The sequence below is a fragment of the Bos indicus x Bos taurus genome, chromosome 15, assembly GCF_003369695.1.
Source record: "Bos indicus x Bos taurus breed Angus x Brahman F1 hybrid chromosome 15, Bos_hybrid_MaternalHap_v2.0, whole genome shotgun sequence".
Taxonomy (NCBI): domain Eukaryota; kingdom Metazoa; phylum Chordata; class Mammalia; order Artiodactyla; family Bovidae; genus Bos; species Bos indicus x Bos taurus.
Window position 1 is genome coordinate 48,603,298 of NC_040090.1, and position 253,731 is coordinate 48,857,028.

Consider the following 253,731-nt stretch of genomic DNA (forward strand, 5'->3'; position numbering starts at 1 on the left):
CACTAGGGATGATATAATGAACAAGACGATGCTCTTGCTCTTACCAAACATATATTCTTGCAAGGGAGATTGGCTATAAACAAGTAAACAAATTAAAGAATGAGAATGCAGTATGTGTTAAGTAATTATAACTCGTTGTTGTTCAGTTGCTAAGTCGTGTCCAACTCTTTGCAAGCCCATGGATTGCAGCATGCCAGGTTTCCCTGTCCTTCACTATCTCCTGGCATTTGCTCAAACTCATGTCTTAATAGCAGGTAAATGAGAACTCATATTTTTTCTAGTGCTTCCTATGGGGTCAAGAACCATGCTTAGCATTTTCTATGTCATAATTCATTTAATCTTCGTTAAAAACTCTCCTGAGGTAGATGCCAATATAAATCTTTATTTTATAGGTGAGGGAACTGAAGCAAGGACAAATAACTTGCCTAAGGTTACAGGACTGGCAAAATGGCGTGATCAGATTTAGATTCCAGGCAGCCTGGTCCCAGAGCTGACTGCTTCCTTGCCATGGTGTCAGTCTCCTAAAAATGGATTGGCCAGCCACGGTTACAAAGAAAGGGGGCACCTGAGGATCAGTGCCATCTTACTCTGTCCTGATCTTCCCAGGCCAGTCTTCTAGGCAAGGACATTGAAAGGATTTTGCTGAGATGCCCAAGCCCTGGATCTGATTTTTCACCTTCTCCCTGGGATGATTTTGCCTCTGATCTCAAATTCAGGATCTACAAAGGAGATGCTTTTCAGACCCAAGAAGCCTCCAGAGGCAGACAAACACTTGGAACTCAGTCAAAGGGGGCTGTGTGCCTTCAGTGGGTCAGGAGAGGCCCCCTGTGTGGGGGAAAATGAGATTCTGGATACTTCCAAGGACCCACTACCAGGATGGCATGAGGGACCACTGCTGTGGCCCACACAACCAGCAAAGTGTCCCCACATGTCAGATCAGTTAAGGACTGGGATGCAGCTCAGGGCTCAGTGGGAAAGCATCTCTGAGTGTTAAGTGATGTCAAGGGCTGAGGTCAGCAGCGGCTTTCTTTCTGACTCTGTGGCCTCAGCCAGGGGGCTGTGCCTCTCAGGCCTTCTCAGTTCTAAAGCAGCTGAATAGGGAACCCCTTATATCCCAAGGACAAAACCTTCATCCATCAGAAGAAGCCCCTTAGCAAGTACTTCTCAGCTCCCCATGAAAAAGCCTTCGAGAAGCTCAGCTGGGAAACCTCTTCCGTGTCCTATGCAGTCCCCAATGAGCTCAGAGAGAAACTTTCTAGGGTCTGTGCGTACTGCTCCACAGGCTCGGCCTCTCTCCCCAAAGCTCAGTCCTTCCTGGGCGGATCCGCACCCTCCAACCACGACCTGCACCCTCCGCAGCGTGGGCGAGTCCACCCCCACATGCACCCTCGCTCCAGCCTCATCTGCATTTAACATCTCTTGTTGGGCTTTGGCAGAGAAAACTCAACAGACTCGTATTAAAAATGCCCTTTAAAATTCAAAAGCTTTGAACTGAAGAAATACCTTGAGAAGTTTTCATGGAAAGTTCAGCTCTGCTGGTTCAATTCACTACACTTAGATGCACCTTTTCAAATAATAGGGAAAAAATGTAACAGGGTCAGACCCAATCAATATGCTTGTTCAAACAGAATTGCAGGGACTGTGATGTGCACACATTTTGTACTCTGCCTTTGTACCCCGCCACTCGCTCTGAAGAAAGGTTTCTTTGCTGGGAGAGCAATGAACGTGATAGCCTTTGGAGTGGAGATGGCAAAGCAATGGCGTGTTTACCGGGCCAGGAGGGGCTGCCATTTTTTGCATCCACCCCCACCCCCAGCCTCGTCTCTTTGTTCTTTTCATAACGGCATGCAACCCTCATGGGCAAAGTCCCTCCTATGCTCCGGCGTCTGATGCTGAATTGGAGGCAGAGGACTCCCAGCACTTGCCTGCTCCGTCTCAGAAAGGTGATTTGTGGATTAGACAAATAATTTGCTGCTTCTTTCCCACCCTTGGTGAGAACACAAAAGGATTTGCCATAGAGCACTGTACTCAGCTGGGGGAACTCCCAAAGTCTAAAACGGGCTCTTGTCTGGCTAAGTCAGGGTCCACATCCACTCCCCCACCCCCACGCCTTCCATCCCCAAGAGGACCTCGGGCAGATGGAGGTTTCCTTGGCCTTGGGCTGCAACCTAACAGCCAGGAAAATTCTGGAAAACCCACCTTAAGTGAAGGTGGCCAAGTTAGAGGGAGAAGGGGTGAGCTACAGATCCCACCACCAGCCCCTTGGCCAGACACAAAGGCAGCAAAAAAATGAATGAAGGGGAGCAAACGAAAGGCCTGCCTTCAGCATCCACATCAGCCTGGGCACACTGACCTCATGCACAATCACAGATGTATACACATCTCAACGTCAATCCTTTAAACGATGCCCTGGAATTGACAGAGTAGCTCTGATGTATATACGCCGCCAGGTACAAAATAACTAGCTAGCAGGAAGTAGCTGTATAGAGCAGGGAACTCAGCTTGGGCTCTGTAATGACATAGAGGTGTGGGATGGGGGCTGGGAGGAGGGGATATATGTATACTTAAGGCTGATTCACGTTGTTCTATAGCAGAAACCAACACAACATGGTAAAGCAATTATCCTCCAATTGAAAAACAAAACTAAACAGTGCCTGGACATGGTGAGGATCTGGGCTGTTCAGGAGGGTCAAACGGGGATTAGGAAAGCTTATTCCCAACCCCTACTTCATACTAGGTCCTAAAACATCCTTGTTGGTTCTTGCTAAAATAAGACATTCTGGGTTTCCACTGGACCTGGGATAAAGTCAGGAATAGATGTCAACAGGGGTGCGGAAGTATGCTCATGCTCCCTTTGCTGACCACAAGCAATCCCATTGTTTCAAACTCTGCTCAGGCCCCCAGGGCCCCTGCAAAGAAGCGAAGTCAAAACTATCGGGCCACATGGAGTTTCCCTTCCAGAGTGGCCCCCACCTGGAGGGTCCCTGGTCAGCCAGTCCTTTCACAGATGGCCCCATCTTACCTCGGGTAACGAGTCCTCTCGAGGAAGCAGTGAAGGGGGCCAGGCCATGTTGCCTGCTCAAACGTGACGCAGCTGGAGGGTGCCTTTTCCAACCATCCATGCTGTTTGTAGAATCTGAGTCAAGGGCCTGTCATGCTCTCTGTTTGAAATCTGGGCCACGATTCTTAGAGAACAGGCTACGCCTCCTCCCGCTGGAGTGGAGAAAAGAGTTAGGAGTCACCATGTTCCCTCCCACACAGGACCATGCGTGGGACCAGCTAGTAAGAAAACCCCTGACGTGCTTTTGCTGAGAGAATGGTGGCCACCTAGCGGCGGGGGCTCTACCTCCTGTACCTTTTTTTCTTGCCTTGCACTCAACTGTGGACAAATTCTCCACCACCTCCACCCCTCACGGGGCCTTCCCAGGTGGTAAAGAACTCAACTGCCAATACAAGAGATGTAAGAGACGTGGGTTCCATCCCTGGGTTGAGAAGATCCTCTGGAGTAGGAAATGGCAACCCACTCCAGTGTTCTTGCCTGGAGAATCCTGTGGATAGAGGAGCCTGGCAGGCTACAATCCATGGGGCCACTAAGAGTCGGACACGACTGAAGCGACTTAGCACAACAGCACAACCACCCACCCCTCGCACCCCAGCCTCCCTTTCATCTGTTATGGAGCTATCTCCAAGTAATGCTTAAAACCGGAGAATACTTTCCATTTTAAAATTAAAAATCAGTAGCTAAAAAAACAGCAGCGTCCCCTCTTCTGAATGCTTTGGAATCTGTTCTCTCCAGTTTACCTAGTTGGAAAGCCACTCTGCACTGCGGGTGCTCTTCTTGGCAACAGAGATAAACTGCCATTAACAACAAACTCGAACATGCACGCATCCCTAAACCGAACTGGCCTCCTGCCTTCTGTTTCAAGCATATATCACAAGTCAAAATGAATTAAATCCAAATCCAGTTTGCAATGGTCCGTCGCTAACCCGCCTCACTGGAACGAGCTGGCGGCGTGTGGGTTGGAAGAGGGCCTGTGGGGTCCTTCCCGCTGTGGGATCGCAGTCCGCCTGCCAAACCAGCCCCGCACAGGCGTCCACAGCCTGTCCACAGCCCAGCGGCCCCTTGACTGGGTGGGCTGGGGTGGGGAACCATCCTCAGCAGCTGTTGAAGCCCAGCCAAGGGCCTGAGAGGACAGGCCTTGCTCCCTTAGACTTCCAGTGTCAATCAAGTGTCAAGAACTCATCAGGAGAAACTTCATAGGTGAACACTTCAGGGTCAAGAGTTGACACTGGGGATTTTTCAAAGAAATAGAAAGAAAAAACTAACACAGGGCACTCATGGAAAATAGCCAGCAAAAAGCAGGAGGTGTACCAGGTTAATACTTTAATCTGTACATCACATTTTTTTTTGCAAACCATTACACTTCTTTTTTAAATTAACTTTTTCTTGCAAAATACTCATTTCATTTTTCCAACAAAATCTTATAAAGGCAAAAATAAAATCTTATTTTGGCAAATGTCATGAAGTTGATACTGGCAGCATATGGAGTTAGTTAAAAATAGACGGCAACTTCTAAATATATTCAAGATTATTTTTCTGACCATAGTCAAAGACCAATTTTCATTTAAAGTGTGGCTCTACCCAACGGAGGTTTTTTGTTTTTTTCCTTTTCAACCTCATTTTCTGTATGCAGACTATCATGAGCTCACGACTCATATAAAGGGCCACAAACACGGCAGCTGGTCTGGTGGCCCCTTCCCCATTTTAGGCTGGAAGTCAAGTCATCGTTCTGCCATCATGGCCTTGCTGGCCATCAGAGATGGTGGGGACCCGCTGCCTGCCCTCCAGCCACTGACCCAAGTCCTGGGAAGCTGACCTGTGTTCTGAGGGGCAGGCTGCAAAGGTCCCAGGATCGCTATCACAGCCTAGCATGGACACAGGGAGTTGCAGGTAGATGCCACCCGGTGTGACGTTTATTGCTTATGATACAAGTCGAAGATGCTCTTCTCACCTTCTCTGTATTTCAAAGTGTTCTGTATTTCTTTTTTTTTTTTTAATTAAAGCAAACTTTTTTTATTTTTGAGAAGAGCCCTTTGCTGAGAGAACCTCATGGGCGGGTTGGGAACCAAAGTTCTTAGACACGTTGTTGGGCCTAAGGCAGACCCAAGGCCGAGGCACAGACTTGGGCTCTGTCTCGGTGGAGCTTCACCCTCCAGAGCTGGCCATCAGGCGGTCAAGATCAGGGACGGCTGACCACTGCCCTGGACAGCACGCCAGTGAACCCCACACTGGAATCCACCGGCAGCATGTCTCACATCCAAGCTTGCCTGCGTTCAGCAGATGCTGGACTGCCTTCTGCTCACCCTGCACCCTGCCCTTCGGCCCCACCCACACCCACCACCCCACGATACCTGAATCTGTGTGTGCAGCTCCAAAATCTTGCATCCTCACCTTCTCGGCCACTGAGCCCTTGAGGTGAACATTATAAAATACATCCTGATTCTAAAATACAGCATCAGTATTGTACAGTGTGTATCAAAAGTGCCTTTGTCACATGTAAAAGGAGTCTGAACTAAAACAAGCGGGGGGGTTAGGACCTCGCCCTGTGGTGGACACCCCACAGCTGACGGGCTACTCCGTCCTCCAGGCTGAACCCCCGCTTAGCTGGAAGGGGTTTCCTTGGCGGAAGAAGGATGGATCTTCTCGGAGGAAACTGGTTCTGCTGGCCCCTGGCTCCAGACTTCTCTGTGTGCTGGATCACGGGTCAGTCACTGCCTGGGCTGGCAAAAAGCGGAGGAGACAGTGAGGGGCTGGCAGGACCCCAGCCCACTCTGGGGAGCAAGTGGTGGGCTTGGTTGCTCACACATGGGACAGGGGATGGCAGGCTAACAAGACAGAGTGCAGCCGGGCAGGAGGCCAGGGCAACGCGGCCGCTGCTGGGGGACGCTCGGGCTCTAGGACTCATGGGTGCCCCACCTTTCCTCCACCCCATCACTTCTAGGAAGTCTGCCAGACACACACTGGCCCTGAGACTGGGTCCCTGCTCTAACAGGGCCATAGGCCTGAGCAAAGAGGGCTCTGGGTTCCAGTTCCAGCCCGGCCCTCCGTTTGCTGAGTCACTCTGGGTAAGTTGCTCAGCTTCCGTGGCCCTTGTTAGTTTAATCTAAAAACAGGGTGATCGCACCAATCTCCTAGAACTGCTGAGGATGCTGGAAGGGTAAAAGGAAATGTGGATGGGCTCTGAAAAGAGCATCGGAGGCTGACTCATGGCCCCAGAGGTGCCAAAAGCTGATAGAAACAGAGTCTCTCTGTGACCTGGGACACTCAGATCTCTAAGAGAAAACCACACACCCCACCTGTGACCCCAGAAGATGCTGTGGCCTTTACAGGGTCCTCTGGAGCCAAGACCTGACGGAGCATTTCCCTGAGGTTCCTCAGCCACGGGGGCCCTACTGTATACCTCCCTACAGCCTGTCCCAAGTCCCACCCTCAGGCTGGGGGACACCTGCCCAAGAGCATGTCTCCACCCCAACCACGCACCTCCATCCCTCACTGCACTCCCTTCTCCAAACACCTAGAGCTCCTCGGGTGGCCAGATGGGCACACAAGTGGCGACAGAGGACTCACGAGGAAAGGGTCCCCACCCTGGTTCTGACACCCACAGCCATGATTCTTTGGGCCAGTCCCTCACTGGCTCTGAGCTGCTCTTCCTCATCTGTAAAACGTGGTGAATATCCCCACGGGGTTATCGCCGGTGCTCAGCAGTGTCAACCATAAACACTACAGAGGGACGAGAGGGAAAGCCCTACACGCCGTCTGGCTTGCACCGGTCCCTTGGGGGCACTAGGCCGCCTGCAGGAAGGACAGCTGGGCAGGGAGGGGCGTGGCTCTGGTCCCTGAGATTTCACAGGCTCTCCTGTATGGGAGCCACCGAACACTGAGTTCCTAAAAACCAACAGCCCCGCTCCTGCCCACCAGCCCGGGAGGTCTCCCCAGCAGCCGCTTTGCCCAAGGAAGGAAGCATCAGCAGGTGGTACTGCTATCATCTCAGCAGCAGGGAGGGGACATGCTCAGCGCCAGGAGAGGGGCCACGATGCCAGGCGGGGGCTCTTACTTGGAAGGTGTTAGACAAAGGTGTAGTGGAGTCCGTTGCTTAAGGGGGGGTAAGGTGGCACGGTCCTGGAGGACAGGGGGGCTTTAGGCGGGAGGAGGGCCAGCTGCTGCGCTAGACGGGCAGACAGGAATTAAGCGGTGTGTTAGGCTCCTCGTCTGCTCCCGCAGCTCCAAACGCCCCACTCGGCAGGGCCGGGGAGCTGTGGGCCCCACGGCCCGCCACTAGTGGCCTGGGCTTGGGGGACACGCCTGTGGGGCCAGGTTGGGGCCTGGCCTGGGACTGGAGAAAGGGAGCAAGAGTGAGGAGGGGCTGCAGCAGAGGAGGCCACTCAGCGGGGGAGTGGTCGCGGGGGACATGGTGGGAGGGCTGGGGCGCACTCGCCTGCTGGCGGGGAGGAAGCCGAGGACAGTATGTCCACACAGGTAAGAGCAAGCACAGGCCAGAGAGGAGGGTGATTTACAGCAGGGCAGGTCCCCCTGCTGGACCCCTGGACAGAGGGAGGAATTCAAAACCGCCATGCGGGGCCTCAGGGACCCCCAGGATCATCAGGAGGATGGGCCTGGGGGAGCCGCCTGCTGTCTCCCCCACAAGGACGCCCTCTTGGCTGACGCACATGTCCTCAGGGGAGTCAGGACAGCAGGGACCTCAGGGACTCTGTACGGGACCAGAGCTGGGGGAGAGAGAACAGGCTTCCTTCTGCCCTCAGTCATCCCACGGCTTCTTGGTACAGCTCTGCTCCCCAGGGCCACCACCTCAGGGCCTGGCAGGCCCCAACCTCGGCCACTTCTAGACCCTTTGGCCAGAGTCGGAGGACCGGTGGGGACTGTGACACCACTTCACTCTACGACCACCCTCACTCCTGGCCAAGGGCACCACCTAGACATGCAGGGGCCACCGCACCTGGGGAGAAACAGCCCTGGGTGAACTGCGAGGACTGACATAGGCAGGCCAGTGAGGGTGGGGAGAGGAGCCCTGCGAGGGCTCACACAGGAGGCCAGTGAGGGTGGGGAGAGGAGCCCTGCGAGGGCTCACATAGGAGGCCAGTGAGGGTGGGGAGAGGAGCCAGGAGTCGCTTTCCCAGCTGAGAGAGAAAGCCTCTTTTACACACGCATACATGTACACACACAAATACATATACACTCCTGACAAAGAGAAAGCCTTTTTTACACATGTGCACATGTACATACACACACACACCCTCCCATCCTGTGGTATATTTTTTTTCCCCACTGGACAACAAAGTCCCACTTTCCAAGTCCCGCTTTCTGGCACAGGCCACTCAGAGGCAACTCTGATAGATGGACAGTGGCTCTGATTTGGGGAACAAAGCAGAAACCCGAAGGAGGGTTAGAGGGGCCCCTTCTGTCTCGTCCCGCAAGAAATCCAAGCACCAGAGGCTTTCCTGCCCCTTCTTCGTGAGGCCAGAAATCTTAGCCTGGACCCCTCAGCTCAGGAGCCAGAAAAGCCTGTTCTCAACCGGCCACCTCAGAGACAGCAGAAGAGCAGCACCACTCCCAGGGCTAACAGTGAGCCACATGCCTCTCCCAGACCTCCGTCCTCCAACGCTCCTGAGCACCAGCTCCCCTGCTCAGCCTGCCCACTCTGCCCCCACCACGCCCTGCAAGGGACAGGGCAAACACCACTGTTCCTCAATTTCTATGCCTGAAGCCTGCTTTCCCACCAACTCCAGACAGGCTGGGCCGGGCCCTGAACCCAGGGAGCAGGGGCTGGGGCCCAGCCTCCGAGGCTGCCCCTGCGGCCTCACCTGCCACCTGCTTGCTGCGCTGGGAGGCCTCCGAGGCCAGGGCGTAGGAGATGTTGATGATGCGCTCCTGCTCCTGCAGCTGCGAGTCCAGGTCTGCCACGCTGTTCCGGTCCTGGCTGGCGGTCGGCTGCAGATTGCACATGCTGTGGCAGGGCCAGAAAGCGGGCTGTGGGCCTCCCTGCCCATGGCGTCCACCTCAGGAGAGGGGGGTCCCCCTGGCCTGAGGATCTCACCCTTCTGGGGGCGTCATATAAAAGCAGGGCACTTTCTCTCCAGACCAAGGTGCACGAGCTCCTCTCCTTAAACGCCCAGCCACAGCTTTGCCCCTCCTCTGGGGGATCACAGACCCCAAGTTAAGAGTTCTGGCTCTAGGCTCCTATTCCATCCAGACGTGAAAAGGCTAACCTGGCTCTGAAAGGGAGGACCTCAAACACCAGGTTTATGTTTCTGAGGCTACAGGGGCTGATGGGACAGGAAAGCCACTTGCTGGGGTCCTCTCCTGGCCTCCAGGGGTGTGGATGAGGCCTCTGGCAGCTCAGGACACGGCTGGGCCCCTGGCTCTGGTCTAGGCCACAGGCCACTGGCACAGGCCACTTTGATAGGTGAACAGTGGCTCTGATCTGGGGACCAAAGCAGGGACTCCAAAGGTCTAAATGAGGGAACACAGGCCCTGGGGCTGGGAGCACCATCCTTGGGGGCAATCTCTAAGCGTGTCCACTTCACCGCCACACTTGGCTCCACTCCTCACACTTGCCAGGGCCACGGGACACAGATCTGGGGGCGAGGGCCTAGCATGGCCCTCTGAGAGCTTCATGACCTTCAGGTGACCTGGGTGAGCTTCCTCGCTGATCTGTCGGTGACGTGCTGAGAGCCGACCTGCCCCTTACAATGAGCAATGTTTGCCTAAGACAGAGGCCTGATAAAACACACACACCCCGGGCAGCCCAGTCCGGTCCGTTCAGCTGAGACACCCCCGGGGCAGCCTAGCAGGCTGTCAGGACTCAGGCGTCATGAGGGCTGACCTGGACCGGGTGAGGATGTTACGGATCTTCTCGGCTTTGCGGTACCGCGCCTGCAGCTCCTCCAGGCTGGGCGGCTCTTCAGGATCCAGCTCCACGTAACGCTCAGGGATGGAGACCTTCTCTGGTTTGGAGAGCTGAGGAAAGGGCCGGGTGGCGGTGGTTGGGATGTTTGGTTTGAGACCTGCTCCCTGACCCTGTCCCCCCACCAGGAGGCACACGGAGCCGCCCACAGACTCAAGTATTTGCTAAGATCACAGCGGCAGCAGTTCACTGTGGAGTCAGGATCTGCATCTGGGTTTGACTCCAAAGCCCGTGCTCTTTCCACCATACCCAGCACCTCCTACTGTCCAAGGGAAGGGAAAGGGGAAGCCAAAGTAAATAGACCAGAAGCCCGAGGAGGACAGCAGTCACCCGTGACGCCACCCTCCACGTGATCTGACCTGTGCAGACCTCTCCAGCCCCATAGACCCCTGGGGCTCTCCCCTCTGCCTGGGATGCTCCTCTCCAGGCTCCACGGACTCTCTCATCCTCCCAACCTCACCTCCAGAAACCTTCCCTGACTGTGCCTCTCCCGCCCACACTGTCTCTGTTTTCTGTTTGTTTCTCCACTGTCTAGATCAGACACTTGGTACTCAGTAGCCCTTCAGCAAACACTCCTTGGATAGTTAGATGGGTGGGTGGGCAGTTGGATGGGTGGCTGGGAGGAGGAATGAAAGAAAGTGACAGTGATTTTTGTCCCTACAAAAGGCCCTCTGACCCAGACAGGAGGCAGCCATGTTGCATCTCTTGCTCTCAAAAGGAAACTGACCCCTGCTCCACCCCTCTAGTCTCTCACACAAACCCAACAGCAACCTCAGCTTAGTGAAACCTTACTTGGGCCAAGAAAGCTAAAGGCAACTTTCGCATACCTTAGGGAATTTTTTTCTCCTTGAGTAACAGCAGGACATTTAAAATGAGGTTGGTTGAAACTCCTAAAGACAAGGTCAATCCAATCCCAGGGCAAATATGGACTTGAATTTAAACCCATCCCTATCTTCCATTCTGGTGAAAGATAGCAAGAAAAAGCTCCTGTTTTTCCCAATGAAGGCAGATCCAGAGCAAGGATGCAGATCACATTGCAGGAGCAGGGATTTAGGTTAGAGATAAGGAAGAATTTTTCCCCTTGGCTAGCAGGCTAATCAGGACACCACAAAGCGCACTTCCCACTGCCAAAGCAAGCCTGTAGAAGCTTCTTTTGTGAAGCTGAGAATCATGGACTTCTGGCTGCTTTAGAGGTGCCAAAGGGAAAGGGGCTTAAGGAAGGGGACTAACCTCGTTAACCCCTGGAGGCCCAGTGGACCCCAGAACCCAGGTACTCCACAGGCGTCAGTCTGCCCCACTCCGGTCTGATCTATCCTTCACATGGTAAGAGCACTTCCTCTCATGCAGTTTCAGGCCAGGCCAAGTCCTCACACAACTGTGTTTGGGCTACTGTGCACTTCATTCAACAGAGTCGTCATTCAGCAAATATTTAGAGTGGCTATTGTGTGCTAGGCCTGGTGCTGGGTGCATAAAGGTGAACCAAACAGCCATAAACACTGCTCTACAGAGCTTACGAGGGGCACAACACAGGAGACCACCCTATGTCTTGAAGACCCTGAGTCTGTCATGCACTGACTCCCTTTCTCTTCCTTCGGGTAAAGACACTCTGCTACGGTTACTTGCTTTTCTGGGCCTGCCTGGTCATGATGTATTTGAGCCACCAGAGGGCGCCAGGAATTCAGACCAAGTCCTATCCAGGTCTCCCAGCCTCTGCCACACCTGGAAATTTCACCTGTGATTTTTTTTTTTTTTTAATGTATTAATATTTATTGCTGCAGCTGTGCCGGGTCTTAGCTGCAACACACAGGATCTTTAGTTGTGGCACCCAAACTCTTAGTTGTGGCATGTGGGTTCTAGTTCCCTGACCAGGGGTTGAACCTGGGTCCCCTGCATTGGGAGCTCAGAGTCTTAACCACTGGATCACCAGGGAAGTCCCAAAATTTCACCTGTGATTTCTAAACCTGCCTCCCCTTTCCCCCATCTCAAGTCTGATTGCCTAACTAGCCTGACTAGCCAGATGTAAGACCAACTCCTGGTTTTCCAGGGAACATATCATAACAATAACAATGACCTGCTCACACTCCTATTACGTGCCAGGTCCTGTGCTCATAGCTTTCTGATCATTGCCAATCGGCCGGGCAATATGCTGAGTCTCTTAACCCTCACCACAACTGACATTACTGCTGAGGAAACCAAGGCACGGAGAAGTTAAATGACTTGCCCCCAGTTCCACAGAGACGGATCTGAGCCTGCATCACAATGTCTGGACTCCTCTCACCACCTCCAGCTGCTGTTCACCCATCCTCTGGGCCACACTGAAGCCGAGCCTGTCCCATTCAGGGCAACACCCCCCGTGCCCCTGGAGGGTGGGAGGGTGGGTCAGGCTGCAGTCTGAAGGCCATGCCTCAGAAGGAATGAGGCATGAAGGAAGCCCCCGCCCTCACCTCTCTGCTGATGTCCACGTCATAGTCTTGTGGTTCCAGGTCCAATTCAGTGACAGGCATGGCCTGCACCTTCAGCCAGCCATTCTCTTCCTTGTCCTTTCTGTCCCCTTGTACAGCCCGTTCCAGCAGCTGCAGGTCAAAGTCCTGCTCACGCTTCCACTGGCAACAGAAGGAGAGGGTGAGATGTAGTCACTTCCTGACCGGCCCCTTTTGGGTGGGTCTTGTGGGCACCAGGGTCCTTGGGAAGTTGCGTCTGTGACTCGTTAGGGAAAAGCTGTATGACCATGGACCTCAACACCGTCTCTAAAAGAAGGCAGCAGCGGTCTGTGACATGGATGCTCTCTGTTGTGTGCTGAAACTCTGTGACAGAGAGAACAAGGCCTCTGCCCCTTTGATACAGCCTGACTCCAAGTGCTCATGTCTCTCTGATCTGGCCCCAGAGTGTTCCAACCTCCAGGGCACAGGTCTGTGATCCACGACTTTAGACTTACAATAGTCCCCAGGGATACAGGAAGCCTCCAGGTCCCAGAAGGTGACCCCAAAACTGAATCTGGGACAGAGCTCCAGAGAAGGGGTTTGCTGCTCCTGCCACCTGACAGCTCATGGAAGCCTTTCCTGTTTCTGGAGTCCTATGTCCCAGCTCAGAAACAATGCAAAAGACAAAACCCTCCAAGGCCCTGGTAAGCAAGTGGGATAGCCAAGATGCTCTCTCGTGGGAATTCCCCACAGGTCACAGTGAGGGCTGGGGAATATTGCATCCACAGTGGGGCGGGGGACGTGTGAGCAGGAGCAGCTGAGGACCACTGAGGCAGATAAGCTGCTGTGTACAGGCATCTATTTAAGTTAGAAAAACCAAATCCATGTAAGACTTAAATGCTAAATCAAACTCAACATTCCCAACTCTGTAATGAGCAAGCTTCACAGAAGGAAACTCTAACCCAGCCACTTTAAGATCCCAGCACAGAGAACGGAGACACACACACATATGGCTGAAACTATCACAACATTGTTAACCTGCTATACTCCAATATAAAACAGAAACTAAAAACAAAACCCAGTACCATGGTTGGGCTCCCCTTGGGCCTTCCTAATCACCTGTGGCCTTCGTCCCCACAGAACTCCATGTTGAGCAGGTTGCTAAGAGGAGGCGATGGGCTCAAAGCCTCCCTTTTCTTGAGCAGAAGCCAAGCAGAAACTTCTCCATCCCAGGCTGGGTCCTCCCTCTCACCTCATCCACCTCACAGAGCCCCGAGTGGTCACAATCGACTTTAATGTCCCCTCCGGCCCCGCTCACCTGAGCCCCAAAGCCATAGCCATAACAGCACATTTCACCCACTCATGCACAAGCTCTCAATACTGACTCTGCGTCAACATAATCGCTCTCAGGTGATGGCTTCCTACTAAAGTATGAAAAGATTAGACAGTTGAAGATTCAGGGATGAAAAATTAATTTAATGATTGATTCACAAAGAAAACACACATTTTCTGACACGCTCACCAATGCCCCAGATAGAGACAGGTCCTCACATAAACCCAGCCTGATTGCTTCCACAGACAGAAAAAGTTCACTGGACTGTACAGTTTATCCTGGGGAAGAACCACGCCAATGCATCATCATTAAGCAACATGTTTATTGGCGCTGAGGCAGAGACTTAACACAAGTCTTTTTTAAAGAGAAAAAATTACAAAGTATTCAAGTTACGATTTTTAGATCATTTTTCTACATTTGAGACATCAGGTTGTAAAAAGTCAGTTTTATCTCATAAGACATTTACTTACAAAGTTTAAAAGTTACTGGCTTTGCAGCTTTTCAGGATATGAGTGTGCTGGGTCTTATCCCTTTGGTGTCTGACCTAACAGCTGCCAAGAGGCCCTCTGAATACAAATCATAATGTATCTTGCTACCTGTTCAAGTTATAAAATACTAGAACACAAAAAGTTTTCCATAAGAAATTGTGCCGATGGGGCTGGAGGAATTAAAACCGAACCACCTCAGACTTGGCAGAATTTATTCAAACGTGCAATCTCTGAAGTCCATGTCAACTATCCCAGTATAAGGCATGGACATTAATAAATTCATCACGCCCAGACCTCTGGCAAAGACCACCGCCCTTGGGCAGTGGGGCTGGCTCAGCCTTGCGGGGCGGCTTTTGGGATAAGTGAATTATGAGTCAGTAAGCCTGCATAAAGGGGGCAGCAGAAAGTGAGTCACACATGGGAGGGCTCGCTAGGCTATGGAGAAAAGAGCTGCTATTGTAAGCCTGGTAACAGGAGCACAGGCCAGTTAGAGAATGGTGGATGCAAATTAGAAGCTTCTGTAAACACAATCAGGCAGGATTAGAGAGGCAATGAGCGGTAACGCTAAAAGCAAAAGAGCTTGTGCAATGAATTAGGGAAAGAACAGTCAGGCTAGAGGTCTAGGGAAACATTTGATTTCAAACAATAGAGAAAAATCCAGTGGAATGTTTCCAAAAGGGACCTAAGGAGACTGTGGGCAGGGTGCAGTGCCTGGAAGCACCACCAGAGGGCAGCAGGCAGCCTGGCTCTCCTTGGGTGCAGGGCCTGTCCGCACGGCTAGCTGTGGGAGACCCCGGGCCCTCAGGGGTGTGGGCACCACACCCTGCTCAGTTGCTCCCCAGGGCACCCGCTTGGAGGTTTGGGAGGCTGGTTGACTTGCACTCCTCAAATCACAGCACCATCTTTCTCCTCCACTCCTCCAAGTCTGTACTTCCCAAGTCCTGGGTTCAGGCGAGAGACTCAGAATGCCGAAGAAGGGCCTCTCCCTCAAGCTCGACTGGAGACCTGACCGTGGACGCTTCCTCTGGCTCCTGGGCTCCTGCCGTGACATCCTCACTCTTTCTCTAGTTCGGGGCACCCTCTGACCAAGTCACTCACGTGGCCTGGCTTGCGGACACACAGCCCACGGGGCGTTCTCTGAACCACTCTCTCGGGGGTGAGCCGGGCTCGGGTCTGGGGGCCTCGGGGAAGCTCTGCTCCCTGTCCCAGCCCGCCTGCCTGGACCCTCCTAACATACTGAGCCGAGGTCTCCCGGGAGCGGTTGGCTGAGGTAGCGGGACGAGGGCAGCCCCGTCCTCTCTCCTTGGCTCAGCGTCCTCTTGCGCTCCCGGACCAGCGCCTTCTGGTGCCGCTTCATGCGCTCCAGCTGCTCCTCCGCACTCATCTTGCCCCGCTGGTGGTCTCCTGAGTACAGGCGCTCCAAGGCACTCTTGGGTCTCTGAGGGGCAGGAGGGGCAGACAGGGCGGCTGGGCTGAGAACAGAGGGCGGCCGGCCACCTGGCTTCAGCCCGTGCGCGCACACACTCACACACACACACAGACACACAGACACATTCACATACTCACATACACTCACACTCTCTCTCTCACCTCTAAGCACACTGAAACACATACACACACACACACTCACCCACACACACATTCACACAGTCACACACACACACTCTCTCTTCCCTCTAACACACTGAGACACATACACACACACTCACCCACACACACAGACACACACACACTCATATTCACACTCACACACACACTCTCTCTCTTCCCTCTAAGCACACTGAGACACATATACACGCCACACTCACCCACACACACACACACTCACAGACACACACTCACCCCCCCACACATACACACTCACATTCACACACACACTCTTTCCCCTCTAAGCACACTCAGGGACATGACAACCCAGCCCTCACGGGCCCTCTGGCAGCACCCCATCCTGCAGATGCAGACCCTGAGGCCCAGGCCTGTCCAGGTGGGCACACACACACACCGCATGATGGACCAGGAATCAGGGTGTGGCTCGCTGGGTGAGAGCGAGGAGAAGGGCGGGGGCCCTTGGGAAATGGAGGGGGTGGTGTGACGCCCTTCTTGGTGGGCAGTGGGGAAGGCATCGTAAGCATGTGGTGACAGGGATGCTGAGCTGAGGAGGGGCCGGGGCCATCTCATGGGACAGCCCGTCACTGTCCACCTCAGAGCCCTTCCCTCTGTGCATGAGGGAGCAGTGAGCCCTTCGAGAACTTCTCAAGGCCTACTCACAGGGTAGGTCATCTTGCTGCTTTCGGCGTCTAGACCCCTCCGGAGGGTGACGTAGGGAGCAATAGTGGACGATTGCTGGAGCCTTGACATGGACCCCGAGAGGCCTTAGTGAAGAAAGAGAAAAGCGAGTGGATTTGTGGTGAGGAGGACAGGCCACCAGCCCCTTCTCGATCACCCCCCACTCCCACGAAAGGACCACAAGGACCCAGCCAACAACCCATGCTTCTTCCTCCCAGGGCCTAGAAGAGCAAAGCCCCAGGTAGGGAATGAGGGGCTAGCTCATGGGTGCCCTTTGTCCCTAACAGGGGACAGTGTCCCTGAAGATCTGAGGGCTCCCCACATCTTCCCTCACATGCAGAAGACTGGGCTGCCTGGCAGGAGGAAAGGACAGAGGGCGAGGAATGCCCTTCTTCTTGATGAACTCCTATGCACCCTGTATGACCCAACCTGGATGCCCTGCCTGTGAGAGCCTTTTTAAATGGCCCAGGCAGAAACAGTCATTCCCTACACTCTTCAGTATATTCACTGGTTACTGCACTAACCACAGTGTCAACATGCCTGGTGACAAATTCAACAACAACTAGTTGAATGAACGAATGAATGAAGAAGGGAAAGAGGAGGCACCAGGCGCTCATGGAGTGCTTACCATATGACAGGCAGGTAACACAACATGTGTTTCACACAGATTTTGTTCCACCGGCCCTACAGGGGAGCATTACCTAACCACTGTGACGGTGCGCAATCTCAAGTTTAGAGAAGTTAAGCACCTTGTCCAAGATTCTGTGGAGCCACAGTCCAAGCTTTGTCCACTACCAACATGCTTATCAAGGCTGGTCCCTGACATCTGGAAATGGGCATCGTGTTGACACCACTAGCATTTAGCACATGGGAAAAAGAATGATGAATGTCCTGCAGTGCCCAGAGACTCCTGAGCAACAAAGATCTGTCCCACCCCACAGGCCTCTAACACTGCCATTAACGAACACATCTAGGCTGAATGAAGAGAACGGGGTCCCCAGGCATAGTGCCAGGGGTCGCTGTGGCCCAGCTCAGCAAAAGCCAGTCCCCTTCCGGGACCAGCTCAGGCCATAGCAAGCCTAGCCAGCACGGTGGGCTGGAAGTCACATAACCCCACAGCTGCCCGAACCACGGCTGTGTGGCCTCCTGTTTCCACACCCTGTCTAAAGGAAAGCACCTGACCTCCCACCAAATGGGGGGAGTGTGCCTAACCTGCTCAGGGGTTCCAGGCAGCCTCCCTTTAAAAGGATTTCTGAGGAAGAGAATCTGGCTACGGGGGGAAATGAGGCATGGGTGAGCCTAAGGGCCTGTGTGTTCCCACCTCCATCTCAGAGGGATAGGGGAAGAGAGTAAGAAGAGGGCCCAAAGGAGAAGAAAGATGTGTTTGTTTAAAGTCTTAGAGTGACATAGATGAGGAGAAAACCTACGGAAGACCCGAGATGGTCAAGCTGACGGCAGACAGCCCACGTCCCAGCCTGTAGGGTACAGCGGATCTAGAGCCAGGACAGCGGCATTGTGCTCTGACTCCATCTCTTAGTGGCTAATCGGCAAGTTATTTCCTTTCTTACCTCATTGGTTTTCTTACCTCTAAAAATGGGGATAACAACAGTACTTCTCTCACAGGATTATTATGAATCTTCACTAAGTGACTATAAAGGGCTTATGTTATAACAACCACCACAATTACCATTGTTCCCAGGGGCAGATGTAATAAAAGAGGATGAGAATCAGGATGTGAGCCAGAGGTAAGAAGGACGCGCCCTGTCTACAGCCCAGAGGCCCCAGACAGCTGCTACCCAACGGAGGCCCCACGCCGCAGGCAGAAGAGTTGCAAGGACCGGGTAAGGGCTGGGGGCGGGCGGTGCTGCGGCTGCAGTGGGGGTCCCTGGGAAGACTCCGTAGAAAGTCGTGCCTTACCTCTGCCTGGCAGCGTCTGGTACCTGCTCTCAGAGCCCACAAGGCCCAGGGAGGATGGGGCCGTGTCCCCGCTGAAGGTGGCCAGCTCTGGCTCGCTGACGTATGACCGGAGTTCCACCTGCGGGCAGTCGGAGGCCGTCACAGCCGCCCCGGGTCCGGCCGCCTTCCCTCTCCCCACACTCAGCGGGCACCCCAGGGGTCCTCTGTGCTCACCCTGGAGTCCCCGTTGACACACTGTCCCTGCTCCCGATCTCGCTTCCTCTCATCCGACTGCCGCTTGAGGCCCCTCACTGAAGTGTGCCGGATGATGGTGGCCTCCCTTGGCAGCGGGGGCACGGCTGGGGGCTGGTCCTCCGGGCTGTAGAGCTCAGGGAGCGGGGGCCTGGGAGGTGCCTCATCTTCCTGCTCAGAACAAAACCACAACCAGTGCCCCGTGAGAGGATGCCGAGTGGCCCAAAGGGCCGGAGCAGGCCACCTGGGGCCTGCGGGGCATGACCACTTCAGCCCAAAGACGCCAACACTTCCCCTGGTTGAGCTGTGAGGGTGGGTACACCTCTGCTCCAAGCCCATCCTTCCCTCGGACTCTACATCTTCCAAGTGTTAACTATGAACAAGTTTCCAAGTGTTAGCTACACACAACCCAGAACTCAGGACACGGGTCCATGCTCTCACTCCACTCGCTCACCTGTATATGACAGCACCCCACCACCTCCACCCCACCCCACCCCACCCCACCCCACCCTGCTTAGACGGGGCTGGCTCATATCCCTGCACGACCTCTGGATCTTTCAGCAGGCTGCAGATCTGAGCGAGGACCATCTACATCCTCCTGCCCTTTCCATCAGAAATGTGCATGGTTACGAAATCTTTCCTCCTGCCTGGCCCAGGCCCTGAGCAGGCTGTCAGGATGGGTGACTCACTGCCTTCTCTGCAGCCCACTCCCTGGGCTGGGATGAATGCAACTATTTTCCTTGAATTGCCCCATCCACAATGCTCTCTGAGGGCTGTGGCCTCCCTACAGGCTGACAGCCTGGCCCCCGACTGCCATGAACACCCACTCCTGGGACAAATGACCATCCAGACTCTCTTCTCCTGAACTCCCCCTTTCTTAGCCTAATTTTGCTTTGGTTTTCAGATTTTTTCAGAGTTCAGGAAAGGGAACTGCAAGCTTGTTTTGCAAAGGTTTATCAGCATTCTTCTAGAGATAGACTTCAGACAGAAGGTTAAGCCGCCTACCCGAGATACCCAGAGGCTCTCTGAGCATCCGTGGTTTCCAACCCTGAACAAGATCTCAGAATCACCAAATCCTAAAAAGCCCCCCGGAAAGATAAACATAAACCATTGATTGCCTTTGACTGAAGGGAACAGAATGTCTGGAGATAGAGGGTGGAAGGGAGACATTTTATTACACACTTTTTTATATCCTTAAGATATAAAATTTAAAAAAAAAGATACAAAATTTTTAAAAAATCAAATAAAAATGAAAGAACTATAGCTAAATGCAGCAATGGGATGAACTTCACAAATATAATGTTGAAAGGACACAAGATAAGAAAGAATAAATACAGTTATGATAGATGGGCAAAGTGTTCAGGATAAAAATATAGGTATCAAAACAAAAAAGCAAGGAAATTATCTGAAAAGTCAAGATAGTGGTTACCTCTGGCAGAAAGAGAAAAGAGCCTACGCTGGAAAGGGACCCATAGGCCCAAGGGCTTCTGACCACTGGCCAAGTCCTATTTCTTGGTCTGAGTGTTGGTATGAAATGTGGAATCTCTTTTTTATTGTTTATTAAATTATGTATTCATGCTTTATGTCGATTACAGGATGATATCATTATTCACAAAAGTAAACATAAAACAATATGAATATAAAATAAATCTGAAGCAACAATAAAAAATGGTGAAACTGGTGAACACATATCCAACTAGAAGGTGGGTTTTACACCACCCTCTCCCGTGAGCCTGACCCCCAACCAAGCTGAAAAGCCACGCCTCTGAGCAACAGCAGCCAAGTGTGAAGAGGAGCCTCTGTGATCGTCTATCTCATGCTGCTTGCTCTGCACAAGAGGAAACTGAGGATGCTCAGATGGGGGGTGGCCGTCCCAGAGGGACGGCAGGGCTGGAGTCCAGGCAATCCTGCTCCCAGGCCTTTTCCCCAGGGTCCCAGGGGGCAGGCATCCTGCCTTATGGTAGCAGTGTCTGCCCCAGCCGCTCCTGCTATTTGTTTTGCTATTTTCTACCTCCTGCCTTGTGACTGGTGCTCCATGATTCTTAGATCTGGGAGAGGGAAGGAGATCTCAAGATAAAGCTCACAGCGACCCTGGGTCCTAGCACCTGTCTTCTAGCTCTGGGCTCTGGACCATGGCTGGAAGCAGGTGGATGGTGAAGACCAGGTATGGGAACTCATGTGTTTTAGCCAGCACTGTGCACTGATCTTGTCAGACGTCCTAAGCATACGTGGTATCCAGCGACAGCTCCTCCAAGCCCTTGTTGGCAAAAACCTGGAGGTCTCCATTCCAAGGTCCTTTCTGCTATGGCTTCCCTGTCACTTGGATCAGGCCCCTCATGCTTTCCAGCCAAGGCTGGCCTGGCCCTGGAAATGAGCTATTGCAGTGCCTGACTGCATCTTCTAATTCCTTAGAGCCTCCTGTGCTCACAGACTCAACCAAGGGCTTGGCTCCTCTCTGTGCCAGGCAAGCCAAGGTGCTGGCTCAGGCAACCACACGGGCTACATACTGACCTGAACATCAGGGCTGAATGTCCAGTTAGATGTCAGATGGCACAATCAATGGTCAGAAGATGTAGACTGGATTTGCTAATATGGAGACCTCATGCAAATTCTGAACACCTTGGGCCTCAGTTCTCTTATCTGTGGAATGGGAATACTGACCTTCCTGTCTATACTCCATGAGGTCACTGTGCAGACTGCATATATCCTCACAACCCAGCGCCGTGCTCGGCTGCGGGTAAAGATTCTCTTCAGCTAAGAGGCGCTCCCTGTCCACCGACTTAACTACGAGTGTGCACAGAACCCCACATGGGGCAGCCACACACTTCCCTGCACATCACAGATCATAAACCATGCCTTAGTGCAGTCACTTCCTTTTGCCCTGCCTCGGTCTTCCCAAATGCAAAATGGGAGGGCTGGACTAGGTCACTTCTAGGGGCCTTTCCAGTTCTGGGAGACAAAGCAGGACGGCAGGGCCCCCTACCTCATGGCTCTGGCTGGTTCTGTCTGACCAAGTTTCCCTAAAAGCTTCTCTCCCAAGAGAAGTGGACCTGAGGACAGCGTGGGACACTCACCTGCCAGAGAGGAAAGGGCAGCGCTCAGCTCCCAGTCCTCAATACTCACCACTCTGGGCTTGGTCTTGGTTGGTGACTGAAGGGGGGACGTCACCTTCCTCAGCTGGGGCGGGTGAGGTCGGTACGGCACGTAGGTTTGCAGCTGGGGGAAGAGTCGAACCTCCAGAGGGGTCCGCACGGGGCTGGTGGGAGGGCTGGGCTGCGGGGGCGGCTTGCTCTCAGAGGTCGAGAGTGAAGGCACAGGCGGGTGAGGAAGCAAAGGCACCGTTTTCCTCTCTGACAGGCATGGAGGGGAGGAAAGGATGTGATGGAACAAAGATCTTCCTCAGAGGACAAGAGCAGCGACTTATGCCCCGGGGCCATCCCCCAGCGCTAGGTGCTGGCCTCTGACAGCCCTGCCCCAGGAAGATGGTCGGCTCACCTGGATTTTTGACCGATTCCACCAGGATTCTGAAGTTCTCTTTATTTGCACTCAGGCCTGCAATGACGTCTTCAATCCTCCAGAGATCCTTCTGTATCTGCGACTTCTCCTGAGGAAGAGAAGGTAGGGGTTCATTCCCTTCTTAGCTCCTCACCAGAGGCTTCTTCCTAGGATTTCCGTTGTCATTTCAGACAGAGTCCCTCACTCTGGAGGATGGTATCCCCTTGGGAAACCCCACCAGGGCTAGAGACAAGCCTGCTTCACAGCTTCCTGGACAAATACAGATGTAGGAGAGGCCCCAGGTCCAGGGTAGGAATCTCAGAGGAGCTCTCGCCAGTGCACCTCGCCTGTTTGCTCTCCATTTAAGAAAAGACTGCCTAAAATACAGAGTGATTCAATGAAGTTATCTAGAGCAGCCACATCAGAGACAGAAAGCAGAAGGCTGGTTGCCAGAGGCTGGGAGAAGCGGGAAGGATTGCTGGTTAATGTGTACGGAGTTTCAGGTTTGCTAGATGAAAATCATTCTGAAGACTGAGTATACAGCAGTGTGAATACACTTAATGGTACCAAAGTGTATCCTTAAGTGGTTATGGAGACTTTTACGTTAGGTATACTTAACAATTTAAAAAACAGACTGTCTCAGGCAACCACAGCAGAAGGGAAGAGAAGGCAAGGACGTGAAGTGACATGATCCCTAGAATATAAAGGGCATCTTTTTAACGACAGAGCTGAGTCCTGGGATTTGGGGTGTAATATAATGGGCAGAGTAGACATTATTTGGCAGTAAAAAGGAATGAAGTACTACATCTGCTGTAACATGGAGGAACCTTGAAAACATTACGTCAAGTGAAAGAAGCCAGACACGTCAGTGCCACATATGTATGGTTTCGTTTCTATGAAATGTCCAGAATAGCTAAGTCCATATAGAAAGTAGAGTAGTGTCTGGCTAGAGCAAGGGTGGAGAGCTGGGGTGGGGATGAGGAGGGACTGTAAACAGGACCACGTTCCTTTAGGGGCAAGCTGGAAATGTCACACAACTGATTGTGGGGATGGTTATACAACTCTGCGGATTCACTAAAAAATCAGTTAATTGTATACTTAAAATAGCTAATTTTATGGTATGTGAATCACATGATAAAGCTGTTTTTTTTTTTTTTTTAATAAAGTACAATGGGAAAAGGGCCGCATATTCAAAAGCAGAGGCATTACTTTGCCAACAAAGGTCCATCTAGTCAAGGCTATGGTTTTTCCTGTGGTCATGTATGGATGCGAGAGTTGGACTGTGAAGAAGGCTGAGCACCGAAGAATTGATGCTTTTGAACTGTGGTGTTGGAGAAGACTCCTGAGAGTCCCCTGGACTTCAGGGAGATCCAACCAGTCCATTTTAAAGGAGATCAGCTCTGGGATTTCTTTGGAAGGAATGATGCTAAAGTTGAAATTCCAGTACTTTGGCCACCTCATGCGAAGAGTTGACTCATTGGAAAAGACTCTGATGCTGGGAGGGATTGGGGGCAGGAGGAGAAGGGGACGACAGAGGATGAGATGGCTGGATGGCATCACTGACTTGATGGATGTGAGTCTGAGTGAACTCTGGGAGCTGGTGATGGACAGGGAGGCCTGGCGTGCTGCGATTCACGGGGTCACAAAGAGTTGGACACGACTGAGCAACTGAACTGAACTGAACATGACCATGTGCACACTGTGATAAGTTGTAACCAAAACCACCTGGGAAGATGCCCTAGAAAGAGGTGAGCAGGGTCTGCTTGACTAAGGGATCGTGGGCATCTTTTAATGGAGTTGTTTATACATCAGATATGGTATTCTTTTAACTTTAAAATTATCATGTCCCACGTCATGGACTTAAAAAGGAAGGCTCCACACCTGTATTTCCTCTCAAGGTTCCCTGCCAGCCTCACCTGGAAGAGTTCTCATGTGTGTAATATTTGTGGATCACTGCTCCTGGATACCTCCCCCCGGGGCCCGGCACTGAGCAGCTTCTCAGTACATGAATGTTGAATAAGTAAAGGCCCAATTACATAAAATTCCCTGACCAAATACTGCCCAATAGCCAGGACAACAGACGTCTGAAGCCTCCCTCCTAAGCGGGGCTCTTCTACTCTCTCGGCCCGTCCAACACCAGTGCACATCCTTAGGGCTGATGTGCAAATAGCAGGCTTAATGCTCAGCTTCCCCTTAAGGTACAAGGGTCCTAAGACAGACACGTTACTGAGCTAAGGGGATTATCTCTAGAGCTGAGGCCCCCAAGCAGAGGGCTGGTAAAGGAGGGGTGTGGGGTTAAGGTCATCGCTCTCTCTCCTCCCCTGGCAGTCTACCTGGCGTAGTTCCCCCTGTCAGTTCACAATCCTGCCCCCATTTTCCCTGTCACCCCAATATGTAAGAGAAGAGCAGAGAAAAGCAAAGCCCAGAGAACTTGTATCTTTCTCCAAGGACGATGGAATTTCAGAACTGAACAACAAGGTAAAGGAAGCTTTTGGGGGAGCAGCAGAGTGGGGTTTCATTCCTGTGTCCTTGCATCACAATGGGCTGGAAGGCTCCTATGGACTTCGCTCAGCAAAGGTCTGAACTCACTGTCCGGAAGTAGGGACACCTACAGGTAGCCTCACCTATCACTGACTCTCACAGTCACTTGCACGTTCTTTTATCCTCTGGTTTGTCTACTCAGGTGGCCGTGAGGATCTTCCTAAATAAAGCCACTTATCTTTGCTGAAAAGGCTGTGGGCTTTCTCACAGCCAATGCTGGCTAAAGAGAGGTGAGTTTCCAAGCCTCATTACTGAGAATTTGCATATGGGGCTGCAAGCCTATCTCCAGTGTCAATGATTTATTTAGGACGCTCACAGCTTGCCTGGCCTAGAATTACACCAAAGAAGTTAACACTGAGCCTGCTCAAAGGAAGGCTTTGTGAGCTCCCCAGGGCACTGTGGCACTCAGGGAAAGCATGAGCAATGCCACTAGGCTAGGTAGAAATCAAGCTGCAGGGCCCTGGCTTCAGACTGGCCTATCTCCTAGTAACTTACAGGACTAAGTTCTCTACAAAGCCTGTGACAAGACCCACATGTTGTACCCATCTGTTTGGGGGAGGGGAAAAAAGGATTCCAGGCCTGCTGCGTGTTAAGTCACCAAGAACTCAGGCACAGTAGAAACACAAATAGCCAATAATCACATGAGAAGATGTTTAACCTACTAGTAATTAGATAAAAGGAAATAGAAGCCTGATGTCCTTTTTTAGCAGGCAGACTGGCAAAAACTAAGGAGGTTGATAACATCAAGTGTTGGCGAGGATTTGGGCAAACAGTTCAGTACTCTCAGGCACTGTGAGTGGGAGGGCAAATGAATGCAGCCTTTTAGAGGGTGGTTTTGAGTTACCTGCTAATATTTAAGAGGTATACTCAATTCATGGCCATTGTTAAAAAGCCTACAACTAACAAATGCTGGAGAGGGTGTGGAGAAAAGGGAACTCTTGGACATTATAGGTGGGAATATAAGTTGGTGCAGCCACTATGGAAAACGGTATGGAGCTTCCTCAGAAAACTAAACAAACTACCATATGGTCTAGCAATCCCATTCCTGGGAATATACTCAGAACAGACTATAATTCAAAAAGATACATGCACCCCTATGTTCATAGCAGCACTATTCAGAATAGCCAGAACATGCAACAACCCATGCCCATTGACAGATGGATGGGTAAAGAAGATGTGGTACATATATACAATGGAATACTACTCAGCCACAAAAAAGCATGAAATAATGCCATTTGCAGCAACATGGATGCAACTAGAGATTATCATACTTAAGTCAGAAAGAGAAAAATATCATATGATATCACTTATATGTGATATTTTGGCCACCTTATGTGAAGAGCCAATTCATTGGAAAAGACACTGATGCTAGGAAAGACTGAAGGCAAAAGGAGAAGAGGGCAGCAGAGGATAAGATGGTTAATAGCATCACCGACTTGATGGTTATGAATTTGAGTGAACTCTGGGAGGTAGTGGAGGACAGAGAAGCCTGCCACGCTATAGTCCATGGGGTCACAAACATTTGGACACAACATATGTGGGATCTACAATATGGCACAAATGAACGTGTCCTCGAGACAGAAACTGGCTTGTCGACACAGAGACCAGGAGTTCCTGTTGCCAAGGGTGAGGGGGGGAGGGAGAATGAGGGACTGGAGTTTTGGGTTGGCAGATGCCAACTATTACATTTAGAATGGATAAACAAGGTCTTAATGCATAGCACGGGGAACTATATTCAATATCCTGTGATAAGCCACAATGGAAAAAGAGTCTTAAAAAAGAATGTGTATGTATAACTGAGTCACTTCACTACACAGCAGAGATTGGCATGACACAGTGAACTCATCATACTTCAATTAAAAAAAAAATCTCACAAATTAAAAAGTATGTGTACTCATTTCAACTCAACAAGTCCACTTCTAGGAGCTTATTTTAGATAAATGCTCATAAATAAGTTCTGATAGGCAATTAGATAGATGCTCATTGTGGCACCATTTACAAAAGGAAAACACTGCAAATAACTTAAATGCCCATCGGAAGAGGAATGGCTAATAAAGCGTGGGACATCCACCTATGAAATACTATGCAGCAGTCAAGAACTAATTCCATTCACTTAGACCAACAAAGTCTAACACAATTTCTGAGATTATAGAAATCTTCTATAACGTGTGCTGTCCAACACAGAAGCCACTAGCCACATGTGGCTACTGAGCACATGAATTGATTCTAGTGTGACTAAGGAATACATTTTTATTTAGTTCATTTTAATTAATTTATGTTTCAATTTAAATAGCTATCATGTGGGGCAGCATAAACCTAGGGGTATCTTTCCTGGAAAGATTTCCGTAACAAAAGTTATGACAAAAAAGCAAGTTACCAAACAACATGTTAAGTATGATTCCTCTTTAAGTAAACCCAACTGCCTCCCCCAATAACTTATATGATACTACATACGGGCATTCATTTGGAAAGGCATAGGTCACGGTCTAATGGTGCTGACCACATGCAGGGAAGGTGACGGGACCAGGACAGAGAAGGGAAGGAAGGAAGGAGGGCTTTCGTGTCTTTTTCTGGTCTTGTTTCTCATTGTGTGGACTTTTCAGAGAGATGCATTTGTGTGTTACCTGCACAATTAAAGAAACAAAAGGAATGAAAAGCTAAAAAAAGAAAAATCACTGCTGAAATTAATGTGGATGGTTGAAGTCCAAGAAGATAAGTGTAATGAAATAGTTCAAGGAACTAGTAACTAGAAACAATCATTTGAAGGACTCTGCCAAGAATATCCACCTATTTATTTTTAAGCCACCATGCTAAATCTGGGGATACAAAAAGAAAAGGAAACAGCTCAAATGAAGGAAAATTATGGAAAAACCCAATAGCCACAGGAGATAAACAAATTCTAGGTAACCTCATAGGCCAACCCTGAACCACAGGCAAGAATCTCCTCCACGTGGTCCTGGAGTAAGCTCTCTGGGACCAGCTTGAAATGGTGAGTAAAAGCACAGCAGGGTCTGGGAAAAGCCTCTTAGTCCACAAACCTAAACCTTCTCCCAAATTCCTTCAGTTTTCTGGGGTGATGCTGATGTGCAGAGAGTCAACACATTCATTAAATCACTTGAACGAAGAGGCCTGGCTAGAACTAGTTCACCAATTAGCAAGCTTCGCCCCAAAGCTGGCCCAGCACGGTGCCTCGTACACAAGAAGCCTCAATTCAATGCTTGCTGACTTCAAATAAATAGAATTATGTCAGGGTCCTGAAGAGGGGGTACAGATCTGAAGCTGAGTTCAAAAGCAGGTTATTTTCCATTTTCAGAATTTTGAGGGTGGGGTGGAAGCCCGGTTGGGCGCTCCAGTGGAGGAACACTGGCAGCTGGAAGACCCAACCTGAAGAAGGAAAACCACACAGGGCCTTTCTTTCTTTCACCTTTGGAGGCAGAGGCAGCTATCAACGGGGTGGCCTGGTTTTAAGGTAGGGAAGGCAGGGCTCTAAGGCTGCCTATCCTGAGTGAGGCAGGGCCCACAGTAATGGGTATCGCCCCATCTGGCCTGAATTCACACTACTGATCCGGTGAGGGCTTGATAGCATCTATCCTCAGGAGTCAGGGAGGGGAAGAGACAGGGCTTCCTGCTGCTAAGTGAGCAGTTAGGAACCCAAGACAGGGCCAAGGACAAGGAACACAGATCACCCTCCAGCCCCTGTAAGGTTCTCAAGGTCAGTACCATCTCCTCTTGGGGCTGTTTCCCCAGATAATTGGTAGAGAAACCCTTAGAAAAATGCCAAGGAACTTGTCTCTGAGAGCAGAGAGGCAGGGGGAGCTGAGATGACGCTTCTCATGACAGCCTGGCAGTGGCAAGCGTTCCCAAAGAGACAGCTTGGGGTGGTGAGCAGGCTGAGTTCAGATGGACAAAGAGAAGACCTCTGGGTAGGGCTCACAGCCCCCGTAAGTGAAGACTCCAAGAAGAAATCAGAGCTCAGAAGGGATGAAGAGCCCTTGGGTCACCTGGAAGAAAAAGGCTCTTCTGTGTTGCTCCTGCAGGGTCTGCTTTAGCTGCTCCACATCTCTTTCTAGCTTTAGGTACTCATTCCAAGCATTTTCCATCTCCTGTGGATCAAAGAAATGCCTCTGATTCTTAGTTATCCCAAGCCCACCCCCTCAGAAGGCCCCAAGAACCCCTGTACTCCTGAGCACTGCTGACCCAACTACAGGGGAAGAGGGCAAGGGGTGCCTGATGCGTCTCAGGCCACCTGCACTGTCCCGTCTCCCACCCCTGTGGGTGCTTTGGTTCCCAGCTCTGGCAGAAAGGGCCTGCACCACATCAGACAGACAAATTAAAGAGCAGAAATTCTGACATCTCAGAGTTAACTGCACACAGATCAGGGGAATAGCTGTGCAGGCTGCTCTGAGATGGCTGACCCCTTGGGTGTCACTGCAGTCACCCAGAGGCACTGACAGCATGCACCTTAAGGCACCGGTAGAGACGGACGTGTCACCCCTGACAAAGTAAGCTACTGTCAGGAGGCAGTCTGGAGGAGTTCTGCTATGCCAAGACTCTCGCCCCTGGCCACCTTCTCAACTATAGGTTGGGAGACAAGAAAAGCAGCCCCCTCCCAGCCCATCCTGGGGGGGCAGGGGTGGGGCCAGGGGAGCATCTACGCACGGTGGACTCTCTGGAGAGCTCGGCCCGGATGTGGACAAGGTCCTCTTGCAGCAGCCTCTGCTGGTAGGCAATCTTCTCCAGGTGCTGGGGCTGGTCTCGGTACTGCTCCATCTGTCTGTGCAACACCTCCAGCACCGACTCTAGCTGGTCCTGAGCCGGACCAGGGCCAAAGAGCAAGAGGATAGCAAGACAATTCCCTGGTGGCCCCCTGCCAGGCCAGAAGCTAAACAAACCTGCTGGATCTAAGCAAGACTGAAGAGGCCAGCACCCAGCTAGGGGCCTGAGAGTCAAGGCCTCTGAGTCCAGCTCTGACTTTGTCTGCCCACTGGGTGGCCTCTTAGGACAAATCGCTTAACAGTTCTGTGCCTCAGTTTCATCATCTATAAAGTGGGCATAAGGCCATCCACTCCTTAAGGGGATAAACTATGAGGTAAATCAAAGAACAGATGGAAAAACCTCTCTAAGCTGTTGAAGAAGAAAATTATAAGCCAAGTCCTGTTGTTTAGCCTATGAGATTTATTTAGTAATTTCTTCTCAGGTATGGAACCACTGTCGTAATTAACATCTTGGCCAAACTAGGACTGCTGGTTAAACCATTTTATTCACCATTAAGTGATCTTTTCAATATTCTGGATTAGATAACAAATTACCTTTCTTGGGTGTTCCTTGTAAACTATACTCCTGCTTGAATGTTAAATTTTTATTTCTAAAGTTTAACATTAAGATGTTTGAATGTTCAATTTATGTATTTAAACTATAATAAACCAACCCTTTTTGTTAAAAAAAAAAAAAAGCCATGTTATTTATAAACTTTTGAGTACCATGAATATAATGCCTTGTTAAAATGCAGAAAAAAGTTCACACAAAGTGTCTAAGAGACCAAATATCAGTGGTTACCAGCCCATTCCTCCACTCCACACTTGCTTCCTCTACAGTCAAGATCCTTAGAGGAAAGGAAGCTTAGGAAGAGACAACCTCTGCCGCATTACGACTCTGGCCACTTCCCCCAAGACGGCCCCCCATCCCTGGGGTTCAGGGGTGTGGCATCATCACTACAAGCCAGGCCTACCTCTCAGGGCTGCTGGGGAGAGCTGCGTCAGGGCAGAATTAAGGTTGGGGACATGGTATTTGGAATAAGTAGGCTGAGGTTGCCCCACAAGGCTTCCTCTGGGTTCAGACAGAAACCCCACAAGATACCCTTAAAATTCAGACACTGTTCTAGATAAAGGAATACCTGCCGTCCAATACTCACACGAGAGTCCAGTCTATATTGAGGAAAGACAAGATGACAAAAGCCCCGCCACCCAGCCCAAGATTACACAAAACTGATACACACTTTGTTCTCCTTAAGGGCTCGTATCTTGTCTTCCAAGTCCTGGAGGACCCTATCTTGTTCACAGAAGACGCTCAGCTTGACCTGTGAACAAGAACAGGTTGAAGAGGGCCTGGGAGCATGAGGAAAGGGCACGGCCTTGGAGAGTGACCCGAAAGCCTGTGGCTACGGAACCATCCAAGCCCTGCCTGAAGCAGCCCATCCCGGGCCTGGGGGCAGCGGGCAGGCGAGGGTCGGCCTGAAACCCAGCTCACTCACGTCAATGTCACTCTCGGCGATCTTCACCGGCTTCAGACTTCGGTCCTTGAGGAGATCCCGGCCTGTCATCTGGGAGGTGAACAATTTAGAGAAGATTTAACCACGGGGTTCAGAATCAGAACTCAGGAGGGAATGTTCGCCCTACAACAGACAGGTATGGAAATCTCGGCAGTGGTAGGGAGGATCACGGCACAGAAAGGGAAGAAACATGGGCAATACCTGCTTTAATTTTATGCTTATTTCATTTCAGGGAAAAAATAAATGAGATCTTACTAGTACTTACAAATTTCTCAAAGAAAATATAGACTTTCAAGTTCAGAATCAATAGTAAAGGCTTAAATTTCATCCAAATGAGTTCAGTATGAATCACAGAAGATTTGCCACTGATAAGACAGAGTTTTGCTACTAAATCTGGGGTTAAACCTAATTAACAGAAGTCCATGACCCCCGCCCGGGGCTATGGAGTGAGTGGACCAAGAAAAATTAGCAAATCCCTTGGGTATCATTGAGCCCTTAGTTCAAGGAAGTCTGAGCAGCCCACATCCCCATGAATACGATCAGCCTTCCTCATTCTCCACTGTTTAGCAAGAGGATCTGGTCAAAGGAAGAAGCAGCTGGGTGATTCCTGGCTGGGGTTTTCAACTGATCCCTGAATAGCTGAGGTTAGTCTGAACTTGCAATACAAGTTACCCTGCCCTCTCAAGAAAAGAAACCACAAAGCGGCAGACAAAAACCACCCAAACTTAGGGGCCAGCAGAATTTCACAAGATCTGCCATCCTTTCCTGGACCAGTGTGGGCGACATGTCGCCCTTCACTCACTGGCCCCTACGAAATTAAACAGTAACTCTCTAGGCCATGTTTCCATTTCCACCAAGTCTCCTTCTTTGTCAAAAACTGCAGGAACAGAGGGACCTTTTTCACAGATGCACCCCGATGGCCAAACCATGGTCAGGGATGGCCAGGTCAAATGCCCCTTGTAGGGGAGGCTATCTTGCTGAACTCCGGTTTGCAGATCTGGCCAGAGAAATGGAGGGTGGAGCTAGCTACAGCAGAGAGAGATGGTGTGTGCACTACGCAGAGGGTCCCACTACAGATGGACACACAGCTGCTGGAGAAACGGCCCTCACTTCCTCCCTACTCTATCCAGTTTGTGAGTGTGAATCAGAAGCAGAAATAGATTAGCAGATATTCCCCTCAGAACTCAAAATCTGTGTACCCAGATCCAAAGGTCAAGGTCAGGGGAGAAGCCGTCTTCATGCCCTGAGCTGAGGGGCAAATCTAGGCTGCAGACCCACCCCCGCCTGTTCCCCTGCTCCCTTGGGTGGCACAGTGGAGGACAGGAACCACTGTCTTTATCTTGGGGGAAGTCAGCCCAGGACGGAAGGCCTGGCACTCTGGGAGGCAATAGGCAAATTGCTTACTGCCTCCCAGGTAGGTGAAAGGGAAATATATGTAGGTCAATCCCAGAAAGAAGTAGAATCCAGCCAAATTCTGCTCTTCAAACTGGCAAATTATGTGTACATACACAGTCAAATACAGTCACAGAACACACTGACCACAACAACAATCCACAACAACAGACCGCGCTGGCTCCTGCAGGGCAGTGGGTGTGTGGTGGGGAAGGGAGAGGGGAATGAATCCTGGGGAACCACGGACAGCTGAACTTCCCAGACCGCGCTGGCTCCTGCAGGGCAGCGGGTGTGTGGTGGGGAAGGGAGGGAGGGGAATGAATCCTGGGGAACCACGGACAGCTGAACTTCCCAGGCAGGACACGGGAACCCAGCAGGCACAGGGTGGGGTCCTTCACTCTGTGTCACCGTCCTTTGCCCAAGTGAGGGGCCATGTGCTTGTCTGCTCTCCCAGGGGCTGACCCTGGCTGGCTTCCTAGGAAGAAATCAGTTTCAAATTGAGATATGCTTTGGGGATTTTTTCCTCTTAGCAAAAACTCTTTCCTTTCTGTCACTGAAGCTTTCTTTTGGATGATACGTTTTTGATACTGAAATAGCAAAGGCGGGGAGTCCAACTGAGCAATAACTCATTTATCCAGCACCGTCAGGCAAGGAATGAGGTATTTCTACACAAAAAGGGCACTTTCAGAAAGCTTTCTAAAAGTATGTCCTTCACTGTCTTCATGGAATACTGAATATAAATGTGACCTTTCTGGGGATGAATCAGAGTCATTACAAAAATCAGTAATATAGAATTTCTTAGAAGTTAGTGTTCAAGACTATTTGCTTATCTAGCAAAACGCTCCCAAATTTCTGTGCTTTCATTTCCATTTCAGATTGACATAAAAATGTTTCTTCTCTCTCTCAGGATATTAGCACTCTCTCTTTTCTAAGAAATAACTTTCTCTTTGTCCCCTCTTAATGTGCGGCTTTTAAGGTGCTACAACTTAGGAATTCAAGTGACCGAGTCTATTAGGATTAGAAACTCAGCTGACGGGACCCACTCGCTGCTCTTCTGTCTCCCTCCCTCCATCTGGGCCTGGTGCCCATCCGGGGACATCCTCGCACACCTGATGTCTGCCACTGCTAGGGGCCTTAGTAGACAACCTGTTTCCCCTCATTTGACAGTAATCTATTTAGGAGTAACTGTGGGGACTGTCACATATTTTCTCTGTAACCTCAAAGCCCAGACCAGGGCCCAAAGTACTGAGGCTATTTGAGAAGCGTTTGCTTAGTGAGTCCATGAATGTAACAAAACCAGGTGCGCTGGCTGTGCTAAGGGCCTAAGTCCTCTTTCTATGGGGTAAAGGTCACAGGCTTCAGAGCAGAGGCTACGGGACAGTGTTTAGATAGCTCACAGGCCCTTTAAGCTTCTAAATTTAGCTTCATTCCAGAGACTCGAGGCTACTAAACATAGTCACAGCAATACGTACATCTAAATTTCCTCCTCAAATTGCACTTTGTGATAGCAATGCTTAAATCCATTCAGAACATTAACTATGAGTCCACAACTGTGGGTTCAACTAAGTCACAAGAAAAAGTGAAGTTAGTGGGCACTCATTCATTTGAAAGACTCTTGGCATCAGGTCACCCAGGCATCTAACTCCCCTCCCGTACACTCAAAGACACCTACGCTCAGGGCTTCAGATGACTGGACACAGCTCCTGCATTCCCACCTGCAGCCTCCTGTGGGACGCTATAAGAGCTGGCCATGCTTAGGGCACTGCCTCTGCATCTCTCAAAGAGGAGGGTGCTGGGCAGGTGGGTGCTTTGTTCTAGTCCAGATCTAGAATGTTTTCAAACATCAACACCTTGTCCCAAAGTAGAGCCACCCTAATATCAGGGCTACGGTAGAATCTCAGGACACCCCGGCTCCTCCAAGGTGACCAGGAACTGCTGCTCCCTCCCCAGGAACGCATGCTCTAGGGCAGCCCTCACCATGGAGGCAGACGAGTAAGAATGGGAACACAACACAAGCTTCTGGCAAGCTAGGCAAGCCCCCGCTCCGCCCCCCGACGGCAGCACAAAAGATGGAGTCACAAAACACGACAGATGAGAGGCTCAGCCTGGTGCACCAGCCAAAACGCCGAGGGGGCTTCAGTAGAAAGAAAATAAACCGAAAATGACTTGCAGGAAGCCTGGGGGCGGTCAGGAGAGCCCCTGGTTAAGCAAGTGATGGAGTCGGCACTGAGCCAGAAGCAATGGAATGGCCCCGCCTGGAGACACAGATCAGGTCATCTTACGCTTCTCCTGGGCCGACAGCCCCGTGCTGACTTCTTCAGCACTTTGTAAAGCACGTTGATCAAAGGTTCATTATTTTTTATCTGTTCCAAACAGAAAGGCAAATACAACAAAACGTAACAGGTAAGACATCAAACGACATTTGAACGAGCCAGAATTTGGGGACATGGCAAGGGGAAACCTTAGGAGGATGTGTGTTGTGCAGTTTTAATGAGTGGGTCTCAGCTGGTTATGCTGCTTCCCAGCCAGTGGACCTTTCCAGATTTCAGTTCCCTCATCTGTAAACCGGCCTCCTAAGCGCTGCCTGGAGGGTCTTCGTGAGAGCGCCGATTTCAGTGCCCATGTCCTTCCTGGTTCTGAAGGCAAGAGGGGACTCTGCTTCTTCCTGCGTCCTCCCCCATCACATACTGAAAGATACTGAATCTGTGGTTTAGCATGGAGCCATGCGTTAGTCTCAGCCCCACCAACATTTTCCACCTTGGGTCTCTCAGACTCTCGCTGTCACCACCTAAACGATTGTCTCACCAATGACACCAAATGCTTCCAGCTCCCTTGAGGGACCGCTGTCCCCACCTGCTAAGACTGGATCTCATCTCTGCCTCCAATGCTGTGATCACACAGGAGCTTTAAAAAATACTGATGCCTGAGTCCCACTCCAAGAGAATTTGGATATAATTGGTCTGTGGTGGGGCCTGGGCACTGGGATTCTTAAAAGCCCTTCTGCTGCTACTGCTAAGTCGCTTCAGTTGTGTCCGACTCTGTGTGACCCCATAGATGGCAGCCCACCAGGCTCCCCCGTCCCTGGGATTCTCCAGGCAAGAATTCTGGAGTGGGTTGCCATTTCCTTCTCCAATGCATGAAAGTGAAAAGTGAAAGTGAAGTTGCTCAGTCGTATCCGACTCTTAGCGACCCCATGGACTGCAGCCCACCAGGCTCCTCCGTCCATGGGATTTTCCAGGCAAGAGTACTGGAGTGGGGAAAAGCCCTTCTGGGTGAGTCTAATAGGTAGCCAGGAGTGGGAGCCACTACACTAAAAAGGGGTTCTTAAACTCGAGCATCCTTCAGAATCACCTGGAGGGCTGTGAATATACAAATTTGCTGGGCCCCATCACCAATGGTTCTCACTAAGCAGCTCTGGGGTGGGACCCAACATTTCACATTTCTGACAAATTCCTAGGAAGTGCTGACACTGTCAATCTGGGATCACATTTTGAGGATCACTGCTTTGAAACCATGTTTCTCAGCCACAGCTACACATGAGAAACACCTAGGGAGTTTTTGTTTCGTTCCTTCCCTCCCATTCTTTCCTTCTTAAAGGGTATACTTGAGTACTGCCAATTAAATCAGAGTCTCTAAAGGATTTTAAAAACACCTGGTTGCTCTAGTTCATGACCAAGGTTAACAACCTCTCTCCAGAACAACAGACCTCAACTTTCTGTGCACAAGAATCCCCCCAGAGCTTGATTTTTAAAAACACAGAATTCTGGGCATCATTTCCAGAGATGCCCAGCATCCTCCACACCTGCAATTTTTTAAATCAAGCTCCTGGCCATCCTGAGACAGATGATGTCCCAGACCATGACTTAAGAGATTCTACTCCAGAAACAGACTCTGAACAGAGAAGCCCCGATCTCAAGCTCAGTCAGAAAAAGTCCAGAGACCAGGCACCTGGAGCCACTGATAACGTCCCTCACCAGGGACAAGAGCCCCTCTGGGGCTGATTGCAACTGCTCCATCTAATGTGGCTGCAGGTACCCTCTCCCCACCTCACTTTCCCAGCTGTGCTTTCCAGTTACATAAAAATAATTCAAGCTGTGAATAACTGCAAACCCTCACACCTGCTTTTTAGACCTAGCTTAGGTGTAGGGTTCTGAAGAGCAGAACATTAATGCCAAAAATACAACTCAGTGAATACAACTTCAGGGCAGGCTTAGAATCAGTACATGGCACACGGAAGAAAGGAGGCAGGTGTGAAGTTAGTCACAGGGTTCGAATCTCAGTTGCCTAACTTTGCAGAAATTACCTCTCTGGGTAATTTGATTAGTGTGGTGGGGATAATAATTCGTATTTGCTCACAGAGGATTTAAGTGAGATGATGAAAATCAGGTGCCCAAACAATGCCAGGCAGGAACAGATGCTTAATCAACGTGAAATCCTTTCCACCCTGGCAACATCAAGTAAAATGCCAGGGAAATAAACATTTCCAAAGAACACTAACACACAGCATTTTTTAAGACAGTGGAGTCTGCTTCTACTTGATCCTTTGGGACCCAGAAGGAATGCTCAGACCAGACTCCACAACACATGGGCAAGCACCCACCACCAACTGGTTCTGGAAGATGAGGATCAGCTGATGGGACATGGGCTTGGGATCCTCAAGTCTGTGGCATTTGGGATAGAGACATGGGGGACCCTAGGCCCACCTGGTGGGGGCAGGGAGACTATCTTTCTCCAGAAAGGCTTAGCTCTCCTCATGAGGACCCAAGAGGAACCTCTCCCAAGAAGCTGGTCACAGCAGGGGTGTGCTCAGCGGCATCTCCGCGCCCAGGTTGGGCTACACACCCATTCAGATGTCAACCTTTCTGAAAGTGACTCACAGCACAAACCCCGGCATCTTTCCCCACACATGCTGCTGGTAAGCCAAGTGTCTCTCACCTGCTGGTGCTGTCACTGGGGGACGGGTTCTCTAAGAGGAGCTTAGCAACCGGAGTAACGAGTATAAGAGCAGTGAAGTGCTGGCATCGACACAGCTGTTTTTCATGACAAACAGTGACAATTTCCAATCGTGAGCTACTGTTTTGGTCACACACGTCTCCTAGCTGGTAAAGACACAAGGATCCACCTTGCCTCTCTCTATCACATTGTGCACATTTCCTGGCAGAAAAATCCCAGTTCAGCTCCATAAAAAACCGAATGGCTTTGCGTCCACAGTAGTAGAGGCGGTACTGTAAAAGCGGCCGGGAGGCAGGGGGCTTAAGAGCACCAGTTTCAGAGTCAGTGCTACACCCAAGTACGGATTCCTCGGTGACTACCAACACAGCCTTGGGAAAGTTGTTTATTTCTTTGAGGTTCAGTTAGTGAAAAATATAACACCACCTCCTTTATAGGGCTACTTACAGGGGTTACTTAATTGAACAGAAGTGAAGTAATTCATGGTGACTGACACGCATACCCTCTGTGGCTCTTCAGTTTCTGTGGGGAGTCAGGACTCACAGGGCCTTCTGGCTCTGCTCCATCATCCTGTGCCTCAGTTACCCCTCCCCTCTCTCTCAATCCCTTTAGCTCAACGCAGGTTTGATCCCTGGGTCTGGAAGATCCCCTGGAGGAAGCCATGGTAACCTACTCCACTACTCTTGCCTGGAGAATCCCATGGGCAGAGGAGCCTGGTGGGCTGCATCCAGCGGGTCACAAAGAGTTGGACATGACTCAAGAGACTTAGCACACACACTACTACAATCTTTAAACAAACCTGAGCTGGATCTTCTCTCTAGGACCCACTGTGAGATCAGCTATCCCACACAGATGGGAATCAGAAGACAGCTATTTCCTGTGACTCTGGCTCAGGCGCTTTATTAAGTTCCCTTGCACCATGCACCAAGCTGGCTGAAGAGTTCTACGAGGTACACGTGTGCTGCCGTGAGCCACGCCTCTCCCACAGGCCCAGGTAACATCACGGATGCTCTACAGATATTTCTGTGTGGCCTGCATGACCCCGGAGCCGGAGTGAAAGAACTGAACGGGGGCACGGTGAGGTCAGGGAACAAGGATGTGGGGATACCCAGAGCAGGTGGAGATCGGGGGCTGCTGATCCTCGCTCTAGGTCAGACGGGGAAGGTGGGCATGGTGGAAGGACCTCCCCAGGATCAGAGTACTGGAGGCTGGGCTGGGTTGCCCATCTGGCCCATGCCACCATGTCTGAGCACTTGGCATCCTGAAGCCTGACTGCCACCACCGACAACACCTACTCATGTTCTGCGTGACCTAAAGACCACATAAGCTAGGGTTTTGAGAGAACCCTCTTTGTTTAGCTCAGCTATGAAAGCCAAGTCTGACTTTTGTTCACTGCACCTTCCTTCCTAAAGCCTAGGACAGATTCAGGAACATGGACAATCTGCCCCCACGTCCCCTGAGCCCCAGCCACACCCTGGCTCCCACCGTTCCCTTCCCTTTAATTTCAACCAACCCAAGCCCTCTGGTTCTTCAAGGCTCCAGACACATGCCGCCGCCTCCAGAAGCCTTGCTGACACATCAGCCCACGGGGATCCTCACTCTCTCAGATCTGAGCACTGAGCCAGACACATCTTTATACACTCCTTGCCATAAATCTGTGTTATTTCAGGATATTTTCTTTCCCCAACCCAGAGCATTTGGAAGTTTCTCAAGGAAAGAAATCCTCAAAAAAAAAAAAAAGAAAGAAAGAAAGAAAGCCTCAGTTTTTCTCTTGCCTCTCCCCCAGTTTCTCTGAGCTGGGTATAGCACAAACACTCAAGTTATTAACAAATAGTAAGTTAACTGAGCGATTCCTAATCAAAGGCCTTGATCTTGCCTCAGAGTGGGGAGGCCTCTCATCTGCTGCCTGAGGACCCAGTGCTCATAGTCCTGCTTCTGCCAGGCTAGATGATGAGCCCGGGTTAAAAATATGTCAAGCCAGGTACCCTGGGGGCTGAGGGAGGCATGCCTCAGTGACCGTCACCTGGGTGTCCTCCCTTGGGGGCCCTTGCCCGCCCTCTAACACCCACGGTAAATTAAAGGTCACATTCCTTCAGTCTATGTCCTGGCTCAGTCATAAGAAGTGCTTTTCACAGTGGGAGCTTTCGGAGAGCGGTGGGAACAAAACAATAGCTGCTCTCTTCCCAGCAGAATGCCTCTCGCTTCTCCAACAACTTGCCCAGCTCTCTCTGCGCTCTGGAGGTTGACTTAGAGCCTGAACTTCATCACCTACAGGGAGGGGTCTGGTGTTCATCTCCTAAACACAGGTGGAAGACCACAGTACCCCTCAGGGCCACAGGATTCCGTGTGGTACCTGCTCTCCCAGCAACAAAACTGAAGCCACCAAACCACCGGTGCCTGAGAACACACATCAGGGACACCCTGTGAACCAAACCTACCCCCACCCCACTGGAGGCTCTGAAGAAGCAACTCGGTATTATTTGGAGAGACCTTGTGGTTCTAACCAAGGACAGGAAAAAAGCAAGAGTGTGTGCCCTCATTTTGTAAACCAGAAACCTGACAGCAAAATTCATAAGAAACTAAGAGCCCAGCATCTGAGGCGATAAGAAGTAAAACTCTTCTGAAAGGGAGAAACTTCCGGTTATAAAATAAATAAATCATGAGACAGTAATATACAGCATGGTGACTAGAGTTATTAATACTACATTGCATATTTGAAAGTTGCTCAGAGAGTAGATCTTAAAAGTTCTCATCACAGGAAAAAAGAATTCATTACCAAGAATGGTGATGGATGTTAATCAGACTTACAATCACTTCCTAATACATACAAATGTCATTTTGTTGTATACCTGGAACCAATATAATGTAATATGTTTATTATATTCCATTTGAAAAATGAAATTTTCAAAGCCACAGCAACCAAAGAAAAAAAAATCAAAAACACCAAAACAAAACTTCCGCCTTCCGATTCAGATGGGAGACACCTTCATTTGAAACCCAGATTTATAAGACCTGCAAGGCCTCTGGCTTTGGGGCTGGTCTCCGATGAGGCTCACACTCAGAAAGGTAAGCGCCAAGGAAAGCAGACCCCTGAGGCCACTCACCTTTAGGTCCAGGTACTCCAGGTCTTTCTTCAGCTGGAGGTAGGTATCGTCAGCCTTCAAATGAAGCAGAGAGAGAAAAAAAGCCAGCTATGAAAACCCAAAGGTGTCCCTTCAAGTGTGAATCATTTACACGGTGCAGCTTCAGGGACGAGACCACAGGAGGACAACATCCGAGCCACAGAGGAAGCACAAATGTCTTGGTGCAGCTCAGAGCCCCTCAGCATGGAGGATCTCACGGGTCCACCATGGGGGGAAAGCCAGCGTGCCCCACCATGGGCTGGGGACAGTCTGAGGGGGAGCAGGGGGCCAGCACACATCCTATCAGAGGGCTAGGACAGCAGCACAGCTGAGGTGGAGGTGAGCTCCGGACACAAAGCTAGAGGGGTCTGCCTGAGGGACATGCTACGTTCCAAACCTGGTCGCCAGACCTCTGCACTGCGCAGAGGAAAATGACCCCTGATCAGTGCAGACTGGTGCCTGGAAGAGGCATGGAGATGACGCAGGTGACCCAGGGAGTCCCCTTAAGACCCTGGGTTCCAGGAGGATAAGGACCTGAGGCTCCAATAAAGTGCCCTGGAAGTTCTGGCTCCATTTGCTCAGTATGAAGTCAAGGTGGCTGTGCTGGGAGCTAGATCAGGAAGGTCCAGGCAAACCGACCTGCCTGCGTCATCTCTGACAGTCCGGTGAGTTCTTCAATATGATGACCAGAAGCAGTGAGAATAAGAAAAAGACTCTCTGATTCCCTAGAACTGGTGCTTTCCACGTAATGGATTACAGAAGCTAACTGTGAGGCAGAGGGACTATGAAAGCTTCAGAAAAACAGTCCTGGCACTTTCTCCGCCAGCTCAGAGGCCTCTCAGCAAGCCAGGGCTGCGAGAGCGGTCTGGGTTTAGAGCTCTGATGTAATACCAACAAAAACAGGGACTCCCCCAGTGGTCAAGATGCTGTACTTCCACCGCAGGGGGCATGGGTTTGATCCCTAGTCAGGGAACTAAGATCCCAAAAGTTGTGTGATTTTTTTTTAATCCCCCAAAATTAAAAAATAGACTACAGGCTTGCTGAAGTATTTTTTAAGAATAAATAAATAATGCTAAATGTTTAGGCAATGTTTTAAAACATAAGAAGGCCTTAAGGACCACGGCCAGGTACACCAGTGGCTTCTAAGGTCTTATTTCCGACCCTAAACTGTCTCCTTACCCATTCCTACTTCCTCAGTCAGCCCAGTTCCACAGCAGTAAGAGGGATAGTGCCAAGCAATGTTATTAAAAAATCACCCAAATTCCCAACTTAGGATTTTTGCATATGTTGCCTTAGACTCATTTTTCCAAAGACATTTCCTGAGTCCTTCAGATCCCACTAAAATAGGACAGGTAAGGCAGGTGACAATTCCTCACCCTCCTCATCTGTCCCCTACCTACTTCTGTGCAGCCAGGAGGCCAGCCTTGTGTGGACCAGCATTTTCTTTAGGATGATGCCCAGGATAACAACTGCCTGGCCATGCAAGAAGCTTGCCTGCAACAACCCCCCATGTCTTGGAAACACTGTGCCAAACAGGACCTGCAATTCGGCTCCGGTCTTGCATGCCCCTGACTGCAGGATCCTGGGCAAATCACTTCCCCACCTGTTTCACCTAACCTGTTCCACGTTACTGTGAAGTTCACCAGGCTAAGGGGTGTGAGGATGCTCTGTCAATCAGCAGGGCACTGTCCAGATGAGAGGACATGATGCCTTCTCCTTCTGGGCTGACACACACCTTTCAGCATTGCAAGGAGTGCCCACAGTGGCAACAAGGATGACAACCAGCACAGCCCTTGGACGTGACCACACACCAGCCTGGCAATCACTACTCACAGGCAAAGAAGCCACAGTCCAGGTCCCTCACACCCCATGCAGCCTCCCACCCTGCTCCCAAGCACTAGGGGCATAGGCCCCATGATGGCTGCACAGTGTCCGGCAGTAGCATCCAGAAGCGAACAGGCAGGAACAAGGGAGAGAGCCAGACAGCAGGACAGACTAGAGCACGGGCACGAGGGAGCACAGGCCAGCATGGCACTCCCTGGTCCCCAGGGTGGCCCCCAGCCCTGAGGGGACCCACCAGCGCTGACCTGGCAGGAGGGAAAGGTCAGCTGGTGCTGCAGTAACTGGCCGATGGCGAAATTTCGCACACTGGCCAACCTGGCCTGGTGCTGCCGTAACTGGGCGAGAAGCAGTGAGAGCTCCTCCAGCTGCGGGTGTGCAAGACACATCGTGAGGAAGTGAGCCACCGCGGGAGCACGACGCTATCATTACTCTTCACCCTGCTGCCGGGACAGCACTGATGCGACACCGCTAAGTAATTATGGCACTAATTCTGTCATTAGGACAAATAAAGGCACCGGCAGAAAGGGAGATGCAGGAAGTAGTGTGTATCAGGAAACAGCCACCAGCAGTGCAGCCTCACCCACACTTGAACTTTGAAGACAGGGAACTCATCAAAGCAAACGCAGGGAAGAAAGGAGAGATGCCAACAGGGGGGGAAAGGCAGGTGGCTGGAGAACGCTGCCCCAAAAAGAAGACACACCACATCCTCCTCCATTCCACATTCTCTTCCACTTTCCCCAAGTTCTCCTGCCGACCTCGGGAGGACCAGTCCCGGCGAGACGGGCCTGGGCAGCTCATTTGACTTCTCTGAGCCTCAGTTCCTCATCTCTAAAATACAGATTGCCTCTGACTGGCTTCTGGGAGAACCCTGACGAGATGAGCCCTTCACAGGCTGGATCAGTTCAGTCACCCGGACCCAGAAAGGAGGCACTGCTTACCGATTTTCCGTGTAAACTGGGAGCACTGACAGTGTGGGTCATGTAACCCATGGAGGGCATGGAGCGTCGGTCCACATGAGAGGAGTTCTGCAGGAGAGGAGACCAGACATCACACAGAGAGCCAGGCAAGGCAGCGGGGCCGGGGCAGAGCGTCTGCCACTCACCACCGGGGCAGCCGAGCCCAGGGCAGGGCCCCTCTCTCAGCCTGACTCTTCACCAGTCTAATGCAGACACACATCTTCTGCACCGGGTTACGAAAATGCCTAACTGTGACAGACTCTTGGAAGTTCAACCTTAAATCGGGTTCTTATAAATAACTGAACTGGCTGAACACAGACATCTTTCCTTGCCTTCCAAGCTGCAAGAAAGTAGAGTTTGAGTTGTATGACCCTGTGCAAGTAACTTCACCCCTTAAGACCCAAGGGTTCTCATATGTGAAATGGGCACACAGGGATCTCCTGCTTTCCAAAAATTTGTTATATGCCACTTTGATTTTACAAAAGACCTACCTTTAGTACCTGTTTTTTGATAACTGAAATCCAAAGGAGATTTTCGCTTTTACAGAAAAAGGTAATTGCTTCTTTGCTTTAGGCCATCTTGGCTTACCAAAGGTTTCACAGGAATGCTCTACCTGCAGAGAGCAGGGACTCCTGAGAAAACAGCAGCCGCCTCACAGGGCTGGTCCCAGTGCTGCAGTACAGAACCGCAGAAGTGTTACCTAGCATTACCCTGGTTCATTCTCTTCAAACCACGTTCTCTCCAGCGCCCTAAGGCTGCCCACCCGGCAGCTTGGCAGGGCCTCCAGAGTCTCACCTTGGTGGTGGGGCCCCATGCCTTCCTGGGAGAACCCCCCAGCGAGATGTCTACGCTCATCCTCTGGTCCGGTGGCTTCACAGTGACCCTCTCTGCTGGCGTGTGGGGCCGCCGGGGTGGGAAGGCCCTCGGGGGTCCCGGGGGAGGGAGGTCCGAGGGAGACGGAGGCACGGAGATGGAGCGGGGCACCTCTAACATGCTCCTGCTCCGGCCCTGCTCGGCGAACTCCGGGGAGCCGGCGCAGATGGGGGCCGTGGGGCTGCCGTGCCGGAACTGCTGGCGCTGCTGCCACTCGTAGAGCTGCCACACGGTGCCGTCCCGGTGCGCCCGGCGCTCCTCGCTCGACATCTTCAGGTGGCTGGCTCGGTCCTGCGCGTACTTGTAGTCGCTCGGTAGGTTGCGGGGAGGGGGCGAAGAGCCCCCCGAGGGGTGGCGGCTGCTCCTCGGAAGGGTCTGGTAGTTTTCTGGGAAGGACAGGTGCTGGCTGGGGCCCTGGCGAGGGAGGGTCTGCTCCGGGGGTAGGCTGATGGGAAAGGAGAGGACAGGTCAGGGGACCTGCAAGGGGTCTGCAGGGCTGCCGGAAACGCAGCGGGGCAACGCCACAGAGTCGGGCCCTGAGGGAGCCCTGCCAGAACCCCAAAGAACAATCAACACAGACGGCTGGCACTTCACTCACTTCCTTCCCTGAGCAGAGCGCTCCTAAACCACGTTCTCCATCAACCCTGCAGTGTCAACCCCCACCACCAGGCTGACTTGGCCACCCCACTTCCGGTGCAGCACAATTAACCTGCCTGTCTCCCTCTCTCTCTCTTTTCTCTCTCTCTCTCTCACCATCACTTAGCTCTTGCCACAGGTGTGCTTATCTTTAGGAAACGCCTCTGTTTCATCCAGTCACCAAGATGCTCCCAGCACCAAGTTCTGGAGCTTCTTAAAGGAAGTGGCTGGCATCCATTCCTTCCTTTCCCCACTATTCTAGTCCAGATACTGATTAATTACTGCCTCCCAGACAACTTGGCTCAGTTGGTAAAGAATCTGCCTGCCATGCAGGAGACCACAGTTCAATTCCTGGGTCAGGAAGATCCCCTGGAGAAGGGATAGGCTACCCACTCCAGTATTTTTGGACTTCCCTGGTGGCTCACCTGGTAAAGAATCTGCCTGCAATGCAGGAGACCTGGGTTTGATCCCTGGGTTGGGAAGATCCCGTGGAGAAAGGAAAGGCTACTCACTCTAGTATTCTGGCCTGGAGAATCCCATGGACTGTATATAGTCTATGAGGTCGCAAAGAGTCGGACATGAATGAGTGACTTTCACTTCTCAGACAACTTGGAGACCTTTCTATCTAGTCTCCCTGTTATACACAGTCAGCTGCTTGGATCCAATCACTCCTGTGCTCCAAAACCATCAAGAGTTCCCTGCTGCTTATGAAGCAAATTCTAAACCCCTTCTCCTGATACTCATGGCTCTTTAGCACCTGACCTCAACCCTCAGCGCCCTGCTATTTTCTCACTGCTCCTCCTAACCAGACCAAGATCAAATCAGGGCAAGTTGAGCACCAAAGACCCAACATTTAAAAAGGCACCCCCTCTCAGTTGCACCCCTGTCTCACCCTGACCTTGTCCGGCCTCCTACATACTTGGGCAACTTGAATCCACTGTCTGTGTGACCCTAGGCAACTTACCTGACTGCTCTGCCCCAGTTTCCTCACCTACAAGGTGAGGAAGGAACTACTTGCCTCCTAAGGCTGAGCTGAAGAATGAATGAGACAGAGACTGCAGGCTCCATGAGATGCAGACAGTACTGTCACCCAGGGGTGAGCCCTTCCAGCTTTTCTCTCCTTATTCTCATGGTACTGTTCTTCTTTTCCTTACTTGAGTGGGCTCACCTTGCCTACTGCCAACTTTCACTCATTCTTCAGGACACACGCCTCTCCCACGGAGGCCTTCTGCAACGCCGCAGACCTTGGGGTTCCTGCCCTGCTCTGCCCTAGTTACTGTACGGTCTGTAGCTTTCCCAAGGTCCTGCACTGATGTAACCTTTTCCTGCTTGTAAGCTGTCTCTTCCCCAGCCAAGCCGTAAATCCCTGGGGGGCAGGAACTGTGTCTCATTCTGTGGTGCAGTCCATGGTCTGAGAAAGTCCTGACGCATACCCAGCCCTTCAACAGATACTCCAGCACACAAAAGCTGGGTAGGATCATGAAAACCACTACCTACCAGCCATCTTATTTTCTAAAAGAAAAATTCAGCAAGGGGCCAAGGAGAGGGTTTTATTAAGCCTTGAATTTATTAAGCCGGTCTGAGAGGCAGCATGATGTAAAAAGGACAGGTTTTCAGAATTAGGCCCAGGTTTGAATCCTGACTCTGCCTTTATCAATTTTATAACAAATCTTTATATTGTGCTTACCAGGTGCCAGACCTTGTCCTAAGCCAGTGCTACTCACAGCACAATCCAGCAGCCTCAACACCACTTGGGAATTTGTGAGACATGCAGGTTATCAGGCCCCACCCAAAATCAGAAACCTGGGGCTGAGGCCCGGCCATCTGTGTTTTTAACAAGCCCTCCAGGGGCTCATGTTGGAGAAGTGCTGTTCTGTTTTTAAAGTCACTGCATCACTTCCTACCTACAGGACCTTAGGTTAGTATCTTTTATGTCCTCACTCTCCTTACTGTAAAATGGGGCTCATAAGAACCATTTAATAGACTGTTGTCAGGATTAGTAGTAGTTGCCGTTCAAAAATGGTGACTTTCGGGACTTCCCTGATGGTCCTGTGCCTAAGACTCAGTTTCCAATGCAGGGGGTGCAAATTTTGATCCCTTGTTGGGGAAGTAAGATCCCACATGGCCCATGGTGAAACCAGAAAAATAAAATGGTGACTTTATTCTCTTTTTATTGTTACCTTTGCAATTTGTTGTTGTTTAGTTGCTAAGTTGTGTCTGACTCTTGCAGCCCCCTGGACTGCAGCCCACCAGGCTCCTCTGTCCATGAGATTTTGCAGGCAAGAATACTGGAGTGGTCTGCCATTTCCTCCTCTAGGGGATCTTCCAGACCTAGGGACTGAACCCGTGTCTCCTGCCTTGGCAGGTGGATTCTTTACTACTGAGAAGACCACCTTTGCACTTAAGGAAGGTAATTTTAAGATCTCTTCAGCACAGACTCCTCGAGCATGTCTCCTTGCCACCAGGTGGCAGGTTTGCTACGGATTTCTCAGAGGGGCCTGTGTTTGAGGAAGGGGCAGTGTGGCAGCAGTGGCAGAAACCAGGCCAGGGGCTTCCCCCTGGGTGTTCATGACTGTACTAACCACCGTTTCCTCCGCCTGAAGCAAAATGCAAACTCTGCAAAGCACATCCCACCCATGCTCACCCTGTAAACCCCTTCAGTCTGGCTCTGCAACCCATTCCTCATGCCTGCCTATGACGTCCAGATGGTTAGAGCCCCTTCACCCACCCACTCACACAGGGCCGTGCCCCAAAGCCCCCAGCTCATCCTCTAGCCTATGCCCTCTGCTGATACACTGCCTGCCACCCCCTCAGTGCTGGCCAGTGGAGGGGTAACTCCAAAGACCCCCGTGTAATAGTAAGTCCTGGTGCCAGAGGCCAAACCACCACTAACAGATTGTAGAGGGAAGGACACAGTGGATAGGGTTGTAAGATGAGGTAAAGGTCCCCCGAGAGCAGAGAGGAGCACCCAGAGCAGCTGTCCTAAGAGCAGACCCATTTGCTGGATCCCAATCTCAGCCTTATCCAAAAAGAAGACTCTACACCTCCTTCCTTCTGCCATAGGCCCTCCTTGTTCCAAAAGGCATCTACCTACATATTCTGATACAGTCCCTATAAAATAGTCATATCAAAATGTGAAATCAGTTCTTATAACCAGTTACTTACGCAGCAGATGGCCCTCACCCGAGCTTCCACACCGACTGCACGGGCCTTTCATGTTTCCTCGTGGTAATGTCTGCACTCCCTGACCCTACCCCTACCCCTGCCTTTTATTATACAAGTATGCATTATTTTAAATACTAGGAAAACACGGAAGGCTAGAATTTCAAATCAACTTCATAGAATGTGGTAAGATTCTAAGGCTGTATCAGTCTGCCCTTGCAAACCACCATTCCAAAGGAGTTTAATAAAATGAAATACAATAGACACCTCCATGTACTGAAAGAACTATTAGAAACAATTCCTCGTGAGGTCTAGAGTCACGAATACAAGATCATATTACAGTTCAAATAACCCTCCTTGCCAAGTCCAACGTGCTCCAGCTAATGAGATTAGCAGAGTCTCCATCATACAGAGCATGGGTATCCCTCTTCTGTATTTTCAAACGGAGGAGCTTCCTTTATTAAGCAGCCAGATCTACTTATTACTTGACTGTAAGAGATTATAAAAACATCTTTAAGGGGGGAAAAAAGATAACTTTGATATGTGATATGCAATCCCTCCCAGATACACGTGAATAATCAAAGACTGAGTGCTTTGTTGACCTCAGAGGCTGACAGCTTTCTTCTCCAAGGGTCGTCTTCAACCCCTAGGCCCACTGAGCACTGCTTCCACTACGAGGCTGAGATTCCTCTCACTGAGTGCACAATGACCTCCAAGGCCAATGAGCTGTTTCATCCACAGACCTCATGTCTGCCCCTTAGATAAGAATGGCGCCATATCCCAGGGACAGTTCAACACCTTCCCTGGCCACCTTTACTTCCTTGCAGTTGGCTTCTCATCCTTTAGCTCCTTGCTCTGCCCCCAGCCCCCAACATGTGTAGCAGAATAACCTAGGTCTGTGGGCTGCCAGGCACATTTCACAATCACAACTTATAACTGCATATCAGCTGCACAGCTTTTGAAAGTCATTTCTTTCAAAAGGTTTATCACTGGCCACGCCTTCTTTCTGGTTCCCTTCTGCCTTGCCCTCCCAGTACTCTACCTTCTGACCTAACTTCAAAACTCTAGCTCTGTTATGAAGGTCTACCCACCTAAGGCCCTTCAAGCGGCTTGGTGAAACCAAAGGCCTCTGCTACTGAGCGCAAGACCACCAGAGACTGACGTTTCAGATTCTCCTTCCAGGTGCCCACCCCACTCAGAAAGCACCACACCTAGGAAGCAAGCTGCCGACTGGACTCCTTCCAAATGAATCCCCCCTCACCATACCCCGGTTTTCCTCCTCCGTCTCCTACTAGACTTCTTTAAGCAGTCTCTGCTTTTGCCCACTCCCTGGGGCTGGAGATCCTCAGGCTTCTGCCGTTGAAAAGTGAAAGTCACTCAGTTGTGTCTGACTCTTCATGACCCCGTAGACTGTAGCCTACCAGGCTCCTCTGTCCATGGGATTCTCTAGGTAAGAATACTGAAGTGGGTTACCATGCCCACCTCCAGGGGACCTTCTTGACCCAGGGATCAAACTTATGTCTGCCAGCATCTCCTGCATTGCAGGAGGATTTTTTACCTACTGAACCACCAAGGAAGACTCAAGTCTGCCGCTGGCCCTCTGCTACTATTTCCTCCAAGCCAGTTATTCTCAACCCTGAGCGCATGTTAGAATCACCAGGGGTATGGGATATTTTGAAAACTCCTGATGTCCAGGCTGAAACTGGGATAATCAGAATCAGATTTCCAGGCAGGGGACATGGGCCTCAGTAAATGTCAAACCTCTCTCATATACTGGTATCACCTGGAGAGACTTTAAAATAGACTGATGCCCTGACCTTGCCCCAGCCAAAGAAAGCAAAAATCTCTTGGGCAGGGCCTCAAATGACCAAATTGTGCAGCCAGAATTAAAAACCAACTACTTGAAGTGTTCAACCCTGGGTGATCTCCACTACTGCCTGGGCATCAGTTACCACCTCCATGGCAGTGACTTCCAAATCTCTCCCTAACTGAACTCACATTCCCTAGAACTATTGCTTAGTTCCACATGGGCATTCCACAGGTACACATTCCTCTTCAAGCTTATTCCCCCTCCCATGCTCGGCACCACACCTAGCTATTAACCAAGTCAAACATTAAGGTTAACCTCAACTCCACCCGTGGCCCTCCTCACCTTCCAGCCCTGGATAAATCAGTTCGCCAAGCCCTGTACCTACCCAATCTCAGCATCCATGTATCCTATCCATCCCATCCTCACAATCCTCACCATCTTCACTGCTTTCATTGAGGTCTTCCTTGCCTCCTACCCAAAATATGACCACTTCATACTTGACCGTGTTCTTTCCAGACTTTTCTCCACTTAACTATCTTCTATGTGGCCACCAGAACAAGGAGTTAACTGAATACGGTTGTCAAAGATAATACAAGGGTGGGGAAACCGGGACACTTTGGGCGGGGGGTATAAACTGAAATAACACTGTTGAAGGTCAATTTGGTAAAATCAATCAAAATCAAAATCACATATATCCTCTGACTTAGTCATTCTATTTCAAGCAATCTGTTCTCCAAGTATACCTGCACTTATTTGTAAAGACAACTGGCCATGGACATTGACTTCAGCATGGTTTGTAATAATAGCAAATGTTAACAATCAACCTAATCTTTCATCAACAGAGAAATGGTATAAAGATCACTGAAGATGAATATGATGCAATATTCTGTACCATTTCAAATTAATAATCTAAGTCTATATGTCTGATATGGAAGGTGAGCCAAGATATATTAAAATATCTGTATATTCATTGGCATATTAAGTGAAACAAAGCGAGATGAAGAACATGGATTTTTGTTTTTAACACAGTGGTTGGTGGTCAGGGAGTAGATCTAGGTTTCTGAAGTAAAATAGAAGGGCACTTATTTTTAAGTATTTACCCACTGTTATTATTTTGATTTTTTACCTTATTAGTAAATTACTGACTATTTGAGGGCCCTGCATAAAGGGAGATTTACACATCTAGCTCTGAGTTTGGTAATAAATTAGTAATGAGTACAGAGAAAACTATGGTCCAGCAGTGAATATTTATAGTTTACATTATGTAACTATGTAAAAATTGACTAATGCTCTAAATAAAAATGACAACTATATTATAAAGCTGGAATAAGAGTAAGTGTGTTTTTGGAAAGGAAAAGCAGAGAGGGGAATAAGCGCCTTAAATCGTTATTTTCTAGAGTAGACTGTCAATAGCTAACTAAAACTGAAAATCAAGAAACCAAGCAGTACAAATATCTTATTTGGAAATACAGAAACAAATACTGAAAACTACAAAAAGAAACTTGACTGTGTAGTCTCATTTTGGATGGTGGTACATCAGAATCCCCTGGGAAATTTCTTCACCATGTACATGGGTATGCTGTGTTACAACTGGGAATAGGTAAGGAGTACAGTTCAGTTCAGTCGCTCAGTCGTGTCCGACTCTTTGCGACCCCATGAATCACAGCACGCCAGGCCTCCCTGTCTATCACCAACTCCCGGAGTTCACCCAGACTCACATCCATTGAGTCAGTGATGCCATCCAGCCATCTCATCCTCTGTCATCCCCTTCTCCTCCTGCTCCCAATCCCTCCCAGCATCAGAGTCTTTTCCAATAAGTCAACTCTTTGCATGAGGTGGCCAAAGTACTGGAGTTTCAGCTTTAGCGTCAGTCCTTCCAAAGAAATCCCAGGGCTGATCTCCTTCAGAATGGACTGGTTGGATCTCCTCGCAGTCCAAGGGACTCTCAAGAGTCTTCTCCAACACCACAGTTCAAAAGCATCAATTCTTCAGCGCTCAGCCTTCTTCACAGTCCAACTCTCACATCCATACATGACCACAGGAAAAACCATAGCCTTGACTAGACGGACCTTTGTTGGCAAAGTAATGTCTCTGCTTTTGAATATGCTATCTAGGTTGGTCATAACTTTCCTTCCAAGGAGTAAGCATCTTTAATTTCATGGCTGCAGTCACCATCTGCAGTGATTTTGGAGCCCAAAAATTAAGTCTGACACTGTTTCAAATGTTTCCCCATCTATTTTCCATGAAGTGATGGGACCAGATGCCATGATCTTCATTTTCTGAATGTTGAGCTTTAAGCCAACTTTTCCACTCTCCTCTTTCACTTTCATCAAGAGGCTTTTTAGTTCCTCTTCACTCTCTGCCATAAGGGTGGTGTCATCTGCATATCTGAGGTTATTGATATTTCTCCTGGCAATCTTGATTCCAGCTTGTGTTTCTACCAGTCCAGCATTTCTCATGATGTACTCTGCATATAAGTTAAATAAGCAGGGTGACAATATACAGCCTTGACGTACTCCTTTTCCTATTTGGAACCAGTCTGTTGTTCCATGTCCAGTTCTAACTGTTGCTTCCTGACCTGCATACAGATTTCTCAAGAGGCAGGTCAGGTGGTCTGGTATTCCCATCTTTTTCAGAATTTTCCACAGTTTATTGTGATCCATACAGTCAAAGGCTTTGGCATAGTCAATAAAGCAGAAATACATGTTTTTCTGGATCTCTCTTGCTTTTTCCAGCAGATGTTGGCAATTTGATCTCTGGTTCCTCTGCCTTTTCTAAAACCAGCTTGAACATCAGGAAGTTCATGGTTCATGTATTGCTGAAGCCTGGCTTGGAGAATTTTGAGCATTATTTTACTAGTGTGTGAGATGAGTGCAATTGTGCAATAGTTTGAGCATTCTTTGGCATTGCCTTTCTTTGGGATTGGAATGAAAACTGACCTTTTCCAGTCCTGTGGCCACTGCTGAGTTTTCCAAATTTGCTGGCATATTGAGTGTAGCACGTTCACAGCATCATCTTTCAGGATTTGAAAGAGCTACCTAACCTCAAAATTACGTAATTAGATTAGATTAAATTAGATTACCTAGTCTTGAAATTCTCCCCAGCTATCCTGATTCCTCTTCCCTGACAATACCCTTCAAACCACTGTCCTAAATATTAAAAGCTATCATGCCACACTCCATTTTAAGTCCATCAGTGGCTTTCACCAGCCTTCAAGATTAAATCCAGACTCTTCATTCAGGCTTATCAGCGCCAAATCCATGCCCCTCCTCTCTGCTTCTACTTCTGATTTCTCTTGCTTTTACCTGCCCTAGTCAGCCCCATACTGATTTCAGTTTCTAAGAGATGTTATGTATAAGAGGAAACAGCTAACTTACCATGAGTAGCTTCTGTCTGACACACCATTTCCTCTGTTGGATCTCACTTCTGTTGTAACACAACGTGCTGGGATACCACCTATGCACTCAGGGCTCCCCATCAACATGTCCAACCAGATGCCAAACCTCCACACCACAATCCACATCCACCTGCCTCCCAGACGTCTGGCCCACTGGAGATCTAATAGGTTCTCAAATTTAAACGTCTAAAATGGAAATCCTGATTTGCCCCCTGAAACTTGTTCCTAAGACTTGCCCATCTCAGCAACCACTCAGAACAAATTTTGTTCAATTCAAAATTTGAGGGATCATCCTTGTTCCTCCCTTTCTCTTATTCTGCACATCCAATTCATGGACAGGCTTTTCTGTCTCAACCTTCAAAATGTACCTCAAATTTATTTATTTCTGTTTCCACCTTCACCAGGCTATCACCATACTGGACTACTGCAACAGCCTGTTCCCTAGGCTCTGATCTACTTTGTGAATCAGATCATACCATTTACCTGTTCACAACCTTCCAGCAGCTCCCCCTATTGCTCTTTCAAATAAAATCCAAATTCCTTACCTTGGAGTAGCAGAACCTGCATGATACAACCCCTGCTAGTTTCCAATCTCACTCAGCAACAAAGTCACTCAGAACTACCTCCTAGGGGGTCTACCAAGCCTGGCACCAAGAACAGCAGCTTTCCCCTTACGTGTCCTAGGGCAGTAGCTGTTTTCAATAAGACACAAAATCTGATCAAACAGAACTGACACCTGGTCTGTGTCAGGAGGGAACTGGACAGTGTCCTCATCTGACCCACAACAAGGTCTACCAACTGCTCAGGGAGTTTCCATTGTGAGTTCTTCACCATTTAACCCCACAACAGACCACCTGGATCAGATTACAGACTTTTTGCTGCTGCTAAGTCGCTTCAGTTGTGTCTGACTCTGTGCGACCCCATAGATGGCAGCCCACCAGGCTCCCCCGTCCCTGGGATTCTCCAGGCAAGAACACTGGAGTGGGTTGCCATTTCCTTCTCCAATGCATGAAAGTGAAAAGTGAAAGTGAAGTCGCTCGGTCGTGTCCGACTCTAGTGACCCCATGGACTGCAGCCTACCAGGCTCCTCCGTCCATGGGATTTTCGAGGCAAGAGTACTGGAGTGGGGTGCCATTGCTTTCTCCACAGACTTTCTGAACGGACCACAACTTTGCTGTCTTGTCTCCAGTCCAAGGCTTGTTTTAGAAGCCTTAGGATGGTGACAGGGACCTGCTGTCTTCACAGTTTAGACAGCACACAGTGGCTTCTAAGGACACTGGGAAAGCTGAGTGACCCTGAATGCTACACGTTCAGAAACGTGTCCTAACGAATCTAAAATTATAAAATACAGACAGCGCTTTGCAAATAGCAAGCAATGTCTTCCCTCTAAATAATTAAAACCACTTCTTGAAGAAATGGGTATAATAAAGCCGAATGTCAACAGTGCCTGAGCACTTCCCTATGCCTGGAATTAAAAAGGGATCTCTATTTACTCTTAATTGCTACAACTATATCCCAGATGCAGAGAAGTAGCGAAGTAAGAGGAGAAGACCAATTACTATCTATAAGCTGACAGTCTCAAGGCATGCTCCCTGGGGCATGGGGAACCCCCACTCTGTATATAATCTCGAGTGAGCTTGGCAGGCTCATGGACAGACTCTGAACTCTGTGTTTGCCACTAATCTTTGTGCCACAGGCAAGTTCCCTACTCCTCCAAGCCCCAGTTTCTGTTTATAAATTGAGGCTCTTACCTTTCCTTGCAAGGTTGTTGCAGGGATTTATGAAGATAATGGGATAAAGAGTTTAAGGCCAGCCTGTACCCAGCCTGTGCTAGGGAAGTGATAGCTACTGTTACAACGTCATTACGCTCACTAGCAGCAGTGATCCTGAAGCTGTTACTGACCTCCTGCCGTCCCCTTTCTGGGCCTTTGCCCACTGCTCCACTTGGGCCAGGCTACTCTTCCTCTGGCTGTGCTTCTCTGGGTTGGTCCTGGAAGGGAAGGCCCGCTGGTACCCAGCAGTCCCATTCTGCTCTCCCGGGCCAGACGTGACGGGCAGCACTCCGTTCCTCTCCGCCCGCTGGGGCTGAGCCTGCTGGCCTCTTGGGCCGCTGGGTAAATCCACGAACAAGGCATCCTCTTCGACTTGTGAGTATGGGGACCTGGCCTTGTTCCTGTCCCGCTTGCCCTCCAGTGGGTCCCTGGAGCGGTACCGGTCTTCCTCCTGCTCCCGCCTCTCGAATCCAAAAGAATCCTCGTGGCTGCGGTGAGGACAATCCCTCGCATGTCCGGGTCCCACACGGCCACACTCTCGACAGGACTCTGTGTGGTTGGCCTGGGGGACCGCCTGCCGCTCCACCTTCTCCGTGTCCCTGCAATGACAACAGCATGTTCAGTCCAGCCCAGACTGGAACCCCTAGCCAAGACTTGCCAAAGAACACACTTTACACTCCAATTACCTCCAGGCCTTTGCATGGGCTCTTCCCTCTGCTTGGAGCCCCTTTCGTGCCTACTCCCTTATGCTGCTGGCCTAACTTCTACTCCTCTGGGATCTGGCTTAAATGTCACCTCCTCCAGGAAGCCACCCTACACACAGTCCCAGTCTAGATCAGGATCTTAGCTGACTGCACTGTCAAACTAATCACACTGGACTATAACTGCGTGTTTACTCAACTAGTGCCCAAGTAGACTACGAGTTTCTTCAGGCCTGAGGCCCAGCTGGCCAGTCATCATATGCCCAGAACTTCCACATAATGATGGTACAGAATAGCAGCTCTATAAACTACTGAACAAATAAATGGCCTGTCTGTCTGGGGCAGGTTAGCTTGGATAGAAAGTTCCTGAGTCCAGGGTCTCCCCCGCTGGCATCTAGCATAGCCCAAAATACAATGAGCAGCATAATTAACAGTCATCCAAGATGTTGAGTGAAGAGTCAGCACGGCAATCTCTCGATATGACCACTTAGCTATCTTGTCAAGGAACTGCTCAAACAGGAATGTAAGAACATGGACATAACAATTTTCTGAAGCATCATTAGTCAGATTTCAGAGATAAGGAAACTGAGGCACAGAAAAGATAAATGATTTGCCCAAGACCATCCTGCTGGGAAAAAGAGGCACCAGGGCTTAATTCCAGGCAGAATGCAGAGTCCAAGGACTGGGGCCACCACTCTCTACAGCCTCTCCATCTGTTTGTCTATGATCTGACACACATGCAGACCTGGAAACTATAGAGAAGGGGGTAGCGGTGACAGGTGAGGATGTGCGCTGAGGCTAAAGAGCTTCCAGGGCATAGAGAAGAGAGCCTCTTTCATGGCCCATCTCCCACTGGAAGCTGCCTCTCTCCCTACTCCTTGAGTCCAAGTTGTATCTGCATCCTCATTACTTGGTACTGGGGACACAGCAGCAGCTCCATATGCTTAGCAGAATTTAGACTGAGGAGGCAGGGGAACACACTCCAGCCTAGCTCAAAAGGACCAGAAAAATTACCATGGACCCTTGGAGAGGCAGCCAGTTGACTTATACTCCTTGGTAAAAAGGTCCTGGCCTTGACGTCCATCATTTCTTGAAATGGCCAAGGCTGAGGGTTCAACAGAAGAATGAACATCAGAGGTGCTGCTGCATTTACATCTCAATGGCCAGACCTCAGGTGTCCTTGCAACAACCTCAGAGCTTCAACTACCAATAATCAGCACAGATTCAAGGCAGAATCCATCCAGTCAGGGAGCTGGTTAAAATGTCAATATAAAGTGAAAATACCACCCCTAACACAGGTCTACTTCTTCATGTGTGCTGGCCTGTCAGCCTTAACACAGGTATGGAAGCTGAGAAAAGCAATCTCATATCTCATGTCTGTGCACTACTCCTGTGTGCCGTGTGTGCTCAGTCATGTTTGATGTTCTGTGACCCCATGGACTGTAGACCACCAGGCTCCTCTGTCCATGGAATTTTCCAGGCAAGAATACTGGAGTGGGTTGCTATTTCCACCCCAGATGATCTTCCCAACCCAAAGATTGAACCCACATCTCCTACAATTGGTAGGCAGATTCTTTAACACTGCACCACTTGGGAAGCCCATGTACTCATTACTTTTCCATGAAAGCCCAAAGCTTTTGGGGGGAAAAAAAAGCTTCTTTGGACTTCCTCTATCCATCACTGGGAGACATCTTTCCCCATCTCCCACCCCTTCTGCTAACACAGTTTGAATTTCACTTGGGGATCATCCTATCCCACTCTCAGTACCTGTAGTTTAGGTCCTGCTGACTCTACCGGTCCCTTTCAACCTGAGGCTCCAAGTCTCAGTGACTGGCTCACAGGCTGACAGGTCACCCAATCCAGGCCATTCAGAGCTAGTTCTGGGACTTTGGTTGGAGCTGGTCTTGAGCTGCTGCAACTACATAGGAAACAGCTGTCTGAGAATGAGGCTTCCCAGGTGGTGCTAGTGGTAAAGCGTGCCTGCCAATGCAGGAGATGTAAGAGACATGAGTTCGATCCCTGGATCAGGAAGATCCTGGTGGAAGAGCGCATGGCAAGCCACTCCAGTATTCTTGCCTGGAGAATCCCACAAACAGAGGAGCCTGGAAGGCTACAGTCCACAGGGAAGCAGAGTCAGACACAACCGAAGCGACTTAGGCACACACACACATCTGAGAATGAAAGCAGATGGAGAGAAATAGAATCTTAAAGACTTGTCCTGAACTCCTAGATTTAGCCATACCTAAACCAGATATCGGAGAAGGCAATGGCACCCCACTCCAGTACTCTTGCCTGGAAAATCCCATAGATGGAGGAGCCTGGTAGGCTGCAGTCCATGGGGTCGCAAAGAGTCAGACACGACTGAGTGACTTCACTTTCACTTTTCACTTTCATGCATTGGAGAAGGAAATGGCAACCCACTCCAGTGTTCTTGCCTGGAGAATCCCAGGGACGGCAGAGCCTGGTGGGCTGCCGTCTATGGGGTCGCACAGAGTCGGACACGACTGAAGCGACTTAGCAGCAGCAGCAGCAAACCAGATATATCCTTGGACTTTTTGGTTGTACATTAATAAATGTTTCTCACTTAAGCTAGTCTGAGTTTGGGCTCTGTTACTCACAGTAGAAGGAGTCCTATTACATCATTTTATATTGACATATTTAGATGGTGACTTTTAAGAACCTTTCCATTCCTAAAGTATGGTGGGTCTATAACCTCTAGTAGAAGAAACACGTGAAATATTCAAGGGCCCACACTTTTAAGAAAAAGTAATTTTTTTCTTTTTTGGCTGTGCCATGTGGCTTTGTGGGATCTTAGTTCCCTGACCAAGGATTGAACCCGAGCCTTGAGCAGTAAAGCATGGAGTCCTATCCTTTGGACAGCCAGGGAATTTTCAGAAAAAGTAATTCTTACTGGAAGTTTTTAAAGGGACAACTCTGTTCTACAAAGTACACTTCATAAATTTTAACTTTCTCTTTCTTTTCACACCTTGTCATAAAAGTGAAAGAAATATGCTTTCACTGTGAAAGTGAAACACTGCAAACAAATATGCAGTGAAACAAATATGCACTGAAATGGAAGACACTGATTGAAGGGAAAAGAGGGTTTCTTCAACTGACAGACGAATGCATAAAGATGTAGTACACATACACAATGCAATATTACTCAGCCATTAAAAAGAATGAAATAATGCCATTTGCAATAACATGGATGGACCTAGAGATAATCATACAAGTGAAGTAATTCAAAAAGAGAAAGATGAACACCACATGATATCACTTACATGTGGAATCTAAAATATGACACAAATGAATCTGTCTATGAAACAGACCCACAGACACAGAACAGATTTACGGTTGTGGGGGTGGGGAGTGGCAGGAGGGAAGGGTGTGATGGATTGGGAGTTTGGGATTAACAGATGCAAACTATTACACTATTACATATAGAATGGATAAACAATGAGGTCCTACTGAATAGCATAGGGAATTATATACAGAAACCTCTGATAAACCATAATTGAAAAGATTATGAAAAAGAATATGTATATATATGTGTGTGTATATATATGCATGTATATATATGTGTGTGTGTGTATACATATATAAAACTGAATAACTTTCCTATACAGCAGAAATTAACACATTGTAAATCAACTATTTCAATAAAATAAATTTTAAATTAAAAAGGAGAGGATTTCTTCAACTTCAGAACCCAGGGGTTATGGATACAATATCTTAGCCCAACCAACTGTAATGAGGATTTTTCTTTCAACCTCCATGTCTTTACTGAGAACCTATACATTCCCACTGAGGCGAGCACTTAGGGATATAGTATAGAAAATAGCCTCTGCTACCAGAGCCAGACAACCCTAAAGCCTGATTTAATCACAGTAACCACATTTAATGCTGTTCTCTTGAGCGATCCCAAATCATGGAGTTTGCCAGTCTTTTCTAACCTTGGAGTTAACTTATAACTATAAATCTTAATCCTTACTGTCTGTGTATATATATGATTGTATACATCCCAACACATGCTAATATGTCCTAAAAATAAAGTTAACTGAGAAAGATAAAACTTTTTTCTCAGATAAACTTTTTTCTCAGATTGACACCAGCATTTACTGCAAAACAAACCCTAATAGGGTGCCTAAAAGAATGGGAGTCTGCTTGCCACCCGGCCCTAAGACTTGGGGTTATGAACAACAGCTCCTGTTTCCACAGCTGTTGGGCCTTACCCAAGAGAAGATATGTGCCTTTGTGTCCAAAATAGTCAGTCTATGGCTACAGGTAAAAAAAGTGAAGGGAAGGTTCCCGACTCCCCCACCTTACCTGACTTAAACATTTAACTTACTAAGTTACAGGATTTAAGGCAAAAGTGTTTTTTGGTCTTCTCCCTGTCTCTTTGAATTCCCTGCAATGTAACACATGACCTCTCAAATCAGGAGACCTGTCACACAATACATCTGCAGTGCTCAATTTAGCACAGTGGTGGGGAAAGAAGGACGTACCCCTCGGCTGTCAGTGGCCGTGTCATTCAGAGAAGGGGCCATGCACGGCATTGATGTTCAGCTAAGACGACAACAGCCCTCCCTGTGCAGGTCGTTACTGCTGATGCGAGTACCTGGTGTCGCTGGCTATTTAAAAACACAAGGAATTCCTGACATTTGGTGATCACTGTGGCCACATGTGTCACTTTCCAAGCATGACTAACCCAGACTGCGTAGGATTAGTGCCAGGCAGACCTGGATTCAACAGCTGGCTCCAGCCCATAGCAGCTGAGTGACCTTGGGCAACTCCCTGACCTCTCTGGTCTCAGGTTCCTCATCTGCAAAATGGGGACAACAACCCCTACCTCCTTGGGTTCTTACGAGGAATAAAGGAGACGATGCACAGAAAGAGCACTACGCTGGGTCTGGCACCTAAAGTGCGTGTGTTAGTTGCTCAGTCATGTCTGACTCTCTGTGACCCCATGGAATGCATCCTGCCAGGCTCCTCCATCCATGGAACGGCATTCTCCAGGCGGGAATACTGGAGTGGGATGCCATTTCTTCTCCAGGGGATCTTCCTGACCCAGGGATCGAACTCAGATCTCCCACTTTGCAGGCAGATTCTTTACTGTCTGAGCCACCAGGGAAGCCATCATCAAATATAAATGTACTAGCTTCCAACATATTTTCCTTCCTTGCCCCCATTTTTTCAAAGCAGCAATGTACCCAACAAAAAACTCACATTTCCTAACCTCCCTTGGAGCTGGGGATGATCATATAACATAAATCTGGCCAATAAGATGTATGCAGAAATTGTTGGATGGGTCTCCCAGAAAAGCCTTTAAAAGAAAGAACACTTACCTGGCTTGACTAACCTTTCCCTTATTCCCGCCTAGAACCTAGACTGGAATGCAAGGTGACAAAAATGCAGATGAAAGCCACCTATCAAAACCTGGGTAGAAAGTGAGAAAGAGCCCAGGTCCCTGACAGCATCATGGAGCTACTATATGAGTCAGAACTAACTAACTGTGCATTCCTGTTAGTGAGAAAACTAAAACCCAATTTGATTACACGGCTCTAAGTTGAGTTGTTCTATCACAGGCAACCAAACATAATCCCTGATACAAGGGGCTGAGCCCTGCCCCGGCCATTTTCAGCACGTGACAGCAACATTTTATGTCTGCTTAGAGAAAATCCTTGCTTTCCCCTGCAAGTGGGAAGAGCACAAATCTCAGGCTGAGGATACTTCTATCTTATTCCTGTCCTTCACAAGAACTCAGAAGTTAACAGATCATACCAAGCAGTTGACACTATTATTTTATTCTGCTTCCAAACCCTTTATTTCACCAGGAAATAAGGAATAATATTTACTTCTTTCTTAATGTTACACAGATACTTCACATACACCGGAAATCTCATGTGAAGACCTGAGCGAGAAAAGGAACCACACACAGCTTGTAGGGACTTAGCTGGACTTCAGTCCTGTTGGCAGACACAGCCCATCTGTCACAGTCCCACTGGAGGATCCCTCCCTGCTCACCATACCTAAATGACCAAACTAACAGCCCAGGAACAAGGGTCAGGCCACTGACATCCTTGGAGTGTTTGTCTCAACATCAGGTGGCAGATGTTCCTGTCCAGCTACTGAATAGCACAGGGAACTCTGCTCAGTGTTATGTGGCAGCCTGGATGGGAGGGAGTTTGGGGAGAATAGATTCGTGTATATGTATGGCTGAGTCCCTGCACTGTTCACCTGAAATTATCACAACAATGTTAATCAGCTCTACCCAATACAAAATAAAAAAGTTTAAAGTTTGGGGAAAAAAAAAATTCTGTCCTGGAAAACCAGCTCAGCCAGTGTCAACAGATGCCAAGTCCTGAGCACTGACCCCAAAGCTCAGGAGGACAGTGGGCTCAAAAGCTGAAACCCACCCTGTGCAGTCCACAGCCTTGTATAAAAGGCTGAAGCAAATGGGTCCAGAGTCTCTAGGAAGCCCACAGGCAGGCTGGCTCACTTGAATTAGTTCCTAAATTTGATGACAGAAACGTCTGGAGAAAAATGGAGACAGAAGTTGGTTTCTTCTTTTCCCAGACTTAACTAGGGCAGTTCCCCTGGGATGGGAGAAGATAGCTGGCTACCTTTCAGGCTCTGCCGTAAATAAACAATAGGTGGGTCTGTCCTCCCCCAGAGAAGAGTGAGGCTGAAGGACAAATGAAACACCACACTGCCAAGCTCAGGCCATCACTCCTCTCAGCAGTGGCGACTGGCAAAGTCCCTCGTGAAGTTTTAAGGACCTGACAAACCAGACAAAGGAGAAAGGAAAGATGTACAATGGCCGCCAGCTCTCCTCACTTTGTTCACTCCTGCCTGGAGAATCCTTTCCTCTTCCTCTACCTGGGTGAGTAACGCTCAATTACCACAGCCCGACCTGAGCCAGTCTGGAGTTCTGGCACACACCGAGCTCACTCACTTTCAGTCTGTCTATGGCAGTTCCAGTCTGGGTCACTCATTTTTTGTGGCCAATGTTTGGCTGTTTTATGCTGGGTCCTACTGTGTGCCAGGAACCCAGCACAGACCATCTCTAACCCCTAGAGCAATCTTGCAAGGTCAGGACTGTCAAGCCCAGAGAGGCTGAGGGCACTCACATGAGCACCAGCTTACTGAAAATATATTGTCTCTACTGAAGGATAGGGATTATGGGGAGCACTTACTAATTGTAAAACCCTGAGCGAAAGGACTTTAAATATTATCTCTTATCATCACACCAAGCTAGAAATATTATTCTTTTATTATAGGTAATGAACACGAAGCTCAGAGTGGTAAAGCAACTTGCCCTGATCATGCAACCAGTGACATGAAAGTTGCTCAGTTGTGTCCGACTCTTTGTGACCCCATGGACTGTAGCCTGCCAGGTTCCTCTGTCCATGGAATTCTCCAGGCAAGAATACTGGAATGGATAGCCGTTCCCTTCTCCAGGGGATCTCCACAACCCAAAGATTGAACCCGGTCTCGCACATTGCAGGTGGATTCTTTACTGTCTGAGCTACCAGGGAAGCTCAACCAGTGAAATAAGCAGGACTCAAATTCCATCTGATCCAACTCCTTAGCCCTGTACTGGGGTTGAAAGCATGTCTATAAGTTACTTCTGTCAAGGGTCCAAGGAGCTTGTCCAACCTCAGGCATTGTTCTGTCACACTTTAACCAAAGTGGTCAGGGTCTGAAAGGCCAAAGATTCCATTCTCTGAATAGAGTGGAGAGAGCCAGAAACGTGTGGGCCACTTCTGAGCAGATCAGTCTGCTGATCCCCACAACCAGTCCCACAACAGTGCTCAGCCTGCTCTCAGACACCCCAAATCCCTATTTGAACATCTCTCAGGGAGAAGTTTCATTCATCGACCTAACCACTCACCTGTCCAGCCAGCCAAACATCCATGCACCGTCCTTTAACTGACTATGTGCCAGGCACCATTCTCACTTCTAAGGAACTTACAGTCTAGCGGGGGTGACAAAGAGAAAGCAGGCCAACATAACTTTAGCATGAAAGTTCTCTGCATGAGGAACGACACAGTGCTATAAGCAGAAGCATCTAACATACTGAGAGTCAAAGAAGAAAGAAATACAAGTAAGCTAGGCCCTGAAGGATGTGCTGAGTGGTCCTAGTAAGGGTGAGGGCCAGGGGAGCAGATGGGCAAGGCCTAGAGGACTTACAGGGAACAGACCCAGCCAGGGATCAAAAGCCATACTAAGGAGATTGGATTTTATTCTAACAGTGACTGGACTATAAGCTCTCTCAGTTCCATGATAGGACTATAGTAACACTGAGACCACATAGCTTTGTAGAGACCAGAGAGGTTGGGAAGCTGAAAACAAAGAGGTCAGTTGCCTTCCGATAGGCCCTCCTATCTGAGCTGCTTGTCAGTTCTGTGAACTGTAACAATAAGCTGCCCTCCTTGCTTAGTACTTTAGCTTCTTGGAGAGGACAAGACATCCTTAGATAAGAGGGGGAAAAAAGGCAGTTCAACGGAGGAACTTGGAAGACAGATTTCAAGGAGGCTGTAGAGAATAAAAAAACAGAATCCAAAATCTGGCAAGTGGAAGAACATGGAAATGAGGGAGAAGAAATCATGGACAGAAGGAGGGAGAGGGTGGGCTCTGGCCATAGTGCTCAGTGTCCCTGACGGAGAAGGGGTGGGGGCTCAAGAATGCTTGTCCATCAAGAGACCCTGAAGCCTGTAGGGAACAAGAGGACAACGGAAGGAAGCACAGCAAGGGTGCTCAGCTCCCTCTGGGGTTAGAGGAACAATGTAGGAAGAGGCTGGAGGAGGGGACAGTGAGGGGCAGGCTGAGGGACGGTCCTGCAGGAAGCCTGCGTTGCTGAACCACAGCTCACACTGCTAAGGGATGGGCACATCCTGGAGAGGAGGAGAGTATGATGTGCCCACAGGAGATTCATCGTCGTGTAATTCAGAGGATTAACAATGAAACTGGACAGGTGCAAAAAAAGAATGATGCGTTAAAACCTATGGGAGCTAGCATATTGGATATGGAGTATCAGCTATGTCTTAGGCAACATGAGAAGTAAGCACTTTACACATTCATTTCATTTTTACAAAAATTTGATGAGCTAGAAAAATTTGTTTAAAAAGCATACCTAAATTGCACAAGTGACGCAGCTAGAAAGTAGCAGCAGAGCTGCGTTTAAACTCTGGCCTGTCCGACTGCAGAGACTAAACCCTAGGAGGAGACAGTACTTAAGGCAAAAGAAATCGATATAGTAGGAAGTGGCTTGGATACTGGTTGCTTGCACATCATTTATCACATCCCATCAAGTCATTTCCCCTTCCTCTGTCCACAGCCCTAACGTCGCTTAGGAATGCACCCCTACCTCACTCTCAGTCCCTACAGTCAGGTTCTAGAAGTGAAGCATGTATCTCAGGCCTGTGTCAGTCAGCACGTGCACTCCCGGACCATGGTAGGTGACTTGGGGAATCACTGTGACCTAAGCCGGTCTGATCAGAAGAGATCTCAGAGCTTTTGGGTAAGACTCTGGTTCTTTCCTACTGGACTTAACTCAAATGACCTAAGTCTGGGGCTACTGCAGCCATCTAGCCACCAGACCCCAGATCTGCCAGGGACCTCTACACGGAGTTCAGGAATGAATCCAGCCCAGTGGGGAGAGAGATGATGTGCAATGATACTGTCTGAGCCTTGACCACAGCTGTTTTCTAAAGCTGTAGTTATCCTGAACTTTTCAGTGCCATGGATCAATAAACTCCTCCCCTTTTAAGATAAATTTGCATTTTGTTACCTGTAATAAGAAGCCCTACCGTACCACATTCATAAAGAAAGAATCTGCCTATGTGAATAAGAATAGAACCATTTGGGTGAGAATCAAGGAGGGAAAGAAGGAAAAGCTACTGTTGGGACCGCCCACGGAACAGAGCTGGAGGTTTCCAGAGCAGATCACCAACGTGGAGGAGAGGCAAGATGTAGTCTTACATGATGAATACGTCTCACTAACTAAATGTTTGAACATCTTATTCAGAAAAATAGAACATTTAATAAGTCTGAATTCCCTTGGCTGACAGTTTCATCTCTCAGAAAATTAAGAGGAAATGCTACTCTGGTTTTACTGAGTCAGAGGGTAGAACAAGTTTTGTTTATGTTTCTTTAAACAGGGAAGAAACCTTGGGCAAAGATGACCATGGGATTTCAAGAGTTTATTATGAGCATAGCAAGAACACATTTTAAAAGTTCAGAAAAAAGCCAGAGATAATAAAATGGCCTGAGATCTGTAAGGCAGCCCAGTGGAGAAGGGAAGGAGCCTCTCTGAAAGCAAAATCTGAGAGTTAATTACAAAATCCTCTTGTAGGAAAAAGTAAAAAAAAAAGAAAAAAACCCTAACCTTAGCTAGCAAATTCATCCTAAACAGTTCAGGCAGACATCACTTATCAATCACAGCACATTTTCCTGTTAAGCCTGATCTCATTCTCAAGTTATCTTTGAGTGCCCAAGTGCCCAAGTCAGGCACAAGACAACTGGGCAAAGCTGGGCCACAGGAATGAACCTGTCTGACATTGCTGGTGGAAACAAACCAGTGTAACAGCACAGGGAGCATTCAGAGCTCCCATTATGAGAAATGCATCAAGCACAAACCCAGTGGAATGGGCCCACGCGAATGACCGCAAACGGTAAAGTCTAGAAAGAACGGAGATTTGTTTACTTAAAGCAAAGCAAAATAAAACAAAACTTTCTATTTTCTAAGAATTAAAATAAAGGAGGGGAGAACTTAAAAAAATAATAATAATAAGAGATATCTCTGCTTGGGAAGATGACCACACCACAAATAAAGTTGAATTCTTCAACTTCTGAATTTATTTCCATATCTTCATCAAGGTGAGTGACCTCACCATGAATAAGAGAACAACCTTGGTTCAGAGAGATGGAAGACCAAGATGGCAAGGAAGATGGGAAAAGTCCAGCTGTCAGAACCCCAGGGCCCGAAGGGAACTCAAAGATGGGCTCTAGAAACCTCTCAGACCATCTCTGAGGAATCCAAGAGAACACAGAAAATGCCAGAATGTTACAGACTGACAAACAGTATCCTGACTTTGAAAAGAGGGGGAAAGCAGATTCTCTTAAATAACACAACTGAGAGCCTACAACCAACCCCTGCAAGAGGTCAAGCAGCAGTCCCAACTGGGCCGATTTTAACACGTGGAGGAAAGGAAGCATCGAAGAAAAGCAAGGAACTCACTAGGAAATGCAGAGAATAGGTACCAGCAATTCACTGCAGAGGAATACAAGTGACCAATAAATATAAAAGATCCCCACCACCATGAAAACACACATTAAAATAAACAGATACCACTTATCTACACAGCAGCTCAGCAAAAGCAAAAGACTGATAATATCAACGGTTTGCAAAGATGTGGAGAAATGAGCACTCTCACTAGTGGAACATATTAATACAACTTACTTTAAAGGACAGTTTGGCCGTATTGGTTACAATTTAAGAGCACTGTATATTGACCCAACAATCTGAAAGCCTCACACGTGCAGAGGCTTGTACAAAGCTTTTCATTACACAACTGTGCTGAAAAAGGGAGCACAAAATGAACTACCCAACATGGGGCACATGCTTAACTACACTATGGTACATTAACATTATGAAATACCATACAACAGTCAAAAATAAAGTCAGCCCATATACACTCATACAGAACGACTTTCAAGATCAATATTATTCATGGTATTAAAAAAGCACAAAAAACCCCTCTATATTTCTACAAGAGCATATATGCACATAAATGAACAGAAAATAGTTTAAAGAGATCCCTGGTAACCTGGTAACAGAGGTAACACTGGGAAGGTGACTAAGGATATTTTTCTTATTGCGTGTGTGTCGCATGGAGGAAGACTTCCCTGGTGGTCCAGTGGCTGAAACTCCACATTCCCAATGCAGGCGACCCAGGTTTGATGCAACTAGGGATTCACATGCAGCAACTAAAGATTCCATGCGCCGCAACTAAGACTCAGCACAACCCAAATAAATAGTTTTTGATGAACAACAAAGACAAGGGAACAGTGAGCTTCCGGGACCAGACTGTGCACTAGGAGTAAGTCGTGTCGAACCTGCCCATTGCCTTCTCCTGGGGTGAAGGTGGAAGTGCCACTGTCACTGAGCAGACTGCCTGCAGGCTAATGGCACAGACTTTCGATTCATTATCACGCACACAACAGAAAAATTCAGGCTGGATGACTCTGCTAGGAAGAGAGGCAAACCTGACTGAATGCCTATAGGCAAGAGCCGCTGATGCAGGGCCCACGGGATAACTGCCAGGACAGTCTTTGTTCTTGTCCTTCCAACATATTCATTCATTCTTTCAGTTTCTCACTTACTCACTCGATAGATATTTGAGAGCTTACTATGTGTCAGGTGTGCAGAAGATTCAAAGACGATAGCCCCTTGAAGCCTAGAATACTGAAAAGTAGACAGAAAAAACCCGGCACAACAAACGCTCAACTTAGGCGCTACGGAAACTCCAAGAGCAGAACCTGACCCCTACCTTGCCTCTTGAGGGAGGCTACTAATTATACCGAAGACCTGTTAGTCTCAGGAAAGAGAATATGAAGCTAGGGAGTACCACTAATACCCCAAATCGCAAAAAATTGAGTTGGAAAAGGTGGACAAAATAAAACCACTCATTTGCAATCACTGAGAATCCGGTCTTCAGGTTGCTGGAGGACACTACTCTTACAAGGCCTAAGAGACCTTTGTCAAAGAGGCCTCCAAACAGAGCAAGATGTCCAGCGAAGAAGGGGGTTCATGTCAGGTGAGGACTGGCTAAAGGCACCCCGACTTTTCCAGGGCTACCCAACCTTCTCCAAGCAACTGACCACTCATGTTCCTTGTCCGCATGCTCTCAGGGAATCACCCACAGTCAACAGACTCAGGAGCCTCCAGATCCCTGATGGTACCCTGGTTGGCCCACTTGAGAGAAGAGGCAGCTGAAAGACAGTGCCCACATCAGCTCCCAACAGCAAGGTGGTGGGCCGTCGGTGATGCATTTCCAGTTTCAAGATCTTTCCTGCATGTCCTCTCCCTCCTCCACAGACGTTGCCCCAAGGTTGTCCTTTCAGCCGCACACAAGAGAAAGACTGAGAAACACACGACCAGGTTCTAAGGCCGGGCATCCCAGCCTTTTCGGTCATTTCACCCTTCCAGTCCTTCCCATTTCTCTGCTTAATGAGGCCAGTGGCCTCGATAATTCCCAGGGGACCTCTCAGCTCTGCCGGCAGTATGTGTTGGCTTTGTAAGCATTCTCCTCCAGGAAGAAGTCACCATTTAAAATTCCAAGAGAGGGCAATGCTTAACAGGAGTGAGTGGACGGTGGAATCTGGGTCCCCCTCCCACACAGGCAGCACTCTGGCAGGGACCCTCCACGGGGACTGACCTCTTCAGTGATGATCGAGACAGCACCTGCGCAGCCTGGTTCATGGCCCGGACCCAAGCATTCATGTCCTCCTGGGTGTCGGCGCTGAAGTAGTAGGTCCTCATGCCGGACTGCTCGGCCTGAGAGCTATTATAGATGAGAGCCCGCATCCCGGTGTGCACAGCCTGGAGACAGAAGATGGAGACCCAGGTCAGAGAGGTTAGTGTGCGTTTCATTTCCAGGAGCAAAAACCAAGAGATGCCCCAGGCCAGTTCTCCCCACTTTCAGACTGAAAGCCCACGCACCACCCAGCTGATTTCCACAGATGGAAAAAAAAGGCTGGGTTCCCGTTCCTTGACACAGACAGGCCCAGCAACAGCTGTGTCTGCTCCCCGCAGCGAAAGCCCTGCAGCTGTACCTGTTTCCTGCTTATCTTACTCCCACTTATGGAAGGGTACACAGTCAATTCAAGGCTTATGTGAGAAAGATTTTTAAAATTAAAAAAAAAAAAACAACAACAACAACAAAACACCTCATTCCAAAGAAGCAGACTCTTGGGAATCCCTGTCTCAGTTCTTCTGAAGCACCTGATGACTGGAATTGATTCAAAACATCTGCTCAATAGCAGATAGCTTGGTGCAGATATTTACTGCACTTCCCTGCTTGGCATGAAATGTGATATGTGCCCATCAAGGAAGCTGCTCTTCTGGCTCTCCAAAGAGGTACGACAAAGTCTGACCAAGCAGTCTAACACCTGACTGAGGACCCTGGCATACCTACTATGTGTCAGGAAGCCTCCAGGTGCTCTCATATGTTCTATAGGTACCAGGAACGACCCCTGAAAAGCAACTGGGATGGACCATGAAGAGGTAACACTAGTTTTCCCCTTTGGGCTCTGATAAGCAGGGTCTTTTAAATTTGCAAGGAAAAAGCTCACCAAATCCACAGACCAAGATGATGCGGAAAGAGAAAGATTTACGGAGCGCCTTCTATATATCTTCTGGGTACCTCCGTGCCTTTATCTCATTTTAATCCCAATAGCCTTGAAATGTAGGAACATTCAGAATCCCTTTTATAGATATGGCAAGTAAAGCTCTGAGAAGTGACTTTCCTGGATTTCCAAGCCTAGTCACAGATTCTCACAGCACTTATTACACTCTTGTTTATCATCTCTCTCTTCCTTGCAGAATATAAACTTGATGAGAGCAGGGATTCTGTCTATTTTGTTCACTACTGTATCCCCAGGAACAGTGCCTGGCACACAGTAGGTGCCCAATAAATATTTTTTTGATTGACTGAAAAGCTGGAGCCAGGATTCTAGACACTCACCTAGGAATGTCTATCCAGACATTCCAGACATGTCTCCCAGGGTCTATCCAGAAATGAGTCTGATATAGCTCGCTGATCTAATAACCCAGATCTACAATAACAGGCAGATACCATGCAAGGATCAGTCAGAGAAAGCAAAATGAGAGAAGTGGAAACATGTCTAGAAAATGACATGTTTCTGAGATCACCAGTGGTCATGGATGAAACCTCAGACATGAACTATAAGCATTCACTTCTCCTCTCACACTAACAACCATGTCCAAAAATGATATTAAATACAAGTCTGCTTGTGACACTCACAGATCTAAATCCATCCACCCAGTGCCAAGGGAGTCCAGGCAAACCTGGCTTGCAACTAAGGGTTCCTACAGTGGCCAGAGCAAATCTGATTTCCTTTCTTGCATGATAAGGACTCACTCACTGTTGTAGGAAGGATCCCTCCTTTTCAGCAAGGTGGAGATGTGGCAATAAGAAGAGAACTAGAAGGGGCTTATGCATGTTTTACCGTGAACTGGCAGAAATTCTTAGAAAAGCTCCCTTGGACAATGACCCATAAGATCTTTGACACCCGCTTCCCAGACTTTCTGCCCAGCCACAGGGGGTTCTGGGGCAGGTATCCACTTGAGTAAGTTAGTGGGATTCATTGAACTATCACTGACTTATAGAGGACTAAACATGAGACACAAGCTGAACCAACCTTAACTTGGGAAGTATAAGGTGTGTCACTGACCACAACTCCTACACAAATGACAGCTCCATGTGATCTGTTTAAAGAACACGACCAGCCCCGTCTACCCTGGCAAAACTAGCTGATGGCTAGTTTCCCTGGAGAAAGCTCTGGATGGGTAATCAACCATTTATGGGGCAGTGATGCCAGAGCTGTGGATGTTCAAATAGAAGTACCAAACCCGCCCAGAGGACTTAGGGGAGGCTTCCTGGAGAAGGTAGGCCCTGAACAGATGCCTAAAAGACAAGTAAGAGTTCAGAAAGGGCATTCGAGGTTGTGACTGAAGCTCAAGCAAAGGCCTATGGGCAAGAAATGGAGGAAAGGCATATGAAGAAGGTGTGCTAAAACGTGGCTGGAGAGATAAGCCAGACCTTCTAAACCAAAACTGGGCTCTATCCTGAAGGCAATGGGCAGCCACAGAAGGGTATATGGTGGGAGCATTCTTGAACAGACGTGTAACTGAGGAACAGTGTGGAGGACGGGCTGAAAGCTACAGAGGAGCTCGAGGGCTGAAGCAATGATGGCCAACACTCACTGAGTGCTCACTACGTGCCAGGCATCATTCCGGTGCCTAGTAAGTTAGTTACCACGGGGTGGGGGGTGATGGCAGGCATCATTTCGGTGCCTAGTAAGTTAGTTACCACGGGGTGGGGGGGTGATGGCAGGCATCATTCCAGTGCCTAGTAAGTTAGTTACCACGGGGTGGGGGGTGATGGCAGGCCAGACAGAATAGTGACAGTGGTAGGGGAGAGATGGATCTCAGAGATAGAGAAAGCACAACATTGAAAGGGGGAAAGAGAGCAGCTCCTTCCTGTTCTTTTCTTATCCTGTTAATCCCTAGGCTCGTGCAGACAAAGGCAAGGACTGTGTCTTTTCACTGCTGTATCCCTAGCATCTATATCCTGCCAAGTAGAACAACAGAGCACAATAGAAGTTTGCTGAGTATACATAAGTAAAACACCATGACTTTTGGCTGGCCTTCAGCCAGAATCTAAAGCAGAGAATCTTAACCTTTTTTCTGGCATCTTTTTGATGACTTGGTGAATTCTATGAACTCTTCCTAGAAGGTATTTTAGTGCACAAATAAGATAAAGGAAATACACTATATTAAAATATAGTTACCAAAATATTTTTAAATGTTGCAATATAGTGATACAGGTGCTTCCTTAATAATGTATCACATAACAAGTCTAATAGCACATGTAATAATTATTGTAATTTCGAAGTGGTGAAGAGCATAAACAGTATTTCGAGATATCTACAACAACTATAATGTGATATGAAAACATCTCTGGTTTCTATTGGTGATCAAAGGCATGGGTGCTGTCAATACCGACTGTTGTCTGCTTTCTCAATCAAAAGAGATGTTATGCATTAAAATAGGAAAGACATGATTTACCCGTGAAGAAGTTTAAAAAAGAAAGATGTTATTTACCTACTGACACTTACGGGTCTGTGGGCCTCAGGCCTTAGTCTTGAGGGAAGGAGAACAGCTCAAAGGGAAGCAGTAAAGACGCTTTCCCCCACTGGCTGCGTGGGGATGGTTTTTGCCCCAGACCCTGGATCTGAGGGGCCAAGCTTGCTCAGAGGTGACCAGCAGGCCAAGGGAGGCTGTGCCTCCAGTAGGCACTCTGCGGGGAGATGCCCCAGATGAGCCAGCAGGGCACGAGGCCTGCTGGTGGCGGGGAGGGGGAGGTGGGGGAGCAATGGCACCTAAAGGCCACGGAGAGTCCTGCTGGCTCGTCCCGCAGACCCAGTGGTGCGGATAGCCTTGCTGGCTCGTCCCGCAGACCTAGCGGTGCGGAGAGCCCTGCTGCTCATCCCGCAGACCCAGCGGAGCCGCAGGGCGCATCCAGCTCAATGCCTGGGGCTGCCAGGCTAGGAGTGCAGTTAGAGAAGACAAACGAGAGAGGAACACATAACCCTCTAGGGTCTGCCTATCTGCCACTGCAGATGCTCTGAACAATCTCAGGCAGGGTGTCCTAGCAACAGTCAGAGAACTGCAGTTCTGGAAACTGAGAAATGACATCAGAGGCAAGCATAGGCCCAGGACATAAAACACTGCACACTCCTCGGTAGCCCACGAACGTGGACTCTGAGCTGCCCCAGGCCCACCGTCAGGTCCCTGAAAGAATGACACTGCAACCCAAAGAGAAGGGACCTCTTCCACACTCTGGAAACCAGTCCTCTCTGGAGAACCAGCTGAACATCACCAGTGTTGCTGGTAGTGGCTTTTCTTTCCTCTCAGACCCTGAAGACCCCAATCAGCCCCAAAAATGGGCATGCCTTCTGTCTCCCAGACAAAATATTTAGGGAACACACTTGGTGAAGTCTTATTTCTTTTAAAAAGGACAGAATGTGACAGCACATAAAAGATGTTTTCCTCAAATCTATTTTTCACACCTCCCAATGAAGTGTTAAGATGAAATATATATAGTTATTATAATCTGTTACTTTGAAGATATTCCAAATGCTGCCCCCCCCGCCCCAAATCATATATAACAGCGTCATCCCAATTGTTTGCTCAGTAGCAACACTCAATCCTAGAAAGGAAGGTTTTCTAAGGAAGGCGTTCGGCTGCAAAAGACTAGTCTGAAACCCAGGGAACAAAATGTTTTCAGAGCCAACAATGAGCAGGAGAGGCTCTGAACTATTTAATAGATCACTAGTACTAAAATAACAATCACCATTCATTGAAACCATCTCCTGCCTCCTGCAATGGGTGTGCAGATGACCAGAGTAAGATGTGGGAGAAAAGCAGAGAGGAAGAGAGAAAAATCGTCTTCCCTCCCTGCACTGCACGTGAAAGGGCACAGAGCCCAGGGCGGAGGTCTGCCTCCATTGTCTTCCAGCTCTGGGACTGTGGTAAGCTTCTTCAGCTCCCCAATCCTCATTCTCCTAATCTATAAAACGAAGCTAATCATACTAACCCCCCAGGCTCCCCACAAGCATCAAATGAGGTAATGCGGATAACAGTAGTTCTCAGTCACAAAAGGTTTTACAGGAATAAGGCGATACCACAGCATGCAATGAAGCAAAGGAGGATCCAGGATCTTCAACCCACAGCAACTCTGGAGACACTGGGGACAGCGACAGTGGTTAAGAAAGCAGGAGACCCTGTCGCAGAAATACAGCAGTGACAGGAAAAGAGAGGTCTAAATACTTAAGCAAGGCTGAGGGACTCAAAAGCTCTGACACAAATGAAAGCACCTGTGATGGGATATTATTCTTGCTTAAAGAATTTATAATTTTATTAACATGAGTCTGAAACACTCAACTTCTTAATTTCTTTCCCCTCCCAGTCCCAACAAAAACAACTGCTTCTGTGAAGCCATTTCTGGGAACACAATGCATCTTAGGGGCTTTCCAGGTGGCGCAATGGTAAAGAAGCCACCTACCAAAGCAGGAGACGCAGGTTCAACCCCTAGGTCAGGAAGATCCCCTGGAGAGAAATGACAACCCACTCCAGTATTCTTACCTGGAAAGTCCCATGGACAGCGGAGCCTGGCAGGCTACAGCCCATGGGCTAACAAACGAGTTGGACGCGATTCAGTGACTAAACAACAACATTTCCTAGGATGGCACTGCTGCGCTAAAGGAGAGAGACAGTACCTTAAAGGAATACTTGCGACTTATGCGATCCTCAGGGGCCACCGGTGAGATCACGTAGCTGGGCAGAGGGATGCTCCCAAGGACCACTTCTTCTCGGCTGTCTTTGAATGGAAGAACACATCAGGATAACCTCCTGTGGCACCCTCCTTAGGATGGCCCATCCCACAACCCTAGTTCAGTGCTTCTTCTCTCTCCCAGGATGACTGCGATCATGGGTCATCCATTCAGGTGCTCTGGGGACCACTGTGCTGGTGCTGGGACTACACGGGTGAGTCAGACAGTGCCCTGTCCCTGAGGATGGGGGCACACAGGTAAACATGTTCAGTCCCACCTGCTAACTCCTGAAATACAGCGCATACCACGCACTGTGGGAAAAGAGCCCAGAGCGGCACACAGCCTGGGGAAGGGAAGAAGGCTTCGGAAGGTGCTATTTAAAGTTCTGTGAAGGGTGGGGAAGGGATTCTGGGTGGTACACTCCTCATGGGCAAAGTTAGAGCCGGTGGGAAATATCATACTTTCTACATCTATTCTCTTCCTCCCCCAAACCATCTTTGTTACCAGAGGTAACTTCCTAATGACAAGCTGGTCCCTCTGCTCTCCCACACAAGGTACTTACTGACTGTTCACTGGATACAGAAGGAAACCCGACTTCCTCTGTGTGGAGTCACAGCCCTTTTGCATTTTGGCCCTTAGCCATCTCCTGAGCCTTATCCCCTAGTGTGTGCTGCATGCAAGACTCGCTCTAGCCTTGAAGGCCTATCATTCCACCTTCCTCTGCTTCTAGAACTTAAGTCAAGCTGCTTCTTCTGCATGAATGCCCATCTTCCCCAAAACATGGGCAAAGCTCTACCCATCCTAAAAAGCTCAACTCATACCCTATCTCTTCTAAGGAGCCTGCCCAAGTTATCTACGATGGAATTAACTTCTTGCTCCCCTTGCACTGCTTAAGCACTTTGGATGCCTTCCAAAGCACCTGTCACAGCCTAGTCTTGTCTTATAATTAGGCTATCTCTTCCTCCATATTTTGAGCCTTACTTTCCTCTCACCTTTTCACAGCCCTTAACTCTATGTACTAGGGCTTCACAAATATTCATACGGCCAATTTTATTCACCAGCTGCCCATCCAATAACAGGGCATAAATCCAGATAATAGGTTACAAAATACAATGCTTCACCTATACTTCTTTTCCCTCCAGATTGCATCAAAGGTGTGCCTATGCCCCAAGTGGGGCAGAAGCTGGAAAAACTCCAGATCTTAAGACCCTAATAGAAGGCAAACCAGATTCTATTATTTTTAACTCGACAAATGGCACTTCCGGTGCTGGGACTGATAAAAATGAAGTCACCAACCATCCACATATGTAAAAGTGAACACTTTGGCAGGTTAACAGGTTATTAATTAGCTCGGGCCACTGGTCCAAACACTGGATTTGAGAAGACCAACTTTTGTATCCTCTCACCACCCCCTCGGGCACAAAGAGCCCTGGGTGGCCTGAACCTCAGCTCACCTTTATAGTAAAACAAGCAATAATCAGCAAGCACAAACCACCTCCTTTTCCACAGCCTCATCCCGGAACTGTCCTGCAAAGCAAAGAAAACTAATCAGGGCAATATCTGAGCATACTGCTCCCCCTCCTTAGTTATGTACAACCTGATTCTGGAACCAAGATTTGCCCATATTCACGCTTTCTTTCCATAAATTAATAAATTTTTATTGCATAGCCTTTCTTTGAATAGGACATTAAAATTTAAATCCAGTGACGGTTTATCCCCAGGAAGTTCTGTTTCCTGCAAACAGTCTAATATATCATAAGCATCCTACTGTTAGAAAGGAAGACAAGAATTCAAAAACAGTTCTTCCAGTAAGAAATCAGCTTTTAACAAAAAGTTATGTATTCCTTCATTCATTCATTCAATATGCTGTAAAATGTCTTCATTTGTAGTGATTAGAAAATTGATTTAGCACAGCACAGGGAACTCTACTCAGTACTCTGTAATGGCCTATATGGAAAAGAACTTAAAACAAAAGAGCGGATATATGTATAACTGGTTCACTCTGCTGTACACCTGAAACTAACACAACATTCTACATCAACTGTACTCCGATAAAAATCAAAAAAAGAAAGAAAATTGATTTACATAGTATGTGACAAAGAATTTAAGTTAGCTTATTAATCAGTGAGGCAAAATTCTCATTTGACTAAGTTATCTACCGTAAGGGACTGGTTATGCTGTGTTTTCCTTCCGTTCAACAGAAAAAGACCTGGATTTTCTTGAACTAAACTATCTCATAACAAGACTCTGCCTCTACTCATCTAAAATGTAAATCATTCCATTTATTTTAAAAAAAATTTTTAGGTGACTATGAAAATTTTTTAAATATGGCTAGGGTCAGACTTTATTTTGGGGGCCTCCAAAATCACTGCAGATGGTGACTGCAGCCATGAAATTAAAAGATGATTGCTCCGAAGGAAAGTTATGACCAACCTAGATAGCATATTCAAAAGCAGAGACATTATTTTGCCAAAAAAGGTCCGTCTAGTCAAGCCTATGGTTTTTCCAGTGGTCATGAATGGATGTGAGAGTTGGACTGTGAAGAAAGCTGAGTGCTGAAGAATTGATGCTTTTGAACTGTGGTGTTGGAGAAGACTCTTGAGAGTCCCTTGGACTGCAAGGAGATCCAACCAGTCCATTCTAAAGGAGATCAGCCCTGGGTGTTCTTTGGAAGGACTGATGCTAAAAGCTGAAACTCCAGTACTTTGGCCACCTCATGTGAAGAGTTGACTCATTGGAAAAGACTCTGATGCTGGGAGGGATTGGGGGCAGGAGGAGAAGGGGACGACAGAGGATGAGATGGCTGGATGGCATCACTGACTCGATGCACATGAGTTTGGGTGAACTCCAGCAGTTGGTGATGGACAGGGAGGCCTGGCGTGCTGCAATTCATGGGGTCGCAAAGAGGAGGACACGACTGAGCGGCTGAAGTGAGTGAGTGAGTGAGGGTAGGAAAATAGTTTTAGGGTCACTTTTCTCCCAAACCTAGGAAAATTCCAGAGCCACTTTTAGCTATTCAAATTGTCTTCCTTCTGCAAAACTTTTTGACAGGCTTAAATTTTAAAAAATTTTTATCCATCCTCCATTTACTTAAGTGTTAAAAACTTGCTAAGCTCCTGTATTTCTTGGTTTTATCTTCTGCATTAACTAGGTGACCTCTAAAGCCTTGGCATGCGATATTTGCTTTGTTTGAAAAGCTCTTCTCCACCTTTATATATCTGCTTCAAATGTCACTTCCTCCAGGAAGCCTTTCAGGACTCCCACAAGGACAGTGACACTTTCTCTACTGGGTGTCCAGAGCATCTACACAGACCTTACAGCTACAGCACAGCCCAGGGGCCCAGGGGCCTGGGCAAGGGGGTGTCTGCTGGGGAGAAGGATTATCTATAATCCCTTCTGTCTCACCCCACATTTCAAAGGAGCCTTTTGTTTAACAGGGACAGGGATGCAAATGGAAAAAGTCAGAGGGTGACCCAGGTAAGAAAAGAGAATGAGAACAGAGCTGTGAGGGAAGAGGGTCTCATTAAAAGAGGATGGTGCCCAGGGGAGTATTGGTCAGAAGAGGCTGGGGAGCTGTGGGAGCTGCCGTGGGGAACAGAACTAGGGGAGAGGGATTTCAAGGGGACATTTTAGGAATTTCTTCTGTGTGTTGTACAAGTTAACGCCCACCTCTGTCTTGCCATAAAGCCTTGAGTAAAAATAAACATCACTGCTCTCAGAATTTGTGTTTATCTGGATAATATGCTATGCGGGAGTCCGTGCTGGGTGATGACATGACACATGAGAGGTGTTCCCTGCAGACTATGACAGGAGGTCTTCAAGTGCAGGAACCACACGTTACCCATCCCTTTGTCGTTGCAGTGAGAACACTTAGAACATGGCAGGCATTTGGTGGGTTAGTGGGGGAATGGATGGATGGATGGATGGCAAAAAGGGAAGGAAGAAGACAGAAGGAACATGTTCTCTGACCCTAGGACCTCACAGCCTATCCAAGGCCAGAGGACCAGAGGCAGAATAACTGGTGGTAAAGACAGAGGTGAAGGATGGACTGTCGGGGGACACAGAGCTGACAGGGTTTCTGGACTGAACAGACGTGGGAGCAGGAGAAGCTGGTGATGGTGCTGAGGTTCCTAAACCAAGTGCCTGGGAGAAGGATGGCACCACCACAACCCAGGAAAAGCAGGCTGGGGGAAAAGACAGGTAGGGGCTGAGGAGACAGTGAGTTGAGTTTGGCTGATTTGAAATCTGAGGTGTTAGGAAGCTAGATATGTGTGCAAGACAGGAGAAAAGGAAGACATGGGATTTTTCAGGCAAATGATAACAAAGGCTCTTTAACATCAGGAAGGCAAGTGTTGGCAGAGGATTATGGCAATAAAGCTGGATGCAGGCTGATCCACCCACACTCGGGTCCGAGTCCCAGGACAGCCAATAGTACCAAGAACCAAAGCGGTTAAGTGGGTTTGGGGAAGGAAACTGCACCATTGAGTAGACGGTCCACTTACAAACAGGAAGAGCAAATCACTTAGCACGATTGGTAGAATCTGGCCTCGGACAGACTCAGAAACAAAAACCTTATTATGGGCCCATTCCCAGCTCCCAGGGGTCAGGGGAAGGAAGGAAATCAGCAAGAACTACCTCCCTGCCACCCTCCCTCCTCAGTCTCCTCACCTGCTTGTGCAGCCAGCCCCTCACCACCACTGGAACATTGGGGTTCCTCCGAATGGCCTGGTCCCTCTTCCCAAAGCTGTGGACTTTATTGCTGGACTTAATGATCTAGGAAAGAGTAGACTTAGTCTCTAGCAGCCGGGATGACTTGGGGAAGCCCCCAAAAGCACATGCATGATAGAAGAGCCATAGGCTCCCTGTGCCTTCATCTGCACAGCACCGTCCTCTGATCAAAAGAACAGCGAGATGACCGAGAATGGGTGGGCGCACGGCCATAGCATCCTAATTAAAAGGGGAGTCCAAGAGCTAGCAAGCTTCCTGTCTGGGTCACAGAGAAAACAAAGGTAAAGGGATTTTTCCATCAACTTTTACCAGCAGCTGCTGGCCCCAGTATGTCCTGTGGCTTTCTGAAGCAATGACAGTATTTACGAATTTCCAGATATTTACCCCCCTTTCTGGTGCTCTCCCCTTCTCCACAATGCTGGTTCTCTGCCCTGCTCCTCAGTCAGTGCTTCCACAGCGTGGGCACAGACACCTCTGGGACCTCTGTCACAAATTTTACCATGCGGTCTCCAAGATACATGTGAACAGAGGTGTGGCCGTCCCAAGACACGCCAGGAAAATGAAGAATACGGCCAGGGCCCTAGATGTCAGTCCTGGTTCTGTCAGCAATCACCTCTTTTCTTGGACATGTGCCATAACCCCAACTGGCCTCAATTTCCTGATCTCTCATTTGGGGAGAATACTTATGTGTCTCCTTCACAAAACTATGGTGGAACTGCTGTATTTACAGTGGATAACCAATAGGGAACTGTTGTCTAGCACATGGAACTCTGCTCAATGCTACGTGGCACCCTGGATGGGAGTGCGGTTGGGGAGAGAATGGATACATGCATATTTGTGGCTGAATCCCTTCACTGTTGACCTGAAACTACCATGACACTATAATCAGCTAAACCCCAATACAAAATAAAGAGTTAAAAACCAACAAAACACTATGGGGAAGGTCAAATGCATTTCTAGCTACAAAAGGACTTGGCAAAATACAGAAGAGGGGAAGGCAAGGGCGAGTGGCCAAGAGCTCACCTTGGGGCCAGGCTTGGCCTCCACGGTGGAAGTGGTCCCCGCCGTGGACGTTTCACTGACCATGCTGGACGGTCTTTGGTTTCTCTCTTGCTTCGACATATGTGGATTTGGCCTGTGGAGAGACAGAAGAGAATCCAGTGAGTAAGTAGCCAGGCTGCGATGGGAAGTGGAGTCTGAGGTTTAGTTCAGGTTAGAACTGGTTAATGGACCTTAAACAACCCAGGACAGATCTTCTGGACACCACTTAACTCCAGACTGCAGTCAGAGGGTCACAATGTCCAGCCTACACATGCACTTCAGGGAATCAAGAGCATGGACAGGTGGGCAGGCTCCACAGCCTGACACCCCAAGGGGCCAAGTCACTGCTGCCTGCTGTCTCAAGGCCCCCTCATTTATCCTCTTACTTGGGTGACTGTGTGCCCCATCAGATGGGCACACATGGTTACACTACCACTCTTCATGGCAAGAGCAATCCACACTCGTTACACACATACACACACCTCCATTTCCCTGGCTCCCAAAAAGAGCTGCTTATAATTAGTAACAAGAAATCACTCGCACACACACCCACACCCCCAGATACACAGAGAGAATCGCTTACATAAATGCCAGTGGGGCTTGCCTCCCGAAATAGACTACTCAACAAAGAGTCCTATTCTAGGGAACACTCCATTAGCCCCAAAATAGAGCCATTGGAGATATTAACCCCTTGTGCCATGTCTGGAGAGCAGGAAGAAATGAGGGATGCCTGGGTCCCCAGTGTGGATGCCCTCGATGTGTCCCCATCAGCATCCAGCGGCATCATGCTTCCCACCAAGAGGGCCAGTTATGCTTCCCACTTGCCCTGGGAAGGCTGGTACCCTGGGAGCATCATGCATAATGCATAAGAGATATCGTAGAGAACCCTTCTCACCTGCCTCTACAGAGCCCCAGCATTTGAAAGACTCTTTCAAAGCAGCAGCAGCAGAAAATGATTCCACACAATCCAGTCCCTATCCTTGAGCAGCTCAATGCTTGATTCCCAGACTTTGCTAACTCCAGGATCTGTAAGCCTTCCTCAAAGTGTAAGTGCCAGCATTCTTTGGCTGGGTGCCTGCTGCTCCGATGGGTGACAGGATCCAGACAGCTGCAGTAAACTGAGGCCTTTTGCCAGAGAAGTGGAGAACCTGATTTGGACGCCTGGGCCAGGGCCCTGAGGAGATGGAGCTGGAGGATCCAGGCGAGGCACAGCCGAGGAAGACGTGTTCTGGAAGTCCGCTCACCAGGCTCACTTTTACAGAGGTGCCAGGAGGGAAAATCCCTCCAGTTTCCACTTTGGAGCTACGCTGCTTCCTTCAAAACCACTGTTATTCAAAGGACAATGATCCTTCCCACACCCCAAGACAGAGCCCCAACACCCTGCACCATCAGGAAGTCCTTCGCAGAAACAGCCGTGACCACCATGCTTTCTGAGCTGTCCTAGCAGCAGGACCACCGCGGCAGGCACCAGCTTTCCAAGAGGCTGGGCCAGGCTGGATGCTTGGCAGCTAGAGGTGCGAGTCCCACCAGGCAGAAAGATCACTGGCTCCTTATCAGCTCAGGCACTCACTCCAGATTCCCCGCCCACGGCCTCTGTCCCAGCCAGACTTTTGTCACTGCTCCCCACTCAGAGAATGTCGCCACACTTAGAGCCCGCACACTGCTGGCAGAGGCTGTGTGCAGCAGAGAGATAACAGCCAACGGGGGTGGGAAGGGACTCTGAGAGGCTGCCTTGTCCAGCCCCTGCCTCCAGGCAGAACTATGCCCGAGACGTCTTCCTGGAACCTGGTCTTGCCTGACTTTTCAAATTCCCAGAGGTTGAGACAAGGAAAGCGAAGAGTTCTCGGCTCATCTCAGTTATGGCAGCTACATCTCTAAGCCCAAATTCAGGACACACAGTCCAACAATAAAAAAGGTTTGTTTGGGGTTTTATCAAGTTTAATTGTCTCCCATTTAAGACACTGATATGAGGGTTATTACAGAATTCTTGAGAAATACAAGAAAAAAGCTAGAAGCAAAGAAAACTGTAACCATAGTCCTATTATCCAAAGGAATATCATTCTTAATACTTGGTATATTTACTTTCTTTCCTTTGTCTTTTTTTTGCCATACCACACACATTGCACAATCTCAGTAGCCAGGGACTGAACCTGGACCACAGCAGTGAAAGCCCAGAATCCTAAACCAAAAGGATACTAGGAATCTCCCTGGTATATTTACTTTCATTCTTTGTAATATGCTTGGTTTTTTGGGGGGGTGCTTTTTTGTGTTTTTAGATAATTGTGTATCCTAAGTCACTTCAGTTGTGTCCAACTCTTTGCGGCCCTATGGACTGTAGCCCGCTAGGCTCCTCTGTCTATGGGATTCTCCAGGTAAGAATACTGGAGTAGGTTTCCATGCCCTCCTCCAGGGGATCTTCCTGACCCAGGGATGGAACCCATGTCTCTTATGTCTCCTGCAATGGCAGGTGGGTTCTTTACCACTAGAGCTACCTGGGAAGCCCAGATAACTGTGATCACATAGCTTTACGATTTTCCATGTTGATTTTTAAAACTTGCTGTAATCTACACATTTTTTTCCTTTCTTTTAAACTCATCCATGTCATTTTAAATGACAGCATCACATTCCATCAACTAGATATGCCGCTGCTCCTCAGTGGGACAAAGAACAGACCATCTGGGTTTGTGATGGCCCAGGAATCCAGGACAGGTAGCCACTTTTGCCATTTCTGCACCTTACAATCTTGAGCTCTAACTGTAGTCATCTTCCTGTATTCTAACCCCATGTCTCCTCCCATACTAGCTTCTGGGATGCTGGCTGGCCAGGGAGCTCTCTAGCCAAAAGTGCAGGAAGAAAGAGGACCTCCCTGCAGCCTTAGGTCGGTGAGGAAAGAAGGTATGACCACCACCTAGACAGCCAGGTATGAATAGATTTCAGCTGGAAAAGGACCAGTTGTGGCCCCAACACTGAACATCAGTGAGGGACACTGAGGGGTGGGTGGGCAGGGAGAAACACATGAAGAAAACCCCGTACTCCATGACTATAGAGACCTCTGCTCAGCAACATCCAGAGAAAGCAGCTTATTAGGAGACAGGACTAAAATCCAAACTAAATCCACCCCAGGGAGGGGACCGTGTTGTCTCTATAAACAGGGAGCATGTCTTCACAGGACTCCCCACTCACACAAAAGAGTCAACCTTTACCTGGCAGTTCCTGACCTGGCTCTTTGAAAGAATAAGGCGCACACAGCTACCCACTTGGCCAAGTAACAAGACCTGCATTCAGGGGATGTTCCTCTGAATCTCTTCAGAGTGTCCAATGGTCTCTTAGGTCCTCTGTCTGTGTGTATGTGTGTGTGCTAAGTCACTTCAGTTGTGTCTGACTCTTTGCAACCTATAGACTGTAGCCCTCCAGGCTCCTCTATCCATGGGATTCTCCAGGTAAGAATACTGGAGTGGGTTGCCATGCCTTCCTCCAGGGGATCTTCCCGACCCAGGGATTGAATCCACATCCCGTGTGCCTCTGGCATCAGCAGGTGGGTTTTATACCACTAGTGCCATCTAGGAAGCCCCTTAGATCCTCCAAGGTTGACTAGACTTATGACTTTCGGAAATCACTAGAAGTGATCTGGAATTTCAACTAGTAAAAAAAAAACCAAACAGTGGTCATGCTTGAGACACTATTTGATATTCAAAAATGAGGATATGATAAAAGACTCAAAAACATTTTTCTTGCATGCCTGAAAAGCTGGCTCCGATGGAAACTTCTAGAGATCTTTTACCACAATAGTCTGAGCAGTGGGAACATCAGTGGTGCATGTGTAGCCCATGCACACACAGCTCTGAGACAGCTCTGAGTGGATCCACACTCACTTGGATGTGGGCATTCTGGTTCATCTGCTTCAGCCAGTCACATCTTACAGGCATGTTCCCCATGTAAAAGTCTGACAGGGCAGACACTAACCTGTCCTCATGTCCTCTGACTGAGTTATACTCCTGACAGGTTTCGCTCAAGCAGGGCCCCTTCCCCCAGAGAAGAGCCCGTGCCCCTGAGCAGAGCATCTGTGAAGGTGGTTCGGGTCCCAGCAGCTTGCCCTGAGGCATATGAGTCACAAGGATCCCAGGAGAGGACGAAAAAAAAAAAACAAAACTGCACACGCTATGGGAAGGCAGACTCCTAACGTCATTAAATCAAATCTATTAACTTAAAAGCCTGTTTGCCAGGTTTCTGTGCCATCCCGATTCCCAAAGTGCAGTGGGATGCTCTGAACAAAGACTTCTCTTTCCTTGACTTGGGCTACATGAATGCTGATTATTTTGCTGGAGGGGTGTGGGCTGAAGTTCAAAACAGTGAGCTAGGGTTTTAACTGAACTGCCTCTTCTCTGCAAAGAACAAAAGAAGATAGAACCAGACAGAAATCAGTCTGGAGAAGCCCAGGAGGAAAGTGACTTCATTCGACTCTGAACTTCCTCAGCGATGCGTCAGGTGAACCTGGGCAGGAAGTCATTTTCTCTGTCCCTCCATTTACCCACCTACGAAAGAGCTGCTTCTGCCTCCTACGTTCCCAGGAGCAAATGTGTATAACATTGACAGATGTAGTTTAAAAAAAAAAGAAGAAGTTATAAATTCAGAAACCATTTTTTTCCTTTGGGTCTGAGTTTAGGTGAGTTTGGTCGATGGGCTCCTCAGCTGTCTCTCAGTCAACATAATGAACTGGAGCAGATCGCAGCAAGACCCCATTGCTGTTGTAATAGGTAGGTTGCCAGGCCAGGTATCACCAACCCTTAGGGACAGGTACACAAAGTCAAGCAAGTCCTGCCCAGCACCTGCTGTGTCAGGCCCATTGCTGGCATTATCTCACTTCCCCCAGCAAAGCCAGTTTCACCTTTTCCATTTTGTCAAAGAGGAAACTGAGGCTTGGAGAGATTAATGACCAGCTCAAGAGAGTAGCTGGATTCCAGAACCTGGACTCTGTCACAGAGATACCACCTGGCAAGACCCAAGGTCTGGCAGAAATAGGCCTCTGCTCTTCTCAGCCCCAAGACCAATCCCCAATCCAAGAAGATCCTGGGATGGTGGAAAAACCATAAGCCGAGAATAACAGGATCTCAACCATCCTCTGCAGCTTACTGACTCCTCCATGAGTCACATGGCTACTCTGGGCCTCAGTTTCCATTTCTGAAAAATGAGAAAAGAATTCTCATCTCAGAACATAGTTCTGTGGACAGAAATGATGCTTTGAAAACCATGAAGCATTACATTCAATGAAAAGTACTGTTTGTGACTATTATCAGTGGAGATTCCAGAACATAAATCTCAGGTACACTTTATTATTTCCAAGGCACTCTCTCTTCAGAAGCTCAAGGTACCAAACAATTAACTTCTCAACAGGAATCATTTCCTACAAACAGACTTTTAAACACCTTATCTGGGGCTTCTCTAATGTGTAATAACCCTGTGACTAGGAGGTTGCCCTCCCATTCTTTGCCCAGAAGAAAGATAACATCAAGAGTCTTCAAGGCTATGATAGAAGGTTAGGAAACTATGGGGAATCAGGCATCTTTTACTAGGAAGACATCATTAGATGACATCTGTGCCCCATTAATTCCTAGAGAAACCGGCAACCCAATTCATGCTTTACCTGCAAGGATTCTACATGGAGAACTCAGCTAAAATTACTGGGTGCGTGAGAAGAGGCACATTCACAAACAACCAGCACAACCAGCACTTTCTATGGCACTCACACCCACCACCTAAGGGGTTTGGGGAAAGCAATACAGAATGAAAAGCAGAAATAAAACAAAGTTCTTGTCCGAAACAGGCCGACACCTCCACACTCCCTCTTCCAAGAAAAAGAGACACTCAGACAGACCGCCAACGCTCCCTGTACACTCCCAACACCCTGGGGGAGGCTGTCTGACAGGGGTTTTCATTCAGCAACTGTGGCCTCATTACTCAACTAAGGCTTTCTGCATTCCTTCCCCTTCCTCCCCAGCTCCTCTCTGGAACACAAGCTCTAGTTCCTCACCCTACTCCGCATCACTCTGGGAGCCGGAAACCAGCCCAAACAGCACCTGGCACCCTTACCTGGCACAGAAACAACCCAGTGAGCCTCGAAGGCTGCTCTCTCCTGCCCAGAGTCCACTTTGCCATGTGAGCCTGGTCCAGTCTTCCACTGTCCAGGCTCCACGTCTCTGTCTACAAGTGAGAACCAGACTTCAACCTCTGTTTGCCATTTCAGAGATGCTACAATTCTAACCCCAGCCTTTGGCAAGCCCTCTTCTAGTGTATCTCCTCCTCCTGGATTACCAGGCAGTCACTTTACTCACTAGAAAATAGCCTTTTCTGATGGAGATCTGGGTACTTCCAAGACTAGGAGGAGGTAAAAGAAGAGGACAAGGAGGGAAGTCACAGGAAGACAAAAATCACTGTGCAGGCAGCAGCTTCCCTTCCACACTCAGCGAAGCCACCACCGCAGCATCTCCCTCAGCACAGACAGCCACTGAATTTCCGGTGCCAGTGCCTTCCGAAACAGCAGCATCAAGAGCCAAGCCAACACCCAGATGCCCAAATGAGCTAAGGACACCATCATCACCTCTCCCCTTACCTGTGATTGTCACCAACACCGTCTCCTAGACCAGGAAGGAAAACTGAACAGTCAAGTTTCTGCTTTTGGCTTGCCAGGTGTTCCCATTTTTCCTCATTTTTCTGCTGCCATGGCAACAAAATGCAACAGGCACAGCTAGTTCAAGACTGCCTGTCTGGAGAGACAAGGTGCTGGCTATATCAGCTGCAGACAGCAACACATCAGCCTCGCAGCCCAGGGCTCAGCAGATGAGCAATAGGACTGACTCCTTGTTCGAGCTCAGAGTTGCAGGACACCCTCTCTACCATCCTGGGTTCTCAATCTCTCACTGCAAGCTTTCACCAACTTGAAACTGCAGAAGAACGAGAAACAGCCATCCCTGGCAGCAGGAGACACTCCAACCCTAGGCATAATCAGCAAATGCCTTGGAGAGTCTTGCCCTGCCACCTGCAAAATGAACCCCCAAAGAGGTCAAAGGTCAGGAAGAGAAGATGTACCTTTAGCGAGGCAGTATCTTTTAAAGTCATATCCTCCAAACACCACTCATGAAATTCTAGGCAATTCCAACTGTTATTTTTTTCTAACACAGTCCAACGAGAAAACGAAGGGCTGCTCAAATCCCAGTGGAAGGACCAAGCTAAACTTACTCAGATGCCCAGAATGACAGGCCAGGCAACGGTCCTCTTCCTAGGTTAGGAAACTCCAAGGTGATCTTAGGGGCCTTACAGCTGGCTTCTGAGCACAGCAGTAGGCTTCTGAACTTCCAGAACGCATACTCGCTCAAGCAGGCCCCACCTCAACATCAAATGCTTGACAGAGCCTGGGATCAGTGTATACAGCCTGCTGTCAGTCAGCTGCCAGCGTCATGGCTCCGGAATGCTTCTCTCCTCTTCCCCAAGAGCTGCAGAGGCGTCTGTCAGCATCTTCCTGGGCTTCCCAGCACCAAAGAGAGAATACTCCTGTGCACAGCACCAGCCACCAAAACCACAGCTGGGAGTTCTCTGCGCCCAGGCTTCCGCCATAGTGTATGAGGGCCCTCGGTGTGGCCCTCTAAGCCATAAGCTCCCAAGTCAAGAAAATCACCAAAATTCAGGAAAGAGGCCTTCAGAGGAGACCAATTGATCCAGTCATTGGAAATGAGCCCTGTAAACCCTGTAAAGGCTTGAGAATGCTTTCTGGAGAAGAGACTTTGAGGGGAAGCTGGTGCCTTTCAAGCAAGCATGAAGCTATTAGATCAAATTTCATTACTGCAAATACAATTACAATTAAAACCTCTAAGTAGCAGTAGCCTACTTAGCCAGCACATTAATGCCTAAGCACAGACAAGGAAGGGGAATGTCTCTCGAAGACCACTGAAATGAGAGGCAGTATGTATAGCAGTCAGAGGCATAGCATCTGGGGCTAGACTGCCTGGATTCAAATCCTAACTCTGCCACTTACTAACTGTGCAACTTCTGGCAAGACTCCTAACCTCTCTGTGCCTCAGTATCCATGATAATGATGGTATCTTCCTCAAAAGACTGTTGTGGAAACAAATACATGGAAAGCACCTAGAAAAGTACCTGATAATAAATCAAAAGGGCTCTAGGCATTACCTATAAAAAGAATAGTAATATTATTAATGGAAAAAGTCAACTCTTATCCTAAGAAGCAGAGGACTTCATTTAGTGTTAAAAATGAGATTCCAGATCTTGAAACAAGAGATGATAGAAAATCACCTCCCTTGAAAATTATGGACTAAGAGAAAATTTGCCTGCCTTTAACTTTTACTCAATGATACAATGCTTGCCTTCGGCAGCCACACAATAGGCATACCCACTTCCTCCTGCCAGCCCTTCTTGAAGACTTCCAGTATATCCTCCTTCATCTTCTCTCCTACAGAATAAACACAGGACAGGGTTTCCAGACCCCTTACCATAATGGTCCCTCTCCTCAGGGGAATCTCAGTTGCTCAACATCCCTCTTGATATTTAGTACCCAAATCAAACTGTTTGAAGCTTAGCATATCTTTGGGGCTCCATAAACTTGGAATGAATTAATGAAGTAGTCCACAAATATGATGATAAACGAGAACTACTCTCCCCCTTTCTCTACACATTATATTTTTATTAATACAGCCTGGGCTTATATTAGTTCTTCCAAGAGATATTTCCTATTGGCTTGGGTGTGCAGAAGTCTCCCCTGGGGGTCAGGCTGCAGGACCTGTTGACTGATACCCACGTTCCTTGAGAGTTCTAACAAAGAACTAGGTAGCATAACAGAAGAGGTAAAATGAGAAAACAAACGCTCTAGTCATGTAACAAAAGAAGCTTGTCAGCGCCAATCTCAAAAAGTCCCGCTTCTCTTAATAATATATCAGCTCTGTGGATTATTAAGTGTAGTCATTAGTGCTGACCAACAAGTATTTCTGATTCTATTCCCAGATGCCTGGTAGAAAAGCACTTCCCTGCCTCTTTGGCATGAGGAGTGGTCACGTGACTTGCAGCCAATGAAATGTGAGTGAACTTTGGTGTGAGAAGTGGTCATTTGACTTGTTGTAGCCAATGAAATGTGAGTGAATGTGCTGGGGCACAGTTTGCCAAGTTTCCTTTTTCTTGCATTTGGCAATCATGGGAGCACAGAGATGCAGGTCCTTCAGTAAAGGTGACAGAGCTGAACCCCTCAGGTGACCTGTGATGGACATGGAGTGAAAGTGAGAAATAAACCTTAATTGCTCTAAGTCACTGAGATATTGTTTGTTGTTGCTGTTACCACAGCAGAGCCTAGGCCATCCTGACTGATTCTGTATTACTGACGCAGAAACTAGAACACTCAGAGTTCACGTCCTCTGGGTCTGCCAGATCATGGCTTTCATTTTATTTCTCTTCTCCAAGTTTCTAATCTGTAAGATGGAAAACAATCTTTTGGTGGGCATGTGCCTGGTACACCAAACAGCTCTGGTAAGCCCCACCTGCCAGCGGTTGGGAAGATGGGTTATCTGTTCACATCAGTAATGCTTTAAAGGAAGTCACCATGGAGAATTGTTTTCTTCCTACAGGAGAGAGGATCCCAAGATTACCTGACTAAAATCCAAGATTACCTAAGATTGCCACTGTAGCCCAAAGAATGATGGGTTATCTGAAGGAGACTTAAGGATGAACAGAAGAATCCAGGAGTGATTTAGGGGAGATGGGAACAGCAAGTTATCTAAGTGAGTGGTTCTCAAGCATTTACCAAAATCAGAATCACCTGCAGGCTTGTTAAAACATAGTTTACAGGGATCCCACCTCCAAAACCTCTGATTCAGTAGATGTGGAGTGGGGTTTGAGAATCTCCAACAAGTTCCCAGGTGATGCTGGTTCAGATGGCTCTAGAAGGATTCACTCCAAAAAACCAGGGTGGAGGCTCTGATAAGAGAAGTCAATGTGACCTTAACGGATCCTCTTTGGAGAAGGAAAAGAAAAGAGCCAGTTTTTCTTTTCTACCAATATATTAATCTGAGAGCTGATATAAAGGACACAAACGGTCTCCTTGGTCTTTTTTTTTTTTTCTCTCACCACATATCACACTACACAACAAAATTAAGCTCCTCCAAGGGAATAAAGCAGAAATTGTATTCGTTAGCACAGTTTTTAAAAGGAATGGTTTCTGTGAAGGGAAATCATGCCTCACTCACCCTTGGGAGCTCCCCCAGGATTTACCTGGAGGTAAAGTCAAGTCTATTTCAGGAGGAAGCAATTTGGATAATTGGCTGCAATGTCCCTCTCCAACCTTATCTCCTTCACAAACCTCCACTACAAGTCAATCTTCTTGCCAAGGCTGGTCACACTTGACCCTCACACACACGCATGCTTATCTTCTCTTATCTAAATCCTGCCCCTTCCTCCACGTTAGGACCAGACACTTCAAGAAAATCTTCCCTCTCTTTAGTCACCATTACAGACAATCAATCACCAAATCCTGTCAATTTTACCTCCCAAGTAGCTCCAGAATCCACTTGGTGCTCTTCATTTTTCACTCTAACTCACCTCATATGGAGTCCCCATGCTCTCCCCTCTTGGTCTTTGAATAACCTTGACTGGACAGATCTCAAAGGCCTTCCACGATCCCCAAGGCCTAAGCCAGGTTAGAACCCTCATTTACCAACTTCCACTGAACCCTGTGTTCCCTCTGTCCGGAATATTTGTCACATTTGTGATCTCGTGCCATTATCTTCCCTGCTCAATCGTAAGCTCTTCACAGACAGGACCACATCCGCCCTGTGTGCCGCTGTCATTGCGCAGTCTGGCAGTGCCCCTGATGTAGGCACCCACTAAGTATCCAGGGAATAAGAGCAGTAGTCACCACATCAGTCTACAGAAACCCTCCCTTCCTCTCAATGCCTAAAGCACATTCTGTTTGCTTCAAGGAAATGTCTGACCATATAGTTGTACCCATCATCTGAGATAAGCAAGCACCCCTTATGACATCCAGGAAATGAGATCTAGAGGGAAAAACTGACCCTTCAAAAGAAGGAATGTCTTTTCCTTGGAAACTGGATGGGACTGAGATTAGCTGTGGAGATATTTTGGTAGGATAAAGAGGCCACCTCCTCAGAAGTAGTCAGGGGATAAAGTCTTCTGTTAACAAGGAGGAAAAGGATGTGTGTGACAGAGGTGTTTAGTGATGGAAAATGTGCGTTTCTCCAGAAGCTCTTATTAAGCCTGGTAACTTCTCAAGCTAAGTGTTCTGATGGATTCTACCAGACCTTTAATAACGACAGGCGCCTGTGTCTCTCAGATGCCTAAGGACTAGGGGCTGAACTCAATGACCTCCCTAAAGCCTCTGACCTTCAGGATTCTATAAACAAACTCATTCCAAGCTGGAATTCAGAGAATCCACATTCTGACTTTGTCTTTACACAGCAGTTCTTTTTTGATGTAGGAGATAAGATAATCTTTACCTTGTACCCACTCTTTCTCTAGTAGTATTAATGCTTTCAAAATCAGACATCCCTCCTACCTGCTACAAGCCCCACAGTCTGGCTGTCATGCCCTGTGGGTCACCAGCACCAAAATAATTGAGCAAACAGTTTCTGACTAGGGAAAGGCTTAGACTTGACCAAAGAGATCAGGCTGCGGTGACATCCTGGCTTTTCTACTGCTAGCCAGGCAATCTGGGGCAAGTGACATGACTTTTTCGGGTCTTAATATCTTTCCCTCTAAAATGATGATGATGGTCTACCTCTCAGGATTATTATATTAAATGAGATATGCACAGAAAATCCCCCCCACAGAGTAGCATGCAGGGAATGCCAGTATGATTATAATTACAGATTTCTGGTTTTAAAAGTTTTGTTGGATAATGATTCTAAGCTGAAAACACTGAGATGAAAACACTGAGATGAAATAATATGTTTAGAATTAGCTTCAAAATAATCCAGGGGTGAGGGGGAGGATATAGACAAAATAAAATCAGCCATGTTTTAGAAACTGTTGAAGATAGATAATGAATATATCAGATGATTTATTATTGTTTCTCTCTACTTTTGTATATATTTGAAGTTTTCTACCTTAATTTATAAGTGTAAGTACTACAAGGGCAAAACATTGTAAAAATATAAATACTGATAATATAAGATTACATTTGAACATATCTAAGTGACGAAACAGAAGAAAATTGATTTGAAGGGGAGAAAAAAATACTCTTGGAAATTCCCTCCCGGTCCAGTGGTAAGGACTCTGCATTTTCACTGCTAAGGGCTCCGGTTCAATCCCTGGTCAGGGAACTAAGATCCCACAAGCCGTGTGGTGTGGCCAAATATATATATACATATATATGGGCTTCCTGGGTGGCACTAGGGGTAAACAACCCGCCTGCCAATGCAAGAGATATAAGACACACAAGGTCGATCCCTGGGTTGGGAAGATCCGCTGGAGGAGGGGGTGGCAACCCACTCCAGTATTCTTGCCTGGAGAATCCCATGGACAGAGGAGCTTGGCAGGCTGCAGTCCACAGGGCTGCACAGCCAGATATGACTGAAGTGACTTAGCACGCATGCATGCACACATATATATGCATATATATAGGGAAAAAAAGAAAGAAAAACCCTTAAAGCCAATGTCTCTATTAGTTTCTCAGACAGAACTGTATTCTTCAAACAGAGCTGTCTCTAGTGATCAGAATGAAACACAGACACTTGTACATATTTCTCTGCCTTCATTTTTGGGAGAACACATCCCCAAAATGTGTGCATGGGCTGTACATGACAAGCCCTGGGTGGTAGAACCTGCCTCTGAGCACCCAGAAGCCCTGCTGAAACGGGGCTGAGGAGCAAGAAGCTCCTGTGTTAGAAAAGCAAGCACCAAGGACTCAAAATGTTCAGGGACAAAGGGTGCCACCAGCCCTCCTCTCTTCTAAGCCCTGGCTTTGGGCTCCTATGCGAGGCTTCCTCAGAGGCTATACTCACAGTACTTTCAACAACAGGAGAGAGGGTCCTCTCAGAGAATAACTAGTGTGTAAGGTGATACTTGAGGGGAAAGGGAACTTTGAAGAGGCTCTGACAATACTCATCACAGCACACCCCCCTATCATCTCCCCCCTTCCACATCTACCCGCTGAGAGAAGTCTAGAGACTGAAAAACAAAATTCTTGAGTTTTACCTTGAAGCAAACAATCCACTCCAAGCCCCTATGTCTGAGAGAGAAAATAGCCCAACAAGCTTTGTTTTGAGCAAATGCCTTTAAGTTCCCAAGCTGTGCCTGAAAAAGGAGAATACACAAATGTACTTACTCTTCTTCTTGAAGAATAAATTCACTATTTTCTGGAGAAAACTGCCCACTCACAGGATGCCTGAAGGCTGTGGTCTGCTGGTTATGGCTAAAAAGAAAAAGAGAGAGATAATGAATGAGAAGTCATGTGAGTGGAAAGGCTCACAGACACAACAGGTCAGTGATGTCTGAAGACCCCTGCTCATCGCAGACTCCTCCCAGGGTGAGCCCGCCGGCCTTGCCTTGGAGAGACACTCTGTCAGAATCCAGCTGCATTTAAAAACCAAAAACCTCCAGCTCAGGTGCCAAAGCCCACTAAAGACATACAGGGGTTTCAACTGTAGGCAAGTCTTGCCCCCAAGACAACACTGGATCTTAGAGAGACAGTCCATGAAGTGCTTACTCCTACAGACTGACTCCACTCCTACAAAGTGACTCGCTCAGCAAAAAGTTACTTTAAGACGGCACGAGCTGAGAACAAGAATGAAGGAAAGCAGACGGCACTTTCAACAGCTTCCGAAACCCACGAAGCAGGGCAAGAATTCTAAGAATTAACACCCACCCAGAAAAATCTATCTTCTTAAAATTCTTCTCCCTACTACAGAATGTCTTCACTTCAGTGATGGGATATAAATGTATGGGCATGTCTCTGCAACATGACCTGTACAATTTCAACACTGTGCAGTTTCTATCACCCTTTTGATGTGAGGAGGGATCAGCTTCCACGCCGAGTTGACAGACACAACCAGAGTGTGTAGGTGTTTTGTGTATTCATAAAGGCTGCCTGCTTCTTTGAAAGAAGAGGGAGTTGGCTTTAGAGGCTGCTGTTCTGCTCCATGAATAAACTAATCTAACCTCTTTTTTTCTTTAAAGAATATGATTTATGTTAAAATGTTTTTCTCAACTGCAAAATCATAGTTATTTTAGACATTTTAGAAACTATAGAAAGAAAAAAAGTCACCTGTGATCTCACTACCCAGACATATACATCTGGGTATCTTCTCTTTCCTAGCTTTTCTTTTTTCCTTTAAATCATTTTATTCTTTTTAATGTGATTTTACTGTATTTAGAAATCTGTATCCTGCTTTCTTCACATCCAATTAACACAAAAAATTTCCTATGTAATTAAGACGTCTTCATTTGAAATAGGTGAATAATAGTCTTACTTAAGTGTAAAATTTTTTTTCATATAATTGTTCAAAAAATGTTTACTGGCCATCTGTGTGCCAGGTGCTATCTTAGGTCCTAGAGATACAAAGTGAACAAAAAAGTCCTTACACCATGATGCTTACATTCTAGAAAGATTTACATTCTTCTAATGCTGGACATTTTAGGTGCTTCCCCTATCCCACTCCCCATTATTAATAGTCAATATATCTTTCCATATATGGGCTTTATCTGCAATTCAAATTATTTCCTTGGGTTAAAGTCCCAGAAATAAAATTACTAAACAAAGGGCATGGTCATTTTTTTAAGGCTCCTAATACAGACAGTTAAAATGCTTTTACTGTCAGAGTCAATATATCATCTTAGTTCGATAGTGTTGTTAAGATATCAGTCCCATCTCCAAATTGAGCCCTGACTCACCCCAGACATTAGTAGGTTTAAATGAGCATAGCATAAAGGTTAAAAAAGAAAAAAAATATCTCTAAGCCCAAGTCTGTCTTACTGTGCCTGGGGCCATCAGGGCATCCTGCACTGGGGTGTCTGGGTAAGGCTGGCACTGAGGTCTGAGCAGCCGGAATCCTAATGAGCCAGATGTGAAGCAGGCAGAGCCATCAGGCCAGGCTGCTCCCTGGCCCTGCGACCGAACACTACCCCTGGCACCCTCTCAACCCTCCCAACCGCCACCAGCCTCCAAATTCTCAGCTCCTGGTTCCAGGCAAAGCCCTTGGAATTCCATGACCTCATCTGGCTGGCAGCAAGCTGTTCTTCCCAAAAAAAGCAGAGTTAAGGCATGAGCATCTAAATAAGGGTGAGAAGCAAGCCCCCTTGACATCTATTTCAGAAATCTTTGTATTGCGTTCACAGGCTAGGCTTGATTTATACCAGTTTATTTTAGTCATCTCCATTCACCCTAAAGAAGTCCCTAAACATAAGACATCTGAAAAACACCATGGAATTTGAAAACACAAACTCTAACTTAAACCTGCCTCATTTCTTTCTGGAGAAAAAACACTGTTCTGCTCATAATGGGAATAACAATAATTCCCATTCACTATTACCTCTAAAAAAGTCTTTTCTTACATAACTTAGCTATTAGTACCATCAACTCCTGCTTTATGAATGAGGAAATGGCTCAGAGAAGTTAAGTGACTTGCTCAAGATAACTTCGTCACTAAGCAATAAGACTGGGACATGAATCCAGGTCTTCTATATCTAAATTTGATGCTCTTTGCATAACAACCTGCTGTCCCCTTTCCTCAGAAGTCCGCGGGGCTGGCAGCCTCCTAGGCATGATCAGAAGTCCCTAAAAACAAAGCATGTGAAACAACATCTACTGCTATTCCCTCTCTCTCCCCACCCGCTTCCTTCCTCTCAGCCCGGGGCCAAGCTTCTGAATGACAACACCTGTGTGGCACTCAGCACCCCAAAGCCACCCCCAGTCAGCCTTTGGTCCTATCACAAGGTCAGCCTGGTGAATTTCTGGCTGCTGCTGCTACTGCTAAGTCGCTTCAGTCGTGTCCGACTCTGTGCGACCCCATAGATGGCAGCCCACCAGGCTCCGCCGTCCCTGGGATTCTCCAGGCAAGAACACTGGAGTGGGTTGCCATTTCCTTCTCCAATGCATGAAAGTGAAAAGTGAAAATGAAGTCGCTCAGTCGTGCCCGACTCTTAGCGACCCCATGGGCTGCAGCCCACCAGGCTCCTCCATCCATGGGATTTTCCAGGCAAGAGTACTGGAGTAGGGTGCCATTGCCTGAGGGAGGCAAAGAGCAAAACTTCTCTGTACCTGGAGCAGCATTCAGCAAAGACTTCATAAACACTGTACAACTAGAACACCAACTCCTAGCTAGGCTCCCTACGCTCAACGTGTACCAATTTAAATAGGCCCAGACTCTCGGGTAAACGAATCCTGAGCTGGAAGATGTGGTCACTATGAAGATTTTCACATTCTAACATAAGAAGAAAGATAGTTTTTTAAAGTGGACAAAAATATAGCTGTCATTTGATCAGGCCTTAGAGGGAGCTCCCCAACCTTTCTTCCCTAATACGGATGCTGCCCTTTTTGCCAAAAATAATTATCAACCACTGCACCATTACCACCATTTCCTGCACTTACATGGAGTTTTAAGTGTGGTCACATTCATCATAGTATTTGACCCGCCTAAGTACCTACTGAGGTAGACAGCACAGATATTTTTATTTCTATATCACGCATAAGGAAATGAAGATCTGGGTTATGGGATGTTACTGGATCACTAAATTAAAAAAAAAAAAAAAAGAGGATTCAATACATCTGAGAAAAGAGATGAATCAAAGTACTGCCTCCTAAATACTAAGGTCTTAAAATTTGATGATTTCTGATTAAACCTGCCCAGCCTGCTTATGGCAGAGCTTCTGGTTCAGCACTTTTTGAGCAAAGAAGAGTTAGGTCCTTGAACTATTTCATTTAATCTGCCTGAACACCCAACAGGGCAGGCTGTGTTTCATTAGAGCAAACCACAGGTAAGGAAAGGCCCAGAAAGAGTAAATGACGTGCCCTCAACAGTCAACTCCTGTGTTCCTGCCACCCTTCTGATGTCTTTATACCACTCCAGGCTCACCCTCACGAAATGGAGGTTACCTACTGAATGCTGGATCCCCACACCCATTTGGAGACCACAGGGTCCTTGGGCTTTACCTGCTGTCCTTGACCCCTCAGCCAAAACTCCAAGCTTGCTCCATTTCATGATTTTTTATTTTCTAAAACCCATGACGAATCTCATGTCCTATCACCTTGTCTTAAGACACAGTTAGCAAGCACAGACAAATCCCCTGAAATACCTGTTCTTAAACCTGAATTGCCACCTTGCTCCCCGGCAGTGATGGAGATGGCCCGGCCAGGAGCCAGGTGGCTGGTTTCAATGGAGCCCAGAAACTCTCTTCCCTCCATACAAGGGCTTCTGTTGCTCTTCAGAAAGTTACTCAGCAAGTGAGATAGAACACAGCCTAGCCTTTATTCTCAAATCCCACTCTTCCTCCCAGGAACAGTCGTCCAGGTTGATTAGCAGCCAGTGTTGCCTGAGAGAGGACCAGGGAGCACGGGTGGAAGGTGGCAGGGAAGGACAGTCCCCGTACAGGCGGGCCATGGGTAACCATCCACGTAAACATGCAGGTCTTCACAAGCCCTGGGCTGGAAGGACTTGGGCTCAGTCCTAAAGAAGTCTGACAGCCAATGCAGGAGACATAAGAGAACAGAGTGAGGACCAGGGAGAACTGCAGGCTGATCTGAGCTCAGTAGAAGGAAGAGCCCACCACAGACAGGGCGAGTAAAAGGTAAATGAGTCATACAGCTTCTTGCAATGTTTTTCCAAGTTTAATCTTCCATTCATACAGATTTTGACTATAATGTGAACAATGACTCTGGCTGGTTAAACATAAAGGTTCCAATTTAGCACGGCCATCCTTTTCGGCATGGATAGAAGTTCTAGGAGTTTATGTGAATGGTGCCCAAGAGTGGGGGTCGGACTAGCCTGATAAATCTACTTTTCTGCCAGTGGTGGTATTGGTATGCTGAGAGTGTGACAGATCTGCTCTGTCAGCACCAGCTCTTATCTGGCCCCTGCTGTAAAGAGGAGAAGAAACAGCTTAAAATGTAAGGAAAGTATCCGGCCTCAGAGTTCAGAGGGACTCTATCAAGGCTCTCTTCTCATTGGTATGCTCAGCAGCAGTTCCACTCTGGCCCTTCTGGCTCCTCAACACAGCTCCCAGATTACTGTAAAAGGGTCACCCTGCAGACCTCAAGCCACGGTCAGCACTGCCTCCAGGCTTGTTAAGGCCCTTACTATCTTTGTTCTAAATCCCAGTGTCTCCAGGAAACCACGGCTCCGGGTCACAAAATAGTGCTCCTAGTTAGGTCCCCGAATTGATAATACAAACTCCAAAAATGTTAAGAAACTGCCTCCCTGCCTTCAGCTCCCATTTGGGCTGGGCTGCAGAGTAAAGACGTAAGGGCCAAGAGTCCCGATGGCATCTCTACACTCCCTCAACATTTCTCAGGCAGCTTTTGTTCTCTTTTACTTAACACTTTTACAGAATTGCTCATTTAGTACAAAGTGTCACTGCTATTCATGTGGCATTTCCTAAGGGGGGCTTAGGAGGTTACTGATGTGGTCTCTGGAGCTTGCACTGTTTTGAAAATGTCAAGCAGCTCTCTGCACACTAGCATGACTCTGACAGGCCCTTCTTCCAGAAACACGGGAAGCAGGCCTTGACAAGCCAACAGATAGTCCCCGTTCTCTCTCCAAGTGAGTGCCATCAACCTCCTTCAATATCCACCCTGGGCACCACATCAGTCCAGAGTCCTGGGGTCAGAAGATCTGGGTATAAACCAGAACAAGCCACCTCAGGTCTCTGAGCCTCAGTTCTTCCATTTACACACAGGGAAAGGTTGTTGTGAGGATATATGAAAGGGCATCACACAATGCCTGGCATACAGAAGGTACTCAATTAACATCCATTGAACCTGGCTGTGTCTTGACAATGGCGGTAACTAACAGGCATCTAAACTGGAATAGGGCAAAACCAGAACAAGTCTCCTCGCCTCACTCCCACCAAACCCAATAATCTTCCCTCCAGGTTTCCCTTTGTCCACTAACAGCATCACTACTCAACAACCTAGGAGGCATCCTCCACTCCTACCTTAACCTCCACATGTCATATATTAGCAAGTCCTGCTGTCTCCATCTAGAAAACATACTCTGAATCATACACTTCCTTCCATGTCTACAGCCACACCCTAGTCATCACAGCAGCCACCTAACTGCTCTTCCTGCTTCCACTCTGGCCTCTATACCATCCATCATCCTCACTGAAAGCCTGATGGATCTTTTAAAATGTCAGATAACACACACTTCCCCTTTAAACCATACAACAGCTCCACATCACCCATAGACTTAAAATTCAAGCTCCTTACCTTGGCTTCCAAGACCCCAGGTGATCTGGCCCCTGCCTAGCCCCATCCTTTTCCTACACCACTCTCCTTCTTCCCTACCCTGCTCCAGCCACACTCATCGCCTTTCTGCTCCCTGAACACCAAGCTCTTTCCTACTTAACAACTTTGTACTGGATGCTCTTTCCCCTGTACTTAACTGGTTCCTTGCCATTCAGCAGAATTATCATCTCAGAGCCCTTCCCAACCACCCACTGAAGTAGTAGCTCCCAGTCATATCACATCATCCTATTTTAATTATTACTAACTGTTATTTTTCTTACTGATGATCATCAGTATCCCTGACTAATGGTATATTCCAGGAGAGTAAGGACCTTGCCTGTCTTTTTACTGCTATTATCAGCCCATAACAGAGTCCAGCTCTGTTATACGTGCTGAATGAATGAATGAGAAATAATGACTAAGGAAACTCCTACTTTAAAGTGAGGTCATGCCTCCAAATAGGCTAGCTAACCTTATAGAAGTTTGGACTCGGGTCACAAAACGACAAGAACTTGAAGGGTCGTAAGCCATCCGAAGGCAGTGGCTTCTGCTCTTACTACCTGAGGAAGGATGCATCAGAGACCAGCATGCTAAAATCGCTTCATCCTTGGCTCTCTCCCAACTGTGTTACAATATAATTTGGAGAAATTAACCCTCCCCTGCAACCCCCTCTACCACCCCTGCAAAGGAGAAGGAAGAACACTCAGCAGAGAGAATCAAAGCGTGGAATGCAAACACCCTGGAGGCAATTACTAGGTGATTAAAAACACAGAGGAGGACAATACAAACATCACCTGTATCTCCTTTTTGTGAACTGGGAGATTATTTGGTGTGAAACCTGCAATTTGGTGATGATTATACACTCTCACATTGCTTTCTACTATTTCATCGGTGTTTGCTCTCCTCCCCCTCTCCCCTAGCCCAAGTAAGATCCTAAGTTAACCGCAGGGCTGGGAACAGTTCTTCACTGATTTCTAATGTATCCCCCACAGCACAGAACAGCAATGCCATGGAGCAGGCTCTTGAACTCTTTTATCTCACCAGCCAGAGCACAAACTCACACCACCTTCAGGAAGAGGCTGTGCAGAACCCATCTCACTTTCTGATTTCAGCAGCCCAACGTATCACACATGCCCCAGAGAGAGTGGGGGAGGCTGGGGCCCCCAGGCCCTGATGAAGATCCTACACCCAGGCTGGGAGAGTCCACCAGCCCTGGGGAGTGTGGCACAGACCAAGGAAGGGCCTTCCCCATCCCCACGATGTCCATGCTTGACTCACACCCAGCTAGGCAGAGACATGAAATTCAGCCAACCCTCAGACCCAACACCCTGAGGGGTAGTCAGGACCCGCTCTCCTCACCTAAAAGTGCCAAAGGGGGCTAAGCCCAGCGCAGACAGAGCTGGGCTCAAGGGAGTCACAAAATTAATGGAGTGAACTGAAAGCTCTCAAATCTTGCAAGAGGGAGGGGTTTCCTTCCCAAATACTGATTTTAACAGACTGAAGTCTTCTGGCAAAATTTGAAAAGTTCTGTATTTCATTAGGCTCTCCAAGTGTTTTCAGATGCATTCAGTAGCCAATTCATTTCATAAATTACCTCTTCTGACCCAGTACCCCACACTGCAAGCCTCTCTTCTCCCAGAGCCCCCACATGGGGCTCCAATACTTAGGACTGCTGGTTTAATAGGAAGTTTTAATTGTGGCTCCACAGGACTTCAATAACCATGAAAAGACTAAAGTCCAACTCCTGACTGAATGAAGAAATCAAACCCAGATTGCTTCCCTCTTTTTTTTTTTAAAGCAAGTTGGCAGAGAAGCAATGTAATGGGAGTGAAGAGACCAGTTCTGTTACTACCAACTAGCAAACATACAGTCTTGCTGGGTTTTAGTTTCCTCATCAGTCCAATGATGGGGTTAGACCCTCCACCTGGAGAAGCCACCTGAGGCCTCCAAAGCATGAACCCCAGGTTATTCAGAGTCGTACACGCTGGAGTTCAAACCCCAGCTCTGCCGCACACTGGAGGTGTACGACCTTGAAGGAGTTAAAGACCTTTCTGAGCGTGTTGGTTTCTTTATCTGTAAAGAGGAGCCAACTCCAATTCTGCGAGACTGTTAAAAAGAGCACTCACACTGATAATGTGCCTGCCCCAGAGCAGACACTCAACCTTCAGTTCCTGTCATATTTTTCTTTTGCTAGCTCTAAATCTCCACTCTAACAGAGTTGTTTTGTCTTTTCTATTTTACAAGCTTCAGTATTATTAGCCTGGCTAAAGAACACTTTTTTTTCCCTTTGAGTTAAGGCAAAACACTCAGCCTCCTGTTTAAACTTAAACTCCCTTGCCAAGCCAAGTAGTTTAAGATCAATAAGCACATTCCTTGAGCCACACTTCTGTCCTTCACTGGTTGGAGCCCTATGGTTCAGAAAAAAGTGAACGTTAGTCGCTCAGTCATGTCTTACTCTTTGCAACCCCACAGACTGTAGCCCACCAGGCTACTCTGTCCATGGAACTCTCCAGGTAAGAATACCGGAGTGGGTTCTTCGGTGGGTTCTCCATTCCCTTCTCCAGGGAGATTTTCCTGACCCAGGGATCGAACCAGGGTCTGCTACACTGCAGGCAGATTCTTTACCGTTTGAGCCACGAGGGAAGCCCTCATGGCTCAGAAAGCGCAGCCTAAGACAAAACAGCGTCCCCAGCAGGCTGTCTGAGCCAGGGACACACACTCTACAGAAGTTTCAAAACTGCACAGAAACATTTTCTACCTTAAAGAACATCCAGTTTTATGCTTCTACTTAATGCTCTTCAATAAGTCAGACTTCTCAAGTATAAAACGAGAAGGCTAAACCAGGTGATGTTTTAAAGATCCTCCAGCTGTAACATCTTAAGACGCTGAGGCTCATCTCAGACTATTGCTGGAGCCAGACTGAAATGTAACAACACTGCACATAATTGAAAACACAAAGGAAGGAGGCAGAACAGCTGTCCTCCCCAGTCTCACTTGCCAACAGAATATCTTTCATAATGACAGCACTGAGGTGTAGTTAATACTTTTGTCCTGTTTATTCCCAATTAAACTGGATTTTTTTTTTCTTAACTGCAGGTGCTCCCAACCACTCCATCGAAAACTCCCTTTCTCTCACTCATGACTTGACTTTCACAAATCAGAATACATCACGGTAAAGTGAATCCTAGAAACCAGTACAGAACTAACCTGCTCCTGGGCTGTCGTTCTCCATGGGAAAGGCAGCAGACATGCTTGCTCTCTGCTGGGGCTCCATGCTGTGTCTTCCCAGCGTTCCCAGTTCAAGTCAGACTGGGAGAGAGGCTTGCAGCCCGCCCGCTCTATTTCAGTTTTGGTTCTGGAGCCGCTGCCTCCCAAGGTGTTACAAATCCAGCAGCCACTGGCTCCTACTCATTCATTCTCCTCCCTACCCCCTCCCCCATCCCCACCCTCCACACACACACAATCTGCAATCTGGCAGCAACGCAGGAACACACTTCCAGCTGTGAGTCACCGCCCCACTGTGGCCAAGCAGAGCACTAGCTGGGGTAAACAATGAGGCAGGCAATCTGTGTCTCCAGGCCCCATTTCTGTTCTTGGAGACCATGGGGTTGGCTGCCGCTCTGGTAAGAGGACATAAGAAATACCTCCGCTTGTGAGCCCTGGAGTCAGAATGAATTGCTCACTCAGTTCTGCTCTGCCATACTGGGGCTGAAATCAGCCCCAAAGCAGAGAGCCTTTGGTGGAGAAATGAGGGATCCTTCATCACTCTCTCTCATGATCATGGTCGGGAAGAGCCTGAGCAGTTACCAACCATCATACTCACTCCTGGTAGTAACAATCTGTGATTCTTTCATCACTGCTTGGGATGGCTACGGCCCTCTCTGCATCAATTTAACCATGTTGCTCTAACTCCCAGAGCAGGCTTGGAGAGGAGAAGGGCCAGGCAAACAAAGGCATCAAGGTGCCTCTATCCCCATGGCCTGAGACTGCGGCTCTCCACTGCCTCTAGGTGGGTCACAAGTTATGATGCAGTTGGAATATGAGCTTCACAGGGCAAGACTTCTGTCTTCACAGCTATGTTCCAATGCCTACATGGTGCCTGGCACACAGTAGGTGCTCAATAAATATTTGCTGGCTGAAGAAAAATGCAAGGGGTTTTGTTCAGAGTCTACTTGGGATGACAGTTTTACTAAAACCTGTATCCATGAGAATCATGTTTTCCCTTTTAAAAATTTCTATATCCTTCATAACTCCCACCACTGCCTGTAGGGAGTATTCTATAAATCTTTAAATGCAGAGATAAATCACTGTGAAACTGAGGAATCTTGAGCGTTAGGGCCCCTCACTTTCACCAGCCCCTTCCCAGGCACGTGCTTTCTACAACTGTATGCATTCTTAAATGAGACCTCCTGAATGTTATAAACATCAAGCTCCACAAAACAGATCTGCCGCCGTAGAATGAAAGAATGAAGGACTCACAAGCCCTCCTGACGCATTATCCTAACAAGGACATTTGAACTGACAAATCCCGTTTTAATCACAAAGGAGACAGGCTCTCAACCACCAATATATCCTAATTGATCACAAGTCAACTGCTTGTTAAAGCTGGAGTAGGATTAAAAACACAAACTCTATCCATCCAACATTTATTTAGCCCTACTATGTGTTCAGCAGAGTCTGACACGACTGAGCGACTTCACTTTCACTTTCATGCATGGGAGAAGGAAATGGCAACCCACTCCAGTGTTCTTGCCTGGAGAATCCCAGAGTGGGGGAACCTAGTGGGCTGCCGTCTATGGGGTCACACAGAGTCAAACACAACTGAAGCGACTTAGCAGCAGCAGCAGCAGCAGCATGTGTTCAGCGGTGAGAATTTCAGGATAAGACAGTGAGTAGAACATAATTATCCCCACTGAACAGGAGCTTACAGTTCAAAAGAATAAACTGATATGGTCATAAATAGATACAATGATAATATTAACCATAAATAATATAAATATTTATAACTACAGATCAGAGTGAGTACCGCAATGTAAAGTACAGCAAAGCACACCTAATTGCCAAGTGTCAATCTGCTGGGTATAACAACTCTAAAAGGTGAATCATTCTATCCCCATTTTTCAAAAGTGAATATTGAGGCCCAAGGAGGTCAAGTGCCAACCCCAAGGTCATATAGCCAGTAAATGACAAAGTCAGATTTCAAGCCCATATCACCTGACTCCAAAGTATGGGCTTATTCTTAGTGGTTACACTTCAGTCTATGGCCAGTTGCGTCACAGAATCTCCAAAATGTCTGGGGAGACACACTGTCAGTAGAGGCACAAGAACCACTTTGAGCACCAGCAAAGGCTGGCCAACCTCAAAAGCCCACGCTCCTGAGAGCTTACTCACCAGGTAGATAGCCATAACCCTTGTTCACTCACCAGGCAACATACAGGCAAGGATCAGTGACAGCTGGCTGGGAGCTGGATGAGGCCACATGAGCGGCTCCCACCTGGAGTCCTGCCTCCAAACTCCCTCATCCTTGCTGCCAGATGGATCATGCTGGAACATGGCTCTCATTCCATTACCTCCTGACACACACCCTCTCCGTGGCTCATCATCCACTAAAGCCTTCTCTACTTCCCTAGACCCTCGGCTCCTACCAAATTTAACGGTTCACCAGTCCCCAAGTCACCCCATCTTGCCCACGCCTGGGTTTTGGCTCCTGCAGTCTTCCTCCTCAATGAGTTCTGCCCAACCTTCAAGGCCCCTTCTCTTCCCAGTGGTCCTTCCTGATCACTCCAGATCACTCAGCCTTCTTCCCTCCTTGTACTCTCAGCACTGAAGTTTTACACTCGTTATATAGCAATTATACTTCCCCAAAACCCTTTTCATTTTACCTTACAAAAATTAAGTACAGTCGTCCCTTGGCATTTGTCAGCGGTTGGACCCTCCCCAATACCAAAATCCACAGATGATCATGTCCTATAAAAGGGCATAGTACGGTAAGCCCTCCTTATCTTCGGGTTCTGCATTCTTGGATACAGAGGGTCAACTGTATTCCAAGTCACAGACAAGTATAAACCAGAAAGCAGGAGATCCCTTTCTTGCCTTGAATTCAGTGTCAGTGTCAATCTCAGAGGCAACAACTTTGCCACTTTCTTATGTGTTCTTTTTGTTTTTTGCCTTTATGAAATTCTCACACATTTAAAAATATATATACACGTCATTTTAAAAAGAAATTACATAAATGGAATAAAACTGTACATATATTTCTATAACTTGCTTTTTTATGCTATGTATCTTCTATTCCTTCATATCTACATGCAAGGATGAACATAAGCAGCCCTCTCCACACACAGCTCCACTAGGATCCCCTACCAGACCAACCTATATAGAGAGATGACCCAGGAGCCCACCCCAACATGTATGAGAGGGTTCAGATTGCTTACCCGCAAACCAATCTGTTCCCGCAAATTCATTTTAGTTAAACCACACAGACCCTGATGCTGGGAAAGAGAGAAAGGAGGAGAGGGGGACAACAGAGGACGGGATGGTTGAATGGAATCACCGACTCAATAGACATGAATTTGAGCAAGCTTCAGGAGATGGTGAAGGACCCGGAAACCTGGCATGCTGCAGTCCATGGGGTTGCAAAGAGTTGGACACCACTGAGCGACTGAACAACAACAGATATTTTAAATTGAGCCCAAGTTTAACAACAGGAAATTTTCATATAAATACTCAGCCCATCCTGGTAAATCAAAATCTATGACAACACTAGGAGCCCATGAGAGGTGGGATGGCCTTCTAGTTCACTGCAGTCCCCACCACTCCCTACTGTTTCTGGATGTTGAGGGTGTATACTTAGTGCTATTTGTCATCACACCTGCATTTCTCCTTTCCCTACAGGAGAGAAGTTTCTTCGTGCCTGTATCTCAACCAGAACTAGGGAGACAAAGATAAACCAAGTGGACAGAGTAAAACGAATTAGACAGCATACATACAGTCAGCTTTTCCATTATCCACTAAGCCTCTACAGACATTTGAGTTTGCAACCCCAATCTGATTCTAGAGAAATCAGATTCTAGGGAAGCTCTTCCTCTTAGGAAGGAGGTCTGTTGTAAAGAATAAAGATTTCTTGCATAAGAACTAAAAGAAGATGGCAAAAATAAGCCAGAAAATTTCCCTCTCACAAAAAAACAGAAAAATCTTCCCAACAATAACAGCAAGTAGTCATGCCCTTAGCCTTCTCTAATTGGTCTCCTGAAAAGGTGAACCCCATGACAGTCAGCAGACTTCTTGCATAGTGTGAAAAATCCAGAGAGGCACTACCAACAGTCTGTCCCTAAAGAACTCAAAAGAGAGGTGCCAGAGACTGCAGCCCCCTATGGATATTGACAGGGGTCACTGATGGCAGAAGGGGGATCCTGAAACAGAAAACCATCTGAGCATGTGCCCCTGGAATGAGACCACAGACCTCGTTCTGTGAAACCTGAAAAATGCATGTTTCCATACGTGAACTGTGAACTTCCAGATGTTCAAGCTGGTTTTAGAAAAGGCAGAGGAACCAGAGATCAAATTGCCACCATCTGCTGGATTGTCAAAAAAGCAAAAGAGTTCCAGAAAAACATCTATTTCTGCTTTATTGACTATGCCAAAGCCTTCTCTTGAGAAACCTATATGCAGGTCAGGAAGCAACAGTTAGAACTGGACTTGGAACAACAGACTGGTTCCAAATAGGAAAAGGAGTACGTCAAGGCTGTATATTGTCACCCTGCTTATTTAACTTCTATGCAGAGTACATCATGAGAAACGCTGGGCTGGAAGAAGCACAAGCTGGAATCAAGATTGCCGGGAGAAATATCAATAACCTCAGATATACAGATGACACCACCCTTATGGCAGAAAGTGAAGAGGAACTCAAAAGCCTCTTGATGAAAGTGAAAGAGGAGAGTGGAAAAGTTGGCTTAAAGCTCAACGTTCAGAAAACTAAGATCATGGCATCTGGTCCCATCACTTCATGGCAAATAGATGGGGAAATAGTGGAAACAGTATCAGACTTTATTTATTTGGGCCCCAAAATCACTGTTGATGGTGACTGCAGCCATGAAATTAAAAGACGCTTACTCCTTGGAAGGAAAGTTATGACCAACCTAGATAGCATATTCAAAAGCAGAGATATTACTTTGCCAACAAAGGTCCGTCTAGTCAAGGCTATGGTTTTTCCAGTGGTCATGTATGAATGCGAGAGTTGGACTGTGAAGAAGGCTGAGCGCCAAAGAATTGATGCTTTTGAAGTGTGGTGTTGGAGAAGACTCTCGAGAGTCCCTTGGACTGCAAGGAGATCCAATCAGTCCATTCTGAAGATCAGTCCTGGGTGTTCATTGGAAGGACTGATGCTAAAGCTGAAACTCCAATACTTTGGCCACCTCATGCAAAGAGTTGACTCAATGGAAAAGACTCTGATGCTGGGAGGGACTGGGGGCAGGAGAAGGGGATGACAGAGGATGAGATGGCTGGATGGCATCACCGACTCAATGCGCATTGAGTTTGAGTGAACTCTGGGAGTTGGTGATGGACAGGGAGGCCTGGTGTGCTGCAATTCATGGGGTTGAAAAGAGGAGGACACGACTGAGCGACTGAACTGATGATGTTTCAAGCATAGGCCCCGAAGTCCAGGCCTCATAGCCGTCTGTATCACAGACAAGGAAACTGCTCCAGAAAGCAACTTTGAAACATTGCCACCATCTTTTAAAAGTAACTGCTTGGGACTTCCCTGGTGGTCCAGTGGCTAAGACTCCATGCTTTCAATGCAGAGGTCACAGGTTCAACCCCTGGTTGAGGAACTAAGATCCCACAAGCCATGTGACAAGGTGAGAAGAAACTGCTTCTGGGTTGGGGTGAGGAAAGAAATAGGTAAGGGAGATTAAGAGATACAAACTTCCACTTGCAAAATGAATGAGTCATGGGAATGAAATGTACAGCATGGGGAACGCAGTCAATAAGTAACTAATTCCTTTATATGGTGACATACTCTAATCACACTTATCCTGGTGATCATTTTGAGATAGAAAAAAACCAGTACTTTGTGTAAGAGGAACAGGCATAGCACTGTAGGTCAGTTATACTTCAAAAACAAACAAAATATAAAACAAACCCACAGAAAAATAGATCAGATTTGTGGTTACCAGAGGTGAGGGTGGGGTGGTAAAGGTAGGGGCTGGGTGAGATGAGGGAGGGGGAATTGGAGGAAAGTACTACAAACTTCCAGTTATAAGGCAAGTAAGTACTAAAGATATAATGTGTTGTTTTTGTTGTTCAGTTGCCAAGTCGCGTCCGACTCTTCGTGACTGCAGCATGCCAGGCCTCCCGTTTCTCACTGTCTCCCAGAGAATCGGTAATGCCATCCCACCATCTCATCTTCTGTCACCCTCTTCTCCTTCTGCCTTCAATCTTTCCCAACATCAGGGTCTTTTCCAAGGAGTCAGCTGTTAGTATCAGGTGGCCAAAGTATTGGAATTTCAGCTTCAGCATCATTTCTTCCAAAGAGTAGTCACAGTTGATTTCCTTTAAGGTTGACTAGTTTGATCTCCTTGCTTTCCAAGGGATTCTCAGGAGTCTTCTCCAGCACCACAGTTCGAAAGCATCAATTCTTCGGCGCTCTGCCTTTTTTATTGTCCAGGTCCACATCCGTACGTGACTACTGGAAAGACCATGGCCTTGACTATACACACCTCTGTCACCTAAGTGATGTCTCCGCTTTTTAACACACTGTCTAGGTTTGTCATCGCTTTCCTGCCAAGAAGCAATCGTCTTCTGATTTCATGGCTACAGTCACCATCCGCAGTGATTTTAGAGCCCAACTTGATAAATATAATTAGCACTGCCGTATGTTATATATGAAACTTGTTAAGAGTAAATCCTAACAGCTCTCGTTGTAATTTTTTTTCTGTTTCTCTAATTTGTATCTAGACAAGATGACGGATGTTCACTAAACTTACTGGGATAATCATTTCATGATGAATGTAAGTCAAGTCATTATGCTGCACACCTTATAGAGTGCTATATGTCAATTATATCTCAATACAACTGGAATATAAATAAAAATAACTGCTTCTGAGAGGCACACTCAGGGGGAATCTTTTTAAAAATATTTATTAATATATTTGGGTGCATCGAGTCTTACTTGCAGCATGCAGGATCTTCTACTTAATTGCCCCGAGCAATGTGGGATCTTAGTTCCCTGACCAAGGATCAAAACTGTGTTCCCTCATTGGAAAGCAGATTCTTAACCACAGGACCACTGGGGAAGTCCCAAGAGGAATCTTAAAAGGCACACAATTACTAGATGATCAGACCTGAATGATACTGCATTATTGGCTCCCAATAATAATATGTGATGTAAGTATATTCTTTCTTTCATGTAATAAATATTTAAGAGCTAACTAAATGCCAGCCCTGTAGGATCTTACACTTGAGTAATCAAGAAGAGGGAGGGGATGTGTCATAGCTTAGACTCCATATCCTGTCAAAGGTGAACAAAAGGACAGAGTTTTTCGGATTTTCAGATTCATAAATGATAATCTGTTTTCACAAGAGCTGTGAATTCTCAGTTTAGTAAGCCAGCTTGAGACCTTTTATCATCAACAGGAAGCCTTGCTTTCCAGAAACCACTGTATTAAGAATTTCAAAGCTGAAAATGACATACAGCTCACCTCATCCAATCTCTTTGTTTCACAGATGAGGAAACTGAGGTCAGAGAAGGTTAGAGAATTGCTTAAAGTCATAGTTATCATTAACCAGAACATACCACTAGGTTCCTGAAAACAAGGATTATGGGGGGAAAAAAATCATCATCACATTGTTTTAAAATTATTTCCTGCCTTTTAAAAAAATCCATCTTTCAGTGACTAATTACTACTAAAAAACATGAAAAATATATTTTAGAGAGCTGGGATTCCTCATGTCCAGTCAAAAAAAGCTTGCATAGAAATCCAGTGCCACTGCTCTGGATTCAGGGAAGCGTTAGTTACTCAGTCGTGTCTGACCCTTTGTGATCCCATGGACTGTAGCCTTCCAGGCTCCTCTGTCCATGGGATTATCCAGACAAGAATACTGGAGTGGGTTGTCATTCCAAGGGGTATATAAAACACATGTTGGGGAGATGGTCATGTGAAGACAGAGGCCAAGATTGAAGTGATGCATCGACAAGTCAAGGAATGCCAAGAATTGCCAGCAACCCCCAGAAGCAGAGAGAGAGGCATGGAATAGAGTCCCCTACAGAGCCTCCAAAGGAACCAAGGCTACAAACGCTGTGATTTCAGACTCCAGGCCTCCAGAACTATCAGAGAATAACATTCTGTTATTTTAAGCCACCAGGTTTGTATTAACTTGTTGTGGCAGCTCTAGGAAATAATACAAAATCTGTATTAGTTAGCGGTGTTGATTTACCATAAACCCAATTAGTGTGGAAAAGCTGTCACAAAGCCATTAGGACCTTCAGTTCAGTTCAGTCGCTCAGTCGTGTCCTCCTTTTTGCTACCCCATGAATCGCAGCACGCCAGGCCTACCTGTCCATCACCAACTCCCGGAGTTCCCCCAAACTCATGTGCATCGAGTCGGTGATGCCATCCAGCCATCTCATCCTCTGTCGTCATCTTCTCCTCCTGCCCCCAATCCCTCCCAGCATCAGAGTCTTTTCCAATGAGTCAACTCTTTGCATGAGGTGGCCAAAGTACTGCAGTTTCAGCTTTAGGGTTATTCCTTCCAAAGAAATCCCAGGGGTGATCTCCTTTAGAATGGACTGGTTGGATCTCCTTGCAGTCCAAGGGACTCTCAAGAGTCTTCTCCAACACCACACTTCAAAAGCATCAATTCTTCGGCACTCAGCTTTCTTCACAGTCCAACTCTCACATCCATACATGACCACTGGAAAAACATAGCCTTGACTAGATGGACCTTTGTTGGCAAAGTAATGGCTCTGCTTTTGAATATGCTATCTAGGTTGGTCATAACTTTCCTTCCAAGGAGTAAACGTCTTTTAATTTCATGGCTGCAATCACCATCTGCAGTGATTTTGGAGCCCAGAAAAATAAAGTCTGGCACTGTTTCCCCATCTATTTCCCATGAAGTGATGGGACCGGATGCCATGATCTTCGCTTTCTGAATGTTGAGCTTTAAGCCAACATTTTCACTCTCCACTTTCACTTTCATCAAAAGGCTTTTGAGTTCTTCTTCACTTTCTGCCATAAGGGTGGTGTCATCTGCATATCTGAGGTTACTGATATTTCTCCCGGCAATCTTGATTCCAGCTTGTGCTTCTTCCAGCCCAGCGTTTCTCATGATGTACTCTGCACAGAAGTTAAATAAGCAGGGTGACAATATACAGCCTTGATGTACTCCTTTTCCTATTTGGAACCAGTCTGTTGTTCCATGTCCAGTTCTAACTATTGCTTCCTGACCTGCATATAGGTTTCTCAAGAGGCACGTCAGGTGGTCTGGTATTCCCATCTCTTTCAGAATTTTCCACAGTTTATTGTGATCCACACAGTCAAAGGCTTTGGCATAGTCAATAAAGCAGAAATAGACGTTTTTCTGGAACTCTCTTGCTTCTTCGATGATCCAGCAGATGTTGGCAATTTGGTCGCTGGTTCCTCTGCCTTTTCTAAAACCAGCTTGAACATCAGGAAGTTCACGGTTCACGTATTGCTGAAGCTTGGCTTGGAGAATTTTGAGCATCACTTTACTAGCGTGTGAGGTGAGTGCAATTGTGTGGTAGTTTGAGCATTCTTTGGCATTGCCTTTCTTTGGGATTAGAATTAAAACTGACCTCTTCCAGTCCTGTGGCCACTGCTGAGTTTTCCAAATTTGCTGGCATATTGAGTGCAGCACTTTCACAGCATCATCTTTCAGGATTTGAAATAGCTCAACTGGAATTCCATCACCTCCACTAGCTTTGTTCATAGTAATGCTTTCTAAGCCCACTTGACTTCACATTCCAGGAATCTGGATCTAGGTGAGTGATCACACCATTGTGATTATCTTGGGACTCACTTAATAGTGGTGCAGGGTCTAAGAAAAGGGAGGTTTTAAAAAAAACAGTTCTGTTTTGAACTGATCCAAATATTGTGTTCACTTCTGGTAACCACACCTACAGGCCAGAGTGGAAAGCTGGAGCATGTCCAGGAGAGAGAAGCCAGGGCCGTGAACAGTCAAAACCACTGAAGGAACTGGAGTTTTAAGACCTAGGAAGACTCAGGGCCCACAATTGTTGTTATCACGTCTGAAAGGCTATCATGAGAAAGAGTGATTTGATTTGTCCCCTGAGGTCCAAGATGGAGTCACTGGGAGGTAGATTTTTCAAGGAATCGAGTGTCCACAACACTACAGCGTGGCCTCTGAACATCAGACTGGCTGGCTGCCTCCTGTTGGTGGGCGTTTTCAAGCCCAGGCCAGAAAACCATTTGGCAATATGTTGGTAAGGAATGGACACAAACCCCAGGCCTGCAATCTGCCAAGATGACCTTATGCTCCTCTCTAGCTCTGTGAATCTATTAATTCATGAAACACACCATTTAGCAATTATGTGAGTCAAGAGATTTCTGAAATACATGGGTAGGATGATGAGATCCTGAGCATGAAGAGAGATTTTGGTGGGAATACAAAGCAACAAGGCCTCGCACAGAGCTGTGGCTGAGAACCTATGCCAACCTCCCAGGAACCTGGCCACAGGAGAGGTGTTCACAGCCCTGTAGTGGAGGCTGGCTTAGGTTCCTTAGCCCCTTCTCACAGGAAGCTTACACTAAGATTGACAATACCTCTGTCAAGCCTTTTCTTTTAGATACACAGCTTTAACAGTTCAATGCAGCCAGGATCTATTAACAAACCACTGGGGCTATATTCAAAGTAACAGTCACCTCTCTTCTGAACACCTGCCATGATGAGTAACTGCCTGAGATGCTTGCATATATTACCTCTAACGGTCACTTCAACACTGCAAGGTATTATCATCTTAGGAAACAGGTTACAAGCAGTTAATTCATTTGTCCAAGACCACACGTTTCAGGATTTAGGATTTCCACTGGAATCCAGGTCCAGAAGCCAAACTCTTTTCCTACAGCACGATGTCTTCTCTGCACCCTACGTCAGGCATTTAATTTGTTCAAGGTAAACAACAATACCAGGCAAAGGGGAATGCAGGCAGGTGGCTTTCCCTCTCTGGGCCTCAGTCCTCTTGTCCATAAAATGGGAAAAGGTTGGAGATGATGAGCACAAGGAGACCTTCCATCCCTTGACACCTGGTGCTACTCGGCTAGATTCCTTTACCCCATGTCACCTTCCACACTGGTGAGGCCAAGAAAGCGGTGACAGGAAAGGTGGTAACGCTGGTACTCACAGCCAAGCGGACACGGCTAGCAAAGTTGTTCTGCCTGCTGCCAGGAGGTCAGGGCAGTGAGGGAAGGAGGAAACCAAGAACAGGGACACATTTATGAGCTCACGTGCAGGTGTGCAGTCTAGAATGGCCCGCATAAGTCTTGACATTTAGCACTTCACTCCAGAAACCAGGGCTGTCCTGTAACGTACAAGCCCAGAGACCTGAAGGCTTCCTATACCAGGGCCCTGCGATGTCCAGGAGGATTTAAAGTGCAGGGTCTCTGTTTGGAAGTTGTCTGTAGGGTGTGAGAGGTAAAGTAGTCCAGCCACATTCCAGGGGGAAGAACCTCCTGCAGCTGATCTGCCCAGCGCAGCCTCCACAGTGCCGTCCTGAATCAGGTTAGGGCGCCAGTCCATCCAGCTGCTTCCTCACAGGGCTGCTCAGGACCTCCTAAGGCCGCCTATTTCCCAACGGTCCCTCTGGGGTCTTCCTGCAATGGTATTGACATAGCCAAGGGACTCCAGAGCCCTAATCACACAGGGCGACTGGCCCAGCATCCCTCCATGACCCAGGAAAGGGGGATCATCCCACCCTCAGTGCCGAGATGTGGGTGGGGCAGGGGGAAGGATTTCAGAAATCTGGTCAGGGAGGGGCTCTCGCTGCCTGTCTCACTTCTAGATGAGGGCAAAATGGGATGACTTCGGAAAGCCCCCACCCAAACCCATTTCCTTCTCGGTTTCCTAGTGAAGCCATTCAGGAAGGGAATCTCGGGTCAAGAGCCCAGCAGGAAGAAGGCACGTAACCCACAGGACCCAGAGTACCCAGACCTTCCAGTAAGCAAAACATGAAGCCCAGACAGAATATCCTGACAGGGCTTTCTGGTTCTAGTCTAGTTTTTATTTTCTTGGGGCGGGGTGGTGGGTGGTGTTGGGTGGGCAGGGAGGCAGGGCAAAGCACGCCTCAAGAAGGGAGGAGTCAGGGGCGAGACATCAAAGTCAGTGCAAGAGTATGGGTTTGGAGCCAGAACTGGGTTCCATTTCCCGTCCCACACTGCAGTGTAGGTTCTGTGAAAGACCTTCTAAATGATGAGTGGCATCAAGGCGGTAAATAGGGCAGATGGTCTTACCGAGGTCCCCTCTCCCTAAAGAAAACTCACTAGCTCCCCATATCCCTAAATAGAGAGCCCACCATGCTGAAGTGTCAGATTTCTGCAGATAGCCCAAAATGTGTGTGCAAGAGTCAGAGGGCTGTGGATAAAGAATCACACAAGGTGAGACAGAGATCTGTAACAGTTACTGCAGTAGGTACATCATATTCCAGGCACTCTGTGGGCACTATCTCATGCCTTATTACAATCCTAAAAGTTAGGTATTATTATATCCATTTTACAGATATGGAAACTGAGGATGAGAAAAATTAAGGGGCTTGTGCAAGATTACACAGCCAAGTAGGGGCAGAGGTAGGATCCAAACCTAGGTCCTTTGACTCCAACTCTGGAGACATGGATCACAGGAGGGTCCAACTGTCTGAAATGGACTCTGGAGTCAAAGGATGGATTACTCTCCATGAAAACATCATGGCCAAACTGGCTCCTTATATTTGCAAGGAAAGAAGAAAACTTTGGTACAGGGTAACCTTGTACCTTGTATAATCACTGCCTTTTCGTGGCAAAGGGGCTTGTGTAACTCAATGAAGCTATGACCCATGCCGTACAAGGCCAGCCACCCAAGACAAACGGGTCATAGCAGAGAGTTCTGACAAAATGTGATCCACTGGAGAAGGGAATGGCAAACCACCCCAGTATATTCACCGTGAGAACTCATGAACATATAAAAGGCCAGTACTTTGGTCATCTGATACGAACAGATGACTCATTGGAAAAGTCCCTGATGCTGAGAAAGATTGAGCGCAGAAGGAGAAGAGGGTGTCAGATGATGAGATGGCTGGATGGCATCACTGATGCAATGAACATGAACTTGGGCAAACTCCGGGAGACGGTGAGGGACAGGGAGGCCTGGCATGTTTCAGTCCAAGGGGTGGCAAAGAGTCAAACACGACTGGGTGACTGAACAACAACAAAGGCTTACTAGAAGCCATTCTTACCAGCATCTTCACACTGAAAATAAAGTCCACCTCCCAGTCTGAAGTCCCAACCTTCCTAACATGGGTACTGGCTAAAGGCTAGAGCCTAGAACTTATCTCTAACCTGGAATGACTCCTGCCTTTGAAGAAGGTAATGTAAAGGAAATGGGAATGCAAAACCTCTTAGACACCTCACTATCTACCTCTCCAAGACCCCCACTTTGGAGACAGCTGCACATCACAGGTGGCACAGTGGTAAAGAATCTGCCTGCCAGTGAAGCAGATGCAGAAGACCTGGGTTCCATCCCTGGGTTGGGACGATCTCCTGGGGGAGGAAATGGCAACCCACTCCAGTATTCTTGCCTGTGAAATTCCATGAATAGAGGGCTACAGTCCATAGGGTTGCAGAGAGTCAGACACGACTGAGTGATTGGGCACGCATGCATACGTCACTGACTCTGAATCACACATTTAAACTGTGTTTTTCCAGATTCAGACTCAATTCCCCAACATCAAGCTATGTTGGCAGAAAGAGATGCAGACAGCAGAGAGAGAGCTCAGTAAATCATTTTCTCTGCTAGTGATGGTATCTGATGCATGTTAAATGCCTCCCTGCAATTCCTCAAGTGTCTATTAATCAGTGAACCAAGAACACAGAAGGCGCCAAGGAAAAATCTGCCACTGAAGGGAAAAAAGCAAATTGTGAAAAGCATCCTTACTGATGCACAAAGACTTCTAAACCCAAGGAGAGGCAGGGATAATAACAGCCCTGTCACTGAGACACTTAGTCCAACTGGTCACAAAGAAAGACATCAAAGAGCCCAAGGGGCAAATCCAGCCTCATCTGGATGCTGGTTGGTCATGGGGAGAATCTGCCAAACTGATTTAAAGACAAACTTGCAAGTGCTCTTGTTGAGCTTCAGTTTCCTCTCCCCTGTAGGCCCTGAGATACTACATGTCCTCCCCAACACACAGGATCAAACAGGGTACACGATGGTCCCCAAAGTTCTGCCATCCACCAGCCTCCCCCGCTCCTGCCCCGTGCTAAATATCCTCCCTAGAAAGCTCCTTTGCTGCCATGTGTGTGTTTCCTGAAGCAGTATTTCCAGTGTCCACTCTCTTCTGCCCTGGATCCCTAGGTCCAAGTGCCTGCACTTCTACCAAGAAGTCAATCAAACATAAAATCAACATAGTCCACAAAGGGACTCTTCCCACCCTATTTCTCCTCTTTTATTCCCCATGTTGGTGAAACTACCATTTCACAGTTCCTAACCAAGGGCGTCTAGAAAAATTACAGTGACATTTTTGTTGCCCCAACCACCAGGGAGCATTTAGTGGGCAAGGGACCCAAGAGGCTTAACGACATTGTCCTGCACAATGAAAATTTCGCAATGTCAACAGTAATATCATTTGTAAATGCTGGAATCATCCTACCACTTTCCCTCATCCCATTTCAGTCATAGACTCTCAACTCCACTTTCTGCTTCACCAGGCCAGCCCATCGTCTTCATCCCCACAGCCACTTTCACTGGATGCCAGCAGTAGCCTCCAAGGTCATTATCCAGTCTCTGTACTCGCCCACCTACCCCCAGTTCACTTTCAACAGTCTCCACACAACCACCAGTAGTATTTCTAAACCTATACATTGTCATCACTCCTTGCCTTCAAATAATAACCCATCAGCTCCCCTCACCTTCTGGATAAACACCCATCATTATTCATTCCCTGGCTCATGGTTCCCTGCTCCCCAGTGATGCCTCTGTGCCACTGCATATACTGTGCCTTTTTTCTTGAAGGTTGTCTCCTCTCTGGCTAACTTATACCCATCCTTTAAGACTCAGTGCAAGGATCATCTCCACCTAGAAGCCTGACATCAGGCAGAATTAAGTACATTTTCAGCTTATTCTCTTTTTGTTGTTGTTGGTTGACCACGCGGCTTGCAGGATCTTAGTTCCCCAATCAGGGATTGAACCTGGGCCATGGCAGTGAAAGCACCGAGTCTCAACCAGTGGGCTGCCAGGGAACTCCCCTCCGTCTTATTCTGATTATTGTTCTCGCCCTGCCTCTCTGTGGGCTCTGATTCTCCAGCATAGAGCCTAGTGTACAATATGAGCTTGATGAATTAGAATTTACAGCTTATACAGCACTTACAGCTGACAAAGCAACACCTCATGCAATGCAATGCCTGGAGAGGGAGTTAGCATCATTGTTACAGTTTTATGGAAGAGGAACCCAAAGTTAACTTCTTGCCCAGCTTCACAGGGCTAGCATAGAGGTGGAGCTAAAATGAACCAGGTTCTCTGAGGGCAAATTCTTTGCTCTTTGTCACAATACCACTCTACATGAAAAATTATGGAAGAGATACCCAGTTGGGGGCGGGTGGTGTCATAAGCCTGTCTTCTTCACACCTGCAGACCGAGCTCTGGAAAATCCATCCATATTACTCGACTGCGCATCATCCTTCCCCGCTTCCCCTTCCCACACCCATACCACACAGTGCAGAAACCCCAAAGCCAGCGAAAGGGCCTGGTCTTACTGTCAGAAACAGCCACTCTGCCTGCATGCTGACTGATGGCGCCCATGTGCAGTTAGCTGCAGAAGGGGGAGAACGGGTTTAAGTGGCAGCATTTAAAGTTGCCATGCATTAAGTGCAAGCCTCGTTCAATGGACTGCCCATGGAGAAGGTGGGTCAGGCAAGACTTCTGAGCACCAGGAGTGGGGCAGGAGGGCTGGAACGGGGAGGAGGCCTCCCCAGCTGTCCTGCTGTGCCACGTGAAAGGTTTTACCTCCTAATTGCTTTCTGAGAGCTTTCACGAGCACCTCACATATGTCATTTTGCTTCAGGAGCACAAAGTAATTAGAAATTGGGTTTCAGACTTTACGACTCTAACCATGGCTACAAGCAGAGCTCATTCCTTTGCACGCGGGCATGCACGCACACTGGCTCAAACTCAAATTTAAGGTGATTAAGGAATTGTGCAGTTTGGCTCTGTAGCCCTCTCAGGGGGCAGGGGAAATGATAAATGCACATTTCAGGGCTTTGGATGGCAATCTCTACCCACTTTAGCAGTGTCATTCAGACGTCACCATGACAACCACCAAAAGGCTTCCTTCCTCTGTGGCAAAGACAATAGAAGTTTTAATTAAGGCCATTCTTTTTTTTCTTCTGATCAATGGACAAAAAACATCAACACACTGTTGCCCAGAAATACCTGACCAAGAACACTTACAGAACTCAAAATTCCTTCTGCTTTACACAGAATCACATAATCTCCATCCCCAAAGCTGTCTTCCTGTCCTCTCAGTTCAGTTCAGTTGCTAAGTCATGTCTGATTCTTTGCGACCCCATGGACCACTGCACACCAGGCCTCCCTGTCCATCACCAATTCCTGGAGTTTACCCAAATTCATGTCCATTGAGTCAGTGATGCCATCCAACCATCTTATCCTCTGTTGTCCCCTTCTCCTCCCGCATTCAATCTTTCCCAGCATCAGGGTCTTTTCAAATGAGTCAGTTCTTTGCATCCGGTGGCCAAAGTATTGGAGTTTCAGCTTCAGCGTCAGTCCTTCCAATGAACACTCAGGACTGATCTCCTTTAGGATAGACTGGTTGGATCTCCTTGCAATCCAAGGGACTCTCAAGAGTCTTCTCCAACACCACAGTTCAAAAGCATCAATTCTTCAATGCTCAGCTTTCTTTGTAGTCCAACTCTCATATCCATACATGACCACTGGAAAAACCATAGCCTTGACTAGACAGACTTTTGTTAGCAAAGGCATTACTTTGCCCATCCTCTCAACAACTCATATTTTATAGATTTGGAATCTCATAAATTCTAGCTTGTCTAGATCTTTTATCAAACATTATAAAACTAGGTAAACATTCCAATTTGATTTTCTGACCATAATTGCAGAGAGGATTTTCATCACTTTTATTTCCGTCATAAAATTCAAAAGGTCTAGCCTATTTTCATGAAATACTTTCAACAAACTCTGAAAAAACCCCAAGATTAGACAAATGTCCAGTGGCCTCTGGGCAGGAGCAGATCTAGATGTGAAAACTAGCTTGGTTCCCCCAGGTGACCTTGGGTTAGTTACTTAAACTCTCTGAGGTTTAGTTTCCTCACCTGGAGGATGGAAGTAGCAATATCTACTCCGGAGCACTGTGAGAAGTAATGACGACGGTAACATGCCAGCACTCTGCTTGGTACATAGTGAGATATCAATAAATGGCAGCACGTGTTATTATTTTTCTGCCTTATTTTGCCCTATAAGAATTAATTAGGCCCTGCCCATTCTTCCTAGGAGACGTCTCTGGTGTGTCTTGGCTCCTCTCCCTTCTCACAGTCCTAAATCCAAGCTTCCATCGTGTCTCAGCTCTTCACTGACTCCCTTGCCTCTAGATTCTGCTCTCATTCACTGTCCTCATGGTCACCCATCCAGTATTCTTTGGTCTATGAACCTCTGATAGGATTCTCATGGAGAATAATATGGGTTTACTGAAAAATATGTTAAAAGGCCTAAATGAAAGGACAGCTAGAGAACCCCAATGTCATAAAGATGTTGCTTCTTCCCTAAATTAACCTATAAATTTAATGTGAAACCAATCGATATTTCATAGGTTTTTCATAGATCTTCACAAACTGATCTTAAAATCTAAGTGGAAGAGTAAAAGGACAAGATTGCTCTGCTGTGCTTAGTCGCTCAGTCATGTCCATCTCTTTGCGACGTCATGGACTGTAACCAGCCAAGCTCCTCTGTGTATGGGGATTCTCCAGGCAAGAATACTAGAGTGTGTTGCCATGGTCTTCTCCAGGGGATCTTCCCACCCAGGGATCGAACCCAGGTCTCCCACATTGCAGGTGGATTCTTTACCATCTGAGCCACCAGGGAAGCCCAAGGATACTGGAGTGGGTAGCCTATCCCTTCTTCAGGGGACCTTCCCAACCCAGGAATTGAACTGACGTCTTCTGCATTGCAGACAGATTCTTTACCAGCTGAGCTACAAGGGAAGCCCAAGGACAATGACCAAGTACACTTCATTATCATAGACAGTTCTATTGGACAGCTTACTCTAATCAATTTTTCGCTTCCATGGGTTTTTATTTTGGAGAAATGCATTCAATATAGACTAAAATTTAACACAAAAATAGGTAGGTGGGGGAAAAATATTTTAATAATACCAACAGGTGGCCTTCAGAGGTGGTTACTTTCTCTGCCAACCCAGTCTAAGAATCAGGTGAGGGAAAGGGGAGGCAAAAGAAGTGTGTCTCAGGCACTGTGCTATGCATTTTCTGTATGGTTTTCATTTAATACAGGCACACCTTGTTTCATTGCACATCACAAATATTGTATCTTTCCACAAATTGAAGGTTTTGGCAACCCTGCATTGAACAAATCCATTGGTGCCATTTTTCCAACAGCATTATATTTAAATTAAGATATACGACTTCCCTGGTGGCTCAGCCTGTAAAGAATCTGCCCACGATACAGGGGACCTGGGTTCGATCCCTGGGTGGGGAAGATCCCCTGGAGAAGGGAATAGCAACCCACTCCAGTATTCTTGCCTGAAGAATTCCAAGGACAAAGGAGCCTGGCGAGCTACAGTCCATGGGATTGTTAAAGGTGGATGCAACTGAGTGACTAACACACATGTACCTTTTTTAAGACATAATGCCATCACACGCTTAACAGACTACAGTATAAAGTAAACACAGCTTTCATATGTACTAGGAAGCCAAAAAATTCATAAGATTCTCTTTATCACAATATTCATGTTATTGCAGTGATCTGGAATGGAACCCACAATATCTCCAAGGTGTGCCTGTGTTCACCAAGAGCATGGAGGGTACTAGCATTATTTCTATTAAAGATTAGGAAAACCTTAAGAAGGATAAATGACTTGCCCAAAAGTAAAGAGCTCTTGTAAGTGGTAGAGTGAGGACCCAAACTCAGAAAAACTGAGATTTCTCTTTCTACCATACTTGTGAGCTATTCCAGGCCTGCTCTTAAAGGTCCTAGACACCAGAAAGAGAAGAGAGAGCCAGGGTACCAGGGGGTGCTCAGAAGAGTGCTGGCAGGCTCTCTGGGGTGAGGTGGGGGCCAGGAAGCTAGTAGACCTGCTCCCCCCACCCTTACTCCTCACTTACCCCTTTTACCTGGAAGGCACCCGGACCCTGCTTACAGACAGACACACATGCACACAGTAAATGAGAAGGCCTCAGGGCCCAGAGCTCACCACTTCTAGCTTGAAAAATACAGGTCATGCTCCAAGTTGCCTACTTAACGTGCAATAGGAAAAGAACTCTCCATTTAAGCCTCTCATGGGTTGTAAATCCTCAGCTTTACTCTGATTTCTCGACAGCAAATTCTGCCCTCAAACATATAGTTGGATCTCAATACATTTTACTTCACTGATCCATAAATCCTGTTAAAAAGCAAAACAAAATGTACGTATGGTCTTACCTCAGGTAGAAGGATGGGGGCTACGGTGAATTTCCCTTCTGTGAAGGCCTTGTAACTTTCATGAGGTATTTTACTGGGTTCCAAGTAGACTATGAAATGTTGGCATCAGCAATGGAACAAATTACCTAAGGGCACAGACCCCACTACATTTCCTCCTTTTACTCATATTCAATTTGACCACCCATCACCACCACCCCTACCTCATGTTCCTGATCATCTTTCCCTTTCACAAGTTGTGCGCAAAGCTGTATACGATATTGTGATCATTAACAACTTGGTGGTTCTTAGACACAAAGAGCAAATAAGAAAGGAGAGGATAAAAGGCAGGAGGCTCCGAGAAGTGACTGGATTCTGACACCAGCTCAATTCAGGGCACACACGTGTGTTACTTCTCACTTTTTTCCCCCAAAAAATGTCTTTTCTAGGATAAGATTCTATAAAATTCTCAAACTAGTTCAAGCGGCACAACATGCATTAGTCATGATGATCTTTTTGCACAACCCAATGGAATACATAGTTTATGACAGTCTTTACTTTTGGTTCCCTACTTATAAAAGCAATACATATGCCTCAGAGAAAAACTGAAAAACCCAGAAAAGTAGATAGCTGAGAAAGCCACCTCTAGATCCACCAACCAGACAATCAACTGGGAATTAAATATTTAATTTTGAGCTAAATTAAATTCATCCTAGTGAGGAAAAATTAATACAAGCCAAAAATGTAGGAGAACTGTATGGGATTTATCTACTATTTCCTAAATTCTACCATTAGTGATTCATTTCTTTGGGTAAGAATTGTCCTTCCCGGCTTTCTTTTCACTCTTTTTGGTTTAGTAACAACTTAATGGGGCTTCCCTGGTGGCTCAGTGGTAAAAAATCTTCGTGCCAATGCAGGAGATGCAGATTCGATTCCTGGGTTGAGAAAATCCCCTGGAGAAGGAAATGACAACTCCAGTATTCTTGCCTGGGAAATCCCATGGACAGGAGCCTGGTGGATTACAGTCCACAGGGTCGCAAGAGTTGGCCACAACTTAGTGACTAAACAACTTAGTTGTTCACCTGTCAAACAACTCACCCATTTAAAGTGTACAATGAAAGAATTCTTTGGCAGTCCAGTGGCTAGGGCTCCATGCTTCAACTGCAAGGGGCTCAGGTTTGATCCCTCAGGGAACTAAGATCCTGCATGCCACATGGTGCAGCCAAAAATTTTTAAAAATTTTAAAAATTAAGTGTACAGTGAAATGCCTTTTAGTAGAGTCAGAGTAGTGCAACCATAATCCAACTCAATTTTAGAACACTTATAAAGAAATTCCATACCCTTTAGCCATCATCCCTCCCAGCCTGGGCAATCACTAATCTATTTTCTGCTGCTGCTTAGTCACTTCACCTGTGTCCAACTCTCTGTGACCCTATGGATTGTACCCGGCCAGGCTCCTCTGTCCATGGAATACTCCAGGCAAGAGTACTGGAGTGGGCTGCCATGCCCTTCTCTAGGGGATCTTCCAAACCGAGGGATTGAACCTGGGTCTCCTGCATTACAAGCAGATTCTTTGCCACTGAGCCACCAGGGAAGGCCAATCTACTTTCTACTACTACAGAATTCCCTTTTTGGACATTTCATATAAATGGAATAATACAGTATGTTATTTTTTGTGACTGGCTTCTTTTGTTTTTCTTTTTATTGGCTGTGCTGCACAGCTTGCAAAATCTTAGTTCCCCAGTGATCTGAGTAGAAGGATGGAGTTCTAACCACTGGACCTCTAGGAAATTCCCTGATTTCTTTCATTTAACATGATGTTTTCAAGGTTTGTCCTTGTAGCAGGTATCAATACTTCACCTTTTTTACTGCCAAATAATATTCCACTGCATGGATATACCACATTTATTTCTCCCTTCGTTGGTTGGTGGACATTTGGGTCATTTCCACTTTGGGAATGTTGTGAATAATGCTTCTATGAACATCTATGCCTAAGCCTTTATGCAGATATATGTTTTCATTTCTCTTGAGTATACACTTAAGAGTAGAATTCATGAGTCATAGGTGACTCTATGTTTAAACTTTTGAGGACCTGCAAACTGGTTTTCAAAGTGGTTGCACATTCTTACCAGCACTGTATTAGTATTCCAATTTCTCCACATCCTTACCAACACTTAAAAACGAGATGCTCTAAGAGTAACAAATAAATAAGATCAGACATCAAAAAAAATCTTTTTGCATACAGACATCCTATTGTGTATGAAGTAGCATCTCATCATGATTATGATTTGCATTTCCTTGCTGGCTAGTGATGTTGAACAGTTTTTCATGGGCTTACTGGCCATCTGTGAAGAAGGAAATGGCAACTCATTCCAGTATTCTTGCCTGGAAAATCCCATGGATGGAGGAGCCTGGCGGGCTGCAGTCCATAGGGTCACGAAGAGTCTGACATGACTGAGCAAGCTTTCACTTCACTGGCCACCTGTATATCTTCTTTGGCCCAGCTTTTATTTTAAACTGCAAGTATGTCTTCAGGGATACTGCCTGAATTCACGTGTACTTATTCATTGAATTATCTTGGGATTTCTTTGGAAGGAATGATACTAAAGCTGAAACTCCAGTACTTTGGCCACCTCATGCGAAGAGTTGACTCATTGGAAAAGACTCTGACGCTGGCAGGGATTGGGGGCAGGAGGAGACGGGGACGACGGAGGATGAGATGGCTGGATGGCATCACTGACTTGATGGACGTGAGTCTGGGTGAACTCCGGGAGTTGGTGATGGACAGGGAGGCCTGGCATGCTGCAATTCATGGGGTTGCAAAGAGTCAGACACGACTGAGCAACTGAACTGAACTGAACTGATCTTGGGTAAGTCACTTAACTTTTATTAACTTCAGGTTCCTTATCTGTAATATGGAGATAATACTATTAAGTATGTAAAAGAGGATGTGAGAATTGAGAGAAGGCATATAAAGAACTTAACACACAGCTGGGTACTTAGTAAAAGGGCAGCTTGTTGTTGAGTCACTAAGTTGAATCTGACTCTCTGCAACCCCACAGACTGCAGCATACCAGGATTCCCTGTCTTTCACATCTCCTGGATTTTGCTCAAACTCATGCTTATTGAGTTGGTGATGTCATCCAATCATCTCACCCTCCCTTCTCCTCCTGCCCTTAATCTTTCCCAGCACTAAGGATTTTTCTAATGAGTAGGCTCTTTGCATCAGATGGCCAAAGTATTGGAGCTTCAGCTTCAGAATCAGTCCTTACAGTGGATATTCAGGGTTGATTTCCTTTAGGATTGACCAGTTTGATCTCCTTGCTGTCCAAGGGACTCTCAAGTGACAGCTGTTATTATTAACAACACATTCAATCATTAACACTTTATAATCCATTAATCCCAGAAAGGAAAATCTAAAAGCTGTGACAGATAAACTGGGGGCAGGGGATAAGAGTTCAAAAGAGGGAGTAAAAGGAAAAAGAAAAGTCACTAATGAACTGTCTTTAGAGTCTTGTTTTAGGAGTCACTGCCACATGTCAGCTTAGATCTCCCTCCTCCACCTTCCCAACAGTGATGTGAGCACCTAATCCACTGTATTCAATCCATGTCTGTTTAGAATAGCTGGTTTCTCATTACTGCCACTGAACCTTGAATGAAACAGGAAGTCTTAGTCACAGCTGTGTCACTAAGGCTTTGAAACTGCATGACATACAACATTAGGTGATCAATAACTAAAGTGAACCAAATAGAATTAATGAGTGAAGGAATGAATGGAATTAATAAATGGACAAACTGAACATGTATGGGATGTATGCTCTGCCAAGTGAATGAGGACTCCCTTCCCCAGAGGATCCTCAGAAAGGCCAAGAAATAGCACCATAGGACCCAGCAGCTGAGCTTCTCACTGCCCATTGCCACCACACAGACGTCTACATTTGAGTATTTTTCATTTCTTTGTTGCCAACGCTCAGGGATTAGAGAGTCTAGAGAATGCTGCTTTCCTTTATTTCTTTCTTGAAGTCGTGAGTGAGAAGGTGAAAAGGCTTCCACTTGTGCTTTTTGGCATATAAATAGCTCACAGTGTAAAGAAAAGGGGAGTAAATGGTTCCAAATTCAAAACAGACAGTCTGTTCTGATAAGGCCCAAATTACAGAGTGCTCCAGGCACAAATAAAGAGAGACACTTTTTAGAGACATTCTATTCTGCTATCCAATTCTGAAAGAGAGACTCAAGTCAAGAAAATCGTCACAGCCTTCCACAAATTGACTGGTTTCAGCAGCCATTTGGGCGGCACAGGGTCAGGCAAGAAACCACCTTCAGGTTTTCATCCTTCTTGCCATGTTCCCTTCCTCCAGAGACTGGAAAAGCATCAGCGTCACTTGATCTGTCCACGTGGCACAAAGGCTTTTGCAAATCATTATTTTCCCCCAATACCTTCATTACCGAAATTGCAGAACCCTCTCAAAAACTTGGTAGCTATCAGGGTATGACAGGCTTAGATTTTGCAGTTCATCCTGAGGTCCCTCTCGACAGGCCTTCACTGCTGTAAAACATTCTTTGTTCTTTCATGTTATCATTTATTGAAATCATTTATAGAATACTCCTTTACTCCAGTGCCCTCTTTCACTAAGCACAAGCAACTGCTGAGTGCCTGCTGCATACCTATCCATTGGGAAGACAGTTTCTCTAAACTCTGGACTGATTTTTTCAGGGTTGACACTTCTAAGTGCTGTGTTCACTAAGTTGTTCATCGTGGTATTATTTTAACAGTAAAAACTGAAAGTTACCTAACTGTCCAATCATAAGGGAATGATTAAAATAGTGTTTCTACTTGGTAGACTATTCTACAGTCATTAAAAACAAAGTTTATGAAGAATCAAGCTTAATAAATGCTATGTTAAATGAAAACCAAGCAAGACCCACTCCTGATATAAAAGATAATTTCAACTATGTTTATAAAATGCAAAGGATAAATACTCAATAAAAATAGACCAAAGTGTTAACTCTAAGATTATGGACAATATCTCCTTGTATACTTCTCCAAATATTTCTGCTCACTGCATAAAATTTAGAAATAAAAGCATAAAAAATAAAAATAAATATATCCAGACAAAACTGTAATTCAAAAAAGATATATGCACTCCAATGTTTACAGCAGCAGTATTCACAATAGCCTCTAAAGACACAGAAACAATCTAAATGTCCATTGACAGATGGATAAAGAAGATGTGGTATATATAGAAAACAGAGTACTACTCAGCTATACAAAGGAATGAAACAATGCCATCTGCAACAACATGCACAGACTTAGAGAATAAGTGCAGTAAATCAGACAGGGAAAGACAAACACCATATGATACCACTTATCCACGGAATTTAAAATGTGACACAAATGAGCTTATCTGTGAAACAGAAATGAACTCACAGACATAGAGAGCAGGCTTGTGGTTGCCGGGGGGACAGATGGACTGAGATTTGGGGATTATCGGATACAAACTTCTACATATAGAATGAATAAACAACAAGGTCCTACCGTATACCACAGGGAACTATATTTAACATCCTATGATAAACCATAATGGAAAAGAATATGAAAAAAAAATGTGTGTGTGTGTGTGAATCACTTTGCTGTGAAGTAGAAATTAACATAGCAATTACATCAACTATACATACTTCATTTTTTTCTGGCCGCACCATGGGCAGTTTGTGGGATTTTTAGTTCCCCAACCAGGGATTGAACCTAGGCCCTCTGCAATGACAGCATAGAGTTCTAATCACGGGACTGCCAGGGAATTCCCAACTATTCTTTAATAAAATAAATGTAAAAAAATTTTTTTAAATAAATAAAAATGAAAGTTAGCTGTAACATGTCACCACTGTTACCAATTTGGTATTTTGCTGTCCACTTTATGTAAGAATAAAAATTTTAAGTATATTTTTACATATACTGCCTGCAAAACTTTTAAAATGGGAAACAATAAGACATTGTTTAGACAAATGAAGATCAACTAATGTTAACTGAAAGGGTCAAAATCATATGTAAGAAATGACTAAAAACATGTTCTATAAAAAGACTTATTTTTCACTCTTTGTACCCTGTCAAAAGTGTGCCATTATGTATATCTATTAAAATAAATGAAAATTATTATCCCCAACCTTCCCCCAAAATCCCGAAGAAACATTATGATGAATGAATATGGGTGCTCTTTCTTCTTTATTATCCAATTTTTGATGTAAAATATTTATACTACCTTCATGAAGAAAAAAAATTTTTTTAATTCTCTGCACTCCTCAAGTCACCATAATCCAAAGTATCTATTAGCAATTTCCCTTTAAACAATCCAAGTTCCCCTAAGCAGCCTTCTTTGCCCCAGGGAAGAGCAGGATGGGGCCCTCTGGTGAGTATCAGTGGGGAGGACCTGCAGAAACCCCTACTCACCCATCAATGCCTGTGACTACTTCCTCCAGAGCAGGTAAGGAAGCAGAAAAACCACCACACAAGGTGACTGCATGGAGGTGGAAGGCTGGGTGAGACGACCTTTGAAACGAGTGGAAAAGGAAGAGCAGTTTGCATCTTCTTGCCCAAAGTGTGCCTACCTCTCACTCCCTTGAACATTCTCCCCCAGGCTCCCACTCTGTCCTTCTCAGGCATTGTGATGGTGACGCACTAGGCACTGACTAATCATTAGTCTCACAATCCCACATAAATCTAGAGTTTATAAACATCTTTAATATGAAGTACTTCATCTCACACTCTCCAAAAACAAAAAAAAGTGAAACAAGAATTGCCTCTGCTTTATAACTGGGAGAGATGAGGCTCCAGAGGGTTAAGAGATCCATCAACCAAAATCTAGGCCTTGGTCTCCAAGGCTGTGCCTCCCTAGCCAGCTGGCCTCTGAGGTCCTGAGTCAGGGACAGCTCTTCTCTTTCAGTCTCTCGGTCTCTCGGCACAGCCTGAGAGGGAGGGAATGTTTGAGGGCAGGCGGTGGCCTAGTGAGCTGAGAGCTGCCCAGTAAGGACAGCTCCAGAGGTTCAAACTGGCCATCTAACAAACAGCAGGTCCTTAAGCATCCGCTTTGGCTGGAGAGGAGTGGGCTGGTGGGGTTCACAGTAACTGCCCCCAAGGGAGCCAGGGGCGGATCAGGAAAAAGCCTATTCTGGTTTCATCAACTGGAAGGGTTTGAATCTCAGCTCACCCTCCCACTCTGTGAGCTTGAGCTAAGTTTCTTACCCTGTTTCCCCTTTATGACACAGACAAGTACAGTATCTCAGTAGAGTTTGTGGGTGGATCGATGGAGATGTGCATGGTAAACACACCGGCACGGTAAACATGCACTGGCATACAGTAGACACTTAATAAAGGGCAGTAAGTATTAGTAATACTAACAATTAGTATCAGCGGTGATGATGATACAGAAGCAGATCATAGTGGGAGACAATGTATAACCACTTTAAATGGTGTTGGAAGTGACTGAAGAAACAAGAGGAGCTCCAGTTTCTCAGTCTTTTTCCTTTCCCATGCTTTTAATGAAACTGGTACCTTTCTGCCTCAGGATATCCTGCTGTAAGAAATCAGTGGAAATCATTCCATGTACTGTGGGAATTCTGGGAAAGTTCCATCCATAAAAAAACTGAGCAAAGACAGATGATCTCAGACCTATTAAGCAATACCTGACGTTAAATAGCGGGCAGCCACGGCACCCTGGATACAGAGTGGGGCCGGTTCCCCTCACACCACCCTATCAGCAGCCTGGACACGCATGAACATGTGTCAGGAGCCTCGCCAGCACCTGGAAAGCCCAGGCCATAATCTTACTCTGCGCCTGTGAAACCTCAGACAAGTTCCCGCTCTGGGCTCAGTTTCCTTGTCTGCAAAGTAAAGTGCTGGACTAGCTGAGCTTTGCTGTGCCAAACAGCGTGCAGACCTTTAATCTCCAAGTCCATTTGCATGCAACTCTTTACAGATTGATGCTGGCTTCAATGCCCGCATTTAGGCCTCGAGCACCAATTATCACGCACTTCTCTGCGTGCTGGCAAAGAGGGAAGGGAAGGTGGCACTGGTTTTTATTTTCATAAAATATTTGACAGCACTTCTGAAACCTCATCATAAAAAGAACCTGACTCTTGCTAGTCATAGGTAATAAACAACCAATCTTGCAGAGACAATGACCCCAGAGGTATTGCTATGGCCACTAAGAAGGAGGAGATGAAATTTAAAGTGAGAGAGGGGAAGATTAACTTTATGGGCAGAAAGACGACAAGGGTGATATACTTGGCCAAATACAAGTCTAGAATTGCTGTGCTGAGTTCTGCACTTTTGAATTTGTGAAGACCTCAAGTGCTGGTAATTAGACCTGAATCTTATCATCACCACTTAATATACGAATGTTTTATAAACATTTCCACATTCAAGGTGTCACTTAATTCTCATTCAAAACAAACATTCATTTCTATCATAATCAGATGAGGAAAGGGGCTCAAGAAAGCAAGGGACGTGCCCAAGATCCCACAGCTAGGAAATGGAGGGCTGGCAGGCAAACCATGGACTAGAATCCAAATTCAGTGGTCCTTCCAAGTTTATTTATGCCTTTCCTCTGCAGGCCAAAACAGAGGAGGAGAGAGCGTAAATTCATCATGACTTCGTTAACGTGTGTAATCCAGCACAGGAGCCAAGTTGGGTAGAAGCCAGCTATGCAAATTTTAAGTGAATTCCTAGATATAAAAATAAATGTCGTAGGATGATATTAGAGAACATCCCTGACATACCGCTTTTGCGGCTAAAGCTGTGGTTCTCAGCTGGGGTGATTTTGTCCCCCAAGGACATTTGATAATGCTTGGAGACATTTTTGATTGTCACAATGGGGGGATACTACTGGAATCCAGAGGATAGAAGCAAGAAATGTTGCTAAACATCCTACAATGAATAGGACAGCTCCCCACAGCAAAAAAAGTAATCTGGTTCAAAACAGAACAAAGCTCTACACAATTATGAGGTGATATGAACATTCTAGACTTGGCTTAGGTTATTCCAGGCTTGGCTCCAGCATGAATTCAATGCGTGATTCTGGGCAAATCACTTAACCACTCTGGGTTGTATTAAAACAAAGAGGGTGACTTAAAAAAGTGACTGTCAAACATTTCTGTACCTGATAATGGCCTGGGATTCTGGCTAAACTGATAATTCCTAAGTTCCAGTCCCAGAGATCCTGTATTTTTAATAGGCACCCCAGGGGAATCGGTTACAGAAGGCCAGCAAAACTGCAGTTTGAATAGCATGAGAAAACTAAAAATAAATAAAAAGTGTGTAGCTTTTTCTAAGCAGGATTTGTGAGTTTGGGGAACAGTGTCGTCAGCACCCCAGGGGTTAATCAAGAGGCCACCTCACCTCTGGTAAAACTACAGGGAGCTCTCTTAAGGGCGCTCCAACTTCTCTAAGGCTGAGAGGGCCTGGAGGTGCCCAAACCATGAGACAGAAGCCAAGGAGCAGAGGAACCCTAAAAAGCAGCCCCTCAATCTGAGAGGATGCTCATGGGACAAAGCCCCAACCACAAACACCCTAAAGAGGGTAAGGGAAGGTATAGAACAGAGGACATCAAGTCAAACGCCCACGTCAACAGGAACATAACCATCCTCGAGTCATGTAAAGGAACCCACAGGTGAACCCAAACACATTTAACGAAGGGGCTCGTTCACTCATGGTAAGAATTCAGTTTCCTAATATCTCCTCTGGGAAGAGGTGTCTAGAACATTCAAAAGGAAATCTGCAGAAGTGACACCTCAGAGGTCCTAGCCTACAACGAGTAACCAAGAGCCACGAAGCGTTGACCGTTCAGCACAGGCACCACTGCTTTGACCTGTTTGTCCTCAAACCTGAAACTGAACACCACCCTCTGCTATTCTTTCAGCTCTGTTCCCCATCCGCCCCTCCTGTGATCCATGCTCCAAATATTTGAGAAAAAAGTGAATCCAGGCACTCGTTAATGAACCATAAGCAGGCTCACTGCCTGTTTGTTCCTTTTTAACTTTCACCTTAACTAAAATGTCCTCACCCTGCCCAGGTCCCCTGTGGTATACCAGGCAGAGTGACAGCCAGAGCACACCTGGGTAGCAGAAAGGGATGCCAGGTACATCCCCAGGGGCTCCCATCAAGCCAGCACCACCCACAAACGGGCTGACCCAATCCTCTCATTTCTCCTGTCGTCCTTTCTGCTTCCATGGAGGATGTGAGCGGCAGATATCACAGGCTTCTAACACAGATCCTCCCAGAAAGGGAAACTGCTGGCAGGGCAGCAGGGATGCTCGTCTCACTCCTTATTCTGGGAAAATTACTGAACACCAGAACCACCTGTGGAATGTGGCGGTGCCAGGGCCCCAGCCGAGACTAAATAAACCAGAAGCTCTGGTGTTGGGTCCCAGGCATCAGTATTTCTAAAAAGCTCTCTGAGGCAGCCAGGGACAGCATTCACCAGGCTAAGGCCTCACAGTGGGGACGCTGGGCTCCAGCTTGTCAAGGTCACAGTGCCAGTGACACTAACCACAAAGTGAGCATGGGAACACAGTAAGGTGAGGCAGGAAAGAAAACAAAGCTACCCTCTTCAAAAGAAGAAAAACCATCTGACATGGAATTTTCAAATGGGGGATGAAACTGGAGAACTGGCTTCTTTACTGAGTGCATAAAACCGCTGGGTTTTGCTTCATGAATGCTTGTTTCAATAAAGCACGAGCGCTGTACTGAGCACTGAAGGAAGGAACAGCAAACATGAAACAAAGCACCTCGTCTTAAGACTGCAGACCTTCTGGGGAGGTAAAGCTGGAAAATCAAGCTGTGCATACTAAGGCAGGATCTCCTGGTGCTGACATGCAGGGGACAGCCAGGAGCTGGAGGGGGTCAGCCAGCCTGGGCCAGGCCCCAGGGACCCCTCAGGCTCCAGCCGTGCACAGACACCTGCACAGGGGCTGCAGGACTCAATCCCCAGTCTGTCTCCCGCAGGACTCAGTCCACTCTGCTGGCCTGCTGCCAGTCAGCTCTAAAACGCCTCAGTGACGGACACAAGGGGCCTCCTTCTGCCCATGGAGTTGCAGCTATATTCATTTCCCTTCCAAATTAACAACTACTGCCCCGTAATAAAGCTGTCAGCTCTCCACAAAGGACTCTGGCTAAGAAAGGTAGCCAAGGCTCTTCAGGCAGAGGGCACAGCAGCTACTTGATGCCAAAGGTGGGAGGCCCAGGGTGGGACCCTACCCTTTTCACACTGACAGTGGGCTCTGCCATCACCAAAATGCACTCAAATGCCCCTCCCTGCCTGGCCATCCTCCTTCACTGCACAGTCACCACTTGGCCAGTGCACTTGGGACTGAAACACAATTAATCCCTGCTCCAGCCACATTTCTTTCTTTCCCAGAGAATGAATCTGATAGACCCGCAGTGTCAATAGGAGAGCACCACTCTGAATGCTAATTAACCCCCACGAGTTCTGCAGAGGGCACAGGAGAAACTGGGATACTGGCATCCGTGCCGTGGGCACTCTCAGGTTTAGAAACCCTACCTGGCGTTATCGGCAGCAACTCGATGCAGGGATCGCCCTCCTAGTTGTGACAGCAGTAGCCAGAGACCCTCAAGTTTCCTCCAGGGTAACATAAGGCTGGTGGCTGGAGCCGCAGTGGTCAGGCCGGGAGAGAGGCAAGTGTGCTGCCTGCAGAAGGAGCACAGCTCTGCTCCTCTCTGCTCCAGTCCACTGAGGGGACCTGGCAGTGGGGGAGGATTTTAAATGCAGCAGGCAAGATTTAGGTTAGATTCACAGATGAACTTCCTGACAGGGAGGGAAGCACTGGCAAAGCTGACCCATTACTTAAATTTCACTGGGGAGGCACAAGGGGCTGATTGTACTGTCTGCCAGGAAGTGGAGCGAGCAGAGAGGAGGCAGCCTCCTGTGCACAATGGTTAGAAGCAGGAACCTTACCCAGCTGGCCCACAACAGCCTAACATGTCATAATGCTTTTGCTTTAAATACAATGTATACAGAACTAGTCTGATAATCCCCATCAGTATGTACTTTTAAAAGTACTTATTCTTTGGTCTAGGAATTCTAGTCCTAGGAATCGAAAAAGGCAGTTAAAAAAAAAAAAAAAAAAAAAAAAAAACCTAGCCAAATGTTTTACATATTTTAGGGGAAAATACATATTTTCAGTATTTTCAGTATTCAAATATTTTAGTAGTCACAATCTAAATGCCCAACTACTAAATGGGGAATGATAAAGAAAATGACGGCACCTGTACCAAACAGACTATTATGTAGCAAATAAAGGTGCTTCTGAGGACTATGTAATAATCAGGGAAATGCACATGATATATTGTTAGGTGAATAAAGAATATTAAGCTCAGTATTTTCTACAAAAAGTTTATGTATACTTCAAATAGAATGGAGGGAAATACACTAAAATGTTAGCAGTGATCATCTCTGGATGTGGAAGTGAATGTCTTTATTTTTTTTTAATATTTTCCAAATATTCTAAAATAACCACTACCTTCATTAAAAAATGCAGACATTTAAAAAAAAAAAAAAAAGTTCATTCCTTCATTCTTTAACATAACCTCAGCTCCATAAATCTACTTCATCAGCACGGCCATTATTCCCAGAAAGCAAAACAGTGACACTCAATCTTGTACTTGGCATGATGAACATATTCTCGCTTCCAAAATGGCTCAGCAGACCCACTGCAGCTACCTGAAAACCACTCGTCACCATTTCCCTCTGGGAAGCACAGGGCCTTTCCCAAAGAGTCACGGGTCTCTCATTCCGTGGCCAGACCTCCCTTCACATCCAATTACAACGTGCCTAAGTGAGCCTGAAAGGCAAGGGAGAAAGGTGGAATCCTGCAAAGAACTGGAATGTATTGGATTAACCCTGAGAAGTCTCGAACTGCCAGCTTTAGAGACGGTCCCTATTCACTGAAATGTCTGCTATATGCCAAGAACTGGGCAGGAGGCTTTCACATACTTTGCACAGTTGGAATCGTTAGTCCTATTTTACACATGAAGAGACTGAGGCTCCAGAACTCATGTCAACTTGCCTCAAATCACCGCATGCTCCTCACTCCACTTCCAAGTCAGGAAAGTTTCCCCTCAGTCACCTCTAGCATTAGTATCTTTGCAGGGAACACAATGCAGACTACACTTCTTCCTTCCAGACTTACATTCCCACTCTCCGTACTCTGAGACAGGCCACTCCCCATCTCTTGCCCACTTTCTATCTCTACCACCACCCACAGATGCAAACACTCGAGCCCCATGTAGACATGTCAATGATCTGCTGTGGCGAAATTCCCCAACCCGCCTCATGACCCTTTAGGATGATCAGCACTGCAAGATGGGGCTCACTAACAAACAAGGACCTTTCTGGAGGTGTCAGAGACTCTGATGAGAGGAGAGAGGTTTGCAGCGAAAACACATTCCTCCAGGATCTCCTTTAGGTTCACAACCTCTGTGAGGGAGGCGGACCTCCTATACCCTTTTACAGATGGGAATACTGAGGATGAAGAAGCATGGCTAGCACTAGAACTCAGGTGCTCTGATTGCTGGCCCAGTGATCTTTCTTCCACAGAGGAGAACACTAAGCATGAGGGCTCCAAAACCTGAAGGTTTGGATTCAAATCTCAGGCCCACTACTTACAAGCTATGTAGTTCTGGGCTCATTACTTAATCTCAATTTTCCTCAATCATAATATGAAGGAAATAACAGTCCCTACCTCTCACAGTTGTTGCCCGGATTAAATGGGAAAATCCATGCCAAAGACCTAGCAGGTGCCCGAGATGGTGTCAGGTCCGTCATCACACAACCCTGAAGGCAAAAGTAATACCTTTCCATCTGAGCTCCCACTGTGCAAGGCTTTAGTCTGAAAACAGTGCCATGAAGATCTGCACCAACTTAAACCAGCTTTCCGCCTTGCAAGGCCTGGCCAGTAGCCTCCACCCAGTTTTTAGACCCTATTGAGATGACCTTGAATGTGCTCTTCTTTCTCCATAAAAGCTCTCCCCTGGCCTCCTTCATCCCATAATGCCAACTCTCCTTCAGCAGCACCTCTGAGGCCAGCTCACCCAAGCAGTCTTCTCCCAGGCTGAATTCTCTTATCTCCCACAGATTCCTGAACTCACAGCCCTATAAAGATACTCACTGCTATCACCACAATTGGCTCTGTACTCGCCTGTGTCCCCCACTGGACAGAGAGCCACTGAAGGCAGCAGGGACTGTGCTAGGTTCATTGTTTGATCTTCAGTACTCATCTGTATTGATCTGTACTATATTTGTGATATAACAAATTACCACAAATTTAGCGGCTTAAGACCACACACACTTAACCATCTAACAGGTGGGAAGGTCCGAAGTCAGTTTCAGTGGGGTAAAGTCAAAGTGTCAACAGAATTGCATTCCTTCTGGAGAATCCATCCCTTGCTTTTTTCAGCTTCTACACTTCTTCCCCATAGGCCCGCGTAACTCCATCCTCCACTATCATCACAGTTTCTTCTTTTCACTCAGACTCTCCCTTAAGGGCCTGTCTGATTACACTGGGCTCATCCAGATGTGTGTACTAAGTTGCTTCCGTCGTGTCCGACTCTTTATGACCCTTTGGACTGTAGCCTGCCAGGCTCCTCTGTCCAAGGGATCCTCCAGGCAAGAATATGGGAGTGGGTTGCCACACCTTCCTCCAAGGGGACCTTCCTGACCCAGGGATCAAACCTGCATCTCTTATGTCTCCTGCATTGGGAGGCGGGTTCTTTACCACTAGCACCACCTGGGAAGCCCAGATAATCACCCAGATAATCCAACATAACCTTCTCAATCCTCACTCACTCACACCTGCAAAATCCTTTTTACCACAAAAGGTACCACTGATCGGTTCTGGGCATCGGAACATGGACACCTTTTGAGGAGGGAACGATCACTCGCCTAGCTCATGATCACAGCTTTTACTGCACAGCAAATGGCAATGACTGACTGCTGCCTACAACAAACCCTGCTCCCTGATCCTAAACTGAAGGTTTAGAAGGTTCTCAACTGGGAAAAACACAAAGCCTGGAGCCCCTGCTCTAGCCAAAATCTCCCAAAGGAGACCTTCTCTCCGTAACCTGCAACTCTGAGTTTCAACAGCTATGGTGGTAGCAGCCCACCCTAGGTAAAAATCTACTGGCTGATTCTCTGAATTCTGAAAATATGGATAAATGAATCAGCCACAAAGATCATTTCATAATTGCCCTTTAGATAGACTGACAGGCACAGCCTATGTCTTCCTGGAGCTCACAATTCACACGGCGTCATCACAATGTGTACAGAAGCAGGATAAGGATTTTATCACTTACCAGCATGAGTCAGAGTTGATAAATACCACATATTAAAAATACAGCACATTCTTTGAAATTCTATCAAAATCAAGCTTTAAATTAGCAGGCTACAGCAGCAACCTAGCAACCCAATCACAATCATTTCCACTTGAGCCTGGTACCTGAAGAAGACGGTGTCAGAATCTTGGATAACCAGCTCAGACTGAGTGTAGGGCGCGCCCACCTTGTGGAATGTGGCCGGTAGCAAGCAGGGCCAAGGGAAGGAGCCCCAGCTGGGTCTGAACTCTCACTCTCCAACTGCCCTGTGTGACCACGGACTTGTTAATCAACCTCTCTGAGCTTTCTCAATATACAGTATACATACGGTGAACCCATTAATACTGACCTACAGGTAAATGTCTAGCAAGTAATATGTTTCCACAAGGCGCTGCCCCACTTCTTTTTGCTCCTCAAAGAACCAAGTAGGTAGGGCAAGCAAATCTCAGAGAATACAGCTTGGTGTATCTGCACTGGGTCCCAAATGTTATCCACACGTGGCCCACGCACCACCTCTACTATTCTGCCTCCTCCCTGTCCAACCTGTACTTCCACTTTTTTCTTTAAATAGACAGTGCAGACTTTAGACACATCCTAAGCAACAGTAGCTGCCAAATGATGAGTTTAATATTCTAGCCATATTTCACTTGAAAAAAATCCTATACCCATGTATAAAACTATTAAAATTTAAAATATTCACCCTGGTTTTAGCCCATATCCTGTTACATTTGGGAAAACTTTGGTGAAAAAAACTGATTTCCAGTCCTAACTCAACCAACAACTATTAGGTATGCACATGTCAGGCCCCTTCTCTGACATTCAGTTTCCCCAAAATGACAAAATAAAGAGAATGGTCTGGACAACTTTGCTATTTTTTTCCCATTCTGAGATTATGAGATTTATTATCAAGTGGTCCCAATAACGTGGGATAGCTCCTCTAGGCCCTCCTGCGCCCATGCAGCCACGGCTCCTTGGACGTGGGGTTGGAGAAATATCAATAACCTCAGATATGCAGATGACACCACCCTTATGGCAGAGAGTGAAGAGGAACTAAAAAGCCTCTTGATGAAAGTGAAAGTGGAGAGTGAAAATGTTGGCTTAAAGCTCAACATTCAGAAAACGAAGATCATGGCATCCTGTCCCATCACTTCATGGGAAATAGATGGGGAAATAGTGGAAACAGTGTCAGACTTTATTTTTCTGGGCTCCAAAATCACTGCAGATGGTGACTGCAGCCATGAAATTAAAAGACGCTTACTCCTTGGAAGGAAAGTTATGACCAATCTAGATAGCATATTCAAAAGCAGAGCCATTACTTTGCCAACAAAGGTCCGTCTAGTAAAGGCTATGGTTTTTCCTGTGGTCATGTATGGATGTGAGAGTTGGACTGTGAAGAAGGCTGAGCACCGAAGAATTGATGCTTTTGAAGTGTGGTGTTGGAGAAGACTCTTGAGAGTCCGTTGGACTGCAAGGAGATCCAACCAGTCCATTCTGAAGGAGATCAGCCCTGGGATTTCTTTGGAAGGACTGATGCTAAAGCTGAAACTCCAATACTTTGGCCACCTCATGTGAAGAGTTGACTCATTGGAAAAGACTCTGATGCTGGGAGGGATTGGGGGCAAGAGGAGAAGGGGACGACAGAGGATGAGATGGCTGGATGGCATCACTGACTCAATGGACGTGAGTCTGGGTGAACTCTGGGAGTTGGTGATGGACAGGGAGGCCTGGCGTGCTGCGATTCATGGGGTCTCAAAGAGTTGGACACGACTGAGCGACTGATCTGATCTGATCTGGTCCCAATAAGCAAAAGAATCCAAGCAGGAAACTTTTGAAAAAGGTAATGAATATCACTCAAAATAATTAGAATCATTCATCTTGAAAGATACCAGAAGAAATAAAAGGATGACAGAGAATGATAAAGGGGTGTATGCCACACCTTCCCTCATCTCAAAAGACTCTGACTTTGTGTTTCTCTTTTAAGGGATTTTCAAAAGAGAGGGCACTTGGTCTTATAATGGGTTTGAATCTAGATTTGAATCTCAACTTGGATGGTTGTCAGTTTTATCATTTTAGGCGGGTCATTTAACCTCATAGGCTTTCTACAACTGTGAAACGGTTACTACCTCCTTCACAAGGTTGCCTGGGGATTAAGTATGAATACCTCGTCTAAAGCACGCAGGCCAGAGCCGGATGCAGTCACTGTTTGCTATTATGGTTATACCTGGACTAATTGGTTGAGTACACGTCTGTCTCTCCTGCTTAATTATAAAGGCAGCAATGTTTTGCTCATCTTTCTCTCCCCCACTGTGCCTAGTGCTGTGTGTCACATAAAATAAAGAACCTGGGCTGAATGTGTAGGGAATCAAAGCTTACAGAAGGAGTGCCTGCTCCAAGACAGGAAACTGGAGATGCCCAGAGACATATGACTAGCAATTTTTCTCTGACAAAAACAAACGTTCCCTCTTCATAAAACAAAAGTCTCTTTAGAAATTCACCAAAATGTACACAATGGTTGTCTCTGGTGCCTGGGCCATGATTCCCTGATTTGATCTTCCTTTATAATAGTCTATGTTTTGCATCATGTGTCCAAATTGGAAACACGAAATCGTCACAAGAATAAATGAGATTGCTTGCTTTTGAGACAGAAAGTCAGAGACCCGGGGTCCGGTCTCCAGCGTTACATATCTGGGTACCTGACCTCAGGCAAGTCACTCCATTTTCCAGTAAAATGACAGGAACAATGCCACCCTGACGACATCACCAGGCTGCTGTGGGAAATGGGGCACCGAGGTCCGCACTGTGAAAAATCTCTGCTAACAAGAGCTCTGGAATCTTCTGAGCATGGCCGAGGCCCGCCAGTTGCTTTTCTCTCTTTATTCCTAGCCAGACCTTTATTCCCTTGTGTCATACCCCCCCATAAATGTTATTCCTGTCATAAAAAGAATGACCCACAAACTTGTAGCCTCTTTCTTCTCCTATAAATGTGCTACAAAAGTAATCAGAATGAATTTGAGGCTGTGATCATAACTCCCTCTTAATGAGCACCACCCGTGTTTGAAATACCACCAGCCACTGAGTCCTTATTTTCACAGGGTGTTTTGTTTCTTTCTCCCCCCTCCTTTTTTTTTTTTTCTTAACACATTTGAAACTTCAGACCTGAGTGCCTGTTGGCAGATGGTGTGGAGCAGAGGCAAGGAAGCAAAACAGCTAACCAGAACCGTTAGAAAGGTAGGACCTTGAAAACTTTAAGCCTAGTGGTTGGCTCTAAACCAAACAAATATTTCTTCTGCCTAAAGTCAAATCAAACTAGCAACCTTTCTTCTTTCTTAAATCCTTAAACATTTAGTTTATTTACATGAATTACACTCACGTCAGAAGGAGGTACAACTGATCCTCAGTTTCTAAGTGTTGCCCACCACTGAGGCAAGCTCATGTACAATCCCTTTTATGTACCTTCCACCTCTATCCTAATATCAACTATCTTTGATCCACCAACAACCTCCTTAAAAGGCACCATTAAGTGAGTGAGCACAAGAGGGTTACAGTCCCATACAAATGACACTTAAACGTAACAGCCAAGAAGGTACTGAGTCTGTAAGCCCCATCGAGCCTGTGGGCGTAAGGCAGAGTGGACAACAGAGTAGCACTGAAAAGCCAAAATGACCAATAAGGACTTCTTCTAGTCATTTTACAAACATATCGAGAGCTAGCTTGAGACGATATGCAGACGGATCTGCACAAACTTCAGTTTATTCCTACTCTGGGAGGCAGAGATCTTCAGATGCACGTCTTCCGCAGAGGGTCAGCCACGCAACGAAAACAATTTTAACTCCTAATAGTCAACTTTTTCATCAATAAGGTTCGGGCAGTAATTAAGAAAGAAAGAAAAGAAAGAAAGAAAGTGAAGTCGCTCTGTCGTGTCCGACTCTTTTCGATCCCATGGACTGTAAGTCTACTAGGCTTCTCTGTCCGTGGGATTTTCCAGGCAAGAGTACTGGAATGGGTTGCCATTGCCTTCTCCAGGGGATCTTCCTGACCCAGGGATCGAACCCAGGTCTCTTGCATTGCAGGCAGACGCTTTACCCTCTGAGCCACCAGGAAAGCCCGGGCAGTAATTAACCACACCATAAATTGTTGTGAGGATTGACTGTTCTAAGAACAGTCTAAGTCTGGTACATTAGTAATTCCATGGACAGAGGAGCCCGGCAGGCTACAGTCCCTGGGATTGCAAAGAGTTGGACACAACTAAATGACAACTGAGCACACACACAAGCTATTGGTCATTACCATCGTGCCGCGTGAGGTTTGCATATACTACTGCATTTGACCACAAGAACTGTGTGAGGCAGGTTTCACTACTCTCACAAAACACTGGCTCAAAGAGATAAAAGGACTTCTCCAGAATTACACAGATTAAAAAGTGCCAGGTGTCTGGTGGTTCTTAGCACTAACAACCCACAGTCAAGGCTGGACCAGAGACGGCTGCATTAGCAAAAGTTTGAGGGATGCTACCTTCCCAGCTCAACTATGCTCTGTGCCTGCAGTTAGGGATTTCATGGGAGATCCAAGGCCTCTGAAAATCTGAGACTAGAAAACAATCTTAATGTGAAGATCAGAAGAAATTTTCCAGGACAATTCTCATACCTGACCCGCTATGAGCCCAGGTCTGGCCTCTGGGGTGGGCACAAAATGGCAGTTCTAATGTTCTTATCGTCTATTAAAAAAAAAACTCTCTCAGCTACTGCTCCAAAGATCCTCTGCTGCTGCTGCTAAGTCGCTTCAGTTGTGTCCGACTCTATGTGACCCCATAGATGGCAGCCCACCAGGCTCCCACGTCCCTGGGATTCTCCAGGCAAGGACACTGGAGTGGGTTGCCATTTCCTTCTCCAACGCATGAAAGTGAAAAGTGAAAGTGAAGTCGCTCAGTCGTGTCCAACTCTTAGCGACTCCATGGACTGCAGCCCACCAGGCTCCTCCATCCATGGGATTTTCCAGGCAAGAGTACTGGAGTGGGTTGCCATTGCCTTCTCCGAAAGATCCTCTAGTTATCTTTAATTAATTTTTTTTTTAAAGCTACCAATGAACAAGCACTGTGTTCAATCCTTTGCAAACATCGTGTATAATCCTCATAATTATCCTGCTTGAGGGAGGGGGTGAAGAAAAACAGACAGATTCAGCCCCACAAACATGAAGCAAGTAAATAGCAAAGGCTGAGTTTGAACCCAAGGCGGCAGAGAAAAATGCCACAACCTGATTGCCTCAATTAACTCCTCATCATTCTCTCTCCCCTCACCGTTGGAGACCCACAGGGCACAGGCCTAGAATAACTAGCCTCTTTTCTCTTCACAGAGACAATATAAAATGTACAGAGGAATTCTGTATTCTACAAACCATGACTGCAAAGGCTGCCAGGGTGTCCATTCTGTTTCTCCTCTTGATCTTATGTGATTCAGAACAAACCTTCAGAAGCACCTCTCTCTTAGCCTGGGTACTTTCTCCAGCTGCCCATCCCAGGATGAAGCTCCCTGCCAGAGCTGGGGCTGAAGAACACAGTAACCGCCATCATTAAACCCAGCACTGCTGTTAAAAGGGAAGGGAGAAGTCCAGGAGCTGGTGTATATAGAGAAAGTGAAAGTGAAAGTCACTCATTCCCTGTTTGCAACCCCATGGACTATACAGTCCATGGAATTCTCCAGGCCAGAATACTGAAGTGGGGTAGCCTTTCCCTTCTCCAGGGGATCCTCCCAACCCAGGGATTAAACCCAGGTTTCCCACATTGCAGGAGGATTCTTTACCAGCTGAGCCACCAGAGAGAGGCGGACCCTTTCCCCAGGTGGCAGGGGCAGTCAGGTCCCAGGACAGAGGCCTCAGCTGATGCTGAACCCACTCAGCCCAGCCCGCTGTGCCCAGCACAGACAGCAGAATCAGGACACACTGGGGGAATCTCCAAACCATCCCTGCTCAATCCTTTGACCCTACCACTCTCAGTGACCCTGATCCCCCCAACCCCCGTTCACTCCACAGTCCCACAGCCTAACAATTGCCTCACTTTCCCCACAAGATCACAATCCCTGATGACGGCCTGTGCTCTTGGTGCCCCCAGAGACCCACCCACTCTTTACAGAATCACCATAAGTAGCTTCCCCAGGCAGTGGCCAAGCCATTATTAATGAATATTCAGCTGTGACCAGCAGGCTGCAAAGTGAGCAGACATTAGATGGCAGCCTGAGACAGATTTCCCATAATTTAAAAAAAAAAAAAAAAAATTGTTCTTAATCAGGACCATCTCCAAATCCTCAACTCACAGAGTGCCAGCAGGCCAGCAGATCCCAGCAGCTCAGGATACTGCTGGAGAAGGTGCCACTCTAAAAGCAAGTGTGTTGGGGGAGGGGTGTGCTGCGTGTACACACGGCAAACCCCGTGGGAAGACAGGTGGCACAGACTCCCCAGTAACCCAGGGTGCAGGATCAGCAGGCTCTCTGAAGCCACACCTTCCCTCACTCATTTCCTCCCCAGAAGGCTGGGGTGACATGGAGACTTCTGTGTCCCTGGGCAGCCATCAGAACAGTCCAGCCCTGGAAACCAGAGCCAGGAAGAACCCAGTAAGCCAAGCCACTGAGGCAAGAGGACAGAAAACAACGGAGGGATGTGGGGTACAACAACAGCCTCTCTTACAGAACCTGATACAACTCACAGCCTGTGTGCGTGTGTGTGAAGTTGCTTCAGTCATGTCCGACTCTTTGCGACGCTATGGGCAGTAGCCCTCCAGGCTCCTCTGTCCATGGGGAGTCTCCAGCAAGAATACTGGAGTGGACTGCCATGCCCTTTCCTAGGGGACTGAACTCACGTGTCTTGTCTGCTGCACTGGCAGGCAGGTTCCTTACCACTAGCACCACCTGGGAGACCCACAGTCAGAGCTAACATCCCCCTCCCTGTGCACTCCTCCCCCGCGTAAGCCCAGCCCCCTCTTCCACCCTCAAGAGTGTCAACTTCCAAGAGGTGCTCATCTTCTCATCATACATCTGCCAACCCTCAGCTTAGGAGGCTGAGTCCTCTATCCTAAACTGACAAAGACAGCAGTGAACCAGGTCTCTATAGGCACAATGCCTCCAGGAAGGCTGAATGTGACAATTCCCTCAAGCCCCAGCCGAGGCAAAATCTCAGGCCTCCAGCCGGCCCCATCCGCCAAGCCCAGCCCATCCGCCGCCCTCCATTTAGACCTGAGCCCTCTCATTCTCAAGCAACAGCACCCAGAGCACACCTGCTGAGACTACCCGCCTTAGAATCCACCTTCTCCCAGCCTGCCGGGAGGGAAACTGAAACCTGAGCAAGGAGCTCCGCCCTCGGCTCTTCCCCACCTGGACCTCCTCCTTTCCCGGCGAGCGGAGGGAACCGGGAGAGGCGGGTCAGGTGACCACCCCGCGCACACTTTTGCCTCCGCCCACAGTCCTACGGAGCCGGGGCCGGAAAACACACCCCAGGGCACTTGTTGAGCCGGGCGGAGGGGTGCACGCACTGAGGTGGGGCAGGGCGGCGCTTCACCCGACGCTTCAGACGGCCGGCTGCAGGTTCGGGTCTCAGACACCTGGGCCTGGAAGCTCCCTGAGGCAGGGGGTGGGGGATGAGGTTGTTTAGAGAAGGCAAAGGAGGAGAGGTACGGGCCAGTTCCAAAGTAGATAAAAAACAAGAGTTGCTCCCTTTGTGCCCTCCGGGGAGAAGGTGGCGGCTGTCCCACAAATGGGGAGAAATGGGAGCCCTTTTGCGGGAATGCCGGTCACTGGGGGAAGGGCAGCATCCTTCTCAGGAAACAGGCTGCAATACCCTGGGCTTCAACCTTGATGGCCAGCGCCAAAAAGGGCGGGGGGGGTGGGGGGGACCTGCAGCCCACCAATCTCATTTCCAGATTCCCTCCCTCCAGCCTAGACACGTTAATAATTAACTTGCCTACCCGGGAGCTCGCCGGCGTTGCCAGAAAAGATGAGTAATGGCCCTGGAGTCCCGGCCCCGTGCCCGCGGGCTTCTGGGCTCGGGGCTGGGACGGGCCTTGGAACAAAGCCTCCGCATTCCTCCGGGAAGGTGTGTCTGAAACTAGACCTGTCAACGGCGGCGAGAGGCTGACCTCTCGCCTCGCCCTAAGCCGGCTCTCGGAGGCTTGGGGGCTGAGTGGGTGGCCGGGTAGCTTTTGCCCACCTCCCCTCCCCCGCACCCCGAACGACCGGTGCCCCCAACCACAACCGATCTCGGGAAACCGCGCTGTCTGCTGAGAGATAATCCTGTTACCATGAATGCAGGCTGTACTTGAAGACCAATTCTCAAAACAACAAGGCTGCTCCTCGGCGCCCTTCCCGATGAGTAACCCAAAGCCGGTCGCCGGCTCAATGAATTCTCTCCCTGAAACTCCGGCGGCGAGCTGCGGCTCCCACGCGGATGGCCGGCCGGGGACCCACCGGCTCCCGTCACGCCAGCGCCCAGACACAAAGCACCCCTAGAAGCAGCCTGCGCACCCTGCGCCCTGCCCGCCCCCAAACAGCCCGCAGCCCCCCGAAAGTTCCGACGCGCGCGGACACACCTGCAGGCCCCCCGCGGCGGCCCCCGCCAGCCCCCAAGGGCGGCGGGGCACGCGTCCCCGGCCGGGCAGCGCCGCGGCTCCATGAGCCCGGTCCGCGAGCCAGGGATGGTCACTGGTCAGCGGCGCTGAGGGGCAGAGCGCGCTGGGCCCTCAGCGCGCCCGCGGCGCATCTCGCGCCCTCCTCGTCCTCGGCCGACTTTCCCTGAGAGCCCACACCCACTTGACATCAGCGCCGATTAAAGCACGTGGCGCAGCGCCAGACGGCGGACCCCGGAGGTCCAGAGCGCGCCCCAGGGTGCCGCCGCTCGGCCAGGACCGCGCGTCCGAGCGCGGCACATTCCTCTCCTTGCAGAGGATGCTGCAAGCGGGAGTGGGCTGGGAGGCGGAGGAGGGGGAGGGAAACCGGCGGAGGGGGCAGGACCTGCCGCCGACCAGCAGCGCTGCTCTGGCGCCCAGCCAGCCACAGACCTTACAGCCGCTGCTGCAAGTGCCCATCGACTGTGAAGACCGGGTCGCAGGTGACCTGGGTTGCTGTCCTCTCCCCGCCAAGGAGAGTCCTGACCTTGAATTCTCTTCCCCAGAATGACTCAAGGAGGCTCCTCTCTAACCACCTCCACTAAATTACCGGGTTGATTCTGCCAGGCCAGGAATGAATACTTGGTTGGATGTGGTTGCTGACCCCTCCACCCAGGAGGCCGCTATGGCGCACCCAGGGATGCAGACCATACCCTCCGGCTTGTCGCTACACCAGCAGCCTCAACTGGGTCTCCTTTCACTCTCTCTTCTCCCAATGCCCTTGGCCATAAGGAACAGCTCTCCTGGTTCTGCAGGCAATCAGAGACACCACCACCCAGCAGCCCACACACATTTCTAATTCACTAATTAGCATCCATCCAAATAGTCAAACATTCAAGCATTTATTAAGGCTTAGTATATGCCAGGAGCAACAGAAGATAAACAATATTCCTACACTCATAGAGTCCTACACTCATAAAGCAGATAGTCTAGTCCAGGAGAGAGATATTAAAAACAAAGCAAGGTAATTATAACTGTGACAAGGGTATTAAAGGTAAGAGGTGCTATAAGATTGCACACAGGGACCCTAAACTATCTTAGCAGTCAGGAAAGGCTTCCCAGAAGAAGTTACTTTTGAACTGCTGAGGTATGAACACAAGTTATCCAGGGGAGGGAAAGTTCAGGCAAAAACCCTGGTTATTAAAGTGTAGACCTGCTCCCATTGACAGGTGGGGAGAATCAAGCAGAGGTGAACTGCCATGCCCAAAACACCTAGGCCTTTGTCCACGAGGGGCAAGAGACAGCTCACAGGCCCTAGAAGAGAGCCTGGCCCATCGTCCAAAGAAGCCCTATGTCTGCTTTCTCATCTCCCCGGAACTAGGCTGGTCCACGTCATCACTGAGCTCTGACAGGTAGTTGGGAACCAACTCCATCATCAATTTGCTGTATGGCTATGCCTCTAAAGAAATGCCTTCCACTCTCTGGTTTCAGTTTCTTTATCTCAAGTGAAGGCTTAGATTAGAACAGCATTTCTACATTTTTTTTTTAAAGCCAGTACTCCCTTTTGGATAAACATACAAATGTCATTCCTATTCTGTAGCATCTATGATGACATCAAATCATTTTCCAAATTAAAAAATTATCAATGAATGTGCTTTTAAAGCTCTATATGCCCTTTAAGTATTCACCACTTAAAAGATCTCTGCTGTAGATAACTTGGAAGCAGGAGTAAAGAAATGGTCTCCAAGCTCACCCTTTTCCTGTCATCTGTCCCCATTCCTTCAACATGAACCTGGCCACAAGCATTTATCATCTCTAGACTCATTTCTTCTATTCTTTCCAGGATAAATTGGCCAGGCAATGAACAGAAGCCATGGGTCATCCAAAAGGCATGCTGTGAAAGACTCTTTTGAATAATAATTTCCAGTGATGCTGGGAAGTAGACACTTTGAAAGAAACACATAATGTTCCTGGGGACAAATTAGCTATATGATTTAAAACCTGTAAAAGTGTACATATCCTTTGAAACATCAATTCCACATCTAAGAATTTATCAAGACATAATTATGAATGAACACAGATTTGTAAAAGCAAATGATTGGTTAATAAGCTGTGGTATATCTTTGTAATTGAATATATGCAACTTTAAAACTGATATACAGAATATTTACTATTGAATAAAATGAGATGAAGATTACAAGATAAATGATCCCAATTGTGTGTACGTGTGTGTGTGTGTGTGTGTGTGTGTAGGTTTGAGGGGGGTGGTGAGCACCTATGGTAGAATGGTACTGTGCTCATTTTTCTTACTGGATGACTCAAACCCACCTCTTACACCAAAATGTGATGGCTCTATCGCATGTCATCCTCACAAGTAAATCTACTAACCATATGAAAGTTAAAGAAACTTAATATTAAAACTGCTGCTGCTGCTAAGTCGCTTCAGTCGTGTCCGATTCTGTGCAACCCCATAGATGGCAGCCCACCAGGCGGCCCCGTCCCTGGGATTCTCCAGGCAAGAACACTGGAGTGGGTTGCCATTTCCTTCTCCAATGCAGGAAAGTGAAAAGTGAAAGTGAAGTCACTCAGTCGTGTCCGACTCTTAGCGACCCCATGGACTGCAGCCCACCAGGCTCCTCCGTCCGTGGGATTTTCCAGGCAAGAGTACTGGAGTGGGGTGCCGTTGCCTTCTCCGAATATTAAAACAGAACAGAATAAATATTACAGGCAGGTAAGAATACATTTCAATTCTCTACTGCCATCCACTTATCATCAGGGATTTGATAGTAATCTTAAAGGTAGAATGGTTTTTCCCCCAGACTTTTCATATAGATTTTTCTGTTGTTCTTTCTTTGAGTCTATTTCAATGGTTTCCCAACTTTAGAGTGCATAAAAATTACTGTCCATGTGGCTTAGGGTAACCTTCACTTCATGAGATTTATCTTCCCCCCTTAAATGCTGAGTTAAGAACCCAAGCATTGTATTAGAGTTCAGAGGAAAAAACGACCAGAAGTATATTTACCAGGACTTCCCTAGTGGTCCAGTGGCTAAGACTTGGCCCTCCCAACGCAGGGAGCCTAGGTTCAACCCCTGGTCAGGGAACTAGATCCTGCATGCCACAAATAAAGATCCTGTGCGCCACAACTAAGACCCAGCACAGCCAAATAAAACACTTAAAAAAAAAAAGAAGACAATTACCAAAATGTTAACAATACTGGAATTAGAGCTTTTATCTCGTTCCTTGGGATTTTCTGTGTTTTCCAAGTGGTCTGACAATAAAGATATATTACCGAGATAATCAGAAAATAAACTACTGCTTAAAAATAAAGGGGTTAAAAATCCTCCAAAAGATAAAAAGAAACTATGCCTTGACTTTAAAAGGGGTGACTCTGACCAGGCCTTTCATATCCCCTCTCTCTGCAAGCTCTGATACTGCCCCAGTTGGTGCCCCAACACCCAAGGACAGACAGTACATCGTCGCTAGGATACCATGCAGGAAAAACTGGCAAGAAAATTATTTTTACATTTACCTCCTGGGCTGTGCTTATAATAATGCTTAAAGCTTAGATTAAAGGGTCCAAAATGAAGCAGCCACGACCATTCGCTAATGGATCTCCTACCCCTAAAAGTCTCTACCAAATATTCTAGGCTCTTAATAAGCTGAGAACATATAAAGCATATACCCTTGGTCCTGAGGACCAAAAACTATTTAGCCTGCTTTTTCCATATCTGATGGTGCCACAGGCCATAAATCAGACCGGGCTGAGCCAGTAACTAGATGAATGATGTGTGCCTCAGTTTCCTTGATGTTAAACAGCCTAATAAAGGCTCTACTTTTCTTTTAAGGGGTGAATATCCCTGGTGGCTCAGATGGTCTGCCTGCAACACAGGAGGAGACCCGGGTTCAATCCCTGGGTCAGGAAGATCCCCTGGAGAAGGGAATGGTTACCCACTCCAGTATTCTTGCCTGGAGAATACCATGAACAGAAGAGCCTGGTGGGCTATAGTCCATGGGGTTGCAAAGAGTCGGACCTGACTGAGCAACTAACACTTTCACTTTTTCTTTATAACAGTACTAGGACAAAGTGATCTAGAACTTTGGGGAGGAGAAGGAGCTGGTTAATTGTTAGTTCTTTGGCACAAGGGTGGTAAACTGCAATTTGCCTCATATTTCAAGCTTTCTGAGAACGCAGAGTGCTCGCAAACCAGATGAGGGAGGTGAGGTGGGAAATACAGCTGTGCTGACTTTGTCCTGTGGCATAACTCAGGAACTCTTAAGTCATGGACAGAAGGCTGCTGCTGCTGCTGCTAAGTCGCCTCAGTCCTGTCCGACTCTGTGCGACCCCATAGACGGCAGCCCACCAGGCTCCCCCGTCCCTGGGATTCTCCAGGCAAGAACACTGGAGTGGGTTGCCATTTCCTTCTCCAATGCAGGAAAGTGAAAAGTGAAAGTGAAGTCGCTCAGTCGTGTCCGACTCTTAGCGACCCCATGGACTGCAGCCCACCAGGCTCTTCCGTCCATGGGACTTTCCAGGCAAGAGTACTGGAGTGGGGTGCCATTGGCAGGTGGGATTAAAAATCCAAGCTGGAGGCACAGGTTTCTCAAAACACAATAGCTAGGAACCATCAGGGCAGCATCTAAAGATGAAGGATGCTTGTATTATTTGGCCACTTTAATTCAATAATCATTAAGTCCCCTACCAGGCACAGTAACCAACTGCATTCTCTGCTCAAAATGAAGCACATGACTTCCCAGCCAGACAGAGCTGCCATTAGGTGACATTTTAAGTCCACCTAGAGTCTAATAAAGCTAATTTTACTGTTATGGCATCTATTACAACATGGGACCTTGTTTAGAGAGGAAACAGAGAAGAGGGAAGCACAGACTGCCAGATCTGGGATTTTGGTTTGTCCAGAATTGTTTCTGGAAAGGAGGTAATAAGAACAAACTTGATTTTTGAAAGTAATTTTAATGGGACCAAATGTATGAGAAGGTCTGCTCTTGTACAACTACCTAGCCCCCTTGAGAACAGACTAGCCTCAACCCTGCCCACCCCCTGCCGATGCACACACAGCCAAGCAATAGCACCGGGACAGAGATGAGGCACTCTGTTCCCCTAAGCAGGAAACACTGAACATACTGACCAAAGCAGCCAGCTTGGGTCTGGGCCTTAGAGCTTGAGAGCCATTAAGAATAGGAAAAAAGCTATTTGCTCCATGGTCAGTGACTAAAAACCATGCAAATAAGTTTTGATAAAAATAAAAAATTAATAAATATGTAGCTCTACAATTTTTTTTTTAATTCAAGAACAAAATCAAATCACAAAACACCTAATTAGCTAGAACATATCTATGACCAGTGATCATCATACATCCATTTTAATCAAAATAACCTCGGCTGACTGTAAAAAAGCACATTCCAGGGGTCCACCCCTAGAGAATCTCATGCCACTCATTCTAGGGTGAGCCCAAGAATCCCATATTAGCAAACAACCCAAGTTGATTTGGCTCTTTGTGGCCTGGAGCCCACACTGAAAAATTTGAAGCTACAAGGCCATGAGGACCTAACACACCCATCTCTCCTAACCTCCTAGCAGGCATCACCCTGCTGCTGCTGCTGCTGCTGCTGCTGCTGCTGCTGCTGCTGCTGCTAAGTCGCTTCAGTCGTGTCCGAATCTGTGTGACCCCACAGACAGCAGCCCACGAGGCTCCCCCGTCCCTGGGATTCTCCAGGCAAGAACACTGGAGTGGGTTGCCATTTCCTTCTCCAATGCATGAAAGTGAAAAGTGAAAGTGAAGTTACTGAGTCTTGTCCCACTCTTAGCGACCCCATGGACTGCAGCCCACCAGGCTCCTCCGTCCATGGGATTTTCCAGGCAAGAGTGCTGACTTGAATCAATTAATAATCTAAACTGAATGAATCCAATTGCTACATCTTGTGAAACCTCAACAAAATTGCAACAAATCTAGGGCATGATGAAAAACACCAGGAAAAAAGAAAATATGAACCAGCACATAAGAAGGGCTCTAAAACTGTTATCTTTTAAAAAGGATGAGGATAATGAAAGCTTGATACTTGTCTAGACTCACTTTGCATTCATACACCAGGTACAAACCCTATGAATTCACTAGTTTCATCACAGAAACACTGCATGGACTCAGCCAGATATAAGTTAAATTATCTTGGCTTAACCACTTGCCAGCTTGTTGGCCCCAGATAAGTTTTTTCTTCTCTCAGCCATTCTATTTGCTCAACTGTAAAATGGGTTTTAAAATATCTATCCCCTTAATAATGTAATGAGGAATAAGTAACAGAATTGTGAAAGTATGTGGAACATAGTAAGTACTAAATAATTATGGCAGTTTCCATTACTTGGTCAATAGATAAACATTTATTAGGGCCTCTAATGGCAGAAAGTGAAGAGGAACTAAAGAGCTTCTTGATGAGAGTGAAAGAGGAGAGTGAAAGAGCTGGCTTAAAACTCAACATTCAAAAAACTAAGATCATGCCATCTAGTCCCATCACTTCATAGCAAATAGAAGGGGGAAAAGTGGAAGCAGTGACAGATCTCATTTTATTGGGTTCCAAAATCACTGCAGATGCTGACTGCAGCCATGAAATTAGAGATGTTTGCTCCTTGGAAGGAAAGCCATGACAAACCTAAACAGCATATTAAAAACCAGAGACATCACCTTGCCAACAAAGGTCTATATAGTCAAAGCTATGGTTTTTCCAGTAGTCATGTACAGATGTGAGACCTGGACCAAAAAGAAGGCTGAGCACCCAATTAATGCTTTCAAACTGTGGTGCTGGAGAAGACTCCTGAATGTCCCTTGGACTGCAAGGAGATCAAACCAGTCAATCCTAAAGAAATTAACCCCAAATATTCATTGGAAGGACTGTTGCTGAAGCTCCAATATGTTGGCCAACTGATGCAAAGAGATGACTCATTGGAAAAGACCCTGATACTGGGAAAGACTGAAGGCAAAAGGAGAAGAGGGTGGCAGAGGATGAGATGGTTAGATAGTGTCACCGACTCAATGGACATGATTTGAGCAAACTCCAGGAGAAAGTGGAGGGCAGAGGAGCCTAGAGAGCTGCAGTTCATGCCAACAACATTTATAATCAGGCACTGTTCGCACAGGAGATACAGTAGTGACAAAAGAGAAAGAGGGACAAAATACAGATAATAAACAAGTAAATAATATTAGAGACTGATGTCTGCTATGAAGAAACAAAGCGGTGACCTGACAGAGTGAAATGGTGGTTCAGGGTATGTATCAGGAAAGGCCTAAGCCGCAACATTTAAACTAAGATCTGGTAGAGAAACACTTTCAGCAAAGTGGGAGCAAAATAAATGCATTCCTGCAAAGGAAGGACAGTGAAGCTAGAGCTCAGTGACCAGTAGGATGGATGGTAAAGGAGGAAACTGGGGAGTCAGATAGTGAAGGTTATGGAGGCCATGTAATACGTGGTAGGAGATTATATTCTCTTCCAAATGCAATAAGAAGACACAGAGGGGTTTAAAAGAAAAGACTGTGATGGAAGACACATGGTCTAAGTTGCCTTTTTAAAGGACTTCTGTAGCTGCTATTTGGAGGATGAGTGGGGGTCTGGGGACAATAAAACCCTAACATTTCTTTAGTGCTTTTAACTATGTGCTCAGAACTGTCCTAAGAACGTTACATGTATTATCTCTTTTAATCCTCATGAAAACTTTTTCTGTGAGAACTATTATTATCCCAGTTTTACAGATTCCAAACCCAAGCACAGAAAGATAAGGTAACTTGCTCATCACATTAAGTGGAGGATCTGGTATGCAAACCCAGATGGTCTGGCTGCAGTGCCTCTCTTATTGAAAAGAGGTAGGGAGAAATAGCAACACTAGCTAAAGAGACTACCACAGGAGAACAGGCAAGAGAGGATGAAGGATGACCAAGAATGTAACAGTGAAAATGCTGAGGGGATGCAGCTGTGCAAAATGTCTTGGTAGCAGAGCCAAGGGCACTCAGTGACGGGATTTATGACAGGGGTGTAGGAAAGAGACAGGCAAAAAAGACTCCCAGGTTTTTGATTTGAGCAACAGAGTGGATGCCAGTGCAGTTTCCTGAGATGGTTAAGCCTGGGGAAGGGGAAAAAAAAAAAAAAATCAAAGGAAAGGAGGGCATTAAAATCAACCAAGAACTCAGTTTGAGACTTGTTGGTCTGAGGCATCTATTAGATTTCTGAGTGGACAAGTCCTGAAAGCAGTGAGCTGTGGAAGCCTCCACTTAAAGGGAAGGCCAGGGCTGGAGATGTAATCAGAGGGGTCTCATCGTCACATGACTCCTGGCTTTTTGGAAGAGGAGCTGTTCCAGCTACAGACCTCTGGTTGGTTGTAACAAGCCAGGGCACAGCGGCATCTCACACTGCTCTGAGGCTGAAAGCACCCTGCACAAGCTGCCCTCTGTGGTCTGGACAAGTCTGTACCCCAGCCCCACCCCGGACCAGCTTCCTAGGAGCCTACTGGGCCAAATTCTCTCAAGATGACCCCCAGCATGCCTGACCCCCCAAAGGCAACACCAAGGCTGGAGGTCCTAGAGGAGAGGTTGGACTCAGGAGGCGTGAAAGGAAGTTTATCAGGCATGCTGCCGGCTTGTGAGAAAAGGACTTCTGCCCCCCTCTTCCACTTCAATACTCCTTTTTCTTCAGTCCTCTTATCATAGAAGCCCATCCGGGTGCAAGTCTTGGAATTGCTCACAAGTGTGATAATAATGAAAGGGTTTCCAAAATAAGCCTCCCACATTCAGGCTTCCCAAATGGCCAGCTGACCTCCCGGCTACACCATTTCCAGAAAAACAGCAACCTCATTTGATAAAATACTTTCAGTACCGACACTACCTTGGCTCAGAGGAAGTGGGTATGTGCTGGAAGTCAGGTAGAGGTTGGAAGGTAAAAAAAAAAAAAGGCAATTTTAAAAGTTCAGCTGAAATGTCAGGAACACGAAGCTGTCCGTGTTTACACAGAGCTTTCCAAAACTGAAAGCAGCCTCCAAGCAGCTTTTTAAAAAAATGGCTACATCAACATGTAAAATGAAGTGGCTTTTTAGCTTAACAGAAACAGTACCAGGCTGTTCGGATTCTCCTGTCTCCTTGGGCTTAATCTCCTAGAATAATTTATACTCTTGTTGGTGCTGATTGTTTTATTTTTCATTCATATTTTATGTCTTTCCCATAAGCTGCTTTGAATCCACTGTGTAATAAGATAAAGCAATAGATGGACAGACACATAGTTAGGTTTCCCCACTTCTTTGGCGGCTCAGACAGTAAAGAATCCGCCTGCAATGCAGGAGATCCAGGAGACACAGGTTCAATCCCTGGGTTGGGAGGATCCCTGGAGCAGGAAATACAACACTCAACTCCAGTATTCTTGCCTGGAATTTCTTGTGGACAGAGGAGCCTAGTGGGCTATAATCCATAGAGTCACAAAGAGTCAGACAAAGACTGAGACAGAGCACAGACATACTTGGATACTAAGCTTTCAGATTTATGTAATCAATAAAGGTTGTTTATCATGGATATTAATTGGAGGTTGGGGGAGCAAATGCCCTAATTATTATGTAAAACACTTAAAAATTTTATCTCTTGTTAAAAAAAGACATGAGTCTGGTAATAACTAGCACTTACATTTTTTACATTTTCTTGTCCCTATTTTCCTAAACAATAATTTATAGGGAAAATGGGTGAAATCTTATGTCCTTTTTATGTATGGATGATTTTGTGGCTCTTACCATTCAAACTAGGAAGAGGATGCTAGTTCAATAACTGTGCTGTTTCATCTTGCAAATAAGACTTGTCAAAGCCACTGAAGGAAATCAGAATAAGACTCAATCTAAACCAAATGACAAACAAGGCTGGAATCAGTCAGTCCTGTTCTGGTATAGAGAGGCACAGGCATGTCGATGCCCGCTGCTATTCTCTTGTGTTCTTATAAATGCAGAAACAAGCTTTAGGACATGAAATAGCCAGGAGCCTGGGAACACAACTTTGGAGACATAAAAATTATTAGGTTTTCTAAATCACTGACAGGAGCCAAAACCCTTACTGAGACTAGTGGGTCAAAGATGGAACCAAAAGCCTCGTCACGTTTACAAGCATCCCCTTAAGTGCCTTCTTCGGGAACATTCTCTAACATAAACCTGACTATAGCAATTATTCAGATCCCCATGTGCAAGCAGCAAATGTTTTTGAGGCGGTTCATCCTCAAAGAAGCAAAGGAAAAGCGGTATTTTTTTTAATCACCGGAAGTCAATGGAACCGGTATGTTGACACTCCAGAGCACACAGTAATGACAGATGCTTACAAGGCTCACCCTGAGGACTTGCAAGCTTGTGGAAGAACAGACAGATCAAATTATGCCTTGTTGCAACTTGAAATGTGTTTTATTGTCCTCTTTCTGAAGACTGATACTCCATGCAGTACCCAGTAGGTGGCAACACTGAGCCATGAGAATCTCCCATTTGCCAGTCTTAAGGAGTGGACAAAGTTTAATATAATAATAAACCCCATTCTAAAAATTAGGTCCCTAGTAAAAAAATGACAACAGATACAAAGTAATTAAAAACACATGCCTGACAAATCTGGAATCAAACGTACCATCACATGTATGTCCTGGCACGTTGTCATTTCCTGCCTCCACTCTCCCAATCACTGGGCAAATCCAATTATTCCCCGAGACAACCAAATTGTGCCTCTCTTCTCTCTTTCTCCCTAGTGACTTTTATGAAAATAATATTCAACTTTAATGCACCTGCAGTTCAGGAGACAGCGTGACAAGAGCAATAAACACATTCTGTGTGTGCAAAAGCCAGGAGGAATGAGTTCTGAGACTGCCATGGCCAACCCCAGGTGTGGGCTTTTTTTCCCCAACTCAAGAAAGACTGGAATGTAACAGCTGTCAGAGAGCAGCAATGGCCTGTGCCAGAAACACCGTGCTGTGCTGCTCTAATTGCCAAGAGATAAGAACCCATAACTCACACAGGCACTTGTGGCTCAGGCTCAGCACAGCAGGCAGAAAGGAAACAGCATGCACTCAGACCTCCCTGAGTGCCCTCAGACAGACCTTACACTCTCTTACCAGCTATGTGACCTTGGGCAAGCCCTCTCCCTCCCCTGAGCCTCAGTTTTCTGGGAGGGCAAGCATCAACACGCACCAAGTGCCTACTACGGGATCGGACTTATAGCAGGAGCACAGTGCCCTAGGGTTGTTGCAATTTCTGAAGGATACGGTGGAGTAAAATGAACTTGGAGACATTCTGAGAGCTACTAGACAAGGTGATCGAGCTTTCTGGACAAGAGATAGCTTGTGCCCTTGAAAGAACCTTGGTTTTCTGTGAGAGTGCTACAAGAATCACATAAAATCCCAGGCTGCTTCTGCCTTACTCATTTGTTCAGACGAGTATTTACTGAGAGCTCAGTGTGCCAGGATTATGCCAAACACTGAAGGCAACATGGCCCTGGCCTCGCGAGACTTAAAATCTAGTGGAGAAGGCAAACTGTCAAAATAAGCTCACGAGTAGATGTAAATGTACTTCTAAGGTAAGTACCACAAAGGAGAGGTCCGTGGCCATCTGTAACGTGGCCACCTGAACTGAGAGAATCAACCCAGTCTGAGGGGCTGCCAGATGATGAGGACTTAATAAGACAAAGAAGAAAGCTAGAGGACACTGTTCACACCCTCAGTGGGCCCGACATATGAAACTCAAAGGAACAAACCAGGTGGCACTCAGCTTCCTCTTAATGACTACGGTGTTTTTCTTCTTTAACAGTAAAATCCTGAAAACCTACTTTGTTCCAGTTTTGTTTTGACTGTCAGGAAGCACCAAGTCAAATGTAAAGCTCAGCAATAATGAAGACCCTTAACGCATGCATATTTATATTCTACCCATCCCCCTTGGTTTGGTTTCTTCTTCTTACTTATATTTTCCCCAGTCTGGATTTCAAATTCCTATTTGTTTTATCAATGTATCGATCATTCATGACGTGCATGCGTACTCAGTCCTGTCCGACCCTTTGTGACTCCATGATCTGTAGCCTGCCAGTCTCCTCTGTCCATGGAATTTTCCAGGCAAGAATAATGGAGTGGGTTGCCATTTCTGACTCCAGGGGATGTTCCCCACCCAGGGATCAAATCCGCATCTCTTGCATTGTCAGGCAGATTCTTTATTTTACCACTAAGCCTCATTGTTCATGAATCCTTGGTGAAAGGTGACAGGACACACATAGAGACATTATGACTCTTTCTAAGGCTGATGGGCTGAGCTGGAAAGAACTAACAGAGCGCCCTTTGTGTCCCCGCCTGGTGTGTTACCCCAGAGGCACAGAAAGACCTGTGGCGGGGTCCACTTTTATACCAGCATCGCATTCCTTGTGGTTTGTGTGATCCAGCACGATGGTGCTTTTTTGCAGAGACACTTTATCATGTTTTATTTCTGTCCTAACATGCAGCTTTCCTTTTGCTTATTTTCCTCTGAAACATTCAATGACCTATATTTTCAGTGAGCCTATATTCTGGATGTTCCTGGATATTCCCCTCCCTTAAAAAAATTTTGTTTTGCAATTTTCTGTTTAATAAAGGCATTTCATTAAGTGTATAACTGGAATTTTCCTTTTATACCTCTGAAAGACATGATACATACACACAGATTCTTTATCAGATCATATGTCACGATTTTTGGATCAGAAAGCAGTCACTCTCGTCCTGTGGTGAATTAATGTTCGCACATTGAAGGCTGAAAACAGGATACAGATGAGGAGGGAATGTGGGAAAAGCCATTACCAATTTTCAATTTGCAGTTTATCTGCACTTCATTAAAAAAAAAAACAGGATGTTTTATGAGTAAAAACTCCATTTTTTTTTTTTTTAAGAAAACGCTTTCTCTTCCTGGGAAGATGAAATCTTTGTAAATGAATATTAGACATAATTCCAAGAACTGCAAATTGTGGTTCTTCTTTGGTCCTGGCCCTTTCTCATGATGAAAACCTGAACTGTTTTCCCCAAAGAAAAAAGACATAAATACAATTTTGGCCAGTTTTAAGGGATTTGAAAACCTCTGAAAGGCCATTATTCATGAACCTCCTAGGCAGAATCTCCTTAAGAATGGAGCAAATACTTGAGGGTACCTGAGATGGCAGTGTGGCAAGAACATTTGTAAAAATATAAATGCTATAAAACAATAGTTATAAATAATGTAAATAAGAGCTATGAAGGTTAATAAAAAATGAATATAAAATTACATTTTAAAATTCACTTGTTTGATGTTTGTTTTAAGTCAATTTTATATGTCTACTGCAAAAATGCAGAGGTGAAACAGGAATGCCTGAAATTTGGGATGTCCGAAGTTTAAGGAACACTGCATAGAGGATTCACAAACTGTGGATGTAAAACACTGCAGATACATTCTGAAAGTCATTAAACATTTGTCCAAACCCATAGAACATACGGCCCCAAGAGTAAGCCCTAATACAAACTATGGACTTCCGGTCATAATGATGTGTCAGTGCAGCTTCATCAACTATAAGAACTGTGCCACTCAGGTGGGGAACGTTGATAACCGGGGAGGCCGGGGCATATGTAGGGGTAGGGGGTAGGTGGAAAATCTCTGTACCTTCCGCTCAGTTTTGCTGTGAACCTAAAACTGCTCTAAAAAAATAAAGTCTCATTTTTAAAAGTCATTCTCATAAAGCAGCTCATTCAAAGACACTGGTTCTTCCTTTTGTATCTCCTCATGTTCCCCCAGATCAGCTGCCTTGGCAACACACACCCCATGTCACTCTTGTCCGTCCTCCCAGCTTTCCTTCTATTACAAGCCAGGGGATTCCTGGTCTGCTGCAAAGATTACGAAGGGTGACAGGCTTCTCTGGCACAGGAGACATATAGGGGTGAAGGGTAGGGATTTCCCTGAGTTGCCTGTGCAGAGGTAACTGACCAGGGTGAGGTGACAAAGACCAGTGGCGTTTCACTGACACCCAGGATCTGATGAGATCCAGCAACGTCACAGGAAGGGAGTCAGAAAGCCAAGAGCACGGACAATGTGCCGGGCTTGCCAAATCAAAGCCAGGGCCACTGGGGGCGGGACAAGGAGGGTAGGGAAGACATTCAGACACCTGTGGGGTAGGGGAGTCGTCTCCCCTTCACAAACAAACAGAACCTTAGATCAGTGCCCATCTCCCCCAGCTGGACTGTAACTTCCAAGAGAAGGACCACTTGTGTCTTTTCTCAGCTCCAGGCCCCAGCAGTGTGCCTGGCACACAGAAGGCACTTTGAAGGAATGGAAGAACAGTGGCTAGCATGTGCTTTGTACCAGCAGACACTCAGGAAATGGCTCTGTTAAAGCAAATAAACTGCTTATCATTTAAAAAAGAAGAAAAGAGCAAATGAACCCAGAAAACACAGTCCCTCTGCTTTTTCACTTCCTGTAGGCAAGTCCAAGGTAGCAAACAAAATGGAAGAATAATTGAGACCAAAATTAAAAGCTGGCTGTGGCTCTGCTAGAGCTGGCCTAGTGGGCCAGACACAGGTGAGCTCCTCCACTAACCACTCGGCTCTGAAGCCATTTCAGTCCACTCCGTCCCCAGAAAAGGGAGTGAAAGGAGGACTGTGGCACCGAGACTCAGGTACCCCTACTCTCCGGATACAGTGTGGTAAGGGAGCGACATGCCTCTCTCGGGCTCAAGCCTAGCACCTGTGTCCAAGAAATATCTATACTCAGAAGAAGAAGCATTAGCAGCACTATCAGGCCAAGTGCCCCTCCTGGCTGGGGGGAGTGGGGAGGGAGTCTCCCGAAGTCACAGCTGCCCTTTAGAAACGAGTACCCCAAGCTGTTGGGATGATTGGGTACCTCTCATTAGAGATAACTTACCTAGCTGGACCCAATGTTGGTTACCAAACAAACGCTCCATCACCTCAGAGCCGGAAGCAGTCTTCAAAACAACAAACCCAAGGACGACCCCTTTAAAATAACCCTGCTGACTGACTGTCTAGCTTGGACACCCCCAATGATGAAGGACTCCTACCTCTCCTGGCAACCCGCTCCATCTGTGGGCGCCTCTACAGAAATTCCGGATCTCTATTTTTCTCTAGAAAAAAAAGAAAAGGTTTCTGGGCCACTTCTGAACCACATTCCCCAGGGAGAGGGGCACCACAGGAGAACATGCTTCAGTTTTCCCTTATACCAGCCTGGGGAAACTTTTAATTTAGAACCACTGACTTCCAGAATCTCCAGAACTAGAAGCAATAGCAGTAACAGCTAACGTTTCTAGAACACTTACTACGGGTCAAATGTGCTAAGAGCTTTACAGGCACTGTCTCATTTGATGTAACACTTAATGCTCGCACTCTCCTTTGTGCAAGATATTATTCATTAACTTTTTTATATATGAGGAAACAAAGCTGTAGAGAGTTAATGAAACTTGTTCAAGGTCACACAGTGAGGAAGTAGGTAAGCTAGGAATGAAACCCAAGGATTTGTATTTGCCTTGTTTTTTTTTTATTTAGCAGTTAGAACATTTTTTTAAAAATTGGGATCTTATATTGTCAAAACCCAATAAATAACATAAAGCGGTACTGTGCATGCAGGCCCCTAAGACAGTGACATACTTTGACTATAATTAATACACCTTAAATCCCTCTACTAAAAGCACTCTCTCAAAGCAAGTTTTATTGCTTTGTTCACTGCTCTTCCTGGTGCTTATAACAGCAACTGACACATAAGAGGTACTGAAAAAATATTGTTGACTGAATGAATCCAGTGTTCCCGCAGTATTTACTGTCTTCCAGGCACTGTTCAAAGGACCTTCCAGGTGTTAATTCAGTTAACCTCACAATAGGTTCTATTATCCTCATTTTACAGATAAGGAAACTGAGGCACAGAGAGGTCAAGTAGGTTTCCCAAGGTCACACAGTGAGCAGTAGCAGAATGGGAATTCAATCTGGGGTCAGACTTTGGGTCTCTTTAACTATATTGAATTATTCTATTCCCTTAGTTTTCAACAGGAGAAAGATCTGAGGCCTATAGAAGTGAGACTATTTGCCACAGAAACTATTAACGGAAGGGTAAATTGATCTTCTGGGCTTTGACTATCAATCATTTGTATATCCTGGACATCCTGCCTTTTAATTTCTCATAATCCCACCATGAGGTAGACACAAGAGCTTTCAGCACTACCACTTTGTTGATGAAGAAAATGGTCTGAATTCCCAGGAATACTGCCATTTAAGGAGAAATTCAGGGACCAGTGCTACTCCAACTTGGCCACTGCTTGGTAGCTAAATCTGCCTTTCTTAACCTCACTCTGTGAGCGCCTGACTGGGCCTCACACACTATAATCACCAAACAACATCAAGGGAAGAGAGAGAAAGCAGAGGCCTAGAGAGAGGTCAAAAACGATTAGGAAAAAGGGTAAGCCGTGCTTCCATTGCTATTTCGCTTCATCCCATGTCCACAGTTAAAAAACGAACTGCAGTGTTCACTATAAACTGCTGTCTTCTGGGCTTGGCAGTTCTGCAGTAAAAATCCAATCAGAGCAAAGCAATTTCTCACTTAGGCTTCCTCCTTGCTCCACCTAGAGATGTCAGAAGATTTTCTTTTAAAATAATAGATAAGTTGCACTTGCCCTTCAGACCAAATTGCATGAAATTCCCACTTCAAATACTGTAAACATTCAAGGTCAAGTTAAATGATTCAGAATAACTCTTCTGGATGTTCATCTCAAATGTAAAATCCACCTTTCGAATCTGCAAGGTAAATACCATAAACTTTTTGAACTGGCCCACAGGATTGACTTCAACCCTAAAGCTGCACTGTCGGATGAGATATAATGTGAGCCACATATGCAATTTTAAACTTTCTAGCAGTCACATTAAAAAGGGTAAAAAGAGGAGGGTAGGACGGACTGGGAGGTTGGGATTGACATATACACACTACTGTGTAAAAAACAGGTAACTAACGAGAACAGACTCTATAGCACACCGAACTCTACTCAGTGCTCTGTAGTAACCTAAATGGGAAGGAAATCCAAGGAAGAGGGGGTATATGTATACATGTGGCTGATTCACTTTGCTGCACAGCAGAAACTAAAACAACACTGTAAAACAACTATACTCCAATAAAAAAAGGGGGGTAAAAAGAAATCAGTACAATTAATTTTAATAATATGTCTTAACTAAATACATCCAAAATACTATATCATTTTAAACATGTAATCACTATAAAAGTTATTGACATTTCACTTCTTTTTTTTTTTAAGGATTAAGTCATCTAAACCTGTTATGTATTTCAAAGCCATAGTACAACTCAATCCAGACTAGGAGAAGTTCTAGTCCTAAATAGCACAATAAAGAACAGAAACGGTGTGGACCTAACAGAAGCAGAAAATATTAAGAAGAGGTGGCAAGAATACACAGAACAACTATACAATAAATATATTAATGACCTGGATAACCAAGATGGTGTGATCACTCACCTAGAGCCAGACATCCTGGAGTGTGAAGTCAAGTGGGCCTTAGGAAGCATCACTACAAACAAGCTAGTGGAGGTGATGGAGTTCCAGCTGAGCTATTTCAAGTCCTAAAAGACAATGCTGTTAATGTGCTGCACTCAATATGCCAGCAAATTTGGAAAACTTGACAGTGGCCACAGGACTGGAAAAGGTCAGGTTTCATTCCAATCCCAAAGAAGGCCAATGCTAAAGAATGTTCAAACTACTGCACAATTGCACTCATCTCCCTTACTAGCAAAGTAATGCTCAAAATCCTTCAAGCTAGGCTTCAACTGTATGTGAACCAGGAACTTCCAGATGTACAAGCTAGATTTAGAAAAGGCAGAGGAACTAGAGATTAAATTGCAAACATTCTCTGGATCATATAAAAAGCTAGAGAATTCTAGAAAAACATCTACTTCTGTTTCATTGACTATGCTAAAGCTTTTGACTGTGTAGACCACAACAAACTGGAAAATTCTTAAAGATATGGAAATACCAGACCACCTTACCTGCCTCCTTCAAAACCTGTAAGCAGGTCAAGAAATAATAGTTAGAACCAGACATGGAACAACAGACTGGTTCCAAATTAGGAAAGGAGTATGCAAGGCTATAGATTGTCACCCTGCTTATTTAACTTATATGCAGAGTACATCATGAGAAATGCAGGGCTGGATGAAGCACAAGCCAGAATCAAGACTGTGGGGAGAGATATCAATAATTTCAGATATGCAGATGACATCACCTTTATGGCAGAAAGCAAAGAGGAATTAAAGAGCCTCTTGATGAAGGTGAAAGAGGAGAGTGAAAAGGTTGGCTTAAAACTCAACATACAAAAAACTAAGATCGTGGCATCCAGTCCCATCACTTCATGGCGAATAGATGGGGAAATAATGGAAACAGTGACAGATTTTATTTACTTGGGCTCCAAAATCACTGCAGATGGCGACTGTAGCCATGAAATTAAAAGACTCTTGCTCCTTGGAAGAAAAACAATGACAAACACAGACAGCTTATTAAAAAGCAGAGATGTTACTTTGCGGACATAGGTCCATATAGTAAAAGCTATGGTTTTTCCAGTAATCATGTTTGGATGTGAGAGCTGGACAATAAAAAAGGCTAAGCGCCAAAGAATTGATGCCTTTGAACTGTGTTGCTGGAGAAGACTCCTGAGAGATCCTTGGACTGCAAGCAAATCAAACCAGTCAATCCTAAAGGAAATCAGTTCTGAATATTCACTGGAAGGATTGATGCTGAAGCTGAAGTTCCAATACTTTGGCCACCTGATGCGAAGGGTCAACTCATTGGAAAATACCCTGATGCTGGGAAAGACTGAAGGCAAGAGGAGAAGGGAACAAGAGGATGAGGTGGTTAGATGGCATCACTAACTCAATGGACATGGAGTTTGAGCAAACTCCGGCAGATGATGAAGGACAGGGAAGCCTGGCGTGCTGCATCCATGGGGTCGCACAGAGTCGGACACGACTGAACAACTGAAGAACAACATTATTGTTATAAGCAGGCACATGTGGCTAGTGGCTACCTTTTTAGGATAGCACAGACCTCAAGCTTTCAACTCTCAAGCAAAAATGCCTGGCATGGTCTTCCCTCCACAGACAGACTAAAGCTCAGAATCAGAGGCTTTTTAATAGCAAAGAATGTGTTCTCAGGCCAGAGCACAGGTTCTTGTTACTTTCCATTAAATCCTATCAAAATCAACTGCAGGCTTAAAAGCTATGTTGTAGCAGTAACTCTGATTCAATCATTAGAGAAAAGGGGATTGTTATAATGAATAAATAGGAATGACAATCCCTTACTTTTTCTGAGCCCACAGAAAAGTACTGCCACTCATCATCTCATCAGGTGCCCATGCCGGACAACCCTGGGACTCCCAGAGCCGGAGGGACAGGAAGTCACCCAGGTAGACAGAGGTAGCACCAAGAGAAGCTAAGCCCAGGGCTGGCCTCAGAGTCCTGGTTCTGTCTTGGGTTCCCTAACTGAGCCCCAGATCAGAAGCGCCTGGAGGCACTTATTTAAAACGCAGATGTCCAGGCCCTGTCCAGATATACTGGAACAGTCTAGGGTAGGGGAGAAAGGCAGAATCCCAGAATCGGTATTTTAGAAACCTTTCCCAGGCGATTCTGTTGCCTATCTTTGGGTATGACTCTATCAAATCACCATACAAGTATTAAAATACCTCTCTTAAAAAAAAACAAAAAAAAACCCAGTGTGCAAAACCCATACTTGAGAAAACAAGGTGTCACTCTTTACACAGATTTCTTTTACTGATGAACTGAATTGTTAGAGTTACTCCTTTCACTTGTGCTGAAGTGTGTTACAACAGATAGGTTTATAAGACTTGCTGGATTCATGCTGAGCAAATTGTTGGAGATGTTTTTCCTTGCATTTTCTGACGCTGATAATAATCACAACAGCCAATATTTATTGAACAGTTACTACGTTCCACAAACACACATTATCTCATTTAAACTTTAACAACAATCCTGTGAGACTGGTGCTGCTATTATGCCTTACTCAATTTATGGATGAGGAAGTTGAGGCTCAGAAGCATTAATACTTTTAATCAAGCTTAGTTTAGGTCTGTATAATGCAAAAGCTTCATTATCATTATTCCTCCTAATATGAAAACTCGCTAGGCTTCTTCCCAGTATTTGGTGTGTTCTGACCTTACAAACACTGGGGGACCATTCACAGATTCAGCTCACTTTTACACAGGTGTTCCTCCTCTGTTATCCCACAGCTCACCAAACTTGTCTCTACTCGACTGCTGTCTGCCTTCTCCAACAACCTGAGAGTTCTTCAAGGATTACGCCTCTTTCTGTCATATGTATCGCTGTATCCTTGAACTTCACAAAGCCCTGCAGTACTTGGTGAGTGTAGGATAGAAGGATAGATACAAGCCTGAAAGGAGAAGAGGGAGATCTAGAACATTGGACTTTATCAGCTGAATAAATGGAAGCTCCATATGGTTTCTAAGCAGGGGGACAGGATAAAAGTTTTGATGCAAGAGCATCTGGCACTCTCTGGAGGTGAGGGACTGATGAGGACAGGGAGAGGGGTATGGGGGAGGGTGGAGGTGGCTTTACATATAGAAGATCTCAAGGGAAGAAGCTTTGGTACTAGAATGCAGCAAAGGTCATATTAAATGTAGTTTCAAAGGAATCAAGGATCTGGGCCTAGGAAAAGGCTAGACCATGGGCCCAGTAGGTATGTGATCAGGAAGAAAAGTCCTACAAAGTCTCTACTTTCTCTCTCTGGCTCAAAGGACATCGCTGCTTCCTGCTATCACTTAGGTCACAGGTATATTTGGTTTGTTTCTGAGGCAACATCCTTAAGGCCCATCCCAGTCTGCTCATGACTGAGCCACAGACAAGAACCAGGCGGACTGCCCCCACCCCTGTGGTTTACTTGGTCTCCTCACTCACAGGGCAGCCAGAGCCTCCACCGTTGGGAAGTTGCTCCCTTTCCAGAGTCCGCCTCAGGAGGGCAGCAGGCGCCATCTGTGGTACCACCCACACTCTTGGGGAGTGTCAGCCACTCGCTCCTGCTAGAGACTCAGAGGGAACCAGCACCCACCCAAGCCACAGCCCAGTGGGTCTGAGCCTCCGGCTCCCAGGTTTGCTCCCAGGTTTTCCCTCCCAAACGGTCAAGTCACTGGCTAACAGCCTGCAGAGGACTGGACACCTGCCGGAGTAAAAACCCTGAGACCAGTCCCCTCTCTGCCTCTTAGAGTGTGAAACCCTCCTTCCTTAACTTCATACCACAAGGCAGGATCACACCAACCTGAAAGTGAGGGCAGACAGGAACTTTGAAACTGAACACTGAATATTTTTAAGGCTTAGGAATAGCTGAGATTTTTGTTTGTGTGTGTGGACTCTTTAGATGTGTTCAAAGAAATTTCACTTCAAGTATCTCCCAAGAGGTTCACAGCATCAAGATGCAGAGGGCGCCACAAACCTGCCCACAAAGCCTGACTTCAGTGCCTCATTAGAATGGCAAATCAGGGTATTTGAAGGCAAATCAGGTTGTGAAGTGAAATTTCCGTAGAAAACAGCAGAGAGTACTCGTCACTGACGGGTCCCAACTTGCTGCGGGTCTTAATGAGCGTTGTTAGACTCGGGCTCTGGCAACACACACCCACCACGCAGGGGAGACCTGGGGGATAGTCCCTCGGCCACCTCTTTGCTCTGTGAGGTATTTTCCTCTCTGCTGATCAAAGTAGAGGAAGAAGGAGTCATTCTCAAGTTAAAAAACCCATCCCAGCTGAGGAATTCAAAGGCCCTTAATCCCTTGGTAAAAGGGCAAAGGGACTGGGTTATCTGGGCTGGAGGTTCCCAAATGCAACTACATCAGCATCAACACGCGTCCCTGGGAGCTTGTAACTAACACAGATGCCAGGGCCCCACAGGACCTGGGGAGCTGTGGCATTTGTAAACTGCTGTGACCACTGAAGAAGAGACTGTTTTCTCAAGTAGTGGATTGTAAAAACACATCTGAACGTACCGCAGTGCCTCGCCCTCTATTTCCCTCACACCAGGAAGGTGACAGCAGTCATAGCAACAAGAAAAAGGAAAATAGTAAAACCGCATCTGCACAAATATATATATATATATACAATCCACACACACAGATGTCTAGGTGAGCTGTGGGGTGGGATGAAGGGGACACACACACACACCCCCCCAGGTGAGCTGTGAGGTGGGATTAAGGATGGACACACACACACACACACACACACCCCCAAGTGAGCTGTGAGGTGGGATGAAGGAGACACACACACACACACACACACCCAGGTGAGCTGTGAGGTGGGATTAAGGATGGACACACACACACACACACACCCCCCCCAAGTGAGCTGTGAGGTGGGATGAAGGGGACACACACACACACACACACACACACACCCAGGTGAGCTGTGAGGTGGGATTAAGGATGGACACACACACACACACACACACCCAGGTGAGCTGTGAGGTAGGATGAAGGGGACACACACACACACACACACACACACCCAGGTGAGCTGTGAAGTAGGATGAAGGGGACACACACACACACACACCCCCAGGTGAGCTGTGAGGTGGGATTAAGGATGCACACACACACACACACACACCCAGGTGAGCTGTGAGGTGGGATGAAGGACAGACAGACACATACACCACCCCAGGTGAGCTGTGAGGTAGGATGAAGGGAACACACACACACATGCACATACCCCAGGTGAGCTGTGAGGTGGGATGAAGGGGACACACACACACACACACACACACACCCCAGCCTCTAGCAAGTTCACAGGAGGTGGAGATGATTGGAAAAAAAAAAAAAAAAAAACAACACACAGAAACTTGAAGCAAGGAGATACACTTTGACATTAAACAGGGATGTAAGTGTTTCAGGACTTGATCAGGCCGTCAGGACTTGATCAGGCCGTCTAGGTTGCCCGCAGCCTCTCTCTCCCTTCCCCACATCTGCCTCGCTCCACAGCCCCCAGGGATATCCTCGGCACACAGGGAGAACAGCAGGCCCAGCAGGCAACCGGTCCACACAGATGCCCACACTCTCACTTCCTCAGCATTGCCTTCAGGGCAGGAATCACCTCCTCAGTACGGCCTTCAAGCCCTCACGACCTGACTTTTTTTGTCTGCTTCCCTGCACATGTTTCCAACAAGCCAACCCAGACCCCCGTCATTCCTATACTCTGGATTGCTCACCTCCATGCCTTGCTCATGCTGGTTCCTCCTCTCAGAAAGCCCCCCAAGCCGTCTTCTCCTTCCCTTCTCCTCATCTCTCCTCAGCAAGCCTCATCTGTCCATCTGGTTCAGTGTACCCACCTCACCACCTCTGTGCTCCCCTCCCATCACCATGTTTCAAAGCCATGCCTTCCAACCAAGCCCTGATTCCACCTGTGGGGAGTCTAGAAGACATTTCATGCTTAGCGGCTGAGATTCATTTAAGATTTGCTCACTGTCCAAAAACCAGGAGTTCTCGGATTTCAGTGCAAATAAATTCACCTGGGAAGACGTTAAAAATGCAGGCTGCAGAACCATAATCCCAGTGAGTCAGGTTCTGTAAATCTGAATAGGGCCCCAAAGCCTGGATTTTAAACAGATACCTCATTATACACACAAGACAGTCTATGGAAAACACTTTGAGAAATATTACTCAGTAGTTAACTTACAACAAATCCCCCCAAAATTATACATTCATTTCATTGTCTGACTGCCCACTGGATGCTTGTCCTCAGCAATTCGGGGAGTGAAAAAGAGAATTAAGGATCAGATCTTGCCCTGAGAGTCTAGCAAAGAGTTAAAAGAGAAACATAAATTACCAAAGTAAACCAAGCAGAAGAAGGAAAGTAGCAAATGCCATCAAAGTATGGAGATCATGAGCCACAGAAATTCAGAGGAGGGAAAGCAACCAAAAAGAAGACAGAGGGTAAGGGAAGTTGAGCATCCTGAATGATCAGCAAGATGAGGTTTTGAGAAAGAGATTCTGGTCATTAAAGTCAAACTCTCTAAATAGCAGGGGGAATTAGGCCTGACAATGGCCTTTGGACTTGGTGAGTAGGAAGCCAAGCAGACCTTAAAGAGCGGAGGGTGAAAATCAGACAGCAAATTCTTAGAGTGAGTGAATAAGTGGAAGCAGAGGAGGACCACAGCAAAGGGAGGGAGAGCAGAGAGCTAAGAATGATTTTCCAAAAGCTGAGAAGGGTTTCCTCTTTTCCTGTAGGCCATGCCTTAGCGTTTGTGAGGTGAGACTATGGAGAACCATTGGGCATGGTCCTGACTACCAGGTTGAAATCTCAGGTTAAGGCAGCTGCTGCTGCTAAGTCGATTCAGTTGTGTCCGACTCTGCGACCCCATAGACGGCAGCCCACCAGGCTCCCCCGTCCCTGGGATTCTCCAGGCAAGAACACTGGAGTGGGTTGCCATTTCCTTCTCCAATGCATGAAAGTGAAAAGTGAAAGTGAAGTCGCTCAGTCGTGTCCGACTCTTAGCGACCCCATGGACTGCAGCCCACCAGGCTCCTCCGTCCATGTGATTTTCCAGGCAAGAGTACTGGAGTGGGGTGCCATTGCCTTCTCCGAGTAATGCTACTAGGTGTATTCAAAGACTTTAAAAAGTTATGCAGTAAGTAAAGAATCCTCTACATAACTTTACTTTTCTCCACATAAAACCTATTAAGTGTCCCCTTCCTTGGCAAGGAATCAGTATTTCACAGAACACACTTTGAGAATAATTATTTTTAGAATCTATAAACTTAAGATTTAAAAACTTTCTTAGAAGTCATTTAGCTTAAACTTTTGTTTTAGAGATAAAGCCAATTAGGTTCTCAAGGGTTAAATGTCTTTAAATAGGAGTAATATATAGTGGGGGGAAATCCAAGTTTTGTAGAAAAACCTATATCAGGTTAAGGCAGAGTAGCCCTCAAAGGAATGGAGGAAAAGCTCCTATACCAGTGATGGGAAGAGATGCCCACTCTGAGAAGGTTTCAGGGATCTATTTATTCCTGGTAAAAAGTTTCCCCCTTATGTTCCTAAAGACACAACTCGGGTGTGTTTGGGCTGGGGTGGGTAGGGAGGTGATCCTATCCCCTGCTATCTGGAATACAGACGGAATGGCTGGAATTCAAGCAGCCATCCTGAGCTTTGAGATGAAAGCCATGTACTAGGGATGGCAGAGCAAAGCAGAGCAAGTTAGAGTTCTTGGGGCCCACAAGACTTTTTGAGACCAGTCTAACTGAGATGACTATCTCCAGACTTTTGGGTGAAATAGAAATAAACTTCTTTAAGTAAGTCTCTGTTATGTCAGGTTTTCTATGATTTACAACTAAACAGAACCCTAAGACAAATAAGAATAATGATTTTTAACTTTAAAAAATTCATAGACCTCCATTATAACAGTTATCACGTGTGCTTAGCTGCTCAGTCATGTCCGACTCTTTGCCACCCCATGGACTGTAGCCCACCAGGCTCCTCTGTCCATGGGACTCTTCAGGCAAGAATACTGGAGGGGGTTGCCTTTTCTTCCTCCAGGGAATCTTCCTGACCCAGGAATTGAACCTGCATCTCCTGTGTCTCCTGCATTGCAGGTGGATTCTTTACCCATGGAGCCATCGGGGAAGCCCATAAGAGTTATACCTTTAGTATTTTTTTTTTTTTTACCTTTAGTATTTTTGACTGTAAAAAATACAAAAGGACATAGAGCATCTATGAATTCAGTAAGATATTTAAATTAAATTCAGATATTTTAATTTCACCTTTCATAATGGCATCTATATACCTTTGAAAAATTATATTTTTGACAAATGACATGGTTTATTCAGCCTGCAGATAATGTTTAGCATCCATGTGAATTTGCTGACTACTGCAATAATTCTGAGGTTCCCCTCAAAGAATCTACAGCCCTAGGTTGGGGATCCACTGTCCTTAAACAAGACAGGGAAGCTTGAAGGCTAAGGATTAAGTTGCCACATGTTCAATAGGGGACAAAGAAAGGGCACTCCAGGCAGAGGGGAACAGCTTACACAGAGGCATGGAAATGATACTATTAGATCCCACTGGATTATACATTCTCATAGACTACTCTTAAACCTTGGTCTTCTTCATAATAACCAGCCAATACCTTGCATTGGTTAAATGACTAAATGTATGTAAGAATATATGAATCAAAGAAAGTTATCAGCAAGTTCTTGTGAGGTCTAGAGTGACTGTAATCTACAAGACACCCTAAAATTGAAAAAAAAAGAAAAAGAGTAACAGCAATTATGTACACCATCCCAACTTAAAAGTTAAATAAGCTAGACCATATAGTGAGGACCAGGGCTCTTCAGAATGGTAATAAACTAAGACCTTTGGTCACATGACTGAAATACAAGATTTCATTTTATGCTCTACCAATTTTTGCACCAAAATAGACAGAAGAACTTACACTGACAAAGTTTAGATCAGAGCTCTTCACTGCTTAACTTTTAATGTTTGACTAAATAGTACTGCATTTAAGGGCTACAACTTAAGCTACCTCCTAAAGATATATTTACCTGGATGATGTTTTTCTAGTTTGTCTTTATTTTACTTTTGTTGTTCAAACAACTTAAAAGTCTATTACCTACTCTGCAGGAAAATGCAAAGCCTATAGAGAGGGCGTTTATGTTTTCCTTTCCCTTCCTCCTCAAGAAACTGGAAAGACGAGAATGTGACAAATCACAAAGGTTTATAAAAGAATAATTTGGCCTTTATCACAATCAGAAAGTTGACTCACTACACATAAACTTACATAAAGTTCAGAAAGTGACCCCTCAGACCCACAGGAAGTAAACTGAAGGAAGGAGTCAGAAGGATGTTCAGGGCTTCAGTAGGTAAGAAGCAAACTTAACACAAAGACAAGGGATCTTCACAAGTTAAGAGGAATTTGTAGGATTTCTGGCCCTGTATGTTTTGTTTAACAATAACAAAATAATCATGAAATAAAAACATCACCATAAATGTTCTCTTCTCCAGCACTATCAGAGCACAGAATAAAAAACTAATAATTATAGGATGCTATAGTTACTTTAAAGGTCATAGGAATACTCCAGATAAATTTCTTGGGAAGAAAACAAAATAGAAACAGCTAATAAGAGAGGTAAATATTAAGTATACACCTTAAAGTTGTCTCATCCTTTATTTCCATATACATACTTTCATTTGAAATTCAGTTTCTGCAAACGTCAGAGTAATTTTTACTTCTCTTATCTATCAGATAGTTTTTAATTTCTCAAATATTTCCTAAACAACTGTTACACAAAGCACTATGCTAGGCACCCTAGAGAAAATAAAAAAGAAAATCTAAACTCCTAACAACCCAAGTTGCCTGAACTGTGGTGGGCCAGGAAGAGAGATTTGCTGAACAAATAAATGGAATGAAAGGTTTTTCCCAGAATGCCCTTTTCCTACCCATCCATATGGCGATATCCTACCTATTCTTTGAGGACCATTTCAATGTTGCTTCCTAGTGAACCTGTCCAGGGAATGGACTGCCCTTCCATCTGTGTTCCTGTTACATTCCATACAAATCCATATGAGGACACTCATCACATTACGGTTTATATATCTGCCCATCCCCACTGGACTGGGGCATGTTGAGGGACCATGATTTACTTCTCTTTGATTTCCTGATATCTAGGATAGTGCCTGGCACACAGTAGGGGTTCAGTTACTGTCTGAATTGATTGAATAAGTCAGCTGTTTACAGACTAACAGAGAAGACAATGTATACACTTAAGCAAACAGCTACATTCTATCATCATAAAGGAGCAGCTCAGAGGAAAAGTGTGTGTGTGTGTGTGCACCTGTGCCCACACCTATGCACGCTGAGGCTCACTCTGCCCCAGGCACTGTGTGCTAGGCTTAGAGGGAAGAGTCATCAAGGACAGTCTAGCAAGTGCAATTCTGAAGGGAAGCACCAACATCCAGAACAAGTCAGCACCCATAAGTACAGACAACCTGATTCCTAGAGGGTAGAGTCTTGCCCAGTGTCACACAACTAACTAACAGCATAGCGAAGCTTAGACCTCACTTCAGTGTTTCTCCCATCAGCTCATTCTGTGGCGTGCACGTTCTTGCTTTCTCTCTCCCTTCACAAAACCAGTCAATAGCCCTTCAATGACCCCATGATCACAATGCCACAAGAGTCAAAGGTAGCTCCTATTGTAATATCATCTAATTCAGGCCTGTGACAGGGACAAAGGGACATCCTGCCAGACTTGGATTTCGCAGGAGATTTGAAGTCTCTCTGGGAACTCTGCTCCTGGCTGAACAGTAATCCACAATCTGTCTACACAGGGCATCTCACAGCCAGACTTACTCTGGCACTTCCTGTACCTGGATGAGAGACAGGAAGCAACAAACAGCGAAGCTTTTACCTGAGGTCTCTGGCAGCTACAAGTTCCACAAACACTGGCCCGCCCTGTTAACTCAATCTAAAGCAGTTTAACCAGTCTCTGCCAAAAAGTTATGCTGCCCATGAAGAGCAGAAAGATTCAGCAAAAACAGCCCAGATGGTCCAAACTGAAGTGGCAGGTTAAATGCTACCTTCTTAAGGGGTACCTCTGTGTAATGTGAGGAATTATCACCATGCATGGTTGAAAGTAGCATTAGTCACCTTTGCCAAGGAATAACTTTGATGTCAGAGATAAAACTGTCAAAAAAGCAACAGGGAGCCCAAAGGTTAGAAGTTGGAGTCTTTTATTCGAGGAGACAAAAAAAAAAAAAAAAAGTTTATTGCAAACTAGATTACATAGGATATTCAAGAATGTGCATCCTTGCTAATTTGAAATTTTTAAAAAAGGTTTAGGTACAAAGATGTTCAACACATTATTACTTGTGCATGCTGAGTCACTTGAGTCACTTGGCTCTGTGCGACCCTATAAACTGTCCATGGGATTCTCCAGGTAAGAATACTGGAGTTGGTTGCCATTTCTTCCTCCAAGGGATCTTCCCAACACAGGGATTGAACCCTCATCTCTTAGGTCTCCTGCACTGACAGACAAGTTCTTTACCACCAGTGCCACCTGGGAAGCAATTTACTTGTAGGCATTTTAAAAATGCAAACAACCTCGGTGGCCAAATACAAGGGTTTAGGGTCTTCCCAGGTGATCCAGTGGTTAAGAATCCACCTTCCAATGCAGGGGACCGGGGTTCAATCCCTGGTCAGGGAACTAAGATCCTACATGTCACAGGACAACTAAGCCCGGGCACCGCAACTAGAGAAAGTGCACGCGCCGCAACAAAGACCCAGAGCGGCGCCCCCAGAAAAAGTTAGAGGTTAGATCAATTATAGTATGTTCATATGACAGAATCCCCAGCTTCTTGGTGATAACATCTTACACTGAAGACCCAAGGCCTGTTTAAACAGATCCATACAAGCATACTATGCAGCCATTAAAACTCATGCCTCACTTATGATTCCATTTACATGAAATATCCAGAACAGATAAGTCTGTAGAGACAGAATGCAGATTGGTTGGTTGCTAGAGGCTGGGGGAAATGGGGACAAACTGCTTAATGGTAAGGAATTTTACTTCAGAGGATAGAAATATTTTGAAACTAGATAGTACAACGTTGTGAACATACTAAATACTACTGAATCGCCAACTTTAAAATGGTTACTTTTCTATCACATAAGCTTCACAAAAACAAATTATTTTTAAAAAATCATGTCTCAAAGCAAAACATGATGTCATAACATACATTCATGGGATATTTTTAAGCCAAAAGGGAAAAGAAAGGGTGTCTGTATATGCATGACCCCAATCTGTGGTGTGAGATAATGTGTATATGTGCTTGAGAAAAGAAAGACCAGCAGTGTATACACACAAACAGTCACAAAGGGTGGTTCTCTCTGGATGGAAAAATAATTAGTGCAATTTCTATTTTTCCCCCTCTGTGCTTTTCCTCTTTATTTTCCAGATTTTCTGCAATCAAATATGCATTGTTTCTATAACAATAAAAAGAAATACTATCCTGCAAGATATATAGACTTACATATGAAGAGTGCAGACATCAATAAATATTTCTAAATGTCTCCCCAAATCTAGAAGGAATGGTAAGATCTTAAGTGTCATTATCTTGGAGTGGCAGAAACAGGGTAACATTTTCTTATTTGCTAAATCCTTAATCACACAGCAGAAATAACCAGAGAAAAAAACAGTGAAAAGAAAAAGAATCATGAAGTCTCTCACCCAGAAGAATAAGCAGCGTCCACTGGAGAAAGGATGCGTCAAGGCTGGGGGACGGAGGGAAGGGGATGGGGTCCCCAAACCCCTGCCTGAGCCAAGAAGCTCCCTGTCTTTACACGCGGTGACCTGCCGCCAGGCGTGGCAGCCTTCCTTTCCTGCTTTCAGCCTGGCTTCCCTTCCACCACTGTCGGATGCCTTTCCAGTCCCTCTCCATCCAGTGAAAACTGATGGAATTATTCATCAGCATGACAACTGGAAAGAACATTCGAAGCCCATCTTGTTTGTGCCAGATTACCTCTGGAAACCGAAGAAAACACGTTTGTAAATGTTTAATAAAATTCAGAGAGCCAAGATAACGTGCCTACATGCTTGGGCTATCTTTTTTCCAGGCTCAGCACCCCACAAGGGTGATATCTGAGAGAGATGCCAGGCCAGTAGTTAAATCAAGTTTGAAAAACTGGACCCAGTGGGCCCATAAGTAATAACATCAGGGCTGAATACCTTGGGTGGTAACAGACCAAAGTAATGAATCTGAACGGGTTCAGTGAAACCACACCACCATTGAAACTACCTTGACTAGAAAGGCTCCTGCAACAAAAGGCCCACTCAATTGAAATCTAATCTGTGTTAATTAACGCCCCCAAGAATGAAAACACTTCTTATCAGTGTGCGGTTCCTGGCTCTGGCTCTCCCATAAAACGTGGCTCCTGGGTGGAGGGAAGCTTGGAAGCCAGAGAGGCCTGAACCTCTGCACGGGGCTCACCCAGGCCAAGCCCAGGGGGAGGACCCCAGATGACACAGGTGCATTTTTAGAGCTAAAACCTACTGCCCGCAAGAGACCAATCGATGACAAGAAGATGAGTGACGGCCCTGGTTCCTGAGCACCCCATGTGCCAGGCTCATGCTGTCCTGCCCAGATCAAGCATGTACACACACCCTCTCCCCCAACTTCCATCCCCCTGCACAGCTCTGCTGACCCACAACCCTTGCTGTAAACTGACTCCTCTGTCCACCTTGGGCCACACGTCCTTTCAGTACCCATGGGACCTTCACTCCTGGACGCTGAATCTTGTTTCCCTTTTGTCCAGAATGCAGCCACTGGCAGCCCCTCTAACCCCACACCTGCAGCCATCACAGCCTCAAGCCCTAGGAGAAAGCTCGCACAACCACCAAGGAGCACCCAGAGCAGAAGGCATTTGCACCCAGGGCCTGAGCTGAGCAGCAAAGAGGAAAGAGAGGAGAAGACTGGATTCCACACACAAGCCCTCCTTTGCCTGTTTACTGAAATGTTTGCTGAGACCTGGGAGGCAGGCACCAGGAGCATGATGATCAGCCAGGAGACGGGGAAGAACAGGAGGAGGCGAGGAGAGGGGAGCATGCACACCCCCACCGCAGAAACAAGTGCTACAGGAGTCCACAAGAGGGGGCAGAGCGTCCCTGGGCATTCCAGGAAGGTTCCTCGGCCTCCAGGACTAACCCACGTGAAGCCTGGTGCAATCCAGGTGAGCAGTAGGTGCTAACTACTATCAGGCAATCGTAGGGTCCAGAGGAGAAAGCGTTCCCACAGCCCAGGTGGTACTCCACTCACAGGCCCCAGCTCAGCCACAGGAGAGGTGCTAAATAATAAATAACAACGACGACTGCAGAACAGCTGCACCCCGAGGCTGAGGCCTCCGATGCTCCGGGGGACTTCACCCCCAACACACAGACGGGGACACTGAGGCTCATAGAGGGCTGCCCAGGCCAGGAAAGGAGCTCTCACTCCAGCCATCTGTCAACTCCTTGAACCCAACCTTGTCCTCAAACTTCGGCTTCCTTGCACCCCCTCAGTCCCCGCCGCCCAGGCCTCAGTCTGTCCTGCCTGAAACAGACCCAGCAAGCACCCTTCTCTGCACCCCTGCAGGAAGCTCACTGCCGGCTGTGCCTTTGTGGGGAGATGGGTCTCAGGCTGAAGAGCCTGACTTTTTGAAACATATTCCTCCCCGCTTCCTGACTACAGCTTTTTCCAAACCCCAAACACAAAGCCCTCAAGTTTTAGAAAAATCAGGTCATCCAGCAAAGTTTCCTCAGCAAGGTCTCCAAACCACCCACGTCCCAGGCTGGTTTCCGACACTCACCAGGATGCCTGAGGCTCCTCAAGAGATGACAGAATCTCAGAAGCTCAGCCAGACAAGGCTGCAAGGAGGCCCCCAGCTCCTTCAGCTGACCCTGACGCCAGGCTCCGCAGCTCATGGGAGGACGGGTCTCAGAGGCAGAAGAGCACCTGCTTCTCACACCTGTCCTGGCCCCTCAAAAGCTCTGACCCTGCCTCGGCTTCCAAGCCAGCAGCCAAAAGCGCCATCCAGGGAGTTTATAGTTACAGATACATGCAACCGGAGAAGTGGCCCAGAAAAGAGGCCCTGAACCCCGCATCCACCCCTGGCCACATCCAAAGGGGGCATCCTAGCTGTTAGTCTCCCCAGGGCAGGATCTGCAGGACACCCAGGGGAGGCGAGAGGACCCTCCACCCCCACCTCTATCCCCACTATCTTTCCCAGAAAGGGCATGTGCTGTTTCAACCTTGGCCCTCAGGCCTGTCCTGGCATCTTCAAAGCCAGAGCCAGGCTTTTCACAAAGCCACGAGTGTGGGCAGTCACGGCAGCCCCACTGAACCTCCTGGAACAGGGTGGAAAGGTCACAGATTTTTTTAATCAGATGGTCCTGGAGATCAAACTGAGGTTCTGCCATGAATTAGCTATTTAACTTGGGCAAGTCATTCACCTCTCTGAGCCTCAGCTTTCTCACCTATAAATGGGGGCAGTAATACCTCGTGGACTGCTGTGAGATACTATGAGTGAAGCATGTGACATAGGGCCTGGCACATAGGAGGCCTCTGATAAATATGTCCATGGTGGGCCCAACCAAATGCAAACTGCAGAAAGCAGGAGCGTGCATGCCTAAGTCGAGCTGACAGGGGAGAGTAGGGCAACTTGTATTCTCTCCTTTTTCCTGAAACAGGAGGCTGTGGCAGGAGCAGCAAAGCCCCGAGTCCTGACCCTGTGTCCCAGGTGAGGAGGCGGCCCTATGGCTCTGACACAAATGAAGGCTTGCACATAGCGAGGTGCACAGGCCCTGGAGACAGACTGCATGGGTTCAAACCCCATCTTTACCTCTTGCTGGCTGTGTGGCCCTTAGCCTAAGATTTCTCATCGAACTGGACATGATCATAGTAGCCACCTCATGGGGTTGGTGAGGTTGTCTGCATAAAGACCTCTGGAGACAGGTCTGAAATACAGGAAGAGCCCAATATCTTTCACTATTGATTATTATTATTGTCTCCATATACACACTCACTTCCTACAAACTCAAGTTCTCCCTGTGGCACCTCAGTATGGCCCTTGAACCTGTGTTCCTATGAATCTCTCATGCACCCAGTCTGCCCAGTGCCCAGGACCAACAAAAAAATCAAGTGCCCAAGATGTGGCACTTGGCTGCTGGAGCCATGAGAATGAGGTGGCACCAAGGGTGTTTCTGAGTTGAAGGCAGCCACTTCCCCTCCAGAAGAACCAAGGGCTAAAGGGACATTCTGGGAGGGGGCTAATGAGGAGCAGGGGCAGTCCCTGTGACGCGGGGGCAGTTGCCAAGGCCCCTCTCTGTTTCCACATCCCCACCTGCAGAACAGGCAGCCTCCACTCCCCACCCCACGGACCATGCATCATCAAAGACAAGGCCTTGTACATGGCCCAGTCCTCTGGGTGACATTGTCCCTGTGCAGCTGCAGAGCTGGGATGGGGGTGGCAAAAATAGAAAAGCAGAGAGGCAAGCACCTGATCAAGCAGTCATATTTGGTATTTTCCAGATTTCAGCATCTTTTATTTTAAGAGGTACGTGTTCCAGTTTGGTTGAGGTATCTTCAGATTCCATGTATCTTGCTTAATTTAGGACATTGTTTTTCTTTCTTGAGGGGTGGGGTAGTTGTTAAATACAGCTTTTCTCAGCCACCCCTGGGTTCTAAGCCCTAAATTTAACTCCAAAGAAACCTGTCTGTCCTACTTCATGATTCCAGCCCACAGAGAAAAACCATTACCTGCTTCTGAAAATCTGAGAGCTCTGACAATGGAACACCCAGCAAGGTGTGTCCTGGATCACAGGGTGCTGGGCTGTGGCAAATGGAGCTTCATCAGGTGACTGGGGACAGGGCAAAGAAGGGGGAGAAATGGCCCCACTTCATGGCCTAAATCTTGATGACCATTCCCCTGGGGGCTGGAGATCTCTTTGTACAGCTAGACAGAATGGTCAGGGCACAGCCACAGGTGTCCCATTCGAGCAGGTGTCCCATAAGGCCGGGCATAGGGGCCCACAGAGAAAGGGACAGCCTGGCATCTGATTAGCAGTTGTAACACATTTAGACAAGGGAATTAACTGCCTGTCTCTCTCCTTTCCTTGCTTCATCTTAAAGTTTTTTTTTTTTCTTATTATATTTACAGTGTTGCATAACCATCTCCATTATTTATTCCTGAAAAATTTTCATCACCCCAATCAAAATTATTATAATCTTTTGTTAGCAATAACTTCCCATTACCCCTCCACTAACCCCTGGTAACCTCTCAGCTTTATGCTTCTGTGTATTTGTATGTATCTATCCTAGGTACCCTGTCGGAGAAGGCAATGGCACCCCACTCCAGTACTCTTGCCTGGAAAATCCCATGGATGGAGGAGCCTGGTAGGCTGCAGTCCATGGGGTTGCTAAGAGTCGGACACGACTGAGCGACTTCACTTTCACTTTTCACTTTCATGCATTGGAGAAGGAAATGGCAACCCACTCCAGTGTTCTTGCCTGGAGAATCCCAGGTACAGGGGAGCCTGGTGGGCTGCCGTCTATGGGGTCGCACAGAGTCGGACACGACTGAAGCAACTTAGTAGTAGTAGTAGTATCCTAGATACCCTGTATAAGTGGAATCATACAATATTTGTCCATTTGTGTCTGGACAAATGGACAGCAGCATGATGTCTTCGGGGATCTCCCACATTGTAGCATATATCAGAATTTCATTTCTTCTTATGGCTGAATTATATTCCATTGTTTGTGTGTGTGTATATATATATATATATATATCACATTTTATTAATCCATTCATTGGTTTAGACAGATACTTCGGTTATTCCTATCTTTTGGTTACCGTAAATAATGCTGCAATGAACACTAGTGTACAAATATCTATTTAAGTCCCTGCTTTCAATTCCTATGGGTATATGCTTCCCTGGTGGCTCAGTGGTAAAGAATCCACCTGCCAACGCAGGAGACACAGAGGTATCACCAAGTTCATCTATCTTGACCTTGACTTTCTCATCTGTGAAATGGCAACATAATACTATCATCAACTTCATAAGGTGTCTACGGGGAGTCAGTGAGACAGCTGACATAAAGCACTGCACAATGCCTGCCTGGCATATATACTGGGTCTCCTAATAAACAACAAGTAAGAATGAGAACACTCAGGAGGCAAAAGAAAGAGCCTGGAGCTGGAGAAGTGAGGACAGAGAGGGAGAGGGCGGAGGCACCGCGTGTGTGTGTGCATTTGTGTGCACTGCACACAGCTTTACGTAACCACCCCACGCATTCCACAAACATCCATCGAGCGACCACTGGGTCAGGCACCTTGAGGGAGATAGGACGAGCCAGGCAGAGCCCACTCTCTGAGCTCACCTCTGTGGGCCACACTGTGAACCACAAGCCCACCAGGGCACCAGAGAGAAAGCAGGACACAGGGACACCTGGAGTCACTAGCCAGGGTGTGACTGTAAAATCAGAAGCTTGAGCTAGGGAGGGCCTGCGATCCAGGGCCTCTAACAAAAGGTACCATCTCCTGCAGTAACACACACCACTCAGAATCCAAGAGGAGCCTTTGTTTCAGCTTCCCTAAATTTTCCATTCAGAGATTTTTTTTAAACCTCTTCTCTTTTCCAAAGCAAACTCCGCAGAAGGACTTTGTCATCTCAAACACTGGACTCCCTTCTTTTTCTCTTAGGTCAGCCCCACCCCTATTCAGCCATGAGTATTTTATCACGGTGGTGTGCCTGGAGCATCTGCCCACATGGTGATTCCCTTTCCTGCCCAGCCACGTTCCCTGGGTTATCCCACCAGGGGCAGAGTTGCTCCAACTCAAAGGCTTTACATGGTGGTGAGACGGCCTCCTGGTTCATCTACCGATGGGCAGCACAATAGATTACTTTTCAGGGACAGGGAGCCTAGCATCAGGGCCTCCTGGAAAGGTCACCAATGATAAGAGGGCCACTGAAACCCTCCCAGTCTGCACAAAACCACTTATTCCAACTGAAACACTGAAATCATTCCAGGACACTCATGTTCTCGATGTCTTATTTTTTTTAATTCCCTATCTTGTTTTTTAAATCAGCTGTTAAACTTCAGCTCAACAACTTGCCAGGTACATTATTAACTCCAAACACTTCTATGGCTTTGTTAGTTAAAGTTTAGAAAAGAACATTCCTATTAAAATCTAATTTCTCCAGCAACCCCCAAGAATAGCTTAGAGGGCATTTCATCAGGGCAGATCTCAACTAGCATCCCTGCTTCCTCCCATGGATTTCCCCAGGCTGGCTTCTATTCTCCTATAGCAGAAATAAGGGAAAATCTGGACAATTCAAATTGACCCTTGGCTGGGTACCAGAAGTCTGGGCAGTGCTGATCAAAGACAAGCACTGGACATTCATGCTATGACTCTATCCAGCTGGGGAAGGGGGAGAGAGAAACAGCTCTGCTTAATGCCAGGCAGCCCTCCATGCCTGGGGCCCACCCTTCACAATCTGTACTGTGAACATAAGGCCCCTCCTTCCAGGAGAGGAGTGGCCAGCCTGCTATCACCTCTGCTCCGGCTCCCTCCACTAGATCCCCTTCTCCAATGTACAGATGCTCTCCAAACTAGGCTACTCGGCTGTGACAGGCCAGGAGTCTAGAATAAGATCCAAACAAGCACGTGTCTTGTGCCCTCCAGATCCCAGTAAACTAGGCACCTGCATTAGACACACAGACTCGCCACTGCCAGCTTGCTGCCTCAATGCCTCCCCCTCAGCAGTCAATCACAGCATTGAACTCTAGATCATTCTTTGGACCAATTGCATAGGAAGTGGGGCTCATCTAAATAAGACATTGTCCCCTGTCTAAAACTAACCTAGTCCCAACCTCCCTTGGGGTAAAATGGGGGCTTAGGGCATGCAGGAAAAGGGGAAAGAAGTGATGCAGATAAGGAAGGAGAGAAAGAAAGGGGGGGAGAAAGAGAGGCCAAGACAGAGAACAAGCAGATAGAATCCCATTCAGGCCAAGCCAAAATAAGTCCAGTGGGAATCTGGTGCAGGCAAAGGAAACAGAACTACTGGTCTCGACCCACAGGAATTCACCTGGATGTCAAAAGACAGGCCGCCAAAGTATTGAGTGGTCTGGCAATCCCACCCTAAGGTGAGCAGGCCTCAGGCACCCCTAACGCTCATCAGCAGACAGATTTGCCTCCTTGTCCTCCTGGACAACCACTGGGGAAACTGCTCCCAGACTCAGATCTGGACACAAAGACACACAAACCCAGCGCATGTGAGGCTCCATCAGGCCCACCGGGCCACATGGGAAAGGCCAGTCTCTGGTCTCATTCCTGCCCAACTCACAGGCGAGCCAGAGCCTAGATCAGGCCTCCTCCTATGTCGTCTGTAGTTTCAGGGCCTTCCCAGGCAAGCACCCCTCCAGCCCCCACCATGCCCTCTGCTTCCCAGGGCTCCTCTGATGCTGCCATCCAGCTCTGCTTCTGCCAGGCCATCCGGATTGGGGCGGTTTGCCCTGTGCTACAGCGGATGAGTGTGACACACTGCCAGAACCACTGCACGCCCACCCACCCTCTTTCAGGGGCCGCTTTGTGTTTCTTGCTAGCAAAGGAAGAAAACTGTTTTTGCAGCTGAGCAACACAATTTGGAGTTTTCAATAGAGTGATGGAGGCCAAAAGCCACCCGGCACACCCATGCCACCCCCCAGCTACCAAGAATGCCCACATGCAGAGGCTGGCATGCTGGACCTGTAAGCCCAACAAGGCTCAGAGGGACTTCCAGTCCCCTGCTGGCCACCCCCACAGCCCTGCAGACCTCTCAGGAACCTGCTACCGCCTAACAGCCTCTGGAAACAGACCTACCACTGTCTGCAGAATGCCTTCCCTACTCACCATGACAAGAAGTGATTAACATCTAACCGAGATCCTTCCTCTGTTGCTGTTGTTCAGTTGCTCAGTCCTATCTGACTCTGCGACCCCATGGACTACAGCACGCTAGGCTTCTCTGTCCCTCACCATCTCCCAGAATTTCCCCAAGTTCACGTCCATTGCCTCGTGACGCCATCCAACCATCTCATCCTCCGTCGTCCCCTTCTCCTCCTGCCTTAAATCTTTAAATCTTTTCCCCTCCCCCAACCCCACCCCACCCCACCAAATATCTACACTTGACTGTACAGAGCACTCAGCTGGGAGGGAGACCACTGTGACGCATGACGGAATTGGGGTTAAAAGATCTTAACAGGCTGATCCTCCTGCCTTAAATGAGTTGGCTCTTCACATCAGGTGGCCAAAGTCTTGCTTCGGCATTAGTCCTTCCAGTGAATATTCAGGGTTGATTTCCTTTAGGATTGACTGGCTTGAACTTCTTGCAGTTCAAGGAACTCTCAAGACTCTCCTCCAGCACCACAATTAGAAAGCATCTGTTCTTTGGTGCTCAGTCTTCTTTCCTTCCTACTTCAACTTAAGTTCATTTGGGGTCTCAGTAGAAAAGCAGATGCCTGATGCCCTTTCTGGTGACCTCTGACACACTATGAATCGGCAAGACTGACTGTATGGGCCAGGCAAAGGAAACTCTAGAGGTCTGGGGCAGACAGGAGAAGGCAGAAGGTTCTGGCTCTTTTGATGTAAGTAATTGCCTAGTGCTATCTCATTCCCCCATCTCTTCCCCTCCCCCAACCCCACCCCACCCCATCAAATGTCTATCACCTGACTGTACAGAGCACTGAGCTGGGAAGGATACCACTGTGATCCATGACGGAGTTGGGGTTAAAAGATCTTAACAGGCTGATCCTCTGGGCCATATACAACCATAGGAAATCTACAAGGATAAGCTTCAAGACCTAATATTGAGTCCAAAATCTCCCAGCAGAGGTAGCACAAGAGGGGAAAGACAAGCAGAGCAGTAATCTTTGATGACCCAGTAACATGATTACATAGTAAAAAGGAAACTATTTTGATTTCAGGCTACATTAATAGAAGTATCAGTTCAGTTCAGTTCAGTCACTCAGTCGTATCCGACTCTGCGACCCCATGAATTGCAGCACGCCAGGCCTCCCTGTCTATCACCAACTCCCGGAGTTCACTGAGATTCACGTCCATCGAGTCAGTGATGCCATCCAGCCATCTCATCCTCTGTCATCCCCTTCTCCTCCTGCCCCCAATCCCTCCCAGCATCAGAGTATTTTCCAATGAGTCAACTCTTCACATGAGGTGGCCAAAGTACCGGAGTTTCAGCTTCAGCATCGTTCCTTTCAAAGAAATCCCAGGGCCGATCTCCTTCAGAATGGACTGGTTGGATCTCCTTGCAGTCCAAGGGACTCTCAAGAGTCTTCTCCAACACCACAGTTCAAAAGCATCTCAAGCAAAAGAAAGATGATAATCCCACTCTCCTCTGAACTGGCCAGACACCAGCTGGCACGCAGTTCGATTCTACATACCACAAAACAATAGGCTTGCATCGCTCACATGCACCCCTTCATTAGGGAAAGCCATATCTCCCCACCCTGCTGTGTTCTAACAGTCAACCAGCATGCACCACCCAGGGGGGCGACCCTGATCCAAGCGGGGACAACCAGAATCCTCTCTAAGAAGTGATCTATAGATCCTGAAAGAGGGACAATCTCTCCGACAACGGGGTTAGCAGAACTGAAAGGAGAGAGAACAAAGCTATCAAAATGCCCTTTGAGCACTGGGGTCCAACAAAGCCTCGGCCAGGTCAGATCTACCCTTGAAGTTTCCAATTATTGGAGCCAATATATTTCCTTGTCTGTTTAAGCTGGTTTGAGTTGGGTTTCTGCCACTTCCAACCTGAAGAGCTGACTAACACACACACTGATAAAGTGGAATACGCCCAGAAAGCCACCAAAGACAGTAAGCTAGTGGAAAATCAGTGTTGTGAAGTGACTGTCCTCCAATTTAAATAAATAAATAAATTGAAAAAAAAAAAAAAGAACAAGGACGACTTGGAAAAGGGAAAGCTTAGAGCTACATAGGGGCCTCTTCAAATACTGAAAGGAAGAAGACTTGTTCTGCTGGGCCAGAGGGCAGACCCAAAACATCGGTTGAAGTTATGGAAAGTGATATTTCTAGGAAGTCTGATTAATACAACAAACTGACGAATCTGAACTTATTTCCTACTCTATTCCTTCAGTCTCACTGAATTAAAGCAGTTCCCTTTATCATTCCAAAGCAGTTTCTTATCTTGAGCAAACTGCAACTTTTAAAAACCTCAACTTCCAATGTGTACACTGGGGATAATAGTGCCTCCCAGACCAGCTTCGGGGTGCTATTTTAGGGATCAAAGGAGAAAACGTAAATGAAGAGTGCATTACCAGAGGCAGATATCCTAGGACCCACAAATGACCCTTCTAAGAATTTATCCTGAAGACACAACCAGATGTTTGTAAAGACAAGGGTATTTATAACAGTATTATTAACAATAAAGAGAAAAACCAGTAACCACCTAGTGTCCAACAATTCAGAATCACCTGTAAAAGCTAGACACTGGGCAGCACTGGAAATCATGTTGTAGAAGATCAATCACTGACAGGGAGAAGGGTCCCATAGGTACAACATGATCCCAAGTTCACAAAATTTATAATATTTCTGCAATGAGAAGAGAGGAAGAAAAAATATTAACAATCATTATCCCTCAGGAATTAGAAATATACTTTTCCTTCTCTGGGCATTTCTTTACTTTCCTAATTCTATAATAAACATGTATTTCTGATTTTGTTGTTGTTGTTGAAGAATAGTTGATTTACAATATTGTGTTAGTTTCAGGTATGCTGTAAAGTGATTCAGTTAAACATATAAATATATTATACATATATTCTTTTTTCTCAATTATTTTCCATTATAGGTTATTATAAAATATTGAATCGTTCCCTGTACTATATAGTAAATCCCTGTTTATCTAAATACATATTCTTTTTAAATCCAGGAAAAAGTTATGCTTTAAAGTACTTTACTAACTGTGAAGAACTATAGAATAAAGTGACATGATTGTCAAACAGGTTTCTCTGCTTCACTTGTCTTTCTTGCTCTAAACATAGCAATCAACACTTGATTGCAGAATATCCTATTCTCTGTTTTTTAAATAAGAGAAGCATCTGAGGATGGCGACAAACACACTGGATTCTTATAAAAGACCCAGATCCATATGCTGCGTGACCTTCAGGCAAGTCGGTTTCCTTACCAGGAACATGAGACGGGTGACGGTACTGTTTTGCATGCACACGGATTGAAACATTCACTGAGAGCCTCCAGACGCCAGCCTGTTTCATAATTTTCTCTTTATCTATGAAGGCACAGGGAATACTTTCCATATCGCTGGTTAATATTTTATAGCCCCATTTTAAATGGATGCATGGCAGTTCACTGGATGGCAGTACAGCTGATATGACCAAGGGGTGGTAACTTTTCTCCTTGGTTTGGTTTCTGAACTAGAAAAAGTTAATCTCCTCACTAACCCTTTGAGCTTAGGTGTTCCAAGTGTCAGAGTGTGGTGTACACTCAATAAACGTAAGCCATTATTACAGCTACTGTTACTATTGCCACTCAGGTTCCAGTCAGAAAGGCAAGTTCTGTCGACTATCTTAGGCTGTTGAAAATGTTTCTCTGGAAACCAGGAAAAAAATGCTGTTATGACTACGTTTTAAAATTGCCTCCTTCTTGTTTTCCAAACACTCTGATGAATGGGTAGTAACATACCAAAACACACATGCTGTTACTCAGCAGCTAATTTTCATAAATGCTTGAAAAACTAGAAAACTTCTGGCCAGTAACCATATACTGTGCTATGAAATGGCTTCCCAAAGAGGCATAAACCCAAGGTCTTTAGCAAATCTACAGACCCAGATGGTTCTACCAAATTTAAAAAAAAAAGTAAACTGATAGTCAAAAGAAAGAGGTTCAACTCTGACTCACTCCTTTGGATCAAAGACCCTCTCGAAACCTCCGTTTTCCCAACTATAAAACAGGAATAAGACTGCCTGGGCCATCTGCCCTATAGCTGGTTGGGAGGATTGGGTGACCCCATGTCTAAAGGCACCCCGTAACCTAAAAGGCACCAGGGATGGGCAGAGAATATCACGGTCTCCCTCCGATCCCTCCAGATACTTAGCAGGCCCCAATCTGTTCTCTTCCAGTCCTCATCAGCCCCTCTGTCCCCCTGGGTGGGTGAGGGCTTCAGTCAAATGAAGCCATCAACTGCAAGGTTTAAAACTAGCAACCATCCCCACACAAGGTAAAGAGGAGATGTGGGGGCCAGAATTCTAGTGAAAGGGTCACCAGCTTGCAGACTCAGCAGAGACCACAGCAGGAAGCCCTCCGATCGGCCACCATCGTGTCAGCCTCATACTCGCAGGCGGCAGCATGGAGGTGAAGGGAGAGGTTTCTCTTTGTGCCTCTCCTCGGTGCCCTGCACCGCGCCGAGTCCTGGGGTAAGAGAACCAGTGTAGGTGTCCACAGTTTCACCACATGGTTCTCAATCCTGGCTGTACATTAAAACCACTGGGAGCTTACAGAGAACAATGCCAGGGACCCAGCCTCAGAAACTCTAATTCGTGTATTTATTTTACAACCAGCTACCACAAGGAATGACACTCCCTTATAGAAAACAACCCCCCAAAGTCTCATACATTTACTAGTTGGTAAATCACAATGCCACTGTATAAGGAAATACTCAGTGCAGTTCAGTTCAGTCGCTCAGTCATGTCTGACTCTTTGCGACCCCATGGACTGCAGCATGCCAGGCTTCCCTGTCCATCACCAAGACCTGGATCTTACTCAAACTCATGTCCGTAGAGTTAGTGATGCCATCCAACCATATCATCCTCTGTCGTCCCCTTCTCCTCCTGCCCTCAATCTTTCCCAGCATCAGGGTCTTTTCCAATGGTCAGTTCTTCACATTAGGTAGCCAAAGTATTAGAGTTTCAGCTTCAGTATCGATCCTTCCACAGAATATTCAGGACTGATTTCCTTTAGGATGGACTGGTTGGATCTCCTTGCAGTCCAAGGGACTCTCAAGAGTCTTCTCCAACACCACAGCTCAAAAGCATCAAAAGAAATACTACACAGCCATTAAAACTGATGAGGTAAATGTTAATTAATGATATAGAACATATCATTAAGTAAAAAATGCAAAATAGTTTATAGTATTATCCCAGTTTTCTTAAAACACACACACATATACATAGACACATATAGATAAATAACAAAATGATTATCTTTAGGTGACAGGTTTACAAGAAATTTTTATTCTCTTCCTGTTGCTCAAATGCATTGTCTAAACTTCCACAAATGAACAATGGATAACTTTATAACACAAAAAGTAATTTTTTAAATACTTGGAGTAAAGCTCCAATTTTGCCACCATTAAAGCGTCTAACTAAAACTGTGTCCTTCTCCCACTAGCAAAATATGTTGGGTGGGTCTCCATTCACAGGTGAGCACAGCTGCTTGTAGGCCGGCCCACCTCACCTCAGGCAGGGGCTGCTCTGCTTACCTGCCTCCCTGGGCCCTGGGGTCATTCCTAGTGGGTGCGGGAGACAGGTACTTAAGAAGGACCTGAAGCTGCAACCACACCAGGATCTGTTTGGCAAGAGCCCCAAGGCTCAAGGGAAAGCCTCTGGAATTTTAGCAAGGTATTTGGCCTTCTGAAGTGAATGACATCTTGGCCTCCACCACAGAGGCCTTCAGAAATAAGCCCTGGAAATGAGCTACTGAACCATGGCAAATGCGGAAGATCTGAGCCCAGCCAAAGCCTCTGAACTTCTGATCTGGGGCTTCACTGACCCACAGAGGAAGGGAGGCTGTTTCCCTGGAGCTTGTCCTGTTTGAAATATTTTTCTTGTTCCACTTCGAATGTTCATCCTATCTCCTTTTTCTCCTCCACCTCCTCTTCCCATCCAAGGGCCGAAAGCAGCCTGGAAAGACTGGCTCAGCCAGAGAAGGGCCAGCATGGTTTGAGCAGGAGTGCTGGGAAGAAGGACGGACAGGAATGTGCTGTTCAGCTCCAAGGAATTCCCCCAATTTCTGGGAGGCCCCATTGCTCAACTCACCTCTAAGAAAGGAGAGCTGAAGGCTAAAACCCCATCCCTCTGGGCAAGCTCTGGCCAGGAACTTCCTCTATAATATCTCATTTCTGCAGTGAGAAGCAACGTTTTCATGCTAGTGGAACAACCAGGCCAAAGGGCAAATTGTCTTCTTAGAGTAGCTCAGGTTTTTTTTTCCCCCATCATTTTTTTTTTCTCACATGACACATACTTTCAAAGTCAGACCCAAAGAGTGGATCAGGTCTGTTTTGTTCACTACCATATGCCTAACTTAAGAGACATGGTAGACATTTAATAAATAATTGTTGAATGAATGCACACACTCATGCCAAGCTGAGCACCTGCAAGATGTGGTCACACACCCTCCCACCCCCTGGACCAGAGTGCACACAGCTATCTGTTTCCGTCCTCTGTTGGGACCATCACACACCCATGTCAAAGCAGACCTGACAGCCCCAGTCTACCCCAGCTGGGGCACCCCCACCCCTCCACCACTGCTCTTGCAGGCAGGTAAACATTCTAGAGAGACAGGCAACTCCTCCGCCCTGCCTCCATCTCACCACATTTCACAGCAGGGCTAGGTGCATCACCCTAGGACCTCAAGAGCCTTCAGTGGCTCCCTATCACCCAAAGGATCAGGTGATGCTCCTCAGTCCAGCATCTAAGCCTTCCCATTCACCACCCTCCGTGCTTCACAACCAAGCTCGCACCGACTCCTCACCTCCAAAAAACCTCCACTTCAGCTCAGACCTACCATCTTCACACCATTGCTCATGCCTCCCGCTCTCTCCCCGCCCACTCAGTCCTGCAGCTGCTCCTTTTCAGACTTCGTCCACCTCTTGTTTTCTGTGCTCCTATTTACTCCTCACCACCCCTTCCTGCAGCTCTCTGTGTAGGAAAGAGTGACTGAAACCAGATGGTAGACTAGACATGGACAGTGTCATCCTGACCTCTTCTCTGAATCCTCTCAGTGTCCAGCATCACGCCACATATACAGCAGACATGAAATATGCACCTGACTGGCTCTTGGTTACACTGCTCCAACTCAGAGCCTTCTACCTTCTGCAAACCATCCAAGTCCAAACCCACTTGGCAACAGTGCCTATCTACCCAGCAAAAGGTTGTCGCTGAACCATACAAAGACGCCGGGATTCTTGGCCTCCGGAAGAGAAGAATTCAATCCAGGGCTCAGAGCATTTGTGTAATAAAGTTTTATTAAACTATAAAGGAGATAGAGAAAGTTTCTGACATAGACATCAGAAGAGGGTAGAAAGAGTAACCATTTGCTAGTGTTAGCAATGGAGTTATATATTCTCCAATGAATCCAAAGAATATCTGGAGATTGTAAAGATCTCACCAGACCTACTTCCATAATTTACATTTTAAGATAACAGAATTAGCCAGAAGGTTTAATCCAGAGACTGTCCTCAGATAGGATAAATAATTGTTATATAATCCTTGTAAAGACCAGATCTACTCCCATATCAATGCACGATACTGGATGCTTGGGGCTAGTGCACTGGGATGACCGAGAGGGAGGGTATGGGGAGGGAGGAGGGAGGAGGGTTCAGGATGGGGAACACATGTATACCTGTGGCAGACTCATCTTGATATTTGGCAAAACTAATACAATTATGTAAAGTTTAAAAATAAAATAAAATTTTAAAAAATGTAAAAAAAATAAAATTAAATTAGATAAAATTAAAATGAGACTTTGGAAAAAAAAAATAACAGGATTAGCCAGAAGGTTTAATCCAGAGATTTTCCTCAGGCAGGATACAAGGTGGCTCAGATGTTAAAGGCGTCTGCCTACAATGCAGAAGACCCAGGTTCAATCCCTGGGTCAGGAAGATCCCCCTGGAGAATGAAATGGCAACCCACTCCAGTACTCTAGCCTGGAAAATCCCATGGATGAACGGAGGAGCCTGGTAGGCTACACAGTCCATGGGGTTGCAAAGAGTCGGATACGACAGAGCGACTTAACCTTCTAACTTTCAAGGAATGTAGAGGGAAAAAAAAGTTTGTCCTTTCTTCCTCCTTGAGAATTCCAGACCCCTCTCTCCTTGGGGACCTCCAGACTTCTTATCAACCTGTCTAGGAAATGACTCTCTCACCAGACCATGGCTCAGTCCCTGCCCTAGGATTACTGGCAGCTAAGGCAAAGCATTCTGACAGAATGTAGTCCACTGGAGAAGAGAATGGCAAACCACTTCAGTATTCTTGCCTTGAGAACCCCATGAACAGTAGGAAAAGGCAAAATGATAGGATACCAAAAGAGGAACTCCCCAGGTTTGTAGGTGCCCAATATGCTACTGCGGGCAGAAATCCCTCAGAAGAAATGGAGTGTCCATCATGGTCAAAAAAAGAGTCAGAAATGCAGTACTTGGATCCAATCTCAAAAATGACAGAATGATCTCTGTTCGTTTCCAAGGCAAACCATTCAATATCACAGGAATCCAAGTCTATGCCCCAACCAGTAATGCTGAAAGAGCTGAAGTTCAACGGTTCTATGAAGACCTACAAGACCTTTTAGAATTAACACCCAAAAGAGATGTCCTTTTCATTATAGGGGACAGGAATGCAAAAGCAGGAAGTCTAGAAAAACCTAGAGTAACAGGCAAATTTGGCCTTGGAATACGGAATGAAACAGGGCAAAGACTAACAGAGTTTTGCCAAGAGAACGCACTGGTCATAGCAAACACCCTCTTCCAACAACACAAGAGAAGACTCTACACATGGACATCACCAGATGGTAAACACCAAAATCACATTGATTATATTCTTTGCAGCCAAAGATGGAGAAGCTCTATACAGTCAGCAAAAACAAGACCAGGAGCTGACTGTGGCTCAGATCATGAACTCCTTATTACCAAATTCAGACTTAAATTGAAGAAAGTAGGGAAAACCACTAGACCATTCAGGTATGACCTAAATCAAATCCCTTATGATTATACAGTAGAAGTGAGAAATAGACTTAAGGGCCTAGATCTGATAGATAGAGTGTCTGATGAACTATGTAATGAGGTTTGTGACATTGTACAGGAGACAAGGATCAAGACCATTCCCATGGAAAAGAAATTAAAAAAAGCAAAATGGCTGTCTGGGGAGGCCTTACAAATAGCTGTGAAAAGAAGAGAAGCAAAAAGCAAAGGAGAAAAGGAAAGATATAAGCATCTGAATGCAGAGTTCCAAAGAATAGAAAGAGGAGATAAAAAAGCCTTCTTCAGCAATCAATGCAAAGAAATAGAGGAAAACAACAGAATGGGAAAGACTAGGGATCTCTTCAAAAAATTAGAGATACCAAAGGAACATTTCATGCAAAGATGAGCTCGATAAAGGACAGAAATGGTATGGACCTAACAGAAGCAGAAGATACTAAGAAGAGATGGCAAAAATACACAGAAGAACTGTACAAAAAAGATCTTCATGACCCAGATAATCACAATGGTGTGATCACTCACCTAGAGCCAGACATCCTGGAATGTAAAGTCAAGTGGGCCTTAGAAAGCATCACTACGAACAAAGCTAGTGGAGGTGATGGAATTCCAGTTGAGCTATCCCAAATCCTGAAAGATGATGCTGTGAAAGTGCTGCACTCAATATGCCAGCAAATTTGGAAAACTCAGCAGTGGCCACAGGACTGGAAAAGGTCAGTTTTCATTCCAATCCCAAAGAAAGGCAATGCCAAAGAATGCTCAAACTACCGCACAATTGCACTCATCTCACACGCTAGTAAAGTAATGCTCAAAATTCTCCAAGCCAGGCTTCAGCAATATGTGAACCGTGAACGTCCTGATGTTCAAGCTGGTTTTAGAAAAGGCAGAGGAACCAGAGATCAAATTGCCAACATCCGCTGGATCATGGAAAAAGCAAGAGAGTTCCAGAAAAATATCTATTTCTGCTTTATTGACTATGCCAAAGCCTTTGACTGTGTGGATCACAATAAACTGTGGAAAATTCTGAAAGAGATGGGAATACCAGGCCACCTGATCTGCCTCTTGAGAAATTTGTATGCAGGTCAGGAAGCAACAGTTAAAACTGGACAATGGAACAACAGACTGGTTCCAAACAGGAAAAGGAGTTCGTCAAGGCTGTATATTGTCACCCTGTTTATTTAACTTATATGCAGAGTACATCATGAGAAACACTGGACTAGAAGAAACACAAGCTGGAATCAAGATTGCCAGGAGAAATATCAATAACCTCAGATATGCAGATGACACCACCCTTATGGCAGAAAGTGAAGAGGAACTAAAAAGCCTCTTGATGAAAGTGAAAGTGGAGAGTGAAAAAGTTGGCTTAAAGCTCAACATTCAGAAAACGAAGATCATGGCATCCGGTCCCACCACTTCATGGGAAATAGATGGGGAAACAGTGGAAACAGTGTCAGACTTTATTTTTCTGGGCTCCAAAATCACTGCAGATGGTGACTGCAGCCATGAAATTAAAAGACGCTTACTCCTTGGAAGGAAAGTTATGACCAACCTAGATAGCATATTCAAAAGCAGAGTCATTACTTTGCCAACAAAGGTTCGTCTAGTCAAGGCTATGGTTTTTCCTGTGGTCATGTATGGATGTGAGAGTTGGACTGTGAAGGCTGAGCGCCGAAGAATTGATGCTTTTGAACTGTGGTGTTGGAGAAGACTCTTGAGAGTCCCTTGGACTGCAAGGAGATCCAACCAGTCCATTGTGAAGGAGATCAGCCCTGGGATTTCTTTGGAAGGAATGATGCTAAAGCTGAAACTCCAGTACTTTGGCCACCTCATGCGAAGAGTTGACTCATTGGAAAAGACTCAGATGCTGGGAGGGAGTGGGGGCAGGAGGAGAAGGGGGCGACAGAGGATGAGATAGCTGGATGGCATCACTGAATCAATGGACGTGAGTCTCAGTGAACTCCAGGAGTTGGTGATGGACAGGGAGGCCTGGCGTGCTGCGATTCATGGGGTCGCAAAGAGTCGGACACGACTGAGCGACTGATCTGATCTCCTCTGATCTGAATATGCTACTGGAGATCAGTGGAGAAATAACTCCAGAAAGAACGAAGGGATGGAGCCAAAGCAAAAACAATACCCAGTTATGGATGTGACTGGTGATAGAAGCAAGGTCCGATGCTGCAGAGAACAATATTGCATAGGAACCTGGAATGTTAGGTCCATGAATCAAGGCAAATTGGAAGTGGTCAAACAGGAGATGGCAAGAGTGAACGTTGACATTCTAGGAATCAGCAAACTAAAATGGACTGGAATGGATGAATTTAACTCAGATGACCATTATATCTACTACTGCGGCAGGAATCCCTTAGAAGAAATGGAGTAGCCATCATGGTCAACAAAAGAGTCTGAAATGCAGTACTTGGATCCAATCTCAAAAACAACAGAATGATCTCTGTTCGTTTCCAAGGCAAACCATTCAATATCACAGGAATCCAAGTCTATGCCCCAACCAGTAATGCTGAAGGGAAGTTGAATGGTTCTATGAAGACCTACAAGACCTTTTAGAACTAACACCCAAGAAAGATGTCCTTTTCATTATAGGGGACAGGAATGCAAAAGCAGGAAGTCAAGAAAAACCTAGAGTAACAGGCAAATTTGGCCTTGGAATACGGAATGAAACAGGGCAAAGACTAACAGAGTTTTGCCAAGAGAACGCACTGGTCATAGCAAACACCCTCTTCCAACAACACAAGAGAAGACTCTACACATGGACATCACCAGATGGTAAACACCAAAATCACATTGATTATATTCTTTGCAGCCAAAGATGGAGAAGCTCTATACAGTCAGCAAAAACAAGACCAGGAGCTGACTGTGGCTCAGATCATGAATTCCTTATTGCCAAATTCAGACTTAAATTGAAGAAAGTAGGGAAAACCACTAGACCATTCAGGCATGACCTAAATCAAATCCCTTATGATTATGCAGTGGAAGTGAGAAATAGATTCAAGGGCCTAGATCTGATAGATAGAGTGTCTGATGAACTATGGAATGAGGTTCGTGACACTGTATAGGAGACAGGGATCAAGACCATACCCATGGAAAAGAAATTAAAAAAAGCAAAATGGCTGTCTGGGGAGGCCTTACAAATAGCTGTGAAAAGAAGAGAAGCAAAAAGCAAAGGAGAAAAGGAAAGATATAAGCATCTGAATGCAGAGTTCCAAAGAATAGAAAGAAGAGATAAGAAAGCCTTCCTCAGCGATCAATGCAAAGAAATAGAGGAAAACAACAGAATGGGAAAGACTAGGGATCTCTTCAAGAAAATTAGAGATACCAAGGGAACATTTCATGCAAAGATGGGCTCGATAAAGGACAGAAATGGTATGGACCTAACAGAAGCAGAAGATGTTAAGAAGAGGTGGCAAAAATACACAGAAGAACTGTACAAAAAAGATCTTCATGACCCAGATAATCACAATGGTGTGATCACTCACCTAGAGCCAGACATCCTGGAATGTAAAGTCAAGTGGGCCTTAGAAAGCATCACTATGAACAAAGCTAGTGGAGGTGATGGAATTCCAGTTGAGCTATCCCAAATCCTGAAAGATGATGCTGTGAAAGTGCTGCACTCAATATGCCAGCAAATTTGGAAAACTCAGCAGTGGCCACAGGACTGGAAAAGGTCAGTTTTCATTCCAATCCCAAAGAAAGGCAATGCCAAAGAATGCTCAAACTACTGCACAATTGCACTCATCTCACACGCTAGTAAAGTAATGCTCAAAATTCTCCAAGCCAGGCTTCAGCAATATGTGAACCGTGAACGTCCTGATGTTCAAGCTGGTTTTAGAAAAGGCAGAGGAACCAGAGATCAAATTGCCAACATCCGCTGGATCATGGAAAAAGCAAGAGAGTTCCAGAAAAACATCTATTTCTGCTTTATTGACTATGCCAAAGCCTTTGACTGTGTGGATCACAATAAACTGTGGAAAATTCTGAAAGAGATGGGAATACCAGACCACCTGATCTGCCTCTTGAGAAATTTGTATGCAGGTCAGGAAGCAACAGTTAAAACTGGACATGGAACAACAGACTGGTTCCAAACAGGAAAAGGAGTTCGTCAAGGCTGTATATTGTCACCCTGTTTATTTAACTTATATGCAGAGTACATCATGAGAAACGCTGGACTAGAAGAAACACAAGCTGGAATCAAGATTGCCAGGAGAAATATCAATAACCTCAGATATGCAGATGACACCACCCTTATGGCAGAAAGTGAAGAGGAACTAAAAAGCCTCTTGATGAAAGTGAAAGTGGAGAGTGAAAAAGTTGGCTTAAAGCTCAACATTCAGAAAACGAAGATCATGGCATCCGGTCCCACCACTTCATGGGAAATAGATGGGGAAACAGTGGAAACAGTGTCAGACTTTATTTTTCTGGGCTCCAAAATCACTACAGATGGTGACTGCAGCCATGAAATTAAAAGACGCTTACTCCTTGGAAGGAAAGTTATGACCAACCTAGATGGCATATTCAAAAGCAGAGTCATTACTTTGCCAACAAAGGTTCGTCTAGTCAAGGCTATGGTTTTTCCTGTGGTCATGTATGGATGTGAGAGTTGGACTGTGAAGGCTGAGCGCCGAAGAATTGATGCTTTTGAACTGTGGTGTTGGAGAAGACTCTTGAGAGTCCCTTGGACTGCAAGGAGATCCAACCAGTCCATTCTGAAGGAGATCAGCCCTGGGTGTTCTTTGAAAGGACTGATGCTAAAGCTGAAACTCCAGTACTTTGGCCACCTCATGCGAAGAGTTGACTCATTGGAAAAGACTCAGATGCTGGGAGGGAGTGGGGGCAGGAGGAGAAGGGGACGACAGAGGATGAGATGGCTGGATGGCATCACTGACTGGATGGACATGAGTTTGAGTGAACTCTGGGAGTTGGTGATGGACAGGGAGGCCTGGTGTGCTGCAATTCATGGGGTCACAAAGAGTGGGACACGACTGAGCGACTGAACTGAACTGAACTGAAGGCAAAGCACAGGGGGTCAAGGGCAGATAGACCTGTGGTCAAATCCTGGTTCTGTCAGTTCCCAGCTGGGCAATCTCAGCAAGTTACTCAACTTCTCTTAGCCCTAGTGGCCTTGTCTGCAAAATGAGGGAGAATATTTCCTGGATGAAACAAGGTAACATAAGGTGCTAGCGCCCAGTAGATGTAAGACAAAGTTTTCCCCTCCCCCTCTGCCACCCCCAACAAAAACACACTGGCTCAGATATTCTGCATGAAAACCGGTTGGACAGCAGGCACACCTCATCCCCCTCTCACCTCCAGTTGGCTCCAGAAGACAGAGGAAACAAAGCCTGAATTTACTCCCACAACCCCCACCCCCACCCCACTAAAGCAGGGAGGTCTCTGGAAGAGGTCTTTGTTAACACAACTTTAGTTTTAAAGCTTCTTTATGGGCCAGATACTGTTTCTGTTTGTAACAGAGAAGAAGAATCAGCCCATAGCTTAGTATCACTTAATGGTGATAACAGGCCCTTTGTTTATATCTCTCTATTAAATTCTGAGTAATTAGCTGCCACCTACTCCTGTTGCTTGAGAGAAACAAGGCATGGTCCTTATTCACAGAGACCCAGACATAAAACAGTTATCAAGTAATTTAAGACAGAAAGTCACACACAGGGAAAAAAAGCAAACCCAACCTTGACAGGCATTCAAGTCATGGAGAAAAATGGCAAAAGGGTAGCAAGCTAAATGCTGTGCATATGTTCTTACATTCTTCCATTTGGATATATGTTATGTATCTGCTGTTTCAGAAAAAAAGACCTGCAGCCTCATTTTGGGATTGCATGGCTCTATAATTTAGTTATCTGGTTCCCAATTGATGGACAGATTGTTTTCAACCTCCTACTGCTTCATACAAGGTTGCAATGAATATCCTGGAACAGGAACCTCTGCAGTTTTGTCCTCTTACCCTGGAAGGATAGAGCCATAATATGAACTCTTTGCTGGGTATCTGTACTTTTAATTATGTCGTTAAAAAAAACTATCTATGTGCATATAGAGGGTTTTAACCTTTCCCAGAACATATAAACATGCACACGTGTACACACACAAACCTTGGTGTCTTCCTCTGTGCCCTGTTCAGGTCTGCATCATCTCTCACTTAGACTGTCCCAGGAGTCCCCTAGCAGGTCTCTCTGCCATTGGCTAAGTGTCCCCCGACCCATGGACACCAGAAGGAGACTTGTAAACTACTGACCAGATTCTGCACTCCACTGCCTCAAGTCACTCTGCCCCCAGGCCAGTACCTTCAGGGCAAAGCTGAGCTCACCTCCAGCCTGGTCCACAGGGTGGCCTCTCCTCCACAGGCCCACAGCCACACCTCCACCCCTCAGCACGTTTCTATAATGCCAAGGTGTGTCTGCCTCTACCTGGTGACCCTGCCTTGTACTCCTACCTTTCTCATCTCTGCCCCACTCAAGTGTTACCTGGGAAGCCTCCCCTGACTTCCCAAGAGTTGAGTGCCAATATACCTTCTGTTGTGATTCTAGCAAAGCACTGGCCTGACTACCATGTTCTTGAAGTCCATCCACTTGCACAACCCTCTACCTTCACCTCCATCTCTGGGCTCTACGAGGAAAGAGACTATATTCTATCCATCCTTAGATGCCTGGCTCTGGGACATAGGAGCTCTAGCAAAGGCTGGTGGGTTAAATGAATAAACACAAGAACATGTGATCTTTAATTCCTGACAACAATTCTACATGGTTATTCCCACTTTAGAGACAGGAAATTGGAGGTCCAACATGCTCAAGGTCACAAGGTCACGTGACACAACTGGGATAAAGCCCCAGCTCCCCTGACTTCTGAGTCCAACAGAGAACTGAGGGGACACAAACCATGCATTGCCATAGCTCCCTGAAATTAAATCTTCTGTTCTTTTCTCTAAGGCCTTTCATCATTCTCATTGTTTTCAATGAGAGATACTCACAAGATACTCAGTCTCTGCGAACTTGGCCCTAATTAAATTCATCAAGACGAAAAAAAAAAAAAATTCATTCTCCCTTTCTTGACCAGAGACTGGTTATGTAGATAATCTCAAATCAGAGCAATTTTTTTGTCTACAGATGATTCTCATTTGGATGTCAAGTATCCCATTCACGGGCAGGCAAGTCTATCCATAAGCAGGTTGTATACATGGGGTCTCTGCATTGTGTGAGGCTACCTTGTAAGGTACCCATCTGCCACCACAAGGAGAGGCCACATCAACAAGCTTAGTCAGTGGCTGGAAAGCAAGGGATCCTGCCGGGGATAGACTGGAGCAAGGCGGGAAGTGCTGGGCACTGCAAGGAACCCATGCTGAAACCTCCCTGATCCACTGTACCTCTTCCATCCTGTCACCCCCAAAAGAAATCAGTCCAGTGTGGAGCCTAGAAACAGAAAGACTCCAAGCTGAAAAACACAGCCGGGTCCTCGGGGGATGGTGGTTAGGGAATTCCCAAACTCTCCCCTGTGTGGTCTATTCCCCCAGGCTCAGAGCCACCACTCACAGGGTGTTTCCTGGTGGAAGGCAGTACATGCACAAAGGCATGGAGGATAAAAGTCAGTGCAACAGCAGGGAAGAAAATTGTCCTCTGGGGTACAGTTAAGTTTTTCTTTGGCTTGGTATAGGTGGGTAGGGGGGAAAAGACAGGCAAGATAGAGCCAGCTGATGAAGGGTCTTACAGACTTTGAACTTAATCTAAATGAGCAGAGGTGCACCCAGTGCCCAGGACTTAACATACAGTAGGCTTTCAATACATAAAAATTCCTTTCTCCTATGCAGAAAGATCAATGGGAACTCACTTAGGTTTTCTAAACCAAGGAGTGACAAAATCAAATTTGCATTTTAGAAAGAATGTTGCTCTGCTCATCTTGTAGTCTCAGATGAAGTCTTGAAGGGTAAATGAAATATTGATGATGATCAGGATATAACATTAAAATGACATAACAAATGCATTTGGGGGGTTTTATTATATGCCAGGTATTACCTTTAGCATTTTATATATGTCAAATTCTTTTAATTATCATGGCAAGCCTATGGGTTAGACACTAGTCTTAGCCCCATTTTGCAAATGGGGAACCTGAGGCCCCAAGTGGGAAATGTTACCACTGGGATTCCAACCCAGCTGGCCTGACTTTATAGCCAGTCCTCCTAAGTCCCAGGCAGCCCTGTCCGAGGGCAGGATGAGCTCTTTAGACACAGCACCTGTGATGACGCTCCAGCTGGGTTACAGGGACTTCTCTCAGCCACCTCCAGCCCCTCACCCCACACTCCTCTCTCTCACCATCACCAAGTCAGCCAAATGCAAACCACATCCCAGGCTGAAAACATCATTTTCCCCCAAGAGGCTGGTAATATTAGAGGGGGGAAAAAGGAGCTGCGATAAGTTGGCTCTTGAGCGGCAAAGGGAAAATGAAGGAATGAGGAGGAGTGGGCCACCAGATCCCCTAGATTTCAGGGTAGAAAGTGTTCAATTAAAATGTATTCTGCCCCAGCTCAGCAGCAGCAACGCAACAGAGCCCCCATTGTTCCCGTCTAAGCTGCTGCTGCCCACGGCCCAGCACGCGGCAACGGAACAGGCTGTCGTCATGGAGCCGGAATGTGGGGTCCTGGCCCTCAGACAGCACCAGAAACGCCGCTCTGTTTACCCACGCCGCCCCTATTTAAAACCAAAACAAAAAGCCCCACTCCACCCTCAGCCCTTCAGCATCCAAGACCCTGGGGAAGGACAGACGGTGGTAGGAGGACACTCCATATGCCGGCAGCGCTAGGCGTGTCTGCCAGAAGGTTCCTAGTGAGCCGGCCAGGCTGGGAGAAACAAGCCTCCCCCAGGAAGCTCGGAAAGTACCTTTGGGAATATATAAAAATCAGACACAAACAGCTATCGGCGTGGGGCATAAACAGCCCTGCGAGGGCCCCAGGCCCCTTCAAAAAACCCTTATGCCCAAAGAATCTGGAATGTTTGGCCAAGGGCTCAGAGTCCAGGCGTTACTCATGCAGGCCCCTTGCATAAAGAGAAACCCTGCAGGGCAGAGACGGGGCTGTGTGTCCAGCCAGCTCTGGGGCAGAGGCAAGCTGAGGCCGGCCGCCGGCCATGGTTACCGCGTCCAGCCTCCACCCCAACCAGGGAAGGGGTGCTCAGAGGCCAGGGCCTGCAGCCAGGCTCACCCAGCGCACCGAGCTCAGAAACACAGTATCAAGGGTGACTGGCACATTCAAGGTGCTGACTTAGCCCTGCTCTGCTCAACAGAGGTCCCAAGGACAGGTTTAATCAGTAACTCCAGAACAGAGCAAGAAGGAGAGTTTGAGATGCTCAGAAATCTATTCGCCGGTTCTAGGAGAATGTGAAACCTGTGCTACCTAGACCCCCCAACAAACCCATTTTTAAAACCCATTCTTCTAGGCAGCCCTCCGACCTCAGGTTCATGACCCTTGGCAGGTCACAGGTGTTCCTTCATGCTTTGGCTTACCTTTCCAGCTCTACCTCCCTTATGGTTCCCCCTATACACACACACACCACACACACACCACACACACACACACACACACACACACACACACCACCCCCACCCACTGTTCCTGTGAACCTAGAGTTCCTGGACTCTACATATTATTAGAAGACACTGTCTTACCTTTTGCCTCAAGGCTTTTCTCCCCTTCCTCATCTGGCTGCCTCTTCACCCCAAGAACCCCACCCCCGCATCCTGTACTCTACAAACCTCTCCTTGACCTTCCCAGCTAGCTGATCACTCTGAGTAACAAAGCAAGAACTACAAAGAGCCTCCTGGGACACTAGTAAACTTTTTCCTAACTGGGAGGGCTAGGGGATAAAAGGGGTGAGAGAGAACATAACTAACTCCCTGTACTTCAGACTTAAAAGCAATAAGGGAAGTCAGAGCCTACAAGATTTCAACTCAACCTAGAAGGAAACCTTCTAACAATGACGATGTCACAATTACAGGAGGGGCTGCCTTGTTAGGGAGCAAGCTCTTCTGTTATCCAAAGGAATTCATCAAAAGCAATTTGATCAGCCCTGCTGCTAAAGGGATCTGTGTATGGATGAGTGGATAAACTACATCAGAGACCACATCAGGGTCCCAAGACTTCCATAAAGGTCTGAGATTTTGGGAGTGGAGACAGGGAGGAGAGACACTTATGAATGAATGAAAGCCCCTACAAGATAGGTGTTCCCACTAACCAACCCCTTATTACATACGTGGAAACAGAAGCTCAGAAAAGTTGACTCACTTGTCTAAGGTCAAACAGCTACTAAGGGACAATATGAGATTAAAGACCAGTCCTGTCTGAAGGAGACCTAAATATCTATCAACAGATGTGTGGATAAGAAAATGTGGTGTATGTACACACTCAACACTACTCAGCCATATAAAAGAATTAAATAATTTCATTTACAGCAATATGGGTGGACCTAGAGGTTAACATACTAAGTGAAATAAAAAAGAGAAAGACATACCATATGATATCACTTATATGTGGAATTTAAATTATAACACAAATGAACTTACCTATGAAATAGAAAAAGACTCACAGACATACAGAACAAACAAACAGAACAGAGGACTTGTAATTGCCAAGGGAGAGAAAGAGTTGGGGAGGGATGGATTGGGAGCTTGGGATTAGCAGATGCAAACTATTAAATATAGGACAGATAAACAACAAGGTCATACTGTATAGCACAGGGAACTACATTTAACGTCCTGTGATAAATCATAGTGAAAAAGAATATGAACAAGAATACACATACAACTCAATCTGCTCTGCTGTATACCAGAAACTGCTACTGCTGCTGCTGCTGCTAAGTCGCTTCAGTCGTGTCCGACTCAGTGCGACCCCAGAGACGGCAGCCCACCAGGCTCCCCCGTCCCTGGGATTCTCCAGGCAAGAACACTGGAGTGGGTTGCCATTTCCTTCTCCAATGCGTGAAAGTGAAGTTGCTCAGTCGTGTCTGACTCTTTGCAACCCCATGGACTGCAGCCTACCAGGCTCCTCTGTTGATGGGATTTGCCAGGCAAGAGTACTGGAGTGGGGTGCCATTCCCTTCTCCGATACCAGAAACTAACACATTATAAATCAATGATACTACAATAAGATAAAACTTTTTAAAAAATCCTGACACTCTCCTAACTCTGTAGTGGAATCTTCTTTGACCAAAAGAAGAGTCTGGGATCCTACACCACAAATATCCCGGGTCTACATGTTCCTTAAGTCTAGTCTGAGCTTCTCAGTGCAGATGCCTCTGCCCCACTCAGGTTCACAGGCTAATGTGTGTGTAAGAGAAACCTTAGTGTAAACTAAGGTGAGAGGCAGCAGGAGAAGATGCTCGGGTGTAAGTTCCACGAGCACAATTTTGCTTCATTCACGGCTGTGCCCCCCAGCCTTCACAACACTTCAGGCTGACAGCAGCCTCTCATGACATACCTGTTGAATAAATGAATGAAAGCGCCAATAAAAGGATGTCACAAAACCTTAGTGAAAGGGGGTCAGGCCAGGTTTCCTAAGAGAATGTCTTAAGGATGCGTTAGGAACTGCAACAGCAAAGGCACAGAAGGAAGAAAGTGCTAGAAGCACTATGGTGTGGTTGGGTTGTGTTCAGGCCAAAGTGATCGCTGTGATCGGATAGGATGCAGACCACATAGAGAGAAGCCCCAAGCTGAGAACACCTTGGAAGGCCCTGATCTGAAGGCTTGATATAGTATGAGGTCTTTGGGCCCCTGGAGAGAGGACAGGACAACCAGTTGGACCAAGTACGCTAGCCCGAGTTCAAGCTGGTTCACGGCAGGGCCCTCAGGAGGCACAGGAGCAAGGCACTGTGCAGGAACTGCACCAACCACAGGTGTCAGACCCTGCTGGGGAGGAGACGGCCAAAATGAGCCACAAAACACAGTCGGCACGCGAGAGAAGGGCAGCCCAGGAATGCTGCAAAACTGCTTGGAGGAGATGGGAGCAGGACCATGTCACACCTTGTACACAATCACACCAGGCACCCTGTGCTTGGCCAGGAGCAAGGAGGAAGTCAGAGCAGAGAAACCAGAAAAAAAGCCCACTATTTATTTCACTTTCACTTTGAACACAGAACTAGGAAGAAGACGCCCAGGCCCAGGAGTGGAGAAACCTGGCTGGAGTCCCAGTTACCACCAATGACCTGAGTGACCTTGGGCAGGTGATCTTACCCTGGGGCTCAGCTTACCCACCCATAGCCCCAGTGCAATTAGCCCCTAACAGCCAGGCTCCAATCAAGTAAGTAATGGCTCTGCATAGTACTTTATAAAGCACCTACTGTGTGCTTTTCCTTGTTCCAAAGGAGAGGAAGGAAAAGGACAGGCCCAGACTCTGCCCCCAGGGAAGGTTTCAACCAGGTGCCCAAATAGGCAGGGCAGGAATCCAGGGAAAGCATTCTCCAGCCAGCCAGCCTGACTGCCCAGCCCAGTCCAGGGAGGGGGAGAGGAAGTGGAAAGCTGTTTTACTATCCATCAGATTAATTGCCCCAAATGGGAAATTTACAGCCCTTCTTCAGCCTCCTGTGTATCCCATAATCTCCCATGGCCCTAATCTCCTGAGAAAGAATGTGCACGCTGTAATCTTTCCAGCCCACTGTTCTCAGGGGCAATGCCTTGTAAAACCTCAGTTCCTGCCAGTAGTGGTCATTCCCAGTCAAAAGCCCTTTAGCTGGGGGCTGGCCAGGGCCTGACTCCACCCACCAGGAGCCAGCACAGCTGACCTTGGCCTAAAACATGGGTCTCAGCAAGAAGACCTGCCCAACCAGCCCCTTTGGTAAATACATCTCGGCTCTCTCCTCTTTTACTTTAAGAGGAATAGCCTGCTGAGAGGCAGAACCAGAAAAAAATGGAATCTCTGCACCATGCCGACTCACGCATGGGGCAAGGTGAAAACCTGGGCGAGGTGTCAGGCGTTGACTCTAACCTCAGCTCACCCTAAACCTGCCAGTAAAGCCTCTTTCCATGTGGGCCTCACCTTCCCCTGAGAAATGAAGGGAATGTAAGACAGCCTCCCCAAAATTTCTCACCCTGCCCCTCCCTGACCCCCATTCTGTCAAACTGCAGGCAACCTGCTTCCTTCAACCACCAGAGAGCTCCGTGCTCTACTGCCAGGAACAGAAGAGTCCTCCAGCTGGGGGGCAACACCCCACCCCAATAAGGACTCCTTACCCACCCCAGCATCTGAGTCTCTCCCTCATGTCATCTGTGCCCCACACATGCCCTTGACTCCTCCAGGCCTTTGCCGCCTTCCCCGCATAATGAAATCTTTGTCTAGGTCCTACTCAAAGGTCCCTTCCTCCATGAAGGGTTCCTGGATCCCTCTCTTCTCAACACCTGTCCCAGTCTCTCCTGACTCTTTACTCATGGGCCCTTGAAGGCAGAGGACTCTCCTGCTTATCACTAGTGATGGGAAATTCACTTTGTCACAAAACATTCCAGAGGACTGTGCACAAAGCTGGAGCCAGTTCTCCAAAACACTGGCACCTAACAGGTCCTCTACCACCACCACGGTGAAGTTTCCTAGACACAGAATGCCCAAGCCCCTTGAAGCTGATTATGCTCCTAGTGGTCAGAGCTGCACCCGTTACCAACCAGAATTTGAACCCTCTCTCCTTGACAAAGCATTTTGTCACTTACTACCTGATGAAAGGCCAACGGGTGAGGGGCTGACATGACCCTCTTTACAGAGAGAAGAGATGCACTATCCAAGGTCACACAGCTGTAGGGGGCCGAGCCAAGGCTCAGGCCTCGGTCTTCTAATTCTGATTCTAACCCTGTGTTTGCTCCACCAGCCCTGGAGGTACCTGTAACCCTGGAGTCTGGTAGGAGAACTGGGTTTGGGAAAGAGAAAACCTAAACGCTTCCCTTCTGTACCCCCTCCCAGGACCCACGCCCGGAACAGCAGAGACACAGCCACAGTCAGGGACTCTGGAGCAGAATGATAGACAGCATTTACTCCGTACTCTCCACTGCTTCCATCCATGCTTGATTACCTCTGTGACAGTATCTCACTACGTCCCGAGATATTTTAAAAGGTTCTGTTAAAAACCTGGAGCCAACCCTTTCTTTCTTTAGCTTTCCCAGAGAATAAGACTCTTCTGCATGACAGTCCTTCAAATACTTGCAGCCAGCCCTCATTTCCCTGGGGGCCTCCTCTTGCTCACATGAAACACTGCAGATGTTCCTGGTTCCTGCCGATGTTCTTCAGGATACAAGGTTTCCTGTGCCCATCACAGCCACCCCCTAGGAAGGGCTTCACCTAGTCACATCCCTCTTATAAGGGTGACCCCAAAAGGGACCCCAGTACTCCATGTGTGATCTCCCCTGAGCAGAAGAGCACCACCTTCTCCCATGTCATAAGCACCACACGTCCATCCATGCAGGCTATAACAAAATTAGCTTTCTGGCTGGTCACATCATCCCTTTGACTCCTATGGAGTCCATGGTCACTCAACCCCTCTGCCCAGTGCTGTACCTTCCAGAGGGCCCTGGCCGTGCTGGGGCATGGATGAAACTCATTTTCATCATCTGGATACAACAGAAAGTGCAGGAACTTTGGAGTGAGACCTGGGCTGGAATCCTGATTTGACCACTTATTTACCTAGTGACCCAGACAACTTACTCACCCTCTCCAAATTTCTACAAAACGGGAGAACATTTTTACCTCAGCAGGCTGATCTTAGGAATAAATAAGATAAAGTATGGAACCACCTAGCCCAGAGCTTGCCCAAGGTCAAGGAACTGACTGGGTTGGGGTAAGAGTCAACTCAAGTCTGCCAACACAGAGCTTTGTGGCCTGAGGCATCACGCTCCAGCCTCGACCTGTTTTCTTTGTCCCACAGCCTCTCCACGCTAAATATCATCTTTGATCTGTCTGTCTCCCTGTGCTGGATGGTAAATTCCTTGACAGCATCCTTATCTTTGTAGCCACAGAATCTGGCATGGTGCCACCTGGTAAAGAGTAGGAGCTAATGAATGCTGATAAATGAATTAGAAGAAAATAATTAAACCGATGTCAAGAAGACAGGCCCCAATCCCATCACCAGGGACTAGGCAGTAAGAAGGATTCATTTCATAAGGGCTTTGAGGTTCTGAATCATGCCAGCACTACCCGGCCTCCCTAGAACAGGGAAGCCCATTTCACAGCCCCATTCTCTCCTCGGGTTCCTCCCCTACCCATGATGTAATAAAGTTCTGCCTTCCCCAATCACGAAATTTCCAAGACTGGTGAGGTCCTGGAGCCAGGCTGAGCTGAATGTACTTACATGAGCATTTTGGGGGATGGTCCCTGAGATGCATAGGTCCTATGTGGGGGAAGGTTGGTGCGTGCCAGGGTTTCTCCAGCCCCAGATCACCAGGGCTTTATTAAAACTATCTTCTTCCTATTCTCAGGTAATCCGTAATGGGGAGGGGTGGGGAAAATCTGTTCATATTCAACAGGCTATCTCAAAACCATCCAAGCCACACTTGAGAGAGCACTCCTATCTCCCCATCTGTGTCACTGCTTGATGCCACGCGGCCCCTGCAACCCATATACTAACAGTTCTCTACAGCCTGCTGTGAGTTCCCTTTTAGAGCCTTGTCTAGTTATTTCCAAGGCTCTAGGGTCAGTGAGAGCCTTGATTACATCACCTCTGAGCCTTAATTTCCCCATCGCATCACAGGGGCACAGTAATCAACCTCAAGGTTAGAGTATGGTTAAGAGTGAAATAAGCATTTCGGCCATGTGCAAGACACAACAGGTGTTTGTTCACTGAACCTTGGCTTCTTTCCTTCCAGTCTATTATATCCTGAGCCCTGAATCACACTGTTGTCCCAGACATGGCTCAGCTCCAATTCTGCAGAGAGAACCTCAAGAGATGGACGTCATCTCCTCCAGCCACTTCAAGTATTTGTAGGGCTTTGAGAACTCAATGGGTATTCAAATACCACTGGTGGTTAGCTGGTAAGCCCACCCATTTTAATTCCCTGTGGTCAATGTGGACAGGCATGATAGAAAATGTCCATTTTCAGGTAATTCTCCACAAGGGGTGACTGGAAGCCAACATAGAAATAGAGGGACACCATGCCGTCCCCACACTAGAAAGGAGACGCTGGGGACACCAGAGGCAGAGCACCCGAGGCCTGTGCTTCTTGGGGCGAAGCAGGGAGACATCACTTAGTAGCTGATGGGCTTCTCAGGTAGAGTACCAAAGAGAGACTATCATAGAGTTCACTCAACTATTGAATAAATTCATTCACCAATTATTTTCTTTCACCACACACACAGAAAAAGGAACCATGTGAAGCAATGCATCTGTTAACTAGCTTGACTGTGGTGACCATTTCACAATGTGTATACATATCAAAACATCAAGTAGTAATTCTTCAGTCAGTCAGTTCAGTCGCTCAGTCATGTCCGACTCTTTGCGACCCCATGAATTGCAGCATGCCAGGCCTCCCTATCCATCACCAACTCCTGGAGTTCACTCAAACTCACGTCCATCAAGTCGGTGATGCCATCCAGCCATCTCATCCTCTGTCGTCCCCTTCTCCTCCTGCCCCCAATCCCTCCCAGCATCAGAGTCTTTTCCAATGAATTAATTCTTCACATGAGGTGGCCAAAGTGCTGGAGTTTCCGCTTTAGCATCAGTCCTTCCAATGAACACCCAGGACTAATCTCTTTTAGAATGGATTGGTTGGATCTCCTTGCAGTCCAAGGGACTCGCAAGAGTCCTCTCCAACACCACAGTTCAAAAGCATCAATTCTTCGGTGCTCAGCTTTCTTCACAGTCCAACTCTCACATCCATATATGACTACTGGAAAAACCATAGCTAGACGGACTAGACGGACCTTTGTTGCAAAGTAATGTCTCTGCTTTTGAATATGCTCTCTATGTTGGTCATAACTTTCCTTCCAAGGAGTAAGCATCTTTTAATTTCATGGCTGCAGTCACCATCTGCAGTGATTTTGGAGCCCAGAAAAATAAAGTCTGACACTGTTGCCACTGTTACCCATCTATTTCCCATGAAGTGATGGGACCAGATGCCATGATCTTCGTTTTCTGAATGTTGAGCTTTAAGCCAACTTTTTCACTCTCCTCTTTCACTTTGATCAAGAGGCTTTTTAGTTCCTCTTCACTTTCTGCCATAAGGCTGGTGTCATCTGCATATCTGCTGCTGCTGTCACTTCAGTCGTGTCCGACTCTGTGCGACCCCATAGACGGCAGCTCACTAGGCTCCCCCGTCCCTGGGATTCTCCAGGCAAGAACACTGGAGTGGGTTGCCATTTCCTTCTCCAATGCAAGAAAATGAAAAGTGAAAGTGAAGTCGCTCAGTCGTGTCCGACTCTTTGCGACCCCATGAACCGTAGCCTACCAGGCTCCTCTGTCCATGGGATTTTCCAGGCAAGAGTACTGGAGTGGGGTGCCATTGCCTTCTCCAGTGCATATCTAAGGATATTGATATTTCTCCCGGCAATCTTGATTCCAGCTTGTGCTTCTTCCAGCCCAACGTTTCTCATGATGTGCTCTGCATAGAAGTTAAATAAACAGGATGACAATATACAGCCTTGACGTACTCCTTTTCCTGTTTGGAACCAGTCTGTTGTTCCACGCTCAGTTCTAACTGTTGCTTCCTGGCCTGCATACAGGTTTCTCAAGAGGCAGGTCAGGTGGTCTGGTATTCCCATCTCTTTCAGAATTTCCACAGTTTATTGTGATCCACACAGTCAAAGGCTTTGGCATAATCAATAGAGCAGAAATAGATGTTTTTCTGGAACTCTCTTGCTTTTTCCATGATCCAGCGGATGTTGGCAAGTTGATCTCTGGTTCCTCTGCCTTTTCTAAAACCAGCTTGAACATCTGGAAGTTCACGGTTCACGTATTGCTGAAGCCTGGCTTGAAGAATTTTGAGCATTACTTTACTAGCGTGTGAGAGGAGTGCAATTGTGAAGTAGTCTGAGCATTCTTTGGCATTAATATATATAATTGTTATTTGTCAATCATATCTTGTGCATACATGCTAAGTTGCTTCAGTTGTGTCCAACTCTTTGAGACCCCCAAGGACTGTAGCCCACCAGGGTCCTCTGTCCATGGGATTTTCCAGGCCAGAATACTAGAGTGGGTTGCCATTTCCTTTTCCAAGGAATCTTCCTAGCACAGGGATCGAACATGTGTCTCTTAAGTCTCCTGCATTAGCAGGCAGGTTCTTTACCACTAGCACCACCTGGGAAGCCCCCAGTCATACCTCAAACAAGCTAAAACAATTTTTCTGAACACCTACTTGATCCAACCACTATTCTAGGCACTAGAGGTACAACCTTGAACAAAGTAGGCACTATTCTGTGTCATCAGGGACATTAAATTCTAGTGGGAGACAAACAAATTAAAATTGTAATATATCCATATGATGTTGAGAATTCTTTTTAAAAAAAAATTAAAGTAGGGTTAAGAAAATAGATTGTGCTGGAGGAGAGGACTCTAGAAGGGCCACCATGAAGGGTGACACCTGACAAGACCTGAAGACAATACGGGAGCAGTAGGCCATGGGGATATATGAAGGGGATAACATTCCAGAAGGAGGGAGCAGTGAGTGTGAAGGCCCTGTGGCTGGCTGTGCTCTCATGTTTAAGGAACAGCAAGGCTGGAGCAGAGCATCAGGGAGAATGGAAGGAAATGAGGTGACGTGGGGGTAAGGAAGCAGGCGGCACAGGGCCTCCTACTGTGAGGGCTTTGGAGTCCCTGTGTGAGATGGGGGCCCTTAGGTGGTTTGAGCTGATCCAACTTCCACTGAAGAACAATCTCTGGCTAGGAAATGGCAACCCACCAGTGTTCTTGTCTGGAGAATTCCATAGACAGAGGAGCCTGGCAGGCTACAGACTATGGGGTCGCAAGAGTCAGATACAACTGAGTGACTAAGCACAGCACACTGTAGCAGGGGAGGGGGAGAGAGACACAGGGACCAGCTGAAGGGCAATGCGACCATCCAGGCAACAAATGACAGTGGTGAGAACCAGGATGGTAAGAGGCCATGGGAGTGGTCTGATTCTTGACATATTTCAAAGTAGAGCCATTCCATTTTTAAAAGTTCCCTGGAAATGTGTCTATTGCCAAGCAGTCCTGGGCTTTACCAGCTGCTTGTACTGGAAAGACCAAAAGACAAACTGAATTTGGTCTACTGAGCCCCAGCCCGGGCAACAAGTATGGAAAATGCATCAGTGCAGGGCTTCAAGCAGGAAGCCACGTGACTCTGTGTGAGTCCCAAGGGAGCTGGGGACGCTGTCACCTGGCCAGGAGGGGCCTCTCCCGGCAGGACTCACCACTACTCCCACCTCCCTTCAGACTCCACCGCATTCCACCCCCAGCCTCTGAAGGGCTGGGTGACTCAAATGCAAACTGCTCCTGGCTTTTCAAGGTGGAAGGAAAAGTCAAGGAAGCCCAGTGAGGCACTTGGGGTCTGGGTCCAAGACCAGCTCCTACCACCCACCTCCAACCCCACCCCACCTCCACTATGTGACTCTGGGTAAATCATTTACCTCTAGATCTTAGTTCCACATGCGTAAATGAGAATCATAATACACCACCCAGCCAGGGGAGGGTGGGGAGTCGTTCTTGTGAGGTTTCAGTGAATTATAGGTACCATGCTCTGCAAAAGCTGGCTTAGAATCATAACATACAAGCCATTCCAGCTGTATAACTTTGGACTTAGAGCCTCCCTGATACTGTGTGTTCTCATCTATAAAATGGAGGAAAATGACACCTTTTAGGGCTACCATGAGGATCAAAGCAAATAATCCATAAAAAGTGTTGATCACAGAAAAGCAACTCAATGGCTGTCAACCAGCTGTGAGCCACTCCTACGGGCTCAGCATTCCCAGCAATTTTAAATGTGGCCTCAGGCTCCAGTTCACCAGAAACAGTCAGCCCGCTGGGTCACCTGTGGAGGCTTGTGCTCTCTCAGCTCTGGAGGTTCTCCCTGTGGATGACGCCGGCCTCCCAGGGCCATTCGGGTGAGGGGCCGGTGAGCACACTGTAGGTGCTGACCAAGTGGTGGTCCTGAGGCGCCTTCCTGACTCAGGATCGCAGACCCAAAAAACATCACCCGGGGCCACGGAGAGATGGTTTCAGCTCACATTCCCGCAAACAGCATCTCCACACAATTTCCATCACACCCACAGTCTCTGTTAAAGTTTAAAAGTCCTATGCAAGGACCTTCAGCACATAAATTACTAGGCACAGAAATAAGTCCTGAAGGCATCAGAGAAATCAGGATGGACCAACGAAGAAAGAGGCAAAGAAAAGTAAAAGTCTTCTCCGTTTTTCCTCTTTTCTACTATCTCAGGGGGAGATTTAGGAAGCTGAGGGGAAGAGGAACCAGGGAGTCTAAGGGTGTTACTGTCTGTCAGATAATTGAGTCTATGAGGAATTATGATACACTGTGGGCAACAATTAATGCTTTTGAACTGTGGTGTTGGAGAAGACTCTTGAGAGTCCCTTGGACTGCAAGGAGATCCAACCAGTCCATACTAAAGGAGATCAGTCCTGGGTGTTCATTGGAAGGACTGATGCTAAAGCTGAAACTCCAGTACTTTGGCCACCTCATGCGAAGAGTTGACTCATTGGAAAAGACCCTGATGCTGGGAGGAATTGGGGGCAGGAGGAGAAGAGGACGACAGAGGATGAGATGGCTGGATGGCATCACCGACTCGATGGACATGAGTCTGAGTGAACTCCGAGAGTTGGTGATGGACAGGGAGGCCTGGCGTGCTGCGATTCATGGGGTCGCAAAGAGTCGGACACGACTGAGCGACTGAACTGAACTGAATTGACTGTGGGCAACAAAAGCCTAAATGTAAAGGGTTTTTCCTCCAAGTCTTCTTCGCTTGGAGTTACTAAATGCATAGGTTCCATTAACCTGAATCCATTCACCCATTTTTCACCCCCATATTTCTCTTATTCTCAGTTCTCATACCCTCAACCAGCAGCACACGGAGGCCCCCAGCGACAGGACTTCTGCACAAGGCCCAGGGCTGAGGAGGGACAAGATAAGGAAGGTAAGGCCATCCTTGGCAGCTGCCCCTTGGAGGGCCCTGGCATGTGAATGAAGGTGAGAGTGGTTCTCGCACTTCCAGGAGCTCAGGTTTTAACTAGGTCACCCCCTGGACACTCACACCACCTCTCACTCTTTATCTCCATCTCCTTCTATTTTAAGGCAGGAGTGCTGCCAGGCAGTGGTGTGGGTTTCCCAACCTCTCCTCCTCTGGAGGCCAAGCCCTCACCTGCCAGGTGATGGCTGGGATGTCTCACTTCCTCCAGCCTCACCTCTTTGGACTCCTGAGCTGGAGTCTAGGATAATGACCAGCACACCCAGGATATCCCACCTTCCTCCCCCACAACCATGGGGGTTGGGGGGAGGCCTTCCACCCCTTCTTAAGCCCAGATCCACGCCACCCTCAGGATGAAGCCCCAACTCCTCAAAGCAGTCCTCTTTGCAGCCTCCTTCCTTTCTTTATATCCTTGAACATGTCACACTCTTAGCTAGCTCTGCCCACTCTGCTTTCTCTTCCCTGAACATCCAAACTCTGTCATCACCTAGAAATTCCCTGCTTGTTCTTCAAGGTCCAGCTCAGGCTCCCCCATTCCCCCAGCAAGCCTTCCCTGGCCACCCCTCTCTGTGCCTCTCCAGTCCACATGCTTCCCTCATCCAGCCACTTGCAGAGTCTCCCCCAGTTGTTGACATGTCTGTGTCCCCACCAGAGAACAGGCTCACCTGCCCACATGGAGCCCATATTCTAGTGATGATAATAGCCAACACTCCAGAGTACTTCATATATTCAAGACTATTCTGAGTAATCTTAATTTGTTTAATCCCCACCGCAATTACTAGTATCCCCATTTTACAGAGGAGGCCCCATTAAACTGAGGCCCCATATTAGATAATTTGCTCAGGATCCACAGGCTAGTAAGTGGGAGGGCTGGGGTTCAAATCCAGGCAATCTTGTGCTGGACCATGCTCCCACTCACTGAGCCTTTCTGCCTCTCAAGGCTGTTTTCTCTATTCTGCTTTACCCATTTTGATATCCCCAGCCTCCAGGCCAGGGCTTGGCCCACTGAGAGCTCAGTAAAGGTCTGTTAAATGAAGGGATCTCCTTGAACAGTGGAAGCTGGCTCCTCTGCTGGAGGCACCCGCTTCTCCTCCAGTCCTCACCCAATCCAGCAAATAAGACCCCTCAGCCTTCCCTGACACGTCCACCACTGGCCTGTTTCCCCCTGGATGCTCCTCTCCATGCCGTTCCCACACCACTCACCTGACACTTCATCACACACCACCTGACCATCCAATAGCCTGAACCTGTGTGGACGTCTTACCTCGCCAGCTCCCTGATATCCCCCAGAATACGAACAGTATGGTGCCAGGCACACAGCACAAATAGACACAGAAATGCTAAAGTGAATCTTGCCTCCCCTCTCCATCTCTTCATTATCACTGGAGCTATTTTTCCCTTTCCCCAGGGGAAGTAAGCCAGAACCTGGTCAGAAACACTCTCTGCTGCAACTATATCCAACTGTCTAAATCCATAAGCCAAAGTCATAATTAGGGTGTAGCTTTCCCAGGTAGCTCAGTGGTAAAGAATCATCTGCCTGCCAAGCAAGAGACGTGGGTTCAATCCCTGGGTCGGGAAGATCCCCTGGAGAAGGAAATAGCAACCCGCTCCAGTATTCTTGCCTGAGAAATCCCATGGACAGAGGAGCCTGACAGGCTACAGTTCATGCAGTTGCAGAAGAGTCAGACACAGTTTAGCAACTAAACAACAACAAATGGTTAAAATCAGCAAGTAGAGTGGCCATTTGTAACTGCTTGGGCAAAATGCACATTCAATGCCCTCTGTTAGAAAATGCCCATAACTGAGAATCTGAGCTGGGCAGTATCCACAGGTACCCTCTGTGTGGATCAGAAGACAAGAGTCCTGGCAGGATGCAACTCAAGGAATCACTCAAATGCACTTGGACCAGCACAGCCACTACAGAAAAAAGACAAATTCCTTGGAAATACTTGCTAAAGTTTATCGAAATATACAGTGTTCTGGGGACTGAGTAATAACATGTTTTGTTCTCAAGTGACCAGTGCAAAAGTCCCAGGAGGCAAGTGCCAGCATCGCCCCATTTTATTTAGAGGTTAAATAAAATAACGGGGCCACAAAGCTGCGCTGCCTGTGCGGTCACCCACAACCCCAGGGCTGCCCTATCTGAAGTCCGGAAGGGAACAGCTAAACCGTGTGTGACAGCTGAGCCCAGATGGAAGCACTCGACACTCAGGGAGGGGGTCCCTCCACCGACCCCACTTGCTTCCCAGGCAGATACAGCCAGGGCCAGGAGGGGAATAGGCCTGGGCCACAACCAGCTCCAGAAAGGTTCGGAGGGCTGGGGGTGGGGTGCGGTATCAGTCTGAAGGAAATAGCCGAGTTACCAGGCCATCACACAAGCACTGGCAGGTTGTGGATCGGTCGGGACCCACTCAGATTCCCCTGCCCCTCTGCTTCTGAAGTGAAGTGAAGGTCACTCAGCTGTGTCCTTTGCGACCCCATGGACTATACAGTCTGTGGAATTCTCCAGGCCAGAATACTGGAGTGGGCAGCCTTTCCCTTCTCCAGTGGATCTTCCTGACCCAAGAATCGAACTGGGGTCTCCTGCATTGCAGGCGGATTCTTTACCAACTGAGAAGAGTCAAGGACATTTCTGCTTGCTCCCCCAGGTGGCCAGCGCTCCCATCACCACCCCTCTCATGAAACCCAGAGGCAACTATGGAAAAAGGAAAGCCAGTCACCTTCTCCCTGCTTCAGTCCACAGGCTGTCTCCATTTCCTCCCACCAGGAATGTCCCAGGACAGGGACCCGAGCAATAACCCGCAGGCTGCGGGAAAGAACTAGATGTGAGGTTTTCACTCTCCTCCAAAGGCCAAACCTTTTCACAATGAAGAGGAGTTGACTTTCAAATCTTCTTTCCACCTTGGATGGGACTAGGGGAAGGAGGTGTCCATCCCTAAAAGAAGGCAAGTCCGAAGCAAAGGCTTTTGGTTTAAAGGATCTGTTTCATCTCCCAGACCCAACCCACCATGTAACACAGTGGAGACAGGCCAAACAGGTACAAAGGGGTGGTGAGGACCGCAGTGAAGGACAGCTGGGGCTGATCCCACCTCTGCCACCTAACACCCACGCTGTGCGTTCTGAAACCCGCTTTGTCTATAAAATGAGGATAGAAATAGGACCTGCCTCATAGGGTTGGTACGAGGACTATGAGCTCATGTCTGTTAAGTCCCTAGAGCAGTGCACATTGTCATTCAGTTGCTCAGTCGTGTCCAACTCTTTGCGACCCCAGGGACTGCAGCACACCAGGCTTCCCTGTCCTTCACCATCTCCCAGAGTTTGCGCAAACTCATGTCCATGGAGTCGGTGATGCCATCCAGCATATACAGTGTGCACTAGATAAACATTTATAAAACAAAAAGTAAATAAGAACTCAACAAAAGCAACTGGCTTCTCAGTGTGACAGTCCTCCTGCCCCAGCGTTCAGCTTACTGTACCCCCAAACCAAGCAAAATCCAACAAAGGCCTGAAAGAAAAAAATTCTCAAACCTTTCCATGAACTCAAGGAGGCAATTCTGCATCAACCAGGTCCTCCCTGCCCCAAGGAGCAGCTTCAAAAAGCCCAGCAAGAACACTGCACAACACAACTATTGCATCTGAAATCGCTGTGCTCCTCACTTCAAAATACATGGGGTTTTTTAAATAAAAAGAGTGTGCTTTGGGTTTTAATTTAAATATCTACCTGTTCAGAGACTAGGAAGCCTTCCCCCAAAGAATTACTATCCCCCCAGCCCAAGTTTTAGAAACCATACATTGCCAAACCCACCAACACACGCATGGGTTTTCAGGTGAAGAGGGCTGGGAGAGAGCCGAAACAGAAGCCAACTGAGCTCTCCCCAGCTCCCACCTACACACCAGCGCTAAAAAAAAAATGTAATTATTCAAAGCCTCAGCAAGCGGATGTAATTTCAGGTACCGCCAATTCTGTTTAGAAAAGGATTAATGGGTACAGTGATTATAGATATTTAGCTTCACAGCATTCATGTGTCTATTTTTTAAAACTCCCCAGGTTAGAATGTGTTGAGAAAAGAAACCTTTCCAAACGCTTTCATGGGCAGGGGAGGGAATCATTTGCCCTCCCTGGGCCCCTGACTTTGCATCCCTCCTCACCCCTTCAGTTTACAACCCCAATTTACCCCTAATTCCAGTCAACCCTCTCTCCTTGTGTGCTTGCCAGTGTCGAGAGGGTCAAGCCAAACGTCAAGTCTACAAAGCCACTCTGATTCGGTTGCACACTGACTCAGTGCCTGACACGGTCCCTGGGGAGCTGGTGAGCCATTCACGGTGCTGAGTCACAGTCCTGCCCCCGCCTCATCTCCCCCAGGACCAGCTCAGGAAAGACTGTAACGCCAGACTACTCTAGGACTCATCAAAACAACTGTCTGCCAGGACACATTTCTTCTCCCACACAGAGGAAGCATCCCCATTTCTCAACTTAATTGCAGCCTGCTTGCCTGCTCTGGCTGGCAATGTCAATCACTCACAACCATCCATCCACCACCCTGCCCCTCTCCTCCTCCCTCAGGAGGATCTCTGAGTGATCGCAGGGTTCTGAGATGTAGAATGGCTAGCCTGCCCACCAGGTAGACACAGTCCCCACTCAATGGTCACCCCAAAAGACCAGCCACCCCGCCAATGCTGCCAACAGCCACCAGCAGCATCATCTGAGCAGTGGGAAGGAGAAGAAACTTCCAAACTCCACAGAGGAAACCAGAGGCCCAAGGAAGCCTGGCCCTCCCGGATCTAAGCAGGGTCACAGGCTGGACATTACAGACAGCTGTATCCACTGACTCGCTCAAGGCCTTTCTCACAGCTCCATCGAATGAATCCTGATGGATGTCCTCTCTAAATGAAAAGGCTTACAAGGCCTACAGACCCATTATGTGCCAAACAGCACACTAGGAGGCTCAGCTAGGCCATCACGTTTCATTCGCAAGTAACACTCGGAAGGAATGGAGCGCTCCCATCACTGCACAGATGGGGAAGCTGAAGCTCTGAGATGTTTTCATTTCCAGGGTCTATAAGCACCCACAGAGTTTATAATGACGCGGATTCCCAGTCCACTCCCTAGAAGTTATGCCTCAGCTTCTACTTCGTGTTGACCCTCCCTGCTCCCTCATCGAGGGCTCTAACAGATACCAGGGTTACTGCTTCTAAAACAAAGAGTTTAGATGCCCAACCAGGCAGTGCAAACACTAATGCCAACACCTGGGAGACCTCTCCGTGGTGGTGGTGGTGGATGGGGAGGAAGTCAACACTGTCCATTTAGAAAATGTGTCAAACAAGAAACCTGTTCATCTTCTCTCAGGTTGGACACAGCCACACAGAGCTTCGAGGAATCATTTCTTTGATATTTAGCAACAGCCATTTAGTGCCCTTTCTTTGACAGATAAGAAAGCACAATTCTCCCTCCTGTTAGCCTGATCTCAGGAGATCTTCCCCAAGGGGACAAGGTCTATCTGCTGATCGTGCTGCATTTATACCATAGGAGGAGGCTCCCTTTACGGGAGTAGCAGGAATGCTAGTTACACAGCATGCACAATCTGCCAGACACTGTGTAAGTCAGCAGGACAGGCATCTTCCCCATTTTACAGATGAAAAGGCATCTGAAGACACAGAGAGCCTAAGTGACCTGCTCAAGCGGGCAGCAGCGCCCCAGGCACTCGGACCCCAGAATTTGCATTCTGTAACTCCCCCACAGCACCACCCCTCAGATACAGAAGTTGGGGGAATCCCAAGGCAAAACCCCCAATTATGTCACAATTATGTCACTCTCCTAAAGCCCAGCTACTGGTGAAAGGTGGTATCCAGGCCCAGTTCCTACTAAACTCAGTGCCAGCCTCCTAGGGGCGCAGGCAGGCACACACATACCCTCAGCCCCAGTCCCTTCGCCTTCCCTCCATGGGACTCTCCAATCTCAGGCTGCCCTCTGCTCTGCTTCACAGCGGTCTGGCCTTCCCATTCACCCTCTGATGCTCCTGAGGGCTCCCTTCTCAGGCCACCAGCCTCGTCACCCACACTGAAACTACCCAGTGTCCCTCTCTCTCTTGGAATAGGCTGGAGGGTGGAGAGAGGGACCTCCACCTCTCTCCACATCACCTAGTGTGGAGACTGGCGTACAGCAGATGCTCATCAGAGTCTAGATGAATCCTGGGTCAAAAGCCAGCCAGCATCTGGTTAAATACTCCCCCAAGAAGGTGCTCTCTGTGGACACACTCTGAACTCGGTTTGGAGAGGACAGGCTTATTGCAGAGGTTACTACATTAACGTACAACATTGCTCTGCTTCCACGCCTCCGGGGAAGGAGACAGTCTCATCTTTTATTTCATCCAAGGGGTGAGAACACAGGAGCTGTGCATCCAGCCGTGCAGGCATAGGGCTGAAATGGGATTTCTGCCAGCTGCATATCCCTAGCACGCTGCCCACCTCCCCACCTTCTCCCCACCCCCCATCCTGCACTGCAGTGTTCCAGGGAAGCACAGGAGGTAGCCAGCAGCCCCTGGAAGAGCCTGTATCTAACTTCCAGCTGTCAGACCTCACAAGGCTGAGGGCTCTGCCTTGGCAGGAAAACCCCCTGAAAAACCCTGAGAACCCTGGATGTGACGTTGGAAATGCTCTTCTGGCAGAAGCTGAAAGAGACAGCCGGGCTCTAAGCAGGCTTAAGAGGCTCATCAGCCCCTAAGCTGCGATCAGCTGACATCTGCAGGGAGGTCAGGGGACCTACTCCCCCAGAGGACCAGGGACCCAACCCACTGCCCTGCCTGGGAACCATCTGCCCGGCCCATCACTCTTGTATCCTGCGGGGGACTTTCCGAGGGAGGCCCAAGAAGACTTCTGCCTCAGGGTCCTCAGGGAAGCGAAGGTACAGGGGACAACTTTGGGGGAATAGACTGAAAAGAGAGAATTCGGGACAGAGGGAGAGGTGATGGGAGCCAGAAGACACCTCGAACCTTGATAGAAACAGTACACACATTTGTAGCCGAAAGGACCCTGGTTCAAGTCCCAGCTCCCCCACCAACGCTCTGGCTTTGAAAAGATCTTTTAACCCTTTTCCCACTGTGTGCCTCAGATGCTTGTCTGATCTGTAAAATGAGGACAATAAAATAATAAAAATACCTGCTTCTAAAAAGGATGTGTTTTTCAACAATCAAGCACCATGGAGATGATTACTGTTGACATCTGTGGCCCAGGCAGCACCAGTCAATGTCTGTCCTTCAGCAGGCAGAGCTGATAACCAGGCGGCCGCCCAGATTAAGGACTGGACATCTGTGCAGCCCTCTAAATGCCCAGGAGGGAGACAAACCAGGAGCCGTCTTCACACCTCATTACCCAGGGCTCTTGGTCCCCGGGTCCCTACAGCCTGGATGAGGTATCCGTGGCCTTGGGACAGCATAGCTGTTGTTGGACAAGGTTATGTAGTGTTTTTTTTTAATTACCTTTTTATTCGGAAAAATTTCAAACCTACGGAAAAGTTGCAAGTCTAGTACAAAGAATGTCCATATACCCCTCACCCTGACTTACCCGCTGTTAACATTTTGCCCCATCTGCTCTCAATAGTGTATTCTACTCTCCTGAATACACAGGTGTATATTTTTGAGTTTTTTTTGTCAAACACGTTAAAGCAAATATTTTAAGGACACTTTTTTTCTTTACTTTCAAGTTGTATTTTATTGTAAGCAAGTAATTTTTAAGAGAAATTGCTTCATGAATGGAACACTTCACGAATTTGCATGTCATCCTTGTGCAGGGGCCATGCTAACCTTCTCTGTATCATTTTAATTTTGGTATATGTGCTGCTGAAGCAAGCACATCCTTTTAGTAACCATGATGGTTATACAGTTTTTATTAGTCTAAACCAATTCCTGAGCTGAGTCCTATCTTTGGTTTCCAAGCCAGGCAATCGCAGTTCAAGGGCAACGGACTCTGGCAGCAGCAGCTGAATATGATCAGGACTCAGAAATCACATATGTCTCTACCTCACCTGATAGCTGAGTGGATACCTGGAAGAGAAGCTCACATCTATTGGCACTTACTACGAGTCAGGCAGTTTTGCTAAACCCCTTTAATCAATTAATTCACATACTTCTCACATTTATCCCCATTTTACTGGCAAGGAAGTGAGGCTTACGGGGAGTAGTAACCTGCCAGGGTTAGGGAGCTGTTACATGGAGGACCTGGAATCTGATAACTCAGATTCCAGAGCCCATGCACTAAGTCACTGACTCCTTACACAAGCTACCACCACCTAACAACCCCTACGCATTTTTCTGCATGATAAAGTTGCCCACCTGTGCTCTGCTTCAAGAAAAGTTTGATGCTTGATATAAACCAATGCAATACTGTAAAACAAATATCCTTCAGTTAAAAATAAATAAATAAAAAGAAAAACTGACCCTGATGCCAGGCCAACATCCCAGTGACTGTGAGGAGACCGGATTCAAGAGAGGAAGGTGTCCTGGCACAACTCAGTCCAGCCAAAAGAGGACCCGAAGTCCCAAAAGCTGCTGATGGCTTTATGGAGGCCAGCAGGAACAAGCTCATGTTGAGGAAAAAACAAAAGCAGGCACCAAACACGATGCTTCCTGACAAAGAGCTGATCTTAATGGAAGATGAGGGAGCGGATTGTTTTAATAACTTAAATGGAGGATAAAGTCTATTTGAGTTTCTGGACAGAGTCATTTTGAGGATGTTATCCACCATCCAGTCTCCCAAGTGAGTTGGCCTTCACCCTTCCGTCATTGGGCTTCCCAGGTGGCACCAGTGGTAAAGAACCTCCTTGCCAATGCAGGAGACATAAAAGATATTTGATCCCTGGGTCAGGAAGATCCCTTGGAAGAAGAAATGGCAACCCACTCCAGTATTCTTGCCTGGAGAATCCCATGGACAAAGGAGCCTGACGAGCTGGTCCATAGAGTCACAAAGAGTCGAACATGACTGAAGCAACTTAGCAGGCACGTTTCTGACATTAGAGCTGTGGTTGAAGGTCTGAGAAGCCCTGGGCTGAGACAACATGCCCACCAGCTTCTGTGAAGCCTGAAAAGGCTGAGTTAATACAGCACTTGACTTTAGGAACTCACTTTGAATCTCTATGAGCCCACATCTCTGCACTTAAAAATGCCGTAATTGTGAGCCTCCAACCTGATAATATTCATGAAGCACTCCATAAGCAATAAATCATTAACCCAAAACACTTCTCAGTGTTTTGGAAGTAAATGTTTTGATACTCATTTAAAAACAACAGACAAACAAAACCACATTTACCCATGTTTTTTCCTCTGCCAATATTTACTTAAGACACCTTGACAGTTTGCAGAGATGTTGTTCTTTTACATGGAGCAAAAAGATTCAAAACCATGCTCTTTTCTGAAGACACAGAAAACAAGAGTAAGCACCTCACTAAATCACCAAACAGTTCACATCATGAACTGCTTTCTTACATAAGCTCCTTTTCCCAAAGTCCTCCATTTAGGAAGCCCAAAATTTACTCCCATAAATATTAAGAGAATGAGATCTACACCCACCCTCTTCACACACACACTGCACCGCAAATCACCCACCTGTCCTTTCTCTGAAAATAAGAGCCTTAAGAAGCCACTTGCCACCATTTGTCTTAAAGAGGTTTTGCCAGATCTTTTCTGGGTTGGTTTTGAGACCGTGGCACCAATCACGACTCTTAATCCTTCCCCAGCTCTCTACACAACAACGCTCTTGTTCGTTTCACACAGAACCTAACATTTCAATCTATGAGCCAGTTTTCACCCTTGATAAAGCAACCAGGAAATGAAACATAAAGTGTGGGATTACGCCAAGGCTTGCAAGCTGGGAGAACCTTTTCTTAACCTTCAACAAGAGGTTTCAGAATTTCCCTTCTAAACAGATGTAAGCTGCTAATTTCCCAGTCATTCTTTGTGGAACTGTTGCTTTCTGGTTTGAAATAAAGTTGCTGGGACTGCTGTTCCCAGCAATACCTCAATGAGAAAGATGACAAATACCTGAATGAACAGGCTGGCGTGCTACAAGACAAATTTCACCACCATGAAGTTCAACATTTGTCTGGGGAGGAATACGTGGCAGACGGGACAGACTTCTTCCTAGGGGTGCCCTGGAAGACTCTCCCTTGGCTGATGGCTTAATTAAACTTCAAGAGGGCAGTTTCCTGGGCCATCCTGTATTCACAGGCTTCTATACCTAGTGCCTGGAGCTGACTGGGGTCCCCACCTGGACATCCTGTCATGCCTGGTTCAACCTTCACTCCCCAATTCCTCCTCTCTCCCTTTAATTTCAGACTGTGTTTGTAGAATAAAAACACACATTCTAGATATTCAGCATTATTCTAGAGGAGTGATACTTCTGAAGGAGGCCTGAAGCCTTGGCTCACGCCTGGTCTCCACTCCCTGCCTCCATGCGATGAGTTCTTCTGCCTGCCCGCTCCCAGCCGCCTCGGAGCACACAGCTCGGCCCAGCACTGCTGCTACTCACTCCTGTCCAGGGGCTCTGAGCACCAGCACTCTTGCCCCATGGTGTCTAGCAGTGGGGCATGATGGTGGCGATTCAGCCTGTGAGGTCAAAGACCTAATGTTTGCACTGAAAACTTTATATTCCACAATACAGAGAGGAACCACAAGATTTATGCCAAGAATTTAAATTTTTTATTTTTCTAAACTTAGAATGACATTAAATATCGATAGCAAGTAGAAAGCCTGCAGAAGCAAAGAAAGGATCTTTATACTTTAATACCTTTAATGGCACTTTTTTGCATGGCTTTTAAAACACTCTGATTTTGCACAGGGTACTGCAAATCAGGTTTCCAGTCCTGCCCTGGGATCTGCTGCAGTCCAAAGGGCTGGGAGGAGAAACTGGCCTTAATCCAATGGGCACCCACAAGGAGAATGGCATCTACACAGGACAGCCCTGGAAGGCTCGAAAGCTAAAACCGAGGGCCTTCAAGCTAGATGAGACCTTGTGGAATCATCTGTTTCCCACCAGGACCCTGAAGCCAAGTTACAGCAGACACTAAAGCCTGGTATCCAGGGAGGGTGGGAGGCCTGGTCCAAAGACCAACAGACGTCTCGCTCCCCAGACACGGCATGAGGTTATAAGGTGAAGAAGCCAAAGGACGCCAGGTTCCCACACTGAGTGCTGTTCTTGACAGCAAGCGACAACATCCAAGAAGCCTGAGGTCCAGGTATCAGCCCTGACAGGTGTGGTTTCCGACGGCTTTGTTCCTTCAACTTGCCCAGTTTCCCCTACACCCCTGACCTACTTCAATAATACCAATGCCTACTCTGTCCAGTGCTGCGCTGGGCACCAAAGTCTCGGAGGAGCCAGGACCCCTCCTCTGTGCCATTCTTCCTGCTTGTCAACTTAAGAGCTATTCAAAGGCTGCTGTAGGGAGAACCCAACTTACAGGGTTCCATGAAACCCTGAAGACCAGCCCACTGTGATACTCTAGCTCCCAAAGCCTCTTCTAGAACTTTTCCTTCATGGGTTTCATGTTTGAAAAGGGTGTGTCTGTCAAACTGTTTTCACTAAGTAATAGTTAACGGGGAATTCCCTGGTGGACTAGTGGTTAGGACTCCACACTGCCACTGCAGGGCACGTGGGTTCCATCTCTGGTTGGGGAACTAAGATTCCCAATAGCCATATAGTGCAGGAAAAAAAAAATTAATGTCTTCCATTTCTTACTCATCAGAGACATGTGCCGCCACCACCAATCAGCACAGGATACCAAGGGCTGCTGCCGATTCAAGGCACCTCAATCCCCAGTAAAACAAAGAAGGGGTGTGGCCACATGAGCCCTGGGCAGCCTGACTCAGAGTGATGATACATGATATAAGACTGCTTCAAGTATCAACACAAGTTCTCACTGGTGATGTGGGGTAGAAGCCACCACCACCACCACCATGGTGACCATGAAGACTCCCAGCTCTAACACTTTAGCCAAATAACTGAACTTTCATGAACTTGAATTTCATCATCTGTAAAACAGGATAATCCATGATTTGCTGCTTCTAGGGCCTGTTAGAAGGATCAATAAGAAAAGGTACTGGATGGGGCTTCCCTGGTGGCTCAGTGGTAAAGAATCTGCCTGCCAATACAAGAGACACAGGTTCAATCCCTGGTCCAGGAAGATCCCACATGCCATGCAGCAACTGAAACCATGTGCCACAACTGAGCCCGTGCTCTAGAGTCTGCAAGCCGCAGCTACTGAAGCCCACATGCCCTAGAGCCCGTGCTCTGCAACAAAAGAAGCTGCCACAATGAAAAGCCCACACATCGCAACCAAGAATAGCCCTGGTCCCCGAAACTAGAGAAAAGACCACTCTGCAGCACCAACGAAGACCCAGCACCGCCAAAAATAAATAAATAACATTTCAAAAAAGAAAAGGTACTGAAGAACATGAACTGCCCTTTTCCGCCTGAATACCCAGGATTATACAAGATTCCTCGTTGGTAAAATGGAACTAGTAACAGTTCCTACTTCATTAAGTTGTTGTGAGAATTAAATCAGATAATAGTTACAAAAACAGTTTCTGGCATTTTTCAAGGACTCAAAAAGATGAAGCTATTACATAATTGCTGGAGAAGGAAATGGCATCCCACTCCAGTATTCTTGCCTAGAGAATACTGTGGACAGAGGAGCCTGGTGGGCTGCTGTCCATAGGGTCACACAGAGTCGGCCACGACTGAAGCAACTTAGCATGCATGCATGCATTGGAGGAGGAAACAGCAAACCATTCCAGTGTTCTTGCCTGGAGAATCCCAGGGACGGAGGAGGCTGGTGGGCTGCCGTCTCTGGGGTCGAACAGAGTCGGACATGACTGAAGTGACTTAGCAGCAGCAGCATTACATAATTGCTATTACTACCATTGCTATTGCTATTAATGACACTACTATCCCAATTACTATCATAACTTGGTCTCTGGCTAAGAGAAAGTAAAGAAGCGCTGGATTATAGGAAGTCTTCCTAGGGAATACCAGCATCATGGAGTCTAGAACCAGGAGAACCAGGAACAGAGTCCTTGTTTCTGTCCCAAGTTAACCCCAAAACTAATCAAAAGTGCAGAAATCAAACTAAAATCCACCTGCCTTAGCTCCAGGTTTTCTGCTTCAAGAAACTTTTCTCTGGAAAGTATTCAAACATCTGCCAAATCTACTGATGCATCCTAAAAAATTCACATGACTCTCTAGTCTGAGGATCCAGTAGGGAAAATACAAGCAGCTGCACATGGGCTTCGTCCCTCTAACTGAGCCCTATTGGAAGAGGATCTATAAAAAATACAACACTCAGAAATGCTCATAGCAAATCTAAGAAAGCAGACTGAAAGAATATTTTTATTCGGGGAAAAGGAGAACAGTAACTCGCAAACCCTTAAGTCTCTCAAGAAATTGTCAGGGGAGGTAGGAAATATAATCGACTGCCATAGGGTCTCAGCTTCCCCACATAGATCACCTTTGAGCGCAGGGACACTTTCACATATTGCTTTCCCCTGGGCCTGGGAGGACTCGTCAAGGCCCTAGGAGTTAGAGTGCCAGGTAGGGAGTCAGGGTTTGCTGTAAGATGATCACCAGGGACTTGATACCAGTTACTGGAGAAGAGTCAGCAAAAGACAGGAAGGTTGGGAGGCTGTGACTATAGAGTCCTACACTCTTCAAGTCCCCCAGCCCAAGACTTTGCCTAATACCTCATGGAAAAGACAGAACCTATCAGAAAGGAATACCTACCTCTCCTCTCACCGACCCTATGAACCTCCTTATATCAGCTCTGGCACTCACCCTCTTCCTTTCTGCAAATGGCTAAAAGGCCTGGTTCCTGTCTGAGACCAATGAGACTGAAGTCCTGGATGCCTTCCCTCCCACTATCGCTGAAACACTGCTCCAGTAACTGTCCCATCTCTTTCTTGCATCATCTACTTCTCCATCTCTACTGGATCATTCCCATCCAAACAAAACATGCTGTATAATCTCCCTCTACAACCATGCACCCCCCAAATGCACATCCTCTCTAGTTCTCAGTTCCTCAACTCCACTTTGCAACAAAACCACCTGGAAGATTTGCCTATACTTACTATTTCCTCACCCCAAGTATTCTTTTCTACTTATTTCACTCAGGATTTGTCCTTTAGGCTTGTGGGACCCCTCATTCTCCTGGGCTTTCTCCTACCTTTTCAGTCCTTCTCTTTTGCCAATTCCTAAATGCTACTCTCTCCCAAGGCTTAGGTGATCTTTTCTCTAAACTCTTTTTCTAAGTGATTCCATCGAATCTAGGCCTTGAATAACCTTATGATGCCCAAATGTATATCTCTAGTCCTCTCTCTCTCCAGGGCCCAGATTCACACATCTGACTAACTGATACAGTCACATCAAAATGTAACATGGCAAAACAAGATCTCATGCTCTCCCCCACCCCTCAAACCTGCTCCCAGCCTTCCTATCTCAGTGACGTGAGCCCCATCCACTCAGGTGCTCAAGCCCTTGGGAGTCATCCCTGACCCTTGTCTTTTTCTCACAGACTGCAACCCAATCACTAAGACTACTTCTCTCCATCTCCAGCACTACCTACCACCCTCAGTCAGGCCTTCATTAACTCCTGCCTGGACTACAGCAATAGCCTCCCACCGCTGTCCCTGTACTTGTCCACCTACAGCCCACACTAGAGCAGGCAGAGCGACCATTCTGAAAATGTAAATCAGGTAACTCCCTGGCCATCCAGCGGTTGCCTGGACCCAGGTCCAATCCCTGGTTGGGGAACTAAGATCCTGCAGCCTCTTCTGCCACTTTCTCCCTTATTGCACCACACTCCAGCCACACTGGCCTTTCTGCTCCTTGAATTTGAAGCTCTTTTGTGCCTTAAAGCCCTTTCACCGGCAGTTTCTCTCTTCTAGAAATGCTTTACCAGCTCATCAACACAAAGATGGCTCTTTCTTGTCATTCAGATTATACCTTAAATGTCACCTATTCAGAACTCCAACACTAACCTCCAATCCAACCAAATCGCCCAGTTACTTACCACATCATCTTACTTTAATTTTCTGCATGCTAGTTACCACTATCTGACATTACTCTTGTTTGTCTTTTTACTTGTTTTTCTGCTTCCTTCCGTCCCCTACTCATTGCAAACTCCCTGAGTACCTACCTGACCAGTGTCTGCCTCATTCACTTCCGTAGTCGCAATGCCTAGAACAATGTGTGGTACACAGGAGAAATCTCATAATATCAATAAATGCAATTATGAGCCAGAGAAGTCCACTGACCAAGAAGTCTGAGGCCCCAGTAAGAAATAGAATATTTCCTGCCATATCAGGAAACAAGGATGTGACAGTCATCAGCCCTAAGGAAACTCAGGAAGGAGAATACCTGCCATCTAGCAGCCCTCAGGGAGAAGGCAATGGCACCCCACTCCAGTACTCTTGCCTGGAAAATCCCATGGATGGAGGAGCCTGGTAGGCTGCAGCCCATGGGGTCGAGTTGGACACGACTGAGCGACTTCACTTTCACTTTTCATTTTCATGCATTGGAGAAGGAAATGGCAACCCACTCCAGTGTTCTTGCCTGGAGAATCCCAGGGATGGGGGAGCCTGGTGGGCTGCAGTCTATGGGGTCACACAGAGTTGGACACGACTGAAGTGACTTAGCAGCAGCAGCCCTCAGACTACAACCACTCCCTACCATAAGCCGTTGAAGAAAGGAAGCTCAGGATGTGAAAACCAGGATCCTAGCTGAGGTACATAGGAAAAAAATGATTTCATTGAATCCAGACTCTTATATCTTCCCATACACAGAAGACACTAAATTCCTTAACTTGGGATATATGGTTTTCTTTAATTAACAATAATCTTTTGATGTTCAGACAACCTGCCCTTTGTTGCAAAACTGGCTCCTCCCCTCACCTCCTGAGCACTTCTCTGAGAGTTACTTGACATGCTGCCTCCCAGGCTTGAGACCTAAAAATTTCCACCGAATAAACCATAACTCTCAACTTTTAGGTTGTGACTATTTTTCAAGTTGACACCAGCCAGCTCCCCAACTTCTCTCTCAAACACAAATATGAGGTAGAATGGCAAAACAGCTATTGGTCGTTACTATAAATCTCATCCAACAGAATTTCAACCACCTGCCAGAGCCCAAAAACGGGGAGGGAGGCTCTGGGGTATTTTAGACCATTCGAGTTTCAAATATGTTGCTCCACTACTGACTAGCAATGTTTCAGTTGGTGAAGAAAGGAGTTCTCACTCACCCTTAACATACACCCGCGTCCATCCTTTGGCTAGTTTATTCATTCCGTGAGCAAACATTTACCGAGTACCTTACTCTGTGCCAGGCACTGGGGCAAAGGATCAAAAGCAGTTTCTGAACTCCCGCGAGCAGGCAGGAGGCTGCAAAAAAACGCTGCAACACAGGTCCACACCCAGAGTGAGAAAGTAAAGACTATACTAGTGTTAGCGTCGGAAGGGCGCCTGAACTCCCTGGGCCTCGATTTCATTCCTGCACACCTAGGTCTAGGGGACCTGTCGACTGGGGCTCCCGAGCTTTTACGGAAAGCTGACTGACTACCAAAGGCAGGAGTCTTCGAGGAACGTAATTGGCCGACTGTTCCCCTCCCCACCCTCTCTCTCCCCCGCAGGCCCCTGCTTTGGAGCTGTGCGGAGTGCGGTTCCGACTCTCCACCAACCATCCGAGAGATCGCGCCCCAGAAGATAAAATTCCCCCAGACGAGACACCGTCCGTCTCTCTTCCTCCCTCCCGAACCCCAGCTGCTGGACCCGGATCAGAACTCCTACTTCTGCTCTCCCCAACCCCGGCGCGCGCCAGGTTCCTTGCAGCCGGAGACCCCAGTGAGGGGGTGTGTCCATGCCATCGCAACAGCGCCCGAATCCCGCCCAGTCGCGGTGTCCAGGGCGCAGTTTGAAGCCCCCGGCGCCCACATCGGGCCCTACTCCAGAATCCCCCTGTGTAGATACGGCCTCCTTCCCACCTTCCCCCTAGAGCCCGCCACAGAAATCAGGCACAAAAAAACCTCACACGAGTACGGCTCAGTGCGCGCCAACCCGCCGGGACCCGCGCGGGGGGAGGGATCGGGGGCGCGTCGGAAACCCGATCTGACCCTCAAGGCACAGGTACGGGCCCGGCGCCCCCAACACTCACTCGATGAAGTAGCTGGCGCCCTCCTCCGTGAAGCCCTCCTCCCAGCCACGGGGCAGGTCTGCGGGAAAGCGAGAAAAGTCCGATCAAACTTGGGCCACCCACGCGCACGCCCCCCCTCCAGGCGCCCCACTCCTCCCTTCCGGCGCCCACCTGAGCGGATCATGTGGCCGGAGTTGACGGGCTCCCCGGTGCGCGGGTGCAGCCAGGTCGTGTAGCGGAGCTGATCACTGAGGGGAGAGAGAGGTGCACCTGTTAGCGCCGCCGCCGCTCCGGGGGCGCCCGCCCGGCCCGCACCCCCGCCCGCCCGCGCCCCGGCCCGCGTCCTGGCTTTCCCGCGCCGCACTTGATGAAGAAGACTCGGCCGTCCCGGCACACGCCGTAGGACCAGTGCTCAGGTAAAGTGTCCCGCCCGACCGTCGCCGCCGCCATGTTCGCCGCGCGCGGAGCCGCCGCGGGGAGAGGAGGAGGGGGCGGGGGCGGGGGCGGCGCGGGCGGCGGCCGGGCGGGCTCGGCTTGCGCGGGCCCGGGCTGCGCCCCCGGGCGATCCATTGAGGCGCTGGTTCTTAGCGGCGCGGGCGCGCGGCCAGTGCCCGGGCTCGCCGGGTCCCGGCACCGCGGCGGGACTTCGCCGCCGCACCCGCCCTCCGAGGCGCGGTAGCCGCGGCCTTTGTCCCCGCGCCTTCCCCGCCCCCAGCCCGCCGCATGCCCCTTGGCCCCTGAGGCCGCAGCAGGGCGGGAGCCGCCTTCGGGGCGAGGCGGGCAAACTCTTGAAACAGGCAAACTCCTCAAATGCCCCTGTGAAGCCTACCGGACCCCCGCGACACAACTCTCCAGGAACTGTACTTCTTGTCTAAACCATCTAAATCTCAACAGGTTACTTCCATATTCCGAGCCCCGGTTTCTTCCATTGTAAAAAGTTCGCAGTAAATACCACATGGGTTAGGACGGTAGATCAAATAGCAGTGGTGTGAAGTGTTTAAATGGACCCTGGCTACCTATACGTGCTCTGTTAATCCCAGGTCAGGCATGATTTCATTTTCCCAAGTTTGCAGCAGGCAGATGAAGCTGGAGGGCATGGGTCTTCCCCAGACACACCAAATACAGAACCCTGAAGATGCGGAGATTAGTGATAGGTGCTGAAAGCCATGCTTCTTCTCTTCCATCTTTAGAAGCACAGATCCCACCCACCCCCCAGGCAGGGCCTCTAGTGGGGGCTCTGCTGCTGCTGCTAAGTCACTTCAGTCGTGTCCGACTCTGTGCGACCCCATAGACGGCAGCCCACTAGGCTCCTCTGTCCCTGGGATTCTCCAGGCAAGAATACTGGAGTGGGTTGCCATTTCCTTCTCCAATGCATGAAAGTGAAAAGTGAAAGTGAAGTCGCTCAGTCGTGCCCGACTCTTAGCGACCCCATGGGCTGCAGCCTACCAGGCTCCTCCATCCATGGGATTTTCCAGGCAAGAGTACTGGAGTGGGGTGCCATTGCCTGGGGGCTCTGGAAGCTGCTTTTTTTGTGGCCTAAGCCTTCTCATGTTCAGGTCTTTGCTCTCTCCTCATCTCATGAGGGTTCTCTCCCCTGACCTGTCTAAAGGAGACCCTTTCCCTCCCCTTACTGTCTATTCCTTTACCTCTGGGCACTTAGTTGACATTCTTATTTATTGCCTGTTTGTTGTATATTATCGAACACACCCACCAGTAAAATGTCAGCTGGATAAGAAGAGGTGCTTGTTGTGTCTCACTCACTGCCATATCCCCAGTTCCTGGAATAGTGCCTGACTCATGTATACAGTAAATGCAGGTTGAGTGCATGAAACACACTCCATCCTGACTGCCCTACACACCAAGAGTGGACAGAGAGGAAGATGGGCTCTGGGAGGGCTGTGATTGGTGGGATGAAACTCATCTAAAAGTGAAACTGTAGGCTAGATTCAGAAAGGAGCCCCACTAATAAGGACCTTGATCGTGCTAGTGGTAAAGAACTTGCCTGCCAATGCAGGTGACATAAGAGACACTGGTTCGATCCCTGAGTCAGGAAGATCCCCTGGAGGAGGGCATGGCAACACACTCCAGTATTCTTTCCTGGAGAATCCCACAGACAGAGGAGCCTGGAGGGCTACAGTCCATGGGGTTGCAAAGAGTTGGACACAACTGAAGTGACTCAGCAGGCAATAAAAACCTACATTATAGCACAGGGAACTCTACTCAATACTCAGTGACCTATATGGGAAAAGAATTAAAAGAATGTATATATGTGTAACTAACTCACTTTGCTATACAGTAGAAGCTCCACAACATTGTAAATCAACTGTACTCTAATAATTATTTTTTTTAAAAAAAGAGGGAATTCCCTGGTGGTCCAGTGGTTAGGACTCCATGCTTTCACTGCTGCGGGCTCAAATTTGATCCCTGGTCAGGGAACTAAGATCCCACTAGCCACACACAATGGCGAAAAAGAGAGAAAGAAAGGCATCTCAGATAGGTGGAATTCAGCTGGACCCTGAAGGACTGGTCAGATTTGACTGAGAGCACGCTGCTGAGAGGAGGGATGGGAGAGCAGACATGGGATTGTGGGAGGGGTATGAGATATGAGGAAACCATAAAGGTCCCTTCCTTGGGAGCAGACAGTAGTGTTGGGGACGGAGGCCCATATGAGATAAAAAGAGGGAGCTGTGTAATAGCGGAGGACCTTGAACACCTGTCTCAGGGCCTCCTGCCTTAGAGGAGACGCGAGCAAATCACAAGGGGAAAGCAGTGTCTTTGTTGTTAAACATTAATTTAAAAGAATTCATTAAATGGGCAAAGAACGTGAACACTCAGTTCACAGAAAATACTTTTAAACAAATGAAAAAATATTCAACCACCTCATAGGAGAGGTAAAAATGCAGATTTAAAATAAGGTAAGATTATTTAGTATCAGACTGACAAAAGTGCACATTGTAAAGAAGGACATTCTTGTTTATTGTTGGTGGGACTATAAAATGGTTGTCTTTTTGAAGGCAATTTGGCAACAGCTATTCTAATTTAAATGCATTTTTTTTAATGCATGTATCTTTGCCCTAGCAATTCCACTACTAGAAATTTATCCTACGTTAATGCTCACACAGGGGCATAAAGACATGTGTAATAGCGTATTCACTGGAATAGAGTATTCAATAGTTACAAAAGACCAAAAACAACCTAAGTGTCTATCCCCCCAAAAATGGGTTTGTATGGTGACAGATGTTAACTAGATATATTGTGGTGATGTTTTACAATATATACAAATATTGAATCATTATGCTGTACACCTGGAACTAATACAATGTTGTATGTCAATTACACCCCAGTTTTTTAAGTGGGTTGAATTATGCCATGCTCCTAAAATAAGATGCTATAACAGCTATTTAAAAGAATGAGATAGATCTCTATGTCCTGGTACAGAATAGTCTCTGAGATATTAAGTGAAATGCAAAATGCAGAACTGTGTATGTGATATGCTACTATTAACATATAGGGTACATCATGGCTGATTATTTGTGTCCCACCTTCAACAACAATATGGCATCCATCCACAGAAAGGAGTGCTTTTATGGGAGCTGTGGACCCAGCATCATATGCCAAGGGACCCAAGAGAAGTCTTACCTACATATAGTTCAGTCAAAACCTTGATCCCAGCGGTGGACCCTTTAGGAGCCTATGAACCAACTGTAGCCCCTCTCAGACACAGTCCAGGAGTCATGGAAAACACTGTCTTAGAAAATCACTCACAGACAAGAGGGTCTTCATGGAAGTTCAGGTTTGGTGTGAAGTTCCAACACACTACTGGAGCAAAAAAATACAAATTTGGATGCATTGAAAAGGGCAGTTAGTAAAAACTAGAGAAGGGAGATGCTCTTTGAAATGCAAAGACAGCAACTCAAAACTTATAGGAACATGAAAAATCAGTGAAACATGATACCACCAATGAATCCCAATAATCCTCTAGTGACCGATGTCAAAAACATGGAGATATGCAATTTACCCAGTAAATAATTCTAAATATCTCTGTTTTAAGAAAACTCAGTGAGCTACAAGAAAACTCAGAAGGACAATTCAGTGAAATCAGGAAAACAATGTATGAACAAAATGAGAAGTTTAACCAGATAGAAATAAGAAAAATAACTTAAAAGGTAATCACTTTATAGTGTAATAGCAATCGAATTATAATGCTGTACCAGAAACTTAGAAAAAAAGAAAAGAAAGAACCACAAAGAAATTCTGTAGCTAAAGAATACAATGAAATTAAAAAAAAATTTCAACAGAGAACATCAACTGCAGAATGAATCAAATACAGGAAAGAATCTGTGAGTTAGAAAATAGGAATTTTGTTAGAAGAATTGAAAAAAAGAAAAAAATAGGAATTTTGAAATTATCCAGTCAGAGGAGAACAACAAAAAAAGAATGAGAAAGAGTAAAGAAAGCCCACCTCATCTATGGGGTACTATCAGAAGAAATAATTTGTGAATTATTCTAGTTCCAGAGGGATACAGGGGCAGAAAGCTTTAAAAAAAAAAAAAAAAATAGGGAATTCCCTGGCAGTCCAGTGGTTAAGACTTAGTCTTCCAATGCAGGGGGTGCAGGTTCAATCCCTGGTCTGGAAGCTAAGATCCCATACATCTGGCATCCAAAAACCTAAAACATTAAAAAAGAAAAAAGAAGAAGCAATATTGTAACAAATTCAACAAAGACTTTAAAAATGGTCCACATCAAAAAAAAGTTTGAAAAATTAAAAAACAATGACTGGTGGAAATTCCCTGGAGGTCCAGTGATTAGGGCTCTACACTCTACCTGCCGAGGGCCCAGGTCCAATCCCTGGTCAGGAAACTAAGATCCCACAAGCTGTGCAGCTGGGCCAAAAAATAAAACATATTTAACAAAGTAAGTCAGAAAGAGAAAGACAAATACCATATGATATCACTTATATGTGGAACCTAAAATACAACACAAATGAACATATTTACAAAACAGAAACATACTCATAGACATAGAAAATAGACGTGGTTTCCAGGAGAGGGGTAAAAGAAAGGATTGGGAATCTGGGATTAGTAGGTGCAAACTACTATGTATAGGATTGATAAACAACAAGGTCCTTCTATATGGTACAAGTAACTATATTCAATACCCTGTGATAAACCATAATGGAAAAGAATGTGAAAAAGTGTATGTATATATATTTGTGTGTATATGAGTGAGTCACTTTGTTATATAGCTGAAATTAATACAACATTGTAAATCAAATAAATCAACTACAGTAAAACTTTAAAAATCAGTGCAATTCTATATACTAACAACAAAATGTCTGAAAAAGAAATAAAACACTTCTAGTCACAGTAACGTCAAAAGCAATAAAATACATAGAAATAAGTATAACCAGTGTTGTGCAAGATCTGTGCACTGGAAACTATAAGATTTTGACAAAAGAAAACTGAAAACACAAATAAATGGACAGATATCCTGGTCATGGAGCAGAAGAATTAATACTGTTAAAATGTCCACAGTACTCAAAGCCATATATAGATTCAGTGCAATCCCTATCAAAATTCCAATAGCATTTTTCACAGAAATAGAAAAAAAAATCCAAAAATTCATATGGTACCACAAAAGACCCTGAGTAGCTGAAGTAATCCTGTGAAAGAAGAACAAAGCTAGATGGATCACACATTCTGATTTCAAACTATCCTACAAAGCTACAGTAATCAAAACAGTATGGCACTGCCATTAAAGTGACACAAAAAACAATGGAACAGAATTGAGAGCCCAGAAATAAACCTCACATAAACTGTCAACTAATATTTGACAAGGGAGTAAAGAATACTCAGTGAGTAAAGGACAGTGTCTTCAGTAAATGGGAAAACTGGATAGACACCCCAAAAGAAAGAAATTGGACCCCTGTCTTAAACCACTCACAAAAATTAACTCAAATGGGTTAAAGACTTAATCATAAGACCTGAAATCATAAAACTAGAAGAGAACATAAGAAAGAAGCTCCTTGACACTGGGTTTGGCAATGATTTTTTAGATGACACCAAATGCATATGCAACAAAAGCAAAAATAAACAGGAATACATCACACTAAAAGCTTCTGCAAAGAAACAGTCAATTAAGTGAAAAGGCAACCTACAGAATGGAAGAAAATATTTGCAAATCATATACCTGATAAAAGGTTAATATCCAAAATATGTAAGGAGCTCCTATAACTCAATAGCTAAAAGAAATTAAAAATAGGCAGAAGAACTGAGTAGACATTTTCCAAAGAAGATATGGGCTTCCCTGGTGGCTCAGACTGTAAAGAATCTGCCTGAAATGTAGAAGACCCAGGTTCGATCCCTGAGTTGGGAAGATCCCCTGGAGAAGGGAATGGCTACCAACTACAGTATTCTTGCTTGGAGAATTCCATGGACAAAGAAGGTATACAAGTGGCCAAGATGGTCAACATGACTAATTATCAGGGAAATAGAAATCAACACCACAATGAAATAACACCTCACACCTGTTAGAATGGCTAGTATCAAGAACACAAGAAATAACAAGTGTTGGTGAGGATATGGAGAAAAGCAAACTTTTGTGCACTGGTGGGAATGTAAATTTGTAGTCACTATGGAAAACAGTATGGTGATTCCTTAGAATTATCTTATGATCCAGCAATCCCACTTCTGGTATATACTCGAAGGAAATGAAATCAGGATCTCAAAGAGATACCTGCACTCTGATGTTCCTTGTAATATTATTCATAATAATCAAGATATGCAAATAACCCAAACTGCCCATCTATGGATGAATGAATAAAAGCTGTTGAGATGAAATGTGTGTAGCAAGCAGGTATTTTATGATAAAATTGTGTAGTGCATGCTCTGTGTGGAATTCAGAGGAAAACCCAGATTCAGTGATTAACAATGCCAAAAAATGCAAGTAACTAGCCATTGTTCAAATAACAGTGGTGCTGTTTCTCTTTTGTGGCCTTTTAGACTTTTGTTGCCCTAAAATTCCATTTTGTTGGGAACCCATTTTCCACCTGGTCTTTCTTGACAGGGTTTTTTCCTACTTTTAAACAGTTTCTAAATAAAATTCTGTATTTCAAGAGAAAAAAAAATTCTAGTCATGAAAAAGAAGGAAATTCTGCCATTTGTGACAACATGGTTAGATCTTGAAGGTATTATGTAAGTGAAATGTCATACAAAGAAAGACAAATATGGCATAATATCACTTATATATAGAATCTAAAAAAGCCAAACTCATAGAAACAGTAGAATGGTGGTTGCAAGGGGCTGGAAGGTGGGGGAATTGGGGAGATGTTCAAAGGATACAATTAATCCAGTTATTATATAAGATGAATTAGTTCTGGGGATCTAATATACAGCATGGTGATTAGAGTTAACAGTACTGGATTATATACTTGAAAGTTACTAAAAGACTAGAGTTTAAATATTCTCACCACAAAAAAGAATTGGTAAATATGAAAGGTGATGGAGGTATTAACCAACTGAACTGTGGTAATCATTTTACAATATATAAGTGTATCAGATCAGCACACTGTACTTGTTAAACTTGCTGCTGCTGCTGCTAAGTTGCTTCAGTCGTGTCCAACTCTGTGTGACGCCATAGACGGCAGCCCATCAGGCTCCCCCGTCCCTGGGATTCTCCAGGCAAGGACACTGGAGTGGGCTGCCATTTCCTTCTCCAATGCATGAAAGTGAAAAGTGAAAGTGAAGACACTCAGTCGTGTCCGACTCTTTGTGACCCCATGGACTGCAGCCCACCAGGCTCCTCCATCCATGGGATTTTCCAGGCAAGAGTACTGGAGTGGGGTGCCATCACCTTCTCCATTGTTAAGCTTACACAATGTTTTATGTTGATTTTATCTTAATAAAAATGGAATATATATATATGTATCTATACATTATATACATATATATAAGTTACAGTCCCTAGATGAAAACACAAGAAAAAAATTAAAGTGATTGTTTTAGTGACAGCAATAGGAAGAGATTTACTTTTTCCTGTGTTCCTTTTTGTACTATTTGATTTTTTTACCATTTAAAACCTATTCATAGGGACTTCCCTGATGGTCCAGTGGTTAAGACTCAATGCTTCTACAGGTTCAATCCCTGGTCAGGGAATTAAGATCCCACAAACCATGTAGCCAAAAATAAATAAATAAATAGTTTTTTAAAAACAAAGAAAGAAAACCTATATGTACAATTGGCAGTGAGCCAACCCTGAAGTGGCTGAGGCCTGCTCGTGGAGTCTTGTTGGAGATAAACAGCCAGATTCCTTCCAATGACTACCTAGTGGTTTTCCTGCATGGATTCCTCCTCGTGAGAGAGTATACCATGCAGACTACAATGAGCTGCCCCAATTTCTGCCCCAAATGGTCACACTGAAAAAGCCCCCTGGGCTCAGTTGGGATTTCACATCTGAGTAGGAAGGGCCTCCCAGCAAGGCATTTTCATCTCCAAGGTGATTCTTGACTCATGCACACTGAGCAGGACTTCAGGAAGGGGACCAAGTTCTAGCTGTGAAGGATGTGGATTTCCAGAATGTTGAGCACAGCAAGGCTACTGAGATCCTGAAGACAGCTGGTGAAGCCAGCATGCACGTCTGCTTTTTTTTTTTGTACAATTATCATCATCAGAAAGACAGGACTGTGCACTAGAGCGTTGCAGCCCACAGCCCTCCATGGGATCTACCATGACAGGCTGGCTAGGCCCTGCACAGACCCTGGGGAAACTGCATTCTTAGCCCCTCCCTGACCCAGTGGAGTGGGGAAGACGGGGAAACAGACCATGCACTGAGTCAGCCAGCCAACTGCATCACCCAAACTGTGCTGCACTTTCAGGTACCTAGTTTTCTAGGTGACCTTCACTCCCTGAAAGGAGAAAGATGATTATGTCCAGGTACAACCTAGCCTGTGGAGAATTCTCCTAGAAAAGGCAGTTGACATTTATTGCATACTATGTGTTAAGCCTGGCATGCTGCAGTTCATGGAGTCACAAAGAGACACAGCTTAGCAGCTGAACAACAAATGTATTAGGTACTTACATATGTCATATTTTCATTAGATTATAGAAATCAGTAAAAAAAAAAAAAAAAGAATCTTGGGGGCCTTCCCATCCTATATGACTAGTTTCATACTCTTTGTAAACTCCAGTGGGACCCTGCTTTTTCTCCCTTACTCCCTCAAAAAGCAAAATGCATTGAGAGGGAAAAATATATCTGTATATTTTTGGATAAAATCATGCAATTCACCAAGAGAGCCAATAAAAGATACAATGCAATTATGTATATATACATTACTCAATAAATATCAGAAGATGTATTTGAGAAAACCATCACTCATTTTAAAAATCATGTTAGAATCTAAATGAAAAATAGTGACAATATCAAATGCTGGTGAGTGTTCAGAGAAACTGTCTCTCTCACAGATTGCTAGTGGGAATGTGAAATGGTACGACCATCCTGGAGGACAGTTTGGCAGTTTCTCAAAAAGCTTTACATTCACTTACCGGATGTTCCAGCATTCTCACTCTTGAATATCCCAGAAAAAATGAAACATGTCCACATGAAAACTTGTATGTGATTGTTCATAGCAACTTTTGGTAATAGCCCCAAACTGGAGCGTCCCTTGAAGTGCAAAGAGATCAAACCAGTCAATCCTAAAGGAAATCAATCCTGAATATTCATTGGAAGGACTGATGCTGAAGCTGAAGCTCCAGTACTTTGGCCACCTGATGCGAAGAGCCAACTCATTAGAAAAAACCCTGATGCTGGGAAAGATTGAAGGCAGGAGAAAGGGACGACAGAGGACAAGATGATTGGATAGCATCACTGACTCAATGGACATGAGTTTGAGCAAGCCCTGGGAGAGGGTGAAGGACAGGGAAGCCTGGCATGGGGCAGTCCAGGTAGTCGCAAAGAGTCGGACATGACTGGGTGACTGAACAACAAACCAAACTGGAAACAGACAAATTGTCCTGTTGTAGTTAAATTGTTTTAAAAACTGTGGTACATCTATACCATGGAATACACTTAGTAATAAGCAGGAACAAACTATTGTTACATGACAATTTGAATAGCTCTCAAGGCATTATTGTGAGTGAAAAAAAAGAAGCCAAGCTGAAAAGGTCACATTGTCTGATCCCATATCTCAAATTTTAAACTTACAGAGATGGAGAACTGATCGGTGGTTGCCAGAGGTGAAGGACGGTGATTGGAAGGGGACAGGTGTGGATAAAGGAGTGGCATGAAGGAGATCTTTGTAGTGACAAAGTGGTTTGTATCTTGATTGCAATGGTGGTGACACAAATCGATAAAATGACAATAGCAAATTCCCATTGGCTATGTATTTTGGGGCTCTGTGACAATCTAGAAGGGTGGGATGTGGAAAGAGAAGGAAGGGAAGTTCGGGAGGGAGAGGATATGGGTGTACCTATGGCTGTGGTGTTGGAGAAGACTCTTGAGAGTCCCTTGGACTGCAAGGAGATCCAACCAGTCCATTCTGAAGGAGATCAGCCCTGGGATTTCTTTGGAGGGAATGATGCTGAAGCTGAAACTCCAGTACTTTGGCCACCTCATGCGAAGAGCTGACTCATTGGAAAAGACTCTGATGCTGGGAGGGATTGGGGATGCAGGAGGAGAAGGGGACAACAGAGGATGAGATGGCTGGATGGCATCACTGACTCGATGGACGTGAGTCTGAGTGAACTCCGGGAGTTTGTGATGGACAGGGAGGCCTGGCGTGCTGCGATTCATGGGGTCGAAAAGAGTCGGACCCGACTGAGCGACTGAACTGAACTGAACTGATGGCTGATTAGAAAAGGCAGAAGAATCAGAGATAAAATTGCCAACATCCGCTGGATCATCGAAAAAAGGATTCCAGAAAAACATCTATTTCTGCTTTATTGACTATGCCAAAGCCTTTGACTGTGTGGATCACAATAAACTGTGGAAAATTCTGAAAGAGATGGGAATACCAGACCACCTGACCTGCCTCTTGAGAAACCTGTATGCAGGTCAGGAAGCAACAGTTAGAACTGGACATGGAACAACAGACTGGTTCCAAATAGGAAAAGGAGTACGTCAAGGCTATATATTGTCACCCTGCTTATTTAACTCATATGCAGGGTACATCATGAGAAACGCTGGGCTGGAAGAAGCACAAGCTGGAATCAAGATTGCAGGGACAAATATCAATAACCTCAGATATGCAGATGACACCACCATTATGGCAGAAAGTGAAGAGGAACTAAAAAGCCTCTTGATGAAAGTGAAAGAGGAGAGTGAAAAAGTTGACTTAAAGCTCAACATTCAGAAAACTAAGATCATGGCATCCGGGTCCCATCACTTCATGGGAAATAGATGGGGAAACAGTGGAAACAGTGTCAGACTTTATTTTGGGGGGCTCCAAAATCACTGCAGATGGTGATTGCAGCCATGAAATTAAAAGACACTTACTCCTTGGAAGGAAAGTTATGACCAACATAGAGAGCATATTAAAAAGCAGAGACATTACTTTGCCAACAAAGGTCCATCTAGTCAAGGCTATGGTTTTTCCAGTGGTCATGTATGGATGTGAGAATTGGACTGTGAAGAAGGCTGAGCGCCGAAGAATTGATACTTTTGAACTGTGGTGTTGGAGAAGACTCGAGAGTCCCTTGGACTGCAAGGAGATCCAATCAGTCCATCCTAAAGGAGATCAGTCCTGGGCGTTCATTGGAAGGACTAATGCTGAAGCTGAAACTCCAGTACTTTGGCCACCTCATGCGAAGAGTTGACTCATTGGAAAAGACCCTGACGCTGGAAGGGATTGGGGGCAGGAGGAGAAGGGGACGACAGAGGATGAGATGGCTGGATGGCATCACTGACTCCATGGACATGAGTTTGGTGAGTTTCCAGGAGTTGGTGATGGACAGGGAGCCCTGGCGTGCCGCGATTCATGGGGTCGCAAAGAGTCGGACCCGACTGAGGGACTGAACTGAACTGATGGCTGATTGTTGATATATGACAGAAAACCACAAAATTCTATAAAGCAAATATCCTTCAATTAAAAAAGTAAGTGGCAATAAAGTAAAATGACAACAGAATGAAACCATCTGCATTCTACAGACTGTAGAATAATGCACATGTACATTGTGCCAATGCGGATGTTCTAACTTTGATATTGTCCCACAGTTACGTAAGATACGGTAAACTTGGGTGGAGGGTCAATACAGACTTCTTTACTGTCTTTGCAAACTTCTGTTTGCAATCTATATTTATCTCAAAAAAAAAAAATTTAAGAAATGTGTTAGAAAATTACAAATAACCAAATGTTTCCTTTGAGAGTATTTCTCTCAGACACACACAATTTTTTTTTCTTTTTGGCCACACTGTGTGGCCCAGGGGATCTTAGTTCCCCACCCACCAGTGGAAGTATAGAGTCGTAAGCACTGGACCTCCAGGGACCACTGTGTATGTATGAGTCCTGGCATACACATTCTTTAACAATGACACATTTAAAGATATTCCCATTAAAATAAACATTTTTCAAAAAAGAACAAGCATACCTATAGTGATGCTATTATTAATGATGTTTTAGAAGGTCTTGCCAATATAGTCAGACCTGAAAGAGAAATAAAAGGTTTAAGTATTGGGAAGGAAATAAAATTATCTTCATTTGCAGGCAATAGGGCATAATGCCTTAAAACATGGAGAACCTCAAACACCGAAAATTAATAAGGGAACTCAGGTCCAAGCTAATATCACAAAATTAATAGTTTAATAAGCAGTTGAACTCTTTCCCCCATTATAATAGTAGCAAAAATATGAACAAGTTAGAAATGAAAGAAAATATATATGCAAAAGAAAAAATATATGCAAAACATATCTGTAAAGATATGTAAATATAAAACCTATATTTTGCCTATCCATAAAACCTATATGATGAAAACCACAAAACTTTACTGATAGTGTTATAACAACTTTGATTTAGATTTAAACTTGTAAGTGTAAAAACAACAATAAAAGCAATACATGTATTCTAATTGTTTTTGTAAGATTTAGAAATTCTAGCAATTATTAGTCAGAGAAGGTAATGGCAACCCACTCCAGTACTCTTGCCTGGAAAATCCCATGGGTGGAGGAGCCTGGTAGGCTGCAGTCCATGGGGTCACAAAGAGTCAGACACAACTGAGCGACTTCACTTTCAGTTTTCACTTTCATGCATTGGAGAAGGAAATGGCAACCCACTCCAGTGCTCTTGCCTGGAGAATCCCTGGGATGGGGGAGCCTGGTGGGCTGCCGTCTATGGGGTCACACAGAGTCGGACACCACTGAAGTGACTTAGCAGCAGCAGCAGCAGCAGCAGTTATTAGTAACATAATTCAATGAATTATTTGGAAAAATGCTTATATATTCTAGCTCCGTACTACCTCAAACAACAGCCATTGGCCACTTGAATTGTAGCTAGCCTGCATTGTCTCAATTGATAATATGCTCTGAAAAATAAAATAGGGACTTCCCTGGTAGTCCAGTGGCTAATAAGACTCCACGCTGCCAATGCAGGGGCCTGGGTCTGATCCCTGGTCAGGGAACAAGATCCCACATGCTGCAATTAAGACTTGGTTCAGCCAAATAAATAAATATTTTTAAAAGAATAAAATACACAGCAGATTCTGAAGACTTAGTATAAAAAATGTAAAATATCTCATTCTTCAGTCAGTTCAGTTCAGTTCAGTCGCTCAGTCATGTCTGACTCTTTGCGACCCCATGAACCGCAGCACACCAAGCCTCCCTGTCCATCACCAACTCCTGGAGTTTACCCAAACTCATGTCCATTGAGTCAGTGATGCCATCCAACCATCTCATCCTCTGTTGTCCCGTTCTCCTGCCTTCCCTTTGCAGCATCAAGGTCTTTTCCAATGAGTCAGCTCTTCACATCAGGTGGCCAAAGGATTGGAGTTTCAGCTTCAACATCAGTCCTTCCAATGAACACCCAGGACTGATCTCCTTTAGGATGGACTGGTTGGATCTCCTTGCAGTCCAAGGACTCTCAAGAGTCTTCTCCAACACCACAGTTCAAAAGCATCAATTCTTCGGAGCTCAGCCTTCACAGTCCAACTCTCACATCCATACATGACCACAGGAAAAACCATAGCCTTGACTAGACGAACCTTTGTTGGCAAAGTAATGTCTCTGCTTTTGAATATGCTATCTAGGGTGGTCATAACTTTCCTTCCAAGGAGTAAGCGTCTTTTAATTTCATGGCTGCAGTCACCATCTGCAGTGATTTTGGAGCCCAGAAAAATAAAGTCTGACACTGTTTCCACTGTTTCCCCATGTATTTCCCATGAAGTGATGGGACCGGATGCCATGATCTTAGTTTTCTAAATGTTGAGCTTTAAGCCAACTTTTTCACTCTCCTCTTTCACTTTCATCAAGAGGCTCTTTAGTTCTTAGTTATTTATAATGACTTAGTTATTAGTTATTACTTAGTTCTTAGTTATTTATAACCTCATTCTTAGTTATTTATAATGGTTACATGTTGAAGTAATAATATTTTGGATATGTGGTTATATAAAATATATTATTAAAATAGTGGTTATTACAAAAGTTCAAGTTAACATTTCGTGGCTTACATTATATTTCAATTAGACAGTGTCTTCTAGCTTTTTTCTTTTTTTTTCCAGTTTTATTGAGATATAATTGACATACATCACTGTATAAGTTTAAAGTTTACAGCATAATGATTTGACTTAGACACATCGTGAGGTGATTACAATACTTTTAATAAGCATTCATCATCCCATACAGAGAAAATATTTTAAAAATACAAAAAAGTATTTTTCCTTGTGATGAGAACTTTTAGATTTTACTCTCTTAAGTTTCATATAACAGTGTTGTATGTATTTATTATGTTGTACATTATATCCCCTTATTTATCTTATAAATGGAAGTTTGTATCTTCTGAGGGCCTTCATGGAATTCCCCTCCCTCCCACCACCCGCCTCTGGTAAAGACAAATCTAATCTCTTTTCTATGAGTCGTTTGTTTGTTTTGAAGTATAATTGACCGAAAACACTATGTGAGTTCCTGTTATAGAATATGGTGATTCAGTATTTCTATACATTTCAAAATGATCACCATAGTAAGTCTAGTTACCATCTGTCACCATACAAAGATATTACATAATTATTGACTATTTTCCCCACCCTGCATATTTCATGCCTGACTCAGTTATTTTGCAACTGCAAATTTGTACCTCCTAATCTCCCTTACTTCTCTCTCATCTACCAGGGTCCCCTCCCTTCTGGCAACTCCTTTTTTGTCTTCTATCTCTGTTTCTGTTTTGTTGTCTTTGTTCATTTGTTTTTTAGATTCAACATATAAGTGAAATCACACAGGATTTGTCTTTCCCTGTCTGACATACTTCATTTAACATAATACCCTCTAGATCCATCCATATGGCAAGATTCCATTCCTCTTTATGGCTGAGTAATATTCCATTGTATTTATGTACACCACATCTTCATCCACTCATCTATTGGTGAGCACTTAGGTTGCTTCCATATCTTGACTAATGTAAATAATGCCACAGTGCACACAAGGGTAAAAGTATCTTTTCCACTTCGTGTGTTCATTTTCTTTGGATAAATACCCAGGAGTGGTGTGTACTTATTGCCATTTTGTTAATTTGAGGGTTGTTTTTGTAGTTCTTCTGTTCCTTTCTTCTTGTTTTGCTCTCTTCCCTTATGATTTGATGATTATCTTTAGTGTTATGTTTGGATTCCTTTCTTTTCTGTGTGTATCTGCTGTAGACTTTGGGTTTGTGGTTAACATGAGGTTTATATATAGCAATCTTTATATGTATGCTATTATTTTAAGTTGCTGATCTCAAATTTCAATGTGTTTTAACAACCTGCATTTTTACTCTTCCACACAGTCCCCCCCACCACATTTACTGTTTTTGATATCACTTTTTACATCTTTTTGTTTTGTTTATCCCTTAGCTACTTATTGCAGACGTAAGTGATTTTATTGCTTTTGTCTTTTAACTTTCCTCTAGCTTTATTCTGATTTATTATCTTACCAGAAAATAATAATAATAATGAAAAGAAAAAACTTCATTGGTGAAGGCAAATGCACAGTGAAGATGCTTTGACTGGATGGACCTCTGTCGGCAGTCAGAGCGTCGTCACTGCATGTTTGCCTTTACCAATGAGATATGTTTCCTTTTCATATATTTAGTCATGACCTTTTCTGCATAGAGAAGTCCTTTTTAACATTTCTTATGGAGCTAGTTTCATGGTTCTAAACTGTTAGTTTTTGCTTGTCTGTCAGACTTGGTGTGATTTTGTACACCCTTTGAGAGTGGAGTGTCTTTCCTACAGCTCTCTGGCTCTTCTGAAAGCAAGCCCTACTGGCTTTCAAAGCCAAATGTTCCAGTGTCTCGTCTTCCTGGTGCAACCCAGGTTGAGGAGCCCAATGCGGGGCTCAGACCGCTCACTCCTTGAGGAAACCTCTGCAATTGTAGTTATCCTCCTGTTTGAGGGTCGCCCACCTGGGGATCTTGACTTTGCTGTGACTCCACCCCTCCTAGCTATTTTGTTGTGGTTCCTTCTTTACATCTTGAGTTGTAGAAGACCATTTCTGCTAGATCTCAGGTCTTTCTCATCAACAATGCCCTGCAAATAGTTGTAATTTTACTGTGCCCAAGAGAAGAGGTGAGCTCAGGGTCTTCAAACTCTATACCTTAGCCACTCCCTCATTTTAACTTTCTCGTATCATGCTTTCATGTACCTATAGACCTTACTGCCTGTTAGAATTACTTGGGAACTTTAACAAAAATCCCTGTACCCTACCGCAAGCAATATAATTGGTATTGGATTTCCCTGGTGATCCAGTGGTTAATTGTCCCTGTCAATGCAGGGGACATGGGTTTGATCCCTGGTCTGGGAAGATTCCACATGCCATAGGGCAACTAAGTCCATATGCCTCAACTACTGAGCCCACATGCCCTAGAGCCTGTGCTCTTCAGCAAGAAAAGGCATCACAACAAGAAATCCAGGTACCATAACTAGAGTAGCCCCTGCTCGCCACAACCAGAAAAAGCTTACAGGCAGCAATAAAGACCCAGTGTAGCCAAAAATAAATCAATAAGTCATTAAATATATATATATATATATATATATATATATATACACACACACACACATAATTGGTCTTGGTGTACTGGTATGGCCCTAAAACTCCCCAGGTGATTCTAATGTACACCCAAGATTAATAAGCACCACTACTGACTATCAAGCACCACTACCAAGCTATCAGGCCCTAAAGAATTCTTTTCCAAATTTTTCATTTTATATAATTAAGAAAAGGCTCTCTACAGGCTAAGAAGTAACATTTGAATTCAGCGTAAAGACATGGTACCAGTTCCATTCTGGATCGATACCTCCTGTAATCGATCAAAACAAGATGTGAATTTTTCCCAGCCAATTTCCTTAGTCATGGCAAATTTCTCAGTTTATAAAAACAAAGTAATGATATTTTTTTTAAGTTTTACATGCTTTTTGGCTGAGTACAATTACAAAATTTGAACTGGATGGAATTTAAAACACAGCAGTCTTGTGTGCTTTCTCGCCTTTTCTGATCATAGCATCTCTAGGAGGTGGGCAGGGCAATAGTTTTTAATCCTCATTTTGAGAGGAGGATACAGAGGCCCACAGAGAGCAACTGGGTCTCCTAAGACCATGTGGCTTGTAACGTGGCCTGGCCTAGACTCCACCAGTGCACCTCTCTACATCTGTCCAAGGGCCTTTGCAACCTAATTATCAGGACAAATCACCACCACCCATGATAAGAAGAGCTTTTGTCCAGAGGCTTCCCTGGTGGTTCAGACAGTAAAGAATCTGTCTTCTATGCAGGAGACCCACATTCGATCCCTGGGTCTGGAAGATCCCCTGGAGAAGTAAATGGCACTCCAGTCTTCTTGTCTTGAGAATTCAATGGACGGAGGAGCCTGCTGGGCTACGTATAATCTGTGGGACTGCAAAGAGTTGGACAAGACTGAGCAACTAACACTTTCACAGTTTCTTTCTCTTGACTGGTCCTAGGGAAGGACTATATATAAGACAGTCCTGCTGAAATAACATATCACTAAGCCATCAGCTTTTTAAAAAAGATATTTTTTTTATTTGGCTGCACCAGGTTTTAGTTGCAACATGCGAAATCTTTTAGTTGCAGCGTTTGGAATCTAGTTCCCTAACCAATGATCAAACCTGGACCCCCTGTTTTGGGAGCATGGAGTCTTAGCCGCTGGACCACTAGGGAAGTCCCTAAAGAGCCTACTATTAGTATATGGCCCAACAAATAGAAGGTGCTCAATAAGTAAAAATTCCTTTCTGTTTTCGACTCAAACATTTACTACCATTTCCCTTTCCTCCCTTGTCCCACCCAACAGTATCTTCATCTGTGCATTTGATCAATACATATTAATTCAATACATATTATATGCCAGGCACAGGTCTAAGGGTACTTACACCTGTAGGTGATTGCATAAAACAAACACCATCCCGCCTTGCCTGCATGGAGCATCTAGTCCCCATCTTCACATCTGGCAATTCTGACCTGTTAATTCTTGCCTCCTTAGCTCTATACAGGCCATCCCTCCACACAAGCCTAAAGCAGCTTTCCCACTCTATTCCTTCAGAATCTGACCTAAATTATTCTCCATGGAGCCTCTGAACCCTCAGGGACATTCTCAGCAGAGGGACTGACTCACTAGAGCCTCAGCCGGCTCCCTGCTGCCCTCTGGTGGGACTCCCTGGGACTCATGGTCCCACTAAATCTCTGGGCACTGGGGCTGACTTGGGTAGGCAGGTCCAAGAGATCTGTGTACCCACAACATACAGGCTTTCCCTGGACCCTGTGGCTCAAGGCTGGGATCTGTGTGACCCTGAGTCTGAGCCAGAAATGTCCCAAAAGCCATTACCATCAGAGAGTCAGTGCTGTAAGGGAGGGCAGTGATACTGGTGTGTGTGTGTGTGTGTGTGTGTGTGTGTGTGTGTGTGTTGGGATGAGGCGGGAGCTTCAGGTGAAGTACCTTTAATAGAATTCTTTCATTGTTTTACTGTGTTGTTGTTGTTGTTTTTAAATCTTGCATTGTGTTGTTGTATTGTTCAGTAGCTTAGTTGTGTCTGACTCTTTGCAAGCCCATGGACTGCAGCATGCCAGGCTTCCCTGTCCTTCACTATCTCCCAGAGTTTGTTCAAACTCACATCCATTGAGTCAGTGATGCCACCCAACCATCTCATCTTCTGTTACCCTCTTCTCCTCCTGCCTTCAATCTTTGAGCATCAGGGGCTTTTCCAGTGAGTCGGCTCTTCACATCAGACGGCCAAAGTATTGGAGCTTCAGCTTCAGTTCTTCCAATGAATATTCAGGGTTGATTTCTTTTAGGATTGACTGGTTTGATGTCCTTGCTGTCCAAGGGACTCAAGAGTCTTCTCCAACACCACAGTTCAAAAGCATCAATTCTTCAGTGGTCAGCCTTCTTTATGATCCAACTCTCACATCCATTCATGACTATTGCAAAAACCATAGCTTTGACTATACAGACCTTTGTCAGCAAAGGGATATATCTGCTTTTTAATATGCTGTCTAGGTTTGCATAGCTTTTCTTCCAAGGAGCAAGCGTCTTTTAATTTCATGGCTATAGTCACCATCTGCAGTGATTTTGGAGCCCCAAAAAGTAAAGTCTGTAACTGTTTCCATTTTTCCCCATCTATTTGCCATGAAGATATGGGCTTGAATGCCATGATCTTAGTTTTTTGAATGTTGAGTTTTAAGCCAGCTTTTTCACTCTCCTCTTTCACCTTCCTCAAGAGGCTCTTTAGTTCCTCTTCACTTTCTTCCATTAGGGTGGTGTTATCTGGATATCTGAGGTTATTGATATTTCTCTCAGTAATTGTGATTCCAGCTTGAGCTTCATCCATCCTGGCATTTCACATGACGTACTCTGCATATAAGTTAAATAAGCAGAGTGACAATATACAGTTTGACGTTACTCCCTTCCCAATTTGGAACCCGTCCGTTGTTCCATGTCCGGTTCTAACTGTTGCTTCTTGACCAACATACACGTTTCTCAGGAGACAGGTAAGGTGGTTTGGTATTGCCATCTCTTTAGGAATTTTCCACAGTTTGTTGTGATACACACTGGCGAAGGCTTTAGTTAGTCAATGAAGCAGATATTTTTCTGGAATTCCCTTGCTTCTATGATCCAACAGATGTTGGCAATTTGATCTATGGTTCTTCTGCCTTTTCTAAATCCAGCTTGTACATTTGGACGTTCTCGGTTCACATAAGCTATTGAAGCCTAGCTTAAAGGATTTTGAGCATTACCTTGCTAGCGTGTGAAATGAGCTCAAATTTGGAAAACTCAGCACTGGCCACAGGACTGGAAAAGATTAGTTTTCATTCCAATCCCAATGAAAGGCAATGCCAAAGAATGTTCAAACTGCTGTACAATTGCACTCACTTAATTTTTATCTTGTACCCAAAGCAATTCATACTCTTACATAAACATCAGAAAATACAAAACATGCAAAAGAGAGATTTAAACAACTCACAAATCCCACCTAGAGACCATTTCCGCTCACACATGGAACAGGAACACAGGGGAAAGGGGCACTAAGCCAGCAGCTGTGTGACCCTGAACAGCCCCCTTCTCAGAGCCTCACCTCATCCACACACAAAGCAGCATCTTAGTGACTCAGACAGTAAAGAATCCACGAACCAAGCGCCCCAGTAAAGGGCCTCCTCTGGCTTTCTTCCTCTGTGACTCTGAGTCCATAGCCCAAGCAGTCCCCTCATCAGTGAGACCTTTAGACAGTTACAACTTCCAACTATTTTAAATATTGAAAAGCTGTAAGGTAGGCTAAAGCAAATTACAATTAGGTTAAAAAAAAATCCTGAAAAAGTTCTAAAAATGGACAGAAATGCTTAAAAACTATCACACAGTTGAAAATTGCCTTAGGAAGCAAAAAAATAGCCAACACTATAGGAAAAGAAAAAAACCAGCA

The 253,731-nt window shown here is 46.6% G+C and overlaps 1 protein-coding gene and 1 non-coding gene across 13 annotated transcripts; both read right to left on the reverse strand.

Annotated features, from left to right (window-relative positions):
- Window positions 1-4,367: 4,367 nt before the first annotated feature.
- PLEKHA7 (pleckstrin homology domain containing A7) lies at window positions 4,368-233,124 on the reverse strand. Of its 12 annotated transcripts, none has more exons than XR_003514710.1 (29): window positions 233,007-233,124; window positions 232,814-232,890; window positions 232,664-232,721; window positions 93,824-93,910; window positions 80,470-80,581; window positions 79,387-79,491; window positions 76,173-76,245; window positions 74,665-74,765; window positions 69,018-69,181; window positions 55,006-55,473; window positions 44,020-44,542; window positions 43,207-43,293; window positions 40,409-40,462; window positions 34,637-34,717; window positions 30,945-31,013; window positions 30,690-30,770; window positions 29,354-29,503; window positions 28,696-28,797; window positions 22,154-22,262; window positions 21,782-22,008; window positions 18,641-18,829; window positions 18,428-18,545; window positions 16,493-16,596; window positions 15,462-15,662; window positions 12,428-12,586; window positions 9,903-10,036; window positions 8,881-9,023; window positions 7,116-7,221; window positions 4,368-5,781 (listed from the first exon to the last, which is right to left on the reverse strand). XR_003514710.1 is itself a non-coding variant. In XM_027563386.1 (29 exons), exons 1-28 carry the CDS (start codon window positions 233,090-233,092, stop codon window positions 7,126-7,128), a joined length of 3,963 nt encoding a protein of 1,320 aa, XP_027419187.1. In that variant the 5' UTR covers window positions 233,093-233,124; the 3' UTR covers window positions 4,368-5,776; window positions 7,116-7,125. The 12 variants fall into 12 exon arrangements, 11 of the variants coding, with proteins under 11 accessions (XP_027419187.1, XP_027419186.1, XP_027419189.1 ...); XM_027563386.1 differs by having other exon boundaries at window positions 4,368-5,776; window positions 7,116-7,226; XM_027563385.1 differs by having other exon boundaries at window positions 7,116-7,226.
- Window positions 223,221-223,327, reverse strand: LOC113906097. Its single transcript, XR_003514786.1, has one exon. It is a non-coding gene; the product is annotated as a U6 spliceosomal RNA (small nuclear RNA).
- Window positions 233,125-253,731: the final 20,607 nt, after the last annotated feature.

Coding starts and splice junctions, on each gene's coding strand:
- PLEKHA7 (XM_027563386.1), bottom strand. CDS start 233,092: ATGGCGGCGGCGACGGTCGGGCGGGACACTTTACCTGAGCACTGGTCC. Junction 232,891..233,006: donor GGCCGAGTCTTCTTCATCAA/GTGCGGCGCGGG, acceptor CTCTCCCCTCAG/TGATCAGCTCCGCTACACGA. Junction 18,546..18,640: donor GTGTCAACGGGGACTCCAGG/GTGAGCACAGAG, acceptor GACTGCCCGCAG/GTGGAACTCCGGTCATACGT.